This window comes from Lissotriton vulgaris, chromosome 4_1, assembly GCF_964263255.1.
Source record: "Lissotriton vulgaris chromosome 4_1, aLisVul1.2, whole genome shotgun sequence".
NCBI lineage: Eukaryota > Metazoa > Chordata > Amphibia > Caudata > Salamandridae > Lissotriton > Lissotriton vulgaris.
The window spans coordinates 561,586,762-561,875,119 of NC_141691.1; positions in this window are offsets into that span (position 1 = coordinate 561,586,762).

Genomic DNA, 288,358 nt, shown 5'->3' on the forward strand with positions numbered 1-288,358 from the left:
CGACAACACCTTGTCTTTATTAAATGCCATTACGTGGAATCACTTTCAGCTCCTTTTCTTTTGTACCGGGGTTCGCCTGATTCTTATTTGTTCCATGTTGGCCAATTTTTCACAGGCTCCACATGAAATATAAAGTATGAAAACATGCACAAATATAATCTCTTTCATTAGGGCATCTGCATGGAACCTCCTTGTGAGGGCTGATGCTGAATCGCTTCCAATGCAGCCACCAATACTTCCCCATTCAAGGCAAGAATAAATGTGCTCTGGCTTACTGAATTGTCGCACGGTTAGGGATGAGCTTATCAGCCCAACCTATTTGGCACGGGAGGGCCACTAGAAAGTGTAAGGTGCGTAAACGAAATCTGGTTAAAAGAAATCTGGCCTGAACATAAGTGGTAAAAGTTAAATAGTATTGCTGTAGCACCGAAAAAGAACATGAAGGACCCATCTCCGTCTGTTACAAATAGCACATGGCGGCCTTAGAGTGGTGTGCCTCTTTGATAATTACTTTTGCACTTGTGGAAATGCTTTCTGGATTGCAATAAAAGTGCCCCGATCCTATATCTTGGAATTTATCTCTCACAAAACGAATCCATGGAATCGTTAGGGCACTATCCAGACTAACACAATCTTTGATTTCTTCCCTCTGGAACCTCAGTTTATCGGGCAGCCAAATATTTGCCCATTCATCACTGATGCTCTCATGCATTGCAGGTCACAGATGTCACAGATGGGAAAGTGAAAGAAGTAGGCCCCATTAGTGCCTGCTGGTTTCACTTCCGGATCGGTACTGGTGGGGCATGTGGGAGACAAAACACTGGAAATTAACGGGAGAATGACCTTTTCCAGCTATGTCTCTCCCTAGTGGATCCATGCTTGAGGAGGTTGGGATCCACCATGACTAGCCACATGGGATTTTACTAGGTGGATTAGCCTGTTTAGTAAAGGTCTGTGCTCCTCCACACTCAATCCTAAGGAAATAATGTCTCTTTGACCACCAGCTGGGGAGGAGAAGGGAGAAGGACCACTAAATCCTAGAGATATGCAAATAATAAAAGTGTGGGGGCAGCGTTCCACGGCATATGGCTATAGCCCATCTCAAAGGGGGTAATATGATCTTTCTGCCCCTTTGGGTGCAGAGTGTGGGCAGTGTCTCAAATCTGCCTTTATTGAGGGACAGAAAGACCACTAGACACTAGTATTTGTTTTAAAAAAAGGGTGGCGGCCAACCCTGGCATAGAGCCGTGCCACCACCCAATGTGGTGAGGCAATACAGTCTTTCTTCTCCCAACCCCTGAAAGGGCCCCTCGGGGGTAGAAAACCCACTAGAGACCAGGACATTTTTTTAAAAAAAGGGGGCATTGATGGGCCATGACTTTAACCTAAAGGAGGCAATATAGTATTTCTGCCCCAACAAGAAGCAGATTTGGGGGGTGATTCCCCCAGTATGCCTCCCAAGGTATAGAACATGCATTAGACATCAGGGATATACTTTTTTTTAAAGGAGGGTAGGTTTAGCTGACAAAGGCCGAGGGTGGATAGGAGGTTTTTTCCTAAATCTCTCTCCTGGGTGAATTGAAAACCTACTAGACATCAGAGATGTTACAGTGGGTCAAAAAAGGAGGTGGGTGTCCCAACAAGGCATTCAGTTTATCCGTATCCCAAAAGTGGAAACACAGTCTTTCTGTCCCTGCTCCCAAGGGGAGACTGGGAATTTGCCTGCAATTGGTCACTGGATGCCAGGGTATATTTTGGTTGGGTGGGGTCTGGCTATCCGACATCGGACACACCTTACCTCACATGTAAAGTCCCAATAGTCTTTCTACTCCCTTCGGAAATAATGCATCCCCTTCACCAAATTTTGATTCTTATAGTCATAGTTTGTAGATATGGGCCAGATGAGTGGGGGTAAATCCTTATTTCATCTCACTTGCTGCACTAAATTTTCACAGTTGTCAGGCTCATGGTCAACCAGTAACCAGGAAAGCCCACCAGCCCCATAAACCCCTGAAAACTTGAGACCCCATTGGAGCCCAGGAATCTGTGGCCCATGTGGATCCCACAATGTCTCCCGCCCATATCACCTTGCAAACCTCCAACCTTGGGTAAAAACTCATATTATCCCCATGTCTCCATCACTTTGGCTGGGTAGGGGAGCAGAGATATGGGACAGAGGCTGTTCAGATCATTATGGTCAACCACTGGTTTTCATGAGGAGGATGTTGACTGGTGCATGTTTGAAGTCTTCTGGAAAATTGGCAGATCTGTTGGAGGTGTTGATGATATGGGTGAGGGTATTACTGATTGGCTAGCCTCCCATGTTGTGGATGTGGTTGGGGCATGGGTCTGTTTGGTCCCTGGAGTGGACTGTCTAGATGATTGTTGCTGTTTCTTCTCTGTCAAGTATTTTCCATTCGGTCAAGTGCCCATCGTGGTTGGTGGTGGGCAAGTTGGTGACAATGTTATAAGGAGTATATGTGGTCTCCATTTTAGTTTTAGTTTTTAGCTTAGCATCTTTTCGAGATAGTGGTTTGCACATCTTTTCTATTAACGCAAGAATGTGCCATGCATGCATTTCTTATTGTAGCCATTGTATCATAGTCTATCCCGTTAGTTCCAGGAACACAAATATCAAAGTATGATGTCCTTTTTAATTTTTTGTTTGTAGGAGACAACTTTATCCCTTCAGACTAAATATTATTGTTATTCTGTGTCTCTAGCAGAATGTGATAGCACTGGTGTTTTATTATTTACCAGTGTTTAAGTCAGTGTTTAAGTCGGTGAGAGGCACTTCACACTGGATTTATCATGAAAGATGTAGAAAGCTGTTAATGAGATTAAGTCCTGCAGGCCCCGACATTCATCCTAGGAAGTTAGATAACCAAGCAGTCAGAGCTGTGTGCAGGCTTGCACACTCAGACATTGTGCATTCATTAATACATTGAGCCTGCCTTCCTGCTACATAATACCAAGCTATGGGGTTAGATCATTCAAACTGGGCCTTCCAATATGCGCCTGTTAGAGTAGAAGGATTTTTGATAGATAGGGTAACATTAGGAACAACTAACTTAGTTGAATTGCTGTATACATTTGAAAATTCATTATCATGTCTTTTACTGCTAATACTTTGGGCATGCGAAAGTGACAAACAAAATGTTGTGATCTGTTTTTATGAATTTCTTGGTACTCAGAGTGGTCATGTTCAAGGTTACTGACAACATCTATAAAGCTGAAGGTTAGTAGTTTAGATGTGGTACTGTGTGTTAGCCAAACCAACATTTACTGTTATATGTGTAGACTAAGTCTCTGTATTGTGAAGATTTATTGACCTAATACACAGTCAGACCACGTTCATAGGAACTGTATAACATGGTGTCACCAACTTTCTAAGTTTGGTACCTATGAGTAGTGTTTCTTGGTGTGCCAAAACTCCTTTATTGCCTTTATACAGAGACTTCCATGGTGATAAGGGTTTATCCACCTCAGTTTAACAGGAAACACCTATTTATTTCTGTAGCTTGATCAAGCTTCATCTTTTAAAAAGATGCTCCCCACAGTCTTTCCTTTCTTTGAATTCCATTCATCTATATGGCAGTATAAGCCATGGATATTCCTATTAATTGCAAACACATTTAACTGGATATTGGCTTGCCAATGACGGAGGAGATGTTAGCTTTGTGGTTGAGCCTCACAAAGGGGCAGATTTATGTTGGTAATACGCCACGTTTGCGTCACGCAACTGCGGCGTGAACGTGGCGCATCCCTACGACTCATTTACAACGTGACGCATCTAGGCAGATGCGTCATGTTGTAAAGCCCTGGGCCACTTGTGGGCGTTCCGGCGCAGGGTGGGCGTTCCGGGGCAGGTGCGCCTCGCAAAAGTGGCTGAGTGAAATCTATAAGATTTCACTCAGTCACTTTCAGGCCAATGCTGCATCAAAACCCTGCGCCTGCTTGAAGCAGGCGTAAGGCTTGATGCAGCATTGCACAGATAGGGCACCCCCGAGTCTTGCTGGAGATGCGTCGCGCTTGCGACGCAACTCCAGCAATGCGTCACTTTTACGGCACAGATGCGTCACGCATCTGTGCCGTTTTTGCCCCATGGTGCGCCGCATTGTAAATGCGGCGCACCATGGGTGGCAGAGCAGCGGCGCAAAATAACTGGCGCATCCCTGGGGATGCGCCAGTTATCATAAATCTGCCCCAAAGTGTATAAATTCAATATGTTTTATTCTTGGGCAACTTTTCCTGTAGTTGATGCAAATTCACAAACATTTCACACATATGATTAAGCAGCTGTACAAGCAGCAGATACATATTTTTAGTATTTAGAAATAACCTTTACTTACAAGGAACATCACAATTGGTTTCAAGGTGCCCTACCACATACACTTCAAAATGTATGACTGTGTCCTCTCAGTAATTAAGGAGCAACCTGGCCAATCTTAGCAGGCTATAAGCCTTTTCCAGCTACAAATGCATTTTCACAGGAAGAGACAATTGCTCTCTTAAATCATTTCACAAGACTGTATCAACGTCTGATGCTGTATATTATGCGAACATTAATTGCTGCCCAAGCAAGGGATCCTCAAGCTGGACAGATGCTTTTAGATGTGCCTTCAATTAGTCCAATTACAATTAATGCTATTATGGGTAAAATCCCAGCCAAAATGCATATGATTGCATTGTGGACAGCACAAAAAGCACAACAGATTGAAGCAGTGCTCCCCCATATGGACCCCAAGCAGTGCTTAATTTGTAGAATATGATGTCCAGGTGCTCAAATTTTTATCAGTGGCCACACCCACTTCCTCCGCTGGCTCCACCCACTTCCTCCACTGGCTCCACCCACTTCCTCCACCGGCTCCACCCACTTCCTCTATTGGCTCCAACTCCCTCCAGACACTTGTATCAAACACATAATACCTAGCCAAAACTCTATCAGATCAAAATCCCCTCTCTAGGGAAATGAATTTTTTTCTGACTTGGAAATTGCAAGACACCATTTTTACAGACCAAATATTCAAGGAAGCACTGAGAGACATCATCCAACACTCCTAGGAACATGAGAGGTCAGCTACCAGCATGCCAATCAAATGGGAAGCCTTCTTAGTGGTGGCTATGATACTCAACATCAGTTTGGTGTGGTGCCAGGAAAACTATGGCTAGGGTAATGACAACACCAAATCAAACACTAAATTACCTAGAACAGGCACCAATACATGACCCTCTCAGCCAGAAATATTTACAGTTGGCCGGCAGGAACATGCAGTGCACCCGACAACTCATATATACTGAAAACCTAATCCACAAAGACTATGAGGGAGATAAAGCAGGCAAACTCTTGCGTGGCTGTGTAAATCCGAAATGAGCATCACACAAATGACACATACCTATGGTAGGCCATGAACTGCACAAAACAGCATAAACAGCCTTTTTAGGCTTTTACACTGACCTATATAGAGCACAGGGCCCTGAATAACCGGTTAAGCTCAGCTCCTAACTGGATTGGATAATCTGAACCTGACAGGATTCCCTCCAGAGAAGCAAGGAACTTTAAATATGCCCTTGATGGATTTTATATCTTGGAATTTATCTCTCACGAAACGAATCCATGGAATCGTTAGGGCACTATCCAGACTAACACAATCTTTGATTTCTTCCCTCTGGAACGTCAGTTCATCGGGCAGCCAAATATTTGCCCATTCATCACTGATGCTCTCATGCATTGCAGGTCACAGATGTCACAGATGGGAAAGTGAAACCAGTAGGCCCCATTAGTGCCTGCTGGTTTCACTTCTGGATCGGTACTGGTGGGGGCATGTGGGAGACAAAACACTGGAAATTAACGGGAGAATGACCTTTTCCAGCTATGTCTCTCCCTAGTGGATCCATGCTTGAGGAGGTTGGGATCCACCATGACTAGCCACATGGGATTTTACTAGGTGGATCAGCCTGTTTAGGAAAGGTCTGTGCTCCTCCACACTCAATCCTAAGGAAATAATGTCTCTTTGACCACCAGCTGGGGAGGAGAAGGGAGAAGGACCAGAAAATCCTAGAGATATGCAAAAAATAAAAGTGTGGGGGCAGCGTACCACGGCATATGGCTATAGCCCATCTCAAAGGGGGTAATATGATCTTTCTGCCCCTTTGGGTGCAGAGTGTGGGCAGTGTCTCAAATCTGCCTTTATTGAGGGATAGAAAGACCACTAGACACTAGTATTTGTTTTAAAAAAGGGGTGTCGGCCAACCCTGGCATAGAGCCGTGCCACCACCCAATGTGGTGAGGCAATACAGTCTTTCTTCTCCCAACCCCTGAAAGGGCCCCTGGGGGGTAGAACACCCACTAGAGACCAGGAATTTTTTTTTAAAAAAGGGGGCATTGATGGGCCATGACTTTAACCTAAAGGAGGCAATATAGTATTTCTGCCCCAACAAGAAGCAGATTTGGGGGTGATTCCCCCAGTATGCCTCCCAAGGTATAGAACATGCATTAGACATCAGGGATATACTTTTTTTTAAAAGAGGGTAGGTTTAGCTGACAAAGGCCGAGGGTGGATAGGAGGGTTTTTCCTAAATCTCTCTCCTGGATGAATTGAAAACCTACTAGACATCAGAGATGTTACAGTGGGTCAAAAAAGGAGGTGGGTGTCCCAACAAGGCATTCAGTTTATCCGTATCCCAAAAGTGGAAACACAGTCTTTCTGTCCCTGCTCCCAAGGGGAGACTGGGAATTTGCCTGCAATTGGTCACTGGATGCCAGGGTACATTTTGGTTGGGTGGGGTCTGGCTATCCCGACATCGGACACACCTTACCTCACATGTAAAGTCCCAATAGTCTTTCTACTTCCTTCGGAAATAATGCATCCCCTTCACCAAATTTTGATTCTTATAGTCATAGTTTGTAGATATGGGCCAGATGAGTGGGGGTAAATCCTTATTTCATCTCACTTGCTGCACTAAATTGTCACAGTTGTCAGGCCCATGGTCAACCAGTAACCAGGAAAGCCCACCAGCCCCATAAACCCCTGAACACTTGACACCTATTGGAGCCCAGGAATCTGTGGCCCATGTGGATCCCACAATGCCTCCCACCCATATCACCCTGCAAACCTCCAACCTTGGGTAAAAACTCATATTATCCCCATGTCTCCATCACTTTGGCTGGGTAGGGGAGCAGAGATATGGGACAGAGGCTGTTCAGATCATTATGGTCAACCACTGGTTTTCATGAGGAGGATGTTGACTGGTGCATGTTTGAAGTCTTCTGGAAAATTGGCAGATCTGTTGGAGGTGTTGATGATATGGGTGAGGGTATTACTGATTGGCTAGCCTCCCATGTTGTGGATGTGGTTGGGGCATGGGTCTGTTTGGTCCCTGGAGTGGACTGTCTAGATGATTGTTGCTGTTTCTTCTCTGTCAAGTATTTTCCATTCGGTCAAGTGTCCATCGTGGTTGGTGGTGGGCAAGTTGGTGATAATGTTGTAAGGAGTATATGTGGTCTCCATTTTAGTTTTAGTTTTTAGCTTAGCATCTTTTCGAGATAGTGGTTTGCACATCTTTTCTATTAACGCAAGAATGTGCCATGCATGCATTTCTTATTGCAGCCATTGTATCATAGTCTATCCCGTTAGTTCCAGGAACACAAATATCAAAGTATGATGTCCTTTTTAATTTTTTGTTTGTAGGAGACAACTTTATACCTTCAGTCTAAATATGATTGTTATTCTGTGTCTCTAGCAGAATGTGATAGCACTGGTGTTTTATTATTTACCAGTGTTTAAGTCAGTGTTTAAGTCGGTGAGAGGCACTTCACACTGGAGTTATCATGAATGATGTAGAAAGCTGTTAATGAGATTAAGTCCTGCAGGCCCCGACATTCATCCTAGGAAGTTAGATAACCAAGCAGTCAGAGCTGTGTGCAGGCTTGCACACTCAGACATTGTGCATTCATTAATACATTGAGCCTGCCTTCCTGCTACATAATACCAAGCTATGGGGTTAGATCATTCAAACTGGGCCTTCCAATATGCGCCTGTTAGAGTAGAAGGATTTTTGATAGATAGGGTAACATTAGGAACAACTAACTTAGTTGAATTGCTGTATACATTTGGAAATTCATTATCATGTCTTTTACTGCTAATACTTTGGGCATGCGAAAGTGACAAACAAAATGTTGTGATCTGTTTTTATGAATTTCTTGGTACTCAGAGTGGTCATGTTCAAGGTTACTGACAACATCTATAAATCTGAAGGTTAGTAGTTTAGATGAGGTACTGTGTGTTAGCCAAACCAACATTTACTGTTATATGTGTAGACTAAGTCTCTGTATTGTGAAGATTTATTGACCTAATACACAGTCGGACCACGTTCATAGGAACTGTATAACATGGTGTCACCAACTTTCTAAGTTTGGTACCTATGAGTAGTGTTTCTTGTGTGCCAAAACTCCTTTATTGCCTTTATACAGAGACTTCCATGGTGATAAGGGTTTATCCACCTCAGTTTAACAGGAAACACCTATTTATTTCTGTAGCTTGATCAAGCTTCATCTTTTAAAAAGATGCTCCCCACAGTCTTTCCTTTCTTTGAATTCCATTCATCTATATGGCAGTATAAGCCATGGATATTCCTATTAATTGCAAACACATTTAACTGGATATTGGCTTGCCAATGACGGAGGAGATGTTAGCTTTGTGGTTGAGCCTCACAAAGTGTATAAATTCAATATGTTTTATTCTTGGGCAACTTTTCCTGTAGTTGATGCAAATTCACAAACATTTCACACATATGATTAAGCAGCTGTACAAGCAGCAGATACATATTTTTAGTATTTAGAAATAACCTTTACTTACAAGGAACATCACAATTGGTTTCAAGGTGCCCTACCACATACACTTCAAAATGTATGACTGTGCCCTCTCAGTAATTAAGGAGCAACCTGGCCAATCTTAGCAGGCTATAAGCCTTTTCCAGCTACAAATGCATTTTCACAGGAAGAGACACTTGCTCTCTTAAATCATTTCACAAGACTGTATCGACGTCTGATGCTGTATATTATGCGAACATTAATTGCTGCCCAAGCAAGGGATCCTCAAGCTGGACAAATGCTTTTAGATGTGCCTTCAATTAGTCCAATTAGAATTAATGCTATTATGGGTAAAATCCCAGCCAAAATGTATATGATTGCTTTGTGGACAGCACAAAAAGCACAACAGATTGAAGCAGTGCTCCCCCATATGGACCCCAAGCAGTGCTTAATTTGTAGAATATGATGTCCAGGTGCTCAAATTTTTATCAGTGGCCACACCCACTTCCTCCACCCACTTCCTCCACTGGCTCCACCCACTTCCTCCACCGGCTCCACCCACTTCCTCTATTGGCTCCAACTCCCTCCAGACACTTGTATCAAACACATAATACCTAGCCAAAACTCTATCAGATCAAAATCCTATCTCTATGGAAATGAATTTTTTTCTGACTTGGAAATTGCAAGACACCATTTTTACGGACCAAATATTCAAGGAAGCACTGAAAGACTTCATCCAACACTCCTAGGAACACGAGAGGTCAGCTACCAGCATGCCAATCAAATGGGAAGCCTTCTTAGTGGTGGCTATGATACTCAACATCAGTTTGGTGTGGTGCCAGGAAAACTATGGCTAGGGTAATGACAACACCAAATAAAACACTAAATTACCTAGAACAGGCACCAATACATGACCCTCTCAGCCAGAAATATTTACAGTTGGCCGGCAGGAACATGCAGTGCACCCGACAACTCATATATACTGAAAACCTAATCCACAAAGACTATGAGGGAGATAAAGCAGGCAAACTCTTGCGTGGCTGTGTAAATCCGAAATGAGCATCACACAAATGACACATACCTATGGTAGGCCATGAACTGCACAAAACAGCATAAACAGCCTTTTTAGGCTTTTACACTGACCTATATAGAGCACAGGGCCCTGAATAACCGGTTAAGCTCAGCTCCTAACTGGATTGGATAGAGTGAACCTGACAGGATTCCCTCCAGAGAAGCAAGGAACTTTAAATATGCCCTTGATGGATTCAAGCTTAAGTAGGCAATAAAATATTCGGCATTGGGGAAAACTCCTGGACCATATGGCCTGCCTGTTGCATTTTGCAATGCTAATAGGCAATGCCACTGGAATTACGCATCATGGAAGGGCCAAATTATGCAGCAGGGTTTATTTAATTATGCAGGAAGAAAAGGCAAATTATGCAGCATAAAGAGGCACATTTTGTGATAGTATCACTTTTTTATTTTGTCAGTTTTACAATTGTTAATAGAGACCTATTTAAATTCAATACATAGTTCTCCTTCTGACCTCAACAGGGTTATCCGTGTGCCTCTCCAGGGACCCTATTCACAGTCCACTGAACTCCAGTGAATGTGAGACACACCCAGCCTATGACCCACAGACCAGCGTGTGCTACCCTGGTCCTGAAGTGCTGCTCTCTCTACTTTTCTCAGAGGGCCTCAGACCTTCAAGATGGATGAGACTCCCTTGCGTTCTAAGGTATAGGCCTATTTTGGTCAAGCGCATTATTTGTTGGGCCTTTAATCCACATACTACTTTTTCATTGCAGAACTTATGAGATTGGTATCAAACTTTTCCTTGCAAGCAGATGCTCGTGTATTCAGTAATCACTTCATCCTGCTACTGCTCGCAGCTGATACTTTTTTTATTGCTATAGTGTCATGTAACATAATTGGTTGTTGTGGTGGATAAGTTTCACCAGTGCCATATTTGGGCCTTCCTCACACACATGTGGTTGTTTTTGCTTGGACCATCTGCCTACACATGTCTGTTTTTCCTCATACACACACATGGACTCACTCTCAAATACATGTACTGGCTCCTGGTCAACAAGAGGATAACCTTCAAGCTCCTCACCCACGCACACAAAGCACTCCACAACACTTGACCAACGTACCTCAAAAGACGACTCAGCTTCTACACTCCCACCCACCAACTCTGCTCCGGCGACCTCGCCCTCGCCACAGTCCCCCGCTTCCGAAGAGCAACCTCCAGTGGCAGATCATTCTCCCACTTCGCCGCCAAGACCTGGAACTCCCTCCCCATCCACCTACAGCAGACCCAAAACCTTCTGACCTTTAGAAAACTCCTCAAGGCCTGGCTTTTCGAGCAGTAGCAGAATTCCCCACCCCAGCGCCTTGAGACCCTCACAGGTGGGTAGTGCGCTTTACAAATTATATGATTTATTGATTGATTGACTGACATTATGATGTGATATCTATAAGGTCCAACCCACCGGTTCCAGCACACTGTTCTATTAAACATGAAGCTAAATGTACAGTTAGGGAGATTCTATCACAATTTGAATATTAAGGTGTGATTAAGCCTTGTTTCCCCATTTCCTGTAATTATACTAGATCATTCTTATTGTATAGTCTTAGCCTACAATTGTTTGAACACACACACATGACTTAATAAATAATATTGTTCATAGAAAATACAAAACTGAATTGGACATTTCCAATGTTTTCCTCTGTCAAAATATAGCACCTGTAAGGCAACATTTGCCCATGTTCTCAGCACTAGGAGCCCACTGAAGGTTATGTAGGCTCCCTCAAAGCTAAAGGAACAGCCTTGGTCTGCTTGCAGCTTGAGTGGTGTTAATTTTACAAGAAATTGACTCGAAAGCATTGTCTTATGTTGATGACATTTACATCACTGACAATGATTTAAACATACAATTGGCCAGAGTGGATTGTATTATTTTAGTATTCACTGACCATGGCTATAATTTGAATATTCCAAAATCTAAAATTGCCTTTCTCATTGCCCTGTCCCTAAGATATAAATTATCACATGAAGGCAAAGGTTTGGCAAGACATTTCTTAGAGACGTGTGCTTTATTATAACAACTGAATACCTTGAAACAGCTTCAATCACTTTTAGGATTTCTAAATTTTGGTACAACATGCATACCAGATGATGCATAAAAAGTTAGACCATGTTATGACTTAATTTGTCGAGATTTTTCCAATATACATTGGACTTCTGAACACACTAATATTCTTCAGAATTTGCAGGCAGACATGCTTGAATCTAAACACTTACATACTTGTGTTATCTCCACTAATTTAGTGATCTCCATAATTCTGATTCTACTAGTTACACGTATGTTTTTTAATGAACGAGAAACAGTATTGACTGCATAAAGATCGCATGTATACTCCAATGCGGGAGTGCGTTATGAATCGACAGACCAGATGTTGACTGCAGTTCAAACATCTGTCTTGAAGGAACGTCCATTGGCACAAGTGGGACGTATAATTGTGGTGTTGCCTGTTTCAGCATTAGAGGGCATCACCAAGGCCAGAGTCCCAATTGTGAAAACCTTGCATCCTGGATGGATCCAGTGAAAACTTCCTTAACAACTACTGATATTGATTATGTTAGTTCCAGTTCATGCTTTTATAATTAGGGCTCCTGGTTTTATAGCATTACATTTTTGTCAGTATTTATGCATATTTACTTTTTTGTTAATTTTATCTGTATTCATCCATATTTACTTTTAGTTTTGTGGACAAATTAAGCTGAAGTTAATATTTAGACACTTATTCAACCAACAAATATGCACTCATGCTTGAATCCCTGCCAGGTTTTAATGCTGTGAACACCCGCAAAAGATAAATCAATGCCCTATTATGAAAATATGTACAATTCAGTATCAACATTTTTATATCTACTGGTGTTAAAGCCTCTATACTGAAATTCCTTTCTTTTTTAATCCCCTTACCTATCAATTTGCACAGCTATTGGCCTGGAATTGATGGCAGATAGTATTTAGAATTTGTCAAAAAGATATCTCATTTTTCGTTTTTATCTACATTTAAAAATAAATACAGACAAGAAAATAAATGTTTTCTGTCTGTATGTATCCATACAAATCAGTATAAACTGAAAACAGGGAGCTTTATTTATAATATCTACTGAAGGTTCAGGCACAGAAAACATATACAGAAACTTTAGATGACTGTACTGCTTAGCAGGCTGAACTGAAAGCTTTGGATCTTGATTTGCCGATTATGGATTCAGACTTCCCCACACTTATTGTTTGAGATTCCTATTACTGCATCCAGGCCTTTAATGATAATTTTCCTTATTTATTAATTTTGAGATTTTAAAGGAAATTCTATAAAGCATAAACTTCTTTGGGGAAAGGTGGAGGCACTAAAAGATGTTTTGCGATGGGCTCAGGTCATTCATACATTGAGCCATCAATTTGTTGATATACAGGTTGAAGGGAATGTATTGGCTGTTGGAGCTGCCAAGGTGACTGTTCAGCCTGTTTGTTTGGCTGCAGTCACTTGTTCACATACGAGGATAGAAGATGACATACAGGCTGTGGTCACTGCTTTGGCTAGTGGTGAGCCTTTACCTAAGGCAATTCAGCTAAAATCTCCTATCTGTTGAATTCTCAAAATGTTACCTTTGTCCTTATTCCTGGAGTGGGCGATTGTGTGACACCCAACCAGGACAGCAGGTTAAAGTTAATAATAGCTGCTCATGAGGGATACGTGTTTGCCTATGTAGGTGTGTCAGCTACAGTTCCATTATTACAGAAACAATACTGGTGGGACTGCCTTTATAAACAGACCAAACAGTTTGTACTTTGTTTTGACATTTGTCAACAAATTAATAGATCCACTATTGCTCGCCAACCGCATACTAATAGTAATGATAATAATAGTTCATTTGTAGAGCGCCTGGTTACTCCACTTTTAATTTCACATAAGCCACTACAATGTTTCAATTTGGACGACCGCAGACCACTTCATTTAGATGGTGCTTTCAAATATGTATTAGTGAATGTTGATTCTTGTTCACGATTTCTATGGGTGTGGCCACAGCAATCAGCTGATGCTTTAACAGTTATTATACATTTTCAGGTCTTCATTGACACATATGGAGTGGCAGCATTCCGGTCGGTCCAGGACCCAGCCTTCGCCCCTAAGGCATACTGGGACACTATGAGCACCCTGGGTGTTGCTGTGCATTACTTCGCCCCCTGTCATCCTAAGGGAAATTCAATGGTGGAACAGATAAACCGTGACATAAGGCAGTCCTTAAAAGCTAGGGTATTAGGTTCATGTCGCTATTAGACCCATCACTCCACATGAAGTCCTTTTCCAGGTTGCTATGTTTGTTATGGACCTTGATAACTCTGGCGTAGCGACAGATGATGTGTCCTTAGTCATCAACAATCATTTCACTGTCTTACAGGAATTACAGGACTTCCAAGATAGGCACTTGAATTTAAGTTCAAAATGGTCTGCCATTGACAAAGTGGAAGTGCAACCAGCTGTTCCTGTTTGGATTGCTAAAGTTGGGGGATCTAGTCCTGGAGAAGATTGCAGATGAAAAAGAGTTTGGCAAGTCCTCTTACGCACCGGTTCTGTTCATTGCTATCCAACGTACCCAAAATTAGATTTTCCCACTGCTTGCTGGTTTTAAACAGAAATGACAAGTTTCAATTAGTTTGATCAAGCTGCACCATGTGGCCAGTCGCCCAAAGTAAATCCAAGGGGGGAACATTTTTACAAGTACCACCAAGTCGCACAGCCATACATCCTGTATGAATCCAATGAATTAAATTCAACCATGTTTATCTTCTTTTTAACCATTTTATGTTTTCTCCGTTTAATCCTTCCTCCTATTTAAACTATTACTTCAATTTGTTTTATCCATACGCTTTCTGCTTTAAAACTGCTCAAGCAAATTCAGGGCACAGTTAGATTCCACATATCATGATGTTTATTTAAAAACAAAATGCATTTCGGGATAAATCAAAGTAGGCATGAGGGATTCTGGGTAGTTCCTTGTCACCTCCCCCTACCCTGCAAGAGGTCCCTCTACAAGCAGTAAGTAGTCCTAATTTTGCAACTCCCTGACTGTAGTCTACTGATGCAGAACTTTCAGTTCTTCCAATGGATGACGGACAGGGTGTGTTCTTGACATGAGTTTGACATTGTCTACTGCTACTCCTTGCACTGAAGTTGTTTATTATCAACGGCCTATGGAGGCGTCTGACATGTGTACTTCACATGCTGAGTTCCTGTTTTATTTTCAGACTGCCTGTGGTTATTTTGTCAACATTGATGATTTTATATCAGACTCTTCACATGCCTCATGTTGTGTGCATAGACTATTCATTTGGCTGAAACAGACATATCTGATTTCTCCTAGTTCCCTAGTTCCTATTACTGGGTCTTTCTTTACCTCTTTTTTCTCCTTCTTTGGATTGGATTTTTTACTGGTTTCTTTCTACTTCTGAATATACACTATCTCCTGTATCATAGTTCTCCAAAACTGGTAGTTGAGGTTCTTACTCCCCATTCTTCATCATATAAGATCTGAAGAGACTTGTCCTTTGTGAACATTATTGTTTTCCCTGTTCATAATGGCACTGTATGGGTAAAGTTCCCTTTGACATTTTGGTCCTACAAAGACATTGCACATTTTGTATGTGTTTAAAATTGCTATGGATGTATCAATACCCCAGGTTCCATTTTTGATTAATGGGATGTTATGACTATTGAACAATATGCTATTTGAATTAGAATCATACACAGTGTTTGAAATGTTGATTTGCATTTGACATATGCAAATTAAGGTGAAATGTTTTGTACCATCATTATGCACATCACTATTTACACAGAGCTAGTACTCTATGTGCTGTTTTTAACTATATGCAGAGAGACAAAGTTTGACAAAGCATGTAGGGAGTTTGAATGCTTATTTGAAAAAGTTCCCTTATTTTTCCAGTCATGTTCCTACAGACCCAGTTTCATAGTCTCGCCTTACTCCTTCCCCACCGAAGAAAAACATGCTCACACAATGTTTTAAAATTTATTCTGATTAATTTATTTCACAACTTTCTCTACGGCTCTATGAGTATTCGAAAGATAATATTGAGCTCAAATCTGTTTGGGGAAGACGCAATTGGCAGGTTCAGGGCACTAAAGCTTTATTTAAGGCAAGTCAGATCCCTTGACAAAAGATTGTTTTTAAACAAAACAGTACAATAGATTATCTGTCTTGAACTTTGTAATGTTAAAAATGTAAACATGCTAAGTATTCCCTCTATTGCATTGTTTCCTGACTGAGAACAGTGTGTTAATTTATCAGAAGAACAGCTTAATTTAATGGTGCAGAATAGGACGTTCAATTCTTCACTTTCTAGTTCAGTTGAGTGCCTTTTATGGCCAGTACATAACAAAATCTGTTTTGCTCGTTTTCTAAATGTTTCAACAGGGTTTAAAGCAAACAGTCCAGGCCTCCGGTATATTCAGTCATTACATTTGGGGTTATCACTACATACAGTGTGGGCAAATTATGCTAGCAATGTTAGAACATTCAACATTGTCAGCAGTTAAACACCTCTTATCCCTCCTTTCACATGATATGGATTTACAAGCGTTTTGGTTGTGTCCCAGATCTCCTTATTCTAAAAGTTTTATATATGCCAGTTACAACAAAATTTGGAACATTTCTCATCAAGATGAAGCTGAACGTTTGAGGCAAATTGATGAAGACAATTTGGATAAAGCTTTGGCTGTTGTTGCTAATGGCATGACCACATTTATAACTTGTATTTATTCATTGAATAATATTGTTTTGTCTACATTTGATATCATACGCAATTACATGTATATGCTTCAACATGGACAGAGTCAGCTGAGGTCAATTTTGCTATTGAGTTGGACTTTGCAGGTCTCTGGTGTCCAGTTGGTGATCGAAGTTACTGTATATGTTTGCTATTTTGCTGTGGAAGAAGTTAGATAAATTGTCGCAGAGTTCCTGTGAAGGGATGATGCTGCTAACTATGGCCCCAGGGCTGGCAAATTCTCTCACAACTGAAAAGATGCAGCTGTTGGTGCTTGCCTCAATGTGTTTAACTAGGGCTCTTGTTTTGTATTGCTGAGTGGTTGGTGGTAGTGTATGAGCACCACCTTGCATATGATCCTGGTGTTGGTATTATATTTGGTTGCCTGTTTCCTCTCTAGAAGTTTGCAGTGGCATTTAGATTCTCTGATGTCTGTGTACCAGCTGGGTAGTTTTTTGGCTCTTCTTTGTCTGGTGGTTTAAATGGGTGCGAGGGAGTCTGCGCAGTTCTTGTCCATTTGTTGAAGTTTGCGATGTCCTGTTGGTGATGTTGGGTTGTTCCATGTTGAGAATGTTGAACAAGTATAGTATGCTTTTGAGATTTTTACACAGCTGCAGATTAGTAGCAGATGCTGGTGGGTGCATTGACTTGCATTGCGGTGATTTGGTACTTGATTATGGAATGGTCTGTCCAGGTGAGTGGCAAAGTGGCATTGTATGTGAGCCTGTCACTGGTGGCAAAGATTGCGTCCAGTGTGTGTATGTGTAGGGTCATTGGTGAGCTGGGTGAGTCTGCTATTGTCCAGGCTTTCGGAGAGGGGTGCGGTGCAAGGGTCCAATCGGTCCTCAGGGTGGAAATTGAGATTTCTGAGTAGTACAAAGTCCCTGGAATTGATGGTGAAGAGGTCGATGAAGTCCTTTTTGAGGCTGCTGAAGTTGATACACAGTTCTGGTGGTCCTTAGGATTCCTTTTAAAGTAAATCTGTAGCTGATTTGAAATTTGAAGTGCATGTGTTCCATGAAGGGGGTGCTGTTATTTGTGGAAGAAAAGCATATGATGGTGTTCATGTGGATGATGGTGAGTCTTTGTCTTGGCTTGTGGAAGTAGTTCTCTCTTGCGATCTTGTAGCTCACTGGGATAGCCACAGCGATGCTAGGTGCTGACTTGGAGTTGAGGTACAAAAGGGGGTGGTGATGGACGGAGCATCTGAACCAATCAAACACTCACACCCAGTCAAAAGATCTGGGTTTGGTCCATCACCGTTCTTTAGCCCACTCTGCCACCCCAGTTCAGACATGGATATATGCAAATCAGTCTGACCCTGTGCCTCATGGGAACAGTCCAGCCCAAACTGTACAAAAGGGGGTGGTGATGGATGGAGCATCTGAACCAATCAAACACTCACTCCCAGTCAAAAGATCTGGGTTTGATCCATCACCGTTCTTTAGCCCACTCTGCCACCCCAGTTCAGACATGGCTATATGCAAATCAGTCTGACCATGTGCCTCATGGGAACAGTCAGGCTGAACTGCCAAGCCATGCCTTCCCTGGACTGGAAACAAGCTTCCGAGGACCTGTTTCTGGCATTCCAGCCGTCTTCAACCATCTTCAGCCCGGCTTGCTTGAATCCAGTGGCAAAGTGAGCAAGGGACTCATGTCTGAGCATACCCTGACACACTTATGGCGGCCAAAAGCGGTACAAAAGGGGGTGGTGATGGGGGTGGTGATGGACGGACCGCTTTTGGTCGCCATAAGTGTGGTAGGGTATGCTCAGGCGTGAGTCCCTTGTTCACTTTGCCACTGGATTCAAGCAAGCCGGGCTGAAGACAGCTGGAATGCCAGAAACCGGTCCTCGGAAGCTTGTTTCCGGTCCAGGGAAGACATGGCTTGGCAGTTCGGGCTGGACTGTTCCCATGAGGCACAGGGTCAGATTGATTTGCATATTGCCATGTCTGAACTGGGGTGGCAGAGTGGGCTAAAGAACGGTGATGGATTAAACCCAGATCTTTTGACTGGGTGTGAGTGTTTGATTGATTCAGATGCTCCGTCCATCACCACCCACTTTTGTACCACTTTTGGCCGCCATAAGTGTGGCAGGGTATGCTCAGACGTGAGTCCCTTGCTCACTTTGCCACTGGATTCAAGCAAGCCGGGCTGAAGACGGCTGGAATGCCAGAAAGCAGTCCTCAGAAGCTTGTTTCCGGTCCAGGGAAGACATGGCTTGGCAGTTCGGGCTGGACTGTTCCCATGAGGCACAGGGTCAGACTGATTTGCATATAGCCATGTCTGAACTGGGGTGGCAGAGTGGGCTAAAGAATGGTGATGGATTAAACCCAGATCTTTTGACTGGGTGTGAGTGTTTGATTGATTCAGATGCTCCGTCCATCACCACCCCCTTTTGTACCGACTTGAAGTTGAGACTGATTTTGGTTTAGAAAAGGGCACATTGTTGCTGAGGAGATCCCAGATCTCAGTGGCGTGTTTGCTGACAGATCATGTATTGAGATGCATTCATGTGAGGGACTGTTGTTGTGTGGGTTTTGCATGTTTAACATTGTTAGGGTGAGAGGTAGGTGGTGTTGCCGGTGCTTGAAGGCTATGTGTGGGAGTACTAATGCAGGTGAAACAGAAATGGGTGAAGGTGACAGCTCGTGCCATGGTCTATAAGGTGGGAGTTTCAGGGAGAGCAGTGACCTAGGTTTCAAGGAAAGGCATTTTAGGTTTCAAGACCAAAAAATGTCTTGGGTTTTCACTGTGGTGACGTTAGTTCTACTAAATGTTTGTCAGTAAATCATCTGATTTGATTAGCTGGAACAGAAGCAATATATAAGTACATAGAAATAGTAACATTAAGCTCAATGCCAGCCCAAAATTAGGTTGGGTAAACTGAAATGGAGGACTTAACAATGTTCAAAATCTTGCAGGAGGTAGGTAGATACTTGACTAAGATAGAATAGTCACTTTTATAGAAGTATTTTTTCCATCATATTGCATTCGTAGTGTATCATGCAACTGAGTCTCGCTGTACAGTGTATATTGTATTAACTTCTAGAGACACTACCCAAAGTAGCCTCAGACTGAACCTCAATATAGAACTGTCACCACCATCTATTATGCATACTGCTTTAAAGCCCCACCATTTTGTGGTGGCTGGAGTAAGCTCTCTGAAGAACATGTTCCTTGCTTTTAATCTCTGTCTCTAACATCACTTCTTCTTATCATTAGGGGGTTTATTTCACCAATATCCAAACTAGCTCACCCACTGTTGGGAATTCACCTTTTTGAGTGATTTCCCATGTTTTTTTGGCTATTGTGATACCTGATTTACTGGACTAGTATTACTCTTGATACTAGGAAATCCAAATTATGTTATTTTGATTGTGTTCGTTTATTAAAGGGTTCCTCCCTTTAGAAGGTTGGTTTAGGAATTGTATTGATTGGTTCCAAAACTGCTGCTTAAATAGCTAACGCACATTTTTCTACAGAAAAGCCCATTACTTTGTGCCTTTGATAAAAGGAGTTATGCTAGGTTGTCTCATTTAAACTGTATTTCACCTTGCAAGCCAGTAGTTTTACTAACTTTATGGGCGCCATGCCATGTTCTTTCTCAGTTAATAATCGAGACCTTCACAACAACACACATCCGTCCGGAGTTTCTCGCCTTTTTTACACATGGAACATAAAGAAAATTTGGAATATGTCAAGTCTTGAACTGGACTTTTTTACAAGAACGTTGGCTATTTGATGCACCACTATTTGTTTATTTGCTGTTAATTAGGCAATACGTTGCTTGTAGTGGGTGCACATTCTAAATATTGTATTAAAAGAGTTACTACATTTGGGACAAGGGGAAGTGCATTACTTATAAGCTCGCTGTTCTCTCGTTTTTGTTGTACTATTACATCTGGTGTAGTTTCTGAGGTTTCTTTTTAGGTCTCGGCTAGTCTCTTTTCTTGACCTATTGTTTCCAATAAATATTTAATGAGCTTTGGGCTAGCCACTTGTTCATGGTTGGATGGTGTTGTAGTCTAATTAAGTGTCTCCTTTTGATCTGATGACTTTCCTCTGTATTCTTGTACTTGTCCCATCAAGGACCATTTTATTCTCACAGTGTTCTGACTAATTGACTTGTATCCTTTCAATACTGATGTTTCTAAAATTCAGGAAACTACTTTTTCTTTTACTTTAGACACTCCATGGTGGTGCATGCATTTTCTTGCACTCTTCCCACGTATTGCTTCCCACTTCACCTTTCCTTTCCCCCTCACTCTCTATGTTGCCTCCCTTCCCTCCAAGAACGTCCATTGCTTCTCCTGCACATCCACATTTTATTTTTTTCTAGTACCGCTACCCTTCCACTGGCTATTATTGTTCTACCTTACATCCCCTTTTAGCACCTCCTTCTACTGCGTCCCTCCCTCTTCATTTTTTATTTATTTTTTACTTGTTGGCAACTGCTGCGCTATGGGTGAGCATTCATCTTAATGTTCTTTCACTCATTTCAAGATGACCACCTATAGGTGTTCATGTGTCCTGCATGTGTGACAGGCATATAGAAAATTGTTAGCATTATTTAACTGTGTTAAAAAACAATAGTTAACGTGGATGTATGTACATCACTGTGGCCATATTTGAATACATTTGTAATGTTTCAACAAAAACTCAAAAATAGTGGCGAATCCAAAAGATTTCACATCTTGGAATTATTAGCATTGTCAATGCTTGATTCAGGGGTGCACACTGTGTCAAAGAAGTATTTTCACTGTGACACAAACGTAAATGTTGAGAAGAGTTTTTTTCAAGGGCACAATATTGTCCAGAAGGACATGTAGTATTTGATGCTATCGATAATTATTGCTCATGTGTACTAGGCAAACAGTGAAGTACTTGAAACTTTTAACAGTTTCCCTTCTGAAATGCCTGTAAAAACTGCAGATTTTTACCAACACAATTTACAAAACTGTGCTTTAAATTGTGCTATTTTGTGATATTATTTCCAGATGTTATTGGCTGTTTTTCCTCTGGAAGAGAGTTATCACATATAGGGGCTTATTTATGAGCCCCTTGCAACACTTTTATGCGGCAGTTGCATCACATTTTGTGATGCAGTGGCAGCGTAAAAAATGCACCACGTTGCGCCATATTTACAAGGTGATGCATCTAGGCAGATGCTTCACCATGTAAAACCCTGCATGAAATCAAACCTGCCTCAGGTATATTATATGCAGGGTGGGCGTTCCCCCGTATCAAAGCCTCGTACTAGCGGCGCATTAAAACCTATAAGCTTTCAGTGCGTCACTTCTATGACGTCATTCTGTCAAAACCTTACGCCTGCTTCATGGCAGTCATAAGGGTGGTGCAGTGCATGAAAGATAGGTCTCATGCTTGTGACACAACTCCAGCAATGCGTGACTTTTGGGCCGACAGATACGTCAGGATTCCTGACGTATCTGTCTTTCCTTGTGACATGGAGCACCATACAATAAATCCGGTACATCCACCATGTGGCAAGGAGGGCACAGTGAACACTGTTGCATTGCAGTTTTGTCACAGAGATGCAACAGTTTTCATAAATAAGCCCCTCATACTATAAATGAAATCCAAACCTAGCTGGGGGCGAGGTCCACCACAGAGCATGGCGGACGAGTAGAGACGGAGCTGCGGCCGGGGTCCCGCAAAACACACTGAAAACGAGGGGTGGCGGGGACAAAAACTAGCCCATACAGCGATGGAGGTGCGGAACACCAGCAACATGTCAGGAACTTTAGGAGAACTGTGAAGTTGGAGAGGCGAACAGGAAATGAACGACACAGAACCTGTGGGCACACAACCATAGGAGGAGCCCGTAACTGAACTCGCGGAAGAGGGCTTGCGAAAGCTGGAAACCGGGCACACAACAACAAACAGACGTGCAGATACAAACTTTGTACTGCCTGGGGACGTAACCAGAGAGAATTACAGGGCTTCAATGGGCAGGACCCCTGTTCTGAAGGCTTGTAAAGTGATGGGTACTGTAAAAATATCGCAGAGTGCAGAGCTGCCATGTGAAACGAACTGTCCAGCAAGCTGTACGCCACTCGAATAGAGAGTGCACCAAGTGATAATGTGACGGACGAAAATCCTGCACTGGTGTAAACTGGAGGTGGGGCTGGCGAAGGCTTACATGGGCACATCAACATCGTGGAAGTCAGGCAAGTGTGAGGTATGGTGTCTTAGACTGCTGCACAAGCTGCGAATAGCGCAAGCAGCTCAGGAGACTGGGCTACGAGGATCCCTTGGCCTCCTACCGAGGCACGCAACAAGATTCCCACCAAGAAAGCCTGATGTAGTGCAAAGGTATAATAAGCTGGCCAGTTAATTATCAAATGCTATTTGGGACACTGTATGGCACACACAGAGGGCGGGGAGGAGCACAAGACGAAGCCACCTAGATCAGTAACGTTAGCGTGATCCAGCCAGTGTAATCCTGGTGATTACTGAAGAGTGCGGCTCAATACTGGAGGCAAGTTGCACTGGGGGAGAGGAGAGAAAACAAAACACTGGCATCCAGGTTTCTTTACGCGCAGACAGTCACAGACGCTCCCTGTGTTGATTCTAAACTGATGCGACCAGATATATCTGTGTAGCTCTCACCAGTTCTAATGAACGGGATACAGAGAAAGTGCACCACTTAATTCCTCATAGAAGCATAAGGGGTTTAGCCTTGGTTATAGGACACACCTTATGTACAATACTAATTATTGCATTGAAGAGGAGTGAAACGAGCATTTTTGAAAAGAGGCACCCTTTGTGCTGTGTTATAAAAGTTATTGAGAGTAGATAGACTGTTCCAAACTACATGATGAAGTCCATTGCTCATATTGTACAAATACCCCACTTTGATTTCTGAGACATATGGCCATATTTCGTTAAATAAGCACACATTTGGAGCAGAGTTTGATAATTATTACAGATCTTCGTAGGTGGCAATACCCTATTTCCCCTTGCCACTACTCCCTTATTAATTAGTTATAATGGGCAGAACGAAGACTAAACAACTTGACCCGCCAGCCACAGGAGATGGGGACACTACGATGCACACAGACACACTGCAAAATTCAGAAATAGACATGATACAGCCCACGGCAACCGGAGGAGACAAACTGGATTTAATATTGAAAGAAATAGGAGAAATGCGGGTTGCTATTGAATCACAAATAGGAACGTTGTCCACTAGTTTCACGTTGCTGAAAGCCGACCATGACAAACTAGCAGATAAAGTTAAAAATCATAAAATACAGTTAGATGATCTGGTACCATAACAGACGGCCACTACCTCTCAATTGGATAAAGTAAATCGCCAGTTGAAAGAATTACAAGAAAAGTTGAATGGCGCAGAAGGTAGATCCAGCCACAACAATGTAAGAATGCTAGGGTTCCGGAATGCAGCGAAGGGACAAACCCTACACAATTTATGGAAAATTGGCTGCATGATCATGTAGCAAAAGAGGGATTATCACCAATGTACACTGTCGAAAGAGCTCACAGAGTGCCACCCAGACCTCCACGCCCGGAGCACCACCCAGACCGATTATAGATAGGATTTTAAATTACAAAGACAGAGATACAATTCTACGTGCAACCAGAGAAAATGCGCCTATAGAGTTTGAGAATAAACGCATCTCCATCTATCCGGATTTCACGATGGCTGTTCAGAAGGCAAGGAACACATTCCGAGAGGTTAAAAAGACACTCCAAACCCACAATTTAAAGCACGCTATGTTATTTCTGGCGGGGCTGAAGGTCATCCATAGCCAAAAATCATTGTTCTTTAATAACCCAGAAGATGCCATGGAATGGGCAGAAGTAACATTAACTCCGCACTCCTCGCAAAACTCAACACAAGACAGCCAAGGAGGAAAAACGCAACAAGGCAAAGGTGGCAACATTAAGACAGACAAACACAGGAAAACAGTACTCTTCCCTGAAAGAGGCCCCACACTGGACCAAATTGCAGAAAGTCAAACTCAACCCCTGGTGGCAGCAGCAACCCTGATAGACCAAGACGGTACTTCCATTGCTGAAACTGCGGGCTACTCGGAGGACCCAGAGGAACACTCGAACTCCAAAAGCAGCCTGACGTTGTTACTCGTGGTGACCCTACAGACTGCAGATGATCTTTAACCCTGATGTGTAGTTCTAGTTACCTCCAGGTCATGGCTCACTGTAGGTAAGTATATCAACAAAAGATGATGTTTTGTGACTCTTTGCCTGCCACCCATGTCTTTATTACAATTTATCGGGACTTGGGCTGGGACGTAGAACTGTATTGAACAGATGTGTATGATGTCTGGGCAGGGTGAGGCGGTCACCACCCCCATTGGCAACTGCACTTTGTTTTATATTTCTTAGTGTATTGGTTATACTATTGTTTATTGTTTGGTCCTCTATTGTTATTTGGGGGAACCTAGTATTGGAATGGGACAGGGGAAGTTTATTACAAACTCAGATGCATGCTCTTTTTGTTTGTTGCTCAATGGCAGATCACTGACGCACACTGGGATGTGTAGATTTTGTATACATGGTACTGTCTAACAAATATACCTATGCGTCCTTGAATGTGAGAGGGCTGGGATCTATCCACAAGAGACATAGGGAGTTAGCACAACTCAATCTCAGGAAGGTACATATTGCTTTCCTACAAGAAACCCACCTAACGCAAACGGAGTCAGGTAAAATACAGAAGAAATGGAGAGGGCAATTGTTCCACACTTCTCACTCTGCTTTTGCAAGAGGTGTGGCAATCTGGATAAGGAGCGGTGCCCCCTTTGAACTGCTGGACCAAAAAATAGACATAAATAGCAGATACGTTCTATTACTTGGTAGGCTTGATGGTCATCAGATAGTAATGGGTAGTGAATATGCACCCAACACAGATCAGAATGTGTTTTTAGAAACACTGTCTAAGATGTTGATGGATTGGAATGATTATCCATGGGTGCTGGGGGGAGACTTTAATGCTATACTGGAAGAAGGATTAGATAGATCATACCCACCCCTGCAGGGGAGTAGTAGGAAACAAGCGAAAGCACTAAGCAGTTGGGCATGGGATGGAACATTGGGGATGCTTGGCGAATGAAACATCTGGATAGTGAAGAGTACTCCTTCTATACGCACCCACACGGTTTACATATACAAATTGATAGGAAATTCTGCTCTATGAGACTGCTCCCTAATGCCTCAGATGCAACATACTTAGGAAAAACACTATCAGACCATAATCCATAGGAGGTTACCCTTACTTGGGGCAAAATACCCACACCAATACCTATGTGGAGGTTACAACCCTTGTTATTGGAGGATTCTGTATTTCACAACACACTAGCCACAGCTATTAATAATTACTTTACTGAAAATGCCAACACTGCCAGCTCACAACAGGTGGAGTGGGAAGCATTCAAAATGTTAATACGGGGAGTATCTATTAGTACAAGAATAGGAGAACGTTCAGCCCTGATAGATAAACTCACAGAGTTAGAAAACAAACTAGGCAGGATGGAAAAGCAAGCGCAGACAGACACTATAAATAAGAAAGAGTTACAAGATGCACATATATGGCATTTAGACTGCTAGACTACCTGTTGTACACACAAAAAAACATACGGAGGCAGACAGGGCTGGACCACTTTTGGTAAGAATCATAAGAAATCCACTGACCACGACACCCATCTTAGCACTAACTAGCCCAGAGAGAGCAACTGTAAACACTCAGCTTGACATTAACAAAGCATTTACATCATCCTATGAAACGCTATATGCAGCACCCCCGACACTATCCGAAAGTGATTATGACATCTTTTTTGAGGAACTCCATCTGCCACAACTGTTAGAGGAGCAAAGGGAAGAGTTAGATAAACCTATAACAGAGGCGGAAATTAAATTGGAGATTAAGGCACTACCTAGAAATAAAACTGCAGGGTCAGATGGACTGCCTGTAGAATTTTATGTAACATATATGTCAATACTGATGCTGCATCTTACCAACATGTATCAGGCAGCAGCAGATACTGGCACACTGCCTGACACCACACTTCAGGCCGTAGTAGTCTCACTACTAAAGCCAGGCAGAAACAGTACAAACATAGCAGGATATAGACCGTTCTCACTACTAAATACGGACTACAAGATCCTAAGTAAACTTTTGGGTAAAAGAATACAACAATTTATACCTCTTTTAACACCTTGGCCGCGGCTGGAATGCCGCGCCGGTGCTGGACATTCCGATCGCGGGCGTGGTCATGACGGCTCCCAGCCGTCATCAGCACACACCCACCATGACTCATGACGGCTGGGAGCCGTCATGAGCACCAAAGGGGTTAATACACATGGATCGATGTGAATTGCTACCAGGCATAAATACAGCTCTAAATATGCGTAGGCTGCAGCAACTGATGACTAGAGCGTCATCACGCATAAATACTCAAGGCAGTATATCACTAGATCTGAGGCAGGCGTTTGACTCTCTACACTGAAACTATATGTTTTGTACTCTGCCGAAGTATGGCCTTCCAAATTATTATACAAAATGAATAGCGTTATTATATACTGATCCGACTGCGCGTGCTCGTACAGGGACTCATATTTCCCCACAATGTGCAGTGGCACAAGGTACAAGACAAGGTTGTACGCTCTCACCCTTAATATTTATCCTAGCTTTAGAACTGCTACTGGTCAAACTTCGTACACTGGTGCTACAACATGGGATACACACAGGACATGAAAGACACATTGTTTCGGCTTACGAAGATTTCATCATGTTATACCTAGGAGACCTCAGAGGGGATCACACCCCTCACTCAGATATATTCCAGTGGTTCTAGTCCCTATCTGGGCTTTTTATTAATGCAAAAAGTTGTATGCATATTCATTCACTGATCACGAGTTGCATGTCATATTGCACTTTGGCCCATGGACATTTCAACTAGCAACAGACACGTTTAAATACTTAGGAATTCGGATTTACAGAGAAATGGATATGGCAATATATCCCGCACGATTAACACCCTAAGATCGCAAGAAGGGTTTTGGACATCACTACCTCTATCAGTGGCAGGTAGGATAACAATCACCAAAATAATGATGCTCCCCAGACTACTACCTTACTAATATACCCATACTATTTCCGTGCACATCTTCAAAACATTAGACTCCTTACTAGTAGAATTGATCTGGGGCCCTGGAAGACCCAAGCTTCAACTAGATTCTAGGAGCGGAGGAATGGGAGTTCCAGACTTCAGGACATATTGTTACACCAGCCAACTGCAATGGATGACGTACTGGATAGAAAACCAACATCTGAACGAAATAGGCATGTCTCAGAGGTAATGGAGTCAAGGCAAGCTGCATACGCTCCTTTTGCCGAATAGTATGATACCACTAAACACACCTCTACTGCTAAAAGTGCCCATACAGTACTGTAGAAAAGCATTACGATACACTTATCACCAGATTCTATATGCCCCTAATGTGCCACTGATGGGTATTCCCTTACAGCTGGAGGGTGTGACACTAAGCCGTATCTGGGCCTGGTTGGAAGAAGGCATGGATACGGTAGGGATGCTATTTGTATGAGGCACATTGCTGGATCATGCTACCTTTGTGAGAGAACAGGAGTACCCAGGGCAGTATTCTTTACACATGCACATATACTGTGATTTGTCCGAGGTACATGGGCGCCAACTGGGACTGAACCCCCAACGCATGGCGGTCACCTCACGAAGTGGTTAGCTTATGGAATTAAATCACACACCGCTACACCATTACATAACCTTAGGAAAAAATGGAGCACAGAAGTGGGGAGGGCACTCACGGACAGGGAGTGGAGCTGTATACTTGAATATCCCTGAAAAGTTTGAACTGGTCTAATCATTGAAACATTCTTTCCCCACAGGTAGATGACCCCAGCAAAATTGCTGGGTGTGTTTTGCACAGCTTTTTTGCCGTAAGTATAATAACTCACGGAAAAGGGAAAAACTTTTTCTTTTTCACACAAACTCCTCACGGCAGGGTGCACCTTAGTGCGTGTACACCACCGGAGGATCACACTTTATGGTCCTGACGAAAGCTGAGCGACTCGGGCTCTTATTAAGCAGAAACATGTCGACCTACTCTCTCACTATGGACTAGGGGTCTTTAATAACCGAGGCCATACCTATGTGTCCATTTAAATTTCGTTTTTAACCAGTGCACATCGGACTATTAATAAAATAGTTGAAAGTCACGATTTTGCACTTTTTAAAGTTTTTTCTTTGCACTCACTTTAGCTGAATTTGGCTCCAATCACACCCTCAACACTCACAAGATCCAGCTCCGCTGTAACCAGGCGTTGAAGCACACTGGAAAGACACTCTGTCTTTCCAGTGGGAACCCGGTGATGAAGCATGTCACCACCAGGTGGTGAGTGAGGGTTCTTAAAATCACTTGGTTGTGTCCTACTCCCTTATGTATGTATGATTACATCCATTTTTTTCCTTTGCATCTTGGGCGTTCAGCACGAGGTTGCTATATATATTTCTGATTCACTCTTTTGTTGATTTGAGCTATCCCTGAAAAGTGTCAGGTAATCCAAAGTTCAACTAATGATCTTACACTGGGCCTATCTTTCCCCTCACAGGTTGAGCATCATGTTTGCTGACGTACCTGATGTATATCATGGCTGCCAGGAGTCGGATGCCACATTCATTCACATGCAATGGTCATGTCCGAGATTAATACTGTACTGGTCTACAATACATACAATATTCAACTCAATGGTGCCAGGGAGAGGATGAGACAAACTAGAATGCTGTTTATTAGGTATGAACATAAAAGCTAAAAGCGGAAACCCCACGGAACGATTTCTCAATCTGCTGTTGATACTTACTAAAAGAACAATAACAATGCGTTGGAAAGAGAGAAAGCCGCTATAAATCATAGACTGGTATAATGAGGTGATTAGATGGGGTAGTGCTTAAGGTATAGAACTACAGAGAGAGGAAAAGCGTGGATTACGTAAGAAACCTGTATCACTTGAATGGATTATTGTGTTGGAGGAATTCAAAATGATAGCCATTAATACACTTACATAGGATAAGCGGTAAAGGGATACTTGGATAGGATAGAGTTGTCTAATGTTAGAATACCCAGGATATGCCATAAATAATACACTAGTTATATACCATGGCAAATTTGACGTCCCCAGTAACTGAAAAGTCGATGTTATTGACTGCTATTGTGATAAACATAACTGCTATGGACTTGAGTTCAAAAGGGAGGGAGGGGGGGAAATGGTTAGTATTAGAATTGAACTACATGATAAGACAGGAACTGGTTTATATGTGGTGCTACACTATTTTCCATATATTCCACTTATATGAATGGCTCACTTCGAAGAGTATAAAACTGTTACAGCGAGGAACATTTATGTACAATGTAGACCAGAGGATTTGTATGTAGGATACACTGAAAATCTCTGTTGGTCCTAAATGTGGAAGAATACGAACTGTCAAACCAAAATTATCTTATTGTATAACGATACAATGTATTGATTTTGTTCAGAAGTTTAATGAGAATTGTTTTTAAAAAAATGTAATCCAAACCTAGCGAAGTGCGTTAGTGGTGTATCCTAGGGAAATTCCCAATATTTAGCATTGCTTAGCATCTGGTAGAACGATAAAATTTTACAAAGGAAGGGTCCGATTCCTGGAATTTTGACAAGATGTTTGCTATCGAAGATTAGAAATTAAGCATATCTTTTACATGTACTGATTTATAGGAAGATTTAATTTGTGCATGTGTGCATTTTGCTCCACATGCCCAAAGGTCCTGGCAAACAAGTATGTGCCACAGCGCACCATTCATGCTGTTTTGATGTTCCAGGCATTGGAAGATGAAGAATCCCCTGGCCAAAATAAATGCGAGTGCACATATGGCCTCGAACAGCCGGAGGACCCCCCCAACCCGTTCCGTTAACAAACATTATTAACAAGGACATGAGAAAAATTTCTTTGGAAGGCGGGGGTCATACAACCCCCGGCTGTATTTATTAAAACATACAAATAAATCAAAAATTGAAATAAACGATATTTACACAATTACGCTGAAAACATTCAATGACATTCGATTACAATTGATATAAACAGATATCAGATGGCCAACCTTAACATAATTCTAGTACAAGGTATTTCCTATCCGAATCTAATGTTTCAATTTTACAATACTTAATTTTCTGCGTATCCTATTTGGGCCTACGGCAAGGTCACTTAACTGGTGTCAGATCCTTATCACTTAAACCACGCCCTCCTGTCGGAGTGCGCATACGTAGAGGGCCCGCTTACCGAGAGGGTACTTCCCCCCTAGTAACCCCTGTACGCACTATTAACCACACCCTTCTGTCGAACTGCGCATGCGCAGAGTGCCTGTTTACCGTGAGGTTACTTCCCCCACCCAGTTACCCCCATACGCTCCATTAACTCCATTAAAGGGGACCCTTGCATCTCTGCACCATTTACTGGCATCATTGTGCACGTGCGAGGTGGCCAAACAGCCTAGAGAAAGTGTGACTCCCCCCTCCCCAGCACCTAGATAGCCAACAGGCTGTACCTGCCCCTGGAGTTCTAGGAGATACCACTTGTTCCTCCCCTTGGGCGACCCCATTCAAGAATGGCGCCGTCCTCTAAGGATCTTAAATTTACTGCTCACCAATCATGACCTTTCTCGCCTGACCAATGAATAGTAATAAATACGACGATTGATGACCTGTAAACAGGATAAAGTTCTAAGGTACAAAAACTGTTAGTACAATACACCTGTCATCTATATGCATTTGGAACAAACCTGTGAAACCTTCATAAAACAGAATACCAATCATCTGATTCAGGGGATGGTGGGTGGGGAAAAAGGAATTACAGCCTCCTAGAGGCTGGAGGTGCAGGCCGTGGGGCGCGGAGTCAAAGAGGCAGACCCCTGCGCTCCGAGGCCTTTTAACCCCTCGTGCGCCAGGCTGGATCTAACTGGCCTGGCCTTCGTTCCTTAGTGACCCGGAAGTGATTAGATCACTTCTGGGTCACTAGGGGACCCGGGAACAATCTATGTTGAGGCAAGCCCGTCACGTCATGGTAACGCGTTGGGGCGCGCCTCACTATCGAGAGCGGGTGGGGGCCGGTGCGCCCCGCCATAACTGCGGCGACGTCGATGTCGGCCTCGCCTTTCTCTATGGCCAGGGATTGCCGTAGGACCCCCCCACCCATTCCTTTAACAAACATTATTAACAAGGACATAAGAGAGATTTCTTTGGAAGGCTGGGGTCATACTACCCCCGGCCGTATTTATTAAAACATACAAATAAATCAAAAATTTAAATAAATGATATTTACACAATTACGCAGAAAACGTTCCATGACATTTGATTACAATTGATATAAACAGATATCAGATGGCTAACCTTAACTTAATTCTAGTACAAGGTATTTCCTATCCGAATCTAACATATCAATTTTACAATACTTAATTTTCTGCGTATCCTATTTGGGCCTACGGAAAGGTCACCCCCGTATGCCCTATTAACCACGCCCTTCCGCCGAAGTGTGCATGCGCAGAGGGCCCATTTCTAGTGAGGGTACTCCCCCCTGGTTGCCCCGTACACTCCATTAACTCCATTAAAGGGGTCCCTTGCATCTCTGCACTGTTTACTGGTGTCATTGTGCACGTGCGGGGTGGCCAACAAGCCTAGAGAAAGCGTAACTCCCCCCTCCCCCGCACCCAGGTAGCCAACAGGCTGTACCTGCCCCTGGAGTTCTAGGATAGACCACTTGTCCCTCCCCTTACGCGACCCCATTCAATAATGGTGCCGCTCTTTAAGGACCTTAAATTTACTTCTCACCAATCATGACCTTACCGCCACAGGCCAGCGTAGTTGACTGACTATCAGGCCCCCCCTACACTTCTATACTGAAAGGTCATGCCCTGTCCTTTAAAAAATTCACCAACCTAGCCCACTCACTGCAAAGTCCTGCCCTGTCCCTATACACCACTAACTAGGCAAGAAGATTCTCTGCGATGATTTCTTCCCCTGCTGTGGACCAATGGACGCTGTCTGTTAAGAAGCACGACTCCCCCCAGATGCACCCCTGCGCTATAGTCTGTAAGTGTCAAGCCCTAGCCAGCCTCAATAGTTTGTTACTAGGTAGATGTTTCCAGTGTGTCCATGGCCTCACAGACTCGCTTCCTCCCCATTGGAAGCTCTGGATCAGTCATTCCCTACCCCCCTCTAAGTGCGGGATAGAGATGCTAGGGCTGTCAGACTCAGGGAGAGTGGGCATACCGCCATGTGGCCACTAATACCATCATGAGTCCACTAAATGGGTTCAATTGATGGCATCACGCTGTGCCCGATAAGACACGTCACCCCAGACACTGACACTCATTGTCGGTGCAATTGGGAGGCTACCCAGGGAACCACAGGCCACAGGATCTCCTGACCACTATGCTCAGGGAAATGATCTGTGTATGACTACCTCCATATTATGGAATATCCTATTGTGTCCACTATAAATGGCACCCGCAGGCACAGGCGCCGTATTGACAGAATACTGTTTCCTGCCAAGGGGTGATGAGGTGCCCGTGAAGCAGCGTACTGCTATAGTACTGCAGCTGTCACAACCAATGCTAACACACACATAAACAACCAGTACAGTGCTGGCACCTCTTGAGAATTTGAGTAATCGCCCATCACCTTGATGCGGTCGCTTCCCACTCACGTTCCGGATCTACCGGTCTCCTCGGCTGTCAACCTCTTGCAGATGTTGCGGTGTGGAGCACTTCCTGTGTACCCGCCATGGATCCGGTCATACATAGATGAAAACAAACACAACTGCTTAGTGTTTTTGGCTTACAGACAAAAGACACAGTTCACATGCCGGCCCTACTTCATGAGACTGCACCCCCCAACCCGGACATCTAATGTTCCAGCCAATGGATGTATCGACACTCAGTGATACTACACCTGTACCTTTTGCCAAATTATACGTGCCCAATGGTTCACAAGTACTGTCTGACAATATAGGCATCAAAAACGCCCCAATTTTCACACGCCCCCACCGGGGAATAGGTACAGTGTGACACAACACCACCCTCTAACTTTTACCCAATTTTTCATGCCCAATGGTTCACAGGTACTGTCTGACCACATAGGCATCAAAATGCCCCAATTTGCACACGCCCCCAGGGGAATAGATACAGTGCGACACAACACAGAAGTAGGATAGTTAATCGTACAGGCCCAAGGACGTCAGTATTGTGTGACCCCACGCGGACTTCACTCTATATAAGTGTTGAGGCATAGGGTGCAGCAATACCGCGTGACCACCACAGGCATATAATGCTTCCTTGTACAAGCAAAGGTGTTGCAACTGGTGCACGGCCATTCACTGCACAGGTGCACAAACATGGGTGCATAGGTACTGTGTGGCACCATACATGATTGTGCATACGTGTCCCTGGCTTGCAATGGTTGAAGTCAGAAGTTTTATCGTGAGAGCCTAGCCCAGCATTTGTCGCCTTAAATAAGTAACCTTCAAAGTGAACCTTCCATGTGAATGCCCAGCATAGCACAAGTTGCTTTACATGGTGACCCCTCCCTATTTTTTGCACGGGAGATTAAATGATCTACCCAGCATCACCTATGTTCCATGTCCTAGCTAGGGGTGTTCTGTTCGCCAACTTCATGCCTGGATAAATGAACACTTTAGATAGGGAAGTACCGGTGATATCTCCCTCATGGCTACCCCACTGTGTCCAACGAGTGTGGAATGCAACTTTCTAATTCCATTATCGAAAGGGCTTATATGTAACAGTATCCTTTGTACCCTCCTCCCCGAAGGTGTACACACAATTTGCGTGCACAACTACTTAAACAGTAGCATATACATGATTACTTAAAAAATTCAGAAGCCCAGTTAATGGCACACTTTGGAAAACCAGGAGAAAACCTTACTTTGAATGTGATAACATTATCCAATTTCAATTAGCTCATGTAGGAATGAGGTGTAGGTAATTACCCCACTAGTTGCCGCTCTTTCAACGCATGTTAAATCATTAACATTGGGCCTATATTGTATTGTCATGTTCAGTTACTTTTCAAAAGGCTTTAAAACAGACGAATGAAGCAATCAAACGGCTGCCTCTTCAAATACGGTCCCAATACATCTGCTTCACCCCTGTGCAAGTATAATTGATACACTTACCTGTGTGCAGCACTTACGTTATGATTTTCACCATAATATCCCATTGGTTTACACTCAACGTTACTTGAAGCCCATACTACCATGCTAAGCGTTGATTGTTTCAGAATTTTTTTCTACAGACCCAATGTGGGATAGGGATCTATAAGGCACCAGAATAATCTGAGCCCATTTCTAGAATGTTATTTAATACCATAGTGAAGTAATGGTGCTTTATCCCTACACAGTGGGAAAATGCCTTCGATCATTAGAGCATTACAATTTCCCCACTGGGTTCCTATTACTGCACCATTAGAACACCAGTGCCGAAGGACTTGGAAACAAATATATAGTTTATGCTGGAGGACCTTCCTACACCTCTGCATGTCGGTTTACTTGGACCTATGCCCTGAAAAAAAAAGTTGATGGCATCTACTAAGTCGAAAGAGGCAATGGAATTCTTCAGCTTCTTGCACTAGCGTCCCACGGTGCGCTATCAATCAATCAATCAATTTGTAGAGCGCGCTATATACCCGTGGGGGAGAGCTTCGCTACTGTTCGAAGAGTCAGGTCTTGAGGAGTCTTCTGAAGGCGAGTAGGTCTTCGGTCTGCCGTAGGTAGGTAGGAAGGGTGTACCAGGCCTTGGCGGCGAGGTAGGAGAAGGATCTGCTGCCTAAGGTTGTTTGATGGATGCAGGGGATGGCGCCGAGGCTGGCGGAGCGGAGCTGGCGGGTCGGGATGTGGAAGCTGAGTCTGCTGTTCAGGTAGGCTGGTCCGGCGTTGTGGAGTGGTTTGTGTGCGTGGGTGAGGAGTTTGAAGGTGATCCTCTTGTCGACGGGAAGTGTAGGTTTCTCAGGTGGGGGGTGATGTGGCTGCGGCGGGGGACTTAGATGATCAGTCGGGCGGAGGCATTTTGGAAGCACTGTAGTCATCGTAGTTGTTTGGCTGGGATTCCGGCATAGAGTGCATTGCCGTAGTCCAGCCTGCTGCTGACGAGGGCCTGTGTCACCGTTCTTATTGTTTCAGTTGGCATCCACTTGCAGATCCTGCGGAGCATGCAGAGGTTGTTGTAGCAGGAGGAGGAGATGGCGTTGACCTGTTTGGACATGGAGAGGGAGGAGTCGAGGATGAATCCAAGATTGCGTGCGTGGTCGGTGGGTGTCGGTGCTGTCCCCAGAGTTGTTGGCCAGCAGGAATCGTCCCAGGCTGAGGGGTTGGGTCCGAGGATGAGGACCTCCGTTTTGTCCGAGTTCAGTTTCAGACAGCTGCTCCTCATCCGGTCGGCGATGGCCTTCATTCAGTCGTGGATGTTGGTTTTGGCGGTGCGTGGGTCCTGGGTGAGGGAGAGGATGAGCTGAGTGTCGTCGGTGTAGGAGATGATGTTGAGGTTGTGGTGGCTGGCCACTTGTGCGAGGGGGGCCATGTAGATGTTGAACAGCGTCGGTCTGAGGGAGGAGCCCTGGGCGACGCCACAGATGATGTTGGTAGCTTCAGATCGGAAAGGTGGGAGGCGGACACTCTGGGATCTGTCGTAGAGGAAGGATGTGGTCCAGTCGAGGGCCTTCTCTTGGATACCGGCTTCTTGGAGGCGTATTTTTAGAGTGCGATGGCAAACCGTGTCGAAGGCGGCCAAGAGGCCCGGAGGATGAGGGCAGATGTTTCGCCGTTGTCTAATTGGCAGATGTCGTCTTTGGCAGCCATGAGGGCTGTCTCGGTGCTGTGGTTTTGTCTGAAACCAGATTGGGACGGGTCCAGGATGTTGTTGTCTTCGAGGCGGCGGGTCAATTGCATGTTGACGATTTTCTCGATGACCTTCACCAGGAACGGGAGCAGGGAGATGGGTCAGAAGTTCTTGAGGTCCTTGGGGTCTGCCTTGGGCTTTTTGAGGAGGGCGTTGATTTCGGCGTGCTTCCAGCTTTCCGGGAATGTCGCTGTTTCGAAGGAGATGTTCATGATCTTCCGTAGTTGGGGTGCGATGGCTGCGTCTCCCTTGTTGAATATGCGGTGTGGGCATGGGTCTGTCGGTGATCCTGAGTGGATGGAGTTCATGACCTTGCATGTCTCAACGTCACTGACGTTGGACCAGGAGGTCAGGCGGTTGGCGCTGTTGGTGTTCGGGAGAGGGGTGGAGTCTGGCGTGTCGGGTCGGTCGTGGTGTTGAAGCTTTCAGGGATGTCGGCCAGTGAGTCACACAGTTCCTGTGAGGGCGTGATGTCATTGGTGTTGGCGCTGGGGTTGGAGAGTTCTTTTACGATGCGGAAGGGCTCTTTGCTGTCGTGTGGGTGGTTATCCAGGCGGTCTTTGAAGGAGGATCTCTTGGCTGATCTGATGAGGTGGTGGTGTCAAGTCAAGTCAAGTTTGAATTTATATGGCGCACTACTCACCCAGAGGATCTCAAGGCGCTTGAGGGAGGGGGGGAGCTTTACTTATCAAATATCCAAGTTTTAGGTTGTTTCCTGAAGGAGAGGTTGTTCTGTGTGAGGCAGAGGTGGGTGGGGAGGGAATTCCAGGTCTTGGCCGCTAAGTAGGAGAAGGATCTTCCTCCCATGGTGGATCTTTGGATGCGTGGAACTGCGGCGAGGGCTTGATTGGACGATCGAAGTTGGCGGTGGGGGTGTAGAAGGACAGGCGCGTGTTGAGGTATTCGGGTCCTAGGTCGTAGAGGGCTTTGTGTGCGTGGGTGAGGAGGCGTAAAGTTATTCTCTTGTTGACTGGGAGCCAGTGGAGGTCTCTCAGGTGACCGGAAATGTGAGCTTGGCGGGGGATGTCTAGGATGAGTCTGGCTGAGGCGTTTTGGATGCATTGGAGTTTTTTCTGTAGTTTGGCTGTGGTTGCGGCATAAAGGGTGTTTCCGTAGTCTAGTCGGCTTGTGACCAGTGCATGGGTGACCGTCTTTCTGGTTTCGGTGGGGATCCAACTGAAGATTTTGTTGAGCATTCGTAGGATGTTGAAGCATGATGATGAGACGGCGTTGACTTGTCTGGTCATCGAGAGGGAGGAGTCTAGGATGAAGCCCAGGTTACGTGCGTGGTCTGTTGATATGGGTGCGGTTCCCAGGGCCGGTGGCCACCATGAGTCGTCCCAGGCGGAGGGGGATGATCCTAAGATGAGGACTTCCGTTTTGTCTGAGTTAAGTTTTAGACGGCTGTTCTTCATCCACTCGGCTACTTCTTTCATCCCTTTGTGTAGGTTGGTTTTGGCGGTGTTTGGGTCTTTGGTGAGGGATAGGATCAGCTGAGTGTCGTCTGCGTAGGAGATAATATTGAGGTTGTGTTGGTGCACGATGGATGCGAGGGGACTCATGTATACGTTGAAGAGGGTGGGACTGAGTGAGGATCCTTGGGGTACGCCGCAGATGACTTTGGTGGCCTCTGATCTGAAAGGGGGGAGGTGGACTCTCTGGGTTCTTTCGGCGAGGAACAAGATGATCCAGTCTAATGCTTTTCCTTGTATTCCGACGTTGCTGAGGCACTGTATGAGGGTGCTATGACGGACCGTGTTGAAGGCTGCGGAGAGGTCGCGTAGGATGAGGGCAGCATTTTCTCCGTTGTCCAGTAGAGTTCAAATGTCGTCTGTTGATGCGATGAGGGCGGTCTCGGTGCTGTGTTTGGCTCGGAAGCCGGACTGTGAAGGGTCAAGGGATTTGTTGGATTCGAGGAAGGCGGCGAGTTGACTGTTGACGGCTTTCTCAATGACTTTGGCAGGGAAAGCGAGGAGCGAAATGGGGCGGTAGTTTTTAAGTTCGGTGGGGTCTGCTGTAGGTTTCTTCAAGAGGGTGCTGAGTTTGGCGTATTTCCAGCTTTCCGGGAAGGTGGCGGAGTTAAGGGAGCAGTTGATGACGTCTCGGAGATGGGGTGCCATAATGGAGTCTGCTTTGTTGAAAATGTGGTGGGGAAATGGGTCGGTTGGCGATCCTGAGTGAATGGGTGGCGTCCTTGAGGGCTGCGTGGTTGTCCAGTGTGCGTTTGTGGAGCCATTTCTTCTCCAGTTTCCAGTGTGCACGCTTGGAGGCCAGGAGCTCATCGGTGAACCAGGTGACTCTCTTGCTGGCATGGTTGTTGGAGGGTTTCTTCAGTGGGGCGAGGGTGTTGGCACAGTCGTTGATCCACTGTCTGAGGTTTCGGGCTGCGGCATCTGGGTTGGTGGGATCGATGGGTGGGTTCTGGGAGAGGGTGGTGATCAGCTGATCTTCTGTGACTTTGCTCCAGCAGCGGCGAGACAGCTGTTGAGTGCGATGGTGCGTGGTTGGTTTTTTGAAGGTGAAGTGAATGCAGTCCAGTGGGGTTCGGTGGTGTGGTTGAAGGTGATGTGGGTGCTTGTGGAGAAGACGGCGTCCAGCGTGTGGCCGGCGGCATGAGTGGGCGTGGTGGCGAGTTGTCTGAGGCCGAGGTTGGCGAGGTTGTCAATCAGTGTGGAGGAGTTGGCGTCTTTGTTGTTCTCGAGGTGGAAGTTCAGGTCCCTGAGGAGGATGTAGTCCGTGGTGGCGAGTGCGTGGGTGCTGGTGAGGTCGGCGATGGAGTCGCTAAAGCGGGCCCGGGCCCACTTCAGAAGTTGATCTTAGATAACCTATTTCTATAGTTGCCCTCAAAACAAAACTCCTTTAGGCATAGAGTTCGGCATAAATATGCAGAAAAATAAGCAGAGAACTCTGGGTAGCATAGGATTACATCATTAGCATCCACGCCAAGCTAGAAAGGGACAAAGTCTTTTGCCATGTCAGCAGCAAAGTCTTTAAGCATAGGATTAGCACCGTGCTATCCATGCCGAGCTGTAAAATGGCCAAAGCCTTTTACCATTCCAGGTACAACATTACGGCTTTGGATTGGTAAAATACCATCCAAGCCAACCTGAAATGATTAAAAGCAACCCCTGACATGTGTTTCACTCTCATTAGAGCTCTTCAGAGAGATATAGCTTTGTCCAGACACAAAGGAGCACCCAGTTTAAGTCAACACAAAACTCGTTCAGAAATAGAGTGCTGCATAAATTATGCAATACAAGATGCAGAGAACGCTGGGTAGTTCTCAAGTTTAGGTGAAAGCAGCTCCAGTATAGAGCACTCTCAACACTAGCGACACACTAAATTTGCTCACCGCAGGTGCCTTGTTAAGCTTAGCGTTTTGGTCTCGACACAATCATAAATAAGATAAGAGTCTTTTACACGTCACTGGTTTTTCCAAGCCCATAATAAAACTAAACAGCCCCTTACTGTTCTGTGTGTTATTCCCATTGATTTAATACCCTGGTAAAGACAAATCTAGGTCCCGGGAAACTGGCTGGGATTGCAAATTCCACTTTGCACCATCATCTAGCCCTATACTTAAATACACGTCACTCGCAAGGAAGACCGAAGAATGAGAGTATTAGCATAAAGAATTTCCACAGACTGTTTTAATTCTAAAATCAGTGGATACAAATGATAGTAATTCTAAAGAGTTATACTTAAACAAAGTTATAATTGGAAACAATGACTCAAGTGGTGGAATGAAGCAGCAAGAACCCAAGCAACACCAGAAACTGCATTTTCAATAGTATTGATAAAGGTATCAATTTCCTTACACATACACTTCTTTTCCGTTTTACAGTTTTATGTAGCATTAGCTTGGTCTAAGGGCATCAAAGTGCTTAACAATGGAACCAGATGTTACACCCTCATTGAGGCTAGAGGGGCAGGCCGTGGAGCGCGGAGTCAAAGAGGCCGACTCCAGCGCTGCCAGGCCTTTTAACCCCTTGTGCTCGAGGCCGGATCTAACCAGCCTGGCCTTCGTTCCTTAGTGACCCGGAAGTGATTAGGAGACCTGGGGACCAATCTATGTTAAGGCGCGCCCGCCGCGTCATGGTGACACGAAGGGGGCGCCCCTCACTATCGAGAGTGGGTGGGGGCCGGTGCGTCCCGCCATAACTACGGTGGGCCGATGTGGGCCCCGCCTTTCTCTTTTTCACTGGAAAGTTGCCCTCGGCTCCCCAGAGAGTAGTTTATTTCAATGAACGTGCCCATTTAGTTGAGCGCAATTGCTAAGTACAGCGACCAAAGGACACATGCGCCTAGCCCGAAGCATCCTAAAAAGAGATCTATTTTTACAGTAGGTTTAGGAGGCCACTGTTGCGGAAGTTTGGTTCACTATGTCTTTCATCAGCCAGTAAGACGTAAGAATCATTGCCCCCAAAACATCTTACAAGGCTTGAATGATACTGCTTAAAATAATGAAGCAACGAAGACTCTGTCACCTTAGAAAGTGTTGCTGTCTCTGCACACAGTCCTAGCTCTGCTAATGAGGGTAATAAAGCTGCCGAGGGTTCCTGGCTGTAGGAGTGCAGGGGTGAACCGGGTGATCGATGAGGTTTTCAGAAGATGTCAAAGCTCCTCTATTTTTAGATCTGGTCCGGGCTCTGGCAGATACGAAAATAGATAGGAGGAGTGAGTTGAAGCGAGCCATTAGGACCTAGGGCCTGCGTGCCACGAGGTGGTGGCCGATGCTTTTCTGCTTGGCTTACCCAATAACGTACGAGCATGAAGGAAAAATATAAGATCTACAAACGTATGTTGTGATAATCTGTAATACTTTATAAATCAACAGCATCAACAGCACAGAGAAGTAATACAAGTAGATTTTACTCGCCTCACCCCTGTAGCTCTACCTGACATGTGACGCTACGGTGCAATGCACGACCTGACAGATGGGAAACCATACGCAGGTGCGTGCCTGTAGCTAGGGGCATGCAGCTGCGTGGGGACGGGGCTACGGCTCGCGCCAGCAGCGTGCACACGTCGCGCAGGTACTTCTGACGGCTCGATGATGGAAACGGCCCCAGCGTGCTGCCCTCTGGAGAGGCGAAGCGATGTGTGCAGTGAGAGAGAGGTGAGCAGCTGGCACTGCGTTGCCACTTTGTCTCCCAGACAGGATAGTGGGAATCCCACAATACTGAACATATCTATATACTTCATGACATGTACAGCATTTGTTTCCAGAACGTCTATTATTTTTTCCTTTTTTTATCGGAAATTTGACTAAATGCATATACATGTAGTCACGCACTGCTTGTGTAGTTGGCATATGTCTGAATGCAAGTCTTCAGCGCATCTGTTTCGTTCGCAGAGAATACATTTCTTTTTGCATTTCCTGAACATGTACTACACATAACTAGAAAATATTAATTGGCTTGGACACCACATACTTAGCAACAGAAATGACTTATGCTTTCCTAAATAGGCTATCTGATTACCTGACAAACTATCTCTGTGAGAAAAGCTAGTCCAAGTTCTTGTCACACTACTCATTAATTTCCTAACACCCTAATCTTTTCAAAGCACAGGCCAATTTGTTATTGTCTCTTAATTCCCCAGCTGGTTCTGTTGTCATTATATCACAGATGCAGCTTTTCATTAAAGCAGCTCCCTTCCGTGTGATTTCACTGAACACATCTCCTTGGAATATGACAGATTTTTCTCCTGCTTTGCTTTCTAAACTCTCAAAGTGATTTTGGAACTGAACAATTCAATTTTGCCTGCTAACATCCTCTTTTATTTTGCCAAGCCGTGTTACTGACTGCCACCTTTGCTAGAGTGAACATTATCCTGAGAGCTTTTTGTGGCAAAGTCGCAGGTAACACGATAAACCTTTTCCTCTCAAGTACTGGAATTCTTAATTTTTCGTTCATTCTAAATTATCTTCAAATGTAATAGAACACATTTTAATCGGAATCTTACAGCACCACATTACACTAATGGTATGCACTCAGACAATGACAAGTGGAGCATCACACCATCATTTACTACCAGGACGTATTCCTTTCGCTTCTGGAGACTTCAGTGAAAGGGGTGTTAGCCAAACCCAATGAGTGTCTAAATGTTATGTTATTCTCTGCTAATAATGAAAGTTAAGGCTGTCGTGAAGGAAATTCAATTAGGGCAGGAGGATCCCTCCGTTTGTAAACTACAAGAAACAAGGCCAACTAGGCCCTCAGGGATCTAACAAAAATTATTGGGCTTGCATGGAAGGGTGAGGACAGAAAGGTAACAAGAGCTGGGCTCGTGTGTTTTTATGCTGGCAGAGCAGCAATCTACAAAGTGCTTTGTCACCCACTCTGACATGTGCAGTGTACCAAACAGGTTAGACCCTAAGGCATGACCATTGGCGTTACATGAATCACACAAAAGGTGTTGAAAGGAATTTCTCAATCAAAGAGACCTGTTACAGCCCTGGAGTCTTCTGAGAAGGATATCTAGGACTTTGAGAGCAACTTCTTAAAAACTCTGCAGCTCAAGTAGCGTGATACGATCTCTCTGTTCTAGGTGCCGTTCTGTGGTGCTATGTTGTGCTGCTGCTAAAGGCAATACTCTCTGTATGGGGCTCCTGTTCACTATGGATTTCTTTATGGGCTGACTCCAGGAAGTGAAACGCCTCCGGAAGTGAACGTGCATGGCGGAACTGACCGCAGCAATACAGCAAGCAGTGAGTAGTGCATGCGGGCTGACTCACTTGCTTGCTTTCTTGGCACAGCAGTCCTACGGTAGACACAGGGAACAATAGGAGACTGCCATGACCATATAGAGGGGCCAGAGATTAGCAAGGTGGCGATAGTGGAGAGGCATTAGGGCACCTGGCCACAGACTCCTTGTGTTGCGTGGAAGTTGCCGGCAATAGGCCGGTGCGGTTTGTGCTTCTCAGAGGACCCTACCTGCCCACTTCTCCACCCCTACCTCTGCACTTTACTTGCCTAACGTCAGAAAATCCACATTATACAAGCTTTGCATGTGGGCCAGCTGCTGCTTGTGACATAGTTGTTTGAAATCCCACCCCCGGTTACCCGCGCTGCCCATAAGCCCGCACATTATTTTATTACTGGCACCTCTCCACCGCTGGCAACGGGGATTTCCCAAACCACCAGGGGTGCTCCTTCAGTCATAGCTACTACCACGTGGCAGCACCTAACCCTTGCTTCCAGGGCATAGGATGAAGGGTTGCAATAGGTCCATCTTCACCACTTGGGGTATATTGTTATAAAGTCACAGAAGCATCTTAGGAGCTGGTGTGGCTTACGTCCATCTCACTCAGCCCGTTTTGGCTCTTACTGCCCGTCTACCCCCACTGACATAGGTCGCTCTGCAGTGAGCTTCCCCCTTACCGTGTCGCCATTCTCCCACACATGTGCACCTCTGCATCTTTGCACTCTGACATGCAGCAGAGTGATTAAGGTGTGATTAGGTCATATCTAATTGGTAAGGTATTAGAAGGGTAGGTAATGAGAACGTGAAATTCATGCCTCCTTGAGTTGGACAAAGGACAGCCAAGAGAAAAAGGCCAGCTATATCAGTCCATCCTTAACCAGTGAAAAGGAGGCCCTTAAAACGCCAGGGAAGGAATTGGAAAGTCTGACACCCAAAATATTAAAACCAAGTAATCCAACCATAAAATATTCTTTAGGATGAACTTATAAAGAAAACTGAAGTCACTCTAACGATATATACTAGAGGAAAGATGTAAGCATGGAGTGATGTCCTAAAACTGGTAAAGCCCCATATTAAATCAAACTTATGAGTACACCTTCCATGACCTGCTTTGTAGAGCAAGTCCCCTTTCCCAGGAGTGGCAAGCTACTAGAGGGGAAATGAGTGGCGAAGATAGTAAGGGCACTCCGATAGTAAACAATAAGGACAATATAGTCCTATAGACATTATTTAAGGGCTCCTCCCAAGTCCCTCCCTCAGTTCCAATATCAACAGTAATCATAGAAATAAATTCACTGACCTACAGTCTTATCCGTCGAATGAAAAAACTGACATAGACAGTGATTTGACTCTAGTAATGAGAATGGAGGAGAAAGATAAAACTCTTGCAACTATAGCAGCGGCATACAATAAGGTTGAGCTGCTTGGTTTTGACAAGGCAGATGGTGACACATCAGGTTCTAATGCACTGCATTGATCCTCATCCTACTGGTCTGTAGGAAGAGGATCAATGCAGTGCATTAGAACCTGATGTGTCACCATATGGGGGCGAGGCATTGGTTATTCTATCAGAGATCACTAATGCCAGCAAACCTCTCACCAATTTTACTATGGCTATTTACACCAAGTTGGAGCAGCTGAATCAACTCATAAAGCAGACCCAAGCATTTGCCAAAGATAAGCCAGTTTGGTGTCAAAGCAATCCAATTGTGGACAAAATTGCTTAATTAACAGACGTAATGAAAAAACTAACACAAGACCTAAGGGAAGCAGCTTCTACAAATGCCCTAATTAGTAGAGAGACCCCTACTAGTGAAATAGACTGACCTCGAAAAGTCCTCCAGACCACTAGCAAGGGAGCATGCAGTAGAGGATAGATCCTCCACGAAAAAGCAACTTCATATACAGAACTTAAAACGTAATCAAAATTATAAGCTGAATTTAAATTTAAAGCAAACCTCAAGGAATATAGGAGTTATTTGAAACTAGTATAAATGAGGAACTGTTAATGGAGGAAGCCAGAAGATCTGAGGGCTCGGCTTCTCCTGAAGTAAAGGCTAACCTGAACCCCCCTGGTGGATAACCCCAGAGTATGTGGCATGATGACCTCTCAGTCAACAGATTGGAGAGAAATTAATCATGAAAATAATAAGAACGATACTAACTTTGTCCAGGATTAACTGTGAGACGGCCTATCAAGGACAAACAAAGAGCACTTAAAGAAATGTAATAAGAAAGGGCTAAAACAAATTATCCATCAGCCTAGCATGGCCACATGAAGATCATTTGGTAAATCCATTATCCGCTCAGAATGGATACCAGTTCAGGTTTGGAGTCTCTGGAATCACAATTTAAAATCCTAACTTATGGTGAAGTCAGATTTTGAATTGTCATTATGAGAATGCTACTTTTAGAAAGTTACTGTAAACACACAATATCTAGCTGACTGTTTGTAATGCTGTCAATTATTTAAACAGACTCAGACCAAATTCTATGAATGTCTTGGTCTACAAATGTAATTATGTTAGATACATTTCATAAAGACTATTTTTTCATGTTCACGAAACAGATTTGGACTACTCATCAAAATTATATAACATCAACAAAGACTAACAAGAAAAATCAAAAAACAATTTAGAAACAAAAAACAATTGAATGCAAGTGTTAGCCAGTCAGAATCAACAAGATAACCCACATTTCATTTCATCACAATGTTAGTGCAACATGCTGGGGTTACCAACCATTCAAATGGTTGCATGAAAGTACTTACAGGAATACGTACATGTGTCATTTGCTCTGCATATGACACAAACAAATGTTTCCTACTAATAGTCCTGGAAATATCCAGCTTGTTGTTCATCCAAAATGATCTAATAAGCCACCAATGGTCAGCAACATGAGTGACCCAAGTCTAATAAATCTAAGGAGTATCTACCAGGAAATCCAGCTAACAGAGCCTTTCAAGTCTTAGCCCTGAAGAGAATCTCTTTAAATGAAGTAGGATTTGAAACGCGTCGGCACGCTGTACCACAGGGGGATTCGTTTTTCGCATAAATAAGATTTGCAACAAAGGGAAATATTGTGTCTCAAATGTACAAACCCTTTGTTGTCCTTAATGCTTTGTCCCCGATGGTTGGTAACCCCAGCATGTTGCACTAATATTGTGATGAAATGAAATGTGGGTTACCTTGTTGATTCTGACTGGCTAACACTTGCATTCAAGTGTTCTTTGTTTTTTAAATTGTTTTTCATTTTTCTTGTTAATCTGTATTGATGTTATATAATTTTGATGTGTAATCCAAATCTGATTCGTTAACTCAAAAAATGAGTCTTTATGAAATGCATCTAACATATTTAAATGAAGTAGACCAAGACATTCATAGAATTCGTTCTGAGTCTGTTTAAATAATTGACAGCATTACAAACAGTCAGCTAGATATTGTGTGTTTACAGTATTTACCGGCCCAATCTAGCTGTTTGTAATAGGGCCAACCCCTCTTAATAGCCACTTTTAGAAAGGTAGCATTTTTTGTGCCTTAGCCATTTGGTGCCTTTACCCTGTCTCTGGTCACATGGCTGGGTGTCATTGGCAGTTGGACTTTGTGTATTCCTCCTAGAGAGTTACACGCATTTGGAGCTTAGGTGTGACGGGATGGGCCATAACTAGCATGATGGGAGAAAGTACCTGGGCCTAGCCTCACTTACACCTAAATAGGCGGTGTCCTGTCTCCACACAAAGTGCTGGCATGCCCTGTGAAGTTAGTCTGGAGCCAGGGCAGGGAAGGCAGGATGCCAGGGAAAGCTCGATAAGTTTCTCCTCCACTTCCAAGGCACAACTAGTTAAAAACACAAAACCTCAGATACCAAAATTTTAGTACATTTCCTGGAAATGTGGATACTCCACCAAGAAGAAGGACTGCTGTGCTGCTGGAGGACTGCCATTCTGCTGGAATGCACTCTGTTGAACTCTTGCTCTCCTGTGCTGGCCTGCTACCAGATGTCACCTTGCTAGGGTGAGAAAGATTGGACCTGCAGCTCTTGAACCCAGAACCATGAATGACTCCAAAGGCTAGTTGGCCTCCAGATCGGAAGCCTCAGAGACACAACAGGCTTTGAACAACCTTGCATCTGCACCTGGATTCTGCATCTGTGAGTGTTCCCTGCCAAGTGGTTCCATCGCGGTCCGTGACCTTTGAAAGTGATCTTAAGGTGTTTTGCCAGCCTCTGTGGATCCAGCAGAACTGATGCATTTCCTCTGCTGCACAGTGCAACCCCAAGCTTCACTGACACACCCCTGCTGCTGTGGTAATTAGACCTGCAGCAAAGACTCGCATCACTGCCACAACCTGAATCTCTTTTGGAACCGTACTTGCGCAACACACCTTCGCTTTGGCCCTGGAATCTCTTGACAGCTGCCTCGACGATGGTGCTGGACTCCCCATCACACCTTTGCAGTACTTTGGAACCGACGCATTGAACCGACAACCTGCTGCATCCCTGATGCCAGACTTTGCATTCCAAGCCCTGGTGACAGAATCCTTGATGGCGATACAACACTACCTCACACTGCAACCTTGCATCATCTCAGAACCGATGCATCACTTCGGCTGTGTGGGGCATCTTTGCCATTGATCCACACAAGGCGCCGCAAACAGAATTTAATGTGCTTTATTCAGTGGGCCTAATAGGGTCCCTGTAGCCAGCTTACGCTCCATCGCAGTGACTCTGAACTTATGACTTTGTCTTGGTCCGGCATGATCAAATATCCACAGTTGGTGCTTTGTGTTTCTTTCCGCTATTTTCACTGAAATATTTAACATTTAATATCTCCTAATGTAAACATTGGATTTTTGCAACTTTGGTCTTGTTTTATTTATTTAAAAATGACTCTTTTTTTCTAATACTGTTGTGAGCTTCCTTTTGTGGTGTGTTGTTACAGTGTTCCTGTTTGAATTGTTGCACAAATACTTTACACATCACCTCTACGTTAAGCCTGACTGCTCTGTGCCAAGCTAACTGGGGGATGAGCTCATGCTAATTTGGGGTTTGAATGTGCCTTACCCTGACACAGATTGTGGTTGCTGCTTGACCAGGGCCTGAATCCAAGACAACCAACAGCACAATTTCTAACACTGGTCTTCAGCGGCAAGGACTGGCTTGTGTGTGGGCAGTGCCATACAGTAATTCTGTGTTACACTACCACCCTACATAAAATAATCTAAGACCATTTGAGTTTTAAATTCTCCTTGATTGACTTCTTTGTTCTTTTTGTATTTGTTTAATCTACCCTCATTCCTACTACTGGCCTGTCTAAAACCATACATGCAGCGATGGAGTTTAAGCTGGCAAACCTGGAAAACAACCCATAGGTTGAGCTTAAACAGTTCTGCCAGGAAAACAGACTACAAATGAAGAAGGGCACCAAAATGTTGGAGCTGCTGAAAGCGCTGAGGGCCTGGACCAAGGTCCACAAGTTGGTGACAGCCACAGAGGACCTGGAAGATAAGGATGCTCTGGAGGACAATAAACAAGGCCAAGACATCATTCCTGGAATGCAGGCTTACAAGGGAGGGAGTAGTCTCATCCCCTGATTTGGATCCCTCTGCCAGATCAGGAAGTAGTGCTTCATCATAGTAGCTGCCAGAGGGAGATTAAACTGCAAATGGCCAAAATAAAAATGGAGGAGAAACTTGCATTGGAACATTTGGCTCCTGAAAGAAGCCTAGAAGAGATGGAGAATTGGACAAAACAAGCAGATTACAGCAAAAGTGTCAGCACTACCTCAGTATCTGAAAGTGATAAGAAGGTCCGAATCCACCAATTCTTGGTACCCAGTTATGTGAAGGAGGATGACATTGATAAATGGTTTTCAACTTATGGGATGCCCTCAAGGTACGAAATATTGCAGAGGAGTACTATGGGGGTGAACTGTGGAAGCATATGCCTCCAGTTTGGAAGGACATTCTTCTGACCCTAGAAGTAGAGTACCAAACCAGGTACACCCCAATAAAAGCCATTCTCTTATCTAGGTTTGAGCTAACCCCTTTAAAGTATCACCAGGGGTTCAGGGACAGCCACAAATTCCCAAATCAGTCTTGGGTGAATTCCCTGGACAACTACAGAAAGGTACTGAAAAGCTGAGTCAGAGAAAGCAAGGTCAATGACTATGATGGGTTATACAGCTTGTTTCTCAAGGAGTACATACACAATATTTTTCTTACAGAGCTGCACCAGCACCCAGTGGACAGCAAGCTGACTGACCCAATGAAGCTTGCTGAGAAGGTGGACTTCTTGAATAGCAGGAAATGTCTTTGCTCAATCTCTGGCATCAATAAAATTGATCGTCTCACAACCCTAGGACTAGCAACCATTGTCCTTTTGGCACTTCTGATTTGTGAAGCCCTTCATCCTGTTTTCCTATACAATTTCAAATCAGATTACGCAGTAGTCTGTTTAAAGCCTCCCAACCAGACACATTTTTGCTTATGATTTTCACTGCTACTCGAAATCAACTTCCCAGGATTTCAGCCACTAAAATTATTACTTATTCCTTATACTTTATATAAGCTTCATTCACATAGACTATTATCAACCCATGTTTTGAAAATTACATTTCAGAATCTTCTTGCTTCTAGGTTTCGACCCATATCTAGTTTTCATCGGTTTAGCAAAATTATTTCAAAATATTGTTTCCTAATATATTCACTCTTTTATAAATAAAATGACCCTCCGTATTTTGCTTTTTTTTGCTGAAATCGTTTGGGGAACTCCTGCTGGATTACCTGCCTATCGCTGTGTGTCCTTGTGCGTGTAAGCATCAGCCCACTCCTCGCGGAACCCGCTTCGCGGGTCCCGCATCGTGGTGATTTTCGACCCGAGGACTTTGGAGTGAAGAGAGTGGGACACTTGCTGTGACTGAAGTGGGTGCGTGTAGCGGAGCAGGGCTGCGAGCGGTCAGATTAGGACTCCAAATCCCAGGAGCCCTTGCCAGTTGTAATTCCATCCACCTGGCTGGCTCTCCCTGCTAGCTCCGCCCATCTAATCTGGCATTAAGAACCTCTCTTTCCTGAGCAGCATCGGACTCTGCTGAAATCGCTTGGGGAACTCCTGCCGGATTACCTGCCTATCGCTGTGTGTCCTTGTGCGTGTAAGCATCAGCCCACTCCTCGCGGAACCCGCTTCGCGGGTCCCGCATCGTGGTGATTTTCGACCCGAGGACTTTGGAGTGAAGAGAGTGGGACACTTGCTGTGACTGAAGTGGGTGCGTGTAGCGGAGCAGGGCTGCGAGCGGTCAGATTAGGACTTCAAATCCCAGGAGCCCTTGCCAGTTGTAATTCCATCCACCTGGCCGGCTCTCCCTGCTAGCTCCGCCCATCTAATCTGGCATTAAGAACCTCTCTTTCCTGAGCAGCATCGGACTCTGCTGAAATCTTTTGGGGAACTCCTGCCGGATTACCTGCCTATCGCTGTGTGTCCTTGTGCGTGTAAGCATCAGCCCACTCCTCGCGGAACCCGCTTCGCGGGTCCCGCATCGTGGTGATTTTCGACCCGAGGACTTTGGAGTGAAGAGAGTGGGACACTTGCTGTGACTGAAGTGGGTGCGTGTAGCGGAGCAGGGCTGCGAGCGGTCAGATTAGGACTCAAAATCCCAGGAGCCCTTGCCAGTTGTAATTCCATCCACCTGGCCGGCTCTCCCAGCTAGCTCCGCCCAACTAATTAGTCTCCTCTATAACTTGAATATATTCCTTCCGCTGCGCGGGAGCGCGCTGGGAGAAGCCCAGGACAAGGGCGGGACCGTCTGTGGCCGTCAGGGGCTGAAGGAGGCTGGGCTGGGCCTAGTCTCTTTGATTTTGGCTTTTGTTAACAATATTTTGTTTTACTTGCTGTTGGTGCTTCGGAGGGTTATCTTATTGTTTCTGCCACTGCTAGTGGTACTGAGCCTTGCCAACATAAATATGACGGCTAAAAAACTCCGATCTGGTCGAGTTTTAGTAGGGAGGTCTGGTTCTAAAACTAAATCAAACCCCTTACGAAACAAAATTACTTCCTCCCTGCAACTGAAAGGCCAATGTCAACTTTTTAACTTGTGGGAAAGAGGAAAGGATAAGGTTACAGAGGATACCTTAAGCACTGCCACATTAGAGAGTAAAGTGTCTGAGCCAGTTCCTGCCACCATTAAGGATAATTCTAATTTAATTGTGGTTCCCTCCCCATCCCATCTTGGGTCTCCCTCCTATGAAACAGCGGGGGGGCCTCCATTGGTTATCATTGATTCACAGAGGCAATTGGAACTTCCCCATGGAGCATCGGGTTGTATTCCTTTAAAAACTCCCAACTCCATCTCTTTACAATTACCTTATTCGGTAGTGCCTAATCTCAGGGAGAAATCTATGATTTTGCTAGATTTACCCTCTACTCCTATAATTCCGGAGGGTGATTACACTTCACCTGATATTGATATAATATTTCAAAAAAGGCCGTTGGAACTCCTTCAGGTTGTTGCCAGGGCTAATTCTAATATTATTGAAGCCCCGTTAATTTCTAGTTCTCGTCCTCTTAGTAGTACTCCTTCTAATAAATTTGATTTTTCTTTGGCTCCGTTAAATTTTACTTCCTGCTCTGGCCCTAATTTGAATAATATCCCTGTGAGCCCTCCAAGTGCTAGTGATAATCTAATTTCTAATTCCCTATCTTCCTTGGAATCGTTGTTATCATCTATTCTCCGTTTACTGGAAAAATTTGTTGGAGGTTCGGATTGCATCCTTGAGACGGTAACCCAAATCCTAAGGGTGCTACTACATAATAAAGGTGGGTCCGTCCTCGGATGCCATCCCGAGCACGACAACCTAATGGAGCCATTAGTTAATGATAAGAGGTCTCTAAATGAAATGGCAAGACTTGACGAAGTTCAAACGGTTTCACATCCCTCTCCTGAAGGTCAGAAAGGTAATAAATTAGCAGTTACATTGGCGGATCCTACTGTCGACGATGTAATTTCTGCAGGAGCCAACTGCATCGTAACTCATGACGATAAGATAGAATCTTTATCTGTCTCTACTGTTACTCAAAATTTAGAAGTTCCTTCTTTATATCCCATATTTACGACACAGGTAAAAAAAGAGGAAGAGGCTCCTATCGATTTCCCTGGTACTGCCGAAAAGGCAGTCCCCATAAAGCAAAAAAAGAATAGAATAAAAAAGAGGAAACCTGTTCGAAGATTCTCTAAAAAGAGGCAGAGGAAACTTATATTTGAAAATAACTTAGAGGCTGTATTAGAAAAATCCTGCCGGACTGAACAGTCCCCTGATTTACATGCTGATATAATTGGTCCTCCGAAAGTAGATCAAGTGACTGTTGGGTCTGGTCTTACAAGTCCCTCGAATTGCCCTCACCCTATTGTTCCTTTATTACCTGTAAATCTTCTACCCTCTACTCTAAACCCTCTGGCTAGGCCTTTTCATGACTCTCCTATAATTGTGCCTACCCCCTCTGTGCCAACTAGGGATAAAACAATTGTAGATACCCTTTTTTAAGAATTTATTCCTTTATTCGATACTGATCTCATTTTAAATAGATCGGTTCTTCTTAAATGCTTTCATGAGATTGAAAATTTAAAACTAATCCTAACTTCAGACTTGGATGTGGTATTTCCTCCTAATGTTACTCTAGGGAAAACAGCAAGGGTTAAATTACATTCTAAATTGGTTTTGAATCACATTTTACAGTGGGCAGAGGAATTACAAATCAGAGGGATTGATGTTACCCCATATTTTGTAGAGGAACGGAGGAATAAATTATCCACTAACTTGCCAACAATCTCTGATACAAACTCGAACACTACAGATTGGTCTTCAGTTAGATCGCAGGAATTAAAAATATGTGTTTCACAAAATGAAAGGCAAGTTCTTTATAAAAATCCTCCCCCTCCTAAACAAGTTATGATGAATGAAACTGCAAAATGGAATTGGTTGCCCGGTGTTCTCTCTAGTAAATCCACTTCTCGTCCTAAACCTCATCTAAATTTTTAACAGTGATCTGAAGATAATCTCATGGAATATTGCGGGTTTCAAAGATAGTCAGGAAAAATTATGTTTCTTATACTCTTTAGAAGCAGACGTAATTTGTCTTCAAGAAACGTGGGTGGAAGGAAAATTAAAGTTGGAAAAAGGGTACTTTGTTCTGGAGGGTAGTGCAGTGCCCTCTAGGAGAGGTCATGCGAAGGGCGGAATAGCATGTTTACTGTCCAATAGAATTAATTGGAATTATTCCCACCATCTTGATCCAGATAAACTGTTTCAGGCAATAACTTTAAAAAATATGTTTAAGGACTGCCCAAATAAATTACTTGTTTTAATAAATACTTATATTCCCCCAAATTCTTGTTTTAATGATGGTTTAAAATCACTTTTTTCCTTTATAACTAAACTCATGGATTCCTCTCCTCCTCCTTATATATTGTTACTTGGGGATTTTAATTGTAATATCTCTAATTGTGGCCTTGATTTGTTTAGAAATAAATTTAGGGAAGAATCTCTTCATATACCTCAGGCTTTGTTTCCAACGAATATTAAATCTAACAAAAGAGGTAAACTAGTTCTGGAAGGTCTCTCCAAGGTGGATTGCCTAATAATAAATGGTAGATTACCTTCTGATTCCCCAGCAGCTTTTACACATAAATCAAAAAATGGAGATTCAATTATTGATTATGTAGTTGCAGATTGTTCCTTCTTTTCCTATATGAAGGATCTCTCAGTTGGGGATTCCGAACTTAGCGACCATAAGGTGCTGACTCTTACAGTTTCTCTCAGGCCTTCTCTGGCGGATTCTTGGCACATCGACATTGATTCAGTGAATTTTGGCACAAGTTCGGGGAAATGTTATTGGAATCACCGTTCTTTTGTGTGTTTGCTGCCCATCTTAACTTCTACTGTTGAGAATTTGTTTCAATGGGATGGAAGGGAATTATTAGGTTTTGCTGAGTTTTTAGAATGAGTAACCTCAATAGCTAAGAAATTTCCCTCTTTTAAAGAATCCTTAGTATTCCCCGAATCGCTTCGGCAATTAAATATTGAAATAAATAAATTGATACGGGGTCAATACTTATCATTTAATCAGGAAAGCCATCATAAACTAGCACTATTAAAAAGAAGGAGATCGAGGTTAAAGGCCAGATTAAAAAAAGAAAATGAGGACTCCTTATGGATTCAACTCCGGGAAGCCTCATATAAGGGACATGCCAGGATATTCTGGTCATTTATTGGCAAGGGTTGCGGCACTAGATCCTGTCCTATGCCTATTGCCATTGATGAGCAGATTTGGGCTCATTACATCGAGAACTTATACAGCAACAATGGTCCCCAACGGGACGATGATGCTCCCATTGTAGACTCTCGCTTATATGATTCACCGTCCGAAAAGGAAATTGAACTTGCCATCAAAAGCATGCGCTCTTCTGGTGCGATGGGTCCCGACGAGGTCCCTATTTCGGTTTTAAAACAACAAAGTGAATTATGGAGCAAAATTCTTTATCCTGTGTTTAAATCCTGCTTTATTAGCGGAACAGTCCCCCCATCCTGGAAAGGGAGCATTTTAGTCCCTTTATATAAAAAAGAGGCTAGAGACCTACCCCAAAATTATCGTCAAATCGCTTTGCTTGATGCCATTGGCAAGGTCTTTGCAAAATGTCTTCTTGCTTTAATTAACGATTGGGTATCTAAGGCCGAAATTTTGCCCTTTGAACAAACTGGCTTTAGGCAAAAGCACGGTACGTTAGATAATTTGACTGCACTGCAGGTTATAACGGAGAAATATGTCAAAGTTCGTGGTAGACATGTGTATGGCGCCTTCATCGATTTCTCCACAGCTTTTGATAAAGTGGATAGAACATTGCTGTGGGGAAAGCTATTCGATTTAGGAATGCCATCTTTTCTTATTAAATTAGTCCGTGCCCTGTATTCGGACACTTGGTGCAGAGTGTTGCTAGGCGGGGAAAGAGGTTTATCTAGAACTATTCACACGTCTAATGGGTTAAAGCAGGGTTGCCTATTGGCTCCTCTGCTGTTTTCTCTTTATATAGTTGATTTACCTCTGGCTCTCTCTGCATGCTCTGGCATAGCTCCGATCCTGGGGGGTTCCCCAATTGTATGTCTCATGTACGCTGATGATATTTTGATTCTTGACCTAACACCCAAGGGATTGAATAATCGCCTGCATGCCTTACATAAGTATGCAGGAAAACATTTTTTGTTGATAAATATTGCAAAAAGCAAGGTGATGTGTATGTCGGGTAGGAAGAAAACTAAATATGCGAATTTTCCATGGACTGTAGGGGGCCAAAAATTGGAAACAGTGAAATCGTATACCTTCCTTGGTAAAATTGTTATGAGTAATTTAAGCGAAAAATCTCATATAGCTAATAATTCCCGGAAAGCTATTGTCCAGGGAAAGAGTTTGGTATCCTTGTATAAGGCTACAGGTAGGAGACACTTTTCAATACTGTTAGAAGTATTTAGAGCAAAAGTCCCTGCCTCCTTACTCTACCGAATAGAGCTAATTGATATAAAATATTGGAGCTTTTTAAATTCCTCGGAAGGAAAAATTTTACGTAGCCTTGTATCTGTCAATACAGCGAGTTCAACGGCTGTCTTGAGACAGGAATTCGGCTTACGCAGTAGCTGGGTCCAAGGTTTGGCGGTGATCATGCGCTGGGTTCTCAGCCTAGCAAGGGGCGAGCCGGGCACGCTAAGACATCTTATAAAAACAGAGTTGTTGGGAAATTTTAATGACTATTCATTAATTATAAAAAAATTTAGATATGCTGTGAGTCACTTACAACTAGATAAAGATGTTTTATTTTCTTTGTCACCATATCAGTTAAAAACTCTCTTGAAGTCTTCCTCGTGGGAACTAGGGTTTAGACTAGATAGAGAGCTTCGCATTCTGAAAAAGGGTACTACTCCAGTTATCGATTCCTGTCTTGTGAGGAAAGCTCAACCATATGTTCTATGGAACATTCCTCACGTGGTTAGACGCCTACTATTTCTAATAAGACAGGATTTAATGCCTTTGAAATTGCTCTTATCCAAATGGTATGGCTCTTCAGCTGTCTGTGATTTATGTCATATGAATGAGCAGGATTTGTTTCATGTTATTTATGTTTGCCCAGCACTGATGCCTTATAGGCGGAAATGGCTAAGACCCATTTGCTTTCAATTGAATATTTTGTCCGCTTCTGCTTTTAATGAAGCTATGATCAATCCCCCCCAATGAAATGTTCTGTTTTAAACTATACAAATTTTTCAAATGTTTTCTGGATATGTACTAAGTGGTAATTCAGATGCCCTGATCTCTGTGTATCCTTATTTTATGTACTTGTTAGTATTTTTTCTTTTATATGATTTTATTTGAATATATTTCTATGTTTTTTATGTGGATCTCGTGAGCGTTCCGTTATCATAAATAAATAAACTTGAAACTTGACCCTCGGTATTACTTTAGAGAAAGTTTTCACTCTGTTTGTAGGCTACTACCAAGGACTGGGTTTTGAAAAGACCTGTGCTATCACTTCTTTTATTTTGCAAGGCATGGGCAACTCTTAGCAGTTGACAAAGTGCCTCCTTCACAGAATAGTATATGTTGAAGGTGCCAAGTGTCACTACAAGCTCCCAGGTAAAAAACATGAAGGGTAAAATATTCATTTATGCTAACCTATACCGTAGGAATATTGCCATACAAACTGTAGAATCTTCACAGGGTAAAGTTAAGAGAAAAGTCAAAGAGTTTATTTAACTCAAAAAAATTGTAAAAAAAAGTTTGTATCTACATTATTGTTTTTCATTTTTTTTAAAACAGTTGCTTTTTGAAGTAAAAAAGAAAAGAAAAATACAGCCAAAAACAAAATGTCTCATAGTGTGCAAATTGGTTTACATATCATACTATACATCTATAAATATATATCATTAGAAGTGTGACACAATAGAGTGATACATTCACTGGTACAACAATAACAATGAAGTAAGTTAGAGTGCATATATTTCACCAGATCATCAGACAAGACATAGATCTACCATGTAATTTTCATGATTTTTCCCATGATTTTTCCCAACCACCGGCTTTTGTCACAGAGTCCCACCTATACTTCTTCTCTTGCTTCTCACAACTTCATTATCAGAAATAGAGGCTATCACCATCAAGAGCAACTGTATTGGTGCTCAGAAGTGTTCGGCCTGCTTGGTGGGGGTATATTGGCTTAGTCATTCTCAAGTAGGACATTACAGTAATTAGGTCAGCCAGCCAAGAACTAGCTGTTGGTGAGTGATTCCTGCCCACACACATAGGCAAACCTTCTTTTTACCAACAATAGGACTCAAGACGTAAATCATCTAATCTGACATGAGATGAGAACTGTACAGCCCAGTAGAGGGAGCATCAGGGATGCTGAGATTTTGAATCATTCATGCAGCATAGCTACACAAAGAGGTCCCACCAGTACTTTATGTTAAATATTAATATAAATTATTTGTATATATTTATTTTAAATGTAGAATAAAATTAATTAATAATTGCCACATAAAGTAAACAACTTAATATGCAATATTAATTATTAAAAGTGATATGTAAAATTAAAGTAATTTAGTTCTATTTTTATAATATTTAATGCTACATAATTAATAAATGGGGAAATGGCTGCTAAACATTTTTCTTAATTAAACATTAAATAATAAATATATTTTTATTAGATAACTTTTAACATTATAGTATATTTATTTATATTGTTAACTATTTTAGATAATTCCACATTATTTCCTGAAAGTTTTATTTTAGGCCATACAGCCACTGTTTTCTATGGGAGGTTATTGCAGCAGCAGTGTTTGGCCATCGGCGATGCTGGATTGACTCCAGCTTTGAATTTAGGTAATTTACTACTGATTTGGGCCCCTTGTGGCAATAGTTACTTTAGAAGTGCAGTTTGTGAATAGAAATGGGCTTACTCTTTTGTGGGTGGGTGAATATGCCTCCTTCTTCCCTTCCCTTAAGCTTTCCTTACTCCGCAATAAACCTTTTTATTAATAAATATTACCCATTTTGCTGCAAATACACCCTGCCCTACCCCACATTTACTAGTAAAACATATACCTATGTGTGCAGACATCTCCGCAGTCGGGGCACGCATAAATGATAGGTGAGTCGGCGGCTTAGACATCTGCTGGTAGGTTTGTAAATAGCATTTTATTGTGCATTAGTAGTACTATTGTAATATTACTAAATGTATCACAAAATGCAGTTTGTGAATAGGCTCCTTTATAAAAAAAGAGCAGTACTAATGGGAGAGAACTTAGAGCTGAATATTAACAGTGCGACAGAGTCTAATGAGAAGTGTTTCCAAGTTCGTTTGGAAAGCAGAGATACAGGGCCCGATTCACAGAACTAATTTAAGACAAAATCCTAAACTTACTACTTTTGGTATTCACAGAAGTTAGGATTTTGTCTTAAGACAGACTTAAGACAGACTTAAGTTAGGATTCTGTCTTAAGTCTGTCTTAAGACAAAATCCTAACTTTTGTGAATACCAACAGTAGTAAGTTTAGGAATTTGTCTTAAGTTAGTTCTGTGAATCGGGCCCAAACACAGTTGAATACAATGTGGTGTGAGAAGCCTTGAAAAAAAGCAGGAAAAGGCTTTGATTGTAGATTTACCTTTTCAAATCATGGATTTTGGGAATTAGTTGATTTCTGCTTCTGGTATTCATGTGTAACACCTGTGAGTTAAAGTGTGTATTCAAGTACAATGTAAGGCTGCTGTGAGTAGTCTTACGACTTATGATAACAAACTTAAAAATAATTTTAATGGAAGACAGTAAAGCTGTTTCAGGGTACTTTTAGATTTCTGAGCAATAACACATTTGCCAAAATATTGACTGGATGGTTGGTTAAATTATAGCTCTTTTAATATGTATAGAATTATACAAAATGAAAATAACATGAGGAAGCCCATTTTGTAACATTTGTTTCCTGATTCAATAGATATGCACAGGTATACCATATTATTTGATACTGATTTTGGCCTCAGAACATGTATTTGTCCCTGTAATATGGTGGCTTCTAACTGCACTAATTACACCAATTATCTTTGAAGGTATATTTATAGAGCCTATAATTACTTTAATGAGCAATCTGTAGATATCTTATTTGCCACCAAGTGGGTCCAACAGATGAAAACTTATATGAGACCAAGGCAAGCATGCCTCCTGCGTCTATTAATGTTTGCAGGTAAATTAATTAGAACTGATAGCCTTAAAGATTCAAAGGTGCGTATAGGCCGTACAGCACATGATGTGGTTACAAACAAATTATATTCTTATTCAGGCAATTTTACTGCTGAACAATTTGGATGTATTAAAAATTTCAAAGGTACCTGGATACCAATTACATTTGTTTAAAACGAAAATATTACCTACATGGACAACGTAGCTAAAGGAAACATAGCACTGTAGGAAGGACCCAATTACTGTTCGTATGAAAGAGACACAGGACATTCCAAGATCAATGACAATGGGAAGGAGTAAGAGGATAGATTGCTCACTGTTGGATCTTAAGCATGGATGTGTTCCTTAAATAAATGAATCATGGTAGGTGGAGCTTGGCTGTGGCAAAATGGGTGCTCCCTAGAAGAGCTCTGGGGATTGGCTGACAATCTGATCTGGATCACTGTTACAGGGAGGCTATCTGCATTACAGCTTGCCAATCTACCATGGCACCAACTACCTCACGCAACAGTGTAGTTTGTGTGAGGCAAAATGCACTTCTAAGGTGTCGATAGTGTACAAAACCCAACCTAACTTGCTGCAACATTCAATGGAGATGTGACAGAGGTATGCTGACCCTACACAAAACATCTCCACTTCTCAGCAAAGGAGCAGCCACCTTCATTGATGTAGTTCGGTACTTTGCACTACCTCACTCCTGATCTTTCAGCTTTGAAATGAGTTAGAACCTGCTGGTGACATCAGTACCCGCTGCCGCGCAGGGTTGAGCACGCCTCTCCCATTTGCATTGTAGAGGCGAAAAGTGTAAGTATGTCCCAATATGTGCAGACTTGACTCAACAAACTACTACTATGCCCTCCCCATGTCCACCTGGACATCCACCTTAAAGATATGCATAGCTCAGGCTGATAGTGACACAGTGCTGCCTCCTTAAGATGATACTGATCAAGCCTGTCTTTGGGACTATATATAATGTATGCCTGCCGACTAAATGGCCTCAGCAATTGAGGACAGAGACAGTGCATGGCCACTGGACTTTGGCCGATTTCCATCATACAAGCCCATTGATAAGGGCAAAGTGACTGGCTGCTGTGCAGTACCTACAGCTCCACTCTGGAACTTGTAACTGTGGCTAGGGCAGCGTTGGGTGCCTGGGACCTGGAGAATGCCATGCCCAACTTTTGATGCACCTTCTGAGCAGCATGCTGACCATCTGCCTTTAGACGACCAGTGGAAGGTTTCACTTCTTCCCGATACTGGGTATTTGCCCCTTGGGATTCTTATCTTTCTCTGTTGCCCAGCTTGGACTACTTCATTCATTAATACTGTGAGATCTGACAAACACACTGCATCTGGTTTATGCATAGGATGCTCAAGCCTTTGCCTACATATGTAAAGAACCCACTACTCAAAAGGACCTGCATCGACTACTGGGAACCAAAACCCAGAGTGTCAGTGTCACCCTTTATTGGCACATACAGCGCAGGTCTTCCCTTCCATTGGGGCCACCTACTCTTCTCAGAAGCAACCTTGAACATTCACCTTCACAACAACACTGAAAACAAGTAATCTATGTTACAGAACATGGCAACTATCTGCAGAGCCACTCTTGACTCATGGCTGAACTCTTAAACGCTCTAGTTTGAAGCAAATGGACAGCAGGTTGGCAGATGTGTGTGAAAAGGACAAGTTCATGGAGATGGACTTAGCATTTTTCACTCTCTGCCTCGGAACATCTGAAGAGAGAGTAGCTGAAGTGAAGTCAAGATATGACTATTTTCTAGACTTGGGGCCTAAACTGTGGTGATGAGATGGAAGATTACAGATTTAAAGGATAGTTCATGCTAGAATAAAGACATATTCTATGGTACACCTTGGAATTCCAAAGAAGATGATGTCTTTAGATTCCAGAAGAACATAGTTTCTGTACTACTGAATACTGACTCTGTAGAAGTAATCAAACTCTAGTGAGTGCACACAATTTGACAGAGGCATGCCTTCAACTTTAAATTAACTCAACTGATCATCATATTTGCCTTATGTCACCATCAGGCACAGCTTGTCCTACGGTCAGCAAAGCTGAAGACTCACCTGTACAATAAATCAATCAATCAAATTTAAATTCAATCAAGCTTTATTTGGTTAATAATAAACAACCATAAAAGCGTTCGAAAACGTTTACACTATTTGATTATTATGATAGTTATCTATACAATCTCTTCATAATGGAGACCTGGCTGAGTGAGTCCTGTGCTCGGGTAGTGGAGCTTGCCATTCCCAGGGGCTATAAAATTGCTCGGGGTGACCGAAGAACTGGGAGAGGGGGGGGTACGGCAGTTGTGTTTAGGGACTCGTGGGCTTTCACCTGTGAAGTTTCGGGGGATTGGGTGGATGGGGAGGCCCTGGATTTCAATTTTACCCTTTCCCCTCATTTTACGTTGGGTGGCACACTGGTCTACCGCCCACCCAGTCCCTCTGGAGCCTTTTCAAACAAGCTTGATGATGTCATCACCCCCTGGGCCCTTTGCTATTCTAAGGTTTTGCTTCTAGGGGATTTTAATATCCATCTGGACACTCCCAATGCACCGGACTCGGTGGCTCTTTTGAACCAATGGGTTAAGAGGCCATCGCATGTGGGTGGTCATCTTATTGATTTGGTGTGTACTAATTTTCCTATTGAGGTAGGCGATCCAGAACCTGTGTCTTGGTCTGACCATTCTTTGATTAGGTTCTCCTGGCCCATGGGAAGGTCTTTGTGTAGCCCTGCTTTGCCATTTGATCTGCACCCAGGGAAGATCAATCTACCGGCCTTTTCAGAGGCTCTGCTTCTGGCACGCCCGGGTCCCACTCCAGATCTTGAAGGGGCGGTTGACAGATTTGATGGCTGGATTGGCTGGGGGGTTAGCTCTTGCTCCAAAGCAGCCTGCTGTAGTAAACAGCACTCTCCACCCTCGAAGCCTTGGTTTTCAAATACGCTCAAGGCTCTGAAAGTGGGGTGTAAAAAACTTGAGCGCTGCTGGCCACTGAACTACTGTACCACTGCCAAGTCAACGCTCTGCACAGCTCAGAGGGAGTACTATTCAGCTATTAGTAAAGCCAAGAGTGACTACTAAGCATGGGCGGATTTTGCGAATTCGCGATCCGTGAATTTGCGGATTTGCAAATTCGCGATCCGCAAAATTCGCGAATTTGTGCGAATTTGCAGATTTTTGTTTTTTTGCGTGTTCGCAGGGTTTTTTGCTAGTGACTACTATGCTGGGAGGATTGCGCTGGCTAGTAACAACAGCAAGGAGATCTTTGCCATTGTAAAGAGCTTTTTATTGCCTTGTGCAGAGCAGAGGTCTCTTCCTGCCTCCCAGCAATGGTGTGAGGAGCTGTCCTTTTTTGTTGATAAGATAGCAAGGATTCAGGACAGCGTAGGTTTACATGGCTTTGATCTAGGGATTTTTTCTGTGGTGCCTTTCCCTTTTCTCACTGCCCTTGCCCCTCGATTTACACTATTTTTACCGGCTATGGAGTCCGACATCTTGGCATCTTGCGGTCTCTCAAGTCAGGTTCGCCCAGTGATCCCTGTCCGGCCCGAGTGTTAGCCGGGGTGGCCGAGGTGGTTTGCCCTGAAGTAGTGGTGATTGTCAATCTCTCCCTGTGGACCGCCACGGTTCCCGTGCATTGGAAACAGGCTCAACTGTTACCCTTTCTCAAGAAACCTTAGCTGGACCCTTTGGTTCCAGCTAACTACCAGCCTATTTCTCTCCTTCCAGCTTTGGCCAAGGTCTATGAGAAGGTGGTTTTTCGGCAGCTTGAGACCTTTGTTGAGTCCTCGGGTGTTCTACACCGAGCTCAGTCTGGGTTACGAGCGGCCTACAGCACAGAGACTGCACTGGTGGATATGTCGGAAGCCATCAGGAAATGCCTGGACGGGGGTGGTAGGGCGGCCTTGATTTTACTTGACCTCTCTGCCGCCTTTGATACGGTCCCCGACCACCTGCACTTGGCCCTGCTATCGTCCATTGGCATTGGCGGCCTTGCATGGGAGTGGGTTCACTCTTTTCTGGATGGTCGCACGCAGCAGGTCTGTATGGCTCCTTTTTCATCCTCGTCTGGAAACTCTCGATGGAGGTCCCCCAGGGCTCCACGCTGAGCCCTCTGCTTTTTAACATTTATCTGACCCCTTTTTGATTTATCTGGTAGTAGGCGCTAAAATGATAGCATATGCGGACAACACCCAGTTGTTATTTACCTGGAAGGGCTCAGATCTGAACACCGACATCACTCAGACGTGCCTCGCGTCTGTATTCCGCTTGCTTGCGCAGGCCCATTTAAAGTGCAATAAGGACAAGTTGGAGGTCCTCCGGTATGGCCAGTTTCCTATGGCCTTCCAACAATCCCTGTGGCCGCCAGATTTTCCTTGCCCCAATTCCGAGGGTGGCCCGGCAAAAAACCTAGTGGTATGGTTTAGTGAGGATCTTCAGTTTGCTGAGAATGTCAAGAAACTTACTGGTGTCTGCTTTGGCACACTCTTGAGCGTGAGAACGTTTTTTCCTTTGCTCCCCAGAGAGGCCAAAGAGACGGTTTACCGTGCTTTCATTCTCTCCCGCCTCGATTACGCCAATGTTTTGTTCATTGGCATTCCGGGGTATCTGCTGAAAAAACTGCAAACTATACAAAATGCAGCAGCTAGACTCCTGTTTAACATCTCTAGGAGGTCTAGCGTGCAGCAGCATTTGTGGGATCTGCACTGGCTGCTGGTGGCACAGCGAGTTTAATCTAAGGCCCTCATCCTCTCACACTGGGCCCTTCATGGTGAGGGCCCTGTGTATCTTAGAGGCGCTTTACTCTCTATGTGCCTAACCGATCTCTACGGTCTGCTTCCCTATGGCGGATGGTTATCCCACGTTTCCGCAGATCATGGTTTGGGGGCCAGTCTCTTTCTGTCATAACCGCAATGGCATGTAAGGCGCACCCCTTGGATCTTCAGTGCATGAAAGACTTTTGCCTTTCTAAAAAACGTTTGAAGACATTTCTGTTCAGTCAATCCGGATAATGGCTCCTGTTCGCTTCACCCCAGTTCATTTCTGCGCCAGGACACTCCAGAGTATTTGTGCGCGCAACAAGCTCTTTTTCACATAAAACTAGCGGACCGCCCCGACGTTGTCCGAGGATGAAATAGAATGTCTACAATGGTCAGAATAGGCAAGGCAAATTTATATCAAAACTTGCCTGTGCGTCCGCTCAGAAGCCCTTATTCGGTACCGCTGAAGGTGAGCGTGTGCTCTTCTGTTTGTTGTCCTTGCCGCAATATGCTAACGTGTGTGTCCACTCCAGCCGACGCCCCGATCACCGCAAAATGCACGCACCCCCCAAACACGGCACAGTGCACTTAGACGCCCCACATCGCGTCAACGGCAAACGCCACAACTCCTGCTTCTGAATGCTTCTGGCGTCTCCGACGGCACACGCCAACAACAATGTCTAAGGGCATGCCCACTCGTGTTAGAGCGCTAGTCCCACACAGATTGCTTATCACTAGCTTTATAATACCGCAGGCTTTTGCCGAATGCACACGCCCATCGCTGTATGCACATGCCCCCCAGCACAACGCCAACGCCCACAACAGACTACTTTGCCCCTAACGTTCTTTCCCTTTCTAATGTATATGGTGGGCTGCTGTATAGCCTATGTCCATCTGCTGAAACTGTCCTTTCCAATGCTGTATTGGGTGTTCTGATTGGCACTGTGGTTCCTGAGCTTACCCGCCTCAAAGGTTTGGGCTCTCGCTTTATTATATTAGTATGGACAACAAGACATGAGGTAAATTATAATGCATAGTAGTTCACAGGAATTGAGGGGCATCATTAAAAACCAGGTGGTTTGCAAAAGCTAAAAAGAATCATTTTAAAAATAATTTGATAATAAGCTAATCTTTACTATGGGGCCTAATTTTTTTTTATACGTTACGGCCTCCAAGTGGGAATTGTCTGTTCTTCATTTGATCGCCATTTGTACAAAAGTATTTGCTGCATTAGACTTTTTCATTTTCTTAGCTACACATATAATTAAAAGCATGTTTATAAAACTGCAAGTAATTATCAATCAATAAAGGGTGGAAAAAGTAGTTCCTAATACCCCTATAAAAGTTACAAAAGTGTATAAAGTGCAAGGTCGCCTGTGGTGATTTTCCATCACAAGGGCAATTTGGGACATTTTGACTCCATTTGCCCATTGTAGGGAATGCAATCAAGTAATGAAGGGTACTCAGTCGTAGCCTTGTTAAATAAAACATTTGTTGGATATTTCGTGTCAGCAATAGGTAAGGTTGGGTACTCAATGATAGTGGACCTTCACAATATGATTAAGTCATCTGTTTGGGACATGCCACTGTTTCTCTTGATGCTTCTCTTGACCTTGCCAACCCTACTTTTAGGTCTCTTTTACGTTAATTCTGAATGGACGGGGGTCTTTCAAATCAGGGTCCACCTTGCATTCAATCAATAGGTTGTAAATGTACTGCAACCAGGGGATATTTTTGTAATGATCAAGGGATAGGCAGTCGATTATGATTTCCTTGGTGAATTTAGTCTCGTCCTTGGTCCAGATCCAATGCCAAAGCATTAGAGCTGCTGTGCTAATATAATCACTTATATAGGGGACAGACAATTCCTTTTGGGATATATATGAGGGTGTGGAATTGGGAACGGCTAAAAGCCTCCCATAAAAATAATTTTCCTGAATTTGTAGTAAGGTATTGTTTGCAGTCCCCTTTAGTGCTACTCCATAACATGTTCCTGTGAGGCATTTGCTCCTTTATAGGGTCAGGATTCCCCTAACTGACTTGTTCCAAAAAAAATTTCAAATCTAAAAATAGCCTCCACTGATCGTATGAATTTCAGTTTGAAAAGATCAATGTGTGCGCCCAAACTTCCATGCCAAGTAAAAAGGAGTCCTAAATATGAGAAGGAGGATGTTCTTTCAATGTGAACGCCTTCAACATGATGGTTTTTAAATTTAGTTTTTCCTTTTCACCATGTCATTATGAATGTTTTACTAAGGCTAAGTATTAAGGGCCATATGTAGGTAATCCCTATGTACCGATTCTAAAATACTGAATGTTACCGATCATAATTTCAGAATCAGTAAATAGTATGCAGATAAAAACTCTGTAAATTTTACTGAATCAGTAATATTCGGTATTACCGATTCGGTAATTCCCATTCATTCCTATGGGCCTGGAGGCCCATAGGAATGAATGGGAAGCCATTCACTATTACCGATTCGGTAAATACCAAATTGGTAATAGGGGGAACATATTCAAGGGTGGCAGGGTGTCAAATTGACACCCTGTTGCAACCCTGAATTATGCATGTATGTACATTTAGCACACATACATGCCCTAAGGGCATGTATGTCTGCCACATTGCACTTTTCAAAAAGCACAAATTTGCTTTTTGAATGGTTTTCGATATTTACCACCAACTTGTAGTTGGTGGTAAATAACGAATCCTCAAATCACAAATGCACTCACCGATTCCTTAAATTACTGAATCGGTAAATTACTGAATCCTTATTTATACCCACCTACATTGGAAAAGGCGAAATACTGGTCGGTAATGGCAAATTTACCGATTTTCGGGCATTACTGACCGGTATTTGGCTACCTACATGTGGCCCTAAATCTTTTCCATTCATAAATAGTGCAAGGTTTTCAATTAAACATTGGAGTCCATTTTCTGTCCTTGATAACCGGACTACATTGTTCCCATACAAAAGGACTGGTGTAACATGGTTGCCAACTCTGGGGGCGTCAGCCTTCAGATTTTGCAGAGATGCATCAACATTTTTAACATAAAGAGACAATAAAAGCGGAGTAAGAACACAGTCAATCAACTAATCAATCAATCAGCATTTGTATAGCGTGACACTCACCCCTGGGGTATATGGGCACCGAGGGGTGCTGTGTCTCTGTCAAAAAGTTATGTCTTGAGTTTCTTTATGAAGTCAGCCAAGGAAGGTGCCATTTGGAGGTGTAGGGGAAGGTCATTCCAGTACTTGGCAGTGATGTTGGAGAAGGAGAGTTCCTGTGTGGCTCATGTGGTGGGTTTGAGGGCAAGTGAGGTAGAGCCAGGCGGAAGTTTAGTTGATGCAGGATGGCCCTTTGACATGTAGGGCTTTCTATGCATGCATGAGGATCTAGAACTGGCATCTCTTCTGATGGAGAGACAGTGGAGGTTTCTGAGGTGGGTTATGATGTGCGTCCATTTGGGGAGGTCCAGGATGAGTCTGGCTGCAGAGTTCTGTATGGTATGGAGTTTTCTGAGGTGCTGGGTGGAAATTCCGGCATAGAGGGTGTTGTTGTAGCTGAGGCGGCTGGTGACAAGGGCTTGCATGATGGTCTTTCTGGTATTGACTGGGATCCAGAAGATTCTGTGGAGCCTGCGAAGGGTGTGGAAGCAAGAGGAGGTGACTGCATTGACTTGCTGTTTCATGGTCAGTTGACTGTCGAGAATGATTCCCAGGTTGGGTGCATGGTCTGTGGGTGAGGATGTTGGCTAGGTTTCTGCTGGCCACCAGCTGTGGTCCCATACTAAGATGGTCTTCCCAAAGATCAGTACTTCTGTTTTCTCAGAGTTGGGTTTGAGGGAGTTGTTTCTCATCCAATTGGCTACGTTGGTCATGGCATTGTAGAAGTTGGTTTTGGCGCTAGCGAGGTCCTCGTTAAGTGAGAGGATAACTTGAGTGCCATTTGCATAGATTATGTTGAGTTTGAGGGATCTGATGATGTCTCCGAGGGTGGTCATGTAGGTGCTGAACAAAGGGGGGCTGAGGGATGATTCTTTGGGTATGCCACATATGATATTCTTGGGTTCGGAGGTCAAGGGAAGCAGTTGAATGCTCTGTGTGTGTCCTGTAAGGCAATTGACTTGAGGGCACGTTCCTGTTTGCCTATGTTGTAGAGTCTGTCTGTGGGGGTGAGGTGGGCAGACAATGTTAAACGCAGCAGAGAGGTCGAGGAGGATTAGGGCCTGATTGAGAGGCATTGAGTACATAGTTTTGGTCCAGGTATTTAGTGAGCTGTTGGTTGATGACTTTCTCAATTACTTTGGGTGGGTAGGGGAGCAGGGGGATCAGTTGGTAATTTTTGAGGTCACTGAGGTTGGCAGAGTGTTACTTTAGGAGCTGTCTGGCTTCTGTGTGTTTTCATCTGTCCGAGAACGTTGATGTGAAGATGGAGGTATTGAGGATGCTGGTGAGTTCTGTTGAGATTGGGTGGTTCTGAGGTTGTAGAGATGGTGGAGGCAAACGTCGATGGGTTCCCTGGAGTGAATGGATAACATGATGGATGAGGTGGTCTGAGTGGTGAGAGGAGACCAGGTGGTGATCGTTTGGCTGTTATTCGCTGGTTTGTTCAGGTTGTCGGCACTGAGGGTGGTTGGTTGGTGGGCAAAGATGTTGTAGATCATTGCAATCTTGCTGTGAAAGTAGTCTGAGAGGGTGTCACAGATTTCTTGTGAAAGCTGGATGGGTGTTCTCGGTGGCTGTCTGTGGCTGTCGGGTTTGTTGCGGGGGATCTGTCCAAGGGGTCCTTAGTGATGAGCCTTCACTTCTCGAGTCGGTGGCAGTTGCAGTTGGTGGTTCTAAGTTCTGGGGTGTACCAGCTGGTTTGTGTTGAGGTTTTGTTGGCTTTTGCTGGTTTCAGTGGGGCAACGCCGTTGGTGCACACGATGATCCTGGCATAGAAGGTCTGGGTGGTTTGGTCAAGACCTGCTAAATTTCGGGTTGTGTGGTGCTGAGGGCCTGTAGCCACTGTGTTCCAGTTACCATGCCCCAGCTGTAGTGGGTGGCCATGTGGTGCTTGTTGATGGTATGTTGCGCATCAGAGATGGTGAATTGAGCAATGGCATGGGCAGTCCAGGTGAGTTCTGGGATGTAGTGAATATGATTCTGCCACTGGACGTGAAGAGAGAGTTGAGTGTTTGTCCAGCTTTGTGCATGGGTTTGGTGACTGGTTGAGTGAGACCAATGCTGTTCAGGTTATCCAGGAGGGTGGTGAAGTTGGCGGTGTTGATGTGGACGTAGTGGTGGAAGCTGATGGCTAGGGTGGCAATGAGAATGGAGATGGTGTTGCAGACGCCTGGCCGGGCACCAGGAGTATGCAGCAAGGGTGCCTCTTATCGGGATCTTAGCATCAGTCTGTAGTTGGAGGTTGAGATGTTTCAAGAGAGGTGTTCGGTTGTCATAGGTGACGGGGCATCAGATGGTTTCCTTGAAGATTAATGTTCATGCAGAATGTTCATGCTGGTTGGTCATCCAATCCATGTCTCTGTGGACAGCGCCTTTTAAACAAAACACTTAGGAGATGCTTCCTTGTACACTGCGCATTTCTCATACATTGGGACATTGAAAAATGGTCTCTTAGAAACAGTCACACTGGTTATCACCATCAACAGGAAAACATCTGAGTACACTGACCCTGAAGACCTTGAATTATTTCCAGAGTTTATAGATGCTTCCAAGGAGGCATCACCCACCTACCTCCAACTGACTCAGACTGTGGTCCTTAATCCTCTATAGTCCTTTGGAAGCTGTATAAAATATTGAATTAAATCAAGGATGAGGGTGTTGGATCTGGATTTGTAAAGTCTATACTACATTTTTTATGTACTATGCAAAGACCGAGAAAAATTCAGGTCAACAACTGAAGGAGGCCCCAAAGGCCAATACTCGAAATGCAGCCCATATTTCCTGGATGGTCACTGTGGTTGGTCATCAAGAGATGCTGCTCCGTGGTCTAACAGCCCTTGCCAGAGTGCATATTGATAGTTACTTTAGCATCAGTTCTAGTCTTCTGACAGTAGGAACCCAGAGATATGTGCTTTGTGAGCACCACCAGTTGAAATCGTTGCGGATTTCTGAGAATCTCAACAGCCTGTGCTTGCATGTATTGCAACATACTTCCATCCTATATCTTTGTACAACCTGTCTTTGCTTTGAAAATGTCCTACACTTACACTTCTCCACTGTCATGTTGCACTCTTCTATCCATGTTCCACCGTAATGCATCATATACCCTCCTTGCCCCCAAGGGCTATGTACCCATTCTGTATTGTTTTAGCCATACCCTGTAACTTAATGAATATTACATATCTTCACAGGGTGTATCCTCACCCACTCCCCATGTGCAGTTCTGTGTATCTTGCAGCTCTGGGTTTAAGTGCACCCACAACGTTGTGCTTTTGCTACACTCTGGCCCGGTGTGGACTGCCTCTTGTAATTGTAGTGAAATAGTTTGCTATTAAAAGTTAAATTGTTAGTTTTGACCTCTCATCAAGTGGGATTATTGCAAATTCCCAGAGTGAGTCCAAATCAGTGCAACCCTATCTAACAGCACTTAAAATCTCAGCTGTCCCAACTCCCCATATGACACATCGAACTATGTCCAATTTTAAAACATACACTCACACCCCCTTTTGTCTTATGCATGTCTATACCATGACTCACTGCACAAGTGCTAATGTCTTACAGAAAAGCTCCACCCTTCTTCTAATCATGGAAATACATTTATTTGGATTGCTTCGTGAATCCTTCTTTGGTACCAAAGCGCTAACATCTTAAGCTGCTGAACCTAAAGCTCATTCTACCAGAGGAAAGCCAGCTACTGTGGCTTTGCTATGCAACATACCCCTTCCAGAGATATGCAAAGCAGCAACCTGGAAATCAGTTCATACTTTTACTAAACACTCCTGCCTGGATTTGGATGCCAACGCAGATGCTCAAGTAGGGCAGGCTTCCCTTAGAAACTTATTTGCTTAAATCTGTGTATCATGTTCCTCTGTCTCCTCTACAGTGTTCTGTAGGGATGAGTTGCTAATTCATTCAAGTGCTTATGACTATACATGGGAATCCTTTCGAGACAAAGAATAGTTTCCTACATGTAACTCCAGTTCTCTCTAAGGGTGTTTCCATGATAAGTCATGAGCAACCCTCCCGCCTCCCCAATGGAATAGACAGAGGGATCCAGACATGAGGCATGAAGTGCCATGAAAAAGTACTGAAGTAACAGCCACTAGTTGTGCATGATGGGATGCTGGTGGTCTCTGGGTTTTTAAAGGCACAGAGTTCATTTTCAAGACATACAATGGCAGCGTATGATGTTTTCAGTCCTCTCTCTTCCATCTTTATCATCAATACTACCTGTTGTGAAGGGGATTCCTCTGTGTGTTAATATACTACAAAATTGCTCAAAATATGGTGCTCTGGCACACTTTTTTCACTTCAAGATGAAGATGCGGCCTATGTATTTAGGCTACATTTTTATCTCTCTATCTCCTAAGTGTCTTTGCAGGCCTGCCTGAAGAAAGGCAAATGATATCCACTTAAGAATATGTATCTAAAAGAAGTGCTCCTGGGCACGAGGGCGGGGCTATTGAAGTGCTTATGACTTATCATGGAACTATCCCTATGAGAGACCTGGAGTTACAGGTAAGAAACTGTTCCTTTCTCTTTAGTGGAAATAGGCCTTTCCGAAGAAACTCTGAAGATCCAACATCTCCAATTCCCTAGGGCTCTTTTTTTTACTAACCTGGACTTTATCTTCTTGCAAATAGGCAGAATGTTCCATTATCAGCAACTATTGGTATCCGATATGGATTCTCCCTATTCATCAGTCTTAAATTATTTCTTCTTCATGAGCACATAGTGCAGCCATGTCAGTGGTTTAAAGGTAATGGGTGCACTTTAATTCACTTTCATGGCACTACTTACCACATTGGCCACCTATTTCTTGGAAAGAATTCATTTTTCCACCGACCCCTTTCTTTAAACAGGAAATAGCTTAGTGGCTATATATTCATCATTTGACATTGTGTGTTCTGTTGTGTGACTCTCTGTTGTAATTCTGACCAACAATGTTGACCACAACTGTTCCTGGACAAAGATCCTTCATATAATTGAGCTGTACGGGCGAATTTACAGTCCTCCAATTGAAAGTGGTTTTGCCAATTCAGAGGGCTGCTTATCACTTTGCCAACTTCTTGTGCAACAAGTGGATTCAGGAGCACATTAACTATTAGCCATGCTAATTGGCATTAAGGACTCTATGATAATCCTAAAGCAGTTTTGCATACACAGTCTTAGTTTATCAGCATGTGTAAGCACTGAATGCTGCCTATCTTCTGGGGAATGTGAACATGCACACCTTGCAGCTGGGTCATGATTTGGTACCTTCAGTCCATTTCAGTTTGCCTTCTGTGATGTTTCTAAAGATTGCACTCAGTGAGGTCATTTGGAAGGAGAAGGCTCTGTGACAAGACAAAATAGTTTTGCTTCCAAACGTTTCTTAGGCTGTACTCTCCCAGAAAGTCTGTATAATAGATACCCTGCCAATTTGGTGGACATTGATCTGTCTGTATGCCCCTTTCTCTTACTCTTCGAGATCTTACCAAAGATCATGACAGGAGGATGGAGGTGATTCTCATTGCATTCTGATAGCCCACTGGCCTTGCTTCCTGCTAACAGCTGTTTTGTGGCCACTGATGGGCTCCTTCCATTATACTAGTCCTTGCTGATGCTTTCGCTATGCCTGGTGCCTGGATATAGAAAGACTGGAGTTACAAACAATGGGCTGGTCTCATGAAGTGACCTTCTAAATTCAAAAGTTCTCTCACACAGATACTTTATGGTGTTATGAATGATCTCAATGTTCTTCATGTGATCCAATCCAAAACCTTGATTTTTTTTAATGAGATATCTTTTTATAGGGTATAACCTGTAAGTAGCCTTCTGAGGCATCAGGGAAGTCTATGCAGATATGTGAAAATTAGAAATAGTGGTTGGCCACATTCTAAAACATGTTACTTACTTTATTTGATTTGGTTTGAATCATAAAAAGAGCGGCTTAACTGCTAAAACACATAAACACATGTGGCGTAAAATTCATGAGTAAAATACAAGTTAGTTAATAAACTTCTCATTTAAAAAAAAAATTGATTGATACAACAGAGAGAAACAGTGCAATTGGTGCCTTTAGTCTTGTAGGAGTTGTTCTGGCTATGAGATGTCGGATTCTTATACTGGCTTCGGGATAATTGTCTAAGCTTTTTCAAGTTCAAGTCCTGTGTGCGTTTGCAGCTAGATTTAAAAACGTTAATGATTTACATGCCAGTTGCACAGTTGACCCTCCTAAACATTTTATTACTGCAGATCTACTGGTCCTTATCTGCCCTTTTTTCATTAACGGCCGCAACAGTTCTTTCCGTTTAGATGATAATACCGGGCAAACACAAAGTAGGTGGAGCACTGATTCGTCTCCTTGTCCGCAGATGCGGAAGTCCGTTGAGAGCCAGGTGCGTTTCCATTTTGGAGTTAGATCTTTAGTTGGGTACACTCCCAGTCTCAGTAAGATTAGTTGCTGTTTCATTCGATTTGCGAAGTGTTCCAAAAGGTATGGTTGAGGCTTTAGCTTTTTATATGTTGGCAGCACCATCCATGCATCGGTTTTCGTAGTCAAAGCAGCTTTATCCTGTTCTTGAGACATTTGATTAACTGTTTTGTTGACTAATTGTTTAAACTCCGGATAGGATGATATTGTGTGCCATGCTTCTCTAACTTTAAAGCCTCAATAGATTTCTTTAAGAATGAATAAACTGAGTTCCTCGATTTGGATTGCTTTTCCACCTCCAGCCTACAATAATGTGCCAGAGAGTCATCCTCTGCTGCCCGCATTCTCCAGTAATATTTAACCAGTGCTCCTTGTCTTGACATTGTCTGGTTTTTTAACCCAAATTCAAGTCTGATCCGGGCTTGAGAGATATGGCACGGAATGTTAAACAATTTTTTGAAGAGACTGGTTTGGGCGATGTTCAGAGATGTTGCGTCTTTTGTATTTAAGCCGTATGTGATTGAAGGTAAGAATTTTGATGCCACAACCTTTAATAAGTGGGTGGTTGAACAGTCTCTGAGTTTTTTTTGCAAGGTTTTGAATGCAATTAATAGCTGTTCAACTTTTGTTTTCCGCTGTTCTTGGTGTTGCTTATAATTAAGGTGGCAATCCAAAATTAATCCCAGATACTTGTATGTCCCCTCGCGGTCCAGGCGATTACTGTTGATTGCCCAAGTGAATTTTGGTACTTTTTTATGTGGGCTTGAAAAACACATGACCTTTGTTTTGTTAAAGTTTATATGTAGTTGGTTTAGGTCTGTGTATTCTACTAATTTGTTTATTAGACGTTGAAGGCCACAAGGCATTTGGGAGAGCAGCACAATGTCATCTGCATATTGCAAACTTACTATTCGCACATTCCCCAGTTTTGGAGGATTGAATGGTACTTACATTGGATCTGCTTTTTATTATGATGGCACTCCAGCATTGCACCTTTGATTCTTTGGAAAGAGTTTCCCTCCTGTTTTGGACTCCTACAATTCTTTGCCACGAGGCAAAGAAAGGAATTGGGAACAATTTTGTGCAGGGTCCCCCATCAGATTTTTTTTTTATATTGGTTGTTACTGCTGTGAGATACTTCTTTTCGATTGAAGGTTTTCTTTTATTTCCATTTAGAACAGTAAAACATGTTGCCAATGTTCTACCTGACCAGACTTCTCATTCTTTGGTGCCTGTGACAGTTTGGCAAAGGGTAGGAAGCTCTCATTGGTTACATAGGTGCTGCAAATTGCAATTGGTTCTGCTTTTGATCTAGTTGGGGTGCTGCAATCAGTTTGTGTGTAGGATCACGCTACCAGGAGAGAGTCTGGCATTTTGGTTTGTCAATCCAATGACAAAACAAGTATACAAGGATAATTAAGTATTCTTTGATACAGTTAGATATAGTTGTTGTTTCCATTTCAAGCAGAATAGGTCTAAAGTTCCAAAATGTATTGCAAATGGACATTTTAAACAATTTAGAAGCATGATTCAGGTTTGTAGATGTGTCATACGATGGATTTTAATCTCCTATAGTATTGTTATTAGGAGGAATACATATGATAAAAATCTTAACAGAATGAATAGTGTTCCTTTTGTTATATAACATGTAATATTATTTACGTTGATATAGGTTGTAAGCAATATGAAGAAAGCAGGCAGGTTCCTTTTTTTATATTTATGCATCTAAAACAAAAGAGATCTAGAATCTTAGCAGTTGCCTTGTGCCTGAAATCACTTCTCGACCCCAAAATGCTTCACTCTTTTGCAGTATCTGAATTTCCCTGAAACTAAACTTTTGGCACTGTAAAATTCATCCCAAGACCTCTTCGTCTCTCTGTCATTGATTTATGCCTGCAATTTCTTTTGAAAGATTGTTGGGAGGTGGGGAGGGTGCTTGGAAGAGGATGTGTGTGACCTCAAAACGTAGATGGTGTTCCTCCCCTGCACTTTCATCTTAGACTCTGATTGTGATGACATAGCAGTAAGGTATGAGGGAGGGAAGCCTTATACATGTTTAAGACTTACAAGACGAGCATTTACCATTGCAGAAAGAGAGGTATTGGTATCCATCAATTGCTAGCATCCATGATGTTTGCTCGGCAGACTCTTGTCTCTATCATAAAAAACGTAGCAGGCTCGAGGGACCTGACGGTGTATGAAGAGGTAACATGTCCTCCTATTTTTAGGCCACTAAATAAAGTGGGCAAGTAGATCAGTGGGTATGATCTGAATGCTCAGAAAGTGCTCCTTAGCACACCCTCAGCCCTAAAGCTTTATTATGCACCATACACAGTGGGATTCACGCAATGTGTTGGCAACATCCTGTACAATAATTTAACTTGAGAGCGCTCACATTAGTAACTATGGGGCATATTATAAAGAACGGCGAAAAAATGATCGCCGCTTTAGTGGCAGGAAACTGCAGCTAAAGCGGTGATAATGGGCTTGATAATAAGCCCTTGTGGATTCCCATAGCAGCCCAGGTTAACACCAGAACCTGGGCTGCTATGGGAATTCACAAGGACATATTATCAAGCCCATTATCGCCGCTTTAGCAGCAGTTTCCTGCCACTAAAGTGGCGATAATAATATCGCTGTTCTTGATAATATGCCCCTTTCTTTTTAATGTCTCAGCTCAGGCTAAGAAACTCTCATAGATCCATTGGGACAGATTGAACTCCTCTAGATCACCTTCCAAATCATTAATTTTTGGTCCCAGTTGTTTAAATTCCCTTGGGCTACTGTGCAGTGTCAATGAGTGTTGCCCGGTGGTGAATACTGGAACCAGTAAGCCAGAGAGCATTGGAAATTGGAAAATTCGAGCAGTGAATTAATGGAAGGGTGTGGTGTCCCAATTCTGTTACTTTCCCCACAACAAACTGCCTTCCGGGTCCAAGCAGCCACTGCATGTAAATGCTCAGCCCAGCTCCCCACTCATTCCTTCCTTTCCTGTGCCTTGCACAGAAGAAGAATTAAAAGAGGAAAGCACTTCAATGATGTCTGGATTACAGCTTTCAAAGCCGTCGACCTCCCAGGGCAACTTTTGGTGTACTTTTAGTCCTCTAACTTGTTGATAACTTTGAATTTCGATTGCAATTTCTTTGAACTCATTAGGGTTACATCCGCATTTAATGGAAATAGTGCTGATACCATTTTATGAATCTTATTTTTTAAATATAGACTGCTCTTTATACCTTCAAATAACCAGTGATGTATCCTTGTTTCCTCCTTTTCTGCATTTATTGTACATGTTCTACATAATTGTGTATTACCAGCTGTGACGTTGTTAAATGCTGTAACAGAAAGTGTTCCTTAGCACACCCTCCGCCCTACAGCTTTATAATGCACCCTATAACAATGGGATTCCCGCAACGTCTTGGCAAAATCCTGTACAATAGTGTAATATCAATCAATCAATCAATCAATCAGAGTACTTGTAGAGCTAGCTACTTACCTGTGAGGGTCTCAAGGCGCTGAGGGGAGGGGGTGCTGCTACTGCTCGAAGAGCCAGGTCTTGAGAAGTCTTCTGAAGGCGAGTAGGTCTTGGGTCTAACGTATGTGGGTAGTGAGGGTGTTCCAGGTCTTGGCGGCGACGTAGGAGAAGGATCTGCCGCCGGAGGTTATTTGTTGGATGCGGGGGACAGCGGCGAGGGTGAGGCTGGTTGAGCGGAGCTGGCGGATGGGGTTGTAGAAGCTGAGTCTGCTGTTAAGGTAGGCGGGTCCGGCGTTGTGGAGTGCTTTGTGTTCGTGGGTGAGGAGCTTGAAAGGGATCCTCTTGTCGACTAGGAGCCAGTGTAGGTCTCTCAGGTGGGGGGTGATGTGGCTGCGGCAGGGACATTGACGATCAGTCAGGCAGAGGCGTTTTGGATGCATTGTAGTCGTTGAAGGTGTTTGGCTGGGATTCCTGCATAGAGTACGTTGCCGTAGTCCAGTCTGCTGCTGACGAGGGCCTGTGTCACCGTTCTTCTTGTTTCGGTCGGGATCCACTTGTAGATCCTGCGGAGCATGCGGAGGGTGTTGTAGCAGGAGGAGGAGACGGCGTTGATCTGCTTAGCCATGGAGAGGGAGGAGTCGAGGATGAATCCTAGGTTGCATGGTCGGTGGGTGTTGGTGCTGTTCCCAGTGTGGTCGGCCACCAGGAGTCGTCCCAGGCTGAGGGGGTGGGTCCGAGGATGAGTACCTCCGTCTTGTCCGAGTTTAGCTTCAGACGGTTGCTCCTCATCCAGTCGGCGACGGCATTCATTCCCTCGTGGAGGTTGGTTTTGGCAGTGTGTGGGTCTTTGGTAAGGGAGAGGATGAGCTGGGTGTCGTTGGCGTAGGAGATGATGTTGAGGTTGTGATGGCTGGCACTTGTGCGTGGGGGGCCATGTAGATGTTGAACAGCGTCGTGCTGAGGGATGAGCCCTGGGGGACGCCGCAGATGATTTTGGTGGCTTTGGATCGGAAGGGTGGGAGGCGGACGCTCTGGGTTCTGCCGGAGAGGAAGGACGTGGTCCAGTTAAGGGCCTTCTCTTGGATTCCGGCTTGTAAGCGGCATGTCTTTAGAGTGCGATGGCAGACCGTGTCGAAGGCGGCCGACAGGTCCATGAGGATGAGTGCTGATGTTTTGCCGTTGTCTAGTTGGCGCCTGATGTCACATGTGGTGGCGATGAGGGCTGTTTCGGTGTGGTGGTTTCATCTGAATCCGGACTGGGATGGGTCCAAGATGTTGTTGTCTTCCAGGTGGCGGGCCAATTGCCTGTTGACGATTTTCTCGATGACCTTTCGCGGGAACGGGAGCTGGGATATGATCCTGAGGTTTTTGAGGTCCTTGGGGTCCGCCTTGGGCTTCCTGAGGAGGGCATTGATTTTGGCGTGCTACCAGCTTTCCAGAAATGTCTCTGTTTCAAAGGAGATGTTGATGACCTTCCGTAGTTGGGGTGACATGGCTGCGTATGCTTTGTTGATTATGTGGCGTTGGCACGGTTCTGACGGAGATCCTGAGTGGATGGCGTTCATGACCTTGCGTGTCTTGTCGTCGTTGATGTTGGACCAGGAGGTCAGGCGGATGGCGCTGGTGGTGTTCGCAGAGGAGGTGGAGTCTGGCGTAGTCGGGCGGTTGTGGTGTTGAAGCTGTCGTGGATGTCAGCGATCTTTTGGTGGAAGAAGATGGCTACTGAGTCGCACAGTTCTTGTGAGGGCGGGATGTCGTTTGCTTTGGCGCTGTGGTTGGAGAGTTCCTTTACGATGCTGAAGAGCTCTTTGCTGTTGTGTGCGTTGTTGTCCAAGTTGTCTTTGAAGGAGGATTTCTTGGCTAATCTAATGAGGTGGTGATGTCTGTGGGTGGCGTCCTTTTGACCTGCCTGGTTGTCCGGTGTGCATTCGTGGAGCCATATTTTCTCCAGTTTCCACCATGTGCGTTTGGAGGTCAGGAGCTTGTCGGTGAACCAGGTGGCTCTCTTGCTGGTGTGGCTGTTGGAGGGTTTCTTGAGCGGGGTGAGGGTATTGGTGCAGTCATCGATCCACTGTCTGAGGTTGCGGGCTGCTGCATCTGGGTTGGTGGGGTTGGTGGGTGGGTTCTGGGTGAGGGTGGTGAGCAGCCGGTCTTCGGTGACTTTGCTCCAGCAGCGGCGAGGCGGCTGTTGGGTGAGGTGGTGCGTGGTTGGTTTCTTGAAGGTGAAATGAATGCAGCGGTGGTCGGTCCAGTGGAGTTCGGTGGTGTGGTCGAAGGTGACGTGGGTGCCTGTGGAGAAGACAGGGTCCAGCGTGTGGCCGGCGGCGTGGGTGGGTGCGGTGACGAGTTGTTTGATGCCGAGGTTATCGATCAGGTGGCGGAGTTGGCGGAGTTGTTGTTCTCCAAGTGGAAGTTCAGGTCCCCGAGTAGGATGTAGTCTGTGGAGGCGAGTGTGTGGGTGCTGGCAAGGTCAGCGATGGCGTCGCTGAACTAAGCCCGGTGTCCGGGGGGTCTGTAGATGAGAGTTCCTCTGACGGTGGTGTTGGGGTCAGTGTGGATCCGGAAGTGAAGGTGTTCGGCGGTGTGAAGGGTGTCGTCTGCGTGGGTGGCGACCTTGAGGGCGGACTTGTGGACGATGGCTATTCCTCCTCCGGTTCCGTTGGCACGATCCCTGCGGGTGATCTTGTAGCCGTCCGGGATGGCTATGGCGATGTCGGGCGCCGAGGAGTCGTTCCACCAGGTCTCGGTCAGGAAGGCCATGTCTGGGGCGGAGGTGTCGAGCAGATCCCAGAGCTCGATGGTGTGTTTGCGAGCGGAGTGGGTGTTGAGGAGTATGCAGTGGAGGTGGTTGGGTCCAGTCCTTGGAGGTTTGATGGTTCTGGCACAGGTGAAGCTGCAGGTGCAGCAGGAGAAGGGTCCGTGGGTCATTTTCGGGATGGCCAGGAAGCAGGTGTGGTTTGGGCCGGTGTTGAGTGCTTGGAGGCTGCTGGTGTCATAGTGGAGTCTGGTGTTGTGATGTTCGCGGGGTCCAGGGGTTCTGGCGCTGTGCGCAGTCCAGGCGCGGACGGGTGAAGACGGGTTTGCCTTAGGTGCGCCTGCGCGCAGCCTCTGTACAACCGCGCAGCTGCCGCCAATTGAAGGGGAAATGGGAGGGAAGAGCAGCTGGGAGGCAGAAGGCATGAGACTGCGAATGGGCATGGGGGGTGGGGCAGCAGTGGCCTGAAATGAGCAGTGGGCACGGGGGGGGCCAGGGAATGAGCAGCGCCCATGAATGGGCAGAAAACTGCCAAAAATGCGGGCACAAGCGCAGGTGAGGCTGCAGCAGGGGGGGAGCAACCTACCTGGAAGGTCAAGGGTAGCTCTCCTCACCACGCAGCTGCCACCTTTTGAAGAGGAGCTGGGAGGGAGGAGCATATGGGTGGTGGGAGGCAGGGGTCTGCGAATGGGCGCGGGAGCAGGGCCGCAGGGGCTGCAGCGGCGGGAAATGAGCAGTGGGCACGGGGGCGAGGGAAAGAGCAGCCCCCAGGAATGGGCAGAAAAACAGACCAAGATGCGGGCACAAGCGCAGGTGGTGCTGTAGCGGGGGGAGCGACCTACCTGGAGAGCTCTCACATTAGTAGCTAGGTTTTATGTCTCAGGGCGAGCTAAGAAACGCTCACAGATCCATGGGGACCCCTTTATCTCATTCTTTCTTGTCAATGAGTGTTGCAGGGTGGTGGACACTGGAACTAGTAAGGCAGAGCACTGGAAATGAGAAAATCCGAGCAATAATTTAGTGGAGTTGTGTGGTGTTTCAATTTTGTTAGTTTCTCCACAACAAACTCCCTTCTCTGTCCAAGCAGTCACTATATGGAATGGTTCTGCCCAGCTCCCCATTCATTTCTTCCTTTCCTGTCTCGAAAGCACTTCAATGATGTCTGGATTACAGCTTTTATTGCTCCTGAAGCGAACACCATGGAGTCAGTGTTCTTACATACTCCACCATCCAGCTTTAGGTTCATGAGTAACCGCTAAGATTGTGAGAGTCTACCTATTGGTATCCTAGAAGTGTAGGTCAAGTTGCAGGTCACACCAAAACCCATACTGTGATACTGCAGTCAAAACTGTTTCATGGACTGACAAGCACCTCTGCTCCTACACCAAGAAGCATTATTGACATGATACTGCTTGTATATTTAATTGATGGGCATGGATTGTGCTAGCGAGGAAGTGCTATTTGCAGAACAAATAATGTCAGCCATGATATAGTCACTGACAATGGTGTCTCCAGACTGGGAGATCATCACATAACAAACCTCCTACTGAGGAACTGGCATCGATTTTCGACTTTACAGTGTCTATAATCGATATTTTAGAATTAGCATGATGTATCTAAATGTTTTAACATATGCACGTAAACATTAGCATAACTCCATCTGTCATGTTTTAGAACTCTAGCTTGCACCACTCTCTGCATTTTACACTTCCTTGGCCTGACCGGCGCCATTTTGTGGCCTCGCTCGAAGCCCTGCATTAACAGCCCCCATTCATTCCCTTTTTGCTAAAAGCCTTCTCCTGAGAAATAACCCAATTGTTGCAGAATTGCTGTTTCAGCTCGTAGGGCTGTCAAGGTTGTAGGTAGCCGGAGAAGGCCCGATAAGCACATTTCAGGAGGGGTGCGGGGCGGGCTGTCCAGAAGCTGGCAGAAGGGAGTCACCCGTTCGACCTTGCTAATCTAAGATGAGCTAAACCAAGAGCGCTTTGTGTGCCATATATGGCCTTTCCTTTACGCACCAACCTGTACCAACTTGTATTTTTCCATCTTAGGCAATGATTCTGCAAATGCAACTGTATATATGTGATGTTCTGACAATGTGCCAGCAGTGTTCTTGGCGAACCTCGTGGGGTTAGGTCGCAAGGAGCTCCTCTGACAGAGTTTGTTTGTCTAATAAATGCTTGGACCTTCTACACTGCCGACTGACTAATTATTGCTAATGGGAATGTGATTGGTTGTGAATATAACTATAATTGGGAGGTGGTAAATAATTCTCGGTACTTCAGTTGGCGACTCCGCCGGGACTCCGCGTTGGGGTCGTCCCTCTGTAATTCAGAAATAATCGGGACATCGAAAGGGGTGCTCCAGATCGGGGGGGGTTGCAGAATAAACCAACGAGAATTTGGGGTTTTGCTCTACCCTCCCGATTGCGAAGACCTCAGCTGCTAGTGGCCCCACGCCGGAGTCCTTCGGTGTGATCCGAGAACCAGCCACGGCGGCTTTAGCAAGAGTTGGCAGTGGAGAACGTGCAATCAGACCTGTGGGCACCAGGTGAGTGTTTTGTCCTATTTTGTGTTGGATTCCGGATTTGGTACTTGGCATTTGGTGACGTATGGTCACGGAGATACTCTGAATAGAGGGTCTGACGGGGCAACATTGAAATTGCACGTGCATGCGCCTCTGGTTTGATTTGTGTGGAAAACAAGATAGTGACTATACGCCTTCCGTGAGAACTGCGGTTCCCACTCGGCCGGACTGTTTTCGGGAATGCCGACAGTTGAGATTGGGTAGCACTCGGACAGATCTGGAGCGGCGCATGAAAAAAAGCGTGCTTAGCCAGCATAGTCCGGGAGGTGAACCATGAATGCTGTTGGATGGCCTGTTGAAGGACTGGGTTATTCTAAGACCCAGCGGTGCCAGGGGACAACACCTGAAACCTTCGTGGGTAACCTGTTCCGGCGTACAAATGACAGAGACACGGGACACTTCCTTCGGCGTCAAAGATTCGAGGTTTATTACTGCAGGGAACACAGAAGTCACAAGAAGTACAGCGTGTGTAGGTTCGAGGAGACTGCTTCAAATTGTTACTGTAGGTCGCTCCTTTTATACACATTTCTCTCATAGGTTAACATTGTACACAAAGGTTTACAACTCGGTTCCCATCGTAATCTCCAGGAGGGGTTGCCTTGATGCATTCAGGGCCCGGAACATAAGTACGGAAAGATTTGGTGGTTCCCAACTGAAAAACCCATCTTCCCACCATTAGTACATTCCAATTGGCAGTAAACAGATCGAAGAAGGAACAGAAAACAGGTGCAGAGGAACACAGAAACAGTGGGGAGATTGGAAAGGGTGTAAAAGGGGTGGTATCGGGAAACACGAGCTACAGGCATCAAAGGGACGTGCCTAATGAGATGCACGGCTGAGACAATAGAGCGACACGGCAAGATGAGCCTCGAGCGGGGCCATCTGCCTTACAGTGTCATCCCCCTCATCATAAAGACACTTTCAAAGGAAACGTGTCTTCCGCAAGAGTCTTGGGAATCCCAGGGTCGCGAAGCGGACAGCGTCCGTTCGCCGGCTACTTGAGGGCAAGAAACAAAATGGATGCCGTATCTAAGATTGAACCCGTGGGTACAGATAGAGAAACCCACGAAACAAAAAAATGGCTTAGGCTAGCACAGCGAAACTGCGCATGCTCACTAAACTCGTCATTTGCGGTTCATAGATACCGGACTCGACCATATTCGTGCGAGTCCAAAACACCACTTACGATCGTCACGGAACCTCAGACGCTCCTTTTGCCCTCATGTACGCAAGCACTAGTCGGAATCATATTCGATATTCATCAGACCATCTAGATGTTGCTGCAACATAACTCTGTCCATCTGAGCTCCTTTGGTAACAGGCGGCTGTCTCATACACGTTGTAGCACAGAGGCCACATAAGGCAGGACCACACTGCACACAAAGGCAACACGTGAACAGGAATGCTGCAACGACTCTGATGATCATCAGAATTTTCCAACCCCAAGTCGACATCAAGCCCCAAAACCACCCAAGTAGCGTCCAATCCCCTACGTCCACGTGTATGGACTCAGAGATCTCATGCAACTTTGAGATGGCTTGATAGACAGTCGGAGCGTTATCTGGAATGAAAATACAGCAGCTCGAATGGATCACTTTACATACTCCACCTCGATCTGCTAAAACAACGTCTAAAACCATACGGTTTTGTAGCGTCATAAGCCTGTCCGCCTGAAGTTCTGCGGTAATATTACCAAGGGCACTGGCAGTGATATTAGCGGTCGATTCCACCACTCGAGTCAACTGTCTCAGGTTCCTACTATTGACCATAAGCCCCAAAACGGAAAGAAACCCTTGAAAATGTCTCCTGCCTCTTGACCGGCAGTGTCCTCTTCGCTAATCACGCCCCTCACAACTCTAGTCTTGTGGTAGTCTGCATCAACGGTAAACGTCGGAGGCAACAAATTTGCAATATAACATGTGCCCGCAAAGTCGGAGGGCAACCACGTATACGCACGATCATGACAGACAAAGTACGTACCCTTGGCAGTCAGAAACACAGGGGTAGAGAGCATCGGCAAAACATACGTCTCGGAGCAAGCACTCTCTCCAAGATATGCTCTCGATCTTCGGCCACGACCTTTTAGACAGAAATTACCAAGGTGGGGTATGATCCATATTAGAGACGAGCTTCTAAGCTGTCTTTCACCCACGAGCGCACTATACTCAGCCTCACTCAGATCCCTATAGGCTCGCACCTCTTCCTCTGGAATGAGCGACGGCTCATAGATATCCCTATCTAGATCAGCAATCGCTATAGCCAAAGCTTGTGGTACGGACCAGGACCAAAGTGCGGAGGACGTGGCTCTCGATTGGGGTAGGAATCTAGTGCACTGCGAAACATTGTTTGTAATGCTCGAGCTGAACCCTGGGAGCTATAAGGAAGGACCAGATATGGAATTCCTTTATCTGTGGTATGTGGCATTAACCCACACACCCAACAATTGGTAGTATTAACCACCAACTGATGCTGATGAAGGAGCTGAATGAAGGAATTATTTCTGAATTCCGCACGTCTAGCCTGTTCGTGTTGGGGTAAGATATGGAAGGAATGAGGGGACACAGTGGAGGTAGTTTGAGGTTCAGAAGTAGGAGTAGGTATGGCAGAAAGTAGGAAGTACTGTATCATATAATACACCCCACCCGCCAATAACGAGGAAACAATTAGAAACAGGAGGAACACCTGAAACATAAAGCATTTTGTACGAGTAATCTGTTGCAGTTTGAATCTTTGCGCCTGAGCTTTTTCCAAGTCCATCAGCTTTGAAAACGCCATCCCCTAAAACTGTCCGCAACGTTTCTTGACGCACTTCGTTCTGTGTAGCAGTAGTCAATCCCCAGGAGTTCCCAGGAACCGACGGTCTCTGACCTAGTGTCTAGACCTACTAACCAGAAGGAAGTACACGTGCGGCCCTACGGCTCACCTGGATGTAAGGTATTCTAATTCACAAATATATACAAAGTCTCTCAGCTGTGGAAGCAAAAACACATGTGGAAAAAACTCAATATTTACAAAAATCACAGTTGTAAGTGTGTTTAGACTGATCGTGGCAAAAGGGGTAACGTAGATGTCGAGGGACAGAAACGAAAATTTATTTGTCCTTGGTATTAGATCGCAAAGAGTAGCGGCTTCTCCCAGGACGTGTCTGTTCGTCAAACAATGGATCTGATGAGGGAACAGAGTTCTGTTGATCAGTCAATTGTTCAGATCTTGAATCTCGTGATGGCAAATGTTCAACAATGTCTTTCTGCTGCACTGAGGATTCTCCGACAGGCTGAGCGTCGCTGAAAGGTATGAAGGTTTGCGATGCTTCAGTTTCAGACGAGGCAATGCCCTTCCTCACTCACGAGTCCGCTGGTAAAGGTATTGGAACCTTTTTGGTATGGGTGGCATGCACCCAGTGCTTTCGGCCTTCCAGACGAACAGCAGTTCTCGTGGCAAGGAGGACTTGGTAGGGTCCAGTAAAGCGAGGTTCGAGATTGCGTTTTCTTCCAAAGTTCCTCGTCACCACCCAGTCTCCGGGCTGGAGCTGGTGGCCTTGACCCTCCGTCTGCGTCGGCAATGCTTCAAAGACCTGTTGGTGAATTAACCTCAGTTTAGCAGTCAGATCATGAAGATAATCGATCAACATTGGATATTCAAGATCTGAAAACACACTCGGTCTAGGGACCCCCCAAACATTCGCAGGACGGCCGAACACTATTTCGTAGGGACTGAGCCCTACTCGGGAGTGTACAGTCGCCCTTGTTGACAACAGAGCCAGAGGCAAAGCGTCAGGCCACGAGAGACCAGTCGTAGCCTGAATCTTCGCTAGTTTTAGTTTAAGGGTGCCATTATACCCTTCGACCAAACCTGCTGACTGGGGATGATTTGCGCTATGGAATTTTTGAGTAATTCCAAGGCCCTTACACACATTCTTCATCACACTCCCCACAAACTCACTTCCGTTATCAGACCATACAATCCGTGGCATTCCATACCGAGGAAAGTATTCCTTCAGTAGGATTTTCGCAGTGGACAGAGCAGTATTGTCTTTGAGAGGGTAGGCTTCGATCCATCGGGAGAATGCGCAAACCACCACTAAAACGTACTTCAGGTTATTGCATCGCTCCATATGGATGAAGTCTAGCTGAATTTCTTCAAAGGGACATGAAGGGGGAGCAAAATGGCCAGGAGGTGTAGGCGTTCCCTTACCAGGATTGTACAACATACATATCATGCAATTCTTAACCAATCTCTCAGCACATTTAATGATACCATCATTCTTCCACACAGGGGACAACAACTTGCAGATACCTTTCGCACTGATATGTGCTAAACCGTGTGCCATCGTCACAACAGCTAGCACATACGCATCTGGTAACATCCATCTCTTATGCTCTGACAAATCAACCCAACAACCATTCGCATCCAACTTTCCCGTACTCTCTTTCCACTTCGTCTTTTCAGTCTCGGTGGCCTCGTTCTGAATCGCTTTCACACTCTCAATAGTGTCCTCACACATACTAGTTTCTGCAGGCCACCTTACCGAACTTGTCACATACATTCTCGTGCTGAGGTTCCGGGCAGTCTCCTTAGCAATCTCATCCGCAAACGCATTCCCACGGCCAACATCATCCGTCACCTTACGATGCGCACTACATTTAACAATCGCTACCTGCTTAGGCAATGTAAGTGCATCCAAAAGATCATTCACAAGCTGTCCATGCTGTATCTTAGTACCATGCGACGTCATAAAACCTCTCTCTCTCCACAATCGTCCAAAGCTATGAGCGACGCCAAAAGCATATTGGCTATCGGTAAACACATTCACACTTTTCCCTTTCGACAACACACACGCTCTAGTCAAAGCGATCAGCTCTGCAGCTTGGTAGTTTAGTCTGCCCTGTTCCCATGATGCACTGGGCCAGGGACAGACTGATTTGCATATAGCCAGGTTCTGAGCTGGGATGGGGCAGTGAGACAAATAACGGTGATGGATCAAGCCCTGATCTTTGGACTGGGTAAGAGTGGTCTGCTCAATTCAGACACTCTGTTCATCACCACCCCCTTTTGTAAATCAGCTCTGCAGCTTGGGCAGAATTCTGATTCAATCTCGCAGTCTCCACAACAGTATTCAAAGTTACCACAGCATACGCAGTCGTCACATCACCACTCGGCAATTTAAAACATGAACCATCCACATACAAGGTCCCATCGGGATCTTGCAAAGGAGTGTTTTTAAGGTCCACACGACCTTTTGTTTCCTCCTCAGTCCGCAAGTAGCAGTCATGAGGTGTTACTTCATCTGATTCCATACTAATTGGCAACAAAGTCGCCGGGTTCAGGACATTACAACGTTTTATTTGAATATGACTTGCCAAAAGCGTCAACTCATACCCAGACAACCTTGCACTCGTCAAGTGCTGAGTTTTCGTACGATTCAAAAGAGTGTCAACTGCATGCGGAACCATCACCGTAAGCATATTATCCATGACCAACCCTGCAGATTGTCGGATGGACACCGCAGCTGCCGCTGTTGCCCTCAGACAACTCGGCAATGCTCTTGCTACTGGGTCCAAGGTCGAGGAAAAATATGCACATGGACGCTGCTTACCACCGAAAGGTTGCGTCAAGACACTCAACGCACAACCTTCCCTCTCGTGCACGTATAATGTAAACGGCTTGCTGTAGTCAGGAGTGCCTAACACAGGAGCCGAACACAACGCGTCACGCAATTCAGAAAAACTTTTCTGACATTCTTCCGTCCATGGCAAAGGAGTTGGAACGTCCTTGCATGTAAGAGCTACCAATGGTTTCGCTAGTAATGAACAATTTGGAATCCACTGCCTGCAGTATGACGTGATACCTAAAAAGGCACGCACATCTCTCTGAGTTGTTGGCATAGTCATTCGCGCAATCGCTGCAATTCTCTCTGGGGTCAACCGCCTTCCCTCCTTTGACAATAAGTGACCTAGATAGGTTACTTCTTGACAACAATATTGTAGTTTAGAAGGTGACACCTTGTGATGTAAGTCACAGAGATGTTGCAACAACGACACCGTTGCAATTTTGCAAATGTCCTGAGTATCTGCGGCCACCAATAGGTCGTCGACGTATTGGATCAAGGCTGCACCAGCCGGCAACACAAATGCATCAAGTTGGCCCTTCAGGGCTTGACTGTATATCGATGGACTCTCACAGTAGCCCTGAGGAGCACGTTTAAACCGGAAGCTGCTGCCTCCAAGAGAGAAACCGAAAAGGTCTCTACTCTCTTCAGCAATCGGAATGCTGAAGAAAGCATTCTTCAGATCGATCACTGAAAACCAAGATGCAGAAGCTGGAATCAGAGTCAGTAGAGCCGTAATGTCAGGCACCACAGGGAACTGAGGAATCACAATTTTATTCACCTCCCGTAAATCGATAACAAAACGATAAACAGGTGGTTTCGAAGGGTCAGTACGTTTCAAAATGGGCAGTACAGGGCTGTTGCACACGTTTCCCCGTGTCTCCTCGATAACGTCTTTCTCAATCAAATCGTAGATGATGGCTAACAGTGCTCGTTCACCATCAAAGGAGATACGATACTGGGGAATACGTGGCAGTCGCACGTTAGATTTCAAGTGAACAACATAAGGGGAGATGTCAAGCAGGCCCACGTCATTGGGACCTGTTGCCCACAAAGATGCAGGAAGCGAGCTCAATTCCGGTGGAAGCTTATCGAGAGACAAGTACATTGGAGAGATAACTCTCTCCCCCAAAGTAAGCTTTACTCCCGCAGGAGAACAATACAAAGTCGCATACAAACGTTTCAGCAAATCCAGACCCAAAAGATTTTCACCACAACCAGTGGTCAAAATCAACGGAGCTTGCAGCTCACGAGGCCCAATGGTAAGAGGCAAAGGGCGTGAAACTGGATTGCTAACGGGGGCGCCAGAGAATCCAACGGAAACATTTGTTAAGCCAGACAAAGGTGCGCCAGGGAGTTTCGAATGCATGATGGAACTTTTCGCTGCACCAGTGTCCAACAGAAAAGGCTCAACGACGCCCGAGGTGGCAACTGCGATGTAAGGCCCTCTCTGATCAACCGGAACTGATACTACTCCCTCTCCTTGTCTATGGCTGTCCTAGTAATTACCGTCGTTAGTTTCCTGATCGACGTAATAATCATCTACATTTTACTGCTCAGATCTACCTTGCGATGATCCACGTTGATCAAAACAATTGTTTGAATCTGTCGAATTATCTGAACGATCATTTTGAGTACCCCTACCCCTACCATGTGATGCCTGTTGCGGACCACTACGACCTCCTCTAGATGCACTGCCACTATTTCGATCACGTAAGACTGGACAATCGAATTTCAAATGACCCTCCTGTCTACAATAAGCACACTGATTGTACCCCAACGAAGATCTCTGCGTAGAGGAGTCATTTCGAGATTGCGGTCTATTAGACTGAGACTGCGATCGATTACGCTGTTGCGAATCATTCTGATTCGAACGCGGAGGATACGCCTGCTGCAACAACACTTTAGTTTTGAGTTCTTTCGTCTTCTTATCAGCGCGATCATTCTCTTCTTTCTCCCTATTCTCATAACATTGTGCTGTGGCCAATATTTGAGCAGAAGTGGAAACAGCCCAAGCACTTTCTGAATTACGCAATTTGTTGCTTAAGTCAGGCAGCAAGTTAGAGACAAATTTGTCCACGAACAACCTCTGACCACCCTCGGTACCCATATCCTGACCACTATGATCGATGAATGCCTCCTCAAATCTCGTAAAGAAATCAGAAACACTCTCGTCCTTCTTCTGTTTGCAAGCAGACAACTTATCCCAATTCACTTTCATGGCTGGCATAAGCGTTTTCATTAGGGTAATGATTCTCTGAGGGAGCGCGGTGATAAGCTGTTCAGGTTTAGCCCCACCAATTTGTCGTGTATCTGCCGCAATAAGAGCAGCCCAATCACCACCTAATTCTGCCGCATGGTTTTCTTGCCGGATCTTTGCCCATACCGGTTGCGGAACGATATTGCCAAACAGCATGTCGATATCGGCAAGATTCATTATCGTAGCATCTACGAGCTGCGATAATTCTTTATAATACCCTGCAGGATTTTTGCGAGGGTCAGGCAAAGATTGCTTTACCTGCAAAACTTCTGATTGTTTCCAAGGAAGATGGATCCACACTCTCTGAAAATGCGGCAAAATCGGTGGAACTTGAGCATTATCACCTGGCATCTACACTGGTGGAACTTCACGCATGGGATACTGACCAGGTGCTTCTAACGGCCCCTCAATGTCTTCTACGAACAATGCTTGGGGCATTAGAGAGGGACGAAAAGATAACAGCTGCTCAACAGCGCGTCGGACATTAGAACCTACTATCATTCCGCTCGAAAACTGAAGCTGTAGATTAGTCAAAGCAGTCATTACATCGTCAGATGCATCAGCCGATATTTGGTCACGCAAAACCTTGCACATTTCTTCAAAAACATATCTTTGTGTCGGTATATTGAATTGACCAAACGTATTCAATACCGAACGTGGAGGATTCCTAATGGGGTATTGCATCCAAGCCATCGCCATATTATACAGCGCGGCTCGTTCCCTATTGCCGGGAAGCTGACTACGTCTTTGAGGACCGTCCGAACCAGCGGACTCAGAAATAGGTCCAAGGGAATTGGAAAAGTTAGCAGCAACTAAAGGAGTACGACGTCGGATAGATGGAGAAGTATAGCATAAGGGATTAACAAGAGAGGAGTCAGAAACAGAAGGAACGGTAGGAGTAAGTAGAACAGGAGCAGCAGCGGGAGCAGGAGTATGAGGAAGTACAAGCGGAGGAGCAGTAGGAACAGAAGTAGGCAAGGGAGCAGGAACAGTCGGGAGAACGGGAACAGGTTGAGGAACAGGTTGAGGAACAGGTAGAGGAACAGGTACAGGAGGAACCACAGGAGTTGTGGTACCCTGTGCGTACGGAGGTGGTGACTTCAGAAGATAGGACAGTAAAGGATCCTCAACTGATTCCTCTTTCTTATCCGACTCTGTCGGCAAAGCAGGATAACATTTATCTACAGACATGCGCTGAAGTCTATCGAAAACTTCCTTTTCCTTTTCCTCCTTATCTCGCTGAAATTGCTCCGCTTTTCTTACCGTGGTAGCAACTCCATCTCTCTGATTACGTTTGAACAGTCTGATTTCTCTCTGTTTGGCTTCTTTACGCCATAACCGAAAAGCATCAAACATGGCCGGCCTTGATTTTTTCTTAAACAATTTAGCCTCAAGGTTATCTAATATCGGGGTCTCGAAGCTACCATGAGGTGGCCAACTAAGGACACCATCCTTTTTAGTATAGCGAATCCAATATTCATTAAAGGTAGGGAATCCATACCACAACGTCTAAAACAACTGAACAAAGTACTGCGACCAGGCATCTTGCACACTAGCCGAGTTTCACAAACTTCAAGGGTTACGGGATTTACCAAGTCCCTGCAAAGAGCAAAAACCCTCGGTTTTTGGCGGCTGCAGACGTCAAATATCACAACAAAGAACCAAGTACTAAGAACCACAAATGCAATGGAACCATGCAACAACTAAGCAACCACAACTAAGGACTCTGGGAGCGACCCACAAATACTTAACTCAAAGATCGATGGCGTCATCAGGAAGGCCCGTCAATCATCTCGCTGTACCAAGGTCTACGCTAGGCGCCAAAACAGGTCTACAGTCAGGGCAGCAGTCCGTCGCAGCCGTCAGGAGGCGGGAATCTTCACGGAAAAAGTCGTCGGGCCACTTATTTCGACAACAGGATCGATGAAGCGGGGTGCACCTTCCCTCGGAGATTTCACACGAAGTTCCTCACGATCGTCGGGCTTGGACCGGTACCACTGATGCAGCCCAACGTTGGGCGCCAACTGAAGGACTGGGTTATTCTAAGACCCAGCGGTGCCAGGGGGCAACACCTGAAACCTTCGTGGGTAACCTGTTCGGGCGTACAAATGACAGAGACACGGGACACTTCCTTCGGCGTCAAAGATTCGAGGTTTATTACTGCAGGGAACACAGAAGTCACAAGAAGTACAGCGTGTGTAGGTTCGAGGAGGCTGCTTCAAATTGTTACTGTAGGTCGCTCCTTTTATACACATTTCTCTCATAGATTAACATTGTACACAAAGGTTTACAACTCGGTTCCCATCGTAATCTCCAGGAGGGGTTGCCTTGATGCATTCAGGGCCCGGAACATAAGTACGGAAACATTTGGTGGTTCCCAACTGAAAAACCCATCTTCCCACCATTAGTACATTCCAATTGGCAGTAAACAGATCGAAGAAGGAACAAAAAACAGGTGCAGAGGAAGACAGAAACAGTGGGGAGATTGGAAAGGGTGTAAAAGGGGTGGTATCGGGAAACACGAGCTACAGGCATCAAAGGGACGTGCCTAATGAGATGCACGGCTGAGACAATAGAGCGACACGGCAAGATGAGCCTCGAGCGGGGCCATCTGCCTTACAGTGTCATCCCCCTCATCATAAAGACACTTTCAAAGGAAACGTGTCTTCCGCAAGAGTCTTGGAAATCCCAGGGTCGCGAAGCGGACAGCGTCCGTTCGCCGGCTACTTGAGGGCAAGAAACAAAATGGATGCCGTATCTAAGATGGAACCCGTGGGTACAGATAGAGAAACCCACGAAACAAACGAACGGCTTAGGCTAGCACATCGAAACTGCGCATGCTCACTAAACTCGTCATTTGCGGTTCATAGATACCAGACTCGACCATATTCGTGCGAGTCCAAAACACCACTTACGATCGTCACGGAACCTCACTGTAGGCTGGTCTGTGGTTTAGAAACCTGTGTAGACTATCTCCAGGCAGTCTAAGGATAAGACTGTTATCGGAAGATGTTCTTTGCAGCCTTGGATATTTGAAAGAGTTCTCCATAGGTGGGAGTCGACAGGCTCCACCTTTTTGCAACATTGGCATTGTTGTTCCTTGTTTTATCTGTTTTGTGGTATACGAAAAACTCAGTGTTGTCGTTTTATGTCAAGTTGAAGGGTAATTTTGCAAAACAAGTATGACTGTGAATGGATACATGGCCATGTGAATAAGAGAACTGTAATTAATAATACTTGATTCTGTATTCTGTGAATAATATTCGATTCCTTTTCAGCTTACGAACAATAGAGAAGGAAGATGCCTTGCTTTAGAAAATTATGCTTTGGCTGTATCCACCGAGAGAGCGTGAGGTTAGACGAAAGTCAACCTGCCCCTCCGGAAGGAACACCCAGCCATGATATGTATTGCAAACACGGTATTGGCCCCCTTCTCTTTCATTCCTTGTGGCATAAGTACACCAAGGATAACGTAGAATTACAGTGGCCTAAAACTGGATCCTTTGATGAGAAAAAGATTCAGTATTTACAAGAGCGCCTCTTTATTAAACGTAGTCGACAGGCCATGTTTGACACTCTTAACAAATGGCAGAAAGAGGCAAAGAGAAGACGTATTCGGTCGGAGAAACTCCTCAAGATACAGCAAGGGCAGACTATAACACAGAAATCTATTGCGCATGACAAGAATAGTCAGAAAAGAATATTGAAAAAGAAGATAGACGATTTAGGCTGCAAGTCGATAAAATCTATGTAACGCGAAATGAAGCTGAGGATGAGATTGAGGATTTGCTAGACAAAAGGCCTCCTCCGCCATATGCCCCGCAGTGCATATACCCAGCGGTCCCTGTTCAAATGGCGGCCGCGCCCCAAGCATCAGCGCCAGAGGAGCGGGGTTCCGTCACCCCTGGGCATGACGCCGGCATCGCATCCCCCTCCCGAGGGGACCTGGGTACCCTTGTCCCTGGCTCTAGACAGACCCTACAGTTCCCTCGCGTACAATTGAGAATCCCGAGTCCCGTAGGGGTCTCTCATTCGGCCAGCACCACACCCGGTATGGCAGACCAAACCCCGAGAGGGGCATCCGGAGGGTTGGATGGTAACCGACTATTCACTAGATCATCTGTGGCATATGGTGAGAAGGAAGTATTAGTAGATCAGGCTGTTCAATGGATAAGGAATGATGTATATACAGTGGAAGACATATGGAGTACAGTGAAAGATTTAGAGCCGGTCATGCAACAACATGTGATATTCCAAATGTCTAATTCCCTTATTTAGTCTTGGGAAGTCAGCTTCAATAATGGGAGCGCACCTCAAATATTGTACGAAATTCGAGACTGGGCTTATAGATTTAATTTGGCTCCACAAGAGGTGTATAAAAATATAGTCACCTTGGTCCAGTATCGAGGGAGATTGTTCTTAAAAAGTCCTCAGTGGACTACGGAACATCCACTGACTCAGTGGACCACGCAGCACCCTATGCGAGAAGTCCACCCCATTTATCATCCCGAAGTTCCTGAACTACGTGACGATAACCAAGTCATTACTCGGCAACGAATAGACGCCCGATTCCAGGAGCAATGGGTATACACTCCATGGAAGAGAAGCGAGGTCCTTTCCCTAAAATCCCAACTGCCCAACCCCCGAAAGAACCCTACTGCCTATTACAAAGAGCTGACCGAAGCTGCGGCCTCCGCCGTAATGACATTAGCAGATGTCGAGCTGTTCTTTGGGTTACTCGTGCCTGTCGACATATGGCGACAGGTGCATGACTCTGATCACACAGAACTGAGAGGGACGTGGGATGAATTGCGAGGGTGGGATCGAGACCGCAAACCGGGAGACAAGCCTAGAAATGAAATAACATCCTTGCCCGCAAAAATTATTACCTTTACGCACACCTTGATACCTCCGAGGAAGGGTGATTGGGACAAACTGACTGCGTGCCGACAGAAGAAGGATGAAAGTGTGTCCGACTTCTTCACAAGGTTTGAAGGAGTCTTTATTGACTTTAGTGGGTAGGATTTGGCTACGGAAGGTGGTATTAGGCTATTTGTGAATAGATTCGTTACAAACTTGGCCCCGGAAATCTCCGCACGCTTGCAAGCGGCAGAAAGTACTTGGACTACCTGTACCGCTTCTGTGATCTTAAGCATGGCCCAGTATTATGAACATAGGGAGAACGAATGTAAGGAGAAAGTAGAAAAGAAGGCAAAAGACCTTAAAACACGGGTATTACTGTACCAGGTAGTCCGGGGACAAGGAGGGGGAAGAGGAGCCAGAGGACTCATGTCCAGAGTAAGCATGGGCGGAAAATCCGTTTCGCTCGCGGATTTTGCGGATTTTCGGTAAATTCGCAATCCGCGAGATTTGCGAATCTCCCGCAAAATCCGCAAATCCGCGAGCAGCGGATTTTGCTCGCACTGTTCGCACTGTTCGCGTGAGTTCGCGCCCCGCGAATAAGTGCAAAATTGCAGAAATACGATCTTAGCAAAACTGAAACTACTTACCAGGTTCAAAAGTTCAGGCTCATCATTAGTAGCCATTTCCTGTAGTGCTTCCTGAGGGGCCCCTCCAGAGTTCAGTTGCCAGTTGAAACTATTATGTGACCCTGCTCTGAACCTCAGAATAGTTACACATATGCCACTAAGGTCCTGAATTACAGCTAAGGGAGACAAGCAGGAGCCAGGCTGGAAGTTCAAATCCATTAATCAGCCCCTAATTCATTATTGTCAGTTGGGGCAGGGCAGGTGTTGTAACTAATTTTGCAACAATGAAAGCACTTAGCAAGTGCAAAAGATCACTAATCAGGAAGCACTAAGGAAGCAGGTGCCAGCTAAAAAAATATTCTGTGACACATTAATCAGCCCCAAATTAATTCAGGTCACTTGAGGCAGGGAAGGTGTGCTTGCGTTGCCACAATAATGTACACTGACTGGACAACCAGAGGGTGCTGTGATGAAACAGAGGGTGGCATGGGTGGGCCAGAGGGTGGCATGAGTAGTCAGAGAGTGGCAGTGGTGACAGAGAGTGGCAGTGATGAAGAAGAGTGTCCCAAACAGGCTGGACACGTAGAAACAACAAGTTCGCGAAACTTGCGACCCGACAGGTAAGTTCGCAATTTGCGACATTGTACAAAACCCTCGCGAACTGGCAGAAACCAGCGCAAACACAAAAAAAAAATCCGCAAATTCGCGAGAATTCGCGGATTTTGCGGATTGCGAGTTCGCAAATCCGCAAAATTCGCGAACGCGAGATTCGCAAAATTCGCCCATGCTTAGTCCAGAGGGGCGGGTACAGGCCGAGGCTCGGGCGGGGCTCCGACTGTGGGTTTGAACCAGTGCTCCTATTGTAGAGAGGAGGGGCACTGGAAAGCACAGTGTCCGTTGTTGCTTGCCCAAAACGGAGCAGTCCGAGGGAAAGGACGTGGACGGGGAGGCCCCGAACGGAGGGATATGCGCAGAGAAGAGAGATCAGGCAAGTCTGAGTATAATCATTTCGATAATAATCAGAGCAAACAGTAGTATCACGATGATTATGAATATGAAGATCAGGATACATATGTACAAGCATAGGACAGCCAGGGACAGAGTAGGGGCCAAGTGTCGATCCCGGTCAATCAAAAGGGACCCTATGTAAAAGGGGAAGTGATGGGGACTTCTGAGAATTTTCTAATTGACACGGGAGCAATGAATAGTTCCGTTGCTCGATCATTGGTTCCAGGGGCGGCTCTGTCCGGGCAAAATAAAGTCTCAGTGGGATTCTCGGGAGTCCCAGTTGTCAGTCCCATCTCCAGACCTCTCCCCTTCTCGATCGGTCCCGCCACCATTGACACTCCTCTTTTACTGACCTCACATTGTGGAGCGAACTTGTTGGGTTTGGATATGTTGAAAAAATTAAATGCGACCCTACATTGTTCTGCTGACGGGGTCCATTTGACAATTCAACCCTGCACTGAACACATGAAACAGTGCTTTGCTAAGAATTAACCCCTTCCCCCGGAATTTGATGGCATCCCTGCCACGCTCTGGGCAACAGGGGATGCTGATGTGGGTAAGTTGGATATTCCCCCGGTTCACATTACTCTGAAACAAGGTGCGAAAATGCAGCGCATCCCGCAGTACAAAATAGCACCTGCAGGGGAACGGGCTCTGCTGTCGATTATTCAAGATTTGATCGACAAGGGAGTAGTGGAGGAAACCGCTGCTAACGTTTGTAATAGCCCGATTCTTCCGATTTTGAAATGAAGACCTGATTCCGGTGAACCGGGTCAGGAAGCTGCTTACCCTTTTGTGATTGACCTTAGAGCTGTCAATAAAATTGTGGTGCCACAGTATCCTGTAGTAACTTACATCGCCACGATCATTAACATGATTCTACCGACTGCACAGTACTTTTCGGTCATTGATCTGAAGAATGCCTTCTTCAGTATTCCTATTCACCTTGACAGCAGGCAGATCTTCGGATTCTCGTTATCTGGACGCAGCTTCCGCTTCTGTCACGCACCTCAAGGCTATACTGAAAGCCCGAGCATATATAGCCAAGCCCTTAAGGCTTTGTTAGATGATCTGGACTTGCCGGAGGGTAATGTCCTACTGCAATACGTGGATGACTTACTGATTGCCTCGGATACGGAAGAAGGTTGCAAAACTGAGACCGTTAAATTGCTGCACCATTTGGCTGCTAAGGGGAACAAGGTGTCTCTGTCCAAGTTTCAATACTGTCGACAGGAGGTGACCTACCTCGGTCATCTGCTATTGAAGGAGGGTAGACGACTAATACCTGAACGAATTACTACCATTGCTAAAATGTCTGTCTCTTGCACGCAACGCGAAGTTCGCGCTTTTCTTGGCATAACCTCTTACTGTCGCCAATGGATACCTAATTTTTTTCTTCTTGCTAAACCCTTGTTGCATCTGACTACTAAAGATGTGCATGAACCCCTCCCCTGGACGGATGAATGTCAGCACTCTTTTGATTCTTTAAAAACTGCTTTATGTTCCGCTCCCGTCTTGGGCACTCCTGACTACCGTAAACCTTTTGTACTATACGTGCATGAGGTCGATGGTTGCTCGCTTTCGGTGTTAACGCAGGACTTTGGTGGTAAGCAAAGGCCTTGCCCTTATCTGTCAGCTACATTGGATAATGTCGCAAGGGCACTTCCAAGCTGCCTGAGGGCCACAGCAGCTGTTGCGGTGGCCATCCGACAGTCAGAAGGACTCGTTCTAAATTCCAACCTGACAGTGATGGTACCGCATGCTGTGGACACATTGCTAAACAAAACAAAAACACAGCATCTCACAAGCGCACGCCTCACTGGATATGAGCTAACATTATTTGCACCACATATTACGATCACCCGATGTGCAACATTGAATCCTGCCACATTGTTCCCACTCCCTACGAGTGAACTTAATGATGACATACATGATTGCATTTATCGCACTGAAGAAGAAACTAAGGGCAGGATCGACTTGACAGACACTCCTCTAGCTGAACCCCAAGGGGAGTTATATGTAGATGGGTCCTGTTTTAAACTAGCGGATGGAACAACAACAGCTGCATATGAAATTACGACTTTGAAGACAGTGGTCGAATCATTCCGAGCCCCTCACCGGTCAGCCCAAGCTGCTGAACTTATGGCTTTATTGCGAGCCTGTGAGCTGAGTGAAGGACTTGAAGTCAACATATAAACAGACAGCCAGTACGCCTTTGGCATGGCACATAGCTTTGGGCGGTTGTGGAGGGAGCGGGGTTTTCTTACTTCCCATGGTCAAAAGATACAAAACGGTCCCCTGGTTTTGCGGCTGCTAGATGCCCTTACTTTACCCAAGAAACTAGCCATCATCAAATGCAGTGCGCACAAAGCAATAGTGGACGAGGTGGGGGAGGGAAATGCCTTCGCAGACCAGGTGGCCAAACAGACAGCACAGTCCGCAATGTCAACGATGTTTGTGAACTCTTCCGCAAGGTGGGTGGAGGAATCTGAATTGTTTGATAACACCATGGAGAGTATGCGAGTATTACAGAAGGAAGCTACACCCGCAGAATTAGAGAGATGGGAAAAGGAGGAAGGAAGATTGGATGAGAATAATTGTTGGGTTGATCTGACAGAAAAGCAAAGATGGTTACTGCCCAATGCACTAGTACAGGCCATTGTGACTATGGCGCACGGCCCTGCACACATAGGAGCAAAAGGTATCTGTGGGCTTTTGGATCCAGTTTGGAACAACCCTAATATTCAAGGGACGGCTGTCCTGTTGGTCCAATATTGCATGGTTTGTTTGCAACACAATCCGGGGAAGGGAGAGAATGTTTTGAGTGGGAATTTCGCATCCCCGACGCTGCCTTTTGAGGTACTCCAAATGGACTACATTCATATGGAGCGTGTCAACAACTTGAAATACGTTTTGGTGGTAGTTTGTGCTTTTAGCAAATGGGTTGAGGCCTACCCCACTAAAGCAAATACTGCCATGGCCACAGCTAAAGACCTTCTCAAAGAGTTTGTGCCCCGCTTCGGTTTGCCCTGCTTGATCTGGTCGGACAACGGGGGGGCACTTCCATGGGGCCCTTGTCAAACATATCTGTGAGGGCCTACAGATTAAGCAAAAATTCCACGCTGCCCGGCATCCACAATCAGCAGGGCTTGTGGAGAAATATAACAGTATTCTCAAACTCAAAATGGCCAAAATACAGGAAAGCACAGGGTTGAAATGGCCTGACACCTTGCCTCTAGCCCTTATGTCACTACGTGTTACCCCACATTCCCGATCTGGCCTTTCTCCTTATGAGATTATTTTCGGTAGGCCAGCTAACGTATGGGGGGTACCCAGGCCACGGTCTTTCTCTGATATTGAATATCCTATGTTGATTGATTACCTCTATGCTTTGACTAAAGACCTTAGTTCTGTTCATCAGCAGGTAGCCTCCGTACTGCAGCCACTGCCAGAGGGCCCCGGACATTGGCTACAACCTGGCCAGTGGGTGCTGGTGAAGAAATTTGAGTGAGACACCAGCCTGGCTCCAAGGTGGTCCGAGCCCCGGCAGATCCTCCTGGCTACCCGGAAGGCGGTTAAAGTGGATGGGAGAAAGCATTGGATACATGTCTCCCATCTGAAGAAGCTGCCGTTTCCACTTCCCTATGATCAGCAACGCTCAGGGGGGATTCTGATGCAGGAGAGTGAGAGAGCTGCTGCATTTGTGCCCTTTTCTGACGCCTGTGAGATGGAAACAAGGCTAGAGGAGAGAGTTGAGAGACCAGACGACTTGGTCTCTACTGAATCTGCAAGCGCTTTGAATCCTGTTCTCAGTACCCCTGCAAACGAAGATTTTCATGTGCAAAAAGTACCTGGTGTACTATTCCCTGATCAGGTAATGTGCGATACAACCTGCAGCCAAGAAAATAGAAAAACGGTGCCTCAGACCCCAACATCAGGAGATAAGGAGAGACTCGATTGCATAGATAGGGCTTGCTAGCTTGCTGGTCTGAGGTACTGAGTGAGACACTGGACTGAACCGGTTGAGAGCTAGAACTTTGGTCACTGTGCTCTGTTCAGAAAGAAAAACTAACGTCAGCAAAAGGCCAGGTTGCACCACGGAATAATTCTGACCACCCAACTTCGGTTCTCTTGGAAATGATGGGAGCCTGCCTGTGAGGCTCTGACGGACACAGGGAGAAGAACCCTCTGGCAGGACGGACTGCTAGGCCCGAGTTTATTTTTGGACTTTTAGCTAGGAATGTACCCTTTTGGCCGCACTGTTCTAGAGGAAGAAATTCCAATTGGCCCACGCTATATACTGTTTTATGAGCCAATGTTTTCCACATGGACCACAAGGGTCAAAGTAGCATTTGTAGTGGTCATAGCTGTCATTATAGCTGTGTTCATGGGTTTATTTGTATATCTGGAACATAAGTACCCTTTGCAAGATTTCCTACCGACCACTGTTGCCCCCTCTGAGCATTTGCTGTATACCTTAGCACCTCACAAGGAACGACATCGCCAGACTTATGCCAAGAATGAGTTCGTTGAAATGCTGCATCAAACGCACAGTGTTGCTAATGTTACTGATTGCTGGGTTTGTGGGCTCTTGCCATCCGTAGTGCACAACCATGATTTATTTCTCTCACTGCCTATCTCCTATCTGGGGAGCTGTGAGGCCTGGTTCAGACTGTTTTCAGCTACATACCGTCATTGGGGTGAAAATCGTAGAGATTTTGATATCAATGAACACAATATGGTTATGGATTATATTGATGCACACTATGGTTTTAAGAGAAAGGGTAATGAGGGACGAGGAACGATAGACCCACAGGCCTGTATGCAACGATATCTAGCGATTAGGGATGATGCTTGGATACAAGAAGAACTTTATGACTTTAGAAATTTCAATGCTTCTCAATATTTCCAACTTTTTATTGAACTAAATGTTACCAGAGACCGTGTTGTACCCATTCTTATTTTGAATGTTTCTTCAGTAGTCTGGGTACAAGGCATAGGACGTATACAGGTTGGAGATAGTATTTGCAATCACACCTATCGTCTGTAAAAGCGCATCAGCCCTCCGTTAGTCACCCCACCCAATATCTATTTTGTTTGTGGTGAAAATGCATACACCTGGTTACCACGTAATTGGGCGGGACGGTGTTACATGTCCTTCCTATATCCACCTTTATACATAGCACCTTCCGATTATCACAGGACGCACCAATTACGCCCCATGGGTCCAGTACCCTCAGCGGTACCCCAACTGCGACGTAGACAGCTTATCACAAAGGAAGTTGATCAAACTGACACCTCCTTACAGCAATTCACAGATTTTAGCAAAGGTCTAGTGCCGTTCTGGGGCCCCATCTTTAATAGCCGAGAAATAAGGAGATTGTCGAGGATAGTGGAAAATGTTATTAATATAAGTACTGACATCATGACCAACCTCACGGTTGAGCTTCAGGCGACGAGGCTCGTTGCGCTCCAAAACCGTATGGTTTTAGACGTCATCTTAGCTGATCGAGGTGGAGCATGCCTAGTGATCGGCAGCTCTTGCTGCGTGTATATTCCAGACTCCGCCCCCTCTGTTCACCTGGCCATTCAGAAATTGCATCGTATTGCTTCTGTGATGCATGCCGATAATGGGTTCTGGTCACTGTCTGGGTGGTTCTGGGGGCTCCTGTCCACCTGGGGATGGAAGATATTGTTGATTCTGTGCGGAGCAGCTGGTATCATCTTTACCTGCTGCGTTTTGATACAATGCGGCCCGGACTGTTGCTCCTATTGTGCTTCCCGGCTCACTACTATGTGTGTGCCGTCCCAAGCTCCATCTAAAGCTCAGATGCTGCAAAAAGAGATCCATGAGTTGATGGCCATTAACAAAGATATTTTTGATGATTAGCCTCTCTGTCCTCTGTATTTAGCTACAGCACGCTAAAAGGAGGGTTTGAGGAACTGGCATTGATTTTCGACTATACAGTGTCTATAATCGATATTTTAGAATTAGCATGATGTATCTAAATGTTTTAACATATGCACGTAAATATTAGTATAACTCCATCTGTCATGTTTTAGAACTCTAGCTTACACCACTCTCTGCATTTTACACTTCCTTGGCCTGACCGGCGCCATTTTGTGGCCTCGCTCGAAGCCCTGCATTAACAGCCTCCATTCATTCCCTTTATGCTAAAAGTGTTCTCCTGAGAAATAACCCAACTGTTGCAGAATTGCTGTTTCAGCTCGTTAGGCCTGTCAAGGTTGTAAGTAGCCGGAGAAGGCCCGATAAGCACATTCCAGGAGGGGTGCGGGGCGGGCTGTCCAGAAGCTGGCAGAAGGGAGTCACCCGTTCGACTTTGCTAATCTGGGATGAGCTAAACCAAGAGCGCTTTGCCTGCCATATATGGCCTTTCCTTTACGCACCAACCTGTACCAACTTGTATTTTTCCATCTTGGGCAATGATTCTGCAAATGCAACTGTATATATGTGATGTTCTGACAATGTGCCAGCAGTCTTCTTGGCGAACCTCGTGGGGTTAGGTCGCAAGGAGCTCCTCTGGCAGAGTTTGTTTGTCTAATAAATGCTTGGACCTTCTACACTGCCGACTGACTAATTATTGGTAATGGGAATGGGATTGGTTGTGAATATAACTATAATTGGGAGGTGGTAAATAATTCTCGGTACTTCACTACAGGCTCCTCACGAGCCATAATTCTTAGTGTCCAGTCCTGCCCAGCTCCAAAGTCAATTGTTCTTTTCAAAATTACTTTACTCAGAAGAAGTAGGAGGAGCGTGTCTTATCAGGGGCATGACTACAGTTTGGAAGCTTAACACCATGTTGTACCATGTTCTATCCTTTTTCTCTAACAACCTGCCATGGGCTCTCCAGATTTCTTTCTGTTTGTCCAAGTCGCCAATAAAGGTCTACACACATCTTTGATGATCAGGTGCATTATTGTTGGAAGTGGAGTATCAAGAGAGCACCTACAATCATGTATGTACAGAGACGACCAAAGACATGGCTCATTCATCTTTGGTCTTCAGCAAAATGTGTTGCATCCATATTTCCAGTTAATGTGCTCGATCTGATACTCACTGATCCAACTCTTAAGTGTACATAAGTGATCCTCTTCTGGTTCGGAATCCACTTTCATTTTTGCAGGGTGTTTGAATCTTCACAACTGTTATCTTCTTAGTAAGCATGCATTGGACCTCTATGTACTATGTACTTGACGTGTTTCCTCCATTCAGGGGTCCCCTTCTTGGCTTGTAAACAAAATCCTCTTCAGCAGTCTAATCATCTCCTCTACCGAACAGCCCCTTCCCTGCCCTGAAAGTTACATCCCCTTCCTGTCACATATTTCACATCTCTCCCCTGCCCAACAGTTCATTCTAACTTTCTGAAGGTTTGGTTTTAGCCTTATCTGGAGTATCAATCTAACTTTCCTCCATAAAATATAGTTTGTGCAACCAGAATCTACATTTATTCTTGCACTGGTCATTCAAACCTTTGAATGCTATTTTGCTTTCCTTCTCTCCATTTATTGTATGTCTGCGTCCTCCCTGGACTTGCTATGATTTAGTATTCCTTAAGTTGCCCTAGATTGATTCTTTGTATAAGTCCCTACTCTTCACCAGAGGGTAGCTTGCATACCTGACTTATCATTCAAACAGAAATCTCAAAGAAATAGAAATTGATTCGAGACTGGACTCAATAGCCAGCTTGCCCTGGCCTTAACATGAGTGACTTTGATAGCCCTTGTTGTTTGTACCAGCAGAAATTATAATGTGGTATTTTCCTTTCCTCTTTGTGGCACATGTGATGTGCGACTCTATCTAGTCTTTTGTGTAATTACTGTTAAGCCTTTTATGTTTAAGCAATGTCATGTGATGTTTAATGTGATGAGTCATGCCATACCTTAAACTTTTTTCACCCAAATGAACAGTGGTGTTTAGAAATACTGACGTTTTCATCATGACATGCTAATGTCACACAGTATTCAGTGGCAGCACTTTTCTTTAAGTGTTTTTAACTCTTTGGCTATAAAGCAAACATTTCTCTGCGGCTGTTCAGTGAAAAGAACACAGGCAACCGATACGTAGAGTGTTGCTACATTTTAAAGTTAAATAATAAGTAAAAAGAAATGCAAAGATACAGTGCTAAAGTATTGTCATAATATATTTTATATTGGTTTAAAATATGGACATGCCCTCTACAACACAGTATGGATATATTTTGCATTTAGTGACTGGTATACATCGGAGGGAAGATTAATTTTTGATTGTGCTTGAATAAGGATATGTCATGCTTTGGTCAAATAGGATGGAAGTGAAGGAGCATCAAATATCTAATTCAGTTCAAGTAAAACAGGCGTGGGTATAACTGGTGCACCTGATGCAGGTGATGGAGCAAGGTTTCATTACTTACAGAAACTTGCTTGGACTCAGTCCTCTCGAAATAACATGTAACTAATTAATCAACATGTTTTGTTTACTGATATTTGCAATACAAGACATTATTAGCAAGATGGGGAAGCTTGCATATGTGCTTTTACTAACAGTAACCCGAGTTTCCTAAAATGGCTGCCAAAATGCGGGAAACTTTCTGTGCATGCGTCCGCCAAATCTACGTGGTGTGATGTCTTTCGCTTCTGGTGGGAAATCTTTGCAGCTGCGCACTAGTGCCAAGATGGCCGCTTCATGTCTCGCACAATAATGCACCTGCTACTACTTCAACTAAACTTTATTTGTTCTGCTTAACTATTACTGTTATAGTTAGAATAAAGTAATGGGGTTAGAGTAGAGAAAAGTGGTATACAGTGCATACATTTATTTTTGTAATCTAATGTGTCTCTCTTTAATTTTATTAATAGCTCGTATTTGGGCCTAAGGTTGGCATAACCAGCCATATTGAATCCACTCTGCGCAAGCGTAAGGAACTTTGAGAGCCCTTGAGCAATGACATTGAACTGATGCCAGTGACCGTCTTTCCGGTAATGCACCTGGGAACCACAACCCATAACCTGGGAAAGGAAGACAACGCGCAACTTTATTAAATTTGTAAATTAAAATGAAATAATATTGCTGGGTGGAATAAAACTAATGGGAAAGTAAATTATGGGCGGGAACTTGACCCATTAAAGTCAATGAAAATTACCTCATCTTAGTATTGTGTGATGACCTCTCCTCGTCTGTCTGACCAATCAAATGAAGGGAACACCTAGAATCTGCAACATTTAGGGGTGGTACATTGCCCAGATAATGGTATAACTAAGGTAGGCTTAGTTAGTTCATTTGTCCGACTTGTCACAGACCTGTCACTGACCCAGCATATGCTGGAAGAGAATCGAGAGCAGAGATGCTTTCGGAGCACTCTGTCAGAAGAATCGTGGTGTGCTGAGGGAGAAGTATTGGTTACCCAGTCAGGTTACCAGATTGCTGTAGAGCGGAAGTTGGCGTTGCACTTAGCGAAGGTCACCTGTCCTGATTCTCACCTGTCCTGTCCCGTTGGCACCTGATTAATCAGGAGCCCCATTCTTTGCCCAAGCCCGTGGCCAGGCTTGGTCCTCGCACCATTCTAGGTAAATATGATCCATGTGGTATGTCCTTGTGCTATTTCCCTTTCTCCACTTTCTCAGGTACCAATGTCCAAAGGTGTTACTATATTTTCTTGCTAATTCTATGTCTTATTAATTATATTTTTATTTGTAAAATTTCTGTTCAATCTGTTGTGGTATCCGACTCATCAAATTATGCATAGATAAAGTGTTTACAACTTATCCCGAGTCTGTGGTTATTACAGGAAAGGTAAATTATTAAATTGTTACCTATTATGCCATCTCCCTTTTCGATTCCTAGGACTTATAGCATAGATGACAAGGTTTGGTGAGTCGTGGTGTACAGGTATACGTCCTATCTGCTGCCTGAGGTTGTTCGATGGATGCGGGGGACGGCGGCGAGGGCGAGGCTGGCGGAGCGGAGCTGGGTGTGGAAGCTGAGTCTGCTGTTCAGGTAGGCTGGTCCGGCGTTGTGGAGTGCTTTGTGTGCTTGGGTGAGGAGTTTGAAGGTGATCCTCTTGTCGACGGGGAGCCAGTGTAGGTTTCTCAGGTAGGGGGTGATGTGGCTGCGGCAGGGGACTTTGATGATCAGTCGGGCGGAGGCATTTTGGATGCGCTGTAGACGTCGTAGGTGCTTGGCTGGGATTCCGGCGTAGAGTGCGTTGCCATAGTCCTGCCTGCTGCTGACGAGGGCCTGTATCACCGTTCTTCTTGTTTCGGTCGGGATCCACTTGTAGATCCTGCGGAGCTTGCGGAGGGTGTTGTAGCAGGAGGAGGAGACGGCGTTGACCTGTTTGGACATGGAGAGGGAGGAGTCGAGGAGGAATCCTTATCATAACAGTGCTCATGTGAATAACCCAAATAGCTTTCAGTGTTGCAATGTGATCCCTGCCAAAAGCAGGAGCCCTTTGAAAGAAGAAGACAGGTTTCACTAGACAACAGCCGAGCGGAAGGAGATAGTGCTTGGACTGAAGGAGACAGTGATAAGACAGGTTGCATGTTTGCATCCATCTTAATTATCCAGTACAGCTAGTGGTTGTGCAGCTAGATATAAAAATATATTATAAGTAGGAACTCCATGAAAAAAAAACCGAATGTGGCACAAAGTTGTGCTCCTATATACAGGGTTCATCTACAAAAAAATATAATAGAAAATAGAAACAAAAACAATAATATATACTTGCTTTTATATGGTGTTCTAAGACACTACAGAACTGTTTAAACTGTTACCCAATCTGTTATGCAGTTAACCCAATATAATGGTTTTCGCCTTTTTTAACAGGAGGACAAATGTTAACTTGACCTTTGCAAGTTCCACATGTTCTAATGTAGAGATCACATTATACACAGACAAAAGAAAATAAGGTCACATCAAGTCACAATTTTTGTCTGGTTGCAGTTCATACAACAATGAATCAGGAGCACATTCACTTTGTAAAAACTGCCCTCACCCACAACGTGTTGTGTCATGCTTCATCATAGGGCTGTTGCAAAACGCCAGAGGTGGAGCAATAGGGTGGGGTAGACAATTCAAACAAATAAAGAAGGAAAAGTAAACGATCCAAAAAAGGTGCAGAAAGTGAATATGAAAACTAACTAAGGGATATCATAATAACGCTTTTATTCCTAGATTCCCTTGTCAGGAATAAAAAAGGGTCTAAAGTACCCCCGGATGGTGGTGAAGTGAGTGTATTATGCACTCTCCAACCCTCCGTTCTGCATAGAGGTCAACATGTTCCTGCCGGATCCCATATCTCTACCAGCATTCATCAGGACAAAAGGATCCCTGTGCAAACTTTCCTTTCTGTCAAATTTTCTACTTGGACATAGAGACATAATGCTTAGCACTTGCACTTAGTGTTCATAATAGAGAAATATGGCCATTGTTCCCCCATGAAAGGTGGCGTATAATTTAATTTAAAAGAACGCCTGTGTCGCACCATATTTTGTTGATTATATAAGGTATCAGAGATAGCGCAACTTTTTTACTTGTATCACTATTGTCGTTTGTCTGTTTATTAATGCACAGACCTTTTAACTTGTTGTTTTTATTTTCCTCATTTACAGATGTCTAATAAGTGTAAGTGTACTGGACTGGACCATATTACACAGGTGGAGATATAGTGAGATGTTAAGGGTATGTTCGGGCTGGACTGTTCCCATGAGGCACAGGGTCAGACTGATTTGCATATAGCCATGTCTGAATTGGTGTGGCAGAGTGGGCTAAAGAATGGTGATGGATTACACCCAGATCTTTTGACTGGGTGTGAGTTTTTGATTGATTCAGATGCTCTGTCCATCACCACCCCCTTTTGTACCGCTTTTGGCCGCCATAAGTGTGACAGGGTATACTCAGACGTGAGTCCTTTGCTCACTTTGCCACTGGATTCAAGCAAGCCGGGCTGAAGACGGCTGGAATGCCAGAAACCGGTCCTCGGAAGCTTGTTTCCGGTCCAGGGAAGACATGGCTTGACAGTTCGGGCTGGACTGTTCCCATGAGGCACAGGGTCAGACTGATTTGCATATAGCCATGTCTGAACTGGGGTGGCAGAGTGGTCTAAAGAACGATGATGGATTAAACCCAGATCATTTGACTGGGTGTGAGTGTTTGATTGATTCAGATGCTCCGTCCATCACCACCCCCTTTTGTACCACTTTTGGTCGCCATAAGTGTGGCAGGATATGCTCAGACGTGGGTCCCTTGCTCACTTTGCCACTGGATTCAAGCAAGCCGGGCTGAAGACGGCTGGAAGGCCAGAAACCGGTCCTCGGAAGCTTGTTTCCGGTCCAGAGAAGACATGGCTTGGCAGTTCGGGCTGGACTGTTACCATGAGGCACAGGGTCAGACTGATTTGCATTTAGCCATGTTTGAACTGGGGTGGCAGAGTGGGCTAAAGAATGGTGATGGATTAAACCCAGATCTTTTGACTGGGTGTGAGTGTTTGATTGATTCAGATGCTCCATCCATCACCACCCCTTTTTGTACCACTTTTGGTCGCCATAAGTGTGGCAGGATATGCTCAGACGTGAGTCCCTTGCTCACTTTGCCACTGGATTCAAGCAAGCCGGGCTGAAGACGGCTGGAAGGCCAGAAACCGGTCCTCGGAAGCTTGTTTCCGGTCCAGAGAAGACATGGCTTGGCAGTTCGGGCTGGACTGTTACCATGAGGCACAGGGTCAGACTGATTTGCATTTAGCCATGTTTGAACTGGGGTGGCAGAGTGGGCTAAAGAACGGTGATGGATTAAACCCAGGTCTTTTGACTGGGTGTGAGTGTTTGATTGATTCAGATGCTCCGTCCATCACCACCCCCTTTTGTATCGCTTTTGGCTGCCATAAGTGTGGCAGGGTATGCTCAGATGTTAGTCCCTTGCTCACTTTGCCACTGGATTCAAGCAAGCCGGGCTGAAGACGGCTGGATTGCCAGAAACCGGTCTTCAGAAGCTTGTTTCCTGTCCAGAGAAGACATGGCTTGGCAGTTCGGGCTGGACTGTTCCCATGAGGCACAGGGTCAGACTGATTTGCATACAGCCATGTCTGAACTGGGGTGGCAGAGTGGGCTAAAGAACGGTGATGGATTAAACCCAGATCTTTTGACTGGGTGTGAGTGTTTGATTGATTCAGATGCTCCGTCCATCACCACCCCCTTTTGTACCGCTCAGGTTCATGCAAGCCTGGGAATTTCCTGATTCTGTACTTCCTGGTCTTGTTTTGTCTGGTTGCCATTCTCATGTACTCCTACACCAAGCCCTCTAGATCCCGGGTCTCCTATTTCACAGGCTCCCAGTCCTGGACCTTTTCATCCTCCTCAACCAAATTCTCATCCATCAGTCTTCCTGGCCCTTCTCCCCTGATTGATTTATCTAGTAGCCTGGAATGCCTGTTTCTAATACTTCTAATCCTGATCCCTGTGGTCCATGCAGTACCGGTCTTAGGTCTGGTACTTCTTTGCCTGTTCCTAATTTATCGAGTCTTCTGGTGCTAGTCCCTCTGTCTTTGGTGTCACTAACCCTCCTAGTCCTCCAGGCCTCCTGCACCATCCTAGACCTACTAGTTCTCCTGGTCTCCTGGGTTGCCTGTTCTTCCTTGTTCTTGTCCATCTGATCAGGGGCCCCTCTAGCATGCTTCTTCTACTAATGGTGCTCACAGGTCTGGTCTGTCTCATCCCTGTTATTTGTCACCCAGGTTCATGTAGACATTATCACTGTGGTTAAGGATCCCCCTGAGTCTGATCCTCATAGACTTTCTGATGCCAGTCCCACTGGACCTGGACATCCTAGTCAATTATCTCCATCCTGATAATAGTAGGGACTCATGATCCTATTAATTCTAGTCATTTCCGGTTCTGGTCTCTTAATCCTGCACCATTTGCTTCTGGCATCTTGGTCGTCTTTGATCACCTCTGTGGGTTTGGCCATTCGGTCTCTAATCCATCTTTCCACTGGTCTCCTGGCTTGTTCCTCTTTGGTCTGTCTACCCAAGTCTGCTACTCCTGGCCCTTGTTATTCTCATCTCTTTGGCCCTAGTCAATGCACTCAGGCACTTCTGGACCTCCTTGTTGTTACAGTCCAGGTCTATTGTTCTGTTAACCTTACCCTTGGTCCTTTGATTTCTTCAATCCCCTTTCTACTGAGTCCAAATCCATCTGTTGTGCATCTCTGGGCTCTCCTGAACTTTTTCACCCTTGTTCCTGTGACCCGTGTTTTTCTTTGTCCTCTTCCTCCTCATCTATTCTTTTCTGGTGCCCTCTGGCATTGGTAACCCTGGTCATTATGGATTCGGCCTCGATGGGCCTGCTTTTTCGTGCCCTGATGCTCATGGCTCTGGTCGTCCTAGCTCTCCTGAGGGTTCATCTACTGGTCACCCTCCTCATCCTCCTCACCCACACCCCTCCACAAACCATTTAGTCTTAGCTTTCCACCCACATTTTGTTTGGGGCTTCTAGATTTCTTTCAAAGCTAAGAATGGCACAGGAGTCAGATTTGTAAGATATATGTAGTAGTGTAAACATGTTACACATAGGTACATCAGGTTATATACGTATTGGAATCTGGGTTTACTTGGTGTAAGGCTATGAGGCAAAGCCAGATCACACTACTGTAGCAGATCGGTTTTGCATGCAAAACCTATGCTTTGCACCACAACGGATATGTCCTATTTGCATAAATTGAGAGGGTTTTGTTGCAAAGCAGTTTGAAACTGTACAAGGTTCAGCTTTCTGTGCAAAATAGCTTTTGCAGGCCAAAGCTAATTGAAGCTGAAGCTTTCATTGTTTAAATCTATGCCTCTTTACGCTGCACCTGCACAAATCTTTTATAAATCAAGGAATGCAGATTGCTCAGTTATAAGCTGGGCACAACAAAAGAATTGTAACCGCAATAGAAGAAGCTACAGCAAAGCTCTTTTAAACATTGCTAATGCTAACATGCTATGTGAGGCCACTGAAAATGATTCTGTTATCTTTAATGAACTGGACTACGTGTTTGCCACTTTGTGTAATGTCCAGTTTTCCATTGAAGATAACTTCCAATCTATGCTTCCTAGAAATAAAGGAGTAGCTACAGATAATGGCCGCCACTCTTGCTGGATAGGGGGAGAATCTCGAAAACAGGTAGATTGGTTATATTGCACTATAGATTCATTATTGCTACAATAATAACAAGATGTTAGTTCAAATAAACGTGTCTGATAAAATCTGCTGATGAATCCAGTGCTGCTGTTTTTACAAAGGATCACTGGGATGCAACGCTTTTATGTAAGTACCTGCTTGGTGTATAACAAAATGTCGACCTCAAATACAATGTAATACCAAAATATCATAGGAAAAACATTGACCATACAACTAATTACCTTTACATTCTTATGATGAAATGTACAACAATGTTGCGGTCCAAAATGTTGCTTTCAAATATAGCAACATTATAATGGTAAGTGCATATATTTAAATGTATTTAACAACATTGTAACTGAAAAAACTGTACAATATTTTTTAAAATTAATGTAGCAAAGAATATGTAACATAAAAATAACATAAGCATTAATTTACAAACTGTTATATAAAAAACAAATGCATATATCTGTATAAAAACATGTATAAGTATTTAAAAATAAATGTGCATGTTACATTATAAATTAGAAAAAATATTATGCACATAAAGATTATTCTTAAATAAAAATATATATTAATTCAAATTTGTATTAAAAATAAAGCATCATATAAACACAGAATTATTTATCACTTTTCAGGAAATATATACATATATATGTTTTCCACCATTATTGATTTCAAAAAGCACAACTGAATTCTTTATAATGCAGTTTTAAAAAATATGAACAATTTTAAATTAAAAATGCTCACGTGGATTAAACATCTTCTAGTATAATGTACCAAGTAGCAATCTAACTTAAATCCACAATTATTGAATAAAATAACCAGCACAAAGAATGTAAGTAGTTATTCTAACTAAAATCCTTAGAAGTGTATATATTGAGGAAATTATGAATTCATATCACATATGAAGAACATTACCCAACCATTCCCCAGTAAATCCAATCACCAGAGAAAAGCACCCCTTATGTTAATTAGAACTAATAAAAAATAAATTCACAATAACAATACAATAAACATGAAATGATAACATAATAGAATACAATAAAACAACTTAATAAAACCTCAGCAAACTAAAGTCCAGATTTACTAGGGGCTTTCATTGCCCTTTTGTCACACAAGGTGATGAAAGGGGAACGTAAGCCCATAAGTGAAATTTACTATGCAACACTGGGTCACCTTACATGGCCCTCCCCATGCACCCCCCCTATGGATTTTGGCCCATTCCCATATTTACTAACATTAGTTTCTTGTAATGTGTCAAAATGTTACACTTTCCCAGAGGAGGCATAACAAGGAGATACATCTTTATTTCTCATTGTTCTTTCCTCTTTCTACATTTGCTGCATACTGCAGCGCACATAGAAAGAGGGAAAAGTCTCAGACAATTGTTTTTGTACAGGAAGCTATCCCTTTCTGCACAAAAACAATCTTGACTGCACCGCTGGCACCCGTGTACCATGGGGCGTAAGGGTGCCTTCGATGGCACTTGTAGCCGCCGGTGCCTCAGTGCAGAGAGAGAGCAGGCATGTGCTAAATCTTAGTAGATATGGTACATTCCTATCCTCTACATTTAATGCAGAGCAGCAAGTTTTCTATCTGCATTGGGGTGCATCAAATGGTAGAGAATTAGTCCCTAACGTTTTACACTTTCACTTTATTGGAAAAAGTACATTTAACTTTGATATCTACTCAAGGCAAAAGGTGCCTCTTCAAAACTGTACTTTCTGGTATTCAAGAGTCTCTGTTGCTTCATCAGCCGTTGAGGTTAGATATACACATGACCCAGAAACTTCAACATATAATATAATAACACTACATAGAGCTACTAAAACCCACACCATGCACAAAATGATGTTGACACAAATTTGGAAGAGGATTAAAACACTCTCTAAACAAAATCAAACCCAACCTCCCCAGCCTTAAAATCTAAAACGCTTTGTGAGTGGTGTTTCACTTGATGAAAATACCATTAAATCTGAAAAGAAATTGCTTGTCAAAAGGTAAAAGGAAAGAAATGTAATATATAAAAGGTTGACAACAAAACAATGCTCTGCTGAGCTTCTTAGGATATCAAAATAAGCCGTCAGTTTGAATTAATCAACTAGGAAATGCTGTCCAAGCATCAAACGCAATTATTCTCTGATAATCAATAGTACAGTACCAATATTGCCAGACGCATTTTTCGCTGGAAGAACTGGGTTTTAGTTTTTCAAGTAGTTTTCCGTTCCTTTATTAATAGATCTGAAATCTTTGAAAAGATAAAGTGGTTGCACAATTTAGGGTTGCATTATCGACTGATTTTTTATGTCTGGTGCAATTAAGATAATCTAGAGCACAACTCTCATTAACATCCATTTGTGAATTCATTTCTTTTTTTTATTTCAAAAGTTTTTATTGGAAGTTTCAGGGTTATATAGCATACAAATCAGAAATTGCAATGTACATACAATCAATACTTGTAATTACACATCATTCAAGCATAGAAAGGCATTATGTCCCATGGTGGTGTTCATGTCATTCGGGACGATCTTGAAGACAATGTGGCAAACAACCATGCAGCCTTCCTAGGCTGGGTTCCAAGGGGGCTATAAAACAAAGGAATTGGAGTTGGAAAGGAAAGGAAAGGAAAGGAGTAGATAAGAGGAAGAAGGAGAAAATAGAAAGTGAGAACAAGGTTAGAGGTGAGATGTAAGAGCTAAGACGCTAGATGTAAGATGTAAGATGTTAGATGTAAGATGGTCCACCACGATGCGGCTTAGCATTCCAGGTTACGAGTGACGGGCTATTTAAGCTGTGAGAAAGTATGGTCGGCCCCCAGGAGGCTGTGGGAAGGTATGGGAAGCATGATGAGTCACGGAGGTTTATGGGTTTTGAAGTAGATATCTAGTGAGTTCCAAAGTTTCCTTTGTGAGGTTCGCCCTGGTGTGTTTTGTAAAGTGATGTTATCAGCTCCTCTGAGGTTAATCACCCAGTTTATCCAGCAGGCATAGCTTGCCTTTTTGGTGTTTTTCCAATTGTTTAGAACGACTTTCACAGCTGCCGTAAGGAGGAGATCAAGGTGTGCCCTGTCTACTTCTGGGAGTTGGGTCTCTTTAGTAAAGCCGAAAATAAGATAGGGGAGTTCTTTGGCAGGTGAGATATTAAATACTTTGTGGACGAAGTCAAATACCCAATCCCAAAACAGTGAGACACAGTCACATTGGATTATGAGATGGTCTAAATCACCTTCTGCACGCTTGCAGTTCCAGCAGAATGCGTCAGGGCTGAGTTTGTGTGCATATAGGCGAGCCGGCGTCCAGAAGACTTTATGCATGAGCCAGAACTTGGCTTGTGATAATGTAGGGCTTATTTTATGGCTTGTGCAAGATCTCCATGCCGTGGACCACTCCAGCTCTGAGATGGAGAAGGAGACGTATTTAATGTTGAAGACTGCGGGCTCGATAATTTGTATACCCTCGAGACCTGCTGGCCTATTTTATTTAGGGAGGAGAGGAGTGATGGAAGAGCTGGGTGTTTGGATGTCAATCCTGCTTTTGTAATGGCAGTTTTAACGTTGAGGAATATGTAGAAGTCGGAACTATCAATCCCAAAGTTCGATTGGATTTTTGGAAAGGGTAAAGGGTAGCCATTGTGGTAGAGTTCTTGTGGGAAAATGATTCCTTTCTTGATCCAGGTTGGGTTCAATAGTGGTTTACCTTTGTAGGTGATTGAGGCATTTTTCCAGATCGCTTCCCACCTAGATTTTCTTATCGTTGAGTCTAACAGTTTATCTACTCTGAGTAGGGCTATTTTGGTGTTGATAAATATGGGTGTAGAACATGGGATCTGATTCGCTTTCATTGGAAGGATCGAGAAGGGAGGCATGCCTCCCAGAAGCGCTTTTTCGACATCTAACCACTCCGGCGAGTAGTCCACCGGGGGGGACAGCCAATAGGATCCTTGTTTCGCTAAAAAGGCAATTTGATATCTTTTAAAGTCAGGGAGGTTGACTCCGCCAATGGATTTATCTAGTTTCAGTTTTTGCAGGGTGATACGTGCTTTTTTCCCTTTCCAGATGAAATTGTTAATAGTTTTATCTAATTTATTATGAAATTCTTTGAACAACATTAAGGGGAGCATGGTAATTAGGTAGTTTACTAGCGGTGTAATCATCATCTTGATGGTCTCCAGCCTACCCCACCAAGTGATGAAGCGGGGTAATTATCCGTCTAGTTGAGTTTTTATTTTTTTCGAGAGTGAGTTTCTCATTATGTAGTAGGGTCTCTATGATGGAGCTTCCAAATTCTATACCCAGGTATTTGATGTAGTTGTTTTGCCAGACTAGACCTGATAAGCCTAAAGATTCTTTATTAGTGAATATGTTGAGGGGTTTAACTTCAGATTTATCCTGATTCAGTTTGTAGCCTGAATGTTTAGAGTATGATTCTATAGAGTTCATCAGTGTGGCTATAGAGGTATCAGGATTTTCAGTGACTATCAGAATATCGTCTGCGTAAGCAGCTAGTTTTACAGTTTTATCCCCGAAGTTGATGCCACTAACATCGGCGTTCTGTTGTATGTCGCGGAGGAGAGGTTCCATTGCCAGAAGGAATGGAGAGGGAGATAATGGGCAACCCTGTCTAGTTCCTTGTTCAAGAAGGAATGGTTCTGATAGCGAACTGTTGATGGCAATTCTAGCCGAAAGGGAGGCGTACAATGACATGACCATAATAATAAAAGTCTCACCCATGTTGAATATGTGCATACATTGGCGGAGGAAGAGCCACGACAGTCCATCAAATGCCTTCTCCGCGTCCAGGGTGATTGCTACTGCGGGGGCATTTGAGATTTTCGACTTCTCCAGTACATGGCATAGGAGTCTCGTATTGTCGTTAGAAAGGAGATGTTTCAGGAACCCCACCTGTGAGTTATTTATTAGGGCGTGTAAAACTTTGTTTAGTCTGCATGCTAGAGCCTTCGCGTAAATCTTGCAGTCCAAATTTATGAGGGATATCGGCCTATAATTCTTAGGAAGTAGGGGGTCTTTCCCATCTTTGGGGGTCACTAATATTGTCGCTTCACTCATCGTGGGGGTGATTCTTGTTGACAGTGAAAATGAATGGAACAGTTTAAGGAGTCTTGGGTTAAGTTGTTCTTCAAAAGTTTTATAAAAATTGGCCGTGAAGCCATCAGGCCCGGAGCTTTATTGTTCTTTAGTGTTTTGACTGCAGAAGAGATTTCTGCTATAGTCAGTGGGGCCCCTAGTCTGGTTTTGTCAGGTTCAGGTAACAGTGGGAGTCGAATTGAAATTAGATAGTTGTTACATTCTTCCATGTTGAATTGGTTATTATTTTTATAGAGCTCCTCATAAAAGGACTGAAATGTGTGGAGAATGTCTTTCTGTTTGGTTTTGGTGTTATTGGACTGGTCCCTAATAGATGTGATATGGAATTGCTTCCTTTTGTGTTTAAGATAGGAAGCAAGGAGTTTCCCTGCTTTGTTACCCTCACAAAGTCTTAATGCCTTGAATTTGTCAATCCATACTCCTGCTCTTTTACTAAGGATGGCGTTGTATTTATATTTTAGGTTTGTCAATTGGTCTATGGTAACTTTATTGTTCAGATCACGGGAGTGTTGCAACTCTAGTTGCTTGATTGTTTTCTCTAGAGAGTCCAGTTCGGAATTTAATTCTTTATTCATACGAGCCCTGATACCTATCAACTTACCTCTTAATGTGGCCTTGAACGCGTCCCATACTAAGGCGGGGTCTGTTTCCGGTTTTGAGTTTATCTGGAAATATTCTTGTATGCATTGTTCTATGCTTAACTTATTCTCTGGCACCGATAGTATCTCATTGTTGCATCTCCATCGTCTGGGGGGGATAAGAGAGTAGGAGCCTGCCAATTTCATATGGATACCTGCATGGTGCGACACCAATATGGGGGCTATATCAGTTTCATCGATGAGGTGTGTATGAGAGTCGGATATCAAAAGGTAATCAATTCTTGAATAAGAATTGTGAGGGGGGAGTAGAAAGTATAGTCACAGCCATCTGGGTGTTGGAGGCACCATGAGTCATGTAGGTGGAATTTGGCACACATTCGTTTTAATGCCTCGTTGGCGCGTGGGGGGTGGTATGTACTTTTGGATTGCCTGTCTAACAAGGGATCTAATGATAGGTTATGATCTCCCCCAACCACTAGTAGTTCATCTTGTGGAATATTTTCAAATTCTTTCGACACATATTCCCAGAATTCGGGCAGGTCTGTATTAGGGCCGTAGATATTTGCCACATAGATATGGTCCTCGTCTCTTTGAAGGTGTGCAATACTCAGTCTACCCTCGGAGTCTACCAAGTGTGATATCAGGGCTAAGTTTGCTTTTTTAGCAACCAGGGTGATCACCCCTCTTTTCTTTTGATTCGCGGGAGGGCAAAGTGTCAGTGAGATCCAGTTTTGTTTAAGATTATCAGCATCAATCCGGGATAATTTGGTTTCCTGCATGAGAATTATATCCCCTTTAGTTTTGGCTACTAAGTAATTTAAAAATAATTTGCGCTTGACTGGTTGATTAAGCCCCTTAACGTTTAGTGAAACAATATGTAGAGAGGCTGCTAAGTTCTTGTCTGAAGCCATGGATATATGTTCGGATTAGTGTGGTGATGGGCCGCCGTGAGATTTTGTGTGAACATGGTCTTGCTGTAACGTGGATTTCCGCACACCTAGGTAGTCCGTGTTTCATAGAAACTCCAATAGATAGCGCTGCAATCCTAGTAAGGCCTTGGGATGTGTGGCACACATTGCGGTGGTAGAGAGTAATTAGTAAGTAAGAGGAAGCTGTGAAAGTGCAAGTAGCGAAAGAAAGGAAAGAAAGAAGAGTAAAGAGTAGATAAAGAGTAGTACATAGCCGAGATACACCTGAAACAACCGTTTTTACAACCCTACAGCCCCCCCAACTGAGTCACCCCCACTTACACCCCTCTCCCCTCCCACTCCCCCTCCCCTCCCTCCCTCCGCGAAACTCGAACTGAAGAGCTGGGATAGCAGTGCTGTCGGTGCACGCACAGGGACATGTGTAACAAAGATGGTAGATAACCCATTGTGCAGTATCATTCTGATATGTTTTTGCGTTCAAACATCTTGATAATGTTCTGTTAACCGTAAGAGATAAAGCAACTTAAGTACATTCAACCTATATCAATTAACCATTTAACTTAGCACTTCGGGCACTCCGAAAGATGTCTGACGTAACGTCTTATTTGAAAAACAATTACATAAGTAATCAAAGAACTTCTTACTTAGAGAGCCCCTCATTTTTTGCATATGATAGATAGAATTATTGCTAACAGTTTCGGTTATGAATAGGTTCAATTAGGCATTCAGCGAACTTGTGGAAGGTATAGTCTTTTATACGCAAACATTATAACGTATGTCTATATGTGAACAATAAAGCGTATGTCGCTTGCTTAAAGGTATGTAAAGTAACTACCTAGTAAATCAACCTCGTAGTACAATCGACTCACATCAGGTTATCGGTGATAGTTAATGTACATTAAAACTCTCATCGACTTATAGGTAGTATTCATTATTGAAAGGCACTAGACAGTTGAGCACTGTAAGTAGTGCAGTGTAGTGCTTGAGCCCTCCCATACGTGGAGCAGATCAGTAGATTTACATCTTATAACTAGGAGAAAGACAGACTAAGTGAGATGAAGACTTGACACAGGGATGACTAAGCCCAAATTACAGTTTTCGATCATTGAGGCAAAGTTCAGTCTATGAAAGACACTGAGAGGCTAGGAATGGTCGTTAAGGCTGGAGTAGCAGTCCCTTCAAACACATCTTTCATATCACAGCTTTTAGACATAACTGTATCTATATGACTATATGTAGACAATATATTGTATGTCGCTTATTTAGTCACACAGCAAATTATCAACAGGCTATCTGTAGTAGCTGATGATCATAAGAACTCTAGACACTTATAGCTAGTGATGGTTATTGATAGCTAATGTGGGGCGCAAGTCAGTTAAGCACTGCACGTAGTGAAGACCATATTTACAGATTACAGAGTTCAATCAGTGAGGCTAAGTCTCGTCTATGGAAGACAATGAGAGTCTAGGACATACCTTTAAAGGCCGTTAAAGCTGGAGAGGCAGGCCACCTGTATTTACCTTTCATTTTTCAGCATTTGGACATACCTGTCAATAACATCATTGAAGACGAGGGCAAGAGATAGTCCTAACTGCCTTTTTTCTTGGGCATCTGGCTTTCTTTTATTGGATTGACCCCCAGACGTGTCCATTTCTTGTTGAGGTTTGACGCTTAGGTAGCATGCTAATTCATGCCGATTGGTGAATAGGTGAGAGCGACCATGGTCTGAGATCTTGAATTTCGCCGGGCCTGCAAAAGAGAACTGAATATCTTTTGCCCGTAATTTCTCTTGGAGTGAAAGGAAACTTTCCGTATTTCCACCGTTTCCCTTGAATAATCCTGGGTAAATGTGATTCTGTTACCTTCCCAGCTGATGTTGTGGTTTGTTCTAGCATACCTTAGGATGGCTTCCGCGTGCTGGAACCTCAGTGGTTTGCATATGAGAGGTCGAGGGCCTCTCGATGTGCGTTGTGGGAAGGTCGGCACTCTGTGGGCTCTGTCCAGCTCCAATCCGTGCTGGAACTGTATCCCCGTAACAGAAGGAATCCACAATTCCAGAAAGGATATACAAGAGTCAGCGTCCTTTTCTGCATTTTCTGGGACCCCGAACATTCGCCCATTTCCTCTCCTGTTGCGATCTTCCAATTTTGAGGTTTGGCGTCTGAGATCGTTGGTGGTTGTTTGCAGATGCTGCGTAATTTTAGCGCCGTTCATGGACTTGTCTTCGATGTCGCTAATTCTGTGCTCTGCTTCGTCTTGGTGTAGAGATAAGGAGTTCATGTCTGCCCTGATCTCTGTTAGTTCAAGTTGCTTCACGTCGGTGTTGCATTTCGTTGATTTGGCTAGTTCATGCATGTCCGCCAGCTTCCTCAAAATCATGTCTAGTGTGCTAGCAACGTCAAACCTGTTTTTAATAGGTGAGTCTGAGACGGATGTTTCTGGTCGTACCTTCTTAGTGTTTTTGGAGTCCCTATATGCCATTTTCGGTATTTACGTGGTGTCTAATCAGTAGGAAGGTGGAAAGATAGCGGATGAACCACGACCGGCTGCAGAATCAGAGTCAGACTTATGTATTCAATGGCTGGGAGTACACTTCTGGCAGTTTTGCTTTTCCTAGACCACAATATTCATGAGATCCTATTTTGTAGTGGGGCACTAGTAACACTGCTTAGTGCCAGGGGGACAGGGGCGCTGAGCTGTGGGCCGGGTCGCAGGTGACAGCAAAGACCTTCCGTACCCTTCCGAATCAATGCGTTTGTTGCAGGACACCACGGAAAATCAGGATAGGCTGTCTGCAGTTGTTATAGTTTGGGCTCAGTGTCCCCTCCTCTCAGTTGCTGGATGGTGTCACCTGTATCTACTGCTGGGCGTTATTAGGGCTGAAGAGCAGTTATGGGTTAAGGCTGGCCGTTTTTTATGATGGCTGATCGCTGATATAATGGTGCTGGAGCGATGCTCCTCTCAGTTGCAGGACAGTGTTGACTGGTGTCGCCTGTACCTACTGCTGGCGTTATTAGGGCTGAAGAGCAGTTATGGGCTAAGCTGGCCGTTTTTTGTGATGGCCGATCGCTGAAGTGAATTGCAAGAAAATCGCCGTCTCAAAACGTGTGTAGGTCTGCCATCTTGAGGTCAGGCGCGACGTGCTGGGCGATGGTCTGGGAGCCCTTTCTACGTGTGTGTTGGGGGATTTTAGAAGGAGCGGCAGACATAATTTAGTATGGGGACATTTAGACAGTCCCGAGAAGCCCCGAGCAGGATAGCATGGCGAGGAGGCAGGCTGCGTTCGTTGCAGGGTCTGATCAGGACGCCATTTTGTGGTCAGGCAACAGTGGCGCGAGTCAGGTTATTTTGCCTGGCATATCATCGGGACCATCCGTGGACCGCCCTGAGTGTGGGTAAATCAAGCGCTCACCTCTGGTGTAGGAACCGCCCTCTAGCTGGGACTTGCAAGCCTCGGAGCACCTCCGAGTCAGGAGCAGAGATCGTGAACACAAGATGGCGGCTGGTTAATGGGTCCCCAGACTGTCAGCCCGATCGGCTACAAAACTCCTTTCATCGTCCTTAATGGAGTCGCAAATCACTTTTCCCCGCGCACTAAATCAAGCGGTTGCAGATATCACTGATCTGAGTGGCGCTCGGGCTCTGGGTCGCACTGCATCAGGATCTGATTCTGTCCCTGTGCGGAGCGGAGAAAGATTAGGCGGCCATTCTCACCGCCGTCCAAGCCACGCCCCTTGTGAATTAATTTCTGAAAACTATATGGACATCGACTGGCTTCGCCAGGTGCAGACAAAACATAAAAGCTTGAGATGCAAAAGCAATATAGAATAGAAAAAGAAGACTTAGATTCTGCATCCCATTCTCCATATAATTGATAGTGTATAAGTGTGTACTTGAATATCCTGACTCTCAGACTAAATCATCTGTTTGTGAAGATGAGTATCCGTGGGTTAAGTTTAAAGAGCGCCCCCATTAATCGATCTGTCCGGATCCATTTCCATTTGTCAACTGGTTGTTTCTTTCCTAGAACAGACATTTCAATGTTGTTGGAGTAATGTTGCAACAAACATAGATGACCAAATCTTCATATTCCCTAAAAGGATAGTTATACGTTAGTAAAGGTAAGCATGAAAGACCACGGTATAGTTTATTAGCTTTAACAAATAGCGTTAATACTGAGGTCTTCGGTCGGTTATCTATATATTTGAACCACAGTTATTATAAATGATGTATCTGTCAGTGTTTCTCGTAAGCCTGTTGCAATCTGTTTAAAATCTATGATCACCTATGAAATAATGCTTATAATTTCAGGGCTAATTAACATACATATCAGGGTACTTGTGCTCTTTCATGGAGAACAATGTATATAGTTTGGTGATTTCAATAACAAAACCTACATATAGAACATCCTGACTCAGGCCATAATGAATCAAACATATTTTGCCTTTTTTGCTAACTTTATTCAACTTCATATAAATCTCGTCTCCAAAAGGCAGTGAGGTCATGGCCCAGATCTTAGAGCAGAGGCAAGATTGAATGACACACCAGCATCTGAATCTGAAGTCCCTGCCACCACCTCAATAGATCAATATAGGTTCTAAATTGGCTCAATGAGAGGATAGTGCTGAGCTTTAATCTTGACACTGCCTAACACGGGTCTTCATCTTGGACAGACACCTGAATTTGTAGTCAAACATTTATTCACTGGCCAAAGGGGCAGGCTTTCAGCTTTAAGGCATCAACGGGTTGAAGCTAATGCTAAACAAATAGTTCAATCTCTTGTACTTTCGAGGCTGTAATATGGTAGCTCTCTACTAGTTCCCTAATTCACCTTGGCCTCCTCAATTCAGCCATACAGGCAGGAGTAGCAAGGCTATTCACTGGCCTGCGAAAATATGACCACATCTCCTCCATTCTAAAATCTCTAGTCTTTCCATTAAGGGATGGAGTATCTTCACACTCACATGGATCACACATGGGGCTCTAGAGGTTCGTACTCTCATCTGTCTTACCCGAAATTGTGAATCTGGGGAGGCCAATGCCAGCTGGCAAGTCACTACACCCTTCCGAATCCTCAGCCCTGAAAGAGGTGAAAACAAATAAGCAGTCCTCCACTAGTGAACCAAAAGTTCGGAAATCAATCACACCAGTCATGGGAACTGCACAGTCTTTTTAAACATGTTAATGGGAATTGAACAACGTGTTATTGCAAGAGCACTTCCATTCATAGCAGTTACGTGTTTACAGAAATGGACAGATACAGCACAAATAATATTCACAATAAAGCATTTGCAGTTATTCTGTATGTTTTTATTTGCATCATCCTGCATGGGTCATGCATTAATTCCCTTAACCTGACTAGACGTCTGCTTTATGTAGCCAATCTTGCAATAATATTACTTATTAAAATGTTGGGGTTTATTAGGGCATGACAGCAAATATCGACTATGTGTAAACCACTAATTGATTCCTCCTAACTGCCGTCCACATAATTATGACTTTGTGAAACAGACATTATGTAACGCGCTCTAGCCCCTTGCATCTTGTCATCGCTATACCCAGCTGCCAAATAAAAGCACAATTAATAATAGATCTTCTGGATGTGCATTGAGGAAAACATATATGAGGGTGACATTAGTAAATTGATACAGCAGTTTCGATTATTTTTTTTTTATGGGTGTAAAACTACTTCACTGTGCTCTCAATATGTCTAACCCTCTAGCTTGTCCTGATTTGTATTCCAGGACTCAATATTATTAACAATCACTGAAGACTCTTATAAAATTCAAATAAGGCAGGGATGCGAACCTCACACACTGCAACAGTAGGAAGCATGAAATTGAGAATAATCACTTTAACCAGCTCTGGTTGCTATTCATTCAAGAGACCAGTCTGCTGCTGGCTGTGAAGCTGGCAGTATGCATTTCCATGAGCGCCGTTAATGGTTTATTGCAAATCTTTTGAAAGCCCCAAGCAGTGAGCCATTGGACCCTACGTTGCTCCCGCTGTTGAGTTAAAGGAATCACTCACTGTTGAGTGCTTTCTCATCATCAACAAGCATTGGGAAAGCCAATAGTTCTTACCAGGCTCATCCCATATTTTTTGTATTCTAGATCGATCCATACAGTAAACATTTAAAAAGAAAATTAAAACCATTGAGGTTTCCATTTTATTTGTGATATTCTAAATTATTACTATTGTTATTAGTATCATTATTATCCTTATTCTTAAGATTATCATTATGTTCTTTGGGTTCAAATTCCTTAAAAACCAGAAGAAAAGAGGCATTTTGCAAAACATGAAAAGTTTTGTTTAATGAAACAATTCGGCCAGGAGACAGTTACGGGCATGACGTCTGAGGACTGTCTCAATTTACTTTGGGTTCACTTTAGTCTTTTAGAATTTTTTTCATCAAACCATAAACGTATCAGGCGAACCATATATAGTGAGGAATTTTGGATGCTGCCTTAGAGTCATAAACTAATGGGCAATGGTTACTACAGGTAAGTCTCGACCTTACTTAGACGCAGTGTGGCCAGTGGTGAATATGTCCAGATGCCCGACGTGGGGAGCGCATGATCACTACATGTGCTAGGTCCTGATTGGATAGGTTTCCTTAACTCATGTGGCATGTGACAATATGGTGTTTTCTGAAGTGTTCCTTCCCCCTCAGGACATGTGTGCTTTATTGGGCAAATCCTCATCCCATTATGCACCTATCTATGTGAATGATCCAGAGTTTCCTGCCCCGTGCCCCGTGTTTGCTTGCCAGCTATGCACCCTAGGATGCAGGGCCTGCCTGACTACATACTAGCGTGACGAGGTAGATGTGGAATTTGGAATGAGTAATTCTTTTAGTAAATGTGATAGTTAATTTGTGTCGATAAGCGCATATATATTCATATTAATTAATATTATCATTAGTGAAGTAGAAAAGAGTAGATCATTAACTAATCACCATTCTAACTGCAGGTGGCTACAAAGTTACAATGCTCCTTAAACAATGTACAACATAATTTTTAAAAGGAGACAGAAAATTAATCATCATTTATTTGGCAATCTAATTTGTAGGTAAAATAAATAGCTAGCATTTAAAGATAATAAAAAATATAAAATACACTTTGAACCAGATTTTTCACAGAGGACAAAGCAGCTATTTGTCTGTGTATGTAACCAGTGTGCCAGGCTTTGTACAGTCACTGAGAAAGAAGGGAGTCATTGAGTAAAGTTGGCGCACACATTGTCCCATAGTGTACACTGTGGTGGGTGGAAGCAACATTTGAATGATAATTTAACACACAATTTTATGAAGTCAGCTCACCAAAAGTAACTGTATGTGTGTATATTATGTCTGAAATGTGTGTAAAACAATAGTTTGGTGAGACAGCTAGAGCTGTTTGAAAGTTTGGACCTGGAAATCAATCCACCCAGTGCAATATGATACCAGATTATCATTATCAAAATATCATATGAAATAAATAGCGTGTTCCAGATGTTATTTGCAAAAAATATTGCATCACTGGACTTAATAAAAGTAAATCTACACTGAAAAGGGTGACATGTTTTGTGAACCATATTTAGAAAGCAATATTTTAGTCAGACAGTAATTTTACTGACACTAGTCTGGTATGTGGGTTCCGGAATATAGGGTGTAGACAAGCTGATAAAAAATTAATCAAAAGCAACCCAATTTAGATTCCATGATTTAGATTCTGTGGTTTTCTGCAATTCTGGATACCTACATGCCGCTGAATGATTTGAGATGTTCACTGGCTGTCCATATATTTAGGAAGGGTTGCCATTCTAAATTTGCGGGACTGCCACATTTTTCTAAATGCTTTTTCAAGTATTTGAAATTTGGGATCAAATCCATTTCGATGATAACAATAATTTCTGTTGTGTGATGGTTCATTTAGTTGAAGAACAATCATGTTGTCTACCTATGATCAGTGCAGTTACTATATTCTTTACTTTAGGAAGTCAAGTTATTTGTTTTGAAGATTTTATTGATAAAAATATGTCTTTATTAATGTTCAAAGCAAGATTAAGGAGAAATAACTACACAAAAGCACTTAATATATGAACCAATTGGTCACTAACACCAGCAAAATGTTCAGGAGTTATTCATTACATGATAGTGGGTACTTTGGTTAAAGAATGCCCAAAAGATAAAGAAAATACTGTGACTAAGATTTGGCCAATCGTCTTTTTTCTAAATAGAAAGCCATTTGTAGAGTGGGAACTTCAGAGACCGGTTTCCCATTCCCTCAGTCCTTCCTGGTATTGGCAGGTGCCTGGGCCTTTTTTCAGGCTGCAGACCTCCTTGACTACCCTCCTGGGCAGCCATGGACCTGGCGACCCACAGACCCTCCCAAGCAACCCTAACATTTCCAGGTGTGACCGCAACTCCACTTCTGCTAGGCAGTGTACTTCAGAAAATGTTCTAAAAGTCAGTCAACGGACATGGCAGGACTCAAAGTACACTTTCAGAAGACCTGAGACCCCACCCCACAATTCAAAGGAAAACATAGCCACAGAATAGTGACTCTCTCAATTGTCTGCTACTACAACCTGGTGGAATATATCGGGCATCACCTGCTCTGAAGAAACCAGATGACACCTGGCAGTAGTTATACTATCTCCTTTGTCACTTGAAGCCTCCACCCTCTGCCCATTGATGATGATCCACTGCCTTTACTTGGCAATATTTGAAGGCATGTGTGCTTTGGGCACCATCTCCTTGTCACTCAAGTATACTAGGGTAATCTCAGCTTTTCTCCCACGTTAACTGGGGCATTTCCCCCCCAAGTGCTACACTGGCCAGCCCTGGGTTGGCCCACCACTGGGAGGCTGTGCCCTCTTAGGACTCTTGGGATTACATTTGGAGTGTCCATACTGTAACACTTGTAACATTTGGGTACATATTTACCGGTCTTCTTGTTAACAAAGCCTTTCTTTTGGTAGTCAGATTGGGACCCTTTCCCTGTTATGTTCCCGTGATAGACCCATGTAGCGAAGCTGCTCATTTCTTACATTGTCCAATCTTTTCACAATAACATTATACAGTGAACCTTTGCACATATTTGCATGCTCGACGGATTGGTTTCTCTGAAACTACTTCGTTTACACATCTAGCTCCCCACAAAATTATCACGGTGCCTTGAACATTATGTATAAGGCGGTCTGACATCTCCAGGAGAGAGTGTCCAGTTCATGACCAAGACGGGCTCCTACATTCCCTCTCACAAGGAATTGTTGTTGACTTGTCTCTATGGGGTATTCTTAGTGTCACACCTACACAAGCTCTAGGTACACTTAAAGTAGGATTTTCCATGGTAGGAGTACGCCAGATTACTGTCTTGTTCATATGTCTGCATTTATATACTGTTTTAGCACCATGATAGAACTGTCCTAATTTGTTTTTTCCCACGGCTCCTGCTGCCTCTGTGGCCCTCTCCCTCGCTCACTCTTTGCTCCTGCCTTCCGACCCGCGTATCACCCCCCTCCCCTACTTAATGGCGACTGCTGCAGCAAAGCGCAAGTAAGTTCCTGACCTCCTGTCTGGGCTCACTATCTCCCCCATAGCTCCACAGGCAAGTCAGCTCGCCGCAGCGTTCAGGCCTACTCCTAGTGAGAGTTCACATCTCCAGCCTCCAGTAGTCTGCCTCAAGCCTCATCGCGATCTCCACTCCCAGCCCACCTTGTGTCCCCTGAAAATTGAGGTTGAGGGTTTTGGTATATAGGAAGTAATGGCGCACAGCAAATTTAGGTTAGTGTATGTGGGTCGCGATAGTGTGTATGGTGCTTCATAGGAAGGGAAGATCCTTGTAACCCCTTAATGTGTGTAGGGAAACCCTACAACAAACAAGTATAACAAAATTCTGTGCACACATACATAATTTCAACAAGACATGCAAATATAATTTGAAGCAATTTGTACAGGATTCTTGACCCAAGAATCCTGTACAAATTGCTTCAAATGATATTTGCATGTCTTGCTGAAATTATGTATGTGTGCATGGGATCCACCTTGTGTCCCCTCCTTGCCCTCAGTGTATTGAGCACACTTCAGCTACTTATTTTTAATTAAGCTTCTATATTTTTCATTAAGCTTATTTGAAGCTTAATCCTCCTGCCGGTTTTTCCCGCTACTGCTGCTGCCCCTGCAGCCCCTCCCCCTGCTCACACCCCGCTCCTGCCTCCCAACCCGTGTCCAGCCCCACTCCGCTACTTATGTGCAACCACTGCACGGTAAAGACGTGCCCGTCTTTGACCTGAATTCCGCCAGCTCCTGGAACCCTGGATCTCTGGCTAGCCACTGCTAATACACCACCACCCTCCACACACTCAACCCTGGAAAACTCCGAGACTACTAACAGGCCTCATCGGACATGACCCACGACCATTTCTCCTGCCCACACTGCCGCCACACCTTCACCACCTCCCCGGCCTCCAACACTACCGACGCCAGCAACGGCAACTCCCTAAGATGCAACCTCCTCAACGTTTGCTCCATACACAAACACAGCATAGAAATCTGTAACCTACTTGACTCTCTCTCTCACGCGATATTGCCTTCTGCAGGGACACCTGGATCAACACCTCCTCCACCCCTAACATGAACACTGCCATCCCAGACGGATACAAGATCCAGAGGAAGGACCACCCCAACCACTCGGGAGGGGGCCTTGTCATCGCCCAGAAGAGCACCCTCCACCTCACTACCTCCAGAGAAACCTTCCTCTCCGCTGAACTCCTGCACTTCCTGATACGGACCAGCCCCAGTGCCACACTCTGAGGAACCCTCGTCTACAGACCCCCCTCAGCCCCCGGACACCTTTGCCTCCACCATCAACAAATTTGTCACCCCCACGCCATCGAATCAATGACCTACATATTCATTGGAGACCTGAACTTCCACCTTGACAACCCCTGTGACTCCACTCCCCCATCCTTCTTGACAACCTCGCAAACATCAGACTCAAACAACTCATCACCACACTGACCCACAGAGCAGGACATACCCTCAACCCCATCTTTGCAGCAGAGAACAGCGTTCCCTTGAGCCACACAATGCTGCCACCATGGAACGACCACCACTGCGTACACTTCACCGTTGACAAACCGAAGGTAACCAATCCAGCACCATGCCCACTATGAAGGAACTGGAGCCAGGTGACCGACGAACAACTCAACTATACCCTCACCCGAGACCACCACACCTGGGCATCCAACGCATACATCGCAGCCAGAGAACTCCACATTTGGATCTCCAACTGCATAGACGAGCTTGCCCGCTACACAACCCTGGCAAACAACGCCACAGAAGAGCCGCCTGGATCCCCATCAATCTCCATGAAGCCAGGTGCACCTGCAGACACCTGGAGAAGAACTGGAGAAACACCAAGTCAAACGAAAACAACTCCACCTACAAGTATGCCATGACGGACTACCACAAGCAAATCAGAACCACCAAGAGAAACTTCATCCACAACAAAATCCTTGCCAACTCCAACAACTCCAAGGAACTCTTCACCGTAATTTAGGAATTCACCAACCCACACAGCAAAGCCACAAACATCACCCCATCCCAAGACCTCTGCGACAAGCTCAGAACCTACTTCCACCTCAAGATCAAAAGTCATTTCAACAACTTCGTCAGCCACCCTCCAAATGCCACAGCCGCCCTCCAGAGACACCAGCTAACCCACCATCTCAAACTGGACTCCGATCACGACCGAAGACACCGCCTCGACCATGAAAGGTATCCACTCAGGGGCCCCCACTGACCCCTGCCCTCCTCACATCTACCACAGAGCCGCAGCTGCCATTGTACTCGAACTATAATGGACCATCAACACCACCCTCCAAACAGGCACCTTCCCAGATGAATGGAAGCGCGCAGAAGTCAGGCCCCTGCTCAAGAAACCCACAGCTAACCCACCAACCTTAAGATCTACTGACCCATCTCACTCCTCCCCTTTGCAGCCAGCATTGCAGAGAAAACAGTAAACAGGGAAACGACTCAATTAATCAAAGAGAACGCTGTCCTCAACCCATCCCAATCCGGATTCCGAAGTAACCACAGCACTGAGACCACCCTGCTCGCCGCCAGAGACGACATCCACACCCTCCTGGACCAAGGCGACTCCAAAGCCCTCATCCTACTCGACCTCTCAGCGGCTTTTGACACCGTCTTCCACCGCACACTAGTCACCAGACTACACAATGCGGGTATACAAGGAACAGCCCTGGATTGGATCGGATGGTTCCTCACTCGAAGAAGCCAAAGGACCAGACTACCACCCTTCCTCTCCAATCCAATTAAACTCACCACAGGGGTCATCGCTGAGCCTGACCCTCTTCAACATCTACATGGCCCACCTCGCAGCCATTGTACGACAACACAGCCTCAACATTGTATCCTATGCTGATGACACCCAGCTCATCCTCTCCATCACCAAAGACCCCACCACCGCCAAACTCAACATTCAGAAAGGAATGCAAGACATCGCAGCCTGGAATACCAACAGCTGCCTGAAGCTCAACACTGAGAAGACAGAAGTCCTGATCCTTGGAACCAGCCCCTCAGCATGGGACAGCACCTGGGGACTGACCGCCCTCGGAAGCCCACCTTCCCCCTCAGACCATGCCAAAAACCTTGGCATCGTACTCGACTCATCACTCACCATGAACCGACAGGTCAAGGCCGTCACATCCAGCTTCAACATCCTCTGCATCCTCCACAAGACCTTCAAATGGATCCCCCCTGAGTCAAGGAAGACAGTCACTCACGCACTCATCACCAGCAGACTGGACTATGGGAGCGTGCTCTACACCGACAACAACATGTCCCTACGCGCAAACTCCAGACAATACAGAACACCACCGCCAGACTCGTCCTCGGCATCCCCCTGCACGAACATAACAGTCAACACCTACGAACACTCCAATGGCTCCCCGTGGAGAAAAGAGTCACATTCAAGATCCTCAATCACTCCTATAAATGCCTACACAACAACAGACCCAAATACCTCAATGACAGAACAAACTTCCATGTACCCGAAAGGAACCTACGATCTTCTGACCTTGCACTGGCCAAAACCCCGCACATCCACAGAGCCAGAGCAGGTGGAAAATCCTTCTCTCACATTGCAGCCAAGACCTGGAATAAACTGCCGGCAGACATGTGATGTGCCACCTCCCTGAAAACCTTCAGGAAGGCCCTCAAGACCTGGCTATTTGGCTAACAGATCTGCGCCCCCACTCAGTGCCTTGAGAGCCTCACGGGTGAGTAGCATGCTTATAATTCCCCTGATTGATTTCTTGTCGATTTTTCATCGGGACATTGAGGAAATGTAAATTTTATGGTCAAGTTGTGTTCCCTAGCACGTACCCCACCGTCTCCATGTACGAGTTAAAGTGCATGTAACTTCCCTCCTGTACCAGCTATGAAGACGCAAATACATTTGCGTCCAACGTCAACATGTCCTCTTTCAGACCCACCCTGAATGGGTTGGATAGCCCGTTCCTAAGTATGCTATGCCAACGTCTTTTTGTAGTGTACTTCTACGTTTTTCAGCTCTAGCTGAGTAGGCCCTGAATTTCTGCCACCGAGCCTCTTTTCTGGCTTCTGACTCCAAGGGCCTCTGCCCAGGCTGCCTCTGTACCCGTGAACTCTGACTTACTTTCAGCGCGGCCCCTCGCGCTCAGCTCAGCCTGCTGTCTGCCAAGATTGACTATAACCTTCGAGTTATCTGTTCCGCTCCCCGAAAATACATTCCTGCCTGCTAGCTTCAGTAAACATTCCCCTCAGCTGCAGAGCCAAGGGGCCGACCTGTCTCTATGCAACTAATCCAAGCTTAATTCATAGCCCTTGTTGCCATGCTCCCATGGAAGGCCCATGCCCCCACGCTTCTCATACAGACACTCAGGCGCTTATGCACGCACTCACAGTCAGTATAGAATAGCTTCTGCCCTCGAGACCTTTTCCGCCCAGATAGCTTAGTTCCTAAACACCAGATATCAGATATGATAGAAGCACAAGTTGATCTGACATGCCAGACTTCTGTCTCTTTCCGTCGGTGCAAATGTCAAGCCCCCTGCCCCCTCCAGCTTCACGTCAATCACACGTCATGCAGCTGCGCGCGCATCCAAGCTTCCGATTTCTGCTGACATTGCAACATTTCTGTTAGTGCCACCCCTTTTTGACACCTACCTGTGACGTTTCTAGCACACACCTCTAGTTCACGCCTTCTGATCACGTACTTGTAACACGTGTATACTGTTATCTTGTCTTCTCTCAGCTGTTACGCCCATTATAACTGTTTCCTATGACATGAATTAAGTATATAAGCTATGTAATGTAATAAAATGTAGCGCTCTATCCCTTCTGACACCCCTGTGGTGGTCAGAACATGATATCCTGGTCTAGACCATTCTTTTTTGAGGAATAAAACCCCTAAGAACTCTAACACCACGGACTCTGTTTTCTTTCTTTCCGATTGAGTTATTATTGATTAAGTACTTACCTGCATAGAAATTAAGAGAGTAAATTAATTATTTACGTCATTTTGGCGCCCGAATAGGGACCCCTCCCCCACCTCACGCGCCGGTTGGTGCGATGCAAGCTATGTCCCCTGCCATCAGTTAGATGGAAACTACGCGTACCGGCAGGATTTCCTGCATCTCCCTCTGACCCACGGAGGTGACGAAGACTGCGATCAGTGCCCAGACGAGGCGGTGAGGAGTGCGGAGGATCCCGACCAGAGCCTAGCCGAAAGAAGCAAGGTCCGAGGTGTCAAGAGGCCCACCAGGTTTCCGAAATTTTCCGAAGTTTTCCGAAGTTTTTCCGAAGTGTCGAATCGAGTCCAGTCGAGTTTTTCCGAGGCCTTCTGTTTCCGTGCTTCCCGGTGAGTACCATTGCTGGGACGTATCTAGACGGGTTTGGGTACACAAGTCCGGTCTGCACTGTTTTTAGGCAGTGTATCTGTACTGTTTAGCAGTATATCTAGTATTCTGAATTTCTGAATTTCTGCACTGTTACACCAGTGTATCTGTACTGTTTAGCAGTACATCCAGTATAGGGGGTAGTCATCTATGTCTCAAATGTCTTTTCATGTGATTAATGTCGTGGTATGAATGTGAATGTGACCGTTTTTAATGTGAATTATTGTGTTTCTTGTACAATTAGCTGTACCCAGTATTAAGTAAACTAAGGATTGAGCATTCAGTACTAAGTAAGCAAAATGCCGTTTTTCAACAAGTTAAAGCAGATAGGAACTAGGAAAGGGATACTAGAGGAAGAAATTCCTATCCCCCCTAGGGACACAAGGTGTCTCCTTCGAAGCTACAATTCTGTGTTCAGCAAGTTGTGTACTTGGGTCACTTGCTGTCCAAAGTGGGGAGACAGCTCACTCCCGATCGCTTTCAGTTAATTGTAAATATGCCACAACCCCAGACACAAAAGGAAGTGCGGGCCTTCATAGGCCTCACCTCATACTGCAGACAATGGATTCCTCAATATGCATTTCTAGCTAAACCACTCATCCAGTTAACGACACAGGAGGCAGCGACTTCGACTGCCCTCCCTTGGACTCAGGAACACACACAAGCTTTTGAAGAATTAAAGAAAGCCTTATGCCAAGCACCAGTTTTAGCGACACCATGTTACAGCAAACCGTTTACACTTTTTGTTACAGAACGTGATGGTACAGCATTGTCTGTCCTCACTCAAGATCAAGCAGGTTCACATAAGCCTTGCGCTTATTTCTCAAGTACATTGGATTCAGTAGCCCAGGCACTCCCTGCGTGCTTGAAGTCAGTAGCAGCAACAGCACTAGCCATCAGACAGAGCGATTCAATTGTTTTAGGCCATCAATTAACAGTACAAGTTCCACACTCTGTAGAGGTTCTGTTAAACAGAACCCAGACTCAGCACTTGACTATAGCACGACTGACAGGTTATGAATTAACGTTATTCCAGCCACACATAGAAATCAGGCGCTGCAGTATTCTGAACCCCGCAACACTGTTACCTACAATTATGACAGATCCAGCCCCGCATGATTGTATAGAAATCATAAATGCAGTAACAAAGCCTTGACGAGATTTAACAGATGTTCCACTGACAAACCCAGACCTGACACTTTATGTGGACGGTTCATGCCTGAGAACAAATACAGGAGAATTAGTGGCCGCGTATGCAGTGACCACTGAAACTGAAGTTAAAGAAACACATCGTATTGACACACTGTCCGCTCAAGCAGCAGAGCTCATCGCTCTGACCCGAGCTTGTATACTAGCCAAGAACAGAAATGTCAACATATACACTGATTCCCGTTATGCGTTCGGAGTCGTACACGACTTCGGCATGTTATGGCAAGAAAGAGGTTTTTTGACCTCCCACGGTGCCAAGATACAAAACGGTCCCCTCATTCAAGCACTGTTAGAAGCAATACATTTGCCTTCAGGAATATCAGTCATGAAGTGTAAAGCACATACTAAGGTCACAGATTCTGTTTCCCAGGGTAACGACCTGGCAGACCAGACAGCAAAACATACAGCACTGACTCACACCCAGACAACTGATGTGACAAAGACAATAGTACCGACAAAGTGTATGGCAGTCAAGGATCCCGCTCTAGATGTAATTGATATTCAGGCACATGCTACCCCAGAAGAAATAAAGAGATGGATTGAACTAGGAGGGATCCAGACAGATCAAGGTTGGATGACGAAGGGAAAATCTACATGGTTTCTCCCTGACTCTATGGTTCAAGTCATGATTAATACAGCACATAGCCCAGCACATCTAGGAGAGAAAGCGATGTTAGACAGTTTACAAAATCTTTGGAATAATAAACACTTACGAGCGGCCGCAAAACAGAAAGTGCGTACTTGCATGATCTGTTGTCAGTTCAATCCAGGTAAAAGCGTCCCTGTAGAGCAAGGTGGATTTCATCCCCCCGATCACCCTTTTGAAGTCCTCCAAATGGATTATATCCAGATGAACCGTTGTCGAGGATTCAAGTATGTCCTTGTAGTTGTTTGTGCTCTGTCCCGCTGGACCGAAGCATACCCAGTCTCAGACTATACTGCTCCGACCACTGCCAAGCAGTTGGTTCGTGAATTCTTCCCACGATACGGTTTGCCTCGTGTCGTGTACTCAGATAACGGACAACCCTTCTCGTCCGAGCTAATGAAACAAGTTTCTTTACTGCTAGGATATCAGTGGAAGTTTCATTGTATCCGACATCCTGAAGCCGCAGGCCTTGTAGAGAGGCATAACCAGACACTAAAGATACGCCTTGCAAAAATATGTCAGGAGAAAGGGGTCGACTGGATAGTCGCCCTGCCAGTGGCACTATTCTACATGAGGATGGTCGCCCACTCAAGATCAGGGCTATCCCCGTACGAAGTGGTTTTTGGCAGACCACCGAATATGTGGGGGACGCCCATTCCGAAAAAGATCACTGATGTTGATTGTAACATGTTGACAGATTACCTTGCCTCCTTGATGTCTGCACTCCAATCATGTCGTTCACAGGTTGCCGCAGCCTTCCCTGACAACACTGATGTAAAGCCGCACGAGGTCCGTCCTGGGGACCTAGTATTGGTGCGAAATTTCGACAGGAAGAGTCCACTGGAGCCCCGCTGGAAATCCCCGAAGACCGTCCTTCTCACCACGAGGACCGCCGTGAAGATCGAAGGGAGAAAGGGGTGGGTCCATACGAGTCATGTGAAAAAATTTCATGAACTGAAACCAGACCGAGACTCGTCCACCCCCACCAAAGACTGTGTTGAGGCAAAAGACTTTACAGTTACCGAACGAGAAAAAACTCCCCAAGAGGAGTACAGGTCGAAACTCCGATCTAGCAAGTCAGACAGTTTAATTGTTTAAGTCCTCCCCTAGGTGAATCGGTTAAATAGTTTCTGACATGTATCCCCTAGATCGAGATAGAGAGAGAGAGAGACAAGTTAAGAAAAGTGCATATTGTAAATCACTCCGTAGTCACTGTATAGTGACACTATTAATAATGTTTATTCTGAGTATCTTAGTTATTGTTGCTAGCATTCTGCTACCTATCTACTGGCCTATTTTCAGGCGTGAACAATCTGTTTACAATGTTTCTGCTGAACATTCTTTTAGTGAGTTACCGCCACACGAACTCTCTTACAGACTTGCGCTGCGCAACAATACATTCATTAGTATGTTACACCATTCCCATCAGACTAACAATGCTACAGACTGCTGGATATGTGGCCGACTCCCTCCCTACCAGAATTACAAGGGAGCTCTGCCCCTTTTTCCGTACCCGTTCACTCACAATGGCTCCTGTGGTGCATGGTTTAAAATAATTAATTCCTTAGATCCTGATATTGCTGTTTTCGATGGGGGCTGGGTTTGGGGAAACTTGAACTTAGTCCTGCTCGACGTCTGTTACCCTGATAAGGAGGGACTCCCCACTCGAATAGGAACTGATCTAGAAAATGAAGTATATGGATTAGGTAACTACACAATTAGCCTTATGATCCTTACTGTCGAATCCGAGGCTGCACCAGTCCTGCCCCATATGCTAGTATTACCAGTCACTGGTGAATTATGTGTCCGAAAGAAAGGTTCAGTACACTTAGGTCATAGTAAATGCACTACTGTGGTCGAATTCAGTGATCATGGTAAATCGTCCTTCAAAGCTATCAGTCACTCCTATTTTGTTTGTGGTCATACCGCATACATACGTCTGCCTCCAGATTGGGATGGTACCTGTTATATTGCATTCCTTCTGCCACCTGTTTTCCTAGCTCCCCCTGATTACCATAGAAATACAAATCTAGTAAAGAATAGACCCAGAAGAGATATCCCACTTGTCGACTACACAGAAACGGCATGGGAACAGTACACCGATTTTAATAAGGGATTCTTTTTCTTTTTAGGACCTGTCCAAAACAGTAAATTAATACGTAGATTAACTAGAACACTTGAAGCTGTAGTACATGAAACTGCCTCCGCCTTAGGTAACTTAACAGAGGAGCAATCTGCTATGCGGGTTGTTGTCCTTCAAAATCGTCTTGTTATTGACGTCATCTTGGCAGATAGAGGTGGAGCCTGTAAGGTCATCGGGTCAAGTTGCTGCGTTTTCATCCCACAAAACGCGCCATCTGTCTATCAAGCTATTACCCGTCTGCATAAAATTGCAAATCAGATACATCAGAATCCAGGCACCTGGACTTGGTCCGGTTGGTTCTGGACAACGTTAACTGCTTGGGGATGGAAGATCCTATCCTTCCTAGGTTTTGGCCTTGTCATAGTATTCAGCTGCTGCCTGCGCCTACAGTGTGGGCCGGCGATATGTGGACTGTGTGCCACATCGTGCATTGAACATTCCAGTTTCCTCTCAAACCGTCAAAGAAAGAAAGATGAGCAAATGATGCTGCAAGAACAAACTGATCAATTTATGATGATTGATATATCATGAAGGGTCCGTAGGGAACAAGGAGGGAATGAGGAAATGTAAATTTTATGGTCAAGTTGTGTTCCCTAGCGCGTACCCCACCGTCTCCATGTACGAGTTAAAGTGCATGTAACTTCCCTCCTGTACCAGCTATGAAGACGCAAATACATTTGCGTCCAACGTCAACATGTCCTCTTTCAGACCCACCCTGAATGGGTTGGATAGCCCGTTCCTAAGTATGCTATGCCAACGTCTTTTTGTAGTGTACTTCTACGTTTTTCAGCTCTAGCTGAGTAGGCCCTGAATTTCTGCCACCGAGCCTCTTTTCTGGCTTCTGACTCCAAGGGCCTCTGCCCAGGCTGCCTCTGTACCCGTGAACTCTGACTTACTTTCAGCGCGGCCCCTCGCGCTCAGCTCAGCCTGCTGTCTGCCAAGATTGACTATAACCTTCGAGTTATCTGTTCCGCTCCCCGAAAATACATTCCTGCCTGCTAGCTTCAGTAAACATTCCCCTCAGCTGCAGAGCCAAGGGGCCGACCTGTCTCTATGCAACTAATCCAAGCTTAATTCATAGCCCTTGTTGCCATGCCCCCATGGAAGGCCCATGCCCCCACGCTTCTCATACAGACACTCAGGCGCTTATGCACGCACTCACAGTCAGTATAGAATAGCTTCTGCCCTCGAGACCTTTTCCGCCCAGATAGCTTAGTTCCTAAACACCAGATATCAGATATGATAGAAGCACAAGTTGATCTGACATGCCAGACTTCTGTCTCTTTCCGTCGGTGCAAATGTCAAGCCCCCTGCCCCCTCCAGCTTCACGTCAATCACACGTCATGCAGCTGCGCGCGCATCCAAGCTTCCGATTTCTGCTGACATTGCAACATTTCTGTTAGTGCCACCCCTTTTTGACACCTACCTGTGACGTTTCTAGCACACACCTCTAGTTCACGCCTTCTGATCACGTACTTGTAACACGTGTATACTGTTATCTTGTCTTCTCTCAGCTGTTACGCCCATTATAACTGTTTCCTATGACATGAATTAAGTATATAAGCTATGTAATGTAATAAAATGTAGCGCTCTATCCCTTCTGACACCCCTGTGGTGGTCAGAACATGATATCCTGGTCTAGACCATTCCTTTTTGAGGAATAAAACCCCTAAGAACTCTAACACCACGGACTCTGTTTTCTTTCTTTCCGATTGAGTTATTATTGATTAAGTACTTACCTGCATAGAAATTAAGAGAGTAAATTAATTATTTACGTCAACATAAGCAATTGGCATACTGCATTCTGACCAGGGGCTGGAATTTAGCTTTCAGATTCCAAAGAAGCCATTGGAAGTTTGGGTATGGCCTTGCAGTACTCCTCCCCTTAACATCCTGAGGGAAATTCGGTAGTTGAGAGAAAAGATCTTGACTTAAAGCAGTCCTTGTCAGCAAGGGTATTAGCCTTGCGTGGCAGTTGGGTCAATCATCTATATGGGATCCCGAGGGCAATTAATAACATTGCAAACACTAGGACGTGTTAGACGGATTGCTGAAACCTTTCAGACACTCACCCCCAGTCACTATTAGATCTAGGTTGAATCCATCATCGATCTTTAGCTCACTTTGCTACCACAGTTCAGACCCAACCACATGAAAATCAGTCTTGACCCAATTCTTCATGGGAACGTCCAGCCTGAACTGCCAAGCCAGGTCTTCCCTGGACCGGAAACAAGCGTCCTGGGACCGGGTTCTGGGATTACACCCCCCATCATCCAGGCTAGCTTGAATCCTGTGGCAAAGTGAGCAAGGGAACCATGTCTGGGCATACTCTGCCAACTAAAGGTGAACAAAACAAACACAAGGAGATGAGGGACAGAGCACTGAAACTTTTCAGACACTCACCCCATGTTACTATTAGATCTGAGTTGCATCCATGATCGTTCTTTAGCTCACTTCGCCACTCCAGTTCTAACCCAGTCATATGCAAATCAGTCTTGACCTTGTTCCTCATTGGAACAGGCAGCCGAAACTGCCAAGCCTGGTTTTCCTTGAACCGGAAACAAGCATCATGGGACTGGCTTAGTGAGCAGAAGAACAATGATGGATTAAACCCAGATCTGTGACTGGGGGTGAGTTTCTAAACAGATTAAGCACTCCATACATCAACTTTTTGTGTTTGCAATGTTCGCCCTAAGTGGCCAGCGTATGCCTAGATGTGGGACCATTACTTGGCCACTGGATTCAAGCTACCCTGGCTGTTGATGGATGAAACCCCAAATCCGGTCCGAGGATGCTTGTTTCCGGTCCAGGGAGGACCTAGCCTGTAAGTTTGGCCTGGACTCTTCCCAGGAGGAACAGGGTCAAGAATAATTTGCATATGACTGGGTTCAAACTGGGGTGGCCTAGTGAGCAGAACAGTGATGATGGATTAAACCCCGATCTCTGACTGGGGGTGAGTGTCATTTTATTGTGCATGGCACTGAATAACATGCCAAGATAGTCCTTGGTGGGTCAAACTCCATATGAAGTCCTGTTTGGGGTGAGAATGTGGGTCTCAGACCTCAATGGTGTCAGCGAAGTAGCGGCGAAGACACCATTTGAAATCAATGAACATTTGGCTGTTTTACAGGGACTCAATGAATGAATTCCAGGATTTCCAAAGCAACATCCAAGTAAAACGTGCTGCCGCTAGGGAAGGGAAGGTAGTTCTGGCAAGACCTGGCTGGGCCCCAAAGATTGGGGACCTGGTCAGAGAGAAAATTATGGACAAGAAATATTTTGAGCCATCTTACAGAGCACCTGTACATGTCCTGGCTGTCGAAAGCACTAGAACCAAACGTCTTCCACCCCTTGCCAGTCGCAGATACAAGAAGTTTGTCTCTATTGATCTGATCAAACCACACTATGAGGCCGATTCTCAACAGTAGGCCATATTAGTTCCGGGTAGCTGCCACACTCCTCTCTCTACCTTACAGGAAGTTCAGATGGAAGCTTTCATAATGACAGAAGATTTCACTCTCCAAAGAGAAGCTGTAAATGACAATGAAATGATATATCTCCCTGTTGAAACAACTACAAATGTACAATCAACAAGTACAGAAATCTCAATTAATAAAATGAACAATGTCTATGTGAATATGCCACAGATTGAGGCATCTCCTGGTTCTGCAAAACCTGCTGAGCTGGCAAAAATAGACCGGATGTCATCTGGCTACTTTGTGCATTTTTATGACTCCTCTTCGGATTCAAGTGAAACTGAAATGCCAACACCTCCTCTTCTTTCAAGCTACGAGTATGTGCTCTCTATCTTTGGCTGAAAAAACATACTTTGTTATGCCAAAGATACATTTCTGGATTAAGATTGTATTACTTTTCATGGTCTCTGGATTGGTTTGGTAACCCTATTTTTCCAATTTATTAATAGGCACTATCTCCTAGAATGCTCTGCAGTACAACTTGTGAACTTGGTTCTGAAACCACATGCATCATCGCACTGTGAACTAAGGGACCTTAACAGCAGTTTCCGTTCCTGAAGGAATAGTTGGGACAGGGTATCGTATGATGAGTATGGTCCTAATTAACTTTTATAAATTAAATATTTGTTTACAATTTCTTTCATTCAGATCATTCCCTTTTGTGCCTTCTCTGATGACTAGGACATTAAAACTGTGCACAATTTGTTTGCAGATCTTGTGAAATCAGCTGCGCTTTCTAATGATTAATTGCATGATGGTACATCTAATTATGGAGGCATGTTATATTAGCAACATTATGGTCACCATTTCTTACACAAAGCTAGCATCCCACATGCTGTTTATAACACCACGGAAAAGCAGTTCAAAAACATTTGCACAAAAGTTTGCTTATTTCTCTGGTTTTGACACATCAGGCCCAGCCTCCTATTAGTATAGGCTTGCACCTACATCTACAAACGAATGTGCTGCTTTCCCTGCTCCTGGCACGTCTCCAGGAAATTGGAGTTTCATGGTCTCCATGTCAGTGGCTGCAATCCTATCTGGAGGGCAGAACGCAGCAAATGTGGATTCCTCCATTTTCAGCCTCCCCCCAGATTCATGCCACAGGGGTACCGCAAGGGTCTATATTGAGCCCTCTGCTCTTCAACATTTATGTGGCACCCCTTATTCAGGTGGCAGAAGATCTCAGCACCACAGTCAACGCTTATGCTGATGACACTCAGTTGATTTTCACTTGGAAGAAAAATGACTCTTCTGACTCCCCTGTTAAATCCTGCCTGTCAGCTGTCTTTCACTGGCTCTCGTCTGCCCAGTTAAAATACAATAAGGACCAAACCAAGATCCTTTTCTTAGGGAATTTTCCCCTGCAGTTTTTTAACTCATTCTGGCAGGAAGTGTCCCTTATGCCTTCCCCCAAGGGCCAACCCACAAAGAATTTAGGGATCTGGTTTAGTGAGAAGTTGAGCTTCAGCCATCAGATTAAGAAGTTAATGGGTTTCTACTTCGGTACTTGAAGTCATTTAAAAATTCTTCCCCTTTCTCCCCATCTTGGCAAGGTAAACTGTAACCTGTGGTCTGATAACTTTGCACCTGGATTACGCTAATGCCTTATTCACTGGGCTGCCCCTCTACCTACTGAACAAGTTTCAGGTAGTGCAGAATGCCAGAGCCAGAACTCTTCTTAACATTCCCCAAAAGACCAGGGTTAGGCAACATCTGCGTAATTTACACTGGGTGCCAGCAAAAGAAAGGTTGACTTTCAAGTCCTTGATCTTGGCACATGCAGCTCTTTATGGGCTTGGCCCTATCTGCTTGAGAAAACGTTTCAGGTTCTATGTCCCACCAAGGCAGCTTCACTCATCCACATTGCTTTTGGGCCACGTCCCTAGGTTTCAGCTCCCTTGCCTATAGAACAGTGTTGGAATCAACTCCCACTGGAACTTCGCAACATACAGGATCCTAAGCTCTTTAAGAAGAGACTTAAGACGTTCCTATTTATCAAACATGCTTTCTCATTGGCTTTCTCCTTTGCTCCGATCTCCACTTGCTTGTGCCAGGACAATCTTTGAGTAGCTGTGCGTGTTACAAATCCCATCAAAACATAAACATAAATATAACTGGGTCTCAATCTAGATTCTTCGGCAACAGCAAAGGGTTTAAGATCATCAGGCCCGATAAGCGATATGTACAAACAAAACACTAGGGTGGAGATCATATATATTGCTGGGATGTTGTACCTAGATTGGCTAAAATCCTCAACACTTTCCTAGGTAGAGCAACACTTGTCCCTTCTTTCTGATGACATGGAATTTTATATAAGGTCCTTGGAACCCAGCTCAGGGTATACAAAGAGCTGTGGAAAAGTCTTTAACAAGAAGCCACTGAGACATTGTGCGAGATGTACAGGGTTAATTTTTGAAAAGCCTTTGGCTCTGGTCGACAACGGTATGACCACATTATCATCTAGAATTTATTCACAGAGCAACATAGTATTGTCTGCAATTGACATAGGACAGCAGGAGATGTCTATATTATAGCATGGACAGTCACAACTATACTCCGTCGTAATGCTATGCTGGACGTTACAAACATTATGTTCTCGCCATGTGCCATGCCATTACATCAACAGTACTAGTCTGTTTTCTGAATATGATCTAATGGATAGACAGATAATAAAGGCTTGCAGAGATGCAAAATATACCATGTTGCAAATTGAAAAATTAGACCAATAATCTTTCATTGTGGCTGAGACACCATCCACAGACTGGATTATCCATGATCACATCACCCTACCGGTCATGACTTTCCAATTCCAATATTGTCTCCAGTACCAACAGGGAGGCAGATATGAAGCACTAGGGGAAGGTTATGTGCAAGAGTATTGGGAATTACAGTCCTGGTTTAGATGCAGGAATAGAGATACAGACATTTTCCCTTAGTCGTTCCGACTGTAAGGATGCTTTCAGCGGGTCCTTAATTTGCCAAGACTTTTCTTTTCCAAGGGTATGCAATGCTTCAGTGGCTAATCTGTCCTGTTATCTGAAGCGTTCTCTAGGTGAAATCATCCATCCATTTTTAAGATTCTCTCGAATGGGAGCTATTTGATGCTGAATGATCAAGGTTGCTGCGGAATGCAACGGGGCATCGCTTATCTGGTAACAGTTAATTCCATAGTCTGTTTACTGACAGAATATCAACCCTGCAAATATTGAGATACAAAAATATCAAGAGCAAAACATCAAGGACAAAAATATCTTCTTCATATCTTTATAAGGTGTAGTACAAAAATACATAGAAAAAATATTGATGTCAATAATGTAGTTGTATTAAATATCAATTTTTAAATATATACATAAAAAAATCCACATTAAATATATTAAATAGTTACATAAAATATTTAGTATATATCTCAACAAATATAACAAAGAAACCTAATTTTAGAAAAAGTTAAACACACATATATAATAATCAATATATATATATTTACATATATACTTACAAAAAAGTTATTAAACTAATCATTTTAATTGATATCATGATTTAAAAATAATATAAAATATGAATATTTATATATATATATATATATATATATATATATATATATATATATATATATATTTATATCAGTTCGATAATTCTTTCTCCTCAAAAGAATATCCAGGACGTCCAAGGTTTGCTGCATACAATTTTAATGGCTCGGTATCTCTAACACCAACACGTTTCACCTTACGGCTTGTTCACGGTATGGTGGTTCCTGCCACCATGCCAGATTTACATTCACAGTTTAACCAACATCAAAGAAGGACAATTTTTGCAATGCATTTATTTCATCCCGCTACCATGAGCGTCATTTTAACTAAGTACAATGTTATACAATATGTATTCGGGTTACATATACCACTTCAATCACAAATCGTCGCCATTAAATACTAGCAAAAATCAACAGTTTTGCATTTGGCTCAAAGACCTCCAATCTTTTTTTACATAATTTAATTATTCCAAAACGTGATTCCTTATTGTTTGGACCCCTCCCTTGTTATTTTCTGAGTAGAAGCACATTAACGATGTTCAATTTTTGTACCTCCTTCCAACCCTTATCCCATTCCTACGGGTCCTGAAACAATTATATGCTTACAAGTATACATATGTCCATTGTTTCTACATACCTCTCCAATGAGAGAACACACGTGAGGAATTTAGTTATACATCTTCGTCAACCAAATAACTGAATAACTATTACCCCGGACTGCATTAACCTCTTCGATGCTCAGACGGCTCCCGGATGTCATGAGTCACAGTGGGCATGTGCTGATGACTGCCGGGAGCCGTTATGACAACGCCCGCGATAAGAATGTTCAGCACTGCGGCGGAATTCACGCCGCAGTGATAAGGTCAAAGAGCCTCAAAACTTAAAAGCTACAGACAATGTCTTGCCCAAGTGGGCGTAGCCTCCTTATGCAATCTTTCATAATAGACTTTCTTCATACTGACACTGGTACATGCCATTTGTTAATGCCAGAATCTCCTCTGTAATCAAAAAAAGAAAAACATTGCTATAATTGCCTTCTCTTTATCTTAGCAGCTCTATATCAACAACACCAATTCTTAAAACTTGAAGCAATCTCTGCACAGTACTATATACATTCTCCTACAGATACATTTTCTACAGAATTTACAAAATTTCATCATTACAAATTTCCCGCCATTTCTTCTTATTTCTTTTTTTCCACCCCCCACCCCTACACATTTTGACCATACTCAAACAAAAAGACACAATTTTCATGATTTCAACGAATTACCTAAAAAATGTACAAAAGTGAGGAGGATTTAAAGTCATACATACTATAGTGCAATTAGCTCGAAAGTGGCTCAGTTGATATTTTGCAAGCATTTTTTCCTTATTACCATCTATCCATCCTAAGTGTGATTGTTCATCTATTGCAGCTATGGATCCGATATCATCATGCCTCTTTTGCGTTTATTACGCCATTTTCTTTTATAAATGGCCTCCTATAGGCTGCAAGTTCGTAACAAACGGGCCCTCCATTGCTGGAATGCCGGTGGATTCGGGTCCAGCAAAGCTGAGGCTATGCATAACCTAAAAACGGCCATGCAAACAAAAGTCAGCCCTTAGTTTGGGAGGTTACCATCCGCTGTACCCAGCAGTATTTCCTCGGTTGAAATGTTGAATCCTGTTCCAAAAGTTTCTGATAAAAAGTCGGAAATTTCCACTATTAAGCTTGACAACACATTACAAGAGGCAAATATATGCACTCTATCTGCCTCATACAGTGAGCATCGTGGACATAATGTACCCTTTCCGGTCCCCCATTTTGCTATGGTATTCGGGGTGTAATACAATGAAAAAAAAGTTTTTGTAATATTGGGCTGGTAATTTTACTGACATAAAGCAAGTCTGTGACACTTCAAAGGAACGCAGAGGGCTTTGGGGCAATACAGCCAGTTTAGCCTGCAACCTAGCTAACTGTTTCTCCATATCATCGGGACATAAACAATTCAAGGATTCGTAGATTTCCCCAATAGTTAAGATAGATTTTTTGGGTATATTGTCTATAATTTGATTTGCTTGAAATTTTACCCTACCCCCCCCCCCCCCCCTTTCTTTGTCCGAAAATCTCTACCCTGTAAGAATTTTAAAAAGTCCCTACGGCTAAGGTCAAATTCATTACATAATTCCTCAAAGGTCTTCAATCCGTTAATTGTATAAAAACAGCCCAACTGTAGAATCCCTGCTTGTATCCAATGGTCCATACACATGTCCCCAAATATCTCTGGAAGGTCGTCATTATTAGATACAGCCATATAATGTGAGTATCGTCCCAGTCCCAGTAGTTTAGGAGCATTACGCCAAACCTTACATATGCCACAGATAGTCTTGAATTTCACCTTCTTAAAGTAGCTATCGTTAATGTGTCGCCAAAGACAGCCTTCTGCGCCCCTTCCCAATATTAGTTTAGGTGGGGTAGGTATAATATTGCTGCTAGGCCCTGGAGATATAAGTACTGAACAGTATCTTAATACTGTAGCCCAATAATACAGCTTGAAATTAGGATTGCCAGTCCCCCTCTTTCCTTCGGAAGTGAAATAAATCTCAAATCCCTATGTGACTTCTTATATAGATCTAAACAGTTGAGGGGGATATTCCAGGCAGATAGTCCCCAAAAAAAAATCTGGGAAGATGAAGCCTTTTGATCCCTCCCACCACACACTCCCCACCCAAGCCCTCCTTTCTCCCTGTCCCATGGAACAGGATTCCCCTTTTTATCCAGCTGCTGTTAACAGAGCAGCCCTGCGGAGCTTCAGACATAATGCTCGCCCCCGCCCCCCTCATAAAGTATAAACAGCAATTTTTTCTCCCTCTAAGATAGTGCTTAAATTAGCCCAGGGTTAACCTTATTATGTCTATACCAAGAAAGAGAGGGTGAGAGAAAAAGAGAAAAACAGGCCAAAAAACATAGCTAACAAAAGTTACACATCCCTTTGCGAGGTACATAAATTAGTACCAAATACCCCCCTGCAATTTTAAACAAGATACCCAGACACAAGCTAAGTAAGCTTTACGACAGTGCATATGTCCAAGACTGATAATTTATGACCCCCATTCTACTTTTGTAATGCAGCCTCCGTTTTGCCAATTGGCCACTGCCTGCCCTGTTTCCTTTTCTCCAACAAAAAAGTAAGTGTGACCGTCCTTAAGAACTTGTAAGCGCGCGGGTTCATGTAGAAAGACCTGCACCCCAAGTGCTTTTATTGGGTCTATGAATCAGATCTGACAAAAAAAGTAACTGCTTCAGCTTTTACCAGAGAATTAGGTCGAGCTTTCAATGTAACTGCCTGTCTCAACAAAACATTTCCAAAATAAATCATGAATGGTCGTGGGTATTGCCCGCCTTTGCTCCTTTGGGCTGTTGGTAATCTGTGAACCGTCTGCAACTGTGAATCCCAGTCCCAATTGGAGAGTTCAGGGAAGACCTTCTGAAATAGCTGCACCATATAGGCCCTCTGAACCGCCCCCTCTGAGCCTTCAGGGATACCAAAAAGTCTTAGATTTTGTCGGCACTTGCGGTTTTCCATGTACTTCAGTTTAATCTGTATCGCTGAGATCTGGTCATCATGTTTCTTTGTAAGACCATCTGTAAAAGTTGATAGTTCCTCCGCATCCGCAACCCTCTGTTGTAGGTCTGAAATATCCTGGGTTAGACCTCCCAGCTTACTAGCCATCTCCTGTAAGGAGTTTTATACTCTGTTATTATTTTCGCGGACCTGAGTATAATGCTGTTGAGCTTCCTGCCTTTGCTCTTTCAGTGACTGCAATATCAGACATAGCGATGGTGTCATGACTTCTTGAGTGCCAGGCTTCCCTGTTGCACCATCCCCAATTACAGCCACCTCCAAGCGCCTTGAGTACTTTGAGTACCTTGAATACCTTCCATAGTACAAGCAGTTCCAAGACCTAAGTGCATAGATCTTGCACCATTCGGGAACCCCATCTTGGCGATATCTACCACCGAGGACACCGAGGACTCCGATTGAACTTTCACTGGAATGCCCTCGGTAAGACTGCTGCCCGAGATTTGTGACTCCATACTCTTGACGCCCCCCTTTGCATGTACCCATTTGTGCAAAGGACTATTATCCGGGATTGACTTCCAACGCGGGGTAATCACATTCTGGCCAGCAGGTGATTTCTTTTTATTTTTGTTTTTCACCTTCCCTCTCCCCTTTTTGTCCATAGATGGTTTGGCGATATCTATCGACAGCGTAGAGAGTTCCGTCGGCTCCTCGATGTCATCAAATAAATCCGTCTACTCACCTTTCCCATCTCTCTCCTCACCTGCAATGCCATCTATAGCATTGCAGACTCTCGCCCCCAGTTCTGCCACTTTTTTCGGCATATCCGGTGTTCAGAAGGAAGGAGTTAGACCGTGACACCTGTTTTTCATATCACGGACACACCGCCTTACCGATCGTGTCAACACTGTATAAATAATCAATACAGAGATCTAAGAATTATTTCGATATTGGCTGAGTCGGCGGATCACCAATACTACGTATATAGGACCAGGTACCCAAGAGTCCTGATGAAGACCCGCCCCTGATGCGCACAACCAGCACATCGCCCCCCAGGGTCGAAACGTCGACGCATTTTCTCTATCGTGAAATCAACTTTATAAAATCTACTAGGAACCAAGAATTGATTGATATGCCTAGTGGATTATTGCTCTTATAGTTGATGCTACTAATAATTTAGTGACTTGACAATTTTGTATGTTGTTTTAAATGTATATGAGTCCTGCTCAAAATGTATGGGGTATATATGTTTTGTGTTTGTCTGGACAGCTATAATCAATGTTTTAATACAATTCAGAGAAGATAAAAGTATATGACTAAAACTTTACTCTAATCTTCATTGTGGTCAGTGAGTTCTGTTTCATATTGGTATAGGTACCACTATCATTGTACCCTTATAGGGACGGATGTTATGAGTAACAAACCAAGGAATACTATATTACTGTGTATTTCAGTCTGACAGAACCATCATTATTGTTCTACTTTTTTCGATTGAGCAGTCACATCAGATCCGGGCATGTTAAGTAAATTAAAGGGGCTCTGTCTGATACCCCAACCGTATGTATTAGCTGATTTGCCAAAGCCCCTCCACTCCCTGCTCCTACATTAGTGTCACTATTATCTAAACTTCCAGCAGCAGGTGGGGGCATATCCGTAGTAACATTAATAATAGAATCAGTGACAATTGAGGCTTCTGAGGCAGTAGCAGTAACAGTAGCAATAGTTGCAATAGTTGAGCCAGTGTCCACAGTGTCTAGCGTAACAATGTTACCTTCTGAGATGGCTGCCAACAGAACCTAGGATATTTTGCTGTTGGTTATTTTATCCTTCTCTGGGTTGCCTGCAAGTAGCTCGGCTGCCTTCCCATACTGCAATATGCATGATAGCGGTCTTCCAACAGCCGCGCTGGGCTTCTCTGCATTGATTCTCTCTACCATACCCCCGCCATCCGAAATGTTCATCTCTCCCGCCACAACTTTCCAGCGCAGGTATTCCTTGGAGCCGTTTTCGGCATGGCCATCCCTCTAGTTTGCGGTGGTGAAGGAGCCGGTAGTGGAGCCGCCGCCGGAACAATAGCGAAGACCAAGCCCGACTAGTCGACTGCCGACAGGCCACCCAGCTTCCAGGAGAGCAATCGAGACGTTAGGAACAAGCGCCTGAGCCTGTTCGTGAAAGGCCGCCACACCTGTACTCCCCTCCTGCACTTCAAAAAGGGGATGAAGCTTCAGGTATTGATCAAACCTTTTCTGTTTCTTGGCTCTGTAGTAGCGATGTGAAAAATCATAGGCTAGCATTTGGCATTCTTCAAAACTCTTTAAACTTTTTTATTCTAGATTAGAAAAGAGCAGCTAAATCATGTTTCATATCTTCGGAAAGATAATGGTAAATCCTCTTTAGTGGTAAGGTTGGATTTGACATTACTATTTTTGAAATGCCACTTTTAATGAGTGGACATTCACTGCTCTTAAGTTGCTCTGTGTACCTGCAGTCTGTCTCCAACGTACTTCTGGGCTGGATGACAGCTACAAATTGTGAATTCCATCTAGACAGTCAAAAACACAGCAAGAGTGGGTGTGATAGAAGATTCCTCTGCATTCTACTGTATCCTGGTGGTCTTCCTGGGCAGGAAAGAGGAGCAGAAGCTCACTCTTTCATCTACATAGTCGGTGTTCTGTCCCCACACAAAGGACTGACTACCCCATACAGATAACCTGGCAGACAGGATGAAAGGGGACCTGTGCACTTCAAAGAGCTGCATTGAGGTCACCACCACTTCAAATGCACATTTGGGATACAATTCTGGGGCTCTGACACTACCAAACCTAGTTGGACCTGGGAAGAACTCTGTTGGAGTAAAGACTGATTTGCTGTAAGGATTGCCACTTTGCCTTGACTGACTGTTCTGAGGAATTGCTTCTCTGCTTTCTGAGCTGCCTTGCTGACTGCTGATCTCTTTTCTGCTGAGGACAAGGACTGGACCCATCTTACTTGAACCCAGAGTGACTACAAGGGCTTTCCTGTTTTCCTCCTGTTTTCTGAAGTCTCAGAGACACAAAAGACTTCCTGCCGGCTGTGAGTCCAATCTTGTCTGAGGTCCCCCTCCAGTCCTGGTCTTCAGAAGTGAGTTCTTGCAGTTTTTACCACATCAACGTTGATGCAGTGAGGGCTATGCAGTGATCAATTCAATTCAATTGTTCGTAGTAACATTAATAATAGAATCAGTGACAATTGAGGCTTCTGAGGCAGTAGCAGTAACAGTAGCAATAGTTGCAGTAGTTGAGACAGTGTCCACAGTGTCTAGCGTAACAATGTTACCTTCTGAGATGGCTGCCAACAGAACCTAGGATATTTTGCTGTTGGTTATTTTATCCTTCTCTGGGTTGCCTGCAAGCAGCTCTGCTGCCTTCCCATACTGCAATATGCATGATAGCGGTCTTCCAACAGCCGCGCTGGGCTTCTCTGCATTGATTCCCTCTACCATACCCCCGCCATCCGAAATGTTCATCTCTCCCGCCACAACTTTCCAGCGCAGGTATTCCTTGGAGCCGTTTTCGGCATGGCCATCCCTCTAGTTTGCGGTGGTGAAGGAGCCGGTAGTGGAGCCGCCGCCGGAACAATAGCGAAGACCAAGCCCGACCAGTCGACTGCCAACAGGCCACCCAGCTTCCAGGAGAGCATTATGATTTGGACATCCGAAGAATTCCACATAAAAATACATCTTAAATACAGATTACAAACCAAAAACAAACAAATTGCCAATCTAATGTCGTCTTATCATTTTGTCTAAAAACACAGATAAGCAAATCAGTAACAGTCGTTCTAGAGGTTTTTCAATGCCAGAAGGGGTGAGCCTTGAGTAGTCAGATTGCCATACATTAATTTCTTACACCCTTACACACACTTATAATCTACTTCTATCACAAAGCATTCAAAATTAAAACTTATTGTAAAGTACAGAAGTTTACAATGGCTTAGCAGCAAGACAAGGGTTTATGTGCTTGAGATCCTAATGGATGAGTAACTAGCAGCAGAGAAAGTTTACAAAAGTGCACATGCTTAATTTCAAACACGGGAAATCGGCCTAAGACCGATGAGTCAAAAAAGTGCAAATGCTTAGTGCATACGTATTAAAAAGCTCATTAAGTACCCGATAATTTAGCAGCAAATCAAATTTTATAATGTGCTTGAGATCCTAGAGAGCAAGTAAGTAGCAGCAGCCAAAACATTTTAAAAGTGCAAATGCTTAATTGTAAACAAAATAAATTGGCCTTAAAGACCGAAGGGTCAAGGAAGTGCTAGTGCTCAATACATACATATTCAAACGAATCTTACAACATTAGTATATATTTAAAAATTGTTTAAAAAAGCTAAAAAATGTAAAACACATGAATTCAGATCGGTGGACTCCAGACAATTTTGGGCCTCTTCTACTGTGGTAATATTATACTTTAAAAGTAGTTTGCAGTGATCGGAATAGAGGCATCACCTTTAATGCCGAAGCAGCATCCGCTCGACGACAATGATTCTACAGCCTGATTGGTTCAACACCGATGGACAGTGCAGCTCGACATCGGCACAGCACCTGCATTGCAAAAGAGTTTGACACACTGCGATGATCTACATTCATGCTTTTCTCCTTCAACAGATTAACAACTGTGTGATGCCTCCTCAACTCCTCACATCTTTGATGACAACACTTTGCTGCATCCAAGATACTTTGTTAGTGGGACCTGTCCAAGTCCTGTCACCAGCTTGCCCTCCATCGTGATCGGCCTGAACTTTGGATTTACCCTAGTCGCTTGTGACCTCAAATAACCTTTTAGCGCTATTGGCTTCTGAGGATTGTTTTTGCAGTTATTCTTAAAAAAAAATCATGTCTTTACTTATACTGAGTGAATTTATGTTGTTTTAGTCTTGTTTTACTCAGATAAATATTCTCAATTTTTCTAAATCTGTGGGGAGTTTTTTTGTGGTGTTTCATTGTATTACTGTGTGTGTGTGTTGCACAAATAATGTACACATTGCCTCTTAAATTAAGCCTGCCTGCTCCGAACAAACAGCCTGATTCATGAAGCAAAATTGCGCCCGCAATAGCTGCGAAAATGCTATTGCGGGCGCAATTCCCATAATCGGAATTCACCATGAAATTTGCGAAATCACAAACACAGATTTGCGAAATCGCAAAAATATTCGCAGAATGCCGGCAGGAGACCATTTGCGAATCGGAAATAGGGAGAAATCACGGATTCTGCGAAAATAATTGTGAAATCGCACATTACTCGCAATCGGTATTCATGAAAAATCCAAATAGCGAAAAACCCCAAAATCGCATTTTGCGAGGCGCAATTTAAGGACAACCCAAAGCAGGTGGTAACCATCAAACCCATAGGAATTTTTTTTGTTTGAAAAACCATTGGCCAATCAGTAACTGGTGCAGGCCTGACCAAACACACTTAAGGGGAAGCAGCATCAGCAGAAGGAGTCTCACAATGCCAGGAATGTACATGGTGGTCAGGCGGTGAAGGCTACAGCGAGCAGCAAGGAGGAGACGCAGAATCCAGGACAGGATATTCCGCCAGCGGGTCACTCTGCTGGGCCAGACCAGAGAGCAAATATATGCAAAGTACCGGCTGAATGGGGCTATGATCATCAAGCTAATACAGGACCTTGACCCCCTGATGCAGCACCCAACAAGGCGGACCAATGCCGTCCCAACACATGTCCAGGTATTGTGTAGCCTGCACCTCCTGGCCTCTGGGAGCTTCCAGGGGATAGTTGTGGTAGCTGGGGGGATATCCCAGCCCACCATGTCCCGCTGCCTATGTAGTTTCCTTGACGCAATGCTGACCCAGCTACACCACCACATCAAATTTCCCACCAGCCAACAGGAATTGGATGAGACCAAGCTACAATTCTACAATGTTGCCTGTTTCCCACACGTGATAGGATGCATTGACTGTACACACGTCCACATTTGCCCACCTGCTGCAACGGAGTACATGTACGGCAATCGCAAGTCCTACCACTCCCTCAACATCCAGATGGTCTGCAATGCAAAGACATACATCACGGACATAGTGGCACAGTACCCGGGAGTACACATGACTCATTCATATTCCAGCACAGCGGCCTCCACACACGACTGGTCAGGGGAGACTTCGGGGAAGGACACCTACTTGGTAAGTACACTTTGCCCACAATGTCACATTGCAAATAACTAGCAGCGCTGCACAGGCACTCACCCTCTGCTCCTCTCATTCAGGTGACAGTGGCTACGCCCTGCGTGAATACCTCCTCACCCCATACCTCAACCCTGCTACACCACAGCAACGGCGTTACAACGTATCACACATATGCACAAGGAATTGCATAGAGAGAACTTTTGGCCTACTGAAGAGCAGATTCCGCATACTTCACAAGACAGGTGGGGCCATGTACTACAGTCCTGAAGTGTTCTGCCGCATTGTGGCTGTGTGTGCTATCCTACACAACATTGCTACCAAGCGCCGGATACCTGTCGACATCCCTGGCAGTGAATCGGAAGGGGACGACCGGCCACCTGCACATGCGCGCCATGCACGCGGGGAGAGCCCAGCTGAAGGCCACAGACGTCGCAACCACATCACACTGAACAGTTTCTAGTGCACCCTCTACCCTCACCCCACAAATCACAAATGCATGCAAAATGTAATAATGACACAACGCCAATGTGTGATGCTAAATTAAATATTATTGTTTCATTCACAATAATGGTACCAGTTTCAATCTTGTCATTGCTAACAGTATTTCAGCATACTGCTGTGTGAAAGGACAGGGCAGGCTTATACTCAGCCTGTGCCTGTACGAGTCCTATGAAGTCATGTGCGCCTCCTGCGCGTACCACCCAAGCGCCTCTGTGGCTCATCCTCATCCAAGGCACGTGTCCCTGCAGTGGGCCTGGTGCTGCGTCTGAGTGCCCCTACGTGTGAGGCAGAGTGGCTGCTCACACTCGATGTCCCCTCACTGGCATCATCACCCCCAACAGTGGCAGGTAGATCAGGGTGACGTGCTGTCACGGCAGTGGTCAGGTGCTCCAGTACCCTGGCCACATCCTCGCAGCACTGGATGAGCTGCTGCTGCTGCGCAAGGGACCTGCGGTATAACTGCGAGGTGGCATTGCCTATGACATAATTGGACTGGGTGTAGGCCGTCAGCCGGGTCAGTAGCTGACGGTGGCGACGGCGGGCTGCGTTGCGCTGCGATGTCATTGCAGCAGTGTTGGCCTCCATGGCTGCAGTCATGCGTGCCATTCCCTCCCCCACACCTGCCATGGCTGCCCTCATGCGGTCCATCCGGTCTCCCACACTGGCCACATTGTGGCCAATGTTGTACAGCTGAAGCTGTATGGCACCCTGCCGGCGTGCCTGCAGCTGATGTCTACGGAGCATGCGTCGTTCCACACTCATTCTCGCCAGCCGCTGTCCATTCCCCCTCCTGGTGATAGGTGCATTGGTCTGCAGGCGAGACCTGCCACGCCTGCTCTGCTGGCCTGACACAGTGGGTGGCCGCTGTGTTCCCGCTGTCGCGGGCCCTGATGTTGAAGCACCAGCTGCTGGTGGTGTCACGGTAGGCGTTGCTGGTGCGGCAGGGGCTGGGGTACACTGGTAGTGGGCCTGGCTGCGGGAGTAGTTGCTGCGGCAGAGGCTGGGGGCACACTAGTAGTGAGCCTGGCTGCGTGAGTAGTTGCTGCGGCAGAGGCTGGGGGCACACTAGTAGTGGGCCTGGCTGCGGGAGTTGTTGCTGCGCCAGACGCAGGAGGCACACTGGTGGTGGACCTGGCTGCAGGAGTTGTTGCTGCGGCAGGGGCTGGAGGCTGTGTATGTGACGGCACCTCCTCCTCATCCTGTGCTTCCTCATCTATTTGCAGCCTCTCGCTGTCACTGCTGTCTGCGCCACCTGTGAGGGGAAGTGTACGTTCATTAGTTGCATGTATCTGTCACACGTGCAGTTGCTACATGCATGCTGGGTGACATTCCCTGACTGCCTATGGCTTTGCGTACTTTGGGACCTGTCTGGCTGCATTGTGCTACTTCTACATTGTGGCCACACTACATGTCCCACAATGCTTTTGGGCATTACCTGATGTGCAACGATGGCATGGCTATGGAACATTATGGGAGGCTATATGGTCATGGCCATTCATAGGGGACAGGGTGGCAGTCGCATGCCACTTACCTTGGATGTCTTGGGTGGGGCGGGTTGAGTCCAGACGAGTCACTCCGATGCACGCCTCAGTCTCCAGCGTGTCTTCTACTTGATCCTCCAAGGGGGTGTTTGGAGGGACTGTAGGTCCTCCCCCTCCAGTGCCCAGGGACTCTCCAAGCCTCTCAGCTACCTTCTCTTTGGCACGACCTCGGAGGTCGTACCAGCGTTTCTTGAGTTCGTCCAGTGACCTATCGGCCACACCCACAGAGTTCACCGTGGACGCTATGCCCAGCCAGATCCTGCGTTTTTCCTGCTCGGGCACCCTCCTTGAGTCCTTCCCGAACAGTTTGGAGTGGTTTGCCACCACCCCTTCTATTAAGTGCTCCAGCTCCTGCTCGGAGAACTTTAACTTTCTCTTCCGCCCTGTGGTGTTGCTGGGCTCAGGAACTGCCTCCTCAGACATAGCTGCAGTGTAGGTTGACAGTAGTAATCCTAGCACAATTGCAGGAGCTCTCCCAGTTGCTGACTCGAGGTCTGCCTCACTGTGGTGAATGGGGGTGGGAACTGGCTGCTTCCTGGTTGTGATGTCATCACTGTGCTCAAAATGCGACTTCCAGTTTTCCCGATCTCGCGATTTTGCGATCTCGCTTTTTGTGATCTCGCAATTAGCGATATCGCTATTTGCGATATCGCAAATCCGACACGGATGTAGCCGGAAATAGCGATTTTTCTGCGATTATCGAAAATCGCAAACGGCTTTTGCGGCCGCGTGCGAATCGCTTTTTTTTAATCGCAAAACAACATGAATTCCGTTCTGCGATTTCTCAATTGCGATTCGCAGTTAATCGCTAATTGAGAATCGCAGATTCCGGATTTCATGAATCAGGCTGAAAGCTACCAGAGGGTGAGCACAGGGTAATTTAAAGTGTGTATCCTGCTCACCCTGACTAGGATTATGATCCATATTTGGAAACTGTGCAAACCTCTGCCAATTATCGACTCAATTTGAAAGGAGCTACTTATGTTAAATGAAAATCATCCCAAACTACTAATACTATTAGTATTATAGAGTTGTAATAGTAAATGCTTCAAACAAGATGATGCTAGTAGCCACCCTATGAAAGATTAGCATCAATGATCACCTCTGAGCATCAGGCAGGATTGCCATCAGTAGCATAAAAATAAATTGTCACTTTGGAATACCTTTACATGGGTAATAAAGAGTCATAGCTGCAAGAACCCTGGCACCAAGGTAATAATATTAATAATAAGTCAGCCTAACACCAAATGATTTATCACTCAAATAGCTTAAATATATAATTTGTCAATTCAATCATTTTTCTCATCAAAACTCAGCTTAAAAGTTCAATAAATACATGTGTTTCTGTCTCAAATACCCACTTCACAATTTTGGTATACATATATAAATTCAGCAAAGCAAAAACATTTAACTTAGTTGACTGGGCTGTGCGCAGCAGAACTACCAGTTGTTCATGAGCTACTCTTTGGAGAAGCCTGATGTAGACATGCTAGCACCCACTGCCTGGTTGTGGAATACTTTGAGATTACTGATATTCCACTTTAAGGAAACTGCTGTAGGGAATAATAAATAAATCTAGATTCCAATTAATTATTTTGCTACTGTTTGGATTGGTCCATTAACCATCAAGTTTGCCTACGTTATCGGAGATATTAACTAGCCAATGCAATGAGGACATTACCATGACTATCCATTGTTTTTTTAGTCAAATAGTAATCCAAGATTACTAATGTTATCCTTATGGGTGGGGAATGTGTCTCAGAAGACCCCTTAAGTGTTCTCTTTTTTTCCAAAATGGGCTCCATCCCCACTATGTAAACGTTGGGTCTGATTTTGAGTTAGGCAGACGGGTAATTAATTACAAACATAATGTTCATTCTATCCCCCTTATTCGAAGTAAATTAGGATATATTAGGACAGGGGTCTTCTAACAGGGGTGTGGGCCCCCCTATGGGGGCTCCAACTGAACCCAGATGGGGTGCCAAGCTCTGGTTAAAAGAAGCATCATGCTATAGTACTTTGTTTTAGGCCAAAAACGAATTATGAGCAGTTAGACACTCTGTAATGGGCCATTCCTAACCTCTTTTGTAATTTATATCTGGCTTAAAGTATGGGTCAAAAGGAAAGGTACTCCAGATATTCTTCAAACCTCCCCACTCCTATTTCAGATAATCACACTGCGGATACTAGTAAGGGCTAGCTAATCAGCATAGTATGTTTGGCAATCATGCATTTGATTGCATTTTTTAAATGTTTAACATATCTGTAATGTTTAAAAGCTTCTAGATATAGTTAAACATTGCATATTTAATAGAATAACTGTGAAAATTCAGAGGAGGGGCGCCAATGATTTTTTTCATACACTGGAGGGGCGCGGCATTAACAAATTTGAAGACCACTGTATTATGATATAATCCACGTCTAATAAGGTGGAGGGGACATCTGTCATGCAATCTTTTTTTCTAGGTCCTTGAACAGGTGAAAAATCCCCTGCATTTTTTTTAAGTTCAAAAGAATTTTATTGGTCAAAATAAAGGGTGCCAATACAATAGTAAAATTCGATGAGAGATAAGAATAGTGACAATTAAATAAAACAGTGCACATTTTTTTCATCGGATAAATGTGAATGCCGTACCCAAGGAGCTTAGCAGGGCAAACCGTGGCCGTGTCTGGATATTCAGAAGTATGAGGGACACATATGTGTGTAATGAAACTCCATTTAGCACACGACTCATAGGAGACACTGGTGGCATATGGCAGGCAGGATACCTTCCTCAGGATCTTCTTCAACCCGGTAACAGCAGGTGATTAATATGAGAGAATGCTTGTCACTGTTCACAGGAGGAGTTCAACAGGCTCTACAATGGCATACATCTGACCCTAGCTGAGAGGTCAGGTCTAAAGGTCACTGCAACACCCACTTCCTTGCCCATTACCACCGCTTTATTTAATAATTATGCATGTCTTTGCCACCTCTCCATCTCTGTAGAATGCTCCACTGCTCATCTGACCCTGATCTTAGCTGTAGTAAATGCCTTCCAAATTTCGTGAACCGCAAAGCCGTAAGCACAGATAAACTGACTGCAAATGTCGTGCTGTTCAAAATGCGTATGTGCGTTTTAATTGGCCTGATTTTAATCGTAGGTAAATGCGTACATTCCCATGTTAAAGCTCGCGTTGCCTAGCGAACGACACTTGTTTTTTAACTTGAACATTAGCAGTTGTACACTAGTCTTCTGCAATAGATCACTGTTTTGATTAGTAGATTGAAGTCGTCAGTATGAGCTCTGCTTCCGTGTGTGAGGAAGTGGCAATTATAATGAGCCACAAGCACAGAATTGATTGCTTCGTGAGTCACCTGAGTCAATGTGGTATTAGAAAGTAAAGCAGCCATACCATTCCTGCAGGAAATCACTATATTTAGCTGCATCCTGGATAGTTTGGATACTGGAAAAATACATACTTTTTAAAAATGATCCTGCTTTCTTTTGTCATTTGCAGGGTAAAATTCCCGATGTAGAAAAAATCTCCAGGAACCTGATGCTTTTTTAATTTTTCATTTGTTGTATTAAGGATTTAAATGCAGAAGGGGTTCTTTATTGCAGAATTTCATGGCTTCATTCACAGGGCCGTGACAAAGGCATGCCAGACATTTGTAAAGAAAGAACTCACCATGGCAACCGTTCTAGTACACAGAATTAAATCTGCGTTTTTCACACAAACGCACACTCCTGGTGTCAAAGAAGTAACAGCAGCGTGCCATCCGTGTTATAAGAGAACTATGATGCGGAGCTGGGAAACAATAGAGGAAAAAAAATTATTCACAACAGTGATTGTTTAGCAACTGGCGTTCAGGTCGCCGCAGAGCGAATCAGTTTAGGAGAAACCGAGATGAGATTTTAAAATGTGATCCTCTCTCTCTCTCATTATCTGTACAACTGGTGTCACGTTAAAGTAGAAAAGCAAAGGTCTTTTTTTCTTGCTCATGACCACCTTTCTTTGTTTGAGCCTCCCACCGAGCTGTGTTAGATCAGTAGTTAAAATAATTCAATCTGCTTTCCGTTATTCATTTTTTTCTAATAGTCATTAAATATTTACTACTTGGCAACCTTTGGGATAATGGCTAAAGGTGTTGGTGCTTCTTATTTCTGAACAGCCACATCAACCTTCCTAGGAGAGCCTCACGGTGGAAGACAATCAATCAATCAATCAATCAATCAGAGTATTTGTAGAGCGCGCTACTTACCCGTGAGAGTCTCAAGGCGCTGAGGGGAGAGGGGAGATGCTGCTACAGTTCGAAGAGCTAGGTCTTGGGGAGCCTTCTGAAAACGAGAATGCATTGGGTCTGCCGTATGTGGGTAGGGAGGGTGTTTCAGGTCTTGGTGGCGAGGTAGGAGAAGGATCTGCCGCCGGAGGTCGTTCGTTGGATGCGGGGGACAGCTGCGATGGTGAGGCTGGCGGAGCGGAGCTGGCGGGTGGGGGTGTGGAAACTGAGTCTGTTGTCAGGTAGGCTGGTCCGGCGTTGTGGAGTGCTTTGTGTGCATGGGTGTGGAGCTTGAAGGTGATCTTCTTGTTAATGGGGAGTCAGTCTAGGTCTCTCTGGTGGGGTGATGTGGCTGCGACGAGGGATGTTGACGATCAGTCAGGCGGAGGCGTTTTGGATACGTTGTAGACGTCGTAGGTGCTTAGCTAGGATTCCTGCATAGAGGGCATTGCCGTAGTCCAGTCTGCTGCTGACGAGGGCCTGTATCACCGTTCTTCTTGTTTCGGTAGGGATCCACTTGTAGATCCTGCGGAGCATGCGGAGGGTGTTGTAGCAGGAGGAGGAGATGGGGTTGACCTGCTTCGACATGGAGAGGGAGGAATTGAGGATGAATCCTAGATTGCGTGCATGGTCGGTGGGTGTTTCTGCTTCTCCCAGTGTGGTCGGCCACCAGGAGTTCTCCCAGGCTGAGGGGGTGGGTCTGAGGATGAGGACCTCAGTCATGTCCGAGTTCAGCTTCAGACGGCTGTTCCTCATCCAGTCGGCGATGGCCTTCATTCCCTCGTGGAGGTTGTTTTTGGCTGTGCGTGGGTCCTTGGTGATGGAGAGGATGAGCTGGGTGTTGTCGGCGTAGGAGATGATGTTGAGGTTGTGATGGCGGGCCACTTGTGCGAGGGGGGCCATGTAGACGTTGAACAGCGTCGGGCTGAGGAATTATTTCTGGGGATGCCGCAGATGATGTCAGTGGCTTCGGATCGGAAGGGTGGGTGGCGGACACTGTGGGTTCTGCCGGAGAGGAAGGACGTGGTTCAGTCAAGAGTCTTCTCTTGGATTCCGGTTTCTTGGAGGTGTGTCTTTAGAGTGCGATGGCAGACCTTGTTGAAGGCAGCTGACAGGTCCAGGAGGATGAGGGCTGATGTTTCGCTGTTATTTAGTTGGTGCCTTCTGTCGTCCGTGGCAGCGATGACGGCTGTCTCGGTGCTGTGGTTTCATCTAAATCCGGACTGGGACGGGTCCAAGATGTTGTTGTCTTCCAGGTGGCGGCCAGTTGTATTTTCTCAATGACCTTTGCTGGGAACGAGGGCATGAGAGCGGTATCCACCTGGATGGCTTCCAACTGCCTCCAGTGTAATGTCGGCAAGACAGAAGTTATGCTCTTCGGGAAAGCCAATCTCCTATGGTCACCGGACTGGTGGCCCTTAGAGCTAGGACCTGTCCCCTGCCCAAAGCAATCAGTGAACAATTTAGGAGTAAGACTGGATCAAGACCTGGTTCTAAAAGAACATGTGAACCTAGTGACAGGATCCTGTTTCCGGACAATCGGTCTCCTAAGAAGGGTTTTTCCCTTCTTATCAGACGATTATAGAAAGACCCTTGTCCAGGCCCTTGTAATAAGTCGATTGGACTATTGCAATGGTCTTTTCATCTCAGCAAATGAATACGTGCTCAACCGTCTTCAAGTGGCCCAAAACACTGCGGCCAGGCTGGTCCTCAATGTTCCCTCGAGAACACCTTCTAGGCCCCTACTGGAACAGCTCCATTGGTTGCCCACACGTCAGCGAATCAACTTCAAGATTTGCTGCATCATACATAAGAGTCTCTATGGATCAGGCCCCCAATTCCTGAGTTAGAAATTCCAAATCCATAAACCGGAACGTCTCTTGCGATCAAGCAACCAATCCTTACTAAAAATTCCCTCCATTAAGAAGGCCAGGCAGGGTGGTTGAGCAATTTCATACATAGGACCCTCCATCTGGAATAAACTCCCTATCGGTATGAGACAAAATGCCAATCTTCTATCATTCCAGAAAGCACTCAAGACATATCTCTTCTGTGAGACATAGCTCCCCATTTTCACCTTCTAAAGGCACCAAATCTGGCATCATCAGCGCATCTGGCAACATCAGCGAATCAAGCGCAGTGATACCCCTTCGGGGGGCGAGTCCAGCGCTATATAAGCAAATAAATAAAAAATAAATAAATAAACAGGAGCAGGGAGATGGGCCGGAAGTTCTTAAGGTCCTTGGGGTCCGCTTTGGGCTTTTTGAGGAGGGCATTGATTTCTGCGCGCTTACAGCTTTCCGGGAGTGTCGCTGTTTCGAAGGAGATGTTGATGACCTTCTGTAGTTGGGGTGCGATGGCTCCGTCTGCTATGTTGAATATGTGGTGTGGGCATGGGTCAGATGGAGATCCTGAGTGGGTGGAGTTCATGACCTTGCGTGTCTTGTTGTCGTTGACGTTGGACCAAGAGGTCAGGCGGTTGGCACCGGTGGTGTTCACAGGGGGGGTGAGTCTGGAGTAGTTGGGGAGGTCGTGGTGTTGAAGCTGTCGTGGATGTCAGCGATCTTGTGGTGGAAGAAGATGGCTAGTGAGTCGCACAGTTCTTATGAGGGCGGGATGTCGTTGGCGTTGGCGCTGGGGTTGGAGAGTTCCTTTACGATGCTGAGGAGCTCTTTGCTGTTGTGTGCGAGACAAAGGCGCCCTAGAGGCTTACAGCAACTGAGCTCAAAGATCACCTTACGGGATGTGCCTAGGGTGCACGCAACCACCAGCATAGAAAAGTGCAAGGAAAATGAATAAAGACCAGAAGTATCAAGCCAGGACATTAAAAGGAAAATGTATATTAAATACAAATATTACAGTTTAAATCTTTATTTCGGTTATAAAACCATAAAAGACTCACACATATTCTTCCTTGACAATGGAACCCAGGATACAGTTATCACAAATAATAACATATATAATTCACCAGGTTCTAATAGTCAAGTATCTCATAATGTAATTTGCAAGCACAGAAAAGATCACTAAGATACATCATTTTCTATGTGTTGACTCTATTAGAACCAAGTAAGATAGATAAGACAAGAATAAAGTGCAAGTGCATTAATGTCTAACAATCTCCACAGTTTTCTCTCTGAAGCTTTCAATAGAGACCCTTTTGCCTTTATAAATGTAAGTGAAAATGATCACATTTTGATAAAAACTTTTAAAAGGGAAATTAAAAACAGGATCCTGAGACTTAAAGCCCCCTCAAGTCATAGGATGTTTACTGCAGCTAGTCCCTAGCACAAGGAAGAGTAGACAGTAGCCTTTGCCTAATGGCCCAAAACTGGCTAAAAAAAATTGCAACCGCACATACAAAGGATGGTCTCGTATCTGATCTTAAAATACGTAAGGCATTGAGGTGGCTATGAGACCCCAACTGACTACATAATGGAACCAACCAGTTCCTTCTTGGTCTAGCATATGCTGGACATGCAAAAAAAGTGTCCCACAGTTTCATTTGGATCTGGGCATCCCTTAGGCTGGCTGTTTTTGTTTAGCCAAAGATTGATAAAAGCATTAATAGGTAAGCAGCCGAACCTAAACTGCGTATACAATTTCCTGTCCCCAGGCACTTTGATGATATCAAAATATTTCTCAAGATGTTTAGAGGATTTTATATCTAAGAAAACATTGGTTAAACAACCATGACGAAACCTTGAGTAGGTGGTCTGTTCTAACCATAGGTCCTTTGACTACAGTGGTGGGGAGCTAACAGACTCATTTGGGCGACCAATTGCTGCCGGACAGTATTGACATATTTTATCCACCCAACTTTTTGGTTCCTGTCTAAAGCAGAAACTTCATTAAAAGCAGCAACATAAGGGGTCACGTCGGGAGTAGTCACCAACCTATATCAAAAAAGCAAGGAGCGCAAACTTGCCTGATGAAATGAAATGAAATGAAATTTCGAGAGCGTCCCAGCGCTAACAAAATAGAACAGAGAACAAATGAAGAGGGAAACGAAAAATTAGGTGTCCTTGGGGAAAAGAAATGTTTTTAGGGCCTTTCGAAACTTAAAATAGCAGGGTTCAGTACGAATCCGACTGGGAAGGGAGTTCCAGTTTTTTGCGGCGTTTACAGAAAAGCGGCGACCTCCTGTACGTACCTTCCTGACTCTGGGAACCTTGGCTAGGTTTCCAAAGTCCAACCGAAGAGCCCAAGATGGTTTATTGGGGCAGATCAGGCTCCTGAGGACAGGAGGACCTTTACCCTGAAGCGCCTTATGTGTGATGCATAGTGATTTAAAGATGACTCTTTCACGTATTGGCAGCCAGTGAAGTGCTCTCAAAATCCGTCTAGCCGAAGATCTTCTTGAGGCACCCGCCAGCATCCTGGCTGCAGCATTCTGCACCCGTTGTAAGATGTTGAGGGTAGTTTCAGGAGCTGCTAAAACAGGGCGTTACCATAATCCAATCTGGATAATACTAACCCCTGAATCAGCAGTTTCCTAGACTGGGGAGGCAGGAGAGGGAGAACTTTGCGTACTGATCTTAAAAGGCCGAAACAGATGCCTGCAACTTTCTGAGCCTGCGTCTTAAAAGTTAAGTCCGGCTCAAACCAAACCCCTAAGCTTTTAATTTTTTCTTTCGGTAAGGGCAACTCACCCAAGCAGGGGGGCCAGACAGCTTTGGGGAGAGATGTAAAATGATGACCTAGGAGCCTGATCTCCGTTTTTGCTCCATTTAGTTTGAGCCGTGAACTAGACATCCAGGTGAATATTCCGGCAAGGCAGGCGGAGATGTTATTCAGACATCCCTCTTGTTGGGTTAGCGAGATGACTAGTTGGGTGTCGTCCGCATAGGTCATGTATCATGTATAGACCTAACTTCCAGGTCCAATTTCAACGGAAGGAGGGGGGTGCTTTGAGGCAGGGATACAAGACTCCAAAAGAAATTTATTTTCAACTGTTGTTTGTTTCCTTGCATTCACTAAACCCCACAGTTCTGTCCCATAGAGCACACTACTCACAACCTTTGAGCGATAAAATTTAAGGTCTGGGGCTACGGGCTTAGTATAAGATAAGCAAATCTCGCTGCAAGGCCCCTGATAGCTGGGAGAATTTTAGGGATACCTTGTTCAAATGAATATTCCAAGTCATGCTATCAAACAACAAAGAGGGGTGGGGTCGCACACTACTCACACACCGGCGGAAGTTGCCCCTGAGGACTCTGGTCATTGTAGTAGAGTGTTCGCGATGCATCATCTTTCGATCTTGCTATCTTCGCTGTCTTCGCCATCCCTGGACACGTGTTTCGGGTTATCAACCCTCGTCAGCAGGGATAGGCAGTGTTCTGGGGTCGCCGATGGCTGCCAATATCTGCCAGGTATAGTACCACTCTGGCGCGTAGGTGCGGGATCCCAGGCACATCAGCCCGCTGCTCAAGGGAGCTTTAAGTTACAAAGAGGGGTGGGGTCGCACACTACTCACACACCGGCGGAAGTTGCCCCTGAGGACTCTGGTCATTGTAGTAGAGTGTTCGCGATGCATCATCTTTCGATCTTGCTATCTTCGCTGTCTATGCCATCCCTGGACACGTGTTTCGGGTTATCAACCCTCGTCAGCAGGGATAGGCAGTGTTCTGGGGTCACCGATGGCTGCCAATATCTGCCAGGTATAGTACCACTCCGGCGCGTAGGTGCGGGATCCCAGGCTCGTCAGCCCGCTGCTCAAGGGAGCTTTAAGTTACAAAGAGGGGTGGGGTCGCACAATACTCACACACCGGCGGAAGCTGCCCCTGAGGACTCTGGTCATTGTAGTAGAGTGTTCGCGATGCATCATCTTTCGATCTTGCTATCTTCGCTGTCTTCGCCATCCCTGGACACGTGTTTCGGGTTATCAACCCTCGTCAGCAGGGATAGGCAGTGTTCTGGGGTCGCCGATGGCTGCCAATATCTGCCAGGTATAGTACCACTCCGGCGCGTAGGTGCGGGATCCCAGGCTCGTCAGCCCGCTGCTCAAGGGAGCTTTAAGTTACAAAAAGGGGTGGGGTCGCACACTACTCACACACCGGCGGAAGTTGCCCCTGAGGACTCTGGTCATTGTAGTAGAGTGTTCGCGATGCATCATCTTTCGATCTTGCTATCTTCGCTGTCTTCGCCATCCCTGGACACGTGTTTCGGGTTATCAACCCTCGTCAGCAGGGATAGGCAGTGTTCTGGGGTCGCCGATGGCTGCCAATATCTGCCAGGTATAGTACCACTCCGGCGCGTAGGTGCGGGATCGCAGGCTCGTCAGCCCGCTGCTCAAGGGAGCTTTAAGTTACAAAGAGGGGTGGGGTCGCACACTACTCACACACCGGCGGAAGTTGCCCCTGAGGACTCTGGTCATTGTAGTAGAGTGTTCGCGATGCATCATCTTTAAATCTTGCTATCTTCTCTGTCTTCGCCATCCCTGGACACGTGTTTCGGGTTATCAACCCTCGTCAGCAGGGATAGGCAGTGTTCTGGGGTCGCCGATGGCTGCCAATATCTGCCAGGTATAGTACCACTCCGGCGCGTAGGTGCGGGATCCCAGGCTCGTCAGCCCGCTGCTCAAGGGAGCTTTAAGTTACAAAGAGGGGTGGGGTCGCACAATACTCACACACCGGCAGAAGTTGCCCCTGAGGACTCTGGTCATTGTAGTAGAGTGTTCGCGATGCATCATCTTTCGATCTTGCTATCTTCGCTGTCTTCGCCATCCCGGGACACGTGTTTCGGGTTATCAACCCTCGTCAGCAGGGATAGGCAGTGTTCTGGGGTCGCCGATGGCTGCCAATATCTGCCAGGTATAGTACCACTCCGGCGCGTAGGTGCGTGATCCCAGGCTCGTCAGCCCGCTGCTCAAGGGAGCTTTAAGTTACAAAGATCCCAGGCTCGTCAGCCCGCTGCTCAAGGGAGCTTTAAGTTACAAAGAGGGGTGGGGTCGCACACTACTCACACACCGGCGGAAGTTGCCCCTGAGGACTCTGGTCATTGTAGTAGAGTGTTCGCGATGCATCATCTTTTGATCTTGCTATCTTCACTGTCTTCGCCATCCCTGGACACGTGTTTCGGGTTATCAACCCTCGTCAGCAGGGATAGGCAGTGTTCTGGGGTCGCCGATGGCTGCCAATATCTGCCAGGTATAGTACCACTCCGGCGCGTAGGTGCGGGATCCCAGGCTCGTCAGCCCGCTGCTCAAGGGAGCTTTAAGTTACAAAGAGGGGTGGGGTCGCACACTACTCACACACCGGCGGAAGTTGCCCCTGAGGACTCTGGTCATTGTAGTAGAGTGTTGGCGATGCATCATCTTTCGATCTTGCTATCTTCGCTGTCTTCGCCATCCCTGGACACGTGTTTCGGGTTATCAACCCTCGTCAGCAGGGATAGGCAGTGTTCTGGGGTCGCCGATGGCTGGGCGCCTGTAGAGATACTACGTTCCAAGGATACGGCAGCCTGCTCAGCAACCCTAAATAACGCCTAATCTCTGCTGATGACAGATAATAATCTAGAAACACGTGACAAGAGATGGCCAGCACTAATCTGCACCCACCAGGTGAAACACTCTAAAGACTTTGCAAGTGTACTCGCTTGTCGGACTACATCTACCATGATGCTTAGGGGCGACCCTGCTGGGAGGTGAAGCAGTGTGCTCCCACACCTATTTTCTACTTGAAGGCTCCCTCGAGCCGCTGCGGGCTGACGAGCTCGTGGAGAGGCACCTGCGCGCCTGGAGAGATACTACTTTCCAAGGATACGGCAGCCTGCTCAGCAACCCCAAATAATGCCTAATCTCTGCTGTTACCTCGAAACCGGTCCAGTCCTCGGATGCTTGATTCCGGTCTGGGAAAGATATGGCTGTTGTAGTTCGGACTGGACTGTTCCCATGGGGTACAGGGTCGGAGCTGATTTGCATTAAGCCATTATCTGACCCAGGGTGGTGTGGAGTGCAAAAAACGATGGATTTAGGCCCAGATCCTTGTACTGGGGTGAATGTAAGACATTGATCTACATTCTGTCCATCAAATTGTTTTTTGTAATTTTCTCCCTGAGTGTACTGGGGTAGCTCAGACGTGGGTCCCAGAGCCTCCACACCACTGGAGTCAAGCTAGCCGGGCTGATGAGAGGTGTTACCTCAAAACCGGTCCGGTCCTCGGATGCTTGATTCCGGTCTGGGAAAGATATGGCTGTTGTAGTTCGGACTGGACTGTTCCCATGGGGCACAGGGTCAGAGCTGATTTGCATAAAGCCATTATCTGACCCAGGGTGGTGTGGAGTGCAAAAAACGATGGATTTAGGCCCAGATCCTTGTACTGGGGTGAATGTAAGACATTGATCTACATTCTGTCCATCAAATAGTTTTTTGTAATTTTCTCCCTGAGTGTACTGGGGTAGCTCAGACGTGGGTCCCAGAGCCTCCACACCACTGGAGTCAAGCTAGCCGGGCTGATGAGAGGTGTTACCTCGAAACCGGTCCGGTCCTCGGATGCTTGATTCCGGTCTGGGAAAGAAATGGCTGTTGTAGTTCGGACTGGACTGTTCCCATGGGGCACAGGGTCAGAGCTGATTTGCATAAAGCCATTATCTGACCCAGGGTGGTGTGGAGTGCAAAAAACGATGGATTTAGGCCCAGATCCTTGTACTGGGGTGAATGTAAGACATTGATCTACATTCTGTCCATCAAATTGTTTTTTGTAATTTTCTCCCTGAGTGTACTGGGGTAGCTCAGACGTGGGTCCCAGAGCCTCCACACCACTGGAGGCAAGCTAGCCGGGCTGATGAGAGGTGTTACCTCGAAACCGGTCCGGTCCTCGGATGCTTGATTCCGGTCTGGGAAAGATATGGCTGTTGTAGTTCGGACTGGACTGTTCCCATGGGGCACAGGGTCAGAGCTGAGTTGCATAAAGCCATTATCTGACCCAGGGTGGTGTGGAGTGCAAAAAACGATGGATTTAGGCCCAGATCCTTGTACTGGGGTGAATGTAAGACATTGATCTACATTCTGTCCATCAAATTGTTTTTTGTAATTTTCTCCCTGAGTGTACTGGGGTAGCTCAGACGTGGGTCCCAGAGCCTCCACACCACTGGAGTCAAGCTAGCCGGGCTGATGAGAGGTGTTACCTCGAAACCGGTCCGGTCCTCGGATGCTTGATTCCGGTCTGGGAAAGATATGGGTGTTGTAGTTCGGACTGGACTGTTCCCATGGGGCACAGGGTCAGAGCTGATTTGCATAAAGCCATTATCTGACCCAGGGTGGTGTGGAGTGCAAAAAACGATGGATTTAGGCCCAGATCCTTGTACTGGAGTGAATGTAAGACATTGATCTACATTCTGTCCATCAAATTGTTTTTTGTAATTTTCTCCCTGAGTGTACTGGGGTAGCTCAGACGTGGGTCCCAGAGCCTCCACACCACTGGAGTCAAGCTAGCCGGGCTGATAAGAGGTGTTACCTCAAAACCGGTCCGGTCCTCGGATGCTTGATTCCGGTTTGGGAAAGATATGGCTGTTGTAGTTCGGACTGGACTGTTCCCATGGGGCACAGGGTCAGAGCTGATTTGCATAAAGCCATTATCTGATCCAGGGTGGTGTGGAGTGCAAAAAACGATGGATTTAGGCCCAGATCCTTGTACTGGGGTGAATGTAAGACATTGATCTACATTCTGTCCATCAAATTGTTTTTTGTAATTTTCTCCCTGAGTGTACTGGGGTAGCTCAGACGTGGGTCCCAGAGCCTCCACACCACTGGAGTCAAGCTAGCCGGGCTGATGAGAGGTGTTACCTCGAAACCGGTCCGGTCCTCGGATGCTTGATTCCGGTCTGGGAAAGATATGGCTGTTGTAGTTCGGACTGGACTGTTCCCATGGGGCACAGGGTCAGAGCTGATTTGCATAAAGCCATTATCTGACCCAGGGTGGTGTGGAGTGCAAAAAACTATGGATTTAGGCCCAGATCCTTGTACTGGGGTGAATGTAAGACATTGATCTATATTCTGTCCATCAAATAGTTTTTTGTAATTTTCTCCCTGAGTGTACTGGGGTAGCTCAGACGTGGGTCCCAGAGCCTCCACACCACTGGAGTCAAGCTAGCTGGGCTGATGAGAGGTGTTACCTCGAAACCGGTCCGGTCCTCGGATGCTTGATTCCGGTCTGGGAAAGATATGGCTGTTGTAGTTCGGACTGGACTGTTCCCATGGGGCACAGGGTCAGAGCTGATTTGCATAAAGCCATTATCTGACCCAGGGTGGTGTGGAGTGCAAAAAACGATGGATTTAGGCCCAGATCCTTGTACTGGGGTGAATGTAAGACATTGATCTACATTCTGTCCATCAAATTGTTTTTTGTAATTTTCTCCCTGAGTGTACTGGGGTAGCTCAGACGTGGGTCCCAGAGCCTCCACACCACTGGAGTCAAGCTAGCCGGGCTGATGAGAGGTGTTACCTCGAAACCGGTCCGGTCCTCGGATGCTTGATTCCGGTCTGGGAAAGATATGGCTGTTGTAGTTCGGACTGGACTGTTCCCATGGGGCACAGGGTCAGAGCTGATTTGCATAAAGCCATTATCTGACCCAGGGTGGTGTGGAGTGCAAAAAACGATGGATTTAGGCCCAGATCCTTGTACTGGGGTGAATGTAAGACATTGATCTACATTCTGTCCATCAAATTGTTTTTTGTAATTTTCTCCCTGAGTGTACTGGGGTAGCTCAGACGTGGGTCCCAGAGCCTCCACACCACTGGAGTCAAGCTAGTCGGGCTGATGAGAGGTGTTACCTCGAAACCGGTCCGGTCCTCGGATGCTTGATTCCGGTCTGGGAAAGATATGGCTGTTGTAGTTCGGACTGGACTGTTCCCATGGGGCACAGGGTCAGAGCTGATTTGCATAAAGCCATTATCTGACCCAGGGTGGTGTGGAGTGCAAAAAACGATGGATTTAGGCCTAGATCCTTGTACTGGGGTGAATGTAAGACATTGATCTATATTCTGTCCATCAAATTGTTTTTTGTAATTTTCTCCCTGAGTGTACTGGGGTAGCTCAGACGTGGGTCCCAGAGCCTCCACACCACTGGAGTCAAGCTAGCCGGGCTGATGAGAGGTGTTACCTCGAAACCGGTCCGGTCCTCGGATGCTTGATTCTGGTCTGGGAAAGATATGGCTGTTGTAGTTCGGACTGGACTGTTCCCATGGGGCACAGGGTCAGAGCTGATTTGCATAAAGCCATTATCTGACCCAGGGTGGTGTGGAGTGCAAAAAACGATGGATTTAGGCCCAGATCCTTGTACTGGGGTGAATGTAAGACATTGATCTACATTCTGTCCATCAAATTGTTTTTTGTAATAATCTCTGCTGATGACAGATAATAATCTAGAAACACGTGTCCAGAGATGGCCAGCACTAATCTGCACCCACCAGGTGAAACACTCTAAAGACTTTGCAAGTGTACTCGCTTGTCGGACTACATCTACCATGATGCTTAGGGGCGACCCTGCTGGGAGGTGAAGCAGTGTGATCCCACACCTATTTTCTACTTGAAGGCTCCCTCGAGCCGCTGCGGGCTGACGAGCTCGTGGAGAGGCACCTGCGCGCCTGGAGAGATACTACATTCCAAGGATACGGCAGCCTGCTCAGCAACCCCAAATAATGCCTAATCTCTGCTGATGACAGATAATAATCTAGAAACACGTGTCCAGAGATGGCCAGCACTAATCTGCACCCACCAGGTGAAACACTCTAAAGACTTTGCAAGTGTACTCGCTTGTCGGACTACATCTACCATGATGCTTAGGGGCGACCCTGCTGGGAGGTGAAGCAGTGTGCTCCCACACCTATTTTCTATTTGAAGGGTCCCTCGAGCCGCTGCGGTCTGACGAGCTCGTGGAGAGGCACCTGCGCGCCTGGAGAGGTACTACGTTCCAAGGATGCGGCAGCCTGCTCAGCAACCCCAAATAATGCCTAATCTCTGCTGATGACTGATAATAATCTAGAAACACGTGTCCAGAGATGGCCAGCACTAATCTGCACCCACCAGGTGAAACACTCTAAAGACTTTGCAAGTGTACTCGCTTGTCGGACTACATCTACCATGATGCTTAGGGGCGACCCTGCTGGGAGGTGAAGCAGTGTGCTCCCACACCTATTTTCTGCTATCAAACAACGTTATGCCCAGATACTCGAAGGAGCTAACCCTCTCTAATGGGACATTATCTAAGACCAAGTTTCGTTTAAAAGTTTTAGGAGGGTTCATTATCATTTTACCAAATTGGTCGAGGAGCTTCTGGAGACCCATAGGAGTTTGGGATATCAGAAGAGTATCATCAGCGAACAGCAAAGTAGCTATTTTCTGGTTCGCCAATGAAGGGGCATAAGCCGCAGTTGAACATAAAAGGTTTGACAATCTGGTTGACGCAAAGGGAAAAAAGGGTAGGAGCCAAAACACACCCTTGGCGTACCCCAAGCCGGATTTTGATTGGGTCGATAAGTTTCCCCTGATTACCCCACCTCACACATGCAAAATTATTGTCATGCAGCCTGACCAAAGGTTCTAAAATTTCAAGGGGCATTCCCACATTCATGAGTGTTTGCCAAAGTAGATCTCTGGGGACAAGGTCGAAGGCAGTTTTAAGATCTATGAAGGCAAGATATGAGCTGCTTTTGCCCAACTCAACCACCTTCCAATATAGCAAGAGAAGGCGAAAAGCCTTACCAATAGTACTGGTCTTCCGTCGAAAGCCTACCTGTAATGGAGAGAGGATGTTCTTCCCATCCATCCAGGTTTGGATTTTAGTTAAGAACGAGCAGCAGAAGACCTTTTGGGCGCAATCTATCAAGCTAATTAGGCGGTAGTTGGAGGGCTTAGACCTATCCCCTTTTTTAAAAATTGGGATCACTTCAGCCCCCTTCCACGAATCCCGAATTCTTCCTCCTACGGCAATATCATTGGCCAAGTTCATAAAATAAGTTACCCAGTTAGCCCGGTCAGTGCAAAAGAGGTCGCCTGGATGCCATCTGGGCCTGAAGCTTTGGCGGGTATAATGGCATCTAAGGAACTAATCATCTTTTTCCTAGTAAATACAATGATGCTTCATTGGGCATCAAGCTGGGGGCCATCCGAAAGCTATTGGTTGTGTTACCAATGGAATATAGCTCACTCAAATGATTGTACCATTCTATTGATGGGGTGTGATTGGCCAGGGGAGGGGAGCGGTCGAAATTTGTTTTTGCAACTGACGACCAGAATTGTCGAGGATCGGGATGACCAATAGCCTCCTCTAGCTCTTCCCATCTCCCTTCATCCCATAGTTTTTTGGCTTTACCCTGTGCCTGTAGGCCCTTCTGCAATCACGGATGCTTGCCTGGTCCCTGTTTTTGATAGCTGTGGTCAATTTCGCTCTCGTTGACCTACAGTCTTTGTTATACCAAGGATTTACTCCATGGCGACTACCCCACGAGGATCCAATCTTTTTAGATGGAATGTAAAAGAAGATGGCCAGTTGCTCAAAAAAACTCTGTGGAGGACACTACATGTATTCATAGAGTGTGGATCACTACTTACTGATTCTAATGTCACTAAATGCTCAACTAGAGCTTCTTTAATCTTTTGAATTTTAGATTTGTCTGCCAAAACCATGGGCCCTTAAAGCCAACGCTTATCATTTGTGGCACTCAACTCCCTTGTGCATAGTGGGACAGTGAAATCCTGCTGAATACTCCCCCATAGATGACTAATTGATAAGTGTAGGGAGTTATGGTCGTTGTCACAGGCCTGGTGTATAAGCATGTCCTGTACTTGGGGCCACAGGGTCAGATCCACTAATATATAGTCAATCCAACTTGATCCATTTGCTCCTATGAAGGTCATTTCACCACTTCTGTCAGAATTAGTTTGACCATTATTATACCAAATGGGGGTGCGCAGCTCACAAAGTCCAGTAGACCAGAGTAGATGAAAAAGTCACTTCTTTATTAGAAATTAATTCACATTAAGAACATTCCATTCAAGTAATCAGCCAACGCGTTTCACTCCCACACGAGGAGCTTCCTCAAGGCAGAAACAATATAAACTGGCGTGGTCCTAGTCACATCATATTTCAATTGGATAATCCAGTGCTCGTTGTTCCGCAGTGTACCCAACGCTGTGTCCAAAACAGCTAGTAAGTTTCACTTAGGCTCCAAATGGATCTGTTTAAGGATGTGGAACATCCACTTCACTTTATAATCGAGCAAAGGAAATAAGTCAGATTGTGGTCGAATCAGCAGTCACTGTGTCGCTGCTTCCAGGTTAGCAAAGAAAGAGTGTCAAGTCAATGAGACTGTCAGGATTGTCCCGTGACGGAGCGTACCTTGCAGACAAACTACAACTCCCGTCATGCAATGGGGACGCCACGGAACGGACGTCGGCGTGCGTAATTCTCTTTGTTGTTTTCGCCGCGGTTTAGCTGAAGGAGTGAGGACGTTCCGGCGGTTGGCGTGGGGACCTGCTCCTTTCTCGCTCAGAGTTCTTCTACAGTTCCTTGAGTCTGGTGTCGGCTGTAGACCTGGCCTTGTACCCTACATTTTTCAGGAACTGTGGGATGATTGTTCGCACCGGCACACTTTGCCCTTAGAGTTCTGACTGAGATCTTTGCTCTGGAATCCTATGAGCATTGTTGTGGAATCTAGTTACACGGAACGCAGTGGTTGGGATAACCATTCGTCACTGTGCAGAATCTTTCTTTTGTGTTTCTTCTAATAGTAGAGCGTGGTGGTAACAAGGAGCCACACGCTGCCGTATATTACTCTACTTCTTGGTTTTCTCTTCACATAGCGGAGCGTGGTGGTAACAGGGGACCACACGTTACCGTGTATGTTCTGTGTGCACACAGTAATACAGCAGTGCCTGTTGGTATCTATTCGCCACAGGTTACCGTGTATATCTATTCCTTTATTTATGGCTTAGCGGAACGTAGTGGTATCAGCACGCCACACGTTGCCGTTTATGAAAACCTTGCACATAACTGAAATCAGTGGACAAATACTAGTTCAAGACTTTGTATATGAATTTGAATATACTATCCTCTACACCTACCCGTATTGAGCTTATGAAAATAATGAGTTCAAAGGGTTATGATTTTGTTTAACTCATCTTTTGCCTGGCAAGGGAAGGAAGGAACTTTATATAATCTCACCCTACCAAAACCCCCCGGGAGTGATAGCTGTTGCCTTGGTTGACTACTTCCAAACTGGGTATGTGTGAGAGTATGATAACCATGTTGGATCGTTTGTGTCTGCAGTACAGAGCATTAATCAGTGTGGGTTCTGTGTTTTAGATGCTACATTTGGAGTACCATATACTTGGAAGATAGCCTGTTCTTCAGAGAGACACCACATGTTGCATAAGGTACATATATATATATATGCAACTATTCCTAGCGAGATCCTTGGAGTGTTGCTGACTGTATGCACTGTTTATATATATTCTCTTTTCTCGTTTCAGTTCCTATTCCCTGCTGCCCCCTTCCCTCGCCTTTTTTCCCTCGCCTGATCCCTCGAACACCCTGTGTATTATACTGGGGTGTTGGTGATATCAGGAGGCTGACCATATTCTCGTCGGATCTGGATTCTGCGAAGCAAACCCTAACAGAGACATCCCTTGATGCGGATAAGATTGGCCAGAATCTGTAATCGTAACCCTAGCAGTCCGGAGTGGAAAATTCAAAGCAGACAATTTGGTTTTCTTACAAGCAAGTTTGAAAAGTTTTGGGATATTTCCATATCCAGTAATGGCAGTGAGGGAATTAATATGGGGATTTCCACCTGTCAAGGGAATAGGGGCTGGAACGGGTGATGTCAACAATTCCTTACAATCGGTGACAATATTCTCTGTACGATCTAAAATTTCATCGCCAGTCCCTCCTTCACTCTCAACACCTTTTGCAGCTGCCAAGGGCCAGTTATTTAATTGCTTTTTTCTAACACCTCCCTGCCCAGCTTCAATCTCTTTCTGTTTCCCCATTGCTGCAACCTTTAATTAGCTATATATATTTTCTACAAGGCAACTGAGTCTGCAACATAACACAACACTATACTGTAGCACCAGAGACTGTAGACACAAGATCCAGAAAATGTTAATGTCAGTGTATCTATACATTCTTAAAGTTCCTCTTTTGATTTTTGCCAAAATTGCAATGTTAGTGAGTGTTAAAAAAGCCCCAATGGAGGTGTAAACAGTACCGTCTGTAAATTGTATTTGGGGAGACGCTTGATAGATCCAAAGGCTTGTTGTCAGGGGCGTGTCCCAGCCCAGCCTCCTACGGGAAAGGACGGGCAAGGACGGGCCCGCCCTGGCCCGCGTGTGTTCCCCGCCATGGGGAGGGGGAGGCTGTGCTTTGTGGAGCGGGGGAAGCACCTCACCTGCGGTAGCGGAAGTGGCAGTGCTGTGTCCCTTGTTGCACCCTGGGACTCGTAGTCCTACTAGGGTGGACGGCGGCCCCCAAAGTGTCTTGAGGTAATGTTGCAGCTAAGATGCAGGAGCAAGCAGGCAAGATGCCCCTTTCAATTCCAGCACGTCCTTCGCTAATAAAAATATTGATAAAAGTAGATACCATGAAAATGTCTGTAGAATCTAAAGAACCTCATTGGAAATGGTTTGAATATGTGAATAGTGACTAGGGCACTCAGGCCCGAAGGTTTCTGTGTGCTCACATGAGACTACAAACCTTCCCAATTGTTTTTCTTACCCAGTTGTTCATCTACTCGTAATGACGCAAAGGGCTGGAGGAAAGTTACAAAATTGGTTTGAAAAATCGTCAACCACGTTGACATTTACTGGATTTGAGAATGCTTTTCTATATAGGAACAGAAATTTCAAAGTGAAGGAAGCAGAAAATAGCTTAATTTGCATTAGCACCCTAAAAATATTCTAATAGGGTGGACTAACAGTCAGTGAAAAAAACTGGCTATTTACATTGAGTTTTAAGAGGCAGTGACATTCAAATGTTTTCTATAATTTCTGTATATTGATATGCTTTAGTCATGAATTTTGTTAATCACAAAAAATAGCAACCATTAATCCAAATTGTATTCCTATATTTTGAATTACATAATTTGAATTATTCTAGGAGAAACACAGACTGTGCTTCTAAGATGCAGTCGGTTGGATACAGCCTTTAAATTTGCCTCACTTGTGTGGCACCTAAATTTGACCAATTGAGAGGATTATGAGGCTTCATTCAATAAAGTATCTCCAAAATTGTCTATATTGTTTAGGTCCATGTGGTAAAAATGGTTGAAAATAAACAAACACTTCATGTGGGATGGCTGCCATTTGGAAGCCAAAGCTGCAGGAGAGGTCACTTGTCATGCTGGATTGTATCCCTTTCAGGAGTTTATGGAGCTTCTCTTTCACCAGTGAACATGACTGCATAATTTCTGACTTAGAAGCATTCTCTGATTAGAATGAAGTGCTGATGAAGGTCTACAGGTTGTTCCTTTGGCGTACATTTTCTAGTGCTTACCCCAGACTTCTAGGGGTCTCATTAAATGTTCTACATTTTAGTCAGTAAACTGGTCAACTAGGTGGTGCTTAACACTCTTCAGTTGGTATTTTGCAGACTTTGAATCCTTCATATCTGGCAGCTACCTAAAGTCTAATGTATCTCCACTGGCGTAACAAAACGTGGGGGGGCTCCCTGCAAGGGGCATGGAGGGGCCCTCTCTGAGCTCAATCAGGAGCTCTCCGGCCAGAGTGCTATGCTGAGGGGGCCCCGGCTTCATGGTATGTTGGGGTCCACAAACTGGCTGTCATGGCACCAGCGAAAGACATCCTCCAGTAGGAAAGTTCAATCAAACTGCGAACGTGGTAGAAGGCCAAAATACCCTGTAAATAATTGGGTCATTGTGTTGTGTACGATGTGAGTTCTTCACAAGTGATAAGCCCACAACTTTCTCTTTAGTAGAAACCAAGTACCAGATTGTAGCACTTCACTCTCTTAGGGTGCCAAGCAGAGCAGTCCAATCTCTACACGGGTTAGGTGGTGTGGGTTAATAGCTCCAGCTCCCTGGTACGCAACAACAACACTCAATAAATCATTGCCACCTAAATATTTTTCTTATAACAAAGACGAGTCACTTATTTCTCAATATCAATAGTGAATGGATCGCTTGACCTGAGTAACCAGGGTTTGCAACGTGTTCATTAAAAAGCCCTCATTCAAGTATGTAGGTCAGATGCGGTATATCTTGGTTCTCCGCCAAGTTTAAAAACAGGACAGCATGGGGGCGTGGCTAACTGCCGAGCATGGCGGCAGCGTAAATCGGGAGCTCCTCCAGGCTAACCGGCCTGCATCGTAAATCCGCACACTGATCCGTTCCAGCGCCCGCTCGAAGGAGCGACATCGACTCGGGGAACCGAGTGGCACGACCAGATCCGACCCCGGTGACGATCGGCCACCGGGAACTGCTTTAACCTGCAGCAGCGAGCGTCGGCCTGCACACGATCCAGCGCACCGGCCTCGAGTGACCAGCGAGCCCGGGCGGAAGTTTGCCCACCTCGGCCAGGGCGGTATATGAACAACCGACCGCAAGCGTCCCTGTCACCGGAGGTACCAGCGCGCTCAGCCTGCCTAGCGGACACCCCGGCGTATCCCGGAGGGACGGTGAGGAGCTAGATTGCCTGCGAGTACTGCCCATAGCCAGCGCGCACGCCAGTGGCAATAGAAATATCCCGGAGCTCCGGGAGGCGCCATTGTCAGACGATCAGACAGCCGGCCATGCCGTGACAGCTGTGGGGTGACGAACTCTGAGACGGGGGCATAACCGTCCCCCCATGCCATAACAGACCCGGATTGCGCCCTGATTCAGCGGGGGGCCAGTTTGGACTCCAGTGATAGAAAGGAAGACATCGCGGGGGGCCTTGCAGTGGCGCCCCCATCCTGCTACATAAACATTCCTACCCTACGGACATACGAGAGGGCTGGGGGACGCCCCGCGGGGTACCTCCGGTGTTAAACAGCAGCAACGCAGCGATCAGTAGCGCTACGGGAGGCGCAAAGACAAACCGCGTCAATACACTGAACTGCGCAAAACCGCCTCGCAGGCTGTGGTACCGACCACTCCAGCTACCAGTTTCAGCTTGTTTAGGCCCTGTGGTGAATGCACGGTACCCCTTGCCCTCGGCAGGGAACACATTGGACCACCTGGCAATCAGCAAAACTGCAAGTCTCACAGGGCAGGGCGGACCCGACGACCGGAGATATCAGCCACCTCCACCGACGCGACGACATGGCGAACAAGGGCACGAGGAGTGCGTCGACCCAGGCGAAGCTGGATAAATTCGCATACAACCAGTCTGGACACTCACAGAGCGGCGGCCGCCACTCTGCAGGTACAGCCTCAGAACCGGGGGGGACCCCGAAGGTAACCTTAGAAGACGTCATGAAAACCCTTACCGAGGTCCGTACAACAGTGGGCTCCATTTCCTCCGAGGTTTCTCTGCTCAGAGCGGACTTCCAGAAAATGGCGGAGAGAGTGTCCCAAGTGGAGGTAGTCACGAAGTCGCTCATTGAGGACACCTCAGACCTGCAGGTAGCAATGGAACGCATGGAGAAAGTCACGAAACAGCTGCAAGAGAAGCTCGATGATCAGGAAGGGCGTTCCCGGAGAAACAACGTCCGCATCCTGGGCCTGCCGGAATCGGAAGGGAAGGCCTCGATGGACTTGTACATTGAAGACCTAATTAAAGCCCACCTGAAACCTAAAGGCCTCTCCCACTTCTTTTCTGTGGAGCGGGCACACAGGGTTCCGGGTGGAGCAGCTAAGCCGGGGGTTACACCGCGACCAGTAATAGCTAGACTATTCAATTTTCGTGACAGGGACGCAATTCTACAAGCAGCAAGGGTCTCTCCACCTATAAAGATTCAGAACTCAACTTTGGCCTTTTTCCCGGACTACACGGCGGAGGTGGCTAGGCGAAGGAAATCGTTCACGGAAGTGAAGAAGGCGTTGCGAGACAAGGGTCTACCATACTCTATGCTATTCCCCGCCAAATTGCGCATAGTGGCTGAAGGAAAGACATGGTTCTTTGACACACCAGAAGTGGCTAGGGAATGGCTTGATGGATGGAGGCAGGTGGGGCAGCCCCAGCGCCCGCACAGGGAGAGGCAACGTCAACGCAACGAAGAGGCGGCAGTTCATCGATCCAACGGCCCTACGATTGGGGAACAGGCAACGGACCCAGAATCGGATCTTGAGAGGGACCCGCTAGACCCTGGACAACCTGTACGGGGCTGAACTGGCTGGACTACAGGTGGAACATTATTTGGCGGCCCTTGGGGACTTGATGCCGGTGGAGCTGAGTAGGGCGGGCATTGGCCGGTGGCTAAGGGGGTCTCACCAACCCCACGAGCAAGTAAGATGAGCGGGGATGGGACAAAGCACTCTGCAAAGTTGGGGAAGCGGGCGGGAGTTCGTCCGTGGAGCAGGGTAGCAGGGAGGGGGGATGGGATTGTAGTTTTCTTGTTTGAAGTTATGTTCTTGTTCATAGTCATCATGCAGCACTCGCACTGTATTATTGCCTCGATTGTCGCCATTTTCCTCCACGGATTAACACACGGCACTACCTGTATTCGTACTAGAGACGCACCTAGTGCGAGGCTCCCGCACCGAATCCATGGACAGGTCACCTCGCAACACGCCTGCTGAAGGCTCCCCTGTAGGCATGGGAGTTCCCCCGTTGCGCATGCTCACCTGGAATGTCAGGGGCCTAGGAGACAAAATAAAAAGGGGCTTAGTACTACAGGCCATCAAGAGACAAAGCCCGGACTTGGTCCTTCTACAGGAAACCCACCTTGCAGGTTCCACTTGTAAAGCTCTTAATAGACGGGGTTACTCAATGGCGATACATGCTGAGTTCACCACTGGCTCCAGGGGGACAGGAATACTAGTAAAGAAATCATCTCCCTTTATCATTACACACCGAGTGGCAGATGATCAGGGTCGCTTCGCGGCACTACATGGCCAGTGGGAGGGCAGACCCCTTAATATAGTGTCGGTGTATATCCCCCCGGCGCTCCACTCTGTGGCGCTACCTGCCCTTAGCAATCTCCTTCTTAACCTTCCTGAGGGGGATACAATCATAGGGGGAGACTTTAACGCAATCATGGATCCACTGATAGACGCCCTTCCTACTAGAACCCACTCACGTGGCACAAATTCACTCCCGGATTTTGTGGAGGCCCTGGGCATGATAGACATCTGGCGGCACCTACATACAGGGGACGCTCAATTCACCTACTACTCTGCCGTACATAACAGCCTATCACGTATAGATTATTTCCTAGCCCTGGGGTTGGGACTGGGATTGGTAGATAAAGTGGACATTCTTCCCAGGGGCATTTCTGATCATTCCCCCATTGCTCTATCACTTACCACCAGAGAAAGGAAATGTGCTAGGCCCTACCCAATCTACCCGAATTTCTTGAAAGTCCCGAGGATTCGGAAGAAGCTCAAACTAACGACAACACAATACTTTACAGAAAACACGGGAACGGTGACATCACCGTCAGTTTTGTGGGAAGCATATAAAACAGTCCTCCGGGGGGCGGCCATATCCGCAATAACGGGGCATAAGCGAGACTCCCGTAAGGAGCTTACAGAACTGGAACTGGCACTCCATGTGGCCAATACTGCGCACATGACAGACCCCTCCCCGGCCGCAACGCACACACTTCTGATAAGTCAACAGCAGTATCAGGCCCACCTTAGGACGACGGAAAAGGGTTATATTGCAGACACTAGGTGCAGAATATATGACGTGGGCGACAAAGCGGGTAAAATGTTGGCATGGCTGGACAAGAGGGAGAATGGAACGAAAGGCATTCCAACACTGCACACGGAGGGGGGGCAAACACTAACACATCCAGAGGAAATAGTATGCGCCTTGGCTCGGCATTATCAAACAGTATACACTCCGGACCATGTAGTCACAAAACAAATGGCGGCAGCAACACTGACGGGCATAGCAGTCCCCAGCATTACACAGGAAGACATGCTAGCCCTGGAGGTAGACCCGACGGAAGACGAGATTCAGCTGGCGATCCAAGCTTTGCAATCTGGTAAGGCCCTGGGTCCGAATGGGATACCTGTGGAGTGGTACAAGTCAATGGCGCCAGAACTGAGTGCCCCATTGTTGAACATGTATTTAGACAGCAAGGATAAAATGGAACTGCCACTGGACCAACGTACGGCCACGATTGTTGCAATACCCAAGCCGGGGAAACCCCCGACTGACAGGGCCTCATATCGCCCGATATCGTTGCTTAATATCGAAGCGAAGATATTAGCCAAGCTTCTGGCCACCCGTCTGCAACCGCACCTAAGTACTCTGATCCACCCTGACCAATCAGGCTTTATGCCTCACAGAAGCACGGCGCTGAATCTCCGGAGAATACATGGAGTGTTGGCCCGTGCACACCTCCTTTCAGAAAGGGCCGCGATCCTCTCCCTCGACGCTAAAATGGCGTTCGACCTAGTGGAATGGGAGTACCTCTTCATGGTGTTGGAATGTATGGGATTTGGGCCAAAATACATAGCGTGGGTACGACTACTTTATACCAAGCCGGTCGCACAAGTAGTAGCCAATGGCCACATTTCACCGAGGTTCCACTTGGGCAGGGGCACCAGACAGGGTTGCCCCTTGTCGCCCTTGCTCTTTGCACTGGTACTGGAGCCCCTGGCGATTCAAATCAGGGCTACTCCCCTCTTTGCAGGTATCAAGTGGGAGGGAGGATGGGAGGACAAAGTCTCGCTATACGCCGATGACATGCTAGTCTACATGACGGCACCTGACAAAGGCATCCCAGCCCTGCTAGAACTTTGTAATGCACACGGATACTCGTCGGGTTACACCCTGAATTGGTCAAAATCAGTCATATACGTACTAAATGGCCCGGCACCGAGACTGAGGGCTGACTGCCCCCTGACCGTATCTACGACCTCCTTTAAGTACCTGGGTATTATCGTCACGCGGGCAGACACGGACTTCTTTGCCAGTAACCTGAAGCCGCCAATAGAGCGCCTACGGGCAGATGTCAAGCACTGGGCGGCCCTGCCCCTGACTCTCCTGGGAAGGGCAGCGCTATACAAAATGATGGCGCTCCCGAGGCTCCTCTATGTCTTGGAAAACACACCACATCTGGTACCACCAAGATATTTCAGGCAGATCGTGGCGCTAGTCACCACGTTGCTCTGGGGCACGGGCCCACCTCGTATAGCGTACGACAAACTGGTTAAAAGCTGGTACGAGGGTGGAATAGCACTCCCCAACATTCAGCTATACTACTGGGCGGCCCAGCTTAAAGTAATAAACTACTGGATCCACACCCCGAGAGAGGACCCGGCCTATCGAGCAGACTGGGCACAACTTGGGGTGGAAAGCATGTTCTCAGTACTTTATAATAAACAACATCTTAAAACTCTAATCGGTCCAACCAAACACACAGCAACCCTATGGCACATAGCGCAGGCTCGCCTAGGATGGGCAGGGAAAATCACTAAAATGACACCGTTATGGGACACGAAATCTTTAGGTAATCTCAGGGGATGTAAGGGCTTTGGGCGCTGGGACTCCATCGGCATCTCCACGGTGGGGGACCTTTGGGACAAGGATACAGTAATACCGTTTTCACAACTGCAGCAGCAGTATCACCTCGGACCCACAGAAACATTCCGCTATGTCCAAATCAGGCATGCACTATTGGGTGCGATCCCAGTAAATACTACTCTGCCAGAATCCTCCCCGCTAGAAGATAGGCTCCTAACTGACTTCATGATCCAAAAAGCGACCTCACTCACATATAAAAAATTGATCAATAATTTGAAAGACCCCACGCTGAAGCTCAAAGAAAGGTGGGAGGAGGAAATAGGGGAGGTAGATGAAAATGAGTGGAATGAGGCGCTGGCCTCCCCGAGAGAGGCAGGAATCTCGAGCAGGTTCAGATTGGTACAACTAAAAATTTTGCACCGTATATACTACACCAGGACACTACTCCACAAGATACAGAGAGCGCCACATCCTTTTTGCTTGAGAGGCTGCGGGGAGGAGGGGACATTATTTCACACCTTATGGGAATGCCCACACATACGTGAATTCTGGACAAAGATAATGCGCACAATCTCACAGGCTCTTAACATCTCCGTTCTGCCGGAACCTCGCAAATGCCTCCTAAACATCTGGGACCCCAATGACCTAGGCCGATATGAACTGATCTGGGCTACACTGGCCATGGCAGTGGCCAAGCGTGATATAGCACAAAGATGGGGCACACAAGACCTACCCACAGCGAATAGATGGGCTAAAGGTATGGACATCCTGATGATCACAGAGAGGGCAGTTTACACCGTACGCGCGGCACCGCGCAAGTGGAACAAGATATGGCTAGCATGGAATGTATATAGGGGTGAGATCTGTGACCCGCTGCCAGAAGGAGATGACCTGGACTCGGAAGGGGAGGAGGAGTGAAAGAGTGAAATGGAGGGCCTATAATTCTCGGGATCAACGCACTAAAAAGGTAGAGACCTGACTAGTCGATGTAACAGTGCAGACACTAAGGAAATGGCTGCTAGAAGAGGCGATTGGAAATGTATTGGCAATGATGACACCGGTTGGGGGGGGGGGGGAAATGTTTATCTTCTATGTACTATTATGGAAATGTTATTATTGACTAACAGGAAGAAGGTAATGATTAACCAACGTACTACATAGGACTACAATATGCGAAAATGTACTTAAGAATGTCCACAGAAACGTTACAATATGACACCGTGAAATTGTAAATGTATTTCTGATATGTGACTAATACTCCTTCCTGTCAATAAAGTTTAAAAAAAAAAAAAAAAAAAAAAAAACAGGACAGCATCATCATTGGGCTTATTTTTTGTATGCCTACCTCCGTCCGGAGGATGAATCACTGGTTATTGCAGTAGTGATCAGAAACAAGTGAATTTCTAGTGCTCTGGTTAAGTGGATTAAAAAGATGGCCTTGTATGTCTTAGACAATATTTTAATTAGTCCATAATCGAGGTGAGGAAAACAGTGTGGTGCGTGAGAAGACGGATTATCAGTCTAACGCACTCCTAATGTCCCAAAAAATAGGTCGACATGTTTCAGCCCTTGCAGTCGCCCATGTAGGTCGGTGGGGGCATAGCAACCCGAATAAACAGCTTATAGTTCACTTTTCATTAGGAAGGTCAGGTGGTACCTTCAAGCCCGTAATTATGGGCTTCAACAGGGTAACCAGTGGGCCAGTTGGACCTGCGGCCATCGTTCTGAGCAACTTGTGCTCGCTCTTCCTACGGCGTCCTAGGAAGAGCGAGCACAAGTTGCTCAGAACGATGGCCGCAGGTCCAATGTGCCCCCCGTTAACCCTGCGGGCATGCCAAATTACATAACTACCATCACATCTTTGAGGTCCTGAAGAAAGCCCCCACCGACCTGCATCGGTGACTGCAAGGGCTGAAACATGATGACCTATCTTTTTGGACACTAGGAGTGCGTTAGACTGATAATCTGTCTTCTCACACACCACACCGTTTTTACTCGCCTTGATTCTGGACTTATTAACATATTGTCTAGGACTTAGAAGGCCATCTTTTTATTCCACTTCACCAGAGCACTTGAAATTCACTTGTTTCTGATCACTACTGCAATAAACAGTGGTTCATCCTCCAGACGGAGTTAAGCATACAAAAAATAAGCCCAATGATGATGCTGTCACATTTTTAAACTTGGCGGAGAACCAATATATATTGCCTCTGACCTACATACATGAATGAGGGTTTTTTAATGAACACGTTGCAAACCCTGGTTACTTAGGTCAAGTGATCCATTCCATATTGATATTGAGCATTACTTCAAGGAAGCTGAATGGATCACAGTCTCTTCCTTCTCCCCACCCTTGATTAATCGTAATTTATTACTCACACACTACTCAATACTACACATTCATTTACAAATATTGATAATTAGTCAAATGGAAACACCTTTGGTGACACCTATAGAACAGAAGACACCCTAACAAGTCATATCCATAAATCATAGTTCTCCTACACATATTCATAAACACAATATTAAAAAATGTCAGCCCTATTAGCTTTGCCTATGTGTCACCACAATTATAAAAATAGAAATATGTCAATCAAACTCATTGCAAAACATGCTAACAACATAATTTCATGGTACCATCTCTATATGTAGTATGACCCATTGTTCATGTAGTTTACTCAAGAGTATCTGTGCAAAAGCATAAGCTCTAAAAGTGCTTTCAAAACACTACATGGTTCTCCCAGGGGCATAAACATTCCCTCCTGGGAGACTTAGGGCAGCCTTGGACAAAACATATGTTTGACTCTGGTGGTCGCTGCTGCACTTCTGGCAGCCCCCAAAACACCCCTTTACTAGTTGGTGATGCTCTATCCTTTTCCAGGCACCACCATTGTAGATTCTGGGGTTATCATCCCCTGAAGGGTGAATACTTTATTAACTGTTTTGCTACAACTGGAAGGCTTTAATGTTTCCTAATCTTTAATGGGGCCTTGTACTGCATTTTGCCTTTTTTATGCTGAGTGCCTCTCTTCCTTTTATGGGGCACTCATAGTGCAAAGTAGGTGTATAAAGTGCAGTAAGCCAACTCCTGCACCCCCATGCTCCCATTATGGCCAACACAGTTTGTGCCAGTGCACAATCAGCATTTTCCTCTCACCTGCAAACTCAGCCGCTGGTGTGGTGTGTACCTTACTCCCACAGACATGGGCTCAGGGGCCAGAGGACTCACACCTCAATAAAGGATAGTGGAGGTACTCATTTCTTGTCCTGAGAGGATGGTACCCCTGGGGTCAATTTAGATGTTTTTCTTTGGAGATAGGGTTCCTGGGCCGTATTTGATCTTGGGGAGGAGGCCCTGTTAGAAATGGGGGTTTCTAGTTGGCAATGGTTTGCACCTTTGTCCAGGTAGGAACCTTTGCTTCTAGTCAGGGTAAGGTAGGTATGCCCTTAGACAACCCATGCTCACCCCATTTGTGCGAGCAGGCAAGCTTGTCTCAGAGGCAGTGTGTAAAGCAGTTGTGCACACATACAATAGTACAGTGAAAACACTACAAATGGACACTACACCAGTTTAGAAAAATAAGTAAACTTTATCTAAACCAAACAATACCAAAATGACACAAACCCACAATACATAGGCCATGACATCCTCAAAAATAGGTTGTTTACACAAATAAAGCTTGTAGCAACCAGTAACTTTACCTGGAGCTTCTCTGACTTCTTTACAGATGAAAATCCAAAGTACAGTGCCAGCTGTGAGGTGCGTCATGGCGGGTGCAGAGTCACACAGACCCCCAAAGAACCGTACCTTGGCAAACGATGAAAGCAAAGACGTTGCATGACTTCGGGGAGGTGATGCTACATTGCCGCTGAGCAGCATTGGTTCCTTACTAACAAAGGGGAGCCGATGCGCAGGTTACTTATGACCCCATGAGAGGTGAGGCCTCCGTTCCTTACTGCGGTGCAGGGGAGATGAGGCGCTGGTTCCGTACTGTTGTCAGGGAGGTGAGGCATTGGTTCCTTACTATTGCTGGAGAGGTGCTGTCGCGCTGGCAGTGAGGCATTGGTTCCTTCCAACGGTGCTGCGTTAACGGATTTAGGAAGTCCCCCATGTCCAGTATTGGCTACACTATGAGGAAGCACTGGTGATGAAGAGGTCGGGCCTGCGGTGTGAGACGGTGCGGTGCGTCTTGAGCTTTATAAGCAGTGCCCTTGGCTCCGGTGCAGGCAGTGGCCTCAGTGATGGCGATAATGTGCGCCATTGGCAGGCATTATGGCTGCAGTGCAAGTTGGGTGGTGCATTTTGCACTTCACGAGCACTGCCCACAGCTTTGTTGCAGGTCGCAACATCACTGGTCGGCGTCTGGGTTTCAATTTCCCTCTGTGGCAGCTGAAACAACAGTTCTAGATGCAGGAGGACAGAGAAAATGAAGTCTGTGTGTCCCTGAGACTTCAAAACTGGAGGCAAGCTCTAAACCAATTCCTTGGAGATCTTGTTCAAGCAGGATACACAGCACACAGCAAAGGCTTTGTTCTCTTCTTGGCAGGAACAGCCACTGCAGGCTAGCCCCAGACAGCACACAGGAAAGTAGCAGTACTCCTCCTTCAGTTTTCCCAGCTATTGTCCTTGGTAGAGGTTCCTCTTGAGTCCTGAAGTATTCTTACATTCTGGCCCCAATATTAATACAGTGGTACAAAAGGGGGTGGTGATGGACGGAGCATCTGAACCAATCAAACACTCATACCCAGTCAACAGATCTGGGTTTAATCCATCACCGTTCAGCCCCAACTGCCAAGCCCCTTTTGTATCGCTTTGTTCGCCCTAAGTTGGCAGGGTATGCTCAGACATGAGTCCCTTGCTCACTTTGCCACTGGATTGAAGATAGCCTGACTGATGAGGATTATGAATCCAAAACCGGTCCCAGGATGCTTGTTTCCGGTCCAGGGAAGACATGGCATGGCAGTTCGGGCTGGACTGTTCCCATGAGGCACAGGGTCAGTCTGATTTGCATATGGCCATGTCTCAACTGGGGTGGCAGAGTGAGCTAAAGAATGGTGATGGATTAAACCCAGATCAGTTGACTGGGGGTGAGTGTTTGATTTGCTCAAACGCTCCATCCATCATCCCTTTTTGTACCCCCAATATTAATACAGCATATTCCTTTGTTCTCTGGAGGTAGAGAGGCTCTGTGCTCAGTCAAAACCAGTTCTGTCCTCTCTGGTCCTGCTTCCCGGCAGGAGGTGGAGACTGCATTGTGTAAAGCAGACCAGCCCCATTCTGGTGCAAGGAAATCTCCTCCCCCTACTCTGAATGCAGCCCAGCCCTGACTCATCTACAAAAGGAAGGAACACACCTCAAAACCCCCCAGTGGCTGTCTGCAGTAAATGCACATCCTCAGCCCCGTCACTCCAAAGCCAGACGGTCAATCCACAAACCAGCAGAGGCCCACATGATGGCTAAGTAAGAAAATACCTACTAAAAGTGGTATTTTCAAACCCATAAGAGAAAAATCATCTTTACTAAAAGATGCATTTTTATATTATGAGTTCAGGCATACGAAACTCCATCTTGCTATCTTGTCCCAATGGGAAGTTATACTTAAAAGATATTATAAATAAACTCCCTTTATATCCTATGGGACAGACAGCCTTTCAATAGTGAAACATGAAATACACTGTACTTCACAACAGGGACATGTCACACACTTAAGTACATGTCCTACCTATCACACACACTGCACGTGCCCACAGGGGGACTGTTGGCTTACCTTAGGGGTGACTCACAGGTAATAAAAGTCAAGGTTAGGGCCTGTTAAGAGGGTGCACTTACCAGGTTGGCATGGCATTAGAGAATGTGCACAGATACTGCAGTGACAGGTCTTAGACCCCTTTGAAGGGCTGCTTCTGTGGGTGTCACAAGCAGTGTTGCATGCCCACTAGCAGCATTTGACTTGCAGGCCATGGGCACACACAGTGCACTGTACTGAGGACGTACTACTTAGTCAAACACGCCAATCATGGAAACACCAATAGATATTTACAATTTACAGAGGGAGCATTTGCACGTAGGCACTGATCAGCAGTGGCAAAGCATCTAGACCAGCATAAACGAAATCCAGCACACAGCAAAAATACAGAAGACAGAGGCAAAAAGACAAGGGAACGCCACGCTAAGAATGCCAGGTCTAACAGGCCCCAAATACACCCCCTCTGCATTGTAATAGAACAAAATGAGGATGCATTGATCCCTGGGAGCTTGGCCCTTCCTGGGTGTATTGTTAAAAAATATAACAGAGTGCTGTATTCCCAGTTTCTCAACTTAATCCCTGCAGATTTTTCCTACTTTGTTCTGCAGCATGTTGAGCTGATTTGCTTTATTCTGGTCTTATTTTGCTCCTGGGGATGGAGCTCCGGCCACTAAAAGTAATTTCCTTAGGCCCCCTGGCCTCCAGGTCTCTAAACTTTGCTTTGGTTTCTGGGGGTTCATTTTCCAACCCTACTGCATGAACTGTCCTCTGCCTGAGCTCCTGCTGCCTGCCTGTGCCCAAGGTCTTCTTCAGCAGCCACTCTATTGCCTGCAGGTAGAATACGTCCACACTGTCACACCCCTCAGGCCCCATGGCTTTGTCTGTCTTGCAGGACACCTTTTAGTTAGTGGCATAATAAGTGTCAACTCTCCTGAGGGTACCAGTCCACAAAAGATCCAATGGAGCCCTCTAGGGAATCCCCAAGCAGATCCATCCCTCTACTGTTTCTCAGATGGTATGGGGGCAGCACTCATGGTTCTGGAGAAACAGTCCCAGTCCCTGGGAGCCAGTTGAAGTCAAAGTCCTAAAGTTCATTCTTGCAGTGGCATCGGGTGCCTTTTCTTTTCACCTGGGTATTTCGCATGCATTGTCACTCCCAGGTACTGTGAGTTCTCAAGTGTCTCCTCCTTGTAAACAGGTTTTTAAGGTGAGTTGTGGAGGTCTGGAAGATGTGCAACTCCATCCAATCCTAGGATAAACACATCATCACTCTACCGATGCTCCAACCCTCCTGCCCAGCATTCTGGGACATTTAAAGATGGTGACTTGAAGTGGTCTATGAACAGACCTTCCTTGTAAGCTTCATGCCGCCCCCAGCTGACAGAACTGCCCAATCTCTTACCAGCAAAACATCAAAGGGGACCCGTTCCTGTGTTTGGCTTTTGAGCACTGGCCTTTCTCCGTTATTTCTTTGGGATTTAGCGTGTCAGGTGCACATGGAGAATTCTTCCCTACCTCTTCCTTTGCCAGGAACTGGGCCAAGCACTGTCAAAAGGATTTAATGTTTAGGGAGACATTTGAAAATCATGCTGGCCAGCAGAGTAAATAACATTTCCAGTTGGGGGGACAAAGGCCTGTAATCTAAATATGAGCTGAGTGATGTAAAAATTAAAAATTTCCAAGTGCCAAATTGAGTACAGATATCAAAGAGTGATAGCAGAACTGCATTTTTTATACCTGTTTACCATGAAATAGCTACCTGTCTAGCATCTCTAAACTTACGTATGATAAAACGGTGCAATGGCAAATAGGTATAATGCAGTGAGTTCACAACCTTTCAGTAAAGCAATTCAGAGCCCCAAAGTGAATGCCTGCTCACATTATTATATTGCTCAAGCCAGGTCAGTACAAATTCATCCAGGGTCTCTTCTGCAGCAAGCTACCTATGCACAGATACCGGGCTGAGTAGATGGTAGTCTCACATGCATGTATATGCTCATGTAACCAGCCCAGACCGTCTTCCTCTTGATGCTCAGCAACACCCTTATCCTAGAAGGCAGATATTGGAGGTCTGCACTTTCAGTCGCTTTCCACAAAATTCACCATAGGTGAGACACAACCGTGTCAAAAAAAAGTGAAAAACACCAAGTGGATTAAATGGGCTTAACCCATATCCTACAAACTCCTTTCAGCATCTTGCTCCAAGAAGTGAGGTATTATTTTCTTGATTATCAGATCTTCGGAGTCTTAGAGCTGGAGAAGAGTTCGATGGTTGTTATTTGCTCCCCACTATCCACTTCCTAGGGAGCGGTTGAGGAAAAGGGTTTTGAGTTGGCTTTTGAATTCTGTAAAAGAGGGAATGGTTCTGATATGAGGGGGAATTGAATTCCAAATTTTGGGAGCGTTTCCGGTGAAAGATCGATCAGCATTTTTTTTCTTTCTTGTTTTAGGTGGGATGAGTAGGAGGGAGTTTGAGCTTCTCAGGTTCCTGGACTGGCCGGCTTTTATGAGTTTTTGTGCCCGGTACTCCGGTTTGCCGTTGTGAAGGGCTTTGTGGGTGAGGCAGGCTGTTCTGAAGCTAATACGCATTTCCACTGGGAGCCACTTAAATTCATTGAGTGCAGGGGAGATATGATCATATCTCTTGATACCTGTGATCATTCTGGCAGCCGCATGTAGCGTTGTTTTGATGGAAGCCAGATCTGATTTTGGAATTCCTGAGAGGACTGCGTTCCCATAGTCCAGTCTTGACAGAACCAGGGATTGGGTGGCCTGTTTGAGATCATTGGGTGGAATGTAGGGTTGTATTTTGTTCAGTAGTCTGAGGTTAAGGAACACACTTTTGGCCGAATTCTTAATTCACCAGACTTTTTTTGAGGACAGTTATTGTGGCGTCTTGTGGTATGCTTGTGTAAAGGCTTTCAATGTCAAAGCTAAGAAGGATAGTGTCTTCATCTACTTTGATGTCATTGAGGAGTACCAATAGCCTCTTTGTGTCCTTTAGGTATGTAGAGGTAGACTGGACTATTGTCTTGAGAAAAAAGTCACAAAACCTGGATAGTGGTTCTAACAGTGAGCCTATCCCTGATACAATAGGTCTTCCTGGGGGAGGGATTTTTCCTTTGTGCATCTTAGGTACTACATAAAAGTACCGGGTCTTGCCTTCTGTCTTGCACAGGTAATCTGCCTCTTGTTTTGAGATCTTTCCTGCGGCCTCTGCTGTCTCCACAAGTTGTAAGATTTCAGCCCGAAGGTCCTCTGTGGGATCTGATGGGAGGGGTTGGTAATTTCTAGCATCTCCTAGTAGTCTTTGCATTCTGTGTTGTAATCAGATTTGTCCATTAGTACCAGGCCTCCGCCTTTGTCTGCTGGCTTGATTATGATGGTGTCATCTGTTTTCAGTCCTGATATGGCGTTGTTTTCTGCTCTGCTGGTATTATGAAATGAGTTGGTGACTGTCATTGATTCAATGTTGTTAAACACTGCTTGCTCAAAGGTGTTGATTTCTACCGGAGTGGTGTGAGGTGGTGGTAAGAATGTTGACTTGATTCTTAGTCCAGTTTCATTCTGTACTTCATCAGGGTCCTCAACAAGGGACTTGGCTTTGTCCCCACGGCACGCCTGGACAATATTAAACTTCATTGTGAACTGGCATCATTCTTCAGAAAGGTCAGACTAAAAGCCTTCTTTGAAAAAGACGAGGCACACGCCACTGATGATGTTGCCTCCCTATCATTACAGAATATGTTTCTAACCGAGGTGACACCACCCCCTGCCCTCCGATGCTAAAAGATACTACAATAGTAGTAAACCGCCTTTGATAACTAAAATATCTGTGTATGTTTGTCCTACATGTTACACGTCCTCGAGTCCCTGTATGTCCATTGAGCTGAAGTGGTAATTCATGCACCTTATTAAACCGAGCCTCGCCCTCACCATTAGGTATGCGAGGAGAGGATACCACGCCATGATAATTATTGAAAGCTCGTGAGACTGAATTAAATATATTTGACGCCACCAAGCACACACTTATTGATCAGTATGCGTGTGTTGGCAAGACAGTATGCCCATAGTGGGCTTCTGCATAAGCACGATAATATCACGCTGAACCGGCACGAGTAAAAGCTAACGAGCCCTGAATCCACGAGCCGGATTAACACTACATCCTATTGGGAGTGGCATGAAGCATGCTGACACTGAGATACGACACTGCACAACGTTACAGGCATGTAATAATGTTCACCTTTGACGGATGTCTGTTCTCTTTTCCCCACAGGTCTTTTTTCTTTTACTCACCACACTCACCCAGTGTGGTTAGAGCTTTCACCATTAGCGATTTTTTGCTTACATGGTCACAAGGAGATAGGATTGGGTGCGCCTTATAGGGGGCGCAGACCGTCCACCTTCCTTGTTCTTGGTCCTGATGAAAACCTGGCACATTCCTTTAAGGTTTAAACATGTAGACCAGATCACATACATAGATACTTTGGGTCATAACTACCCTTACAGTATCTCATCACTTTTTTTTAACATTGTCCAGTTGCTTGTAAATAAAATTTATCTTCCCACCAAGTTAAACCAGGACCATTTTTAACACCTTTTTTTGCACTTTACACCCACAACCTGCTCCACTGTAATTCAGGTGTTGTAGCACACCCCGGTGGCGTTAGGTCATCAGGGTGGACCCCGATGATGAAGCATATCACCACTAGGTTGGTGAGTGAGGGTTTTTTTACAAAAGGCTAAATCCCTTCCTTTTGTCTTCTACACACCCCATTAGGATTTTTTCTGATTCTCTATGGTGGTACTCCTCCATTTGTTTAATTAATTGATACTCAGGGGAACAGGAGTACTCTCCGTTCACTCAGTGTGAACACGATCCCTTGCTCTCTCTTTTGTTAGTTTCAGTTGTGGTACCACACAAAACCCTAGGCACCCGTAATTCACCTATCTCATTGGTCATCCAGAATTTATTAGCCAGCAGGAAAGAAGATGTAGGACATATGCTATACAAACAAACAGCCTTTAACAACTGTCATCATACACAGAATCCAAGTCGTGACACACATGGTGTCCATGCACCGCGTCTCTTATTGCATATCACCTTAATGTGGTGATTGTGCTAATCACACTCAGAAAACAATAATCATAATCAGTGCACACACAGAAAATGCACTTTACAAGATTTATTTCACTGTTGGTCATCGGTGTCAAAATAACGTGATGCCGCTCCTTTCACAGAGTTTGCCAGGAATGCTACTAAAGGGACTCGGTCGAAAAATGTGCAGATCTCTGGCATCCTGCATTAACCCACTGGGCTATTCCGGTCATTTTAAGAAAACTGTAGGGTCGTCAATAAGTGCACAACCCTTGGACAGGCTTGATCCATTTTTATGTCGAAGCCTACTAGTATGGTGTGCTAAATACATGTTGGGTACATTTATAAAGGTTCTCTTGGAATGCATTAATTACACCTGTTGCTTCCCATTGGCTCTGTGGCTTTCAACTCACATTTTCTGGCTTTCTATTTGCTGGCTTTAGTGGTTTAGGCTGTTTAGAGTGAATAATGTTCTTTCTTCACCACATTCAATACAAGTGCATGTGTTTGTACACTGCCATCTTCCTGCACCACATTTCTTCTAATTTATTTATGTATTTTATATTTTAGGCACTTTTATGAAGTGCAAACTCGACCTGAAGAGACTTGAGTGATTTACATGAGCACCGCTTACATTACACAGAGAACCATAGCAATCACTACAAAACAGTACATCTGCAGCCATCTTCTTTCATCCATGGCAGGTTGACCCCCGTTGTTTTTAATGAACCCCTCCCTGATTTTAACTCACCAAATTTTCCTCCCTGCTCTTTGTTATTTTACCCACCGCCCTGCTTCAGCCTACTCCTGTGACTTGCCTCATGTCCACTACCCTCCTGCCTTGTGTCCCGACCCTGGTTCCTCATGTCATTTTAATGTCCATCAGGGCCTTTTGTTTTAATTTTTTTATTTTTTTATGCTTTCATTTAGCACAAACTCGACCCGATGGTGATTGAGTGCATTACATGACCCCACTTACATTGCACAGCTGCACTTTCATATTTTTTTTGCTGCTTTTATTGGGAGATTAATTGATTTGCTCAGAATCACAGGATATTGAACAGACGGCGGGACTCAAACTGTTTTGCTGTACAACATGGCACAATATACACTTTACATAAAGCCTCCCAGCTCCAGTGGTGCAGTGATTTCTCACAGGCTGACCTAGGCCCAGAGAGCGTGGCTTCATACACCTATGCAAGCACTGAGCCGGTATGCTCCAATGTGTACTGGTGTAACAGAAACAATGGTTCCAGCTGAAAGTTAGGCAAATCTATAATAATAATCAAATGCACAATTCCAATCACAAAACGGGTTAGGGTGATGTCAGAAAGAAAGAGGGCCTTGCAGACTTTATGATCACATTAATTCTTTTTATAAGATTTGTAAAATTCTAATTGATATATACACAGACCAAGAAAGAACAATAGTGCTTTTGTGTCCCCAAGTGAAATGGAACCATAAAATAAACAGTGAAAAACATGTAACGGGTACAGCTTGGTTCCACAACTTTTAAAAAAGGTGACCACATATTAACTTAGTAATGATTCCAGCTTCTGTGTAAAATAGTCAGAGCTGTTAAACTGGTTCACTTTCAAATACAGTCAACGGCGTTTCGTCCCTTTCCAGGGTCTCTTCAGGACCAAGGGATATGGGGACAATCTAATGATCAGAAAAAGAAAAGAAGGCATACGCTTAGAATGGTATATGTCAGCTAGGATCCTTAAAAAAGGACTTAGATGGAATAATGAGTACCTGGTGGTGATTGTTCAGCCTCGTCAGACAGTAAAATAAGAGAGACATTGGTAAAGTGAAATAGGAAAAGGTAATACTCACATGGGGACCCGGTCGGGTGCTGCACATGTGAGAATACAAAAGTGATTTTGATCAGTAAGCCGAAGATTGACATTTGAGGTATTAATGAACTGTGGGTTATTGAGAAAATGGTTGTCTTACCCCCGTATGAGAGACAAACTTTTGGGGCTGATAAACGGTCTTAATCATAGATTGGTCAATCGCGGTAGATGGCAGAAGTACATGACCCTCTGTAATAGTCAGCATGATGTGTATGAGTATTGAGCAATACATCTTTGAATAATTGACCACAACAATGTTAAACAGGTCCGAGCAGGCTTAACTCTTAGTGTAGTAGTGATGGAGCAGATTCTTCAATTTAATTGAACCCGCCGCAGGACCAATCGTGCCACGGGGATAGCATTACTCTGTGGGGTAATGCCAATAGATTAGTGACAGCCCAATTCCCATCCAGCATTCTAAACGAGGGTCTCAGGGGCGACGTGTTGGTGATGATAGCACTGAGGTCTCTCTGTGCTGTGGTTGATTAAGGTTGAAAAGGGCGGGGAATTAACTAACTTTTTCACCCGTAGCCCCATGACAAATTTAACAACCTTGATGACTGATGCCACTCATCTCTATGTGGTCTTAATTTGTATTGTACTGCGCGTGTGGACTGCAGGGGACTGTAAGCCATTAAGGTTTGCACCAAGCATGGGTGCCACCTTTCGTCTTCACTGTCGCATTAATATGCTAATCCAAGGATTCACTGTTAGCTCAGCCCACTACATGCGTAAGGCACTTTGTCTATGCAATAAGACGGCTAAATGCTAATAATGCGTGACGGCAATGGTGAGCTTTAAACAATAGTGTTAGAACAAGGCCCCCACTAGTCTCTAATGTTGCATTGCTGTACTAATTATAAGGTGAGCACTTGGCAGGGCCTGCCATGCGTGCAAGGCGTCTGAAAGCTGTTAATATTTTACAATGTGCGTCCTAAATTACCAGGCACTTTACCTAACAGTAGCACAGGTTATAGCTAGGAAATCAATATAAAAGAATGGCAAAAGAGGTGTGCCGCCACCTATCTCTAATGGGCACTAATATATTAAAAACAGGGCGTGCTGTAGGCTGGGGACACCATATGAACAGGGCACTCACCTTTGGAATGAATCTGTGAATTCGAACTGCTCTGGTCGTCTGCCTGGTTACAATGACAACTAGCCGGCAGAGCGTGTGTGCTTAAATACATGCAGTGGAAAACATCAGTACTGATCACCATTTGCTGATGTGGTCTGTGTTTCTGCAATCTCAGTTTCCACAGAAGAGAGACTGGTGTCTCAGAGGGGAGGAAGAAAGATACAAGAATAATATAATGTGTGGAATTGCTATGGAAAGCCCTAATTTACATATATCAGTATCCTAAACATATATAAATATATTATAAACATTTTAAATATTGCAGGGAAAAAGATTATATTATTCCAATTGTATGGAAAATCACACTACTCACAGCCTGATTTTGGAACTTAAACAACTGCCATTTATCCTGTGTGCTAACATTGTAGAATAACTGCAAAGTGAAACAACATTTCATGAACATTACACAGTAATACATTTAGATAGCGACAAGGGTGCACTGGAATCTGTCTTATATAGTGCGTCAATTTTTTCCACCTTTCAAGCAAAACGTTATCTATAGGAAAGCACTTATCTCCTATACATTACAATGGACACAAATAAGAGAAAAAGAACAGTTTATTATGCCAGTATTTACAAGAATATTTACACAGTCTAGAATTGTGAGGGTTCAAATTGTAGGGAGGGCTGAGGTGACAGGACGCCCTCTTCCACCTGATGCAACTTTCCATGTATTATGCTGAGAACAATGTACTATGTTGCCTCTGTGCCGGGTTGCTAGAGAGTCATAGTTTACATCAACCCAATCTAGTTATAAACCCCGTCATTGTTTGGCAGAATTCAATCCATGAGTTATGGAGTCAGTCATTTCTATCCAACGGCATTCCAAACATTGGAGAATTTGCATCATGCCCCCACCGCTTGCAGGGATGTTGGTTTTCTCAATGACTTGCCATTGAATCTCATCAGGTGTGTGGTTGGCCTCAGAGAAGTGTGATACCAGTGTTGCATTTAGGACTGAACAACGTATCCAGCTTCTGCTTTGTCCGATACATGCTTTGATCTGCCCTATATGTGACAGTCGGCACGAGCACCATATACAGTAGAACACATTTCTTTTGTTACAATTAGAAAACAATTTGAGGGTATGTTTTACATTACATTATTGTGTTGAGAGCCCGCCCAAGTCTGAGCTGAGATCTTCTAAACTTTTGCTGAACCTGTGTGGGCCGCTGCAGCTAAGAGGGAACAGCTGCCGCTGAGCTCACGCTTGATTCTGAACCTTTAAACATTTCTTTGCTAAACCTGTGTGGCCTGCTGCAGCTTAGATGATAGCTGCCGCCGTAGAGAGCCTGCCTAAATCTGTACCCTACAACCTTCCGCAGGATCCGTGTGGGTCGCTGCAGCTGAGGGACAGCTGCCGCCGCTGAGAGCCACCGGAACCTGCACCATCGTTATTTGTCGTGTTGGCCGCCCCAGCCAAGAGAGAGCTGTAGCTGGTGAGTGCCCACACCCATTTGCTACTGTGCACCATCGTGATTCGTCCCATGAGCCGCCGCAGTCAAGAGAGAGCTGCAGCCGCTGAGTGCCCACAGCCTTTGCTCCTGTGCACCATCGTAATCTGTCCTGTGGGCTGCCCCAGCCAAGAGAGACCTGTAGCCGCTGAGTGCCAACACCCTTTGCTCCTGTGCACCATCGTTATTTGTCTCGTGGGCCTCCCCAGCCAAGAGAGCCTTAGCCGCTGAGTGCCCACACCCCTTTGCTACTATGCATCATCGTGATTCGTCCTGTGGGCCGCCGCAGCCAAGAGAGAGCCTTAGCCGCTGAGTGCCCACCACCCTTTGTTACTGTGCATCATCGTTATTCATCCCGTGGGCTGCTTCAGCCAAGAGACAGGTGCAGCAGCTGAGTGCTCACCACCCTTTGTTACTGTGCATCATCCAGATTTGTCCTGTGGGACACCTCAGTCAAGATCGAGCTGCAGCCGCTGAGTGCCTACCACCCTTTGTTACTGTCGATCATCGGGATTTGTTGTGTGGGCTGCCGCAGCTAAGAGAGAGCTGTAGCTGCTGAGCGCCCACGCTCTTTGCTACTTTGCCTCATCAGAATTTGCCACATGGGCCGCCGCCCCTAAGAGAGAGCTGTGCCCGATGCGCGCCCGCACCCTTGACAACTTTGCATTTCTTTGAAATTGTCCTGTGGGCCGCCACAGCTATGAAAGAGCTGCTGCCGCTGTGTGCCCACCACAGAGCTGCAGGACGAGAGTTCTCGCCACCCCCAACCAGGGGTTGTCAAAGGGGGTGACCCACTTGCCCTGACTCAGGAAGAAGGGTCCCTATTTGGACAGCGGCTCCAGCCAGTGCCAACTAGAGACTCACATTTCTAACAGTCTTTTTCCAGGATGCCCACTCACCCTTCGAAATAAGTAGTTCTTCTAAAGGTGCATATACCCATGATAGTAAAGCAATCAACCCCACTTTGTTGATGATCTCAAAGCACAGCGAATATTCCTCCACCATTTCTGTAATAATGTAATTCTAGATGAAAACTCACTATCCAAAAACTAAATTAGGCTTTGAGAGAGGTTATGATATAGCAAAAGATACATGTGCCTAGTAAAGGTGGGAGTAAAGGTGGGAGAGTCAGGAATGAGTTTAGTGGTGGATGTGTACAACAGACAAGAATATCATCTGTGTCTATAGAAATCATTCTGGCGCACGAGTATTTGTATTGTTTAATACTTGCTTAGGTTGCTTTAGTAACAACTGCCGTGTAACCCATACATAAGTATATATCTGAGCATCTATGCAGAATATAATTCTTTTTGGATCTGCTACAGTTATCATGCATTGTGAGGCGGCAAAATCCCCTTAAGTATGGGTTAGTGTTCAAGGTATAGCTACTCTAGTCAGCCATTATATCTTGGAGAAATCTTGGAGAAACCAAGTTATTTGATAAGTGTGGGATTTTTGTTCAAGATGTTTTCCCACTATCCAAACTGATATTTGATTAAGGAGTCCCCAGGGTTTTATCATCAAACCATTTAGAACCACTATGGATTTGGTGTTCTAATCAGCACCTTGACTGGGAATTTCTGTGGAGGAATGGTATGTGGAATGTGTTAATGGCTGCCCACCTTCACCCTTATCTGTTTGACTCCATTAAATGACTCTAAACACAAAGAAGTCTGCCTTATATCTTTGGATAAGAACAGAGTCCATGAGTTGTTCGAGAATGTATTATAACTTCGTATCAGCAACCATACAGAGTGGAATTAATTGGGACTATTTTAAATATATTGAATTAGTAATTTGTGTTTAGGGGTTAGAAAAATATCCTTGTATAGAACGTGTGGTTGCTACACTTAAACAATGGGACCTGACTTTTTACCTGATCAAGAGGGGAATAGTCATTTGCAATTTTATTGTGCCGTGCGGGATTGTTCTAAAGCATAGCCTAGCGTGAACACAAGGAAGGCTTCCATTTTCCAGCAAACGAGGGCTGGAACAAACTTGCTACATTATATACTGCCATCTCTGGTCTCGACTTCTCTGTGTGTTATATCAATTCTATTTTAGCTCTTTTATGCATGCGATCAACTTCTGATATCAGGGTCCTTTGTAACTGACACTTAACTGAATTGAGCAAGGAGCCTTTCATTAACAGTAACCACGTCTTGATTAAATATGAACTGTGGCTTTCCTTAACAGTTGGAAACATTGGGGCATATTACCAAGAATAAGCGATAATTATCGCTAAGCTTGGTTAGCGGCTATAATTTTATCGCCATGCTTCGCCTATTTTTATCGCTTAGAAACCTTGCTATCATCAAGGTTTATCTCCTATGCAATAACAATCGGCCGAAATGCATGAATATCGCTGAAAAGTCAGCGATGTTCATGCATTACCGAGCTAATGCTCTTAGCCATGTTATCCACCTACCATTGGATAACATGGCTAAGGACTGCTCTGGGCAGGCGTTAGCTTTTGGAGATATTCGCGCTTAGCGCGAATATTTCCAAAAGTAGGAAATAGGAGATAGCGATGTTAGCAACTGTTTCCAGTCGCTAACATCTTGGCACGCTCACTTTGCATGTCAATAGCGATAATTATCGGTGACATGCAAAGTGGGCCCTAAGATGATCGCTATCTCCTACTAGCTGTCGCTAACTGGTGTTAGCGACAGCTAGGTAATAGGGCGATAAAATTATCGCCGCTTTAGCGGGAAATATTCCAGCTAAAGCGGCGATAAGGCCCTTGGTAATATGCCCCCTTGTTTCTTTCAAATGCGAAGCAATATTGGGCAGCGGGGATTGACTTAACATAAACAAATACAATAAATGCGAGGTTCGCGTCCCGAGTTTGTTTCCAAGCTAGCAACTACTTTTGATTAATTGCAGTTTTTTTGGCTCTCCTCTCTGCCGCCATTGCATGATGAGTGTAGGTAGGTATAGCCTCTTCCTCGTCAGCTAATATAGTCAGACCTGAGTAATCAAACAGTGTCTCGGCTTCCCATTGCATTTGGTACTTGTGGTTGTTTATTCGTGTTTATGGAAATATACTGGGACATATTTAATTGCATTTTTATGATTAATCTTATCTGGGATAAACAAGGAAGATTACAATGTGAGGCATCTCATGCTGTTATATTGTATAGACTTCCGACATTTCGTTGAGTCCACGGTTAACACTATTACATCTTAAAATTAGATATGCTTCTTTTGTCATCAACTTCACCTCCGAGTCGTCTCCTCTAGGATTAGCCAGGATGACACTTAGCACCATACATCTGAAATCTTTTTCTGTGTGCCCTTTGCTGGTAAAGTGACTCACCAGGGTGGATGAAACTGTTTTCATTTTTTAGTGAGATTGATGTTGCATAATTCCTTGTTGTGATTAGTTTTCACGATGTACATTTTTTTCACAGGTTCACATTATCGAATACACAACATATTTCGTCCTACAGTTGGAAAACTCACTGGGCTTCCATTGGATTTGACCTTTTGAAAATGTTGAATCTTTTTTCGTCTGTCTGCAGATAATGCAATTACCACATTTATTATGCCCTTGAATAGAATTCAACTTCCACTGTGAGATAAGGTCTCCTTTTTTAGTTTGTTGGTTGCTGCGTGCTCGTACTCGATGTGTGCCTATACTGGCATTCTTCTTCATTGCAAATAATGGAGCATCAAACCCGCACTCCGAGTTTTTTATTAAGTGCTAGTTGTTGCACATATTCTTTTTTAAGTTGTTGGTCTAGGGACAGTACGTTGAGATGTACATCAATTTTTGCAATTGCTCCTTCTGTTTCTTGACTAGTAAACACTTTTGTGGTATAAACCACTCTCTTGAAAAGGGGGGGCCCTTGGCCCCCTCGCCCACATGGCGGCGCGGCGACCGTCCCCCTCCTCAGAGCTTCTCGGTGAGGGGGCGTGCCCGGCCGGGCGCGCCTCCTCACCGATTGGTTGGCGCCCCCCCTTGACCCGGATGTCATTGTTGGGCTTCCGGGTCTGGGGGGGGCGGGATGCAGGAGGGGCTGGGTGGGGGCGGGTCCGCCCTCACCTGGCCCCTTGGGGATAAAGAAGCGGGGAGCGCCCAGGAGACCCTCTTGTTCCCTGGACGCTCCCCCACAGAGTGTCGTGCCCCGCGCTCGGGGCTTCTTGTTTTATTTAAATTTCGCTTTATTTTTCAGGCTTCGCGATCGGCGCTGAGTGGAAGACTGCCGGAGTGCTTCGTTCTAAAGCAGCATCGCGAACGGGGACCACCGACGCCTACGCGGCAGCAGCGTGTTACGGGATCGGCTGGGTGAACGGGTCGGAGTGCAAGTACAGTCGGTTACACGGAGGTATTGTGCGGGGGGTGGGCGCCGCAGCGGGGATCGGCGGGCCAGCCCGCCGTTTATTTAGAAGCGGCGCTTGGGGCATATACACGGATCCGGGCGGTATCGGCGGTGAACAGTTCCTTTGTTTGGACAGTGATTTATTTCCCGCTTTAAGAAAGAAACGCGGAAAGTTTAGCGCTTGGGGTTTTTTCAGAACCCGATTTGCACTTTGCTTTCCACACATTTAGAGACACAATCAGGCTGTGTTTTTGGTGCATGTAACACGGGGAGGAAGCGAAGCAGGGTCGCCCAGGGCAGGACCCGGATGGGAGACAACTAGTGAGAGTGGGCAACAATTTTCTGGTATTAAGTGTGAATCAATATTGTATAAAAGGTTTACTATTTTATAATAATTATTGTGGATTCAAGTGACGGTTATGTGCAAATTTAGTGAGAGTGGGCAACAATTCTCTGGAATTAATTGTGAATCAATATTGTATAAAAGGTTTACTATTTTATAATAATTATTGTGGATTCAAGTGAAGGTTATGTGCAATTTGAGGTACCATTGCATTGGGTGTTTTGGAGAAATCCCATAAGTTAACAGGGGGGGATCAATCCTCCAATAATTCAATCTTGTTGAGTATAAATCTGCTCCTGCTTTATATTGCACGGTATTGATACAATCTTCTATTCCAGGCAATTAACATCCATATTGGTGCAATTCGCTCACAGGGGAGGACATAAGACGCTATTGCTGATCCACGCTGGTGCACGCAGGACTTTGATCGGTAAGAGGAGAGCGGGGGGCTAGCATTCCAGAGCTTCTAGTTGCCGCCGGGTGGGTCTACCTTAGAGTTTACCCACCCCTGACAAACCGGATAAGCCGGGGCGTTGCGGTTGCTGTTGCAAGGTGCTTACAGCCCCCTGTACATCCTCCAGCTTGTAAAGGTACAGAGCGCACGGTCCGTTAACTTAAGGAGTGTAGGGCAGAGGCGCGTGACCATGCCAGGGCAAAGGGGTGGTAAAAGGGGGTCTAGCATGGAGGCCATGATGCAGGCTATGATGCGGGAAATGGCAAAAATTTACGAAAGACTGGGTAAGGTTGAAGAGGCCCGCAGTAATGATGGATTAGCTGATCCCCCGGGCCCATCAGGGAGGCCAGTACGGGAGAGAACGGCTCCTTTGCCAAGGGGTGATTTTATTACCCCACCCAAGAAATCCAGGGCAAAAAAGCCTAGGGTCAGTTCCCCAACCACGGTGCCTTTAGAACTAGTCCCCACTGTACCAGTACCAGTTCCAGTGACACCACTGCCAGCGATCCCAGCACCAATGGCACCGGTGCTCCCTGCTGCTCCGACAGCTCCTACAGCACCCATCCCCCCTCCACCTGGGGGACTGGCACCAGTCCCGGGTGGGCCACCGCCACCGGCCCCATTGCCTAATATGACTGGCCCCCTAGATGTTCCTCCTGGGGTCCCAGATGTGCCGGCCGGCAGTCCAGACCCAATCCCTGTTGAGTTGGAGTCTCAGATAGCGGCATTATTGCCTTGGCTTCGAAAAGGGGGTATGTGTCTTCCCTCAGCCGACCATGCGGCTGAAGCTGTTAAATTGGTGGAGAAAATTAAGGCTGCAAATGCGGCCGATAGTATTGTGGTGCCCAAATCTTCTTCACTTACAGGTTCCAGTTCGGCCCAGCCAAGTGGAGATAGTGTCCCACCAACACAGGCGCCCGTGAATGGTAAGGAGGTGGCACTGCCCCTTTTGGGGGACGGCGTTGTACCATCCAGGAGTGAAAATTTAGGGCAACATGTGTCTCAGGCAGTGAAAGAAATGATTTGGGCGGGGAAGTATGTGTACATTTATTCCTTGTTGTTGGACAATAGGGAAATGGAACAGGCTAAATTAATGAAGGAATGGATGCACCCAAGTGAATGGAGGGCTCAATGCTCCAGATTCAAGGTAGAGGAAACGCTAAAGAATTGGATCAGGGCCTTTGCTGTCCTTTCCGCGATCACGGCTGAACGCCCCCCAAATGTCCAGGCAGCTATGTCTTGCTACATGAGTAGGATTGTGAGGTGGAGCGATCAGTATACCGGCGAGGCCTGGAAGGAGTATGATATTAATTTCAGGAAGGCCAAAGAGTTTAATGCATCTTTAGCGTGGGACACGGTGGATTCCATGTCATGGCACCAGCAGTTCTCGGGGGACACGGCCCCTACACAGTCTACAAGCGCTCCCAGGGTTTTCTCTGCCAGGCCCCAACAGCCCTTTCGGTCACACCAGGGGAATGAGGTCCCCGGGAAGAATAAGGGGGGGGGGGGCAGAGAGAAAAGGGGTGTGTTGGGACTTTAATAAGCGCTCCTGCTCAAGGCCCCAGGGTACCTGTAGATTTAGGCATGCATGTTCAATTTGTGGTCACCCGTCCCATCCCGAGACAACGTGTAGGAACAAGCAAGGTAACCACGGTCACAGGGGAAGGGGGAAGCCGGAGTGATTCAGTCCAGCTGGCCCCTCCAACGCCAATAGACGTTTTTGCAATGATCCCCTGGTTGAACAGATACCCTGACCGCACAGCTGCCACTCTATTGCAGGAGGGTTTTTCTCAGGGTTTTAGGATCCCAGCAATGGGTTACACAGGTAGCCCGCATTGCAAGAATCAACTTTCAGTAACACAGAATCCAGAGGTGGTGGCTGCTAAGATTTCCAAAGAGTTGTCACTTGGCAGGATAGCAGGCCCCTTCCAAGAGGTGCCTGTTCCCAATTTTGTGTGCTCTCCGTTGGGGGTAGTACCCAAGAAGGAAAGGGGCCAATTTAGACTGATCCACAACCTATCGGCCCCGAGGGGGACATCCTTGAACGATGCAATTGATGAGGGGATTTGTAGTGTCAAGTATGCCTCTTTTGATCAGGCGGTTGATTTACTGCGTGCTCTGGGTACAGGTGCATTAATGGCTAAATCTGACATAGAATCTGCTTTCCGCCTTCTCCCTGTACATCCCCTGGATCACCACCTCTTGGGTTTCACTTTTGATGGCAAGTTGTACATGGACAAATGTATGCCTATGGGTTGTTCCATATCATGTGCATACTTTGAGACATTTAGCACATTCCTAGAATGGGCTATGAAACAGGTCACTGGCCACCAGCAGGTCATGCATTACTTGGATGACTTCCTTTTCTTGGGGGCGGCGGGCGCTCAGGAGTGTGCTTGGGCATTGCAGGAATTTTGCGTGCTCATGCGTGCTTTTGGGGTCCCGCTGGCGCCGGGGAAGACGGTTGGACCAGTCACCTGCCTGGAATTCCTTGGCATCGAAATTGACTCCATGGAGGGATGCTTCAGGTTACCCAGGGACAAGGTGTCTAAGTTTAAGGCAGCTCTGCGCCTATGCCTAGAAAAGAACAAGGTTTCCTTGCAGCAGCTGCAGGAAGTAGTGGGGCAGTTGAACTTTGCTCTACGGGTCATTCCTATGGCCCGCCCGTTCTCACGCTCCATTGCTCAGGCGATGAAAGGGTTGCGGGAGAAGCATCACCGCACTAGGCTGTCATCTGAGGTGCGCCAGGACATGCATATCTGGATGGCATTCCTGGAGGGCTTTAATGGCAGGGTAGTGTGGTCAGCTCCCCCTGCTACATCAGCAGAGTTAGGCCTGTGGACAGATGCGGCTGGGAGTGTGGGCTTTGGTGCCATCCTGGGGAACAAATGGGTCGCCCAACGGTGGCCGGAAGAATGGAGAGCTCGGGGTCTGACAACCAACATTGGCTTCTTGGAACTTTTCCCGATATGGGTGGCATTGAAGGTCTGGGCAGAACATCTATGTAACCAATCAGTGGTGTTCTGGTCAGATAACATGACAGTGGTGGAATGTATAAACCAACAAGGGGCTCGCTGTCCGTTTATACTACGCCTGATAAAAGAGATTGTGCTGCAATGCTTAAAGTGGAATGTAGTTTTCAGAGCCAAGCATGTGCCTGGCATCCTCAACAATGCTGCTGATTCCCTTTCTCGTTGTAAAATGCAGGTCTTCAGGGAACATCTTTCTGCAGCAGACCCCTCGCCAACACACTTCCCGGCAGTTCTTTGGCAGATTGGTGCCCCAGATTACAGGACCTCGTGGTTGCTAGCTTAGCACCCAGGACCAGGACAGCATACGAAGGGGCGTTTTTGTCTTACTGTAATTTCTTGGGTCAGGAATGGGCAGTTAAGTGGGCACAGGAGGCCAGTTTTGAGGCCTATCTAGAATGGATGCACAAGGAACGGCGCTCCGTGACAGCGGCAAGAAGGCATAGGGCAGCGGTCTCTTTCTTTGCACAGACTAAGGGCATGCGAGATCCCACGAATACCTTTATAGTTCGCAAGGCTTTGAGGGGGTGGCGCCGGCTGCAGGGACACTCTACAGATACGAGAAAGCCCATTGGATTGGCCCGGTTGGCATAATTACTGGAGGCATTGCATCAGGTCTGCAGCTCACAGTGGGAGGTCCTCCTGTTCAAAGCTGCATTTTCCCTGGCCTTTTATGGGGCCTTAAGGATTAGCGAACTGGTGGCAGGATCAAGAGTGGATAAATTGGGTGGCCTCCAGCGGTCTAGCATTACCATCAGAGAGGATACTATGTCGGTGACAATCCAGAGGTCCAAGACAGATCAGGAATCTCGGGGTCACACCATAGTGCTCCAACGGGCTCGGGCCAATCCTTGCTGTCCGGTCTCCCACGTGGAGGTCTTCCACGGACAGCGGGGGGGCACAGCGGTGGGTGCACTGTTGTGTCACGCTGATGGGACACCATTAACTAGATTCCAGTTTAGGAGAGTCCTTGAGTTAACGGTCAGACAGGCAGGGTTGGATCCTAGAGAATTTGGCACCCACTCCTTCAGGATAGGGGCTGCAACAGAAGCGGCATTAAGGGGTCTCTCAGCTGAGGATGTGAAGAGCATCGGGAGATGGACATCAGAGTGTTATAAACGTTATGTACAAATTGACCTGTTGTAACAACTTGGTGCTCACGCTTGGTATGTTTTGGTTTTCAGTTTCTCAAACCTGTGACGCGGGGGAGGAACTCACCACCGGGCGTCAGCAAACGGCACCATCACAACACGAGCAACAGGATGGACACAAGACAAAGGTTATCTGGATTGTTGGCCACTCTTACGTGAAGCGTGCTGAGCGTGTTTTTCTTTCAGGAGACCGTCAGGAAAGGGCGGCGCGTAAAGGGCTGACTATCTCATTCTTTGGGAGGGGGGGCCTGTGCCTCAGTCAGTTTAGGGGTTTTTTCCAGGGACTTTTAGCTCAGCAGCCCTCCACCCCGTCGGTGGTAATACTCCATGTAGGGGAGAATGATCTGGCGAAGTTAGGGAGGCGCATCCTGATTGAAGAGATCATCTCCACGGCAGGGTGGGTGGCCAAGACTTGCCCGGGTTGCATTGTAGTGTGGTCTCAACTTATTCCTCGTTGGCAGTGGCGAGGGGGGGACTCGGTCAGGGCTTTGAATCACTCGGTAAAGAGGATCAATACTCAGTTGGACAAACTATTTCGAGCCCCCCGGTTGCAGACAATTCCACATGGATGTATATGGGGCGAAAGGTTCTACCTGAAGGATGGGGTTCATTTAACAGAGTCAGGGAATGTCCTTTGGTCTAATAATCTCTGGGCCTGGTTGGAGGGTTATGCTGGGTAAACACACTCCTGGGTGAATTCCTGAGTAGGGGGGGGCCAGATCGTCGGGTAACAATGCTGGCCTGTGGCGGTAAGGTCATGACCGGTGAGCAGCTATTTTAAGGTCTGAGGGGGCGGCCATCATCCCATGGAGGTTCCCGCCCAAGGGGAGGTGCCCTTGGCACCTCATAGAACTTCAGGGGCAAGGTAATTGCTTTTCAAAGGGGCGCGGGTTGGAGTAGTCACGCTTTCCTTAGGCTGGTAGCCACCCCGCGCGCGCATACTCATGACGTCACCGGATGGCGCAGAGTAAGGGCCCTCCTTTAGTGGGTAAATGGAGTTCACGGCGTGGACCGGGTAAGTACCAGGCCCGGCTACGCATGCGCATATCTCTGGGTAAGGCGCAGCTAGTAATTGTTTCACGGCGTGGACCGGGTAATTACTAGGCCCGGCTACGCATGCGCACATCTTTAGGTGAGGCGCAGCTACTAGGACCTGACACCGGTTAGCGACCTTGCCATATGGCCAGAAATGTAGTATACAAAAATCTAGCTTAGGATGTTAGTTCGGTTAGGAAACAACCTGTATTAGAGTCTCTGTTAAGGTTAGTCTCTCATACTTGTTGACAACATTGTATCTAATGTCCTGCTGATTTTTGTATAAAGTATTTATCATGCTATTAAAATTTTCAATTTTATAACTTAATAAATACGGCCGGGGGGTCCCGCGACCCCCCGCCTTCCAAAGATAACCATGTTTTGTGTTCACATGTCCGGGAGTTGGTGTGATCATTTGGGAGGGGGGCGGCAGCCAGTCGCTGACCATGTGAAAAGGGGGGGCCCTTGGCCCCCTCGCCCGCATGGCGGCGCGGCGACCGTCCCCCTCCTCAGAGCTTCTCGGTGAGGGGGCGTGCCCGGCCGGGCGCGCCTCCTCACCGATTGGTTGGTGCCCCCCCTTGACCCGGATGTCATTGTTGGGCTTCCGGGTCTGGGGGGGGCAGGATGCAGGAGGGGCTGGGTGGGGGCGGGTCCGCCCTCACCTGGCCCCTTGGGGATAAAGAAGCGGGGAGCGCCCAGGAGACCCTCTTGTTCCCTGGACGCTCGCCCACAGAGTGTCGTGCCCCGCGCTCGGGGCTTCTTGTTTTCCCACCCACCATCCCTGGAACTAGTTGGTTGAAACTGTATCAGTCCAATGTATATATACTTTGCTGAGTTATTGTTAGCACAAGGCCTGGTTTAACGAGCTTTTATGTGACTGAAGTATTTGTTTGATAAATGATCTGGTAGGCCTTTTTTCCCCGTTTTAGTGAAATATGTTTAATTTTGCTGCATTGTGATGTTTCTGTTAGGCCTTTTTTCCTTTGTAGCGATATGTTGATTTTATGTGATAGTAGTTAGAGTAGTTGTCCTTTAGATCTTTTCTTCCATAGGTCGTCGTATTTATTAGGTTTGGGGCATGCGGTAAGGTCATGACCGGTGAGCAGCTATTTTAAGGTCTGAGGGGGCGGCCATCATCCCATGGAGGTTCCCGCCCAAGGGGAGGTGCCCTTGGCACCTCATAGAACTTCAGGGGCAAGGTAATTGCTTTTCAAAGGGGCGCGGGTTGGAGTAGTCACGCTTTCCTTAGGCTGGTAGCCACCCCGCGCGCGCATACTCATGACGTCACCGGATGGCGCAGAGTAAGGGCCCTCCTTTAGTGGGTAAATGGAGTTCACGGCGTGGACCGGGTAAGTACCAGGCCCGGCTACGCATGCGCATATCTCTGGGTAAGGCGCAGCTAGTAATTGTTTCACGGCGTGGACCGGGTAATTACTAGGCCCGGCTACGCATGCGCACATCTTTAGGTGAGGCGCAGCTACTAGGACCTGACACCGGTTAGCGACCTTGCCATATGGCCAGAAATGTAGTATACAAAAATCTAGCTTAGGATGTTAGTTCGGTTAGGAAACAACCTGTATTAGAGTCTCTGTTAAGGTTAGTCTCTCATACTTGTTGACAACATTGTATCTAATGTCCTGCTGATTTTTGTATAAAGTATTTATCATGCTATTAAAATTTTCAATTTTATAACTTAATAAATACGGTCGGGGGGTCCCGCGACCCCCCGCCTTCCAAAGATAACCATGTTTTGTGTTCACATGTCCGGGAGTTGGTGTGATCATTTGGGAGGGGGGCGGCAGCCAGTCGCTGACCATGTTTTATCAAGTGCTTGAGAAGCTTGTGCGGATAGCTTTTTCTTTCACTTTGTCCAGTAAAGTAGCAGCATGAAGGAAATAACCTTCTTTTCTAGTACAGTTTCTTCTGATTCTTAGAAATTGACCAGAAGGCAAGTTGTTTTGTATGCTCAGAGTGTGGAAACTTCTGTAGTGAATGGAAATGGCATTGTTCTTGTCAGTGGTTTTCCTATGTAAAGTAGTTAGCTGTGTAGCCATTGTCCAATATGAATTGAGAATGGTTTGTTGTTGTGAATGAACCTTTTTTCAAACCATTGTTGTGTTGGCCTTGTTTTACCTATAAAAATATATTCTCATTTTTCTAAACACATGTGTTGTCTTTTTGTTGGGTTTTCACTGTGTTACTGTGTGCTGTGTGTACACATACTTTACACATTGCATTTTAAGTTAAGCCTGACTTCTCTGTGGTAGGCTACCAGAAGGTGAGAACAGGTTGTTTTAAAGTGTGATACTGACTTTCCCTGACTATGATTGTGGTTCCCACTGGGAAAGGGTGCATACCTCTGCCAACTAGAAAGCCAGATTCTAATAGTATTGTATGCAATAATGACATTCCTGAATGTACCAAAACACTTTTCCCTCTTTTGAAAACGACTGAAATACTCCACCTGGGTGGCATGCAAAGATTTCTTCAAAACTTTGCAAAAGCCAGTCACTGGATCTGTGATCAGACCCAATTCTAATCTCATCTCCATGAAACTGTCCTCGTAGTGCCTGCTTGTCTAAGTCTGGCAAGCTTGAGTAGTTCAATGTGGAATGGACATACAGGTTCCCAGAAAATCTTGCTCATTGTGGCATGGTCAGAAATACCAATGGGCTTAATTGTCAGGTAAGGCAGATCCACAAGATTACGATAGTCTACCCCTTTCTTGAGTAGTAGTTGTGTAAACTGGATAAGAAGAAAGACCTTTTCTGTATTTAAAGTATTAACCTGCATGTCTGATTAGCTGTATAGAATAATTCACCTGTTAGAATGGAACCACTCATAACCCCACTTTTATATAAATTCATTAGAACACTGTGGGAATCTGTTGTCAAATGACAGGCTACTCCTGCTTTTTGAAGTACATGTTTTCTCGGAATATCAGACTTTATTCCTACATGGTAGAGGAAGATAGTGTGAACCACCAAACAAAGGATTTATATGATAACTAAAATATGTTATCACCTTTTAAATGTGTTTCTTCTCATGACACTTAAAACCTGGCATTTACTGCATTTAAACGGGAACCATGTTACAATATGTTTTTATGTTGTGGCATTGCACCCCCCCACATACCCTTGAGGTCAGCTGTGCTCACCTTAACCCCTCATATTTTTAACTCATTTTTTTATTCAATGCTTGCCACAATATATTGTTAAAGGTGTGGCTGGCCAATCAGGATTGACTAACTTTCTTTAAATGCGCCAATCAGAGCATATCTGGCCAAGTATCACTACCTTTTTAATCTTTATGTGATAATCCCGAGCATCTCTTCAAAAACAAGTTTCTCAAAAGCAGCTGAACATATGTACACCAAAAACTACATAGCTTGCTTTTTGAATAAAGTTCTATGTTTTGCCAAATTTTGCGTAGTTCCATTCATCCATTGTTTTGGTATTGCTTCCCAAAATTTCTATTGGAAGTAACATAGAAAATCAACATTTTGAGACTGCCTCCTTTTCTTGGCCCCAGCTTGATGGATCACCTTTGAAACTTTCTAGAATGAAGCTGAAATGGATGATCTTTTTGTGTTTAGAAAGCTTTATGAAGGTTTGTCAAACCTGATGTATAATTGTATATATTGTTGCTGAGGTTTACCCACCAAGGATTGGTATGCTCCGGCCCACCTCGGACTGAGGTGAAGAGAATGGGCTGCTGCCTGGAGCAGCTCGTCACTGCACGAGGAGCCGGGAATCACTGTATCCCGGCCCGCTGCCCACTCTGAGTCCCCAGGAGAGGCTGGATTGTAAGCAGGGACCCAGCGAAGTCTGGGGACAGCATTTTTTACATGGCCAAACAAACGGATTAACACTCACCTTCCCTGAAGAATAGAATTTCGAACAACATTTCCCCCATGCGCTGCCTGCTTTCATCCAGGTGAATTGTGGGACTAGTAATGAAAATATCAAACTACAGCTGGCATGCATTAAGAGAACAGTGGTGCGGAGCTCTCCAACCAAAGGGAGAGCTGCAGTAGAGTTAAAGGTGGGGAATTAGTCGTGTTGTGTGGCGTTTTAAGCTCCGAATGAATTTTCCCAATTCATGCCCTTATATAGGTACAATTCATATTGCCCTTATAGAGGCATAGAAATCAAGCCCTTATCTAGTCAGAGTCCATGCTACCCAAATACAGGCATGGCTACTTCCACCCATACCAAACGTCATAACAACTTCTTGGAAAAGCAGCTTAAGCAGTCAGGGACTTCCCCTTGCCTGAATATTGATTTGTCCAAGAACTCAGTTACTTTACAAAGAACAACTATTCCCTAGGGGTTCTTTCTGGACATTCATATGACCGACTTTACGTTAAACTATGGCATTCCTGAACACCTTCAAGGTATAAATATACCTTCACTTGCTCTAGCAAAATACGGCGGTTTGGAGCAGTTCGAAGACCTACTTGCCCGACGCAGCTCGCTACAGCAAGTGCAGAAGGAAGCTGACTCTCCAGCTGAGGCACTGTTCAGGAAGCTGCCTTTCTCCTGCCGAAAATCCAGCTCCAGTGTTTCCGGCTCCCCTTGCTGGGTGTTGGGAAATAGAGTCCCAAGACAGAGATACCAGACTTCTTTCATTCTAACAAGGTATGGAGCTGATTAGAACCTAGAGAAACCTTTGGTAGATTCTTGGCACAAACTAAACATATGCTACACAATACTCACTTCTTCCCTTGTACTAGACTTAGGCGTACTTTAGAAGCACCAGTTGAGTATTTTAGTCAACGTTATTTATGTATGTATTTTATATGGCTTAGAAACCATACAATGCTCTTACAGTATTATTTCATATTACTGTTTACCCTGTACCCATTATACTTTGCAGTCTGCATAACAATTGTAGCTGTTCACCTCTCTTGCATAAGAAAGAAGACTGTTCAATAAACCCTTTTTAACGTCCGTCTCACTATTTCTCTGCAACTCTGCAGAAACAAATCATGCACAATTGACTGAGTGAAATACTTATCTACTGTTTCCGCGACTCTAAGAGATATATTCTTATTCTTGGGAATAAAAATTGGCATATTTATGCGGTGTCAGAAACGAATCCCTTCCTGTGTATTCAAGAAAGTTTCTAGTGACCTCTGAGTTAGCTGGCACACACACAATTAAGTTTAGTATATTCGATAGAGACCTAGTTGACCTCAGTCCTACGTCAAATCTATAGGATATATTATTTTAATGTGCAGAGCCTATTGGGAATATAGGAACTACAGTACATGGCGCCCAATGTTTGGTAAGGCACTAATTTAACGCTAGATATTAAAAGTAACTCAGTTGTGCTTTTCTCAGAGACCCCTTTTTCCGTAATAGGCCAAAAAACATCTGGAGTGGGTAAAGGGATAACTGAGTAGGACGAAAATCCTATGTATTAGTTTTTGGTTTTTCAACGTTGTATGATACAGTATTCCAAAATATTGTGCACCTTATCTTTGTTTCCTTGAAATTTGCTTTGCAAACTTTCAGTCAACATAATGGCCGACGACGATAATACTAGGCCAGTGGAGCTACAGGCGACAATGCTGTACAAGCTTTAAACTTTACAGGTCTTCAAGAGACCGACGAGTATGCTCTGAGCATTCCAGAAACTTTAAGGAAAGCCATCACTATAAAACTTATACGAAATGGCCTATCATCAAGAGGTGGTAGGGTAGTTTTTGTGATAGAGGCACACAAATATCACCAGACAGAGGTATTCTATTCTTGGATAATCTTCCCTGAAGAAGATCCAAGAACAAAAGTCTTTCACTTCTACAAAGAAAGTTGAACCACCAGAGAAATACATTCCTTTCGAGGACATTGAAATTCCACTAACTTTCCAGGAGCATGTGCTCTGGTTTAAAGGCGCCCTAAAACATATAAATCACATTACCAGGCTCGGTCCACTAGGTAGACCAGGAGCAACATGGCCGGTATTAGCCAGCTATACACCACATCCTGCCATTGAAGAAATGTTGGATGAGGAACTAGTAGTTCAACTAAAAGAGCTAATCAAAATCTATAGACAATTGGTTTATTATGTCATGCGGACTTTCACGGTCCAAACGCCAATAAGGATTCCACAATACACCCCTTACCAGGGGAACATAAATAAAATTACACCACAGACTTTACACTCAGTCGTTGGTAAATTACTCGCCAAACAGGAACAAATTCCATTCTAGATAGCTCAAAAAATGACTCAAATCGAGGCAGTATTTCCTGATACAACCCCTCATGAGAAACACAGAATTCTAACAATCTGTTTACCTATGGGGATCCCACCACATCTGGAAGACTGCGACACTTGGGTTACAGTCTTTGCTGCAATCTACACTAAAACACATGGTGTTCCGTCTATGGCAGTAATACCAGACGTCCTGAAACAGAATCAAAATGACTACGGGGCAGAGCCTGCTCAAAATCTAGGTATGAAACTACTGAAAGATTTCAAACAGGTCTCAACAAGAATATTAGCTAATATTAAAGCTGAAGCCGCATCCAAAGAGAATTTGATATAACTGAGCAACCACATGAACTGGCCATAATATCTGAAAAATCTTATGAAGAATTAGGAAGAGACAGCTTGGGTGGGAAACCAGTTAAACCTCAACTGTCAGACAGTCCCGAAAAGGTTTTCATTAAAAACACTCCTACTCCTCCTAAAAAGAAGTGGGAGAACACTAAACAAACTTCTAAAGAGAAGTGTTCTCAATTCAGAGGTAGGGCTCCTCAAAAGGAGCCCTCTGAAAGGAGATATAACCTCAGGAATAGGGATAATTTGAAAAAACCTGATAGATATCAAGATACTGATCCACGTTCCTCTTGTACCTTTCAGACTTCGTCGCAGAAATCTGAAAGAAGAGGACGGTCAGAACAAAAGGAAGAACGTGTGAAGACCAAAGACGACTAACACGTTCCAAAAAATAAGAAAATTTAATTCACTAAAAAGAAGGTAGCAGGTCTAAAATTCAGACATACCTTGGATCTTGAGGACACAACTCAAGAACAGGGAATGGGCTCAAACGATGTTGGACAGCGCAGCAGAAGTCACCATAGCTCGCAAGAACTCGAAGGATCATCTGGAGACAGTGGCCTTGAATGAGTACATCCAAGTTGAAACTGCAGATACCAGGGTTAGTGTCCCACATAAGGTATACGAAGTAACACTCCCTGTGGAGGCCGACATAACTAGGAAAATAAGAGCACTCTTTTGGGAGCAACTCTCACAGGGTTATGACATTCTACTAGCTGAATAAGACTGGCCACCTGAATTTGTCAGGGAATGTCCACATGGCGAATAAATCATTATGCCAGCTTTCTCCAACCTCATTCCAATTCATTTAAAATATACCTAAGCCAGGAAATGGGCAATAGCCCAGGCTCCTGCATTATATAAAAATCATGTAGGATGGGATGATGATTCTCCTCACCATAAAATCAAGTTAAAAAATCAACCAACTGCACAAAGGCAGTATCCAGTTAAGCAAGAAGCTAAAAAAACAAGTCAGGGAGATCTTAGATCAACTTGAATACCAAGGGGTGATTGAAACATGCACCAACGAACAATCCTTTGTTTCCTGTCTCCAAACCAGACAATACATATCGTCTAGTTTTGGATTACAGACATCTAAACTTCTGTTGAAAAACTTTTGCAGTACAAAATGCACACAGTGCAGCACTAATGAATAACATTGTGCGTAAAAAATACAAAATCACCTTAGATATTTCTAATGGTTTCATTGCACTAGAAAGTAGGTATTTGACCACTATCTCAATTATGGGGACACACCATCACTTTTGTCATCTTCCTCAGGGATTCAGGAATAGTCCAGGGTTATTTTCAGCTAGGGTAACAGAGTTACTAAAAACGTATGATGACAAATTATTATCATATGTAGATGACATCTATCTAACAGATGAAGACTTGGATAGGCACTTGAACAGCGTGAACACCATAGTATTAGGCTTCGCCTCTGAAGGGTACAAATTCAATTTCAAGAAATCACGAATTGTCCATTTAAACGTCCTTTTCCTAGAATATGAACTTTTCAAGTGAAGGCAAAAGCCTAGCAGCAAACTTTCTAGAGAAATGTGCACTGCTCCAACCTCCAAAAAGGCGGAAAAACTTACACTCGATTCTAGGTTTCCGGAATTTCGGGAGAACTTACATTTTAAACTACGCAGAAAGGGCTAAACCTCTCTACGAATTAATTAAGACTGATTTCAAAACAATCATTTGGACTAAAAAACACACATAAATGTTGCGTTCATTGCAAACAGACATGTTAGCAACAAAACATTTACAAACACGCGTAAATGTACGCAACTTAGTGATCCAAATCATTCCAGGACAATGCGGATTCACATACTCAACCTTTAATGAAGGAGAAAAAGTACCAGTAGCTTGCAAATCACATTTGTACACACAAGCCGAAAAGAAATTCATTTCAACAGAAAAAATTCTGACAGCGTTTCAAACCGCATTAGCAAAAGAGAGAGCTCTCGCACAGGGTAAGCGAATGATGGTTGTTACACCTGTACCTGCCTTAGAGACAGTGACAAAAGCAAGCATTCCAAATGCTAAAGCTTTACATCCAAGATGGATACAATTGGTTAATTCTCTTGCTGCAACAGATGTTGAATACGTTTTTGACTCTTATTTGAAAACACAAGCATTTCTACAATATGAGCAACAATGTCCTCTGCCTACTGAAATTCTGCCTCTAGAGTGGTATGAATGTATAATTTATACTGATGGATCAGCCCAACCTGCTACGGGGGTAAACAAGCTTATAGTGCTTCGTGCACAATTGTTGAAGGTTGCTCGTGTGATGGTAATTTCCGACCAATGGTCATGGAAACGCAATCTCTAGGAGATTGTACAGCTCAGTGAGCTGAATTACAAGAATTCAAGATGGCGCTTGAAAATACAGATCGCAAATTACCCACACTCATAGTGTGCGATTCGTATTATTGTGTTCAATCTTACAATGAATACTTGCAAAACTGGATTCAAAATGGTTACAAAGATGCAAAAGGTGGCACAATTAAGCATAAATTGCTTTGGGAGCAAGTAGTTCAGTTACGACAAGAACTACAAAAGGCTCATGTGATACATACACTGAGTCATTAACGTGATGGCATTCACGTTGCAGGGAATTAAGTGGCTGATGAAGCTGCGAAGGCAGCTGTGCACATGGCTACCGTATCTGCAATCACTCGTTCAAAAATGAAAATAGACAGCGAAATAATGCAAGCTGTCAATGCTTCAAGCAAAGACAATGGTAAAAAATTACCAAAAAGCTTTTCACTTTAATACTCATATATAACTGATGCAAATAATGTTCCGTTTGCTCAAATCCCTGGAGTGGAGGATAGAGTAATTCCAAACATGAAACATAGATTAGGACTAATCCTAGCAGCACATGAAAGGCTCTGCTCAGCACACGCAGGTGCTTCCGCCACAGTATCGTTATTAAAACAGAGATACTGGTGGCTGCGCATGAGGAAACAAACCAGACACTATGTTTTGGAATGTGAAATCTACAAAAAGATTAAAGTGTCTACAGTGAAACATCCTGTGCAGACACCCCTATTAATTTCAGACAAACTATTAGCTTGCGTTTACCTGGATCACTGTGGTCCCTTACAGAGGGATGGTAACTATAACTATATCATGGTCGCAGTGGATTCGTGCTCAAGATTCTTTTGGATGTGGCCTCAGCGCTCGGCTGATACTCGATCTTTTATAAATGATTTGAAAGTCTCTATCGGCATATACGCAGTTGACACGCTACATTCTGACCAGGGTCCTGCATTTAGCTCTAGATCTTACAAGGAAGCCATTGCCAAATTGGGCGTTGCATTGCGGTACTCTAGTCCGTTCCATTCAGAGGGAAATTCGGTAGTGGAGAGAAAAAACGGGACATAAAGCAATCTATAACAGCTAGGGTATTAGGCTCAGGTGATGGGTGGGTCAAACATCTAATAAGTGTCCAAAATAGTCTTAAAATTCTGCCAAGAAGTTCCCTAGGGGAAATCACTCCATATGAAATCCTTTTTGGAACAAGAATGATTTTTTCAGACCTCCATTGTCAGATTTCAGTGGCAGAACAAAAACCCTTTGATATGAAAGATCGTTTTGGCTGTTTTGCAGGACTTAAATGAAATAAGGAAAAGCCAAAGTAACGTGTTCCTGAAGCCAACGACCACTGAAGAAAAACCAACCGTCCCAGCAAGACCTGTCTGTATTCCAAAGATTGGGGATCCAGTCAGGGAAAAGATTGCGGACAAGAAGGAATTTGGACCTTCTTACAGACAACCAGTACCTGTACTAGCAATCCACGGATCAAGAACAGTATTACTGCCACCCCTTGCTGGTAAACAGGAGAACAGGTTTGTGTCCTCCGACCTGGTAAAGCCACATCATGTGGCCGATCATAAGCAGTAGGCCAAGTGGACTCCAAAGATGTAGCAGACGCCTAATCTGGCTACTATCCAAGAGGTTCAAACTGAGACACTCATCACCTATGAAGAATCTGCAGTGCGAAATGAAGGACTATACAACAAAGCCATGGAACTTGTACCTCTTGAGACCCAAATAAAACTTTGTCAAGAAACGCCTATCTACAATGAAATAGCATCTGACTATACAAATGTAACAAGTAATCATGTGGGTTCAGCGATTTCAACCAATCTTGAAGCAATCCCTATAATTGACAGAAACCCCTCTGGCTTTTTCATTAACTTTGATACGTTTTCCGAGGATCCCAGCAAACCTGAAATGATGCCAGTAAAAAGAAATTTAATAGAACAAGCAACAGACCTTTTTCATCACCTGGAAAAGACGTATCTGGTTTCACCATGGATTGAACTTTGGATTGTGTTGGGTGTACTTTTTCTTCTACTTTGGTTGACTCTTGTAATAACTTTGGGAATGCTGATAAATGGAAGATATGTTAAAAAGGACACAGCAAGTAAGAAAATCAACTTACTCCTCAAGCCACACAAATCATCTCATCGTGAACAAAGAGACTTGTCATCAGTGAACATCACAGCCGTTGCTATACCTGGTGGTATAGCTTGGGACAGAACTGATTATGACATTTTCAGTCCGGCAGAGCTGTTAAAGATTCCACACCAGTTCGAGATTTCCTTGAATTACTTTTTTTCATCTAGTATCTTTTCTGATGATTGGGACTTCAAGACTGTTAATAATATGATGTCAGACTTAGAAATGTCTGCAAAATTTACTAATCATGAATACTTAGAAGGTTCATCAGATTATGAGCAAATGTATTGTTATAATCACTATGGTCATCATTTCTTGCACAAATCTGTAAATCCTACAATTGTATTGAAATATAACCAATGGGAACATTGTCCTACGCCACCAAAGGGTAGCTCAAAAACATTTTATGGCAAATGTCCATAATTTTCAGGTTTTAATGTTTCAAATCCAGAGTCATTTGACTTTAAAAATGTTAATAGGACAGGAATGAAAAGAATGTTGACAAATACCAAGCAAATATATTCTGCGGCCTGTTATGCTCAGCTGTCTTAGTTAGGTTTTGACTTTTGGAAAGACAACATTGAGACAAAAACTGTCTGGGGCACAAAAGACTGGCAGGTGCAAGGTTTAGAAGCTTTATTTAGACCCTGCATCATCCCAGAGCAAACAATGTTTTTGAATGACACTGTCCAACAGGCATCTTGTCTTGGGTTAGCCAAGATAAAAGATTTAAACAAACCGTCAATACCTACACCTACACCTGATAGCAGTAACACTTCAGAGGGGGAGGTCGACGTACATACTATTTTGCTTCACAACAGAACAGATCCAGATTGGAAAAAATGGTTAATCTGGCTCACAGACACAAACAACTGTCAAGATAGATTCCTGAATAAGACACAAGGGTTCACATTCAGTAGGCGAGATCCAATATATTGTCAGACGAGGTCTTCCTCAGGATCTGTCGAGTTGATATAAGGGCCCACCTCTCGATACCTCCAATTCTGATTGTAGTAAATACACAGAATATTGAAGTGATCAAGCGGGGGGAAAAGGGTGTTGGGAAGGGAACAGCAGGGAGGGAGATCTGAAAAGGAAAAGTTAAAGCTGCAAGTTTTTTCTAATATTTTCGAAACTCTGCAACAACTTTAATAACTGAAATTGCTTCTTAAATTAAAAAGGCTTTTGCCTTTAAATTCAGCCTAAACTCCAAAGTCATCAAATTTAACAATATCTTGAATTGTGCATTGAAAAAACACATTAGAATCTCAGGGTTACCAAAGACTTAATGACTCTTTCCTTATAAATAACCTCTTTACAATGATAGCCACAAATGTCTCTTTGCCTTGTAAATATCTGCTTTACATTGGTAACATCAAAAGTCTCTTTACCTTATAAATATTCACTTTACATCGGTAATCTTCAAACCCAAAAACTGCACATGAATATATTTCTTTAAGCAAAATAAATCCTTTTGCTGTAAACTGCAAAATGAATTGCGCCAGTTAAGAATAGTGACCAAAAACTATTCAAAGAAGAACTCAAGAAGATTGAGTCTAAACTGTCAGTGAATTAAATAAAAGGAAACAAAGAATGTTTTAATTTACCCAAAGAAACATTCTAAAAGCACATTTGCAATGATTGCACCAAAGTGTAGCCTTTTAAATAACCTAAAATGGTCCTACCTGTAGAGTACGACCTACTCTACTCAATAGAAGGGCGTGGTTGCAGGAGACCAAAGCCTCAAAGAAGTAACTTACTGGATCTGACAAGTTCTCCACAGCAATCTTACTACTGGATTTGCCTTCTCCAATGGACCTTCTACTGGATACCACTTGCTTGCTGCAACAAGAGTCAAGTCAAAAGCACTTTATTCGATTAAATAAAAATCATAAAAGTATACTATACAAATACATAAAAACATCATACAGAGCTGTAAAATACTGTACATTTAAAATTCATTAGCAAATACATATGGATTGACCTAGCACACAGGAATTACACTGTTATCAATAATAATTCATATTCCATTATAAAAATATATGTAAAATGAACCAGAGCCTGGAAATTAGTTCATACTACCAGGTATAGGGCAAACATTTACATTGACTCCAACTAAACTCGTATGGAGTCTCTTCCGTCTAGCACGGATTGATGCAATCAGAAAATTGGCTACACAGAACATCACCCGATGATTTTCCATTAATTGTAAAAACAACAGTGCTGGTTTCAACTGTAGGAACCCCATTTCCCTCAGGAGAGGCTTAATATACTTTACCCTGCCTTCCGAAAAGAAGGGACAGAAAAAGATAAAATGTATCAAATCCTGATCGGAGAAATTATCACATTCACAAGGTACATTTTCCATTGGGGTACACCATTTCTCATAAGTACCCAACAGAAAGTGTGCCTGATTAAATCTAAATTTGGTTAGCAACCAGCGATGATAAGGACGTGTAACAATAGTCAGATACGGTTGCATTGACATTGAGTTAATCAGCATAAAATGTGATCTTACTGTAGGTTTAGAGATTTCAATCGACTCTCTTTCCATTTCTCGGGTCCTAATAAAATTTTGTTTTACCCAGTTAATATCGTCTTTATTCAAATTTTCCGGATTTAAATATAGTTCTGGTCGACCCAGAAGTGCAGCGGTTGTTTTAATATATGCCAACCATTTAATATCAGCCACTCTGTCCTGCCCCAAACAATCATTAATAATTTTATGATTCAATGTAAGTTTGGGGTTAAGCCAAGTTCTGATCCATAGTAAAAGCGGTGCCATGTTTAACAAGAGTCAAAAAATGCTTCCCAAGCTCAGATTCCAACTCAGAGCATCAGGAGGAAGCTGCCACACCTTCAAAATCCCTGGAATAGTGAGCAAAGGGGTTTGGGCGTGACCGCGTACGTCGACGTGACTACACCTGGTGTTTTAAGCGACCGCTTGCCATTTCTCACGCATCTCGTGGACGCGTTAAAGTCGCTTGCCAAATCCCACGCATCTCGCGTGAGGCTACCAAACCTCACGCATCTCGCGGACGCGTTCGGGGTGCCAAATCTAACGCATTAGGCGGACAGGGGAGGATAAACTCCATACAATGTGCACATTACTATACATAAAAAGTACATTTCACCGCAGTACATCATAAAGTTGCTCAATTGAACCACCAACGCCCCTTAGAGGGAAAACAATTTACCTTTCCACACAAATGCCTAGGACATGGTACATGACGTGGGGCGGGCCCTAGACCGCAAACCACCTTAGTCCTGACATATATGTTCAGAGACAGCATCCAGGAATAGTAACAACATACAGTGAAGGGAAACTGTGCCTTGAATGGCTACACAAGTCTACACTAACAACACTTATCTTTACGTAAAGATGGCTCTGATCTGAGGGACGTCTTACAAGGACCTACTAAACCCCGTCATAAACGTTTTATATACGCTGGTATCTATGCTGCTTATAATGAAGCATGGAAGATTACGAAAGCAGAGACTGTAGAACGAATACGAGAAATTGATCGTATTAATTTAGAGAAATCTCTCTCTGTAGTTGACAAATGGTTAACGACTCTGTCGTCCAGGATATATTCTTTGGACAGCATAGTATCCTCTGCCATAGACATAATGGAACAGGACTTGGTCATGTTGCAACATGGTCAGTCGCAATTACGTTCTATAATGCTATGCTGGACGTTACAAAACCTTCATACAGGCCATGTGCCTTGGCGTTTAATCAACACTACGTCACTGTTTTCAGAATTCAATCTCACTGATAAACAGATCAAACTGGCACAGAGGGGAGCAGACTATACTGTGCTGAGCATTGAAAAACTGGAAAGATTGCCATTTACAGTCAGCAATTGAATGGATAATACACAAAACAATCACTCTGCCTGTTCCAATTTTCCATTTTCAGTATTGCTTAACACATACACCAGGAGGCATATATGAAAGGTTGGGTAAAGAATACATCAAGACATCCTGGGAATTACCATACAACACAAATGTTGGAGTGGGGGAAATAAGTGTTTCTTAGTGGCAAACATTGTGAAAAAGCATTAAGCGGTTCTCTCCTTTGTCAGGGTATTAATTTACACAGGGCCTGTGATGGTTCCTCTAACCACTTATCTTGCCACCTGCAAGGTTCACCAGCTGCAGTGATTGATCCAATTTTTAGGCAACTTTCTAATGAGAGTTACATTATGTTGTATGATCACAGCTGCTGTGGCATGTTACCAGGTTTAGCCTATCTCGTAACTGTTCAGTCAGGGTCCCTTGCTGTATGCAAGTATTGTTTCCAAAAGCCAAGAAAGACCGGGAGTCGCCTTTACTGCCTTCACTGAACATCTCTTCTATACAAATTGATACTTTAAGCAGAATGAAAGCCATTCTTTTACAAAAAACAGTGCCATTGACCTCGGCCAAAGAGACTTATGATCTGCAAGTCACAAGAACTTCTGCAGAGATACACACCCTATTAACTACAAATTGCCCTGAACATTTCTCAGAAATGTTAAGTCCTTTCTTAAACATGTCTGATACGAGCAGCGTTAGCGCCTTTTGAAGCAGTCCTAGGCATATTTCCAAACTTCGTGCACTCTGTTTGGCGGACTGCCTCTCATTTTGGGACTCGCTGCAGGGATACTGTCACCAGCGATACCCAGTTCACCGCGGAGAATACTCTGGCGCTGAAGTGTCATGAGCGCATAGTCCAAATTTTGGGATTACCTTGTTTAAGAGAATTGAATACCACATGGTTTATGTCATTCAGACCAATCTGGCAAGATTGCATCTCACCTGTTCTACGATGCCTGCTATGTGGAGAAGAATGCGTGTTAGACATCTGTCTCACACTCCAATCAGTCCTGCAAACAGATGTTGATACTTTGCTTGGACCAGTGACGGCTCATGCACTGTGTTGTTCCCAGCGGCTACCAATTCTGATTAAGGCATTCATTGAGATCTCGCAGATGCAAAATGCTGACTGTGAGGTATGAGAGAAAAGTGGCACACAGGTACCATCCAATCCAAAAATTGCTAATGCAACCAACGCTGACGGCGATGCTTCACATCTATGTGCGATTAATCTTCTTAACGAGGTAATCCAACTTTCACCTTCAATGGTAGATGACTTATTTACAGACTTAGAAGATTTGATGTTTTCTCCAAACAATAACACTGACTTTTGATTTGGCACGCAGTGTTCTGAGAGACTCTGAATTCGACCTTCATTTTTTCAAAACAAAGTTTTTAACTTTGGAACTCTATTTTTTCTATGATCAAACTTTTGTTTTTCCAAATTTGTATATTTTTATTTTTTGGGCACCAAGTAATCTGCTTAAAGTAGAACTATTCATAGAGAACTCGAATTCTTTGAAAACTTCCAAGAGACAATATTTGACCTTGTCCACAATCAACCAGTTTATATAATCTGCCATGAAATGGTCTCAACTTTTTCTTCTGTAATTTAGAGCCATTTCATAAATGTATTTTTGTGATTCATTCGGATAGCATTTTCAAATGTTATCTTTATGCTTTGAATGAAAGAATATTTTAAATGTGTACAGAACAAATCCTTTTTGTGTACAACCAGTACCAATGCATTTTTATGTATTTTGGGTGGGTTTCAACACATCATGTTTAGATATGTTTTTATGTGTTTATAACTCAGTAATGTCGTACATAAGAAACTGGAGTGGGTGTTGTATGGCGTTTTAAGCTCAGAGTGAATTTTCCCGATTCATGCCCCTTATATAAGTACAATTCACATTGCCCGTATATAGGCATAGAAATCAAGCCCTTATTTAGGCATAGCCTATGCTACCCAAATACAGTCATGGCTACTTCCACCCATACCAAACGTCACAACGACTTCTTGGAAAACCAGCTTAAGCAGTCAGGGACTTCCAATATTGATTTGTCCAAGAACTCAGTTACTTTACAAAGAACAACTATTCCCTAGGGGTTCTTTGCTGACGTACATATGCCCAGCTTTACGTCAAACGATGGCGTTCCTAAACACCTTCAAGGTATAAATATACCTTCACTTGCTCTAGCAAGATACAGTGGTTCGAAGCAGTTCGAAGACCTACTTGCCCAACTCAGCGTGCTACAACAAGTGCAGAAGGAAGCAGACTCTCCAGCTGACACACCGATCAGGAAGCTGCCTTTCTCCTGCCGAGAATCCAGCTCAAGTGTTTCCAGCTCCTCTTGTGGGGTGTTGGGAAATCAAGTCCCAAGACAGAGATACCAAACTCTTTTATTCTGAAAAGATATCGAGCTGATTAGACCCTAGAGAAACCTTTGGTAGATTCTTGGCATAAGATAAACCTATGCTACACAATACTTACTTCTTCCCTCGTACTAGACTTAGGTTAGGTACATTGGGGTAGGCATATTTTAGAAGCACCAGTTGAGTATTTTAGTCAATGTCATTAATGTATGTATTTTTATATGACTTAGAAACCATACAATGCTCTTAGAGTATTATTTCAAATTACTGTTTACGTTGTACGCATTATACTTTGCAGTCTGCATAACGATTGTAGCAGTTCACCTCTCTTGCATGAGAAAGAAGACTGTTCAATAAACACTTTTTATTGAAAACGCACGTCTAACTATTTCTCTGCAACTCTGTAGAAACGAAGCATGCACGATTGACTGAGTGAAATAATTATCGATTGTTTTCGCGAATCTGAAAAATATATTCTTATTCTTGGGAAACAAAGTTGTCATGTTTATGTAGTTGTCAGAAACTAATCCCTTCTTGTGTATTCGAGAAAGTTTCTAGTGACCTCTGAGTTAGCTGGCACACACACAATTAAGTTTACTATATTTATTAGATACCTAGTTGACCTCAGTCCTACATTAAATCTATAGGATATATTATTCCAAAGCTCAGAGTCTATTGGGAATATAGGAACTACACTACAGTCGGACCATGCTCATTGTGGCATCTGAGGAAGGCGAAATGTAGCCTAAAGGCATTATGCCTGAATTCCAATAAAGACTTTGACGTGGCATTCCCCGTGTGGCCTTTTACTTCTCTTCCTTGGAGGGGTCGCTGGTTGATGTTTGAGCACGCTCGCCAGTTGCGTGCTAAAAAGGCCCTGTTCCATCAAGAGGCCGGAGCCATTCTGGCACAGCTGTTGCTGAAGTTTACACACCAAGAGATTGGTATGCTCCGGCCTGCCTCGGACTGAGGTGTAGAGAATGGGCTGCTGCCTGGAGCAGCTCGTCACTGCACGAGGAACCAAGAATCACTGTATCTCGACTCGCGGCCCGCTCTGAGTCCCCAGGAGAAGCTGGAACATAAGTGGGGACCCGACGAAGTCTGGGGACAGCATTTTTAACATGGCCAAACCATCAGATTAACACTCACTTTCCCTAAAGAATAGAATTTCTAACATTTCCCCCATGCGCTGCCTGCTTTCATCCAGGTGAATTGTGGGAGTTGTAGTGAAAATACTGAACTACAGCTGGCGTGCATTAAGAAAACAGTGGGGCAGAGCTCTCCATCCAATGGGAGAGCTGCAAGAGAGTTAAAGGTGGGGATGGAGTCGGACCATGCTCATTATTGCATCTGAGGAAGGTGAAATGTCAGCGAAATGCATTCCAATAAAGACTTCGACGTGGCATTCCATGTGTGGCCTTTTACTTATCTTAATTTATAATTCGTCTGGCACTCCTTTTGATTCTTCTTTTACTGTTAATTCACAGGTTCATTTATGTGCTACTCTCTCCTTTAGTGCTTTGTCTAGGGGCACTTTTTCTTCAATGAATACAAATAGAGAAAATGGAAATTCCACTTGCAGGTGGAGGTGTGCACAAAGTTAACATGACCGCAGTGGTCTCATATTGATCCTTTCATCATTTATATCAAAAAGACTCTTGATGACTTCCAGTTTTCAGATTTTTCATCATTATTCTTTATTTTCTTCATTTTTCCAAAATCAGTATGAATTAATTCATTCATTCATGACGATTTTTTGCTTCAACATTTAACTTCTACCCAATGCATTTCGGGTCGAGAATGACCCTTCCTCGGGGGTCTGTGAGGGAAACAAGGAATCTCATGAGCATTACAGCTATGCTATCTGTTTTTTACATTAATCAGTTTCAAGCGATTCAAATTTCCATAATAACAACAAAGTAGCAACAAAATCACTATATTGAAAAATAAGATATGCACCACTCGCTTGCGTTTGTCATCCTGCTAATACACAAATGAAAACGAATTGCACCCAGTACCATGATCTATTATACACAAATGCCATTGCCGTTTAAAAATAACTTGTGTTTGGCAATTTCAGAGGGACACCTTACTTCAACGTTTCCTAACACTGAATTAAATAGAGTATTCCACTCGTACATTAAAGTTTACCGAGCTATGAAGCAAGCGTTTCGTTCTTACTTACGGTTAAATGCCAAGAATCGCACGCCGTTTTCTTTCCACCAATCGCTATGCGTGAAACATTTCCCAATGTATTTTAACTAGTGCTGACATTAGTGATTGGTTCATATCGCGATCACGTGATCGTTACTCGATTTCTAACGAGTAGTTCTTTTAACCTAATACAAACAATGATTCTAACACCCATGAGTGTCATCAGGCATCGCAAACAAAATTTAGACAGCTGTTTATGTGCAAGCCAATATTTACGCGACATGCTCAGTGACTTTTGAAAATTTCGGCAATGTCAAATAAACTGTAAACACGAACATTACCCAGTTCATATATAGGATAGAATCATTAAATAATTTGCTCTAAGGAAAAAAAAGTTAAACATTGAGACATGTAATTACGTGTCAGCCATCTTGGAATGGGATCATGGTTCAGTGTTCAATATGCTATTGACAGGAGTTTACTAAAGCTTTTCTAAACTGTTCATAAAAAGCAGGATAATTCTATCCTGTCATTCAATCCTTGTGGATGTAGACTTCCCAATCTGTGAATCCAGAAATATTCAGATCTTAGTCTCTGCTTATGAGTGTCCTGATCCGGTCTTGATTTAATCACCTCTAGTATAGTGAAACGTAACTGAGCTATATTATGACCTGATTCAGCCCAATGAGTTGCCAATGTTGACTTGACATTCTTCAAGCGAATATTGCTTTTGTGTTCTGTGATCCTTATTTTAATCTTACGCTCAGTTTGACCAATATAAAGCTTCCCACATGGGCATTTGATTCCATAAATTACTCCCTTTGTGTCACAAGTGCTTGAATGTGTTAATGGAATCTTTTTTCCGGTCATAGGATGCGTGAACATTCTTCCCACTATCACATTATTACAATGCATGCCTTTATGAGTTGTACCCAAATCCTCAGATATTTTCTTTTTCAATAATTCTTTCATATTCTTTGATCGATGATATGCAAATGTGATATTCTTGGAAAACAGTGATTGTAGATCTGGCTCTTCCGTGATCAAACACCAATGTTGTCTCATAATGTTCGCAATTTTCGCTGATTGCATAGAATGTTTTAGTACACATACTGTAAGTTTCATGTCAGACTTTTCTTTAGAGTGAAGTAGTGTTTCTCTATTCATGGCTGTTACTTTATTCTTGGATTCTTCCAACAGAGACTCAGGATATCCTCGTTTTAAGTATTTTTGGATCTGTTTTTCGAACGTGGTGGCTAAGTTTATGGGATCAGATGTAATCCTTTTCTGTCGTATAAATTGGGATAACGGTAAATGTTTCTTCAGTGAATAAGGATGGAAACTTGTGTAGTGTAAACAGCTGTTTCTATCTGTTTCTTTTGTAAATACACTCGTATTGATCTTCCCTTGTTCAATGTTTATCAACACATCCAAAAACGGTAGTTCATTCTGATCCATTTGGTATGTAAATTTCAGTCTCTCATGTTTTGAATTCAAGTCTTGAATATTCTCCATAAGTTTTTCTTTTGTACCACGCCAGATTATGAAGATATCATCAATATATCTTTTAAATGTAATCAGGCTTTGTGTCCAATCTGAATTGTTCAAAATGTGGTCATTCTCAAATTTTGCCATGAAGGTGTTTGCGTAGGACGGTGCCCCCGCAAACCCCATGGATGTTCCACTGCATTGTCCATAAAATTCACCTTCCCATTGGAGATAACTATCGTATTTACTTATCGTCATTGGAGGGGTCCCTGGTTGATCTTTGAGCACACTCGCCAGTTGCGTGCTAAAAAGGTCCCGTTGCATCAAGAGGCCGGAGCCATTCTGGCACAGCTGTTGCTGAAGTTTACACACCAAGGGATTGGTATGCTCCGGCCCACCTCGGATTGAGGTGAAGAGAATGGGCTGCTGCCTGGAGCAGCTAGTCACTGCACGAGAAGCCAGGAATCACTGTATCCCAACTCGCGGCCTGCTCTGAGTCCCCAGGAGAGGCTGGGACTTAAGCGGGGACCCGACGAAATCTGGGGACAACATTTTTAACATGGCTAAACATCGAAATAACACTCACCTTACCTGAAGAAAAGAATTTCTAACAACATTTCCCCATGAGCTGCCTGCTTTTATCCAGGTGAATTGTGGGACTTGTAGTGAAAATACCGATCTACAGCTGGCGTGCATTAAGAGAACAGTGGGGCGGAGCTCTCCAACCAATGGGAAAGCTGAAGGAGAGTTAAAGGTGATGATGGAGTCGGATATGCTCATTATGGCATCTGAAGAATGCAAACTGTCGCCAAAATTAATTATGCCTGAATTCCAATAAAGACTTTGACGTGGCATTCCCCGTGTGGCCTTTTACTTCTCATCATTGGAGGGGTCACTGGTTGATATATATATATATATATATTTATATATAATATATAATATATATTATAATATATAATATTTTTGTATCATCCAGAGTATGAGCAATATATAGCTTTCTTGCAAACACGCTCGCTGACACTTGTATTAAATGCCTACGTTTCACACCAAATTGGGGCTCAGAATAGATGCTTTGTATCATCCTATCTATGCTGGTCACTCACGAATCAGCGCCGAAAGATACATTCTACGATTGCTACAGTGAGCGGTGATTAGACCACCACCAACAGTCCTCAATCTTTGTATGAGGCCCTTGAGCGTTGCGGTGTGCAGACTTACGCTACGTCTGACTGCTGCATCCCACTTTTCTAGTGGGTGTCCTCTACTGCACTTCATTGTCCAGAAGGGCAGCAATGAGCAACAGCGATTGATTTGTTACCATTTTTAAGTCATTGGTAAAGATCAGAAACAAATCTATTTTAACCCCTTAAGACATCCATTCATGTTTTCTCAATGATACCTTATTTAGTGGTTAATTATTTTTGGTACTTTTTAGAAAGGACAAGTTAGTACTGCCCTTTTGGAAATTGTTGAGGGTCCATAAACTGGTCCATACTTGATACAGCTGCCTGAGATGACAATTCTATCACCCCTCGCTTGATCCTTGCCATTCAGTGTTTATTAGATGCACTTAATGACACATGCATTTTCCTAGGAAGGGTCCTATTAACAGGACTACTTACATTATCCCTGTGGACACCATTTGGATCCACAAGTTGCACTTCCCACATATGACTGCATCGCAGCTGGGAGGTGAGATGAGGCATCAATTTTGCTTCAACCATATAATTATAATAATATTAACAAGGGCATACATTCCCTTGTAGGGATTCATCTAACCTAAACATTGCTTGGGCTCCCTTACCCAGGATTGAAACTGGGCTGTAAAATTAATTTCCTGTGACACCAGGTGAGTCATGATTCAATCATAACATTAAAAAAATCCTGCAACAACACACGTGGTCCTACACTATCTATCTCTTTTATCACAAAAGCTGCACTTATTCATAGTACTGAAGAAGACTTATTTCGGTCTTTTTAATAAACACGTCTAAGAAGGGTCAAAACATCAATGGTATATATATATACAAATATATATATATATATATATATATATATATATATATATATATATATATATATATATATATATATATATATATATATATATATATATATGTTGTGTCCTGCACCTACTCTGAACACTGCAGGAAGCTAATATGTAACTTCGATATATGCTTGACAATATTCAAAAACTCATACTCTTGTGAGTTGGTAATCATTGCTTGATATGTCAAAATGAAAAGACAAAATATAAACTGAAATATTCCTTTCCTAACAGAACATATTGTAACTATTTACTTTGAGAAATTCTTTGGCATTTTCCCGCCTTAGCCATTTGGTGCCTGCAGCCTTTCTCTAGATCATGCATGCCCCCTGTTGTTAGTCTGGAGAGAGGAAGGCAGGGCTTCTGTGCAATTCAAAGGTATGCCTGCAGAAGCTTCTCTCCACCCAAAAGGCACAACTGTGTATAAATAGTGGACCATAGACACCAACCCTTCAGTACACTTCTGGACCCGTGGATATTTTGCCAAGAAGAAGGACTGCTGTGCTGCTACAAGGATTGCCACTCAGCTGGACAGCTGCTCTAAAGTAACTGTTGCCCTGCTGTGCTGACTGGCTGCCCTCTTGCATACGAGAGGAAGAACTGGACCTGCAACTTCATTTGAAACCCAGATTCCAGAGTGTCTCACACACATAAAAGGCTCCCCAACATCCTGCACCAAACCCTGGACCCAGCTGAGCAGGTTCCTGACCCACAAGTGGTGCCTCTCATGACATCGACCCTTGGTGTGGCTCAAGGGCACTGAAATCAATCTTTTGAGCTCTTTGCGACTGCAAACGGCCCTGTTGCAGCAAGAAATCACCACTTGCACCGCAAATCAGCTCTAAGCTTCATCAGCCTGACTCTTTGCCTTGCAGGATCAACTGCTTGTTCAGAACCACCAAGGTGAAGCTCCAGCAACAATTATGATGCTGGCCAGCTCTTCACGCTTTACCAACAGCCTCCCACAACACTCTTTCTGCTCTTTGCTGACCTCTTCAATGCAAACGAGACTGTTGGCACTAACTTGAGAAGGTAAACTTGAGTCGGCCCAACCTGGTGATTAAATCGAACCTGTGTTCCATCGCAGCCAGCCTGAAAGTGTGACTGTGACCTAAACCAGCAGGACCAATTACCCAGAGTTGGTGCTTTTTTCTTTTAGGCTCTATATTCACTAAATTCTTTTAAGATTCACATCCCGGTTCTACTGGTTGGATTTGTGTTGTTTTGATCTAGTTTTATTTATTAAATTTGCTCTATTTTTCTAAACTGATGTGAGATCCTTGGTGATGTTTTTTCACTATGTTACTGTTTGGTGTGCTGCACACATATTTACAAATTGCCTCCGAGGTAAGCCTGACTGCTCTGTGAGAACACGTTTATTTAGGGTCTGCTTGTGACTTCACCCTGGGAAGAATTCTGGTTTCTGCTTAAGATGGGTGTTATCCCCATCAACTAGGAACCTAGGCCCAGATGTACAAAGCGTTTTTGAAGTATGAATGTGCCTGATTTGCAGAAAAGCATTTTACAATGCTTAAAAGGCGAATTGTGATTCGGGAACCTGTCACAATTTGCATTTTCTAGGAAATACCAATTCGGTATTTGGAATGGGTGTCCCTTACAAATACAGAATCAGAATGATATGTATTAATGTTTTGTGACCAAATTCCAGTTGCAAAACTGTAAAGCTTTACCACCCATTTAGAATTAGAGGCAACCCATTCGCAAAGGGTAGGCATTCCCAGGGTGACCCCTTACCCTTTGAGAATGTTGAAAGAATATTTTTTAAGAGCAGGCTGTGCTCCCACGACAACCGCCTACTGTCAAAATATGAAACTGCAAAGCTTTATGTTTTCTCTTTAAATGCATCCCATTTTCCTTTTTAAAAAAAATGGGCTGCATTCATAAAAACAAAAAAAGTTTGCTTTATTAAAAAGCAAACACAGACATGGTGGTCTGCTGACCTCAGGAGGCCACCATTCCTTTAATGACTACAAGTCCTAATGAGTCGCAAACTGCAACCTACCTCATTGATATGCATGAGGCAGGTCTATTTACGATCCGCTAGAAATGTTTGTACATCTGGCCTCTAATTTCTTTCAATGGTGCACATTATGTTACATATACTTGCATATTCAGGGTTGCCAGATGAATAAAAGTGCAAACTATAAACCAAAACCTGTGAATTCTCCTTCCGCATAATAGCTAGCATCTGTCTCAGTCACAAAGGGGATCTGGCTGACTCTATTTCTCAATTATCTAGTAAAAAAATTCACATAGCCCACACAACAGATTTAGGGCACCAAGAATAGTTCTGGAGAGAAGGGGCACATCTCTCGCTATTTGTCTCTATTCTTCCCACACCTCCATTTCACTGTTGTCGATTCACAGGCAACTTAGCCAGATGGTTGAGGAAAGTTCTCACCACTCTTGCAAGACACTGATGCTGGACTACAGTTTAGAATTTAACCAGTCCCTGACGTGACTGCAACAATGGAGTCCATTACATTTTTATTGCCTTGAATTTTCACAGTTCTTATATAATTTGTTTCTTATATTTGGTTCTCAATGAGTGCCATTTTCGTGACTACTGAATCTTGAATCTAGATATTCACTGCTAAGATGTGATTGTTTCTTGCTATTGCTATATCATAAAGGAATTTCAGGCCGCACTCACTGGGGTCTTTGAGAGGCTGGAAGTGAAGTGCGGGCATGGAAGGGAAGGCGCAAAGGTTGTTGGGGGTGGGTGTAAATGACCAGTTTTTAATTTCATTTTTTCCTTTCAGTGAGGAAAGGTCATGTTATGTATGATTCCCTATTTATCCCAGTCTCTGCATAGTAGTTGAAAGCAGGACCAGACGGTTTTGGTTGCCTTAAAACTATATTTCTATCAAAGTGCATCATTTATATATAGTGATGCAAGCAAACTTAATAGACAAATGTGGGTTCCAGGGTGGGTCCGCCTCCAGAGAAAATTTTGAAAAAGATTGGCAAATGGTGCACTCTAAAACAAATTCATATAATGATAAAGGAAGGCTAAAAAGCAGTGGGAATGTATAGTCCTGAAAAATAAACACATTAAAAACTGCCCCAACTCTTACTGCATTAATATGTTCAACAGTTACTGTAATATGCAAATCTTACAGTGCAACAACTTTAGCCCACTGTATGTGTTTGCCAAGTGTCTTGCACTGCATGTGACATCAACTTTGGAAGAAAATGCTCTAACCAGGCTTCTGTGAAGCACCACAGCTGCTTGCTGCAATTGGTCATATAGAAATATGTGCAGATAGGTCTTTAAGTGGTATGAAAAAAGTGGGGGTTCTCTAAAAGGGAACATTTGAAATACATTTATATGATTCCCTTAGTGTGCCACTCAACGTGTATTTTGGTTTCTCTCTGAGATGTAATTGCATCCAGATATATTACACAGCAACTGACATACACCTAAAACCTGTCAGTGCGATTGGTTTTGTCAATGTTAGCTTAGATAAATGAATAACAATGATTTGTTTTTCATTCATTTATTCATAGTCTTTATTCGATCAATTTTTAAAACAGATCATAAAAGCGTGCAATTTGTTTTAAATAATTAACATTAAAAAGGTTAAAATTCTTAGATTGTGAGTCTATTATTAAGGCCTGTGGAAGGAATTGTGTCCTTCAGTTATGTGCGCTTTATATGAGATATGTATGCACTTTTTCTCTGCATATCTCATCCATCTTCAACTGCTTCTCTTTCCTCTTCAGCAACCTCTTTTCACTCTTTCCCAAATTCACTTCCTCGCATCTCCCTCACATCACCACTTCCAAACATACACTGCATTCACACACATTTAAGCAATTCATTTCCTTTTCCTTTGTTCTTTTAAATATTTTGATAATCTTTGTCACACATTTCCAAATACTTTCAATAGCAACTGGAGTACATGACCATTGTTCAGTGTGTGCTGCAGAGAGGCCAACCCACTGACAATCAGTTTGCTTTGGCTTCAATCTCAGCCTGAGCATCAGAACTCTCAATCAAACCCCTCATAAACACCTTGCATGGCTCAAAGTATGCAATAAGCAAGAGTGATAAAATGCACGGAAAATAATACAGAAACACAACATAATAAAATAGCTAACACTCTGGGGGAATACAAAATTTAAGTAAAACATATGAAATAAATGTGGAATTAAATTGTTGGCATGCATTGCCTTAATGTATTTAACATTCATTGTTCATAAATCAATCCAGGTTTTTTGCATTAATGTAAATTGCATGGTGGTAGGGCCAGTTTTATCACCATACAGCAGACATTTGTCCCTTTGCGCTTCACTTCAATATTTGGATCAACTTCGCAGGGGAACAAAAACCCTGCTGGTCTTTTGGATCAATTTTGCTGGGGAACAAATACAGCAGTTCTACTTCTGAAGGGCCAGCAACGTGCATCCAGGGCCTGGGGTGTCACCATGGGGGAGATTTGAGTGACCTGAGGGCTCAGAACAATATAGATAACACACGATTAGCATTATAACACTTACCAATACTGAATAAGGAGCCACATCACACATGCTTGCATCTACTCTTATGTGGGACAAATGGAAAAGAGTGGGATCTATGTCTGTGAATGACAGAAGGCTGCCGTCATGCAGGAACAGAGATTCTGACACCTGAAACAGTGACGCTAAAAGCGTCACTGGCCTATATTGGATACTACCATAGACAAAAATGGCAATGAAGAGCTCTAGAACAGAAAGCCCTGCATCATGCGTCAGTGCAGAAAGTTGATTTACTGCCTGACTTCCATCTCCCACTTCAGAACGAGCCAGGGCAGATAGCCTGGGACTGACAGCCCAGACTTAATTACATTGATTTGCTTAGAGTTAGGATTGTATCCCGAAATAAATTGATATTTATTATCGGCTCAGGAATGTGCAGGAACTTTAGTGGGGCTCAGCCCCAGTGCCCTAATGGAGAAACGACCCCTATTTACTGTTAGTGAGCTATATTTTTATGTACTGGGCACCTTAAATAAGAGATACGCTGATCATTTACATATTACATTTTTTAGATCCTCTACTGGGTATATCAATTTTGTATTTAAGATTCATGCCCAAGTCCATGTTGTTCTCCTTTGTTAATGCAAGTAAACTAAATTCTCTTCCTTATCTTCATTTGCCATTAATCTAAGTGGACGGGTATTTCAGTGCCCAAGTCATGACAATTCAATTCATAAAGCTTTATTCGGTACATATAGAATGACCATAAAAGCACATGAGAAACACATTGAAATAACAAAATTGCAGAATTTAACAAAAAGAAAAATACATTAAAACATCATACTTTTCCTGGCATTAATGGACTGGTTTAAATATGTAGCAGTATAAAAACATATATCTACAGATTGCATGTTAAAAACTAATTTCATTGCATCATTAATAGATCGGGTACCGTATTTGATAAACAGGGGTTTTAAATATACAGTACGAAAGTTCAAATAAAGTTTACATGTCATAAGAAAGTGCAAGGTGCTCTGTTTTGATAGACCATCGCATGGGCATGGTCCGGTTGGGTGGCTTTTAAGGTGGGGAAAAGCCACAAGATGGTGCACCAACCCGAACCTGAGTCTAATAATTGCAAATCTGTGAGATGCTCTAGTCACCTGCGATAGATTTAGGGGATAAATATCATTCACAATATAGCTGTTGTAGAACAGGGTAGATGACAATAACCCATTGTTCATTAACCGTCTCCTCATTCTGTACAATAGGAATAATTACTTAAATTCACTTTTGGGTATTGCGGCCGCAGCACATGGGTCACCATTATATTTATAACGAAGATTTCCAGAAAACAGTCGACAATATATTTTAACCAAGGAATTTTTCGATAACTGTCTAAGGCAAGACAGTCCTCTATTACAGATCTGTTAAAAGCTGTCTCCTCCTTTAGCCAGATGGATCGCCAAACCATAAGGGGCCTTAGGGATAACAAATCAATCAGATAGTTAATCCCCAATTCTCTATGTTTCAACTCAGTTGGAGCAGAGGTAGGCAAAGATAGAAGCTTTTTGAGGAAAGAGTTTTCCTCCATCTGCAAACTATTATCACAATGATAACCCCAAACTCCGGTCCCGTATAGAGCAATCGGCACACATCTGGCTTGGTAGATCTGGAGCATATCCCTGATTCGTCGGTCTCCAATCTTAGCCGCAAATCTAAAAACCCTGTGGGCACTTTTGGCCATCTTATTACTTACATTCGTGAATTCATTAGACCATGTTCTATCTTTAGAAAAGGTTATCCCCAGACAACAACATTTGTCTACGTGTGACACTTTATAGCCGTCTATGAAAAATGCATTAGGCAACTTTCTCTTAACCCCGCAGGTCATAGTATGGGTTTTCCATTTATTAATTACCAGCTTCCTGTCCTTTATAAATACAGAGAATCTGTCAATCAAACGTTGGAGGCCAATAGGGGTTCTGGATAGTAGTGCGGCGTCGTCCGCATATAACAACACCAGCACTACCGCCCTGTTGACTTGGGTGTAATGGTAAGCTTTGTATGTTTTCTATGCCTATATTCCTTAATAGAATACAGAATTCTGTGTATGTAACATTCCTTGCACAGAGAATGTCATCGGGGATTCTAGTCAGTTGGAGCTAGAGCTGTTCGTGGCTGAGGTTAATAATTCTTACCTCTCAGCTTATTATACATTGTCATTCATCTTTTATGTGGTAAATGCCACATATATTTGGCGACGATCGAGAAACCTCTTCTGCCTCAACACGAAGCCTGCTCGCCTATCCCATTACTCCTCCAGCGGCAGATGAATTTTTAAGGAAGCGTCGTCTTCCATGCGGCTGATTTTTTTTTTTTCATCTTCGGTGAGAAAAGAGAATATTACACGGTGAGAAGTGTGGTGGGAGGCCGTAAAAGGGCTTTAATCAACTTTATTGGGAAAAGTCGGGAGAAATCATCCCAACAGCTTTGCGTGCCTGTGACGTTTTACCATGCTCGTGTGTGCGTTCCACAAAGCACGGAGGAATTTCCTTTTGCAGTAGCGTATGCGTGTCAGTGACCCGCTACGCTAACAGCTGGTTGCCAAACATTGTGACGCACAACGCTGTAAAAAAAAAAAGAAAGTCAGTGTTCACGGAGAAGGAAAAGGCAATGTTCCATGCGTAACAATGGTACATTCATCGTTCTGAAATAAAATATTTTTAACGCTGTATTGCCAGGATACTCTCTCTCATTGTTTTCCTTTTGATTAAACATTCTGTTATTCTACTACTTGCTAAAACAATGTTGTTACACGCATTGTTACTTGATAAAGCTCTAAGGCCAATAGAGGTATAATTAAAAAAAAAAACTATCTCTAAGTTTATAAAAAAAATCGGAGTATTAAATATTTTCTTTTAATTTTCTCTTACAAGAAGGTTAAATATAAAAAAAGGAAAATGCAGAATGTAACGCAGCCAGCATTTTTTCTAACGAGTCCAGGAGAGCCGAATGTAAAATGGCAGGAGTGGAAGAAAATATTTGCTAACTATGCGAGGGTATGTGGCACGAACTTAAGTGCTGAAAGAAAACATTCTTTATTGCTACATTGCTTGGGAGGTGAAGGTCAAGATGTATTAGAACATTTACCGGAACTAAGTGCATCTGAACAAAGAAACTTAAATGAATATGAAGTTGCTATTGAACAATTGGATCGACATTATCTTCCCAGGTTGAGTAACATAATGGAAAGATACCATTTTGGTTTGAGAGGCCAGAAAAAAGATGAGTCTGTGGAAGACTATGTCTCGGCTTTAAGGAAGTTGGTCTCTTCTTGTAAATTTGGTCAGACGTTGGAAGAAAGAATAAGAGATCAGTTCGTCTTAAAATGTGCACATGACAGTATCCGGAAAGAACTTTGGTTAAAAGATGAACCCCCATTGGAAGAAGTTTTGGTTATTGCGAAACAAGTTGAAAACATGTCTAAATGTGTGGATGAATTAAATGGGGAAAAAGAAAAGACGACGGACTCAGAAAATAAAAATGAATCTAAAGTTGAGGAAGTAATTTGTCAAGTAAAAAAAGAAGAGAAAGCAACTATCGATAAAAATGATTCTGCGTTGAATAATTCTAATTCTAATGTTACGAATATTAACGGGTCCAAACAGCGACCGCGAGCTAAAACTGACAAAGACCATATATGACCTTAAGGAAGCCTCAATTATGTAATTAACTAATTAACTTTTCCCGGGAAAAGGTATAAAACCCCGACTTCAGCAAACCTTCTGGCATTAACATCGGAGCCACGAAGAGATCGATCGGGAGGTATTTCCTTACAGAAATCGTGAGTAGAAAGGTCACATGACCGCGAGAAGTGTCACCACTACGATTATGTGAGTAAAACTAGGACCTGAATATGCCTTTCTTTCCCAAACAGGTGCTAGTTAGCACACCAGATCCTGACGTTTGGCTCATGAGGCATTTTCTCCAACTTCAAAACAGTATGTTGTGAATATGTAATGGCACAATATTTTTCCTCTTCACTTTACAGGGATATAACACAACTTTGTCCTTCCCTATTTACCAACAATGGTGTTACGACCAGAAAATGATTTGAAAACACCTGAATGAAATTTTTCTTTATTAAATGTGTGTTTTATGTTATGTGTCAGTGAGTCTAGTGTGTTTTTTGTAAAACTTTTATCCCACTATAAGCACTGGAATGCAGCTATAGTATATCACCTGTAACCACTGGACATTTTGCCTATGGATATGGAGAGGTAGACTACCAGAAAAACATTTTTGTCTTCTTTCCTTTACAGGTTGATCAACAGACAACGTCTTTTTGCTAGGTACATTGTTTTTACCTGCACTGTAATTTTTCCTCACTTTTATTAGAAAATTCTAGTATCAGTTAGAGAAACGTGAGTAAGGTGGGGATTTGTGCACCCCGTCCTGAAGAAGGTGCTTCTGGCACCGAAACATGTCGACGCACACCAAAAGGAGGTAACGCACATTGTCAGCGTAATAACCTCCCACCCTCATTATAAATAGCACCAGCCCGGGGGCTTATTAAATACTTTTTAGTCACCCCACGAGCCAGGTTCTTTTTAACTTTCACTATTTTCCAAACACCACAATACACTCACATAGAACAAAACCCCCTAACCAACACCACACATAGTCTACCAAGTTCTCCCACGTATCCGTAGGTCGCAGCATGCCGTACCCCGTAGAGGGGTACGATGACCCCGATGATGAAGCATGACACCAAGGGGCCTGTTGGTGTGTGAGGGGACCTAAAAACAATAAAGGTGTTCCCCACTGCGGAGGATACACCCAAAGTCTCAAGGAGTGGATTCTATTTGTTTATTTATCTATGCCCAGGGAGAATGAATCCATTCTGATTTCTTTTTCTCTCTCTCCCCCCTCTGTTTGTTACTTTTACGAATATTAACAACAAGTTTTCCTGTTTTAGATGTGGAAATTTTGGTCATTTGGCTAACTCTCCTATTTGTCCTGCTCTGAAATCTATGTGCAATAGTTGTGGTAAGAGGGGACATTTCTTGAAATGCTGTAGAACTAAAATTAATAAGAGGGAGGGTACTAATAGAAAATGACCTCAACCTCAAGTAAATACGGTGACTTTTCAAATTAATGGAAGCCCTTTAGAACACCCATCACATTTGGTAAAAGTTGATGATGCATTAATTGAATTCAAATTTGATTCTTGCTCGCAGATTACTATGATTGATGACATTTTATTATATAAAAATTTTGGAAAAAATGTTAAACTTTTAAGAAGTGACATTTTACCTTTGGGTTATGGAAAGAAACCCATCAAATTGTTGGGTTATTTTGTGGCTACCATTGAGTGTGAAGTCGTATTATTCCTGGTAAAGTCTATGTAGCTAAACAGGGTGATGCTCTACTTGGTTGGAGACATCAACGTGATCTAGGAGTTAAACTTAATCCCAACGCTTCACCTCAAGTACAGATACAAGAGGTGGAGGATTTGTCTTCAATGTTTGCAGAAAAATTTCCAGGAGTATTTAATGAGAAGTTAGGATGTTTAAAAGGTTACAAACATTGTATAAAATTAAAGAAAAATGCAGTTCCTATAATAGCAAAAGTAAGAAGAATTCATTTGGGTGAACAAGAAAAAGTACATAAGAAAATTGATAAACTAAATTGAGAATCATATTATTGAGCCTGTAGAAGCCACAGAATGGTTAGCACCGATTGTTATAGCTAAGAAACCATCTGGCGAGATTCGCTTATGCATAGATTTATGTGCCTTAAATAAGGAGGTTGTCGTGGACAGGTTCCCTTTGCCTAATATTGATGAAATTGTAGGAACTTTGGAAGGAGCGAGGTATTTTACCACCTTAGATTTAGCTTCTGCCTACCACCAGGTAGAATTAGATGTGTCTTGTCAAGAGTTTATAACTCCAATAGGCACATTTAAATTTAAAAGGATGCCCTTTGGGCTGATTTCAGCTGCTTCAGTATTCCAACGCATTATGGCATGTATACTCAAAGGTCTTTGTGGTGTAAAGTGTTATCAAGACGATTTGTTAATTTATGGAGCTAACATGTTTGAGCATAATGAACGTGTATGTGCAGTTTTAGAGAGGTTGAGTGAAGCTGGTTTGTCACTTAAGAAAGAGAAGTGTAAGTTTGGTATGGAAGAAGAGAATTATCTTGGGCACTGTATTAAGAGTGAAGGTGTTTTTCCAAAAGGTGAATTGGTTGCATCTATTGATAATATGGCTGAGCAAATTAATAAGGAGGAGTTGTTGTCTTTCCTTGGTATGGTGGAGTTTTATGGGAAATTCATCATGCATTTTGCAGATAAAACTAAGAATATGGGAAGACTTACTGCGAAGAGTATGGTTTTTGAATGGTCAAGTGAATGTAAGAAAGAGTTTGAAGAAATTAAAGAGGAATTGAAGAAAGCCCCATGTCTTCAGGCATTTGTTCCAGGTTTGCCGACATATGTATTTACTGATGCTAGTGATAAAGGGCTTGGTGCGGTTTTAGTGCAAAGTAAACAGGGTAATGATTCTCTCATTGCTTGTGCTTCAAGATGTCTTAGAGGACCGGAGTTAAATTACTCTGTTATTGAGAAAGAGTCATTGGCGATTTTCTGGGCTCTGAGAAAATTTAAAAATTTACTTTGGGGCACTAAGTTCATTGTTATGTCAGATCACAAGCCATTAAAAGAGGTTTTTTGCAAGAAAGGTTTAGATTCTATCTCGTCTAGGATTAGGAGATGGATTATTTCTTTGCAGGAGTTTGATTTTGAAGTACAGTACATACCTAGTGTTTCTAATAAGTCTGCAGATTGTTTTTCTAGATTGGTGAAAAGAGATAATCTGTATGCTGAGGATGTGTTTGAAGAGGAGGATGATGGTATTAACGTCTGTGAAATTACGGAGGGTGTTGTTGAGGAAGATGAGTGGAAAAATGAACTGGAAAAGGATGATGTGTTAGTTAAGGTGATGGGTATGTTGAGAGAAAACAGGCGCTTGGATAAACCTTGGTCTCTTGTTTCTGAGGAATTATCTATAACTGATGGCATGTTGACACGTGGAGTGAGACTTGTACCTCCATCAGCTTTAAGATAAAAATTGTTATTACATGCACACTCTGGTCATTTCGGTATTGTAAAAACTAAGGAGATATTATATACTCAATTTTGGTGGCCTGGAATGGATTTGGAGATAGAAAGAATGATTAGAGAATGTGATGAATGTTGCGCAAGTGATAAAATTCTTAAGACTAAACAGATGCCCATGGTTTGTAGGAGTTTACCTAATCATCCGTGGGATGAGATAGAGATTGATATTTTGGGCCCTCTTGCTGGTGTGTCTGACACTCCTTATTTGATTGTTGTTATTGATTTGTATTCACGTTGGATTGAGGTGTGTGCAGTTAGTGACATAACGTCAGATTCAGTTTTCAAGTTTTTGGCGGAAATTTTCAAGAGGGAAAGCTTTCCTAATAGCATATTATCTGACAATGGTCCACAATTTTGTTCTGGAGTTTTTGACTCTTACTTGAATAATTGTGGCGTTGTTCACAAGCGTTCTTCTTTGTATCATCCTGAAATTAATGGTGCTGTTGAGAGAGTGAATAAAACGTTAAAAGAATGTATTCAGCTTGCTAGAGCTAATGGTTTAAATTGGAAAGAAGCTCTTAAGGAAAGGATTGATGCCTATCGGTGTTCTCCCCACTCCACCACTGGAAAATCTCCTTTTGAGTTATTTAAAGGCAGGATTACTAATACAATGTGGTGTCCTGGTTGGATTAAATTGAATAAAGGGTTTGTGGATAACCACATTGGTGCTTGGAGGGAGAAGGAGTTAGAAAAGCAAGCATGTAGAAAAAGGTATTTTGATGACAAGAAATGTATCCAGTTCCAAGAGGTCAAGATAGGTGACTTTGTCAAGATAAAAGCACCTGTTGGAAGGAAATCTTGGTCTAAGTACACCAATGTTAGACCTGTTATAAAAGTTTTTAAGAAGGCTATAAAAACACAGGATGGGAGGATTTGGAATAAAAGTCGGGTGGTTGTGGTGAAATCCAAAAATTGTGTTCAAGATGATTTGGATGCTGATAATAATATGTTTGGTGCTATCAATGTTCCTCCACTTTGTTCTAGTTATTCTCCTGGAGATTGTGTAAGGAGTCAAAGAATATGCAAAGCTCCTGCTTACATGAAAGATTATGTGTAAACTCCTCTGTGTTTTCCATTTTTAGTTTTATTATGTTGTTCTCTCTTTTCTTTAATTTTTGCTGTTTATACTATTTTTGTTTTTGTTAAGAAGGGAGATGTGTAATGGTAAGCTTTGTATGTTTTCTATGCCTATATTCCTTAATAGAATACAGAATTCTGTGTATGTAACATTCCTTGCACAGAGAATGTCATCGGGGATTCTAGTCAGTTGGAACTAGAGCTGTTCGTGGCTGAGGTTAATAAATCTCACCTCTCAGCTTATTATACCTTGTCATTCATCTTTTATGTGGTAAACATCACACTGGGGAGCATCAGCATTAATAGATTTTAAAACTACATCCATTTCATTAACACCTTGGCTGCTAATGGTTTTCCCCTCCTGTGCTGATCCTCTGTCAGGATCTGCCAAGGCGCCTACCTAACGTTAAAAAACTACAACTCCCAGAATGCCTACACAGGGGGCGGGGTCCTATATAAGCTGGGTGGACTCATTGCTTCCTGTTCGTAATTTTGTGACCTGCAGTGCGTTTGCTTCTAGTAAGACTTTGTTTCCTGTCTTCTCTTGGGATCGTGATCAGAGAAGTTTTGTCCGTTTTGTTTTTTGGCTCCAGCGCGAGTGAAGTTGGAACGCGCAATTATTGCAGAGTGTTTTTGTCGTCTGCCGATTGAAGCGGGAACGGTGTTTCCCGTCCATTTGTTTGTCTCCTGCCGGTCATGCTGGCAATTCATCACCGGGACAGAAAGCTGAGGGACGAGCCACGGATGAAGAGCGGACCGAAAGGAAGCGTCTCTGGTGCTGTGAGTTTGCACGCAACGCGTGAGGTTTAACGCGTTGCTGTGAAAGATAAACTGTGATGCTTAGACAGTGAAATGCTGAATGCATAGAATTGTAGTGGAATCCTTGTGGTGTTCTCACCGGAGAGCGGAGTGTAGTGGGGCCAGCCTTCTGCGCACTGCCGCTACGAAGTAAGGCACTAGTGTCTCCTGAGTTAATTGCCAAAGCGGAAGATAGTGGGAAATCCTACATCTTGCCGTGTTTGGAGCTTTGGTATTTGAGAGACATTTGGAGTTTGTTGAAAGGGAGCGGAAGACAGTAGTAGGAGGCTACGTCTTGCCGTATTCCTGAAGGAGAATATTGTACTTTCTGGCATCGCAGATATACTCTTTGGATGAGCATAACATTTTTGATTTGAAAACACTTATTTGGTGGAATTACACACGTTTTATTTAAAGCACTCTCTTTTCAAGGAGGGGTAGGTACTGCCATGTTACCAATAATTGTACCTTTCTTCTAGGGGTGAGTTAGAACTAATTGTTGTTTATATTCCTTAGGAATTATTGGTGCAGCCATATACACACCCATTGTACAGGGAGGAGGTTATACACACCCATGGTACTGGGAGGAGGTGGAGAGCGTTGATTCAAGAAAGGTGAACCCTTTAACATAAGTAGAGAAAGAGGTAGTGACACAGGGGTTTCGAAGTGACCAGTTATAACCAGTGCACTGTTTTTCTTGTCTTTCAGCCATCCCTTCCCAGCTGCCCCCTTCCTTTCCCTTCCTTGGTCTCCTGTTTTTTCCCTCGCCCTATCGCTCGAACCCACTGTGTTTTTTACCAGTGTGTTGGTGAGATCGGGAGGTGGAGTTTTATGTACATCATCCGGATCCTGCAGCGTGGAGTCTGACATCCTCATTGTATCCCATTGTTCATGACGAGCTGAGCTCGTCATAAGCACAGCTCCACTGTGCCTCACGACGAGCTGAGCTCGTCATGAGCATGGAAGGGGTTAATAAATAAAGTAAAAATCAGGGGGGCAAGGACACAGCCTTGTCTAATACCTCTCTTTGCACTAAACTTCGGGGTAAACTCTCCTTTAGTGCCATATCATGCGCTTGTTTGTAGTTTTTCATAAAGCCTGGCCAAAAAGAAAATTATGCCCTCCGGTGACCAGAGCTGTAACAGGGTTGGCCATAGGATGGAGTGGTCCACTAAATCGAAAGTGATGGAGCTGGGATTCGCGTGCAAGCGCCCTACTCTCATGCAAAACCCTTGTCTAAATAGCATAATCGTATTAACACTAATGTTCGTCAATTATAAAGTGTTTTTTCCAACACGCGGGTGTCCCCAGGATGCTTGCTTGTATGTCTTTTCTCGTACTAACGAAGCTTGCACTAAAAGCGGCTGCCTCGCTGAAATTCAGTCTGCGCATGCGTCGGTCATACCCATGTGATGTGACGCACTCGCATTCTGGAGGGAGTTTGTGCTCATGCGCACTGTTGCAAATATGGCTGCTTGTCTCTCACCATGCTCTCCGCTTATTGCTGCTGCTTCTGCTTATCTATCCTTTCGCACTAAACAATAATGCTATAGTCATTATAAAGTAAGGGTTGGTTAATATCTCATCATGGTATACAGTGTGATCATTTTATATATGATTTTAACTTGTTCTCGCTTACTTTTCATGTACCGCGTCTTTATGGGCTGGGGCATACGTGAGCAACGCCATACTGAGGCTCCTCTGAACCCTGTCAGCTGACCAGGGAAAGTCCTAACTGCGCAGAAGCTAAAACTAGCCAGCTGGCTCCTGAAGCACAATGCGCCTGGGAACCCATCCCGAAGATGCAAGATTGTACCTTGAACTATCATACACTGTTGCTATATGCTGTACTCTTGTATTGTATTCTGTATTCCTATGCCTGGGAAAGTGAACCAGAGGGGCGGGTGTGGAAAACTGAATATTTAGTATGGGAAAGCTGAATTTAGGAGGTGGTAATGATCGCACCACCTCTCTTGACCAATCATAATATGAGAAGCTGTCACTTGCAACATTAGTGGGTGGTCTGAGGGTCCCCAAAACTGTATAATTACCCTAGTTTAGCTTAGGAAAATTGTCCGACTTGTCCGAGTAGCAGACCTGTCACTGACCCTACGAACTCTATAGGTGCTCAAATCCGAAGTGCTGCGGAGCACTCTGTCCATACTTTCCACAAACTCCTAAGGGGTGGAAAATCCTAAGTGCTGGCGAAGCACTTTGCTGGGAAAATTCGAAACCCAAATCGGGGTTATTGTCGGATTACTTGCAGAGAGGGGTAACGCTGGCGTTGCTTCTAAAGCTGTGGGAGTTGGTCGTACCTTGGTGAGCCCAGTCCTGATCCCAAAGCCTGAGGGGTATCCTGTCCTTACTGTCCGTGAGCTGTACCTGCTCGCATTCTGGTATTCCTTCCTGAGGGTCCTTGTCCCCGTCTTCCCATCTGACCCGTGGCCAGGGTTAGACTTCAATCTGAACTTAGGTAATTATTAGACCGAGGGTTTGCATCTCTCTCTCTCTCACTCTCTCTCTCTTAACATTCTTTCGGTAAAGCATTACTTGCCAATGATATTGCTCTATTCTCTTTTATGCGAACTATATGTGATTTGTTTAATAGGCTTGTTCCACTTCTCTCCCCACCCTTAGCAAATTGTCAATCCGTTATATAAATAGTATGTTCCCGTTTTTCCCTTACCTTTAGTTGGTTGCAGTGAATTTAGTAAGAATAGTTTGAGGATTAAGTACATGTTTTAGGTCCCAACCTTAAACTCGTGTCCTAGTATAAAGTTGCAGTGATTAGTTCTGTTCTAAAAATTCCTACCCTTAGTCTTCCCATATACTCTAATGGTTATAATTCTAATACAAAGTTACATATTGGTGTTGATGTTGATGTTTGATATATTATTCTGCATATCGCTTATTGTCTTGGCATCTTCCCTTTGAATCTTTATATAAAGTTTAAAACTTCATCAGGTGTCTGTGGTCATTTTACCGGAATTGTGGATAAGTATGGTAATAATGGTAGAGAGTATTTGATCTAGACCTGTCTGCCCTTTTCCCTGCTAAGCTCCAGATCTGTTGTAGGAATTGTGCCTGTGGTAAGTCAGGTACATGGTAAGCAGAGGTGAAACCAACCTTAATTACTCATAAGAGCGTGTAGCAGAAGCCAATCACCCAGTTCACCCCGAAAGTAGATGGTGTATAGATCTTGTGCACGCTGTGGGCCCAGTGCGTGTAAGAAATAGGTGAACTCGGTGACCCGGGTGAACTGCGCGCTCTATCAGTAATTTTCTGGCAGCCAGAGGATGGTTTGGACTAGTTAGATTAGGTAGACAGGATAAGTCATAAACAAACCGTAAAAATAAAATGTGCTGCTGATTTGCTACTGTATTAGGTTCAAATATTTTTGAAATGTTTTAAGGATTTATATGTAAATGTATATGATCTTTACATTGCTGCTATAAATGTTCTATTAACCCGAAAAGTTGTTTGTGAATGTTCAGTGTAGTCCGAATCCCCGGGGAAGTATTTTTAGCTAACGGTGAGCAGAATCCGGTTAGCTGTTGAAGTCACTAGGGTTTGAATCATTAGTGCAGGGTTAGGATAACTGGAAGCACTAATTAGGACCTATTGTTTTCTAGAGTGAATGATAGCTACGAGTCCTTTATAAAACTTTCATTGCGATATCACCTAGTAAGGGTCGCATACGGGAGGAGTAGTAGGGTCTCCGAGGCTTGTCTGGTAAGTAAGATAGTTCGCTGGTGAAATCCTGGCTCAGTACATATCCCCGACTGAGGTGGATGAGTCAGAAGAATAACGGGTTCTATGTTACTAGTGTGAAGGGACAGGCAAAGAAGTCTATCCAGAGTGAATGAGAAGTAGACAGAAGTGGTTTACTTGTAGCGAGAGAAAATTTTTCTATCTTTTTAGAACACTCAGACATAGTGGCAAACGTTGCGTGTTGGTAAATAAACTCTGTATTTGCACTTTAGGGAGAGTAAAAAGTTTCCATTACCTTGTGAAGGAGGGAGTCAGTCGGAGAGCTGCTCTGACGTCACTCCGTGCCGCGCTGGTATTGGTCAAGACAGCGGGTGTGTAGCGGAGCTGAATTTGTGAAGGAGGGGTGAGTGCCAAAGCGTGAGACTCTGTCTTGCGAAAAGGCCGCGCACCCATTGGACAAGGGAATTTGTAATCACTGACCTGATTGGGTATTGTGAAATAAAAGTCGCGCTAGCATTGGAAGCACAAAGGTAGACAAAATTAATCAAGCCGAGTTAGAAGAGAGTCTGGAAAATTATATGTGGTATCCAGATTTTATACCGAATCCAAAGCACCTAGGATTTTACAAGGATCAGCTTATACGAGGTAGACCGCACATGATGTATGGAGTAAAGAGGAAAATGTCTCTTTCCGATAAAATCAAGAATTTTTTCAAGTCCGACAAGCCCATTAGAACAAGGGAAGGCGTGCTCATTCCCCCGCCGAATACCCCTGCTTCTTTTATGTTGTTTGATAAAGGGTATCACACTTGTCTCTGGTTAGAAAATTGGGCAAAGTATACTGTAGATGACGGAGTCCTAGCATTCCCTGTTGAAGGTACATTTAATGGTCGGATCCTGTTTAACCTAAGGACCCGCATGAATGAATTACACCCCAGACCTAGGTTGACCCAGTACGAAGCTCTGGAGGAATGGGAGATTGAGGCTGCAGAGCGAGATAAACCCAGGATGGATAAGGGAGTGAGTAAATGGTATCCCAGGCTTCCTACACCAACCAAAGAGCAGAAAATGAAACAGTGGAGGCAATCTATGTTGACGGAAGGATTGTTTCCCATGATGGGGGTATTAGAAGAGAAAGGAGGTAAATGTAAAGAGAAGACCCATCACCTAATGACTGTAGGGGACTCAGAAGATGAGCACCTGGAAGATTTGTTAATGAAAAATCCACCTCCCTATGTTGCAGAGTCAGAACCTGTGCATTCCCAAAATCCCTTTTCAAAATATCCCAGATGTAGGAGGGATAGTGATACAGATGGAACAGGTACAGACAGTAAAACCAGTGACGGGGATGGGTTTTGCAGACCTAAATCTGCGGTCCCAAATTATCAGCCGTTCGGAGAAGGTCCACCTCGAGTGGTCACTCCGACTGCCCCGAGTATTTATCCGTCCTTAGTACCACAGGTATTGCATGACAATTCTGCCGAAAAGGCATTGCGGGAAAAAGAGAAAGAAGCCCTGGCTAGACAGCGGGAAGATTTAGTTCGAACTATTGCCCAGATACATCCCCATCCTGATTCTCTGACTATTCCAGTAACTATTGGCCCAGCTATTCCACTGTATAGAAATGACCTGACTAGTCCCCATCCTACTGTTGTCCCCCCCATACCGCCTACTCCTAGTGTCCCTTCCTCGAAGAAAGAAGTATTCATAGATGAGGACCAAGAAAGTGAATGTGAGTCTGTGGTGCTGATGGATTTGCCCATTAGAGAACCTAGGACTAGCACAGTAGGGGCAAGAAGTCAGCCTAGAATAAGATAGGTGTCGATTGAAGGCGCAACTGGGATTAGGAGTGCTACTGTAGTAACCCCAGAAGAATTAGACAGATGGTCAAAGGAGCTGGAGAAGGAGACTACCCCCCAACCCAAAGCATTAGAGATATATAAATTGAGAATAGAAATAGAAGAAATGATGGCTGGAAATGTAGGAGTTGAACGCCTAAGCTCGTACAATGAAGAAGAGTTACTGTTCATCAGCAAAAACCTTACCCGGAGTGCTAGGTTGCTCCATGAAAGGATAATGGATACAGCCACAGAAATGGGAATTGATGTCAGTCGCTCCAAAATTCTTCAGAAACCCTACAGAGTAGACTTTTCAGACAAAGATTTAGAAAGCCTGAATGTGATGGGAAAACAGATCCAAGTAAAAGAGTTGTTGAAGCTCCTGCAAAAGTGGGGAGAGGTGGGAAAATGGAGAACCCGGTGGGCAAAGAAAAGGGAAGACAGCAGGGCGAAGTCTCAAGCTTCAGAATTCATGTTAAAGGAAGTAACGCCAACAGAAAAATTGTGCCCCATGAGAGAGGTCCCGGGAGGGAAATATGTCCATGTCCCTTGGTCCCGACAGGATATTGTGTCATTTACAAATGACTTCCAGAAATTACGAGAGAAGCCAGTTGACTGGTACAGGCAGGTAGAACGCTTCATAAAAGTTCAGAAATGCCTCTTGAAAGACCTGGATGGGTTTTTCGACATTGTTGTCCCTGTAGACCTATGGACTGAATGTAAAATAGAAATTGATTGGCCTAATGATGAATATCCCAGAGATGAGAAAACGGGAGCCCCTTCACCTGATGTAATGAGGAAATATGACCAGGTCATACAGTACCTTAAGAAAAAAGTGCCAGCAAAGGAGACAGATTGGACCCGAATAGATAGAACCACACAGGAACGTGATGAAACGGTGCATTCATTTTATGAAAGGCTGTTGCAGGTATTTAAAACTTACAGTGGTATTGATAACGTAGACATGAAAGACATGACTCACTTTAGCTACAGATTCGTGCTAGGATTGAGACCTGAAATCTCACAATGGATTCGAGATAACAAAATCAGTTGGCAGGGAAAGCCCATAGATGATGTCCTGAAATATGCCAAGTACTGCGAAGATGAAATCGAAAATAAAAAGAAGGCCCTCAAGGAAAAGGTCATGTGGGCACAGGTAAAATTAGCTGAACAACAAGAAAAACAGTTAAGTCAATTGACCTCTGGTAACAATGCTCAGAATACCAATGCTGGGGGAGAAGGGAAGCCCCGCACTAAAATGAGTAGGGAAGAGGCCATGAAGAAATTTCCGTGCCACGGGTGCGGCCAGATGGGGCATTGGCGAGACGAGTGTCCACACCTGCAGGCCGGTAATGCCCCTGTAAATGGTTTAAATCCACAGGTGCCGAAAGAGGGGACGAGAAAGAACCAGCAACAGGTAAAACTACCTCCAGTACCTCGCGCTCCCCGACAGAATTTTAAGAATCAGGGTCAGCAGAATGAGAGGGCGGAAGTATGGGAAGTCGAGAGTGAAAGAAACGCAGTCATTCCACAGTATTTGTTAAATGATACCTTCCTCTGTGAAGATCAAGATTAACGGGGCCTGAGGGGGGAGGATGAGGAGTGCGTGCTTGGCGCCTCCTTACCGGTAGACCAGACTGGACCATACATTGAAGGAAAGGTTGAAGGAAAAGATGTCACCTTTCTGTTGGACACTGGTGCTACCAGATCTACTGTAAGAACAGTGGATGTTCCTAACCTACCCCTCTCGGGAGAAGCGATCCAAGTAGTGGGCGTCTCAAATCAAATAATAAGTACTCCAGTAACTGAACCAATGGAAATTTCTATAGGAAATTTCAAAGAAATGCACAGATTTGTGGTCTGTGATTCCAGTCCTGTAAACCTGCTAGGACGTGATTTGTTGTGCAAGATGCGTTGTACCATTTTCTGCACACCAAATGGCGTCGAAATTCAGACCCCTGATGAAGATGGCCTGTACAAACTGATGTTAGTCAGACAAGATTCTGATATTAAGCCTTTGACAATTGAGGACTTACCTGAAGAGCTCCAAGTAAGAGTAGTTCCAGAAGTATGGGATTTCACAGGAAAAGATGTAGGCTTAATGGCAAATGTGGACCCAGTTAAAATAGCAATAAAAACAAATGCTATATACCCGAAAACCAGACAGTACAAAATGAGTGCAGAAGTGAAAGCTGGAGTGGCGACTGAAATTACCAGGCTGCTCGAAGCAGAAATAATAGAGGAAGTGATGAGCAGTCCCTGTAATTCACCAATCATAGGGATAAAAAAGCCTAGTGGAAAGTACAGGGTAGTGCAAGATTTGCGCAAGGTAAACCAAATTGTTGTGCCTTGCTGTCCTGTTGTGCCCAACCCTGCAGTGATTTTATATCAGATTCCCTGGAATGCAGAATGGTTCACTGTCATCGACCTGTGCCATGCGTTCTTTTCCATCCCATTGCATCCAGAAAGCAAATTCCTTTTCAGTTTTGAATTTGACAGCCATATCTATGTCTGGAATCGTGTCCCCCAGGGGTACACCGAAAGTCCATCGATTTTCAATCAGATATTAAAAAAGTGCCTTGAATCCCTAGTGCTGCCAAGAGAGTCTGTCTTAGTGCAGTACATAGATGACCTGTTGGTGGCGTCTAAAACCCAGACTGACTGTGTCACTGACACAATTGCCTTGCTGAATCACTTAGGAAAGGGAGGACATAAAGTGTCGCCTGACAAGTTACAATTCTGTAAAAACTCAGTAAAATATCTGGGGCACCAGATAGAAAAAGGAATCAGGAAAGTCACTTCTGAAAGGATTAAAATAATTAAAGCAATGGAACTGCCCAGAACTCAGAAAGAGGTGAGAATGTTCTTGGGAGTCGTGGGTTACTGCAGACAATGGATCGTAGGATTTGCGGCTCTAGCAAGACCCCTGATAAAATTGACCAAGAAAGGAGTAGAAGACCCCGTCAGCTGGGACAACGAAAGCATGAATGCTTGGGTAACTTTGAGAAACTGTCTATGTACCGCTCCTGCATTGGGTATGCCTGATTACACCAAGCCTTTTGAACTATTCTGTGACACCAGAGAGAATTGCGCTCTTTCAGTCCTGACCCAGGAGCACGGGCTGGTTAAAAGGCCAGTGGCCTATTTTTCAGCCACTCTAGATCCGGTGGCTGCTGGATTACCTGGATGCTTGAAGGCAGTGGCTGCTACTTGCGTCAGCCTGGAACAGAGTGAGAACATTGTCATGGGACATCACGTCACTGTATATGTTCCTCATTCTGTTGTAATCCTACTGACCAGAACTAAGACCCAGTACCTCACGCCTAGTCGGCTGACTAAGTATGAGAGAATTTTAATTGGCGCCGAAAATATAACTATTTCTCGGTGCAACGTCCTGAACCCTGCAACCCTGTTACCGGTCCCTCTGGATGTAGAAATCGAAGAGGGAGGGGAACATAATTGCATTGATTTGACTGAGTACAGTACAAAGCCCCGTCCGGATATCCGTGAAATAGCATTACTTGATGGGGATAAGACAATGTTCGTGGATGGCTCGTGTTTAAGACATGAGAGTGGGAGTCTGAGTGCTGCCTATGCTGTGGTTACATTGACAGAAACGATAGAAGCATCTTACCTGAGCGAGGTGAAATCTGCACAAGTGGCAGAGCTCATCGCGTTAACTCGAGCATGCAAGAGGGGAAAAAACAAAAGAATTACTGTTTACACAGACAGTCAGTACTGTTTCGGGGTTGTTCATGACTTCGGCCAATTGTGGCTGCAAAGAGAATTCATGACTTCCTCAGGCACTCCTATCAGAAACGGAAAGGTGGTGCATAACTTACTGGAAGCTATTCAATTGCCCAAAGAATTGGCTGTGGTCAAGTGTGCGGCTCACAGATCTGGAAATGATGATGTGACTGCCGGTAATACGTACGCTGACCAAATTGCACAATTTTGTGCCCGACACCAGATGTCACTCCAAATTGCCTTGTGGAGTGGAACCAGCTGCCAACTTATGTTGTTTGAGAATGTGTCAACGTGGGAAGAATTGAAAGAGTTGCAACAGGCTACAGACAGACAAGAGAAGGGAAAATGGGCAGCAGAAGGATGCAAATTGAGGGATGATGGTGTGGTGGTAAACCCAACTGGTGTGCCCGTACTGCCTGATAGCTTGATTGACCCCATGATCAGAATGATACATGAACCCACACATATGGGAAGAGACGCAATGTGCAGAGTGTTTGACAAGGTGTTCTGTAACTCAAAGTTCAGGAACCAGGCGGAAAGGCTGTGCCAGAGGTGCCTAGTGTGTCAGCAATTCAATGCAGGAAAGAGGACTGTAGTAGAGCAAAGTACTGTTGGAAAGGCAGTAGGTCCCTTTGTCAGAATGCAGGCAGACTTTGTAACCATGCCCAAATGCAAGGGATATAGATATATCCTAGTCATAGTTTGCCTGTTCTCCAGGTGGGTGGAGGCTTACCCAGCAAAGAAAAATGATGCCCTAACTACTGCCAAGCTATTGCTCAGGGAGTTGATACCTAGGTATGGAATCCCAGAGACTATCGAAACGGACCAAGGTGGGCATTTTGCCAACGATGTCCTAGAAGAACTCTGTAAAGCATTCAAAATGAAGCAAAGACTGCATTGCGCCTACCGTCCAGAGGCTTCTGGGGTAGTGGAACAAATAAATGGCACCCTGAAATCCAGATTGGGAAAAATGTGTGACTCCACAAAGATGAACTGGATAGAGGCTTTACCCCTTGTGCTGATGAGTCTGAGGAGTATCCCGAACAGAAAAACTGGCCTAAGTCCCCATGAAGTGTTGATGGGAAGAGTGATGCGACAGGCATGGGTACCCGGACACAAACTGCTAAGCATTTCTGATGATATGGTATTAGAATACTGCAAGCAGCTGGGTGACCAAGTGCGTTCTCTCTCTCAGCAGATTGGAGAGACAGAAGACGAGTGGCCAGAGACTCCAGCACATAAACTGCAACCAGGAGATTGGGTGGCGTTAAAGAAACACACCCGGAGCAGTTGCCTGAAGCCAAGGTGGGGAAAGCCACGACAAGTGATCCTCGTCACTACTACTGCTGTAAAGTGTGCTGGTGTACCGAAGTGGATCCACGCCAGCCACACGAAGCGGGTATCTGGAGAAAACGCGACTGGAGCTGAAGGCAGCACAGCTGAAGACGCTTCTGAGGAAGAGAGTCCGGAGCTAGCTGACATTGAACTGCCGAGCACAAGTCGAGACGTTGAATGGTATCCCGCCGATGAACAGGTTCATGATCCAATACGAACCAGGAAATATTCCTACTTAGACAGTGAGTGGGATAGTCCAGGTGAGCTAGAACTAGAAGAAGAAGGTCAGGTCAACGAGAATCACATCACACCTGATCAGGAAGTAGGCCAAGTAGGGTCAGACCGAGACCTCGAGAATTCTCCTGAGACTCCTGAAAGTGGAGAGGGACAGTTAGAAATTAGAGCTGACGTTCATGCAGAAGAAAGCGAAGAGATCGAAGAGCATGAACAGGAACAGATAGAACTAGATCAAAGTGCTCAGACAACGAAAACAACAGTAACCAAAAATAAAAAGAAAGTGCGATTTGAATCTGAGCAGGGTCAGAACAGGGACCAGGCAGAAGAAGTAGATGAAAGACCTGGAACTAGTCAGACAGGCAGGAAAACAGAGGTGCCACAACAAAAAGTGAAAAGAGTGCACGAAGAAGGCCAAGTCTCCTCAACCACTGGGAGGCACGGAGGAAGAAGTGCACCCCGATACGTAAAGAGACTAAGGCTCAGACTAAAGACAGTCGAAGAAAACGATAAAGACCGAAAAAGGGCTCAAAGTGAAAGAAATGCAGCCCAAGGCAAATCGCTGAGAAAAAGCGACAGACTAAAGAAACAGAACCGACGGTATCGAAGCCCTGAGTGGACTTACTTTGTGTTGGAAGAAATAGACGAACCCCACCACAGTGGCAACAGTGACGAAGAGTCCATTGCTGATCGGAGCTCTGACGAAGACCCCCCTTGAAAAAGCCCAGAAGTGAGCCTTTGGTGCAAAGAAACGAAGAGGGGTAGCGAAAGCCACCTGTAAGCTAAAAATGTCTGATCCGAGTGTCTCTGGGAGATCCCGGTGTGGGTGTCTCAAAACCTGTTGTAAGATATGCTTGTGTAGTATAGCCATGCTAATAGTAATGTGGATAGGACTAACAGTTTTTCTACCTTTTATGATAAGTAAAAATCCTAACTTGTCCCCCACTGAACCCGAAGCAGTAGACGTAGGAGATGTACAGACTGCAGAAACACCACGAAGCTTAGAAAGACGCGACAACCAAATCAGACTGACACACACACGACCTAATTTAGAAGCATCAGATGAGGATGGACTACATTTTCACAAAATGAGAAACAGGACGCATCTAAATGTTTTTGCTAACTTATTAGTGCATTACGTAGAAGCTATGGAAATAGAGGACTGTTATGTCTGCATGAAGCTGCCAACTTCAGTGGCTGAAGGCGTGACATACCACCATCTACCTTTAACCTATGGAATCTCCTGTAGTATATTGGCTAGCTTGTTCTATAGAAGCACCTTGCAGTACTATTATTCAAATGATGACGTAGTATTTTCTGAACTGCCTGTTAGAGGACACTTGAACCGTGTACATACTACAAGTGACGTGACCCGTTATATGGGAGAATATTTTCTGACTATAGGTAACATAGATTTAGATGAAGCTAGAGAATCTTATCTGACCTGTTCTCTGCAAGAGCAGGAAAAGATGTTCATTAAGATGGCAGACAGAAGGAGAGAAAAGTTTCAGAAGAAGGCGAATGACGAACAGGATAGAGTCCCTAGATGGGCTGAGCACATGGATAACACCTCGCAAGGCGAAGCTAATCCTGCCTTGTTGCTGGATTTTGAACGAAAGGGGAAACTTTGTATCCATAGGGAAAAAGACAGAGTACTATAACAATGTATTCATCGGTTCCAGCGAGTGTGAACATAATTACAAGGTAATTGGAGGTTGGGGTTTCAAAAATGGGTCAGAACCTGTGTTTCCCGGAATATATTATATATGTGGGAACAAGGCGTATTTTAAATTGCCGGATCACTGGTATGGAAGCTGCTACTTTGGCATTGTTTTCCCGAAAATATACCATGTGAATAATGCAGCTGGAAGCGGTGAAGATACTAATGGCTTAGTGCGTAGTAGACGTGAAAGTGTAGGTGAAATTATAGGTGATATTTTTAGTGCACTGATACCTGGAATGGGGGTAGTTCTGAACACCCATAGAATCTGCAAATTGTCTACAGTAGTGGACCGGTTATCAACGGACACTGCTGCAGGATTCCTGATGGTCAATACCGAAATGATTGCGATCAGATCAATGGTTTTACAAAACCGTCTTGCCCTTGACACCCTATTAGCAAAAGAGGGCGGAGTCTGTAGAATGCTGAAAGCGCAACATTGTTGCACTTACATTCCAGATAAAAGTATCGAATTAAAACAATATGTGAAGAACATAACTAATTTGGAAAAAGAACTCAAACCATTGGAGGTTGACAGTGCCTGGACGAGACTGACTGGAGGTCTCTCCTCTATAGGTAGTTGGTTTGCTAACCTAGGTAGAAATCTTTTATGGAAAATACTGATGCCAATAGTTGTAATAGGTGTAATTGTATTGATCATTTTTATCTGCTGCAAATGCCAGAAGTGTAAAAAGAAATATACAGTAAATAAGAGGGGGGTGAAAAGAAATATTGATGATTTAGAATTGGAAGAATTGAAGAGTGAAATTTACAAGAAAGTGAAAAATCACCACTCTCATAGAGAAGCTGCAAGGAAACTCAACGATAAATTTGTTGAGATCCCGATGAGTGATATGGATGAGTGAGAAAAGTTGGCATCTGTTTCCTTCTGTGTGGTGATGATAGTAAATATCATCAAAGAGGGGATTGATGGAGCTGGGATTCGCGTGCAAGCGCCCTACTCTCATGCAAAACCCTTGTCTAAATAGCATAATCGTATTAACACTAATGTTCGTCAATTATAAAGTGTTTTTTCCAACACGCGGGTGTCCCCAGGATGCTTGCTTGTATGTCTTTTCTCGTACTAACGAAGCTTGCACTAAAAGCGGCTGCCTCGCTGAAATTCAGTCTGCGCATGCGTCGGTCATACCCATGTGATGTGACGCACTCGCATTCTGGAGGGAGTTTGTGCTCATGCGCACTGTTGCAAATATGGCTGCTTGTCTCTCACCATGCTCTCCGCTTATTGCTGCTGCTTCTGCTTATCTATCCTTTCGCACTAAACAATAATGCTATAGTCATTATAAAGTAAGGGTTGGTTAATATCTCATCATGGTATACAGTGTGATCATTTTATATATGATTTTAACTTGTTCTCGCTTACTTTTCATGTACCGCGTCTTTATGGGCTGGGGCATACGTGAGCAACGCCATACTGAGGCTCCTCTGAACCCTGTCAGCTGACCAGGGAAAGTCCTAACTGCGCAGAAGCTAAAACTAGCCAGCTGGCTCCTGAAGCACAATGCGCCTGGGAACCCATCCCGAAGATGCAAGATTGTACCTTGAACTATCATACACTGTTGCTATATGCTGTACTCTTGTATTGTATTCTGTATTCCTATGCCTGGGAAAGTGAACCCGAGGGGCGGGTGTGGAAAACTGAATATTTAGTATGGGAAAGCTGAATTTAGGAGGTGGTAATGATCGCACCACCTCTCTTGACCAATCATAATATGAGAAGCTGTCACTTGCAACATTAGTGGGTGGTCTGAGGGTCCCCAAAACTGTATAATTACCCTAGTTTAGCTTAGGAAAATTGTCCGACTTGTCCGAGTAGCAGACCTGTCACTGACCCTACGAACTCTATAGGTGCTCAAATCCGAAGTGCTGCGGAGCACTCTGTCCATACTTTCCACAAACTCCTAAGGGGTGGAAAATCCTAAGTGCTGGCGAAGCACTTTGCTGGGAAAATTCGAAACCCAAATCGGGGTTATTGTCGGATTACTTGCAGAGAGGGGTAACGCTGGCGTTGCTTCTAAAGCTGTGGGAGTTGGTCGTACCTTGGTGAGCCCAGTCCTGATCCCAAAGCCTGAGGGGTATCCTGTCCTTACTGTCCGTGAGCTGTACCTGCTCGCATTCTGGTATTCCTTCCTGAGGGTCCTTGTCCCCGTCTTCCCATCTGACCCGTGGCCAGGGTTAGACTTCAATCTGAACTTAGGTAATTATTAGACCGAGGGTTTGCATCTCTCTCTCTCTCACTCTCTCTCTCTTAACATTCTTTCGGTAAAGCATTACTTGCCAATGATATTGCTCTATTCTCTTTTATGCGAACTATATGTGATTTGTTTAATAGGCTTGTTCCACTTCTCTCCCCACCCTTAGCAAATTGTCAATCCGTTATATAAATAGTATGTTCCCGTTTTTCCCTTACCTTTAGTTGGTTGCAGTGAATTTAGTAAGAATAGTTTGAGGATTAAGTACATGTTTTAGGTCCCAACCTTAAACTCGTGTCCTAGTATAAAGTTGCAGTGATTAGTTCTGTTCTAAAAATTCCTACCCTTAGTCTTCCCATATACTCTAATGGTTATAATTCTAATACAAAGTTACATATTGGTGTTGATGTTGATGTTTGATATATTATTCTGCATATCGCTTATTGTCTTGGCATCTTCCCTTTGAATCTTTATATAAAGTTTAAAACTTCATCAGGTGTCTGTGGTCATTTTACCGGAATTGTGGATAAGTATGGTAATAATGGTAGAGAGTATTTGATCTAGACCTGTCTGCCCTTTTCCCTGCTAAGCTCCAGATCTGTTGTAGGAATTGTGCCTGTGGTAAGTCAGGTACATGGTAAGCAGAGGTGAAACCAACCTTAATTACTCATAAGAGCGTGTAGCAGAAGCCAATCACCCAGTTCACCCCGAAAGTAGATGGTGTATAGATCTTGTGCACGCTGTGGGCCCAGTGCGTGTAAGAAATAGGTGAACTCGGTGACCCGGGTGAACTGCGCGCTCTATCAAAAGCGCTGCTTAATCTGCAAAGCAGAGATAAAGTGAACCTTGTTTGGCCTGGGTGTACTTCCCGATCAAAAACTCTAGATTTACACATTGGTCCAGTGTACCCCGCCCTTTCCAGAAGCCATATTGGCTATTAGCCAAAATCCCTATGGTCTCCACCCATTCTTCCAGCCTGGCAACAAAACTCTACTCATGATCCTCACTGAGGAGTCTAAGAGGGAGATAAGACGGTAGTTTTTTGCATCTGACCTATTGCCCTTCTTATGAATCGGAATAATGGTAGACTCCCCCCAAGTCAGGGGCGCCTCATTACATACAGCTGCATTAAAAACAATTGCTAAAATGGGGCTCCATAGCTCAGGAGAGGCTTTATAGATATCAATAGGGACCCCATCTGGCCCTGGGCCTTCCCCCCTTTGCAAGCACAAATGCCTAATTCCACCTCGGAAACAGTAATAGCCAAAGGCACAATGGGCCAATTACTGTAATTAGTTCCAAGGCAGTTATCAGACATAAAAATCATAGAAAAATGGGATACCCACCCCTCACTAGAGACATGCAAATGAAGCTCAGGAATAAAATCCTCCTAAAAAAAATAGGAGAATTGACCGTAGCCCAAAAGAGGGCATAATTAGACAATTCTGCAGCTTGGTTCAAATTGTCCCATGCCTGCTGTTGTAACTCTTTTTTCCTGTGTTTCAGGGCAATTTTGTAATCCAATCTCAGCTTAATGATCATTTCTGTATCCCTCGGCCTTTGCGTTAAAGCATGTTTTAATTCTGTTAAGAGTGCAGTACACGAATGATCAAACCATCCCTGTCTATGTTTTAGGTGTCTTTTATCAGGCCTAGAGAATATAGCATCAATTTGTTTGTTAATGACGTTAAAAGCGTCTAAAACATGATCTGAATCAATATTATTATTTAGGATCAGGGTAATTTCTGCTGAGCACCCTTTAACAATGGAACTCAGTAGTTCAGCTGATTTTTACCATTTCCATCTCAGTCTTACTCCGTTTGGCCTATGTGGTTCAATATTCGCAACTATTTTCCATGTGTGGGCAGACCTATCACCACAGATTGTAGTTTCTAGGATAATGCAGTTATGGTAACTCAAAGAGGAGACTTCTATCCTAGAGGCCTGACAATATGGAACAATATTGGAGGAAACAATTACCTGATCTATTATAGAACTAGTGTTCCGACTCTTAAACGTAGGGATAGTCTGGCCATTAATATCTTTCGAATACATTAGAATTTCCAAATCATAGTCCCCCATGAATGTGATAAGTATCTCTCCATAACTGTTGTAACGAAAATGCAGATTGTCCAGATCAGCATTATTTTTGACCACACAGATCCTTTGAGTAGACATTTCACAGATCGGGATATTAAAATCACCTACCCAAATAAAATAAAAAAGGACATTAGATTCTGCAATCAAATTTTCTTTAACAACGGCCATTATCCTTTACAACTTGCATCCGAGTATTATCAAAGATGTTGTTATAGAAATTCAGTACATTGCGCCATCTCTCCCATACAACCATAGTATCTGTACATGATCACCCACTGTCAAATACCTTTTTACAATCAATGATAGGTTGATAGAAACCAAAATCAAGAAGATGCCTTTTGCTCTTCCAAACCCAGACCTCTTTGCTATTATATTGTATGAGGCATAACCCTCATAATTAGGCTCCGTGCACCATGTTTCTTGAAAACAAACTATGTCATGTGCATCGGTTAAACTGGTCCAGCCCAAAATATCACCCTTGGAGTTTAACCATGCGATATTCCAGCTAACAACTGAAATTTAGTTTTTCCCATAGTTCCCAGTCCTTTCTATGGTAAGCACCTCTTCTTGAACAGCCCCTATATTATTTTCATCAAGTAGCGAATCACTTCCGGCTGGTTCCGCGCTTAAATTATCCCTGGGTAATAGTCCTCGTTCAACTGATTGTTCCCTATGTTCGTCAACCTGGCAAACTAAAATCACCCTAGTCTTATTGTGAGTTTCTATATTAAGTCAATCGTTAGCATCCAAAGTACTCAGGGCTTGATATCTGTTTGACACTGGGACCTCAGACACTGGGTATAAGCTACGGCATTTGTTGGGATCAGAAAACCCTCTTTTATCTCTGTCAACAGTTTCATTATTAATATGACTATAAAAGAACCCAAGTGGGCATAGAATAATACCTTTGTGAAAGTGTGGTAGCGAGCCCGCTCTTAACAAAGCGGTTGCAGCATGTTGTGGGTGTTTAAAATTAACAATGATACAGTCGCCTTCACTACTCTTTTGTGAGTTACCAATCCAATTGACCCATCTAGTTGTAAGGATCTGGTTAGAATAATTCTGTGGGAACCCACATTGCTTATGGAGCCAGAACACTGTTTTGTTTTTAAGGGAATCATGGGATTCTTGTTGGTTCTGATCTTGTTCTTGGGGTGGCACATTAGTTAGGACAACCACATATGGGGGACAATCAGGGGGTAGATTAATAGTATGATTTCGCCTAACTTCATTCAGCGTCAAGCCATTCTCACTTTCAACTACTATTGGATTCTTCTTACCACCTATCGGTTGAGGGTTTTATCTGTAACTATCTTGTTCATCTCCCCAGTTCTTGTGGTCGCAACACTAGATGTACCTTGGACAGATTTGCTGACCATATGCGTTTCCACTTTGTCACTAGATCCTTTAACCATTTCACTATAGTCTTTTAATTGATCTCCTAACCTAGCTACCTCATTCGTGTTAAATACAAGCTTTTCTGTTAAAGGTTTAATTAAATTTTCAATTTTCGCACCCATCATATTAGCTAACTGTTCAAACTGGCCAACATTTAGTGTTATTGTACTAGAGATATCTGTTAACTCTTCTCCCCCTAATGTACATACTGGCGGTGTTTTAGCTCCCTTTTTGTTATTCGTTACACCTCTTTTTGTTGGGGCCTTTCTACATCCCCTTCTTGTTTTAGGAGCCGAAGACCTCTGAATAGGGGTATTAGAAGTATCAACTAGTATAGTGGGTGATATGGGTATAGCAATTTGGGCTCAAACTTCAGGTGTTACACTAACTAAATCACTTGATTCCCTGCTCAATATCGGTGTAGCTGCCAAAGGTATCTGGGGCGTTACTGGCAAACTTCTTACACCCAGCATTCTTTTTATCAATTTCATTGTTTATTTTGTTTACGGCTTTCACCAGGTAATTATCCAGCGTGGCGCTAGCCAACTCAAGGGGGATATTATTGCCTTTACGCTTTGCCATCGTTAGAAAATAAAAATAAACTAAACATATGTTATTTCCGCTGTGCAAAAGCTATTACGAATGCAATACTAAATAAACTATACACAAAACTTCATTGTGATGCAAATAGTGAAATATGATAATATGATAAAAAACACTACAATCCAACTATAGCAATCTCATTGTCCCACAATATGTCCATTACTGGCACTTATGAGTCTTACTTCATTGAATGCGGTGTCCTGGAATAAAATCAAAAGACCAGGGGATAGAGCCCAGCCCAGCCACGTCCGGCCTTGGATGGCCACAGACGGCCCGCCCTTTGCCCGGGCTTAGCCCGGCGACGCCCGTGCGCGTCCCGCGACCCGGGGGCTCTCTGTCAATTTTAAAGTGCCTCCGGGCGCAGGAAGGGCGGGAGCGGCTTCCTGCCACTGGTGCTCCTGGGACAGGTTGTCCCCCTCTCACAGCGGCTGCGCCTGAAGGAGTGAGGCTTGCGGCGGCGGGGGGAGACCGTCAGTGGTATTAGGGATCCTGTTGCTCTGAGGAGAAAGCTGCCCCCAAAGTGCACGAGAAGCCAAGTCATGACCTTTTGGGACAAAAGAGTTGAAAAACAGTATTTTTTTTTCTAGTCTCCTCAAATGTGTGTGGCAAGCTCCAATGTTTTCATTCATCATCACATTCTCTAATTCTGTACATTTCAGTGATGTCTCATCTTGACAATGTTGTTGTGGTAGTGCTTCACAATTGGGAACAAATAGTTACTTTTTTAATTGCACATGAATTCTCTAGGATTCTGTTCTTTAAGTTACATTTTGTACTCCCAATGTAAAACCTTGCTATGTCATGCTATGAAAATGTTTAGAGCGCAACAGTTACCCAAAGGTGTCCTGGTGCTTATCTCAAACAGTCATGATATCAGGATAACATGGAGACCAAGGTACCAACTAGTTGCTGAATAGCCAATATTTCAGTGCTGTCCTAAATGACAGCAGGGCAGTGGAGGCCTGAAAGTGGAAAGGAAGGTCATTCCATGCCCCATTAGTGCATGTCACAAAGCTTCTGCTGCCCCAGCAAAGAGTTCTGTTGGGAGTGTACCAACTGAAACACTGCTTGAGATGGACTTGTCCACAATCTTGCAGAACCTTGAAGGCCATACAGAAAGATTTAAATATGACCCTTTGCCTCATTGGCACCCAGTGGAGCTTTCTGATTTCTTTTTGTACAGATATAAATGTAGATGTACCTGTTAGCAATCGAGCTGCTGCATTTTGCAATATTTGCAATTTGTTCATATGTTGCTGTTGGATATTAAAATATAAACCACTGCAGGAATCGAGTTTTGATTAGACAAGGTAGGTTATCACTATTCGTTGGCTTTCCTTGGGTAGTAAGTGTAGTATTTTGTTTATCATCCTGAGAGTATGGAAAGTAGAGGAAGTTACTGCATTCACCTTATCCCCAAAGGTGAGCCATTTGTCAATAATACTCCTAGGTTTTTTGCTTTCATGAAGGGTGTCAGAAGGATACTTCTGGCCACCATCTGGGTGATCAGAAGCTAGCATTGTCTCCAAAAATGATCACTTCAATTTTACTCACATTCAACTCTAAACAGTTTTCACTCATCCAGGTCTTTGCCGACTGCATATAATAGTTGAATTTCTCAACCTCTCTATTTTCTTATTCGACAGCAGCGACCCCACTATTTGCATGTCATCTGCATACGAAGTTAAATGAAAGCCGAAGGTTCTAATCAATTTGGCCAAAGTTGATACATACATAATGAAAAGCGTAGGACTTAATGAAGTACCCTGTGGGACCCCACAAGGGAGAGAGAAAAGGTTTGGAAGCAAACATGTCTAAGGCAACTGTTTGATTTCTCTCCATAAAGAAAGAATGCAGCAGTTTCCAGGCCGTGCCCTGAATGACGAGATCGTGATGGACCATGTCGCAGGCTACAGATAGATATAAAAGTATCAGAGCTGCATTGCTTACAGCAACCACAGCTTCCCTAATTACTTAGGTGGACTTGATAGGTGCTGATTCTGTGCTGTGGCCTCCCCTAAAGCCATATTGCATTGAGTCTAGAATGTGATTGTCTTGTATAAATCTGGTAAGCTGTAAATTCATGGCCCTTTCTATCAATTTTGTCATGAAAAGGGAGCCGGGAGATAGGTCAAAAACTACTGGGATCTTTTGGGTCGAGATTTTGTTTTTTCAACAGAGGGAAAATCAACGCCTCCTTCCATGCTTTAATGAAATGCCGAGAGTTAAACATGGCATTTACCCCTTCAACGCTCATGACGAGCTCAGCTCGTCATGAGTTACGCCTGTCGTACGCTCATGACGAGCTGAGCTCGTCATGAACCGCGGGTTTTTGAAAACTTCAGCGCACAGCGGGAAAACAACCCACGCGCATGGTGTTAAATAGTGTTGTAAGTATTGCTGCAGTGGGTTTAGGAGCCAGTGAAATCACTGAAACCTGGCAAGGATCAAGAGGAGAGCCTGATCTATTGGATTGAAGTACATTAAGAGTTTGTTTTTGAAAGAGCAGGGCAAAATCTGTTAAAGAAACCAAAGGCTTTGAGGGACCCAAGATAATGTGTTTATTTTGGTTACCCCAAGTAGATAATGCCCTTCTTTCCTACAATAAGGAAAGGTTTAACGTAGAAAAGATTTGCTCAACTTCATGTAGAAAAATAGATTCGATTTCATCACATAAAGCTTGGCTGTTTGCAATCTTTGGCGCACAGGGGGAGGCTAGTTTGGATGTCGTTCATAAAAGTCCTTTGATAGAGTGTTTGGCCTTCCTTATATGAGATTAGACTTTGTTTATATTTCTTTTTTTCCGAGAAATTGTAGCTCGACGTGCTTGTGACAGGCACCAGTGGAGCATAAGGGCAGAGCACTAGGTGCAAGACAACAACATGGACAAAAACTATGCATTAATAGGAACATCTTCATTTGAATGTTTGCCAGTATTTTATTCATTTGCAGGATATTTAGCTTTGCTAAACAAATGAAAATGTTAAACACTGCAATTCGTCTTTCTTTAAGTGCAGAAAAACACTTTCACATTAAGTTAGAGTCTGCGAGGAGGTTGTGATAGTATTCAGAAATGGTGGCGCTCAACTAGTCACGGTACATTAAGGAGAAAAAAGGTAGGTAGCTTTAGAGTGTATCAGGTTTGGTGCATCTTGGTCAGAGGAAAACCACAATCTCTGTAGGGGAGAGAAAAGGCAGAGTGCACCCTCTTCCAAAAACGTGTAAGCAGAATCCAGAGCACACAAAGGCAAGTAAATTGTGTCTCACAAATATTCACATTAAGGGAATCAGATCACCATAAATGTTGTGTCAAGGTGTTTGTTTATTCACAAATGGTGCTTCCCATTAGGGAAAATCACCACAGAAAACAACAGACCATTATTAAGAACACCCGGCTAGTTCACTTTTGCAGGCCCATTTTTTTATGCGAGCATTTAACTATTTATTCTCCTCAGTGTGTAAAATAAACACTGCAAACACAGAGCCCTGCCAGGAAAAAAGTTACACTTTTCCAACTTGCACATTATTTCTATTTGTATACATCTTGATAGACCTACTCTATAGTGTCACTGTTCAAAAAAAGAGAATCACATTTTAGAATACATGTTTTCGAATTCCTTATTATCTTTTTTGCATTTAAAATGTGATTTCTAGTAATACATATTGTGCATGAATCATATTTCCTATATAAGCAAAATATCCCCCACAAAAACATACATATTCCAAAACATCGACAAATATTTCTGCAGTTTCAGGGAGTCAGTTAATACTAAATAGATCAATCTCAATGCTCTAAATCTTTCTAAAGAGTATAAAATCAAATAATAAATCATATAATATAAGAAATACATATAAGCAACTTGTATAATATGGTCCTAAATTGCCATCTCGAGGTTCAGGTGGCGTCAATGGCTATATGAGCCCATAATATTTGCTGCATATATTCGCCCATAATATTTGCTGCATATATTCACATCTCTCTCTCTCTCTCTCTCTCTCTCTCTCTCTCTCTCTCTCTCTCTCTCTCTCTCTCTCTCTCTCTCTCTCTCTCTCTCTCTCTCTCTCTCTCTCTCTCTCTCTATACAACAGTGGTGGAAATGTAAACGACAAAACAGTGGAACTGTGCTATGGACATAATAGAGGCACGATTGTCTTGGGATTGGGAAAGAGGGAGGGCTATAATGACAGATACTTTGTGGAGAAGCGTGGCTCAGTGGTTAGAGGCGGCAGACCCGGAAGCTGAGATTGGCTGTGGACCAGGGTTCGATTCCCTGCCTCAGCGGGTCTCGGGCTTAAAATTCCACAGAGTCAACAATTCTCGCTCCGGTGCCTACTCGACTCACGGGGTCACACTTTGCGACTCTGGGCAATAGCTTGCTTAATCTCCACTACGGCCCCTCGCGGCGGGATGCCTGGCTTTCACCTTGTGGATACCCGGCCGGGGTATCTCACAGGGGAATACCAGGATGGGTTCCCTAAGCAAGCGCCTTGAGACCCCTGGGTTAAAGTGTTGCGCTATATAAATCGAAACACTTTTACATTTACATTCTCGCACAATAAGTAAATTCTTCATGTAAAAGAGTTCAGTCACTTGAACATGTATTGCTGTCTGTGCTTACAGAATTTGCTCACCACGAGCTTCTCCCACTTTGTCTATAAATACCCAGTCGGCACAATTTGTGAAAAAGGTCTGCCAGTCTGGCTAGTATAGCACTCAATGATTTTCGAATCTGATTCCAAAACATCACTATTTTTAGGCAAGACGACGCCATGTGTATCCATTAGGTAATGTCAACCTGCCACTCGGAGCAAACTGGCATTTTATCCACTCCTACTTTCCAAAACCAGTGAGGAGAAAGCATACTCTATGCAGAAAGTTGAGATGGATCAGTCTAATCTGAACTGAAATTACCAACTCCCTAGAAGCAAGGAGTGCATCTTTCAAGTCATCTAAATGTCCCACATCATCTTTCCACTTGCCACAGAGTGCTGACAAATCATTCCATGAACTGGCTATAATTGATTCATAGATCATGAAAGTACTGCCCCTGCAGTTTTTTTCTGAAGTTTATTCAAGCCTGTATAGGGAGAAATCTAGAATCTCTGTACCTAACTGGTGGACAATCTAGAGAAAGCCTCAACTGATGATAGCTAAAGGATTGCATATTGGAAAACTTAAATTCGAACTGGAATGACAAAAAGGGTTTAATGAGTGCCTACCAACACATTACCCACCAATCAAGTGCAGTGTTATGTTAAAAGAAACGCTAAAGCGGACGACTGCCTCTGAAATGGCCTCCTGTTGCTGCTCACAGAAAGAAACAATGGCAGGGAAGACGAATCCTCAGCTTAGCTGGAAAACATTCAGGTCTTCAACTTTTTCCAGAATTTTAAGTGATTTTGAGTTGTTCTGAGATTGGGTGGCAAAGAGTTCCATAAGGCTGAAGCTAAGACATAAAAGGAGCAGCCTCCTATTCTAGATCGGATTTGACGGGGATGTAAGAGAGGTTTAGATCAGTGGAGCGTAATGCTCTGGAGGGCCTGGGGAATTGGATCAAGGTCACTAAGCTGGGTGTTTCTTGGTTCCATAGGATTTTGTGAGAGATGCATAGGGCCTTGACCTTTTTGATTTTTCCAAAGGGGAGCTAGTGGATCTTGCCCAAAAGTTGGGAGGAAGAGCTGAATTTAGGGAGGTAAAAAAGTAAGTCTGACAGCAGCGCTTTGAACAACCTAAATTGATACTTGTATAGCGCACTACTCACCCACAAGGGTCTCGAAGCGCTTGTACGAATACCGCTGTGGAACCCATCCTGGCTTTCCCTGTGAGGGGCCCACTCCTGGGCACCCCTAAGGTGGAGGCCAGGCATCCTTAGCGTTGTGGGGGCCGTTGTGGAGATTAAGCAAGCTATTGCCCAGAGTTGCAGAGTGGGACTCCATGATTGGAATAGGCACCGAGGCGAGACTTATCAGGTCTGTGGAATTTTGAGCCCAAGACCCACCAAGGCGGGGAATTGAACCCTGGTCCCAGGCCAGACCTCTGCATCAGGGTCTGCCGCTCCAACCTGAATTCTTTTCTGAGAAGATTATTTGAGTTCAGATAGAGGGGCTGCACAATCAGTTGGCGTAGTTGCGATACAAACAGCAAAGAGTACCAACTTGGGTTTCCAAGGATAAAAAGTAGCCCATCCCTAGCCCAATAGTTTTTTTACCACTGATTTAATTTTGAGGGAATACCAAAATTTCCAGCCACCATTGATCAATCCAGAGATGGGTATGCCTACCCAGTAGGAGGAGTTCCATTTTATTGTCATTACACTTAAACAGTTATCCTGCATGCATCCTGCAACCACTCTTAGACAGTTTTTTAAAGTTAACACATCCACTAGTAGATTCTGCTGATAATCAGCTGAGTGTCATCAGCATATGAAACAAGTGTGATTCAAAAGGACCTAGATAGGGGTCTGCCGTAAATGTTAAAAAAGATGGGGCTGAGCTCCCAACCCTGGGGGACACCATGTGCCAGTGCTCTTTAGGATGAGACGAAAGGGAAAGAAGTAACTTGAAAGGATTGCTCTTTTAAAAAGGAGGCAAACCAGGCCAGGGCTTTTGCTCTGAACTCCCAGTTCAGTGCGGCGAGATAGTAGAATCACAAGTGAGACAGTGTTGAAGGCTGCACTTAAATCTAGGAGTATCAGAGGTTGGGATTTACTTGCATATACAGTGCTGTGCAGGGCTTCAGTAACTATTAAAAGGTCAATGTTGGTGCTATGTGTTGCTCTGAAACTATTTTGGGTACTATTTGTTCTAAAGATTTGGTGAGGAGATTATTTTCATGTTTCTCCACAACCTTAGACACAAAATGGCAGAAGGGAGAAAGGATAATAGTTCTCTGACTGATTGGCATCTAGCAAAGGCTTTTTTAGAAGAAGCATACGTTTAGCATGTTTCCAAGATATTGATACTTCTGCAGTGCTCATCAAGAGGTTGGCTAAATCCAGAAAGTGTGATGCTTTCCTGAAATTTTAAAATATAGTCTGGTCTTGAAGGATTGTCTGAAGATCCTGATTTTGCATGATCCATCATGCTGGAAATAGCATCTACATCAACCATAGAGAATTGATCCAAGGGAGCCCATTGCGTGAAGTTGGTCCCTATGCCAGGAGAGGGAGGTTTGACGGTTTCTTCACCCTCATTAAAGTGAAGATTTATATCATTGACTTTATTGAAAAATTATCAGCCATTTTATTGCAGTGTTGCTAATACAGCAGTGGGTGCAGGTTTTGTCAGATTGTTCACAATAGAAAAGATTTCCTTGGAAGGGTTACTGCTGTTATTGATTTTGTCTGCAAAAAGTCTGCATACGCTCTTTTAATCAATTTCTGGTAGCATTTGATGTCCCATTCTTTGAAATTCAGGAGTTGCTTAGCTTATGTCAGAAAATTACCATGCCACCAAGGTAACTGAAACGTCAATTTGACCTTCCACCCAATCCCCCTGCGTGCCTTTTAAATGCTGTACAGCTCTGTGGAAGAAAGACAGACTGAAAACACCTCCTATGTAGCCATTCTTCAAACACAAGCTCTCAAGACATGCCCTTTTGACTCAGTAGGCTGAATCTCCTCAGCTGCCAAATATCAGATCATTAAGGATGTTAGATTTTGCCAAACAATAGTATCAATGAAGGTATGCCGTGTCCTTTCAAAGACTGACCTAACAACTTGTCAAATGAATTTGAGGAGATTTATTAGCATAGAGAAAGTTATTTCTAAGGGAGACCTATTTCATTTCTTAGAAATAATTAGGATTCAATGCTAGATATACTCCTAAGTATTTAAAGCCAGCCATAGCCACTTTATACTCTTTGCTACAGCAGTGAACTGCTCTGTTGACCCCACCATCACCAGGAAGGATGTGTCTCAATTTATGAGGACTGGCCATATGAATTAAACATGTCCATAAGTCTCATGCCTGTGCACTTGGGCAACAGCATGAATAATATTGAATCATCTGCATGAAGAGAAATGGTGTCCTATACCCCTCCATGCTGTTGAAATCCCTGAACCAGGACATCTCCCCAAATCAAGGTTCCCAATGGTGCAATAGGGCAAAAAGGAAAGCTGAAAGGAAACAGTCTTCCCCCCTACTAATGTAGAAATTGTATGATAGATGTTCATTGTGTTGCGTGTTTATCTAGGTTCCTGATCGATACTGTGACCTTATGCCCCTATTCGGCTATAAATCCATTTATTCCCTATATTGGCATAACCGTTCAAGTGCGATATTCAGAAAGTCATCTCTGGCCTCACACGAACAGAGCCACATTCCAAAATAGTTCTCTGCCACTTCCTTTGCAACCAATTAGTGCAATGACAGAGCAGAAGTCACTATCTGATATTCCTAGATTAACACTCCGAGTTCTTCAACAAGATAAAAACTCAGCAAACCTGGAAATCCCCGCTTGCTGTGTTTTGATTAGTAATGGAACTCTAATGAGCAACTGATAGCTATCACTTCCTAGTGACATCTTTAATTGACGTCTTATGTCCAGCAAACTTGCGTCAAACCAGGCACCTGTCAGGTATAAATATTACCAACGTTGCCTTAAGCAATTGCTGGTGTCCCATCGCTGTTGTATGCTGTATGCAGCTTTCCTGTTGCTGCAGTCTGCTGCCCGTCGCCTGAAGCTGCTGATACCATTATCGCTGCTAAAGCACGAACGATGGTGTGGTGTAACTAGGAGCTGAACAGCCGTCCCTCTGCGAAGAGCCCAGCAGGTGCCAAGCTGCCCGCGGACGCTGTCTCCCCTCCTCCTCCTCGACGCGCTAAAGAGAGACGCTGCCTTTCTCGTGCAGAGAAATCCAGCTCCAGCGTTTCTAGTCTGCCCTCGCGGGTGACTGGGATACCGAGTTTCCCCTGAAGGAGATACCAGACCTCCATCATTCTATTCAGAGGTATGGTGTTGACTAAACCCTTAGAAGAGAATTCTTGAAGCAAACCTTGGCAAAACCAACTTAACTTAAAGCTACTTACTTACTCCCCTTCCAAGTGTTAGGCTTAGGTCAGGCACACTGGGGTAGGCTTAGTTAGAAGCACCAGTTGAGTATTTTAGCCTAATGTATATATGAATGTATATATGTTTTATTACTTTTAAACCATTGTATGGCTAAGAAACCATATCAATGCTTTTACAGTATTATTTCGCAATACTTATCTTACTGTACGTACTATTTATCATAACAAGTCTTGCAATTGTGGCAATACATTTCTCTTGTACGAGAAGAAAGACTGTTCAATAAATGTTAACCTTTTATTGACAAACGCCCGTCTCTCTAGTCTCTACATATTGTGAAAGTAAACTGCACTAACCTGACTGAGTGAAATACATGTCTATTGTTTCACACGACCCTAGAGATTGACTCTTGATCTGAGGAGCAAAGTTGTCATGTTGCACGGTTGTTGGAAAGCTGAATCCCTTCTTGTCTGTGCCAGGGAAGCTGATCACTTCCTATGCAGAGAAGAAAGTTTCCAGTGACCTCTGAGCTAGTTGGTAACAAACCCAATTAAGTTTAGCATAGTCAGTAGAGGCCTGGAAGATCCGCACTTCTACGTCGATACTACTGTTTATGTTATTCCAATGCGCAGGGCCTAGTGGGAAACTAGGAACTACACTACATGGCGCCCAAACGTTTGGTAAGGCAATAAACTAACGCAAGACGTTAGAGTAACTCAGTTGTGCATATTTCACACCCCTTTCTCCCGTAAATACTCCAATAGACGTCTGGAGTGGGTGAAAGGTTAAAATCCACCCGAACTCAGTAGGAAGAGATTCCTATGTAAAGCTCTGGTTTATTCAACGTTGAAGGATACAGTGTTCCAAAATATTGTGCACCTAATCTTTGTCTCCTTGGAGACCAACTCTGCAAAGCCAGCATTTATAAAATGACAGACAGTGAAGAAGAAAGGGAAGCAGTTAGACTGGCAACCCTACTAATAGAGGAAGACTTGAGTCTCCTAGACACTGACCCGGATGCAATTATCATCCCGGTCCACTTAAGAAAGTCTATAACTTTAAAACTTATAGAAAACGGACTGACACCTCAAGGTGGTACAGTAATTTTCGTGATAGAGGCTCACGAATATCGGCAGACAGAGGTATTCTATTCATGGATAAACTTTCCAGTGGCAAACGCTACAACAAAAGAGTTTCACTATTACAAAATAGAGGAACCTCCGGAAGAGTACGCTCCTTTCGAGGAGATTGAAATTCCACTTAAATTTCAAGAGCACCTGCTCTGGTTTAATGGCGCCCTAAAACACAATGATCACATTACCAGGCTCGGTCCACTAGGTAAACCAGGAGCAACTTAGCCGGTTCTAGCCAGCTACACACCACATCCTGACATTGTAAAAAATGTCAAAAGAAGAACTCTTAGTTAACATAAGAGAACTAACAAAAGCATATAGAGAGTTAGTAAAATTATTTATTAAAAATAATTCAAACACTCATAAAAAGAGCTGGGATGGAAATAAACAATCCACTCCCGAGGAAAAAGTTTTCCAGTCCAGAGGAAGGTCTCCTCGACGGAGGGAAATAACTCCGACTCGAGAACACCAGTCTCCCCAGAGGGAGCCCTCTGAGAAAAGATATAACCTTAGAAATAGGGATAATCTGAAAAAACCTGATAGATATCAAAGTATTGATACACGTCCCTCTCGATATTTTCCACAGAATTCAGAAAGAAGAGGACGGTCAGACCCAGGAGAGCACACCAAGTCCAAAGACAAGGAACCTGCTCAGAGTAAAAAATCTCAATTTCAGAAAAAGAAGGTAGCCAGTATTAGAGTAATCAACCATGCCGAGAATACTGAGGACACAGTTGAAAAACGGGGAGTGGGCATTGACAATGTTGGACAGTGCAGCAGAAATCAGTATAGCGCGCAAGATCTTGATGAGTCATCTGGAGACAGTGGACACGAATGAATACATTCAGGTTGAAACTGCCGACACAAGACTTAGCGAGCCCCATAAAATATACGAAATAACATTGCGTATAGAGGGTGATAAGACTAGGAAAATAAAGGGTCTATTTTGGGATAAGCTCTCAAAAGGCTATGATATTCTGTTAGCTGAAAAAGATTGGCCCCCAGAGTTTGTCAGGGAGTGCCCTCGTGGCGAAGAAGTGATTATGCCTGCCTTCTCGAATCACATTCCGATTCACAAAAAATATACATATGCAAGGAAATGGGCAGTAGCCCAGGCACCTGCATTATATAAAAATCATGTTGGATGGGATGAGGACTCCCCTTCTCACAAAATCCAATTAAAAAATGAACCAACTGCCCAACGGCAGTATCCCATTAAGCAAGAAGCTAAAAAACAAGTCAGGGAGATCTTAGATCAACTTGAATACCAGGGGGTGATTGAATCATGCACCTCTCAAATGAACTATCCTTTGTTTCCTGTCTACAAGCCAGACAATTCATATCGTCTAGTTTTGGACTACAGACACCTTAATGCATGTTGTAAAACTTTTGCAGTACAAAACTCGCATAGTGCAGCCCTAATGAATAACATAGTTAGGAAAAAATATAAAACAACATTAGACATATCTAATGGTTTCTTTTGTCAAAATATTGCACCAGAAAGCAGATATTTGACCGCTTTCTCTGCATTTGGGTCGCAGAAAATTCTGTCGACTCCCACAGGGGTTCAAGAACAGCCCAGGACTATTCTCAGCTAGGGTAACAGAGTTACTAAAAATATATGATGATGAGGCATTATCTTACGTAGATGATATCTATCTCACAGACGACGACTTGGATACTCACTTGAAAAGAGTGAACACCATTATACTTGGGTTCGCAGCAAAGGGTTACAAATTCAACTTTAAAAAGTCTCGAATTGCCCATCTGACAGTACTATTTTTAGGGTACGAATTATCAAGTGAAGGGAAAAGCCTAGCGGACAACTTCTTAGAGAAGTGCGCTGTACTCCAAGCTCCAAAAACGCTGAAGAATTTACAATCCATTCTAGGTTTTCTGAATTTCGGAAGAACTTACATTCTAAATTACGCAGAGAGGGTTAAACCTCTCTTCGAACTAATTAAACCTGATTTTAAACAAATCCATTGGACTCAAAAACACACAGAAATTTTGAGATCACTGCAAACAGACATGTTAGCAAAAACAAAATTAGATACACGTGACAACACACGTGATCTTGTAATCCGAGTCATCCCAGGAAGATGCGGATTCAAGTACCTAACCTCTAATGAGGGAGAAAAGGTACCAATTTCAGTTAAATCTCACTTGTACACACAAGCAGAAAAAACATTCAGTCACACAGAAAGAACTGTGAAAGCAGTGCAAATCGCATTAGCAAATGAACGAGAACTAGCACACGGCAAACGGATTAATATCCTTACAGCGGAATCCGCCTTCGAAGCGCTATTCAGCCCAGTAAACCTGCCTACAGTGTCACTGGATCCGAAATGGATACAGTGTTTACATTCTCTAGGAGCGGAAGATGTGAAATACTATTTCACCCCGCAATTTGAAGAACTGAATGATTTAGATTATGAAGATGAATATCCTCTGCCAATCGAACTTCTGCCTCTCCCACAATACGCCTGTATAATCTATACAGATGGATTTGTACAGCATTTCAACGTAGAGAGAAAATCCTACGAAGCAGCATGTGCGATCATTAAAGGTCGTTGGCTGTGCGGTAAATTCAGACCGTAAATAACAAAAACTGAATCTGTAAGAAACTGTTCGGTTCAGAGAACTGAAATCAGATGTTTAAAGATGGCGCTCGAAAATGCAGAACGTGAATTCCCGACACTTATCGTGTGCGATTCTCATTTTTGCGTCAACTCTTACAACAATAAATTGCAGAGGTGGATTTAAAATGACTACAAAGATGACACAGGTGCCACAATAAAGCATAAATTGCTCTGGAAACAAGTAGCTCTTTTATACAAAGAACTACAAAAGACTCACGTGATTCACGCACAGAGTCTTCAACGTGATGGCGTTCACGTTGCAGGGAATTCATTGGCTAACACAGCCACAGCGGAAGCAACTAACCCGGCTTCCGTAGCCACAAAAAAGAGTACAGATAAATACATAGACGGGGAAACCATGCTGGCAGTAAAAACGACCGTAAAAGGCGACTGTGCAGCACTACCCGTAAACTATCCACTCAATTATGCATACGTAATCGATGCAAACTCCGTTCCTTTTGCTCGAATCCCTGGAGTGGGGGACAGAGTAATTCCAAACAGGAGCAGGAGGGGCTTCCTCTTACTGGAAGCACACATGGGGTTGGGTCTGAGACACCAAACAATTAAGGTTTCTCTGAAAGAATTACAATCAGAGTACTGGTGGCCAGGAATGAGCATAGATATTCAATGTTTTGCTCAAAATTGTGAAAACTGCAACAGAGATCGCAGTAATGAACAGGCCAGTGTAGTTTCAGGATCCCTGCTAGACAGCATAAGGCGGTCTATCTGCGCAATCAAAGAAGAGAAGCGCGTCCCATTGTAGACAGTTAAGGCTAAACACACTTAAAAATGTGGCCTCCAGCACTCGGCTGACGCCTAGAACGGTTATAAGAGATCTGCGAGTCCATATCGGCATATACGCAATTACCACGTTCCATTCTGACCAGGGTCCTGCTTTTAGCTCTCGAGCTTATAGGGAGGCCATGGCCAGCATGGGAATTGGGTTGCGGTATTCTTATCCGTCGCACCCCGAAGGGAATAGTGTGGTAGAAAGAAAAAACCGGGACATAAAGCGATCTATAACAGCGAAGGTATTAGGTTCAGGCGCTGGGTGGGTCAAACATTTAATAAGTGTCCAGACTAGTCTTAATAGCTTGCCAAGAAATTCTCTAAAAGGTTTCAGCCCATACGAACTATTGTTCGGAATTAGAATGAACATTCAGGACCTCGATAGTCAGATGTCAGTGGTACAAGAAAAAACAACAGACTTTGACATCAAAGATCGTTTGGCTGTTTTACAGGAACTGAATGAAACAAGAAAATCCTTAAGCAACATAAAGTTAAAGCAACAGCCATCTACCACTGACGAGGCACCACAAGCAACAGCCCCAGCAAGGCCTGTCTGGATTCCAAAGATTGGGGATCTAGTCAGAGAAAAGATCGCGGTGAAGAAGGAATTTGGGCCTTCTTACAGAAAAGCAGTACCTGTCTTGGCAGTCACCGGAACAAGATCAGTTGTACTACCGCCCCTTGCTGGTAAAAAGGAGAACAGAGTTGTGTCCATTGACCTGGTAAAACCACAAGCATGTGGCCTATAATCAACAGTAGGCCCAGTGGACTCCCAAGAAACAACAGAATACCCAAACTTGCAACAATCCAAGAGGTTCAAACTGAAAGACTCATCACATTTGATCAGCCTGCAGTGCACGGTGAAGGACTATGCAATAATGCCATGGAACTCGTGCCTCTTGAGACACAGATTGAAACAGTTCGTCAAGAAACAACACCAGTCTACACTAATGTGGCATCAGAAAGTGCTACGGAGAGACAGATTGAAAATCCAATCCCAACAATTGACAGAACTGCCTCTGGTTATTTCATCAACTTCGACAACTTCTCTGAAGATCAAAACGACCCCGAAGTGATGCCAGAAACAAAAAAGACTTTTAAAGAAAAAGCAACGGAACTCTTTCATCAACTGAAGGAAATCTACCTTATTTCACCTTGGTTAGAGTTCTGGTTCGGTCTAGGTGTATTTTTCCTCCTGCTTTGGCTCATCATGGTACTTTGTGTGGGAAAATTCATTGAGGGAAAATATAGTACAATGGACACAGCAAGTCAGAACATCAACCTAGTCCTGAAACCACACAGATCATCCCACGTGAAGAAGACTGTCAACAGTAAATGTCACAGCAATTCCAATACCTGGTGAGGTAGTATGGGAGAAAACAGACTATGAGATATATGGTCCGGTCGAAATCCTGAAGTATCCTCATCAACTGAAGGTTTCCTTAAGTGACTTTGTAAAACCTAGTACATTCTCTGATGATTGGGACTTTAACAGTATTAATGACATGTTGTCTGATTTAGTAATTTATTTATTTATTTATTTATTTATTATAGTGTTTTGTATAGCGCGAACATGACCCGTGGGTATCAGAGCGCTTAACATCGAGGTAGGTTACATATTGGCAATACAGAATCAATTATACAAACAAACAGATATGAGGTAGAGGAACTGTGGCTATGAGAGGGTGCCTAAATCTAACTAATTCAAACGCATGTGCAATTAGCAATAGAGGTAGGTGAGGCTTAGCTTATATCCATGTCTATATCGACGACTAAGGTGAGGTAGAGGTTATATAGTTTTGGCTTTAGAAACAATTATACGTTCGCCTCGGACTGTGGTAACATTCAGGACACAGTCAGGGCTTGTGTGAGGAGTTAGTTCCTTATCAATGATAACATTCTTGCATAATATTCTTGAGAGGGCCCTCCATCCGCTGACATGAGTATTCGAACCCCCGATCCGCCTGCTTCCCTATGCAAGGTATTTACTCAACATAAGACTCTTCAGTTCCCGTTTGAATGTTACAATATTTTGAATCTTCCTCAGACTTGGAGGGAGTGAATTCCAGACTCTGGGGGCAGCTCCGGAGAAAGTTCGGTCATAAGACTTTTTCTTTCGGAAGATGGCTGGCCGCAACAGCAGCTCCTTGGCACTTCTAGTTGGTCTGTTTCCTCCCGATAGCTTGATTTTCTTGGCTAGGTATCTTGGCGTGTTATAGTGCACAGCTTTGTGGGTAATACATGCTAACTTCATTTGAATTCTGGCCTCATAAGGAAGCCAGTTTAGTGCTTTCAAGTGAGGAGAAATATGATCAAATTTCCTAGATCCTGTGATGAGTCTTGCCGCTGCGTTGAGACAGGCTTTTAGTGGTGCTGTGGATGTTTTAGGTAGGCCAGCTAATGTGGAGCAACCATATTCAATCCTTGATATAACTAGAGATTGTATAGCCAGTTTTAGATCTGCCTCTGAAATGAATGGTTTTAATCTTCTTAGGTAGCTCAAATGGTAGCGGGCGCTTTTCGCCATTGAATTAATGTGGGCTTTCATGTCAAGGTTCTCATCCAATGTGATTCCTAGTGATTTAGCAGAGTTGACTAGGGTTGGGGTGCAGTTAAGCGCAGTCACCAATTTGGTCCATTCCTTTATTTCAGAGTGGCTCCTTGGAGGTGAAATTAGCAAGAATTCTGTTTTATGGGCATTTAGTTTCAAATGATTAGTAGTTAACCATTGTAACGCCATCTTTAATGTCTCATTCATTAGAACGATGTCATCAAGGGAGGTGATCTTCAAGTAAATTTGCGTGTCATCTGCGTACATGTGGTAGGATATCTGAGAGTTCCGAAGAATGTCTGTAAGAGGTTCGACATACAGGTTGAATAGATCCGGTGATAGCGTAGAACCTTGTGGGACCCCAATTGTATTAGGACAAGGGGGTGAGATTTCTTGGTTAACCAGAAATCGTTGTGTTCTGTTCCGTAGAAAAGAATTGAACCATTTCAGCACTTTCCCGGATAGTCCCATCCTGTCCTGCAGCCTGGACAATAATGCTTCATGATTTACCGTGTCAAATGCGGATGATAGGTCGAGTAGAATCAGTAGGCATGCTTGATTTTGGTCTAGGGCTTGAAGCGCGTCATCTACAATATGCAAGATCGCTGTTTCCGTGCTATGTCCTGCTCTGAATCCTGATTGGCATTCGTCTAGTAAGGAGAACTTGGTGATGTGTTGTTTCAATTGGCTCTGCACGCATTTCTCAATTACTTTGGCCAATAGGGGGATGTTGGTTACTGGTCGGTAGTTATTCGGATCTGTAGTTTCCGCTGTTGGTTTTTTGATTATTGGCACAACTTGCCCTGTTTTTAGACAGTCAGGGAGGATCCCTTGTGCAAGAGATGCGTTTATTATTTTGGTCCAGATCGGGACCACGATATGGCTGATTTCTTTAACACATTTTGCAGGTAGAGGGTCCTGATAGTGGTTGTTCGGTCTGATTTCAGACAGCGTTTTGGCGATCTTGTCATGGTCGTATAATTCAAATGTGTCCCAATTTGCATTATTTTTTGTCTTAGTATTCTCTGCCGTCAAGGAAGCCTCGCTGGTCGGCAACGGTTGGGATGGGAGGATAGCCACAGCGTTTGAGAGCTCCGCCTCTAGCGATTTGGTCTTTTCCGTGAAAAATGAGGAGAATTCCTCGCAGCTTAAGGGCGTTTTTGAGTTCTCTTGGGCCGATTTGGCTAGTTTATCAGACTGTTGCTTTAAGATCTCGAAGAGTTTCCGTGGTCTGTTTTTGGCATTGTCAAGTTCTGCCCTTATAAATTCTTTTTTGGAGTTGATTATCTTTTTGTTATATTGGTTCCTGATTTTTCTGAGGTCATTCAGCTCTGGGGAGGAAGGGTGTTGTCTCCATTTTCTTTCGGCCATTCTCAGTTTGCGCCTGTCCTCATTTAGTGACTCACTAAACCAAGGATTTTTTGGCTTCTCTGAGACTCTTTTTAGTTTTAGTGGCATGGTGTCATTGACAATATTTCCAATTGATGTTATGTAGTGATCGGTCAGCTCGTTTACATTCTGCATGTCATTAGGTGGCTTTAGGCTTCTTTCGCAGTTAGCAACCAGTAACTCAATATTCGCCTCTTTTGTATCTCGGATCGCTTTTTTGGACTTGGGGGGTTGCACAGTCTTACCCTTTTTCACTTTGGGGATCACGAATGTTATGGTATGATGGTCAGACCAATCACATGGATCTATAGCGCGGATTGATGTCTCTTCCTTTTTTGAGATAATCCAATCTAAGGTCGCTCCTTGTGCATGTGTAGGTTGTGTGCATGCTTGTGTAAGGTTTAGTTCGGTCAGGAACTCTTTGAGCGAGTTAACCGTTTTATCATTATCGTTGTTCCAGTGTAAATTAAAGTCTCCCAGGAAAATGTTGTTGGTCGTGGAATTGGAGTTGGCCGTTATGATCTCTATTAGTTGCTCTGTGAACTTTGCGTTATCACCTGGTGGATGATAAAACGCATGCAGGTTGCATTTTTGGTTACTTGATGATCTTATATTCAGACCAAGGTATTCACAGGATTCCAGGGGGTCGGCTTGCATTTGGTGGACCTCAATCTCTGAACGGTGGATGCAGGCTATACCTCCTCCTACTTGCCTTGGCCTGTCCAGTCTCACGATGTTATATTGAGGTGGTACTAAGAGATCAATGACCGGCGATGATGATTCATTAAGCCAAGTTTCGGTGAGGATTGCCAGGTCAATTTCTTTATTGATGATGAGGGCTGCTATGTCTGATGCATGTTTGTTTGCAGAACGACAATTGAGTAGAAGGCAATTCAAGGGTTTTTCTGAATTAATGGGGTTCCCTTTTTCAGATTCAGTTGCTGTTGGCTGGATTTGTTGTAAGTTGAGGTGAATTGCTTTCCTGTCATTCTTTCTAGACACTCTGTTAGAATCAATTGGTACTATTTTGATTCTCTCCTCCCTTCCCCGGTCCGGTTGTTCATATGTTCGGAGTAGGGCTAGTGTTTCTTCCTTTGACAAGGGATTTGTCCTGCCTGGTCTATTGAGTCTGTTTTTTTGAGACGAGGCCATCTCATCATTCCTTCTTTGTGCGGAGAGTACTAGATTCTGAATGTGCGAGACCTTGGAGTGCGTGCTTACTGTCATCTCCCACATTTTTTCAATTGCCTGTGAAATTTCTAACGAGCCTTGTGCCATGTTGCCTACTAATTTCACGAGCTCCCTAATTTCTTTCTGGTTTCGAGGTGGTTTCTTAGAGAGGATTGATCTGTCAATCTGGGTTTTGCATTTTGTTCTTCTTCGTACTTGCTCTGTTCTCGGTCCCACTGTTCCTTCTCTTGTATCCTTGGTTGGGTTGTCGCTTCCGATATTGTTTGGAATGTCACAGGTATTATCTGTGCTGTGTGGTGCTATCCGTGGGTTTGTGGGGGGGGGTCTATAAGACTCTGGTATCGCATTCACGCGAGGTCGTAGGTCAAAGGGTAGATCGCTTGGTCCTGAGGTACCCTCTTCGAGTAGATTCGCGACGACTGGTGGTGACCTCAGCTCTTCCCTTGGGGCCTGGTCCTGCTCTTCGTTTGAACGATTAGTAGATCTCTCTGTCCTTTCTGACTCGTTCTCTGGGGATTCCGTCAGGCTTTCCGTTATAGCTCCAGAGCTGGATGTATGAGTGTTATGCCTCCCAGTTCGGTTGGTGTCCTCCGTGGTAGTATCATTGTTGTCCGGAGTGGCATCAGCTGTGGTCGTGGGTAGTTGGTATCTTGGTCCCTCCATAGTTTCTTTTATAATTATGAAGGACTTTTCAAATTCCTCAAGGTCCCTATTGGCTGCTTGTATTAGCACTATTCCCGTTTTATATAATGTGATGCATAGTTCTGCATTGCATCTATTTGAGGGTGAAGTCAGTATTTTTGTGCCATGCGGGATGTTATTCACGTCTTTTATGCGCAACATTTCTGTGATGGCCTTGCGCCATTTGGCTGATTTATGCGTGAAGAAGATCAGGTCATTGATTATGGACCCTTTTACTATATCCAAGTAAGGGTCAGCGAACAGTATGTCTGGGTTTTGTTTCAAGGTGTAATGTTTGAATTTTTTGGCCGCATTTTTGGATAGGTTAGATGGATATTTTATATTTTGTGCTTTGGTGCCCGTCGACGCTTGATGTCTTTCATTCATTTTCCCTTCTATTTGTAGGTTTTATGCCTGTCTGTTCTGAGTTGAGTTGATCCCCCAGACAATTAATTAATTAATTTAGCTCTCCCTAATTGTGAGAGGTGTGGAGTGGAGCTAGCCGTTCCAAGATGTCCCCCGTTTCTTTTCAGGTCGTGTTGTTCTTCTAAGGGGGAGTGGGCTTTCTTTCTTTCCCCACCTACAGTTAGTCCCTTTTCCCTTTTACTCCTCGATTATGAGATTAGCTAGATTCACAGAACATGATTATTTACAAGGTTCATCTAGTTATGAGCAGTAATTCTGCTACACACATTATGGTGATCATTACTTGCATAAATCTCCACAGCCTAGAAATGTTTTTATGTATAATCAATGGGAACATTGTGCTACACCACCTAAAAGCAGTTCTAAAGCATTTTTTGAGAAATTCAAATACTTCTCAGGGTTTAACACCAGTGATGCAGAAACGTTTTATTACAAACTGTTAGATAAAACAGGAATGAAAACAATGCTGACAAATTCTAAATTAATATATTCAGAAGCATTTTATGACAAAATGATGACATTTGGTTTTGATTATTGGAAAAATAATATTGAAACGAAAACAATTTGGGGTACAAAAGATTGGCAGGTACAAGGCATTGAAGCACTATTTAGAACCTGCATGATACCAGAACAAATGTTGTTTTTAAATGACACAATACACCAAACATCCTGTCTTGGCCTAGCTAAGATCAAAGACCTTAAAACACCGTCTATTCCAAAGCCAATACCTGAAAATATAACTGCAGATATTGAGTTAGACGTGTCACAAATTTTACATTTTAACAGAACACATCCTGATTGGAAGAAGTGGTTATTCTGGCCTACTGACACAAACAACTGTCAAGATAGATTCCTGAATAAAACACAGGGGTTAAAAATGACCAGACCAGACCCGAGATATTCCCAGAGACAACATCCAGGGATAATAACAACATACAGTGTAGGGAAACTCTGCCTTGAATGGCTAACATCATCCACACTGGCTGAAATTAAGCAACACTTGTCTTTACTAAAAGATGGTGCTGATTTGCGCGATTTCATTCTTGGACCACGCAAACAGCGTCAAAAGCGTTTCATAGCGACCAGTATCTATGCTGCTTACAACGAGGCTTGGAAAGTCAAACAAATTGAAACAGCTGAAAAAATACGAGAAATTGATCGTATTAATTTGGAAAAATCACTTTCTATAGTAGACAATGGGTTAATGACTCTGTCTTCCAGAATATATTCGTTGGACAATATTGTATCCTCTGCCTTTGATGTGATAGATAGAGACTTGCTAATGTTACAACATGGCCAATCTCAGTTACGTTCTATTGTACAATTAGGCTGGACGCTGCAAAATCTTCGTTCAGGCTATGTGCCTTGGCGTTTAATCAACACAACGTCATTATTTTCCATATTTAACCTTACTGATAAACAGATCAGTTTGGCACAGAAAGGAGCAGACTATACAATCCTGAGCATCGAAAAACTTGAGAGATTACCATTGACAATGTCAGAGAGTCCTGTCATTGAATGGATAATACACGGAATTATCACTATTCCGATAACAACTTTCCGATTTAAAAAGTGCCTTGAGTACATACCTGCTGGCCAGTATGAACAATTGGGTAAAGGATATGTAAAATTAGAATGGAAATTACCATACACACATTCTTGCTATAGTGACAGCGACAAAAATGTATTTCTTAGTGGTGAAAATTGTAAACATTCACTAAGCGGTATACTTTTGTGTCAGGGTATTAATTTACACGGAGCATGTGATGGAAATTCTAACAACCTTTCATGCCACCAGCTAGTCACACCTGCAACTCAGATAGAGCCCTTCTTTATGCAACTTGCTAATGGGAGTTACATTCTTAGAACGGATCACAGATGTTGTGGCCTAGTGCCAGGGAAAAGTTATCTAGTAAGTGTAACATCCATGGTCAAATGCTGTATGCAGGCATTGTTCCCAAGTGGGCCTGCAGACACAGTGACTCCCATCTGGCCTCGTCTGAATCTCTATTCTATACGAATTGATACTTTAAGCAAAATGAAGTCTGTGCTTTTGCAGACAACAGTGCCCATAACGTCATCAAAAGAGACGTATGATCTTCTAGTTGCAAGGACAGCTACTGAAGTTCATGAACTTTTATCAACAAATTGCCCAGTGCATTTCGTAGAAATGCTCAGCCAACTCCTTAACATGTCTAGTGCCACAGGCATCCCAGGCATATTTAAGTCGATTTTTACGGGACTGCTAACACCTTTTCAGGCAATTTTGGGAATCGTTCCTAATTTTGTACACTCTGTTTTTGGCGGCATACCCTTATTTTTGGGACTTGTAGCAGGCATTTTATTTTTGTCCGTCCTGCTTCCTTATGGCAAGCCAAAGCTCAGACATAGCTCCCATGGGAATGGAAGAGACAATCCTAGCAATGCGCTACCGGGACAGGATAACTAACGTCCTCGGATTGGCCAGGCTGAGAGATCTAAACATGACCTGGTTCCTTTCATTCAGACCTATATGGCAGATCTGTATCTTACCGGTACTTCGATGTATGCTATGCGGAGATGAATGCGTGTTGGACATCTGTCTTTCACTTCCATCAGCAGTACCAATGGACGTCGATACTTTGCTCAGTCCAATAACGGCTCACGCATTGTGTTGTCCCCAGCGGCTACCAATCCTGATGACGGCATTCGTTGAGACTCCTGTACTACGACTAGGTGGTAACAGTGGAGCGAGTGACAAAAGCAGCATCACCCAGGTACGACCATCTGTGAGCATTGCTGATCCAGCCTATGATGACAGCAATCATTCTCACACCTGCCAAGTTACAGCACTATCGAATTTGGTTGAACTGTCACCTGATTTTGTAGACCAATTCTTTGAGAGCCTGTCTGATATGATGATATCACCCGAACAGAAACAATAACTTTGAAGAAGCTTTCCGACACACAGCGTTCCCATGAACTCTGAA